Source organism: Oncorhynchus nerka, linkage group LG9a, assembly GCF_034236695.1.
Source record: "Oncorhynchus nerka isolate Pitt River linkage group LG9a, Oner_Uvic_2.0, whole genome shotgun sequence".
NCBI lineage: Eukaryota > Metazoa > Chordata > Actinopteri > Salmoniformes > Salmonidae > Oncorhynchus > Oncorhynchus nerka.
This window is the reverse complement of record NC_088404.1, coordinates 49,286,659-49,514,534: the sequence shown is the minus strand read 5'-3', so window position 1 is coordinate 49,514,534 and position 227,876 is coordinate 49,286,659. Positions and strand designations below refer to the sequence as shown.

The 227,876-nt window shown below is 43.3% G+C and overlaps 4 protein-coding genes and 1 pseudogene across 9 annotated transcripts; 3 read left to right on the top strand and 2 right to left on the bottom strand.

Moving 5' to 3' along the window:
- Positions 1–968: 968 nt before the first annotated feature.
- On the bottom strand, positions 969–77,583 carry ptprz1a (protein tyrosine phosphatase receptor type Z1a). Of its 5 annotated transcripts, XM_029668469.2 has the most exons (31): positions 77,302–77,580; positions 42,989–43,060; positions 34,357–34,536; positions 33,746–33,897; positions 32,800–32,895; positions 30,850–30,916; positions 29,324–29,481; positions 25,538–25,688; positions 21,298–21,482; positions 20,896–21,022; positions 17,391–17,431; positions 16,625–17,225; positions 15,179–15,706; positions 12,034–12,172; positions 9,387–9,478; positions 9,000–9,085; positions 8,252–8,272; positions 7,963–8,059; positions 7,792–7,874; positions 7,508–7,642; positions 7,262–7,396; positions 6,857–7,020; positions 6,324–6,459; positions 5,932–6,078; positions 5,000–5,093; positions 4,399–4,475; positions 3,982–4,128; positions 3,738–3,890; positions 3,026–3,168; positions 2,368–2,503; positions 972–2,255 (listed from the first exon to the last, which is right to left on the bottom strand). In XM_029668469.2, the coding sequence occupies exons 1-31, from the start codon at positions 77,360–77,362 to the stop codon at positions 2,112–2,114; spliced, it is 4,548 nt and encodes a 1,515-aa protein (XP_029524329.2). In that variant the 5' UTR covers positions 77,363–77,580; the 3' UTR covers positions 972–2,111. The 5 variants fall into 5 exon arrangements, with proteins under 5 accessions (XP_029524326.2, XP_064878739.1, XP_029524329.2 ...); XM_029668466.2 differs by having other exon boundaries at positions 969–2,255; positions 15,179–17,225; positions 77,302–77,583; XM_029668470.2 differs by lacking the exon at positions 15,179–15,706 and having other exon boundaries at positions 974–2,255; positions 77,302–77,578.
- A 19,396-nt stretch (positions 77,584–96,979) lies between these two features.
- On the top strand, positions 96,980–104,798 carry LOC115134466 (dihydrolipoyl dehydrogenase, mitochondrial-like). The gene is made up of 14 exons (XM_029668465.2): positions 96,980–97,089; positions 97,986–98,061; positions 98,213–98,292; positions 98,518–98,586; positions 98,720–98,789; positions 98,954–99,054; positions 99,901–100,044; positions 100,146–100,247; positions 100,387–100,577; positions 100,721–100,891; positions 101,042–101,231; positions 102,667–102,804; positions 102,896–102,985; positions 104,490–104,798. The coding sequence occupies exons 1-14, from the start codon at positions 97,051–97,053 to the stop codon at positions 104,553–104,555; spliced, it is 1,527 nt and encodes a 508-aa protein (XP_029524325.1). The 5' UTR covers positions 96,980–97,050; the 3' UTR covers positions 104,556–104,798.
- A 43,044-nt stretch (positions 104,799–147,842) lies between these two features.
- On the bottom strand, positions 147,843–153,861 carry ppp1r3ab (protein phosphatase 1, regulatory subunit 3Ab). Its single transcript, XM_029668464.2, has 4 exons — positions 153,014–153,861; positions 152,649–152,701; positions 152,437–152,525; positions 147,843–151,415 (listed from the first exon to the last, which is right to left on the bottom strand). The coding sequence occupies exons 1-4, from the start codon at positions 153,799–153,801 to the stop codon at positions 148,419–148,421; spliced, it is 3,927 nt and encodes a 1,308-aa protein (XP_029524324.2). The 5' UTR covers positions 153,802–153,861; the 3' UTR covers positions 147,843–148,418.
- Positions 153,862–165,256: 11,395 nt separating this feature from the next.
- Positions 165,257–174,157, top strand: LOC135573301 (deformed epidermal autoregulatory factor 1 homolog; annotated as a pseudogene).
- A 23,254-nt stretch (positions 174,158–197,411) lies between these two features.
- On the top strand, positions 197,412–203,233 carry LOC115134792 (paraneoplastic antigen Ma6E-like). Of its 2 annotated transcripts, none has more exons than XM_065022665.1 (3): positions 197,412–197,690; positions 198,966–199,155; positions 200,719–203,233. In XM_065022665.1, exon 3 carries the CDS (start codon positions 202,357–202,359, stop codon positions 202,996–202,998), a length of 642 nt encoding a protein of 213 aa, XP_064878737.1. In that variant the 5' UTR covers positions 197,412–197,690; positions 198,966–199,155; positions 200,719–202,356; the 3' UTR covers positions 202,999–203,233. The 2 variants fall into 2 exon arrangements, with proteins under 2 accessions (XP_064878737.1, XP_064878736.1); XM_065022664.1 differs by lacking the exon at positions 197,412–197,690 and adding an exon at positions 197,697–198,733.
- The last annotated feature ends 24,643 nt before the right edge of the window (positions 203,234–227,876 follow it).

Below are 227,876 nucleotides of genomic sequence, written 5' to 3'. Positions count from 1 at the left end.
CATAAATTACAATAGTTTTACATCTGTTTTACCTTATAATCGCTGGAGACAAATGTGAAGCCAGTTATATGGCAGCAAATTGAAGCATAACTTTCCCACTGTAAAATGTATGAAATGCTGTGTGGTTGTTGACGGAGGATCATTAGTAACAGTTGATAATATATAAATAAAGACATGTAGGCTAATTAAATTGTTATGGAGCGGAGCGCAGACCACACCGTAACAGCTTGAACCTGACGCATTGTGCAATTCTTGGCTGTGTAATCACACAGTTCCATGGTTAGTGCAGGCAATAGAGGGTATAGCCTACTATTGTACACTCTTCTCCCTATTACAATTCTATATACACTAATATTCCAACATTACCATGAGTTTTCTTCCTTTTGTGCATAAAGGCTCTCCAAACCTCTTTTTTTAATGATTCATAAACACATTCCTGAACCTAAATAATCTGAAAGAGCATTTTTAAATCGACCAATTGGTGCCGAAACAGAGACGAATATGCATATATTTAGATATCTTTCTTTCATTGATTCCTAATATTCAGAACCTGTTCTCTCAATATACTGAAAACCATATTGAATGAAAACTCCACAAGAAAATTTGTTGGCCAGCAAGTGGGAGGGTTTTGAGCAGTTGAATGAAATGTATTCAGAGTGTGCAAGGTAGCCACACCTGCAGACCACGTTACACGACTGAGTAAGGTAAGCATGAATACCAAATACTGAGAAGTGCGCAGGAAAGGCGTGCATAGGAAAGGCATAAATTCCTAAATTGGAATCAGGCCCATGGTGAATACTGTCAAAAAAATCCATTAACATTAAGAACTATCTGGTTGAAAGCTCAGTTTACATTTTAGTTAGTTGATTTGTATCTGTTCATCTTATGAATAGTAGTGTCAAGGACAGAGCAAATGCATTCACTCATTGCTATACTTGTCCCCTTTATTGTAATGTACTTTTCTTGAGCGATTACAGATTCCCATTATTGTTGAGAACAGCTCATACCTTGGGTTGATTGTTAAGGCTTAGCCCTGCTGCCTCATTTGGAAATGATCATGCATAATAATTATTTCAAACATCTGCTGAACAATTTGATGGGGTCAGATAAACTCTATTGAGGCACTAATAACATACTGTATATTCACAATGCACCTGACCTGAGGGCATGATGCCGCCCACGCCTCAGGCTGTATAGTGCTAGCATCCAGTTCAATGTGAAGTTACACCAATTATGGAACAGTTGATCTTTAATGTACTGTGCACCCACAGGTCTAGATTGACCTTCACAGTAGTTTAAGAAAAATGGACAGACCAAAAGATCCTTCCTTGGTTTTCTTTCACTTGTTTAATCCTATGTCTAATCATCCAGCAAAGTTTCATGTACAGCTAAAACGTGTCAGTACCCCAAGCTTCATATTTAGTCCGTTACAAAATACAGAACATTAGCTATAACATTAAAACATACAAAAAAATGCTTTGACTAAGTGATTAGAATGCAGCCATACATTGAAAATTGACTAAAAAAAACTGTAGTAAAATATAAAAATCTAGAAGTATAAATAGAAATTTGGTCCATTGTCTTGGTTGCTATAATATTATTTACATATTAGATTTATTATTTATGCCAATGTGCATTTTTGATTTCAAAAGCTCACCGTTGCTACAAACAAAATAGTATTTACATTGTCTAGACGGAAGAATGAGTTGCTCAATGCATTGACTCTACAAAAAATAGGCTAACAAAATGTTGTTTAACATAAAAGTTGCATTTTCCCTTCTTTTTTTATAGCTTACTGCCAATAAATACGAAAGTTTAGGGAAAACAGTTAGTTAAGCAAACATCTCATGATGACGGTATCGACAAAACATCGTAAAGTTAATCTACAATTGTATGAACGCCGTTAGAAGTACAAGATGAATGTACAAAGGCACACATTACAGGGTCGTGCGGTGTCATGTCCAGCGGTCAGGAAACTGCCATTCAACGACGGAGAACAGAAGAGGAGAAAAAAAGGAGGGGGAAAAAGGCAAAGCTGCTGTCTTTAAAAACGGAACACAGTGAGACAGGCAAGAGTCCATACTGGCAAGTTAGGGGCCCCGTTGCCATGGTTACACCAGGGACTCAAGGCTCTCAGCTGTGCTGACAGGGCCCCCTGGGACCGTTCCGTTGTTGTCAGAGGACTGGAGCGTCCTCTCGTCCTCCTGTGTGCCAACCAGGCTCAGCATGGCTTTGTACAGGAACTGGTACTGCTCCTGAATGAGAAAGAAATAGAGAAACTGTGCTGTTGAAGGGATAATGTTTTAACACAAAATGGCTAATGTGCATCACTCAGGTACAGTCAGGTGGTGATTCAGATTGACTAACAACATCATTGAAGGTCCCGGGCCTCATGAGGTTGATCATCTTGGCCACCTGGTACACGTCCACAGAGCTCTCCAACTCTAGTTGGCACACCAGAGTAGACAGGGCACAGAAGGTTCCCGCAGTCACACCGCCAACCCTGCAAAATCAGACCGGTGCTATGAAGTACCGAAAAACTGAAAATCTCTGGTCATAATAGCCAGGGGATAAGCCAGCTTTGATACTTTGGGTTAATTCCAAGACATATTTGGGAAATGTTACAAACTGGAGCATAGAGCACTAAACCTGTCAGTATTTACTGCACCTTTACAGTATTATCTGTGGTTAAAACCAAGGTTTGAGTGCCATACAAGAGTATTGAGACAGGATTGTCTCAATAGGCCTGGATCAGTGCAGTGTTTCAGTTCCAAGAAATATTAAGTGTATTGGAAATATCTATCTACTTATCCTCTTAGGTCAGAGTGGATCGTCTTTAATCTATTACCAGTGGCCAAAATAAAAAATAGAAGGCAAAAGAGGGATTCAGGGGTATTGAGCTTGCCTGGTTCCAGGTGGGTGAGATTTTGACTTTTGGGACTATTCCATTGGTTCCAGGTCTTGAAAAAGGTTTAGAGTGGATATCATTACCTTATTTCACAGATAAATAAACAATAGGTCTTACTCGTCATGGACAACCATGGGGCCCTCCTTGGAGGAGCTCTCCTCCCTCACCAGGCTGAGCAGCTCGAAGGTGCTGCTGATGGGGCTGTCTGGGTTGGGCCAGCGAGGCGCCCGGTAGTGCCTCACCTCCAGAACATAGTCATCCTGGCCCAGAGGGGGACAATAACACAATAAGACAGAGTGAGAGATCGAAAGACTGCGAGAAAGAGAGAGAGTGTGTGTGTGTGCCTGTGTGTACGTGTGTTGAAAGTGGTCCAGTGATTGGAGGTACAGATGGTTGAGTGAAAACTGTGTGAAAAATAACAGCTGTGCTCCATTGATGTGTGGGGATTGTGTATTGAATTCCATTTCCACCCTTCATTTGGTTTCACCATGGGCCAAGATCCAGGGAAATATGAGCAGAACAACTCCTAAATGGAATACTCATGTTGCTATATATTCCCTCTGTGTAACAATAAACAGTGGTTAAATGTTTTTGGGGTATAGACACAGTGATAACATTTGCTGAGCACTAGCTACTGGTCCATAACGACTGTTCCATAGCGACTGGTCTTTTCTAGGAGGCTGTTCTTTTTGGGCTGATCCCACAATGTTCGGCTGATCCTCCTCTTCAATGTAGTTAGTCTATTCTAAGTAGCTGATCATGCTATTGTGACTGATCTCTTATCTTATCAAGCTGATCTCCCTGGTCTTACTGATCTCCCTCAGCTCACCTGTGTAGCCTCCAGGACATAGTCCTGCACCACCAGCATCTCCTCGTTGGCCAGACACACATGGTTCTCGCTCCGCAGGGTCACTGTGAACGCCTCACAGCTGATTGTCTGCTCCTTGCGGGGCCAGTACACGTACGGCTCCTCCCCCTCTGCCTGAAAACACAGAAATATGTGATAAGGACTTCCTATTTGAGGCACAAAATGGCTGCCAGTTTTGTGTCCAGGAGGACAGATAGATACCCACCAGGCTTGGTGTTCCCAGTGTTGCTGGTGTTCCCGGCAGTGTGACGATGACCTGAGAGTTGTGATCCCAGATCATCCTCCAGAAGTCTGTCACCGTGCCGGCCAGTGGGTTCTGGGTCACGATGAACTCAGTGCTCTGCCGGTACCCCTGAGGAACACAACCGGTGGTAGAAAATTTAGACAGGTGGTATAAATATTCAGACAATTCAGACCAGTAACCAAAAGTGGAATTTACTGAAAATGATGGCTGGAATGGAGTGGTATGACTGGAATGGAGTGAATGGTATCAAACACATAAAAACCATACATTTGATACCATTCCATTCACTCCATTCCAGCCATTATTATGAGTAGTCCTCCCGTTAGCAGCCTCCACTGCTGCATCTGACTCTTTAATGTAGAATGGTTGGGTTCTTACCGTAATGTATGAGGCGTTGATGTAATCTGATGTAGTTTCTCCCACCACCGTGGACAGACACACCCTTGACCTTTCAACTGGAGACAAAGCCACACGATGTTAAACTTCCTCATTAGGTATAGAGAAGGTAATTTTGTATAATATTAATATTACAATGATTAGCTTTATTAAAGCAGTATTACTTAACCATAACCACTGCTTATCTACCTAAAGTGATTTTGTCACACACATTTGCTTACAAGAGTAAAACAGTTCCCAAGGTTTATGCTTTCAAATAACGTTTTTTTTAAACAATTTTTTTTATAACAGTTTTTGTTGAGGGGTTCAAGTGTGGGGAAATTTTGTTAAATGTTCAATTGAAAGTGACAATGTTGAGGCCGGGTGCGGTCTCATTGTCTACACACTGTTAAAGGGATTTGACATGTTAATGTCTCTGCGTCCAGTATGAAGGAAGTTTGAGGTAGTTTCCCGCTAACGCTAGCTAGCATTGGCTCGTGAAACTACATCTAACTTCCTTCATACTGGATGCAGAAACATAAAAATGGTGTCCACACGTTCGTCTGCCTCTGGAGAAGTATGAACAAACCTGTCTGGAACTCACCGGGTATTAAAGAGGAGTTTCTGTTCTTCTCTCTGTTGCACTCTTTCAGGGCTGCCGAGTAGTCACACTGTTTGGCATTGGACTGGGATACCAGCTGTAATCACATTGACTACGGTTACATGCACACAATATGATTATTGTGAATAGTCAGATTAATATAATTTAATCGTTTACATGTTTTCCAAGAAGAACGAATTCCCAAATAATCCTGCTTACATAAACACATCTGAAATCAGACTACCCGATGGGACTGTGATAAATGCAGAAAATCGCCAATCTAAATATATGTTCTACCACAGCAACCATGTTATTTTTGGGAAGCCTATTCGGAGTTCGGATAGCTAAAGTTTGTACGTGAAAATCATTTCTAAAGATTACACACTTTCAGTTTCTTTCCGAACTCACTTCACTTGTGCAAAAGATGGAAGCTTCACTCGCGCTGCTCGTGCTAGCACACGTGCAGATCAAACACGCCGCTGGATGTCCGATTAAGCTGCTTAGGGGTCCTAATCATTTGAGAGATTGCTCAGAAAACCAGGTGTTTTAATAGGCATATATGTACTTCGATTATGACCGATTAGGATGAGCAGAGTAAGGCGTTTAATGCCATATTCGGCTTACTGACATAATCTGTTAATATTGAATTACTCGTGTGCATGTAAAGTACTCAGTGGCACTAGATTAACTGTTAGTGTTTAAACATGATGTGCCAGTGGTTGCAACTGCTCTTTTCAAAAGGACAATGAAAGACAATTGATGTGAAAAAAAATACAATTGTCTTTAAACCCCATAGACAAATTCTCCTTTAAATGCATGTTTTACTTTCTGCCCTTCATGTCCTTACTGGAGTTCTTATGGAAAGTTTACCAGTTGTACATTTTGCTGTAATGCAAATACTTCCTCTATGACTTGTTGTAAGCATGTGTCTTTACCTTAAACTGTTTCTCCAGCTGCGTCCTGCCGGAGGGCCCTGGGGTCAGGAGGTCATTGACGTAGCTGTGGATGAGGCTGGAGGAAACCTCCGTCTCCTTGCCCAAGATGGCCTCCACCAGGGCGTCGTGGATAAACACATACTGCTCCTGAATGCACAGGGAAAGTAGGGGTTGAAAGCCTTAGTTGGGTGTTGACATTCGTACAGTTTTGGAAAGGTAACAGGACAACTGATCATAGCAGATTCACTGTTTTCTTGTTGGTATCAGACCTGGGATCAAAAAGTATTCTTTCAAATACTTTAGAAGCCTTTATTTGAGCTTTTCTGGCGCAATGGCACCAATGGAAAAGTCCCAAAAGTGCAACCCCCCCCCCCCTCTGGCTGAGCTCTCACCTCTGTCTGTACCAGGTGGTTCCTCTGTGTGCGGATGTGTTTGAGGAAACCCATGATGTTGACCGTGCCCTCTTCTTTGATCTGCTTCAGCATGCTATCCAACACTATGTAGGTGCCAGTCCTGCCTACGCCCGCACTGGAAACACACCGAGGTACACAATTTGGTTTACATTTAAGAGACACATTTAAATAGAGAATTGTGAAGAACTTGGATAGGGGAAGGTTCTTATATAGATTGTGAATCCTGGTATTTTGAGTTCACTCTAGTTCTCTATGAAATAATGTTCCATGTTGACCTTCTCAGCTGGACTACATGAAAGCAGCCACAGAATGCATGTTAAGAGATTGCATTTAATGGAGGACCAAGTCCATTCTATTCTATTTCTATGCCAGTCCGAATGTAAATTTACTTCCTAAATTGAATCATTCACATATAGAAGATGATACATTTTTAATTAATTGAATTTCAGTGGGGGAAAATGATATTGACCTCAAAGCTATTCTATACATTCTGCAAATCTATGGCTTCCCACCTGCAGTGCACTACGACAGGCCCCATGTCATCTGTCCTGGCTTTGGAGGACTTCTGGACGAAGGTGAGCACGGGGAGTGTGTACTCAGGCACGCCCATGTCTGGCCACTGGGTGTAGTGGTACTGTGTCACGGTCCGCTCGTTAATCCGCCCCTTCAGTGAACCCTGGGGTTGGCGGGAGGAAACAGGAAGTGGTGAACAGGATGGGACTTTGGCTGTCACTTTGACACTTGGGATTCGTGAGCTCCATACGAAATGTTCAGAAACTAAAGTTGTAATGATGTAGTGCTTCAACTGACTTGTAGGGTAGGGGCAACAAAAGTAGATAATATATGTGAGGAAGTAGAGGTGAAACTATTAATGGTGAATGAGAGGTAAATGTGATGTAAATAGTGTGACCTCTAACCTTTTGGACCTTGGTGTTCCTGAGGGTGAAAGTTCTCTCGGTGTAGTGGGCCAGAACCTTGCTGCTCTTCACCGTCACCAGGAAACCACCGTACTCATCCTGGCTCTTCAGGGGCCAGTACTGGTCACACTTCCTCTGAGAGACACAGCGAAACACTTTCGTGTACTTTCATGAATAAGCATGAATAAGCTATTTATAAACTATTACTAAATATGTATAAGCGTATAGGTGGCCCCGGTCTCTCACCCGTCCCTTCTCCATCAGGTTGGTAATCATGATGATGACGCCCACGTTCTGCTCCCACACCATCCTCCAGAAGTCCTCGGTGCTGGACTTGAGAGGGCCCTGGGCCGCGATGTAGGCCCTGGACTTGTTGAAACCCTGTGGAGGGAAGGGCGGCAGGGGAAGGTAAAGAGAAAGAGAGTGAACAACAGATTAGCTACTGACACGTCAACAAGACATTTGCCCTGATAACACTGCTAACATCTGACGTTATTGTGCAGATAGAAATGCAACAAAAAACGTATTACGTCAACGTAGTTTGCGTTAATGTAATCTCCACTCTTCCCGTCTTTGTCAGCCTGGGTTGAGAGTCTTACTCGGCTGTGGTCATCTAGGAGTAGAGGAGGAAAGAGATAAGCTGGGTGCGTTCAACAATGTATGTGTGTGTACATGCTTTTGAAGCTGCATGTTTGACTTACAGGCCAGGATATTGATGTATCGGTTCTTGTTCTTGTTGTCTGGATGGTTGGAGCCGTCTGCGGTGATACCCAGGTCCACTGTGCACACCTGCACATCCTAAAAAAACACATGACCTTCAGCACTCCGCCCCTAACATCCCACCATCCTCCATTACTACGCAGCCAAACAAAAATGTGTCATCATGCCTGACAAAAACGTCAACATGGGCAGCTGGAAATGTGACAAACATCTACACATGATTACTACAGAAATAATCTAATCAAAAGAGAAAAGGGAGACACAGCTTACCTCGTAACACTCTTTCAATATCTAATGGAGGGGGGGTGAGAATGCAAAAAGCACAGCAATGTAATGTCATGACACAAGGTGAGCAAAAAAGTCCAAATAAATAACAAGAAAACGGTTTGTGGGCAAATCTCAACTTAAAGACACTGTTCATGCGATACACAGGGCTTAAAAAGTGGCTTTCAGATTCACTCGATGTACCATGTGAATGTCCTTATATTAGCTTTGACTTACAAACCTATTTTTGTGTTATTGACAACATTTACACATGTATGCATTTACACAGCACTGATAAAATGCCAAGCTGGATTTAACATGGTGAGCAATGGTAAATATCCAGTTGAACCTATCTTAACTTGAGCCAGAGAAACATCAACATCCATGAATGCGGTGTAGATTATGATACACTTGTAAGTCACAGTGGTAAGGACAACAGACATGGCTCCTCAGAGGAATCTGGGCCTGTAGCATGTAGCATGAGAGAGAGTGTGAGTTTGAATGGCCATCACAGTGCATAGCCTACCGCCTCATAAGGTTTCTGCATGCTGACCTTAAAATAATGACAGCCGACGTGTAACATCGCAAACGACACGTAACAATTTCGCCAAGATGGATACACACAGAACAGCATTAACTCAAAAAACAGGTAGACAGCTGATTTGAAACACGTAACCAATAAATACTAGTGTTTTTGTCATAAACTATATCCTGTCTTCTGAGGAAGCAAAGGTTACAGAACGTGACAGCACACCTCAAACTCCCGGGAGAATGCGTTGGTGTGGTGGAGCTCTGTCACGTGCTTGACAAACTGCTTCACCGCAAGGGCTTCATGTTCATCTGAAAGGCAGAGAGCAAAGGTATTGAGATGATCAACAAAAGTCCTTTATCAGAATGAACGTTTGAAACTCCACACTCTGTCAGAAGCAGATGTTGAGTGAGGTAGTGTTAATGACAGAGGTAGGCTTGATGAAAATGTAGAAAATGCATGGACAGATGGAGAGGGTAACGGTCTACATGGCTCTGTGCTTGTTAACACTTTTATCTGTGTGTGTGTGTGTGTGTGTGTGTGTGTGTGTGTGTGTGTGTGTGTGTGTGTGTTTTGTATTGCGTGAGCGTGTGCTTGTTTCAGGATGGTTACCTGTAGCTGTAAGCAATGGTGTGGGTGGAACAGATATGACTCTGGGCGATGTGTTGTCCTCTAAGTAGAAATGGGCAGTCTGGAAACACGTTCTGTGGAAACATATGTATGATGATATAAGTTAATAAACAATAAACTTGTAGATGAGATGTTAGATGAGATGGAAAAAAAGCTTTATATTTGTCTCTGTGACCTATTGCCATTGATTTTTTTTTACTTTTTGTCAAAAAAATATATAGCTTTTATCCATCTCATCTAACCCAAAAGAGGTATTTGTATGCTTTGTTCTCATTTGGAGAAAAATGTGCAAAAAAATACTGACAAAGACAATAATAATATTGGTGTTATGATTGAGTAAAATGTAATACAAAGACAATAACTGTAGATATATTTTTGAGACGCTCAGAAACAAGAAAGGCCTAAAAAACACTTTTGTTGTTGTGTTTTTCAAGATACAAAGACAACCACAGATGTTGGCGAACACATGGTAATCTGTCCGTAACACAGAGGGGAATAAATCCTTCTAATCTCGGACACGTTTTTAACAGGATCACGCATGCATTTCTCTTTGATGAGCCTGTGTTCAGCTACCCAAAAATGGACATCGCCACACAGATTACTCTGGACGACAAAACCATCAAGGAGATGTCCCCAGTAGACAACATGTTTGTGTTTCTAAAAGACGTACCCACTTTGCTAAACCCAAGTGCACAGCTATGGGGTGGCCAAATGAACACCGTGTCACCAGGGGAAGTACAAGGATGCGACACGGAAGGGATTACAGCAATTTAGCCTCGCGCCACTCGTTTTACAAGACGCTGACACGACGCCTTCATGTCGGACATAATGAGACGCAGGCCCTTTCCCCCTCCTACTCCAACCGAGGCCCTGTTCCCCAACCACTGGACGACCCCGAGCTCAACACTCTACACCCTGAGTGGGGTACATCTATCAGATTTAATCCCTTAGCAACGCCAAGATTACTGTGGCTTAACATGAAAATACAAAAACAGGGCAGAAAGCATGAACAATATGTCACGTCTCCAGCCCAGTGGATGAGAAATGTACAGTCTTAAAGTGTTTACATTTTTGAAAGTGTGTCCTTGATTGGATTGCAGAAGTTGGTTATTTTTACTGTCCGACCGGTCAGTATGCCGCCACAGGGAAAAGTAGTATTTTTCTATGATCTCAGTTTGGGCAAAATATCTTTATTCCCGAAGACGCGCAACTCTGAATGCTGTCAGTTATGTGTAAGTGAACCTACTCAAACACAGCAAAGCTCATGTGAAAAGCCAGACATCAAACCGTAGTGAAGATATTGGATGTGTCATGTGGAAGTGTGTGAGAGTGAGAAGGAGATTGGGCCCGTGTCACAGAAGATTAGGCCTCCCAGTGAGTCAGACAAATATGAGGTTCTTAAGATCAACCCCCTTCCCCCTTCGCATACGCCACCTCCCGCTTCACTCCACCCGTGCCCCCTGATGTCTGGGGACCAACCAGACCCAATCCTCAGCGACAGATGAATAACAATATGACAGGTATCAACCCTGGGGCAGTTCCACACAGCTGTTCCATTGGGAGGCATGAGGTTTACTGGTGCCAGTGTGTGTGGAGCCTATCAATGCAGAAAGGAAGCTGTTGTTCATGTTCTGTATCTTAGCTGTCTGATTATACAGATGATGCTTAGGGTCAGAGGGGTCAGTGCGGAAACGATACTCATCATCATAATTGGATTTAATAATAATAATCTAAATGGATCTAATAATAATCATTATGGCTCTAATAAGAATGGATTATGGATCTAATAATAATCATTATGGATCTAATAATAATCATTATGGATCTAATAATAATCATTATAGATCTAATAATAATTGATTATAGATCTAATAATAATCATTATGGATCTAATAATAATGGATTATGGATCAATAGGAATGGATTATGAATCTTATAATAATAGATTATGGATCTAATAATTATGGATTATGGATTTAATAATAATGGATTATGGATCGAATAAGAATGGATTATGGATCTAATAATAATGGATTATGGATTGAATAAGAATGGATTATGGATCTAATAAGAATGGATTATGGATTTAATAATAATGGATTATGGATCGAATAAGAATGGATTATGGATCTAATAATAATGGATTATGGATTGAATAAGAATGGATTATGGATCTAATAAGAATGGATTATGGATCTAATAATAATGGATTATGAATCTTATAAGAGTGGATTATGGATCTAATAAGAATGGATTATGGATCTAATAATAATCATTATAGATCTAATAATAATGGATTATGGATCTAATAATAATGGATTATGGATCTAATAATAATGGATTATGGATCCAATAAGAATGGATTATGGATCTAATAAGAATGGATTACGGATCTAATAATAATCATTATAGATCTAATAATAATCATTATAGATCTAATAATAATCATTATAGATCTAATAATAATGGATTATGGATCTAATAAGAATGGATTATGGATGTAATAATAATCATTATAGATCTAATAATAATCATTATGGATCTAATATAATCATTATGGATCTAATAATAACCATCCTCCTTCTCTTCCTCCTTCTTCTCCTCCTCCACCTGCTCCTCCTGGTCTTACCTCCAGTAGATGAGGATGCCCACCAGGATGATGAGTCCCACGAAGGTGAGGGTGGAGACCACCGCCAGAGGGACCACGGCCCTCCTCTCCTTATCCCTGGCCAGACCCACCCTGGACTCATGGCTGCTGTTACTGGCCTCTGTAAGTGGGGTGAAAATAGATAAGGAGGGGACAATGGATGAGGAGTGAGCTAATGTTGACTATTGAGACACACAACACAACTCCCACAACAAATCATTCACTCAATCAGCTTCTACAGTGGCAAGAAACCCTTTGGAATTACCTGGATTTCTGTGTAAATTGGTAATACAATGTGATCTGATCTTTATCTAAGTCACAACAATATAAAAAACACAGTGTGCTTTAACTAATAACACACAAATAATTACACGTTTTCATGTCTTTATTGAACACACTGTAAACATTCACAATGCAGGGTGGGAAAAGTATGTGAACCCTTGGATTTAATAACTCGTTGACCCTCCATTGGTAGCAATAACCTCAACCAAACATTTTCTGTGGTTGCGGATCCGACCTGCATAACGGTCAGGACGAATTTTGTCCCATTCCTCTTCACAAAACTGTTTCAGTACAGCAATATTCTTGGGATGTCTGGTGTGAACCACTTTCTTGAGGTCATGCCACAGCATCTCAATCAAGTTGAGGTCAGGACTCTGACCGGGCCACTCCAGAAGGTGTATTTTCTTCTATTGAAGCCATTCTGTTGTTGATTTACTTTGTTTTGGGTTGTTGTCCTGTTTCATCACCCAACTTCTGTTGAGCTTCAATTGACGGACAGATGGCCTTACATTCTCCTACAAAAGGTATTGATAAACTTGGGAATTAATTTTTCCTTCGATGATAGCAAGCTGTCCAGACCCTGAGGCAGCAAAGCAGCTCTAAACCATGATGCTCCTTCCACCATACTTTACAGTTGTGATCAGGGTTTTGATGTTGGTGTGCTGTGCCTTTTTTTCTCTGTTGTGTGTTCCTTCCAAACAACTCAACTTTAGTTTAATCTGTCCACAGAATATTTTACCAGTAGAGCTGTGGAACAACCAGGTGATCTTTTGTGAACATCAGATGTGCAGCAATGGGGTTTTTTGGACAGCAGTGGCTTCTTCCGTGGTGTCCTATGAACACCATTCTTGTTTAGTGCTTTACGTATCGTAGACTCATTAACAGAGATATTAGCATGTTCCAGAGATTTCTGTCATCTTTAGCTGACACTCTAGGATTCTTCTTAACCTCACTGAGCATTCTGCGCTGTGCTCTTGCAGTCATCTTTGCAGGACGGCCACTCCTAGGCAGTGTAGCAACAGTGCTGAACTTTCTCCATGTATAGACACTTTGTTTTACTGTGGAATGATGAACATCAAGGCTTTTAGAGTTACTTTTGTAACCATTTCCAGCTTTATGCAAGTCAACAATTCTTAATCTTGGGTCTTCTGAGATCTCTTTTGTTCGAGCCATGGTTCACATCAGGCAATGCTTCTTGTGAATAGCAAACTCAAATTTAGTGAGTGTTTTTTTATAGGGCAGGGCAGCTCTAACCAACATTTCCAATCTCATCTCAATGACTGTACTCCAGCTTAGCTGACTCCTGACTCCAATTAGCCTAGGGGTTCACATACTTTTTTCCAACCTACAGTGTGAATGTTTAAATGATGTATTCAATATAGACAAGAAAAATACATTAATTTGTGTTATTAGTTTAAGCATACTATGTTTGTCTATGGTTGTGACTAAGATGAAGATCAGATCAAATTGTATGACCAATTTATGCAGAAATCCAGGTAATTCCAAAGGGTTCACATACTTTTTCCTGCCATTGTACATACTGACTCACGAACACTTCAGTAGTAAATCAATACACCCACTCAGTACTCAAGAACAAACATCGCAAAGGTTGAGCAAGTAATGCAATATAAACATGTGATTTCACATAGAGGTGAGACAAAACTTGGCAAGTGAAACGTGTTAGCACCGAACTACTCTAAGCATTTGAACTACATGTATTGTCGTTTTGTACCAAAAAAAAGCACTTTTAAAGAATTGTCCAACTTGTCTTTGTGTTCTAATACATCGACTAATTCAGAGCTCCTGCTTGAACTACGTTGACTTGTTGACTTCAAGTTGAAACGCTACCCTAGACCTTTGCTTCAACATCTCTATACCCATTCAGCCAACAAATCGAAACCCCTAGCGACCTTTCTAAACCTTATACAATGGCGGCAATAAGGATGAAAGTGAACACAAATGCTTTCACATAGTTAACATGCACTAAAGGTTAGTTCATGAGTATAGCTTGAAGCACACAATGGCTTAAATCTATGGGAATCTCAACGCAGCAAAGGTATAAGAAGTGTGAATGAGTGGAGACCATAAAAACCTATTGGGCAAAACTGTTTTCTGCCCGCTTCTAATGCAAAGACTTAAATGCAGGTGATAGTTTCTATCGACGAGCTGTTTTGTCTGGGGTCTGAATGATGACAAAGACATGGAATATTAAAGAGGTCATAAATCTGAAAAGATTCTAAACAGGGGCCCTGAGACCATCTCAAGTGTTTTGTGAATTACATCGACTGTTTAATGGGGAATTTGACCACTCGTGGTCTGCCAAGGCAAACAATCTATTTTGGTGCGAGTTGGGATTTGCAAGAGATCTGATGCCCTTACAGGATGTCACATGATGTTACAGCAAACACACAGTAGAGACACAGCAAGTAAATGTGAATGAATATAACAGACAATACGTAACAAAGAACACTGAAATGATGATGACTATGGAACTGATTGTGAACTTCAACATGATGCTGACACAGTAGAGCGGCCTGGATCTAAATTGTTAGGAGGTCTACAAACAAAATGTATAAAAAATGTCATGTCTTTGTTCTACAAAGAAAGGCCACGATGGTGAACACACACACACAGGCACAAACACTCTCACACACACTTTCATCTTATGGGATTTTAGTTATCGTAGACAGGTGGTGTGTTAGGTGATGTGCCTCCTAAATTCCAGAGTATTTCCTGTTCCATTGGCATCATGGAAGCTGTAGTTTTCCCCAATCCAACAGGTGCAGCACTGTGCCTTGCCTTGATGTACGGGGAGATGTTGCCCCCTTGTGGATGTTTGTTTTACCTGCGATTGGCTCCTCCTCCTCAGAGTCTCTCTCTGTGCGCTCGGGGATACTGAAGTCTGAGGACATCTCGTTGTCGTATGGGCTCTCGCCCTGTCCCGAGCCACTCTGCTCCTCCCCACCTAGCGGCCAGGGCACCGCCGCAGTTATCGCAGATACTGTTGCTGTCTCCGTGGCGACGGCACTGCCACTCTCACTCTCAAAGTAAAACGCAGAGGAGCGTTCATCATTGTCGGAATCGGGAGAGGCGGCAACCTCAGAGGTGAATGAGGGGGGGGCGGTGGGGATGTAAGGGAGCATTCCCTCCCCTGAGGCTGAGGCCGAGGCTGAACTCTGAATCCTGTCCCACTCTTCATCTAGCTCCTCCTGAGCTTCTCCCGACAGGGTCGAGCCAGACGCATTACTGTCTACCGTCTGCAGGTCAGGGGTGAGGGTGGGGGTGACGGGGGAGGCCGTGCGGGAGGAAGAGGAGGAGGGGGCGGAGGTTCGGAGGGCCGAGACCCAGCGGTCCTTGGAGCGGGGCGGTGTGGCTGTAACAGAAACGTGCAGGTCACCATGGGAACCGGAGAGAGGAGGATGAGGAACAGGAGGAGAGGAGGAGGAAGAGAAGAGAGGCTGACCTACAGACGGGTTGGTGGAGCCCGCCAGAGATGAATGGATGAGATGGTCTAAGTCGCTACCGGAGGAGTAGAGCGCTAGGCTAGCCGCCCCCCAGTCAGACGTGGGCAGGGGGAGGTGAGGAGAGGCATGCAACCAGGAAGAGGACGAGGTGCCATCCAGAGAGCAGCTACACAACGACTCCACACCATTGCTAGCTACCGTGAACCCTCCACCACCATCAACAACCCACGACAGAGAAGACTCTATTACACCGCCCGTAGCATAACTAGAGTCCCCCAGCCTGCCATAGACATAGTCAGTGATTCCCGGGGTGGCCCCGGACAGAGAGAAGTCACTAGAGAGGAGAAGAGAAGGCTGCAGGGAGAGAGAGGCTGCAGGGAGCGGTCTAGAGGCTAGCTCAGACAGGTCCCGCTCGACGGGCGAGTCAGGGAGAGTTTGAAGGGGGGGAGTGTCACTAAATAGTGCGGGGTCACCTGAGGCCATGGATGAAGAACCAGACAACACATCGCCATCACCACTATCATCATCGCCTTCATCGCCAACACCACGAGAGACTACGGTCTCCCAACCAGACAGGGGGTGTGAGGGGTCAGGGAGGAGAGGCAGGGTGGGGGAGGAGAGGGAGGAGGGAGCGAGGAATGAGTCACCACTAGACAACAGTGCTGTAGCAGCATGCGGGGAGTCCCGAGCAGGAGGGGTCACAGACGACACAGGTCTAGACGAAGGAGGGGCATGCAGGCAGGCGGTGGGGGCATTGCTAGGGGCGGAGCCGGGGTAACCAGGGGTCGACGTGTCACACACAGGAAGGGTGGAGGGGAGGATCTCACCGTTGAACACCGGCTGCGTGGTCTGCGAGAGAACGCTGCCGAAGGAGGAGGCAGTGGACGAAAACAAGGGCATGCTGGGACTTGTAGGCTGTGGTGGTACCCCCTGAAAAAGGGAGGGGGAAGAAGTGGCCACGGTCCAGCTTTCCGGGAGAGGGATGGCCATGGGAACACCGCTGCCTTTGCCGCTTGGGACGGTCACGGGGTGCGCCACCCCTCTGCCCTTCTCCTTTCTGGTTGAGGAAGTGGTGACGTCATCAGTGCGAGACAGCGGCATGGTCGCTGTTGTGGCATACTTCTGGGTACTCCCGCTCCCTCTGCTGCCTGGTGAGACGGCCCCCTCTGCTGGAGCTCTGGTCGTGGTGCGGTACCTTACACTCGGCTCCGTGGACGTATGGGATCGGTTGGGCTGAGTGGTCTTGAAAGGAGACCCTGGAGTGGTTGTTCTCCTCTGGACAGAAGGGGTGGTTGTTCTGATACCAGGCAAGTGGAGGCTTGGTAGGCCAGTGGTTGTTTTGGGCCTGGTCGTCGTAGAGCTTGGGGTGGTCCAGTCCATGTCATTGTCCTGGTCTTCACCCGGTTCAACCCGGGGTCCATAGTCCTCCTGGTGGGGAAAGACACAGTCACACACCACATATACTGATGCCTTGTTATGAGACACTACTCCTTGTCCTATATTTAAATTCATGCTTTTTCTTGCAGTGCGCTACAGACAGTATCACCACATTGCATTATGAAATAAGTCAAATGTATGTTATGTTATGCTTACTTCCTCTGCAAATCCAGTAGAATCTGGATCAGGGGTCTCCTCTGAAAATAATCACAGATGAGAGCGTTAGAAACATTTTGGAAACAATAAAGAGCTAAATAAGTTTTTGGGAGGTAGAAAATATGTATATATATATATATTTTTTTTAAATACGCCTTTTCAACGTCTTGTGCTCACTGGGTTACTGTAAGTATGTTCATACAAATAAATATCTAAGACTGATACTTGATATATCTCAACATATTATGGTCAACAGTCTGACAAGTTAGGAAGATTGTTTTTCTTCTGGCCTTCAATTTAGGGCTCTAATCAACCTGTAAAGCTGAAGCATTACAGATTCCGTTAAATAAATTGAAAGGTCATTTCCGATTGAGCCGACATATGCAGCGTTTACAGTGCCTGAGAGCATCAGCTGTTCTGGACGACTGTGTGATCACGCTCTCCGCGGCCGATGTGAGTAAGACCTTTAAACAGGTCAACATTCACAAAGCCGAAGGGGCAGATGATTACCAGGACGTGTACTCCGAGCATGCGCTGACCAACTGGCAAGTGTCTTCACTGACATTTTCAACCTCTCCCTGTCTGTCTGTAATAGCAACATGTTTCAAGCAGACCACCATAGTCACTATGCCCAAGGACACTAAGGTAACCTGCCTAAATGACTACCGACCCGTAGCACTCACGTCTGTAGCCATGAAGTGCTTTGAAAGGCTGGTCATGGCTCACAGCAACACCATTATCCCAGAAACACTAGACCCACTCCAATTTGCATACCGCCACAACAGATCCACAGATGATGCAATCTCTACTGCACTCCACACCTAAAAGGAACACCTATGTGAGAATGCTGTTCATTGACTACAGCTCAGGGTTCAACACCATAGTGCACTCAAAGCTCATCACTAAGCTAATGACCCTGGAACTAAACCTCCCTCTGCAACTGGATCCTGGACTTCCTGACGGGCCGCCCTCAGGTGGTAAGGGTAGGTAACAACACATCCGCCACGCTGATCTTCAACACGGGGGCCCCTCAGGGGTGCGTGCTCAGTCCCTTCCTGTAATACCTGTTTACTCATGACTGCACGGCCAGGCACGACTCGAACTACAGCTGCACCATTGAGAGCATCCTGACAGGTTGCATCACTGCCTTGTATGGCAACTGCTCGGCCTCCGACCGCAAGACACTATAGAGGGTAGTGTGCACCGCCCAGTACATCACTGGGGCCAAGCTTCCTGCAATCCCGGACCTCTATATCAGGCTGTATCAGAGGAAGGCCCTAAAAAATTTTCAAAGACTCCAGCCACCCTAGTCATAGACTGTTCTCTCTGCTACCGCACGGCAAGCGGTACCGGAGTACCAAGTCTAGGTCCAAGAGGCTTCTAAACAGCTGCTACCCCCAAGCCATAAGACTCCTGAACATTTATCAAATGGCTACCCAGACTATTTGCATCCCCCCCTCTTGTTATCTATGCATAAGTCACTTTAATAACTCTAGTAATAATATTATCTCAATTACCTCGACTAACCACTGCCCCAGCACATTGACTCTGTACCGGTACCCCCTGTATATATCCTCTCTATTGTTGTTTTACTGCTGCTCTTTAATTACTGTTACATTTATTTTTATATTTTTGTCCGGGTATTTTTCTTAAAACTGCATTGTTGGTTAAGGGCTTGTAAGTAAACATTTCACTGTAAGGTCTACGCTGAATAAAACAGGTGTATGTGACAAATAACATGTATTTGATTCATTTGATTTGAATGCAGTGTCCGCTAAAGCAGGAACATTGCCTTTAAACTTCAATCACACTGTAAAGCTGAACTTCCACGATGCGGATTGAACTGAGAGCCCTTAGTTACAACTTTGACAATTAGTAACAATGACATTGTATTCTGAGATATTGGCCCCATTGGCAAACCCGACGACGTTCTTACAGACAGACACTTCACTTCAAACGTACTTTAAACTGTAACTGAGAGAATAACCACAAGGAGACACTCACACACACAAACAGATTGAGTATTTTGTGAAAACCATTCTGTTTTTGATGGTATTTGTTTGATGAACTGGGTGCAAAAACTGTATTTTAATTCACAGATTGGTCTTCGGGTCCAGGATAGAGGCTTGACAAAAATCTTCGGAAGCTTGATATCCACATCTTTCAATGGGTCCACAGTACATGAAGCGGCAAGTCATTAGATAGTATGAACCTATATTAGAAATCTTGGTGAATATGTTGCTGTCTCACCAGGTGAGAGAGAGGGAGAGGGAGATGGAGAGGGAGAGAGATAGAGAAATAACAACAGGAGGGAAAGTTATCCACAGGTAGTACTTCCGCGTCAGCACAAACTGAGTGTTAACGCACCCATGCACATGCACACACAGGCCCACACACACACACATCCTCTTACCTGGATGGGACTAAGTTACACATCATGGAGGCCTCAGGCCAGATCAGAGTGGGTTTGTAAAGCATGAGGGGGGTTTTTCAAAAGTTAAGTGGAGAGGGACGGGATGAATGAATGAATTCACAAACACGATTCACAAATGAGTTGTTTTGTCACCACAATTGTCACAGTGCATTCGGTCACACAATTGTTTCAAGTCATTTGGATGAGTGTACACAATTCATGCACATCGAAATATGATGCCGAGTATTTTTAGCAAGACAAAATGTGTTTATTATAAACTTACAATTCAGGATATACAGAGAACCCATCATTTCATACAAATGCTGCACATAAGCAAACATTCTCTTACTGTGACAGGAGGAAAAGATGCCATTTCAAAACAAAAGTGCCATTTTTTATATTTTGTGTGACATAGAAGGTACACGTGGAATAACCTTTGACCTTAAACAAACAGATTGAGGGGGGCATTCTTCCGTCTTAGAAATCAAAGCACAGTTGAAAAGGGTACAAAGAAAGATGAACAGAAGATTTCACCAGAGACAGAGTACAATACACGCAATACATTTACTGTGGCACATAGAGGAACTGGGTGCATGTTTAAAGGAACAGAACTGGACAAAGAGAAGACACAGAGAATCAGGGGGGCTTCTCAAATCACAAACAACGTCATACAGGGAGCATGGCCAAGACGGCGAGGGAAACAGAAGTGGCTCTGGAAACCAGCGACAGTTCGGTGGGTGTGAAATGAGTGGTCATTTGCGGACACCACGTGGACAGCAATCAGAAACCACGATAGAACTACATCTTTAACGTCTTCAGAATTCCCTTAACACAATCTGTTCATACTCTATCTGAGAAGCCTTCAGGGCATCTTATCGGCAAACTGACTGACTAGACTACACTAGCGGTAAGTGTGACTTTGCTGTTAAGACCTACCATTAAAGCATACAGTAAAGGGAACTGGTTTGAAAATGATCAACCGTCTATGTTTGGTCTCTACTCTCTATGTCAGCAAAACGCTACGGCGGAGTATAACACCCCCCCCCTCCCCCTATGTACGGTCTGTGTAGACGTATTGGCGGTCGCTCTTACCGGGGTCGTCGATCGGCATGTCGACAGTCAGCTGCTCGCTCACGCGGCCGTACAGACCGTTGGTGCAGACCGCCAAGACCTGAACCACGTAGCTGGTGTTGGCCATCAGGTCTTGCAATATGGCCCCCTGGGGAACGACGGGAAGAGGGGAGTACATGGGGTTTAGGGTGGAGGCGATGTGGAGGGTTATACCTTTGTAGGATCTGTTCTTGCTTTCAATCATACTATGGTTCTTTAGTTTCTTTGTTTGTTTCTTCATCCATTCCCTCATTCATTTGCTCATTCACACAAACCTTCCAAAATGTGATTGGCCTCAGTTGGTGATTTGTGTGTTAGTTTGCTGAGCTCCAGATCACAAGCATTAGTTCCGTGAACAACCCCCGCTACATAAATGTCCCTCACCACATCCTGGTCTCCGTCGGTCAGGTACTCAAAGGCCGGAGGGTCCTCTCCCTGGGCCAGCTTGTAGGTAACTGAGTACTTCTCTATCCCGGCGTCGTACACCGCCCGTGGCCGCTCCCACATCACCAGCAGGCTGGTCAGGTTATGGGGGTCTGCCTGCACGTTCTCTGGCTCTGAACTGCAGACTGACAGAGAGAGAGAGAGAGAGAGAGAGAGAGAGAGAGAGAGAGAGAGAGAGAGAGAGAGAGAGAGAGAGAGAGAGAGAGAGAGAGAGAGAGAGAGAGAGAGAGAGAGAGAGAGAGAGAGAGAGAGAGAGAGAGAGAGAGAGAGAGAGAGAGAGAGAGAGAGAGAGAGAGAGAGAGAGAGAGAGAGAGAGAGAGGAGAGAGAGAGAGAGAGAGAGAGAGAGAGAGAGAGGGAGAGAGAGAGGGAGAGAGAGAGAGAGAGAGAGAGAGAGAGGGAGAGAGAGAGGGAGAGAGGCAGAAGAAACAGAGAAAGAGTGAGAAATAAATCAATCCAAATGATTTTAGATTCATAAGAATTCCACGTAAAATAATCATTTACAGTGGTAGAAAGAAATGCTGTGTAGAATAAATGTCAAACTTCATTCCGGGCACCAAAACCAAAATATTTGCATGGGGGAATAATGGTCATCACAAGTGGGTGTTTCTCCCGTTAAGAGAGGTAAACCCATGCCTCATGCCTGTGTCAAAGGTCACCATCAAAGATTAGTGCTGCGGCACTAATGCAGCTCACAGACACACTGAGACTCTGGGATTAACACAGATTAGAGGGGGGAGAAAGAGATTTAAATCAATCAAAATGAGACCTGAGACAATGGCCAGGGACAACAACTAAACCGTTGACACATTATCTACACGATCTACGCTAAAGCCTGCACTTCAGTTTACTTAGTTAAGTATCCTCTTTTCCCAGAAGGGTCATAAGGGCGCCACAAGATTAGACCATGGAAATCATTTGTGGTGAGGGGGTGAATGCATTCATTTCATGTTTTTAATGATGCTGAGGGATTCAAGAAGGATACTCACATTTGTACTAACCCCTTTTCAACACAAGAGGGCAGAGAGGAGCAAAGAAACAGCAATATTGTTCTCCAGTTCTTTTCTTTATTTTTAATTTTTTGTGATGTGCATCTCACACCGATTCATGTACATTATACATCATATTCAATGAACTGTATCCATTTTCCGAAGACATTTGGAAAGTGCTCTGTGAAAGGGAGGGGGCAGCCACAGTAACCTAGCAACACCTAGCGACCACCAGGTCTAAAGAGGGGAGAAAGAGGGGAGAGAACTTTAAACTGAGAGACTAATACCATTGCTGGCATGTAGGGAAAGAGAAAGAGAGAGAGACATAAAGATGAGAGCGCGAGAGGGGCTAGTGTATTAGCCTGGTGCCTAAGCATCCACAGCAATTCAATTCTCCCTTCAAGGATATAGAGAGTCCGGGTATAATTAAGAGAGGCACACACACACAGATGCTGACACACATGCTGTCTTATATTGAATGCCTGCCAGCATGCCACATGCTAGTTAAAGTCCTGATTAATGCTGATGTCTAACCAGAAAACAAACTGCCATCACGGCTTTAGTAAGGTCAGGAACCAGTCATAGTATGATACATCAAATGAGCTCTGAGACAGCCACAGTGTACCATGTGTATGTGTGTGTGTATATATGTGTGTGCACGTGTGCGTCACAGATTACCTTTGCCCATAACAAGCTGCAGGTTCTCAGTCGGGTTACCAGTCTTGCCTCACATGTATCAAAATCCACGTATGACATTTTATTTGGCCACCAAAAGTGTCACAAATATATTTAAGATGTTTGTTATTGGTATGTTGCTATTTTCTGCTCAGAATTAAGCATTCTATGCTCTGCTGCAATGACAATGTAGGCTTAATACATATTAATGCTCTATTTGTCTGCGAGTTACTTGGCAGCAGACTTTATTCCAGCCCAGCATTAACAAACCTGAATCTATTCATCACCTAATCATCAAGACCATGATTAGTTGAATCAGGTGTTAGTGCCAAGAACCAGGAGTGAATACGATAGATGGTTGGATGGATTATTGGAGACAGACAAGACAGACAGGTACATAACTGGGAGTGAGGACCTCCTCCTCTGACAGACAGACAGGTACATACTGGGAATGAGGACCTCCTCTGACAGACAGACAGACAGACAGGTACATACTGAGAATGAGGACCTCCTCTGACAGACAGACAGACAGACAGGTACATACTGGGAATGAGGACCTCCTCTGACAGACAGACAGACAGACAGACAGGTACATACTGGGAGTGAGGACCTCCTCTGACAGACAGACAGACAGGTACATATTGGGAATGAGGACCCCCTCTGACAGACAGACAGACAGGCAGACAGACAGACATGTACATACTGGGAATGAGGACCTCCTCTGACAGACAGACAGACAGACAGGTACATACTGAGAATGAGGACCTCCTCTGACAGACAGACAGACAGACAGACAGACAGACAGACAGGTACATACTGAGAATGAGGACCTCCTCTGACAGATAGACAGACAGACAGGTACATACTGGGAGTGAGGACCTCCTCTGACAGACAGACAGACAGACAGACAGACAGACAGGTACATACTGAGAATGAGGACCTCCTCTGACAGATAGACAGACAGACAGACATGTACATACTGGGAGTGAGGACCTCCTCTGACAGACAGACAGGTACATACTGGGAATGAGGACCTCCTCTGACAGACAGACAGACAGACAGACAGACAGGTACATACGGGGAATGAGGACCTCCTCTGACAGACAGACAGACAGGTACATACTGGGAGTGAGGACCTCCTCTGACAGACAGACAGACAGACAGGTACATACTGGGAATGAGGACCCCCTCTGACAGACAGACAGGCAGACAGACAGACAGGTACATACTGGGAATGAGGACCTCCTCTGACAGACAGACAGACAGACAGGTACATACTGAGAATGAGGACCTCCTCTGACAGACAGACAGACAGGTACATACTGGGAGTGAGGACCTCCTCTGACAGACAGACAGACAGACAGACAGACAGGTACATACTGGGAATGAGGACCCCATCTGACAGACAGACAGACAGACAGACAGATACATACTGGGAGTGAGGACCTCCTCCTCCTCTGACAGACAGACAGGTACATACTGGGAGTGAGGACCTCCTCTGACAGACAGACAGACAGGTACATACTGGGAGTGAGGACCTCCTCCTCCTCTGACAGACAGACAGGTACATACTGGGAGTGAGGAACTCCTCTGACAGACAGACAGACAGGTACATACTGGGAGTGAGGACCTCCTCCTCCTCTGAAAGACAGACAGGTACATACTGGGAGTGAGGACCTCCTCTGACAGACAGACAGACACATACTGGGAGTGAGGACCTCCTCTGACAGACAGACAGACAGACAGACAGACAGACAGACAGGTACATACTGGGAGTGAGGACCTCCTCTGACAGACAGACAGACAGACAGACAGACAGACAGGTACATACTGGGAGTGAGGACCTCCTCTGACAGAGAGACAGACAGACAGGTACATACTGGGAGTGAGGACCTCCTCTGACAGACAGACAGACAGGTACATACTGGGAGTGAGGACCTCCTCAGACAGACAGACAGACAGGTACATACTGGGAGTGAGGACCTCCTCCTCCTCTGACAGACAGACAGGTACATACTGGGAGTGAGGACCTCCTCTGACAGACAGACAGACAGACAGACAGGTACATACTGGGAGTGAGGACCTCCTCTGACAGACAGACAGACAGACAGACAGACAGACAGACAGGTACATACTGGGAGTGAGGACCTCCTCTGACAGACAGACAGACAGACAGGTACATACTGGGAGTGAGGACCTCCTCCTCTGACAGACAGACAGACAGACAGACAGGTACATACTGGGAGTGAGGACCTCCTCTTCTGACAGACAGACAGACAGGTACATACTGGGAGTGAGGACTTCCTCTGACAGACAGACAGACAGACAGGTACATACTGGGAGTGAGGACCTCCTCTTCTGACAGACAGACAGACAGGTACATACTGGGAGTGACTGACAGACAGACAGGTACATACTGGGAGTGAGGACCTCCTCTTCTGACAGACAGACAGACAGACAGGTACATACTGGGAGTGAGGACTTCCTCTGACAGACAGACAGACAGACAGGTACATACTGGGAGTGAGGACCTCCTCTGTGCCAGTGTAGGAGGAGAAGGCCTGGCCCATGAACTGCTGCTGCTGCTCCCTGTAGTTGTTCTGCAGGTAGTCCATCAGCATCACGTAGCCCGCCTGCTGCATGGTCATCACCTCACAGAACATCTCCAGCTACAACACAATGAACAGTTATAACCTCTTATAACCCCTCATAGCATTAACTCAAAATAATGTCACAGAGGAAGTCTGCTGTATGGTCATCACCTCACAGAACATCTCCAGCTACAACACATGCAACCAACACATTCATACACACATTATTACACAGCTATAACATGTCTTAATGTTATATAGTCTGCTATATGGTCATCACCTCATGGAACATCACCAGCTAGAATACAATACAACCAACACATTCATACAGAACAATGCCTCTGAGATTTCTAGGAATATTTTAACCAAATTAGTCCCAACATTTATCCACGGCGTAGCCATCATTGTAAAGCCCTAGTTATTTTTTGTTGCTTCGACAAAGTCATTTCTTGAGATTTTTCATTTATTTGATGTGATCAGTGATTCATTTACGTCAGGCCCTCAGTTTAAGATCGACCCTGTCACGTGAACTGAACTCTCCTTTAAATATGGTGAAACTATTCCTTTTTAAATATTTCATTCAAAATAAATATTGAACATTTCATAGTCAAATCATGGTGTAAAAGCAGGTGAGCTGGTTCTACTCTTTTTGGCCATTTTCTGGTCAACCCTCTTACAGTCAACCTTGTTACTTTACTTGGCACTTAGTACGCACTTACTATAGTCTTTTTTTAAATGATAAATTTAACCTCTTGAGATGGGAAAACGTGTTTTCTTATTAAGTTGAATATGTTTTCTTTATGACAGAATGTTAAAATGAGGTGAAATCTTCTCAAAATGCACTAACTTGATGGCACTACCCACATACTAGCTAATTACTATTATCATGATACATTCTCACAGACCTTCAAAACTATGGGTCATACAGTATTCAGACGTCACACAACCTAACACACAGGCCATCAAAAAAGAACTTTCTGTAAATAAGAACTTTGCAAATAGCAATTTGTTCTTTAATTGACTGGTAAAATAAGGTAAAATAAAATACACACATGCTAGACACATCCTATACACGCCTGTCCTATACACCTCTTCTACAGTTGATTGCGTAACACTGTACAGAACACTGGTCCTCTGACTCACACAGCATTCCAACCAGAGTGGCTGTGACTGGGGGCCATAAACCGTGACTCGGGCAGCCTCTGCAACAGCCATTGGTATGTACAAATGTAATGATAGGTGTGGTGTTGTCTAGAAACACACAGTAGGATTCATGATGATCATGGTGCTCTCATGGCACAACTTTTGAAAAAGACTTTTGCAGATGCACAGGCACTGGTTATTAGTTAAGGTTATCAAAACAACAAATATGTGGATACCGTTGTTTGAATATATTGGCTACTGTATGCACGACTGGCGATATGGTAATTCTATCACATAAGAGCTAGTGTACGCCTCCGGGGAGTGTTCGAAAAGCTACCAAGCTACACAATAGAGGGACAATTCTCCCAAAATGGCCTTTCAAAGTGTTTTGAAACTTGAGACGTGACATTACCATACCATACAGAAACCCGAAAACGGGCAGACTGAAAGCCAGTTTAAATGGAAAGAGGGTGTGTGTCAGACAACAGGATGTCAACAGTTAAAGACTTAAAAGGAGTGTGAGTGCGTGAATGTCTTCCCTGTTACCCTCGGGGTATTTGTGATTGACAGGTATATAAAAGCTGTAATTAAAACAAACAAATAAAGGCGCACAGAGGCCTTTACTCTGCTTAAACTGAAACGCATGGTGCTGACACACACACACACACACACACACACACACACACACACACACACACACACACACACACACACACACACACACACACACACACACACACACACACACACTCAATAAGCCACGATCAATTATGAATGCAGACATAAATCAAAAGCAGAGGTCTGGCACAAAGTCCGACACAAAAACAAAAAGACACAGGCGCCGGCATAATGAAACAGTTTAGAAGTGACTTGTGAAAACAACCTTGTGCCTTTTATCTATACAGATGAAGGAGTGTATGTTAAGGTCCCGCCCAACCCATTCACACTCTAAAAGACATCTGTCAATTCCCACTCGCCCTCTTCGTGTTGCTCATGCTATCTCTTCTTCTGTACTGACAAAAACAACATTTCCACACACTCTCTGATTTCATAAATGCACACACAGGTGCTCAGTTGAAGTCAGAGGTTTACATACACCTTAGTCAAATACATTTAAACTCAGTTTTTCACAATTCAGAAGTTTACATACACTCAATTGGTATTTGGTAGCATTGCCTGTAAATTGTTTAACTTGGGTCAAACGTTTTCGGGTAGCCTTCCACAAGCTTCCCACAATAATTTGGGTGAATTTTGGCCCATTCCTCCTGACAGAGCTGATGTAACTGAGTCAGGTTTGTAGGCCTCCTTGCTCGCACACTCTTTTTCAGTTCTGCCAACAAATGTTCTTAAGGATTGAGGTCAGGCTTTGTGATGGCCACTCCAATACCTTGACTTTATTGTCCTTAAGCTATTTTGCCAGAACTTTGAAAGTATGCTTGGAGTCATTGTCCATTTGGAAGACCCATTTGCGACCAAGCTTTAACTTCATGACTGTGGTCTTGAGATGTTGCTTCAATATGTCCACATAATTTTCCCGCCTCATGATGCCATCTATTTTGTGAAGTGCACCAGTCCCTCCAGCAGGAAAGCAGCCCCACAATATGATGCTGCCACCCCCGTGCTTCACGGTTTGGATGGTGTTCTTCGGCTTGCAAGCCCCTTTTTCGTCCAAACATAACGATATGTCATTATGGCCAAACAGTTCTATTTTTGTTTCATTAGACCAGAGGACAAAAAGTATGATCTTTGTCCCCATGTGCAGTTGCAAACCGTAGTCTGGCTTTTTTATGGCAGTTTTGGAGCAGTGGCTTCTTCCTTGCTGAGCGGCCAATCAGGCTATGTCGATATAGGACTCGTTTTACTGTGGATGTAGATACTTTTGTACCTGTTTCCTCCAGCATCTTCCCAAGGTCCTTTGCTGTTGTTCTGGGATTGATTTGCACCTTTCGCACCAAAGTACGTTCATCTCTAGGAGACAGAACGCATCTCCGTCCTGAGCGGTATGACAGCTGCGTGGTCCCATGGTGTTTATACTTGCATACTATTGCTTGTACAGATGAACATGGTACCTTCAGGCGTTTGAAAATTGCTCCCAAGGATGAATAAGACTTGTGGAGGTCTACAATTTATTTTCTGAGGTCTTGGCTGATTCCTGTAGATTTTTTCCATGATGTCAAGCAAAGAGGCACTGAGTTTGAAGGTAGGCCTTGAAATACATTCACAGGTACACCTCCAATTGACTCAAATGATGTCAGAAACTAAAGCCATGACATAATTTTCTGGAATTTTCCAAGCTGTTTAAAGGCAGTCAACTTAGTGTATGTAAACTTCTGACCCACTGGAATTGTGAGACAGTTGATTATAAGTGAAATCATCTGTCTGTACACAATTGTTGGAAACATTACTTGTGTCATGCACAAAGAAGTTGTCCTTAACCGACTTGCCAAAACTATAGCTTGTTAACAAGAAATTTGTGGAATGGTTGGAAAACAAGTTTTAATGACTCCAACCTATGTGTATGTAAACTTCCAACTTCAACCGTACATGGACACACTCACACACAGACCCACCTGCGTGTCGGAGATGGCCACAGTGTTCTTGAAGACGATCCACTCCACGGTCTCAGTGCAGGGTGGGGTGGTGAGGGAGCCGTTGTAGATGAAGTACTTCTCTGTAGAGTTGGGCAGGAGGCCCCGGAGAGAGAAGGGACTCACCCTCCCACTCTTACCTAGACATGGGGAAAGTGTAGGGAACACAGACAGAGAAGCAAAAGTGAAATAGAGGAAGAGATCAAAAGGAAGAGAGAATGACAGACGATAGAGATGAACCGATACAGGATAATCAATACAGGATAAACGATAGAGTATGAATGATAGAGTATGAACGATATAGGATAACCGATAGAGGATAGCCAATAGAGTATTAATGATGGAGGCTAAAAAATAGATGATAATCGATAGAGGATAACCGATAGAGGATATAGGATAAACGATAGACAATGAACGATAGAGGATAAATGATAGAGAATAAACATTAGAGGATGAACAATAGAGGATGAACGATAAAGGATAGAGAATAAACGATAGAGAATGAACGATAGAGTATAAACATTAGAGGATGAACAATAGAGGATGAACGATAAAGGATAGAGAATAAACGATAGAGAATGAACGATAGAGTATAAACGATAGAGGATAAATGTTAGAGAATGAATGATCGAAGATGAACGATAGATTATAAAGGATAAACGATAGAGGATGAACGATAGAGGAGAAATGATAAGAGGATAAAAGATAGAAGATAAACGAAAGAGGACAAACGATAGAGGATAAACGATAGAGGATAAACGATAGAGGATGAACGATAGAGGATAAAAGATAGAGGATAAACAATCGACAGAGTATGATTGATAGAGGATAAACGATAGAGGATGAACGATAGAGGATAGAGGATAAAAGATAGAGGATAAACAATCGACAGAGTATGAACGATAGAGGATAAACGATAGAGGATAAACGATAGAGGATGAACGATAGAGGATAAAAGATAGAGGATAAACAATTGACAGAGTATGAATGATAGAGGATAAACGATAGAGGGTAAACAATAGAGGATAAATTATAGAGTATGAACGACAGAGTATGAACGATAGAGGATAAACGATAAGAGTATGAACGATAGAGGATAAACAATAGAGTATGAATGATAGAGGTTAAACAATAGAGGATGAACAACAGAAGATGAATATATAAGAAAACAGTGTGTGTGTGTTTATGCATTAGGGCGTGCCTGTGGGTTACATTAAGGCACAGTGAGGTAGTGGGTGTGTGATTGTGGGGGATAGTGGCCCTTGAATTTACATGAAATGAGTTGATGCACTCTGTAATGCCTACCTGCATTGAAAACTTCAACCTCCATTAGCATGAACTATCTACTGTACAACATACATGTACTGAAACTTAGGAACAGTGCTGTGCAGTAATACATCAATAATGAAATGCAAGGGAGATCATTATGGTTGTGCTTACAGCAGGTGAGTAAAAAAGAGTTGATTGGTTGAGGTTAGAGTTATTAGGGTTAAGTCAGGTTGACATACCGAATCGGCTGACACTGTTGATTCCATCGATAATGGCTATGTAGTTGTCATTGTCTTCGATGCTAGTCTGTAAAGAGGGAAAGGCAGTAGGTTAGTCAGGCATCTCAAAAGTCTACAGTAGCTTCTTCTACTCATCTCCTCCCCCTTACCTTTTTGTGTCCCTACATTTCTTGGGCTGCTTTAAAGAGGCAATCTGCAGTTGCAACATCCATTTTGGGACATGCGTGTATTTATGTTATACTTTATTTAACCAGGTAGGCCAGTTGAGAACAAGTTCTCACTTACAACTGCGACCTGGCCAAGATAAAGCAAAGCAGTGCGACAAAAATAACACAGAGTTACACATAAACAAACTTACAGTCAATAACACAATAGAAAAATAAATGAATAATGATGTAGCCATTGATTCTTGAAGAATATAACTTATAAATGCCTCATGATCTCATTTCAACTGTCGTACCCAATCAGAACCCAAAAACATAACCTTGTTTAACTACATTGTTTGTAAACAAAGTAAATGTAAATAAACACCATGCAGCCTCAAAATAATTGCTAAAACTATAATGTTGTTATAATGGACGGTCAGTCCTTGTATACATAGCTCTGTCAATGAATTTGAGAGTGCTTACATTTCTCCAGCCCCATCCCTCAGCTTTTTACTGAAACAAAGGCATGGATATCACTTTGTTATTGCTTGAACTGCTGAATGCCCCTTTAAAGCTGTGACCCGCTTAGCTGAAGCTAACACTGATGCTAAGCTAAAGCCAACACTGATGTTAAGCTAATAGCTAGAGACGTGATATTCCACAGCTGACCGTCTATGTACTGTGGCATGTCTAATCTCTGCTCAGTCTGATGCTGTAGTGGGTAATCCATTCCACTCTTCTGTCCCCTTTGATTTCCCAGGTGGGCAGTGGAGTGTAGCCTAAAATGTGTGGGCTAATCTCCTCAACAAACACACACACGCTCACATACATGGTATTGACCTGCTGGTATTCTACACTGTCAGTTACTGCCAGGCTGTTTATTCAGTAGAGGTACTGTTCAGACTAGTTATGTAGACACAGTAAGTCATCCCTCATCGACTATGAAAATCATTGTTGGTATGGATGCAAAATGATCCATCAAACACTCTTGACACAGGTCACAAACACATGCGCACCTGCACAAAATCAAATCCATCAGCACACTCCGCTTCCTGTCAGTGTCAGATGACATACCTGTCAAGGACACCCACTCCCCCCAATCTACAGTACCTACCTACCTGAACACACAGGTAAGTCGGTACTGTGGCCATAGGAGGTCAAAGCATACAGACCAATGGTAGAAAAAGTACCCACTGTCATACTTGAGTAAAAGTAAAGATACCTTAATAAAAAGTGACTCAAATAAAAGTGAAAGTCACCCAATAAAATACTACTTGAGTAAGTCTAAAATTATTTAGTTTTAAATATACTTAAGTATCAAAAGTAAACATACTTGCTAAAATATACTTAGAAAGTAAAAGTATACATCATTTCAAATTTCTTATATTAAGCAAACCAGACAGCACCATTTTCTTGTTTTTATTTTATTTACAGATCGCAAGGGGCACACTTCAACACTCAGACATGATTTACAAACCAAGCATTTGTGTTTAGTGAATCCACCAGATCAGAGGCAGTAGGGATGTTCTCTTGATAAGTGTGTGAATTGGACCACTTTCCTGTTCTGCTAAGCATTCAAAATGTAACGAGTACTTTTGGGTGTCAGGGAAAATGTATGGAGTAAAAAGTACCCTATTTTCTTTAGGAATGTAGTGAAGTTAAAGTAAAAGTTGTCAAAAATAGAAGTAGTAAAGTACAGATACCCCTAAAAACGACTTAAGTAGTACTTATTAGTATGTTTATTTAAGGACTTTACACCAATGATACAGACACAGGCAGAAAATAACCACACACTCACGCCCACCTCAAACAGCACAGAGAGAGCTGTGATCCTGCCCCCGTCCTTGATGGCGTAGTCTAAGGACTCAAAGCGATGCGCTTCATAACAGTAGATCTGCATCTGGAACAGACAGATACAAGGTACAGGAGATGGTTGATATCCCGTGTACTGTCCTTGAGAGTAGGGCTGAGTGCTATATCCTATTTTAAGCTATACTGGCATGGATCCACATACCGGTTTGGATTTGAACAATACTGTCTATAGCGATATTTTGATACAATGCTAAACTGATCGGACTACTTCACGGTCAATTTTGTCCTAGTTTGGTTGAGTATAAAACCATCAGAATGGAGAAAGCCCATTAAAACCACTTAGAATTCCTACGGTCATGTACAACGCATAAAACATGTTTAGAACTTTTCATAAACTTAACCGTTTCATCGTGTGTGTTCCAAATATCTCTAATGTTCGCCTCAATGTGAGTTTTTTTATGCGAGTGATGTCTGAATGCACTCACTGTTCAAAAATGTGATTGTTAACAGGACAGTTAACCCGCACTGCCCTCAAACCAAGACATTCTGCCTGCTAATTATCTATAGGCTATGTATCAACGTTTGCATTTTCTAACAACAGTTTGAATTGAGGTGTGTACCGCCTCCTCATGAACTCTTACAGTAGTAGTCCATTTCACTGTTGCGGACGTTTGAGGCTTTACTGAGCCGAACAATCTCTCTTCGAAGAGAGCCCAAGCACTTATTCGGTTTGAGTGTACACTGCAGGGAACACTGTAGAATGATCACACCCGTTAGTTGGTAAGTGTCAAAGGGATAAATACTGTCAAATACAGCCAAACAGTCAAAAATTAGAAAGCCCTACTTGGGAGGTTACAATGAGGTCATACTCTGTCATATGGAGGTTATAACAAGGTTATACTCTGTCATAGTTATAATGGGCGAATGTCAGGTCTTACCTCAAGGGGGTACTTCACCCCGTTGAGGCTGTGTTCGGAGCCCTCTGAGGAGGCGTTGCAGCGTCCCCAGTGGAAGGTGATTCTTCCCACCTTAAACCTGCCCCTCAGCCCCCCTCCACTCACATAGAAGTCCCCCTCTGGGTTCACCGCCACTGGAGAGAACACACAGAGGGTGTTAGTTGACCCCATTAAACAACCCACACATACACTCACACACACACTATATTGATGTGGCCTGAAGCTTTCCAAGTGAAAACACAAAAAGTCACGTACACACACACACATCCATCGGCTTTAAAAGTGCCATAAGTATGCACTATAACAATGCCCAATCTTTCAGTATCTAACCATATATAATCATTTCCACATCATCATATTGTATTGCATTCCTCCTTCCACTCTTCTTCTTCTCCACCTCCCCCTTCTACTACGACACCGTAGTATTAAAACCACAAGGCTCTGAGGCAGTTTCTACCCACAGGCAGTGGATACTGAATAGGTGACTGAATGGCTGGATGCAAATAGGACTGTTTTACTGTATTACTTTGGCTTTACAGCTTCATTGCTGGCTGCTGTAATGCTGTTTTTTATGGGGACGTGAGAGCGCATACCTGTCTTGCCGTCATTCTTGATGGTGGTCCCATCAGACATCGCTTCCTCCCAGCCCTCGAACTTCAGCTTTTGGAACTGAACTTTGACCTGTGTCAGCTCCTCCTCGATGTTGATGGGCGACTGTCTGGCATTGTTACATGATGGGTACTTCTTGGCCCAGTTGTTTTGGTTGAGAGTCCCTGCCAAAAGAGAGTTTGAATGTGTTTATTGCATGGTAGAGGTAGATAGCTAACATATTGGTGGTGCGTCAGCTACATTAATCTGCCCAAAAACACCTACACCACCCGATGTCACAGGAAGGCCATAAAGATCATCAAGGGCAACAACCACCCGAGCCACTGCCTGTTCACCCCGCTATCATCCAGAGGGCGAGGTCAGTACAGGTGCATCAAAGCTGGGGCCGAGAGACTGAAAAACAGCTTCTATCTCAAGGCCATCAGACTGTTAAACAGCCACCACTAACATTGAGTGGCTGATGCCAACACACTGACTCAACTCCAGCCACTTTAATAATGGGAATTGATGGGAAATTATGTAAAATATATCACTTTAAACAATGCTACCTAATATAATGTTTACATACCCTACATTATTCATCTCATATGTATACGTATATACTGTACTCTATATCATCTACTGCATCTTTATGTAATACATGTATCACTAGCCACTTTAACTATGCCACTTTGTTTACATACTCATCTCATATGCATATACTGCACTCAATACCATCTACTGTATCTTGCCTATGCCGCGCTGTACCATCACTCATTCATATATCTTTATGTACATATTCTTTATCCCCTTACACTTGTGTCTGTCTATAAGGTAGTAGTTTTGGAATTGTTAGCTAGATTACTTGTTGGTTATTACTACATTGTCGGAACTAGAAGCACAAGCATTTCACTACACTCGCATTATCATCTGCTAACCATGTGTATTTGACAAATACAATTTGATTTGATTTGATTTGAAAATTGTACATGCCGTTTTCCATGTCAAAACTCAGTTGTTTTCCCTTTTCCCGGAAGTGTACTCTGGTTTCTTCCTCTCTAATTAGTGACCAACTGATTGCAGGTGTAATCCTGCGGGGAGCTAATGTGCTAATCACCTTCAGGTATGTCTGCTTTGACAGGTTATCTCTGGGGTGTAACATACAGAACTGTGGAATTTCTCAAGCCTTTCCGGGGGATCCCCAGGGTGTGATAAATATTTATTTTTTTATCCCAGCACTAATACCTAGGGGTGCACGATATATCAATGAACATATTAGCTAAAAATGCCAACATCGGTATTGGCCGATGTTAACCTCTCTAGGGTAGGGGGCAGCATTCGGAATTTTGGATGAAAAGCATGCCCAAATTAAACGGCCTGCTACTCGGGCCCAGAATATATGATATGGTAGATTTGGATAGAAAACACTCTAAAGTTTCCAAAACTGTTAAAATATTGTCTGTGAGTATAACAGAACTGATTTGGTAGGCAAAACCCTGAGAAAAATCAATTCAGGAAGTTTTTTCAATTTGTTTTTTTAGTTTTCTATTCAATGCCATTACAGTATCCATGCCTTCCACTAGATGTCAACAGTCTTTATAAATTGTTTCAGGCTTGTATTCTTATAAATGAGGGAGTAAGACCAGTCTGAATGAGTGGACCCTGCCGTGTCACAGAGGTTTTTCATGCACAATCCCGAGAGAGTGCATTTCTTGTTTACCTTTTATATTGATGACGTTTATCGAACAAAAGGAACATTTATTGAGTAAATTAATGTCTTCTGAGTGCCACCATATGAAGATCATCAAAGGTAAGGGATTAATTTTATCTCTATTTCTGAGTTTTGTAACGCTTCTGCTTGGCTGGTTACTGTTTGTAATAATTTGTCAACTGGGCTATGTTCTCAAATAATAAGGTGTGCTTTCGCCGTAAAGCATTTAAAAAATCTGACACTGTGGTTGGATTCACAACAAGTTAATCTTTAAACCTTTGTAAAATATGTTTTGTTTTCTGAATTTATATGAATGAGTATTTCTGTATTTGCGCTCTGCAATCTCACTGGATGTTGGCCAGATGGGACGCTAGCGTCCCACATACACTAGAGAGGTTAAAAACCTATTTCAAAGCTACCGTGCATACCTATACAATGTAGGTACATGACGTAATGACGCCCACAATGTCTGCTGTGTGGATCAAGCAGTCAACAAGTTGAGCAGTCATTTGAAAGAGTAAGAACATTTCAGCGAGACAAAGGCGAAATCCATTAAAGTCAAGATAATGGAATTCATTGCCCTTGACAATCAACCGTTCTCTGTCATGGGTGATGTTGGCTTTCGCCGACTGGTCGAGCAACGGTACACACTACCAAGTGCGCTATTTTTCAGATGTTGCCCTACATGAGTTACACAGTAATTTTGGGTATCATCCTCCACTCTTTCTGGGAACAAGAGCAGGTCAGCGTACCCTCGGCCCAGATGTTTGTCCGCCGCTGTCGATGTACCTGAAGAAGAGCTCGGGCGGCAATTCTCAAGACCAACTCCAGGTATCGTCGACAAGCAGACCTTCGTCAGACCCCAGCTCCCCACTACCACATTTGGCAGAGGGTATTGCTTTCCACTCGGGACCTGCCCCTTCGGGTGGAGTCCCGCAAACTGTCCCAAGTTTCATTGGTCCTTTTCCCATCTCCAGAGTCCTTAGTTCCACTGCTGTCCTTCTTGTGTTACACCGTACCCTCCGTATTCACCCTACCTTCCATGTGTCTACGATTAAGCCTGTGTCTCACAGTCCTTTGTCTTCTGTTTCTAGACCCATCCCTCCCCCCGGGTCATCGATGGCCAGCCAGTGTATACGGTGAGACGCCCCCTGAAAGTTCGACCAGGGGGCAGGGGTTTCCAGTACCTGGTTGACTGGGAGGGTTATGGCCCGGAGGAGAGGTGCTAAAGACATCCTGGACCCGGCCCTCATCGCCGATTTTCACCACCGGCACCCCGGTCAGCCAGGTATGCGCCCAGGTGGGGGGGGGTACTGTAACACCCTGATCTGTTTCACCTATCCTTGTTATTGTCTCCACCCCCTCCAAGTGTCGATTGTCTTCCCCAGTGTATTTATCCCTGTGTTTCCTGTCTCTCTGTGCCAGTTTGTCTTGTATGTCCAAGTCAACCAGCGTGTTTTTCCCGTGCTCCTGCCTTCACTATTCTCTTTTTGCTTGTCCTCCCGGTTTTGACCCTTGCCTGTTTCTGGACTCTTTACCCGCCTGCCTGACCATTCTGCCTGCCTTGACCTCGAGCCTGCCTGCCACTCTGTACCTCCTGGACTCTGAACTGGTTTTGACCTTTTGCCTTCCCCTATTTGGATCAATAAACATCTAAGACTCCAACCATCTGCCTCCTGTGTCTGCATCTGGGTCTCGCCTTGTGACCTGATAGTGTCCATGTGTGTGTGTTAACTATTTAACTGTACTAGAATGGCAGTTAAAAGGCAGCTAAAATTTTAAATATCGGTTACCGGTATCATTTTTTTGTTGTAATCATGGGTTGGGTGATATGATGAGTAGTTCAATCAAGTCCAATCTACATGAAGTGCTTATGGCAAAGGGTTGCTATGGGGATGTGCATGGAGCTGATGTGCCTATTCCACACAATAGAACAATTTAATGTCATGCTTTCATTCCAACATTTGCTCCAGCTCATTCATTGCTGTACATTTTCCAGTTTAACTGGAGTCAACTAAGGGGCTGGCAGTGTCATTTTCAGAGTATTGGTCGCATGGGAGGCCTAAATTGCCTTCCTGAGTTTTGTAACCTAACTCATCCTATCAAACCTGGTTGCCAAGCTGTTTCTGTTTTAGCCAACACCTGTCTCATATGACATAGACAACAACAAAAGCTGGCTAAAACATCAGTGACAGTGAGTATGGGTAGTGTTTATTTCACTTGCCTTGAAGTTTCCAGCAGATAGATTTGATATGCATTGCTTAGGCTATATACTGTGAGCATGTAGATACACACACATACTACTACTACTACTACTATTACTCGTTACAATTTCTAACTGAATTTTAGTCCTGGGGCCCAAATACTGTAGAGACCCATCTGAGCCAGAAGACAATGAGGCTGAATGAGGTCATTCTGAGTTCTGGGTCAGCTCATTAGCATATCAATGGCTCCACACACACAGTAGAGGGGATATGATGCAACAGTATATTCTTCATCATCTATCTGTTATGGGCAATTGTAGCTTCTGGTGTGCTTACCCCGTGATAATCGTATAAATAAGCTGTTGTGAAAAGCCAAATGTAAAAATCTTTGTTATCTAATGTTTTTTTCTAAATGGTTCTGATGGTTTTTATGCTCAAATTCTCAACATTCGCTAAAACTGCAACAAAACCTCAGGAAAGGCACCTGGGTATTCATGATTCCAGTCGCTGCTAATCGACAGGGTCAGCGCTGCTTTGCTCAGCTTCATTTGTTGCATTCAGACAATTTCATAAAATAGATACAGTTACATATTGCAATACATTTAACATTTACATTTAAGTCATTTAGCAGACGCTCTTATCCAGAGCGACTTTTTGACCTCAAGTATCAATTTGTACTATTTTTCTTTGCTAGGTAGCGTTTTTGCGGGTTAGGCTACCGTTGAACAAACATGAAAATTGACTAAATCCCTTTGAATGATTTATCAAGCTAAAATTTCATTTTCACTTTTTTGATGTTTTGATCTAAAATTTTCAGTCATTTCAATTGTTGATATGAAAATTCCGTTAGAACCGTATTTATTATATACAGGTAAATGCCAAAATAAAGGGAACCTCCTAAATGAGGGATACAACATATATATTGAAAGCAGGTGCTTCCACACAGGTGTGGTACTGGTTCCTGAGTTAATTAACCAATTAACATCACATCATGCTTAGGGCCATGTATAAACATGCCCAGTTGCCTATTATTTGGCTAGAAGAGATTAATCAGTGAATTTGAGGGGTCTCAAATCAGCATTTTTCATGGAAGAATGGTGTTGAATCCTCCAATAGAGTTTCAGACACTTGTAAAAATCTATGACAAGGCGCATTGAGGCTGTCCTGGTGGCTCGTGATGGCCCACCGCTCTATTATTAAGAACTTTAATGTTGGTGTTTCCTTTATTTTAGTAGCTACCTGTATGTGTGTGTAATAATATTTCACATGATAATATTGTTATTAGTGTGTTTTTGGGCGCGTGCAAAAAATAATCTGGTGCATTGGAAGGATTGTAAATCCAAAGTGAAAACATGTTTTTAGAATCTTTTGCAAATGTACTGAAAATTAAATACAGAAATAGCTTATTTACATAAGTATTCACACCCCTTTGCTATGACACTCCAAATTGAGCTCAGATGCATTAGGATAAATGCTTGGTAAAGATACCGTTCTTCCCTTTCTAAGAGAGGTAATAGACCGTTCATTTAGCGGTGATAATGACGGTACTGTACAGTGTTCGTATCCACATTAAGGTATGTCAGAGGAGCCTGTCTATTATGGTTTTAGGATAAGAAAGATCAGGGCTGAAGGGATGCATCGCTCAAAAGGCATGCACAGCAAAAGAGAATCCTTTCCACACACACAACCGCAAGAGCATACACACACATACAGATGATCAAATGGAAGCACACACACACCTGCATTATGATAGCACATACACACAATGCAGATTATCCAATAAAATCACACACACACACACACACACACACACATTATCACAAACAAGCACACACAACCACAAATCACCACTCCAAGCCCTTTGGCTGGGAGGGCTCACCATGCAGAATGATTCTTTAACTCTCATTAGCTTCTATATTGTGCCTGAACAAAATAGTCCTTGCAATATTAATAAGCAATGTAGTGTATGTGTGTGTGTGTTTGTCTGTGTGTGTATGGGGGATGAACAAGTTTATCTGAATGTCGAACTCTCTCAACTGTTTTTCTATTTCTAATATATCTTCAAGCCTCCAACATAAACTTTCTGAAGCACAGGGTAAGTATAGCGTCCATAGGGCCATTGGACCAGGGCTGTTTTTCTGTTTATGCTAGTTATACAATAGGCCTATAGATGGGGAAGGTTATTGAGGACGGGGAAGTTGGGGAGGGACAGGGGCATGTTAGGGTGGCATTGGCAGTCGGAATACAGTTTGTCCCCCCGCCTGGCTGCCTGTGCCCACATGTCTGTGCCCTCACCCAATAATATCCCCATTGTTGTGCCAGTCTCCCCATGTGTCACCCAGATTCAGTTTGTTGTGACGCCGACCGAGGCGAAAGGGGAGGTATGGGTAGGAGGTGTGGTAAAGAGATAGAGAGGGAGCAAAGGGAAGACGGAGAGAGAGCGTTGGGAAAGGGGTAGGAGTAGACTAGACAGTGAGAAGAAGAGGGGGAGTGAGAGTGAGAGAGAGAGAGAGAGAGAGAGAGAGAGAGAGAGAGAGAGAGAGAGGAGAACACAAAGACAGCAAGGGGTGGAGAGAAGGGTGCAAGGAGGGAAAGATAATATATTTTTTCTTGTCATGTCTAGTGAAAGCAAAGATTGACAGAGAGATATGGGTGGTGGGGGTGATTATTGTGTGCTACTGCCCGAGGGTCATTGTAAATATGTATGGGACATTTCCATGCCAAATGATGCATTTATTTTGTAGAATATGCTCTATTACTGACTTTGACAACTATATAAAATATAAACATGCTAATAATACAAACTGTATCAAAGTCAATGTTGAATTGAAGAGAGATACACACATTTTGCTACACATCATACATTCTATGCCGTATTGGCTAGTCATAACCCATGTCATGTCTCATCCAACACAGATCAGACAAGCTAGGCTAAACAGCCGCTCCAAACCAGGAGCTGAATGTGCCCTACTTTCCAAATATGGGTCCCAGAGCTTAACACAGGGAATTCTCTCACCACCAGGGAATTCTCCATGGCTGAAAAAAGAAATAAAGGAATAGTCCCTGAGAAGAGAGTCCCTAGTGTTTTGTGTGTGTGCGGTGGGGTGTATTGTGTGTGTGTGTGTGTGTGTGTGTAACCCTCTGTCAAATGAGGCTACGCCAATACACTGCAGCTCTTGCACTGTTTAACAGCTTGTGTTACAATATTGTGTATATTTGGATGTTGTCAACATTAGTTGAAAAGAGATTGCGGGTCATATTCTGAACTTGAACCTCAGTTTAAATAAGTCTTCCTTTCTCATCTCCCCATCAATTCTTAACTGAAAACATTTCAGTTGAAACTTGTCTGCTCTTTCCCCCAACCAGTGGTTATTGAGTAAAGGAGAGAGAGAAGGCCATGCCATTTACTATAGGAACAAGGCACCAAATGACCCCCAATGATAACCAATCCATTTCCTTGTTGATCTCTCTCCACACACAATGCCAAACGTCAGGCGAATTCATGAAGATCAAATTAATTTCTAAGGGGATACGTATTCAAATGCAAATCTCAAAATGGGACCATGGGGGGAAATTGGAATGGGTTCAGATGATCTTCAAGAGAAGGGGGGAGAATGCGTGAATGTTTTCTCAAATTATATTTTGAAATAGGACATTCATTCCCAGGGCTCTTTGGCGTCCCCGTTTCAGAAGATATTCATGAAACCAAGCTATTCATTATGACCTGCATTGTAAACAGAATTATTGCCAAATTATTGCCAAATTATTCTCCAAATGGCCTACTCTTTTGATGTCTGCCACACATGCACAAACACCTTTGTTCTTCCTCTCAAAAAATGGCTTATATAGAGATGCCAGGAGTGGCCATTCCTAAGAAAATCCCAGTCTACTCCAAGGTACAAGCTTCGTGAGGAGAACAAGCTTCATGACTAGGCTACTCCATTTTTCTCTAACCAGTCAGAACAGTCTAGTCTAAGGCAAGACCAGTCTAGCCTAATAGGTTTATTGGAAACCATAACAGCTCTGTTAAAGGATGAGTCAAACCGATAAAGACAAAGTTAATCCCTTCTGATATTTTACACATGCACAGACTAGACCGTCTCTGTGGTTATCTGTTATCACATTACGCACATTACATGCGCACATTACACGCGCACACACGGTACACGAGTCACAAGCAACTACTAGTCTGTCACTACCAGCTCAAAATACTAGCGTTTCCCAGTCATCTATTTGATGCACACTACTTATCGATCACATACTGACTCACTGTGTGCCTGCGCACCTGCACCCCCACACGGTTCACACACGCATGCACGCACGCACGCACACACACACACACACACACACACACACACACACACACACACACACACACACACACACACACACACACACACACACACACACACACACACACACACACACACACACACACACACACCTCATAAGAGGAACTTTGAGGACACATTGTGGCAGTCCAGCAGACATCAAAGTCTTGTCTCCGCCAGAGTACCACTCCACTCCTGACCACCTTGTGGATTCACGGCTAGTGAGGAACATGTTCAATCTACAGGGTAACACTTCCAACTGGTCTTTGGTATTATAATGCTTCAAAATCACTTAGCTTCAATATATCAATAATTTATCCCAATGTACTGTATGCTACTGAGATAGACGTAGAACATTTAACCAAACTCGTCTGGTCCCCTACACACTTACCTGCATAGGACCAGTCGATGTCTTCTGAGAATTTGCGCTGGGCCCGGTATCCGTATCCTTGCACCAGTTCAGCTGCAACAGAAAGAAAATAGCTCTCAAAAACAGCTCTGTTTATGGCCAAATATGTAATTTGGTTAAATCAGCCTGGATTATTCTTATCATGGCACCAGAATTATTATACGTTCACACAGCCTCTAGTTGGTCTGTTTTTATTTGAGAACTGAAAGACATACACGTCACTTTGAAAGATCAATTCACGATACCCTCATTCCAAAAGATCATGGCAAAAGAAAAATAAGAATGCGTTATTACACGTAACAATATTGCTTATAGGCCATTATGTGCAGTGCAACATTGAGGACCACTCATTTGAGAAAATATCAGCAAAAGAGGGAGGTCTGAGATTGTACAATAAAAACAATCTGTTATCTTTTCCATCTGAAGAAATTCGCTCAATTTTGTGAATAATGAGTAAGATTTACAGTGCCATCAGAAAGTATTCACACCCCTTGACTTACTCCATAAGATGTCGCTCTGGATAAGAGCGTCTGCTAAATGACTTAAATGTAAATGTAAATGTTGTGTTACAGGGTAGGATTAACATTGATTTAATTGTCATTTGTTGTCAAAGATCTACACAAAAAACTCTAATCTCAAAGTGGAAGAGAAATTCTAACATTTGTAAAAAATATCATGAAATATTAAAACACTAATACATCTTTTTTAAATTCTTCAAGCTCTGTCAAATTGGTTGATGATCATTACTAGACAGACAATTTTAGATTTTCAAGTCGAATTAAGTAAAAACTGTAACTAGGCCACTCAGGAACATTCAATGTCGTCTTGGTATATTTGGTTTTAGGTTATTGTCCTGCTAAAGGTGAATTTCTCTCCATGTCTGTTGGAAAGCAGACTGAACCAGATCTTCCTGTAGGATTTTTCCGGTGCTTAGCTCTATTCAGTTCTTTATCCTAACAAAACTCTCTAGTTCTGGCCGATGACAAGCATACCCATAACAAGATGCAGATATCACCAGGCTTGAAAATATGAAGAGTGGTACTCAGTGATGTGTTGTGTTGGATTTGCCCCAAACATAACACTTTGCATTCAGGACATAAAGTTAATTCATTCATTTTTTGCAGTTTTATTTTAGTGCCTTATTGCAAACAGCATGCATGTTTTGCAATATTTGTATTCGGGACAGGCTTCCTTCTTATCACTCTGTCATTTAGGTTAATATTGTGGAGTATCCACAATATTAAACTCTGTAACTGTTTTAAAGTCACCGTTGGCCTCATGGTGAAATCCCTAAGCAGTTTCCTTCCTCTCCGGCAAATGAGTTAGAAAGGACGCCTGTATCATTGTAGTAACTGGCTGTATTGATACACCATCAAAGGTGTCATTAATAACTTCACCATGCTCAAAGGGATATTCAATGTTTGCTTTTTTTTACCCATCTACCAATAGGTGCCCTTCTTTGCAAGGCATGGCAAAACCTCCTTGGTCTTTGGGGTTGAATCTGTGTTTGAAATGTACTGCTCGACTGAAGGACATTACAGATAATTGTATGTGTGGGGAACAGAGATGAGATAGTCATTCAAAAATGATGTTACCTTTTCACGTGTGAGTTCCAAATATCAGTAACGGTTGACCCCAATGTCAGTTTTATTATGCGCATGATGTCAGAATGCACTCACTGTTCCAAAATGTGATTTTTACGTAACAGTACAGTTAACCTGCGCTGCCCTCAAACCAAGGCACGCTACGCTGCCTGCTAATTATCTATAGACAATGTTTCAACTTGCCAATTTCAAATTATTTTCTAACAAGTTTTATTTTCTAACAACAGTTTGAAGTAGCCCATTTCACTGTTACGGACAATTTATCTTTGAGGCTTTACTGAGCCGGACAAACTTCTCTCTTCAACAAGAGCCCAAGCACTTCCCCAATGTTTCCCCAGATCAAATATGAAGACATTGTGCATCTCTAGTCAGCACAGGCTCCAAACTCCACTATGGCCAAGACCAAAGAGCTGTCAAACGACACCAGAAACAAAATTGTAGACCTGCACCAGGCTGGGAAGACTGAATCTGCAATAGGTAAGCAGCTTGGTTTGAAGAAATCAACTATGGGAGCAATTATTAGGAAATGGAAGACATACAAGACCACTGATAATCTCCCTCGATCTGGGGCTCCACGCAAGATCTCACCCGTGGGGTCAAAATGATCACAAGAATGGTGAGCATGGGGGTGGAAACATCATGCTTTGGGGCTGTTTTTCTGCAAAGGGACCAGGACAACAGATCTGTGTAAAGGAAAGAATGAATGGGGCCATGTATCATGAGATTTTGAGTGAAAACCTCCTTCCATCAGCAAGGGCATTGAAGATGAAACGTGCCTGGGTCTTTCAGCATGACAATGATCCCAAACACACCGCCCGGGCAACGAAGGAGTGGCTTCGTAAGAAGCATTTCAAGGTCCTGGAGTGGCCTAGCCAGTCTCCAGATCTCAACCCCATAGAAAATCTTTGGAGGGAGTTGAAAGTCCGTGTTGCCCAGCAACAGCCCCAAAACATCACTGCTCTAGAGGAGATCTGCATGGAGGAATGGGCCAAAATACCAGCAACAGTGTGTGAAAACCTTGTGAAGACTTACAGAAAACGTTTGACCTCTGTCATTGCCAACAAAGGGTATATAACAAAGTATTGAGATAAACTTTTGTTATTGACCAAATACTTATTTTCCACCACAATTTGCAAATAAATGCATTAAAAATCCTACAATGTGATTTTCTGGATTTCTTTTCTCATTTTGTCTGTCATAGTTGAAGTGTACCTATGATGAAAATTACAAGCCTCTCTCATCTTTTTAAGTGTGAAAACTTGCACAATTGGTGGCTGACTAAATAATTTTTTGCCCCACTGTATATCGTCCTGTCGTTTCTACTGTAGCATACCGTATGTATGTATGTATGTATGTATGTATGTATGTATGTATGTATGTATGTATGTATGCATGGAGCAAAATGTATTTCACTGTTTTATTCGCATGTTTTCAAGTACTGCTGACAATTAATGCATTCTGATTCTTGCATAGATTTTAATGGACACATAGGATGTGTGTAAAATATTTTTTGAAGGTTGTACTGATTATGATGAGCTAATACTAAGCTATTCTTCAGCTTTATGTGGCGCCATGTTTGCACAATGCATTCTGTAAGACCAAAGATGATAGTTCACTCAACTGACTTATGGTGTATTCAAGACAACTGGGAACTCAGAAAAATATTAGGTCAAATCATGATGTCAGTGATTTTCAGGTCAGAAGGTCAGAGCTCTAGAAAGAGGACAGAGGTCTCGTGTTTAAAATCCGAGTTGGATGACCCTTCAAAACAGTATTCCCCAGTCGTAGCTCTTTTTTTTCAAGTTCCCAGTTTTCTTGAACGCACTGAAGTCGGAAGTCAGAGATTTCCGAGTTTCCAGTTGATTTCAATGCGGAATCAGATTGTAACTATGGTAGGTCAGGGTTGCCAGCTCAGACTGTAACGATCGTCGTCCTTCTCGTCTGAGGAGGAGTAGGAAATATCGGACCAATGCGCAGCGTGGTACGTGTTCATGATGTTTATTTGCCTGAACACTGAAATACAAAATAACAACGTGAATAAACGAAACAAACACTCACACGGAAAAATAATCACCCACAAAACACAGGTGGGAAAAGGCTACCTAAGTATGATTCTCAATCAGAAACAACGAACGACACCTGCCTCTGATTGAGAACCATACTAGGCCAAACACATAACCATAACATAGAAAAAGGAACATAGACTACCCACCCCAACTCACGCCCTGACCATACTAAAACAAAGACAGCAAAAGAACTAAGGTCAGAACGTGACACAGACCCCATTTCCCATTCCCATTTCCACATTTCTTCTGTTTGACCCCCATTTATTGATAAATCCCCCCCTCAAAGTTATTTTCCCTGCATCTTATTCCCCCATGATACCTTCCCCGATATCTACCCCCCATGAACTTATACACTGTAACAAGTACGTCAAAGATTTGTAAAATGCTTTCAAGTGGCCAAACTAAGTTAATATTTTTCAGGCAATGAGTGCAGCCATCTTTGTCTTTGACTTTGTTTACGTGCATCTTATAGTGAATGGCATTCTGGGATTAGAGAGTTTTCACTTGTCAAACATGAACCATCATAAAGAATTTAGCTGCTGTTAGCTTAGCTGACAGGCATCTCTTTTCTAAACAATAAAAGGTGAAGTTGAGGAATAAAGTTGTGAAGACCTTTATTTCCCAGCAGTACAAAACATTGTTTACATGCTTTTCAAACAACAATACTTTTTAGACGCGTTTGTTGCATTATACGTTCTGTTGCTACTGTTCCAATCACATATTGGCGATGGAACGCTGCAGGTACCAGTCAAAAATGATCACAATATGTGAGCGTACGCATCAAAGAGTTCAACACTATTATTGCACATAGAGTGAGTCCATGCAAATTCTTATGTGACTTTGTTAAGCAAATTCTTACTCCTGAACTGATTTAGGCTTGCCATAACAAAGAGGTTGAATACTTATTGACTCATGACATTTCAGCTTTTCATTTTCTATTAATTTATAAAAATGTATAAAAACATAATTACACTTTGGCATTATGGGGTATTGCGTGTAGGCCAGCAACACAACATCTACATTTAATCCATTTTAAATTCAGGCTGTAACCCAACAAAATGTGGAAAAAGACAAGGGGTGTGTCTACATAACTGATGGCACTGCAGGTCTGCAGCACACAGACCATTAACATAATGCACTCTGGGGGTTGTCTGTGGAATATATCCATGCGTGTTTGTTGACTTGTCTCTAGAAAAAAATCCGTGCACGCACGCACGCAAACACACACACACACCTCACCAGCAGACATAATTATCCTTGCATTTCACTGTACCAGTGCTGCAGAATGATTAGGAGGGGATAGTTTATTATTACAATGCCCTATGAGTCCTGTCTGGAAAATGAATTGGAGCCAGATCCCTCAGGGCTACACTGCCAGGCAATTACGGAAGAGTTACTGTCAGAACCAACATGCCTCATTATCATAGCTTGCACAAAGCACCTGCTCACTAAAGCATCGGGAACCAAACCGATTACACCAAACGGTCTGGAAATGTTGCTGAAGCCAAGTGATGTCCACGAATGGGAGACGAGGATGTGCTACATTTCTGCAACATTAATAACGCCAAAGGTTTTCAAAAAGCGTGGACATGAGGGACCCTCGCAGAGCGACTGATCGAAAGCAGGAGGAACTGATTAGAAGAGAGGGTACCGGTTTGACCTTTTCCAAACATGTTCAACCTTTAAACAACATTCGTCCGTAGTTGAGCATTTTGTCTACAAAAGATTGTCATCTGGGGGGGATGAAAGAAGCTTGTTATCCTTTATAAAAAAAACTAATTCACTTACAAATGCATAGGCCCCAAAGTCCAACAGTACTGGAAACGTGCTGGAAGGGTCAATGTAAAAATAATATATCTACGTCAACACAGTACGGGTTGGCACAATAGTGTGAAAAGGGTCTTAAACCATGTCAAAATCTTGACCTGACCTGACTCTGGTTGGAAGAAGATGAGGATGGGGACTCGTGCTCTGCTGCGCTGTTTTCATGTCTGCCTGTGATATCATTTCTCTGTCTAATCCTGGATTAAATGGCTTTGACCAAGCAAAAGTCCACTTTTCTCACAATCTCCCCAAAGCAGTATACCAGTAACTCTTCTGGGGAGTTCAAAGAATGCCGCTGCAGAGCATTTGCTATGTGTTGTATACTGAGCTGGTTTAAATAGCCATTAAGGATATCATCCAAAAGGTGCAAAGGGATATAGTCCCGCAACTAAATAATATTTAGGAAACTAGAAGTTATAAATAGCTCTCTTTTTTTCCTTTTTCACATTCTCTTCACTATTATCTCGATCTTGTGGTCTTCCTCACATTGTTGGACTTCACTGGTCTGTGCCCGCCTAACACTGGGGTCAGCCAAGGGTCATGACCTCTCGTTAAAAGGTCAGGGGTTGGAAGTTCACTCACACACAACCCTTTGTCTTCTTAGGCCTTAAAGCAACGCGTTTCTTTCCAACACAGGGACATCTCTACAAGGGATTCCTCTCCTCCTCTCCTCTCCCTCGCAAATCTGAGAGATATGATTGCCTACAAGAGTATTTGGCGTCCTATTCTTTCTGTTCAGTGCAGATGAGGGAAGGGTACAAGGAGAGGAAACCTTTAATGATTATTGAGATACAGCCTCACTGTCCCCATCTCCCTTGGCTGACCTTCTGATGTACCATACTGAGACCATACAGAAAGGAATGGAAGCCGGCAATGATATTTTCTACTCATACTTCTGTGATGCTAATTGGCTATTTCATGTAGGAGAGACAACTGTAGCTCCTCTTACTGCTCATCCTCCTTTCCTCTCTGTTTCGCAAATTACTTTTATTTATATCTCTGCCATGTTCCTTTTCCTCCCTGAGATGTGTTGGACATACAGTAAGTAGGGTCTATAGCAGGGCTGTTCAATTCTGGTCCTGGTGGGTCGAAAAACGACTGTTTTTTGTTCCTAACTGTTAGTTAATCGCACTCACCTGGTTTTGCAGGTCTGAATTAGTCCCTTATTAGGAGAAGATGAAAACTAGTAGTGTTTCGGCCCTCCAGGACCGACATTGAGCAGCCCTGGCTACTGAACTCTACTGGCTCTGTCTCTCTCTCTCAGCTCATTCCTCTCCCTCTTGTCTCTCTTCTCTCTCTCTCCATCCATCTCAATCTCTCTCGAAGCTACATACTTCTTCTCCCACTTGATCAGTATCTGCATCTATCTCTCTCAGCCTCAGTCTTTTCCTCTCAGCCTCAGTCTTTTCTCCTCTGTCCCTCTCTCTCTTTTCTCTCTCTCTCTCTCATCTTATCCAGTTTGTCTAGAGACCTAACTTCTCTATTTCACCAGTACAGCAGTCACTCACATGCCAGTGTTCTGTCTATAGAGTGTAAACAATGGCTTTCACATGAGACACCTGTCCATTTCCAGCACCGGTTCATTCAATAGGCTTGATTATATTACACCGTGTGTGTGTGTGTGTGTGTGTGTGTGTGTGTGTGTGTGTGTGTGTGTGTGTGTGTGTGTGTGTGTGTGTGTGCATGCATTCCTGCTTGACTACATATGTGTTTGTGTGTGTTGTACATGTGCATCTGCTGTGTGTTGCATGTGTGTGTGTGTGTGTGTGTGTGTGAGGTGAAGGGCACCATGCATATCCCTATTTAACATCAACAGAGGATTACAACATGGGCTCGTCTTGCTTTGTCTGGTGATCCTCTTTAAGGATCAGTGGTGCACCTGTGACTGAAAGGGAACAAAAAGCATTCCTTAAATTACAACCTGGGCTGCTTAACTCATTGTGGCCCAGTGTCTCCATTTGTGGCGTTTCCGAATTGAAAACTACAATTGTCTCGACAGACATTGAGCATCTTTCGAAAATGGATTACACGGCTTGTACAGTGCTACCATCTCATGTAGTTATCACAAGAGGTCGTCCCAAGTAACTGAGAGCTACACTCCCAGACAGATACTTCTTGTCCCGTTGTCTTGTCGAGTTGTCTCCTTGATTGCCTGCCCCTGTCTAAATCCCCCCCCCCGGTTTGGTTTCACTCAATCAACAGAGGTTTTTATTTCACCAAGGGGGGCAGCCTCATAGCCTACATCCAGACACCAGGTTTCAATTTCCTGTTGTAACTTTGCCTGAATGGAGTTTGGACAAACAAAAACCAGTCTGAATGGCACGTCGCTCGTACATGCACCGATCAAACAGCCCATAGATTCAGTTACAGTGGGACTACAAAGAGCACATCTGCTAAAACAGGTGTGACCACTGTAGAACTGAAATATTCATGCACATACAGTAAGTACAGCAGGAAGGCCATTGGAAAACGTTCTATTTAAAATCGGGGAGCGGACTGTGGATCTGTCTCTGTCCGTTCAAATGTTCGTCACATGCGATATCTCAGCACCAGAAACTTGGGTTAATGATGTGTCTAGCCATAGAGATCAGGCTTTTACAAAACTCCACTGATTGGCCTAAGGCGGGAACTATAGTAATTAACTGAAATGTGTTTGTCACAAGCAGTATCTCAATTGGCCCAAGGGGGGCTGCATCACTCATGGGGGACGACATGTTTACTGTTGCCTTGTTAATTGCTTGTTTTATTCAAGGGAATAATGTCGGTGAAGAACGAATGTCAATCCCTAAAAAACATTGACTGTCGAAAGCTTTGTTGAACTCCTGCTATAAAACTCTACTACCTCATTATCCTCATCAGAATGTAAAACGTCAGTTGGTAGTAAATCAAGTGGTGCTGGTGGGTTTGATGAGCCATATAGTGTGTGAAACAATGGTGGGAAGAATGTGCGGTCTCACTTTACAGTGCTCATGAATTAATGAAGAAGGTTTAAAACACACACAGACGGTCAGGGTGAATGGTGGAGGAGGTTAAACTAATAGTAACGATGGGGCGGACAGATTCATTCTGCATTTCTCTGAACGATAATACTGTAGTCAACTGAACAAAACAATAGTCTCCTACTTTAAGGGTGATTTTCTAAAGAGTTTTTATCACACATTTTCCCATTACAATATCCTTTCAGTGATAATTGAATCTGAATCCTGCCTGACGCTCAACATTGAGGACGGGAGTTATGAAGTCCTGCAACTCAAGAGAGGGACTGAATAGTTCCCCCAAAATGCTTGTCCAGTGAGGGGAGATACTTTATTGTAAAGACTTCTCCTCAGTATGAGTAATCCTGAGCTTACTAGTTAGAGAGAAGGAGAGACAGAGAGGGGATAGAGAGTAAAGAGAGAGAGAGAGAGAGAGAGAGAGAGAGAGAGAAAAAGAGAGCAAGAGAGTAAAGAGGGAGAAAAAGAGAGTAAAGAGAGAGGGAGAAAAAGAGAGAGAGAGAGTAAAGCGAGAGAGAGAGAGAGAGAGTAAAGAGAGGGAGAAAAAGAGAGCGAGAGTAAAGAGAGAGAGTAAAAGAGAGAGAGAGAAAGAAAAAGAGAGCGAGAGAGTAAAGAGAGAGGGGAGAGAGAGAAAGATAGGCCACGACCACATCTGTGTGTTTCTCCAACAGAGGGTGGCCAGCCAGCCTTGTGTGTGTATGTAGCCTATAGAAGGCTGTGGGTCTGTGAAGCATCCATCATGCTGCTGCATGGTGAATAAGAGGCTTAACCAGACCCTGGGAGGCACAGAATTCTACCTTAGCCAGAAAGGTTGAGTAAGGCAGCCCATGGCAATGGGGACCTCTTGAAACCCAACAAATGTGCAGTTCCTCTCCAGAGGTCACTGAGAAAGTTACAGCAGAAGACCCCGTTTGATATAAAGAAGTGCCATGCTAAGTGTGGCTGTCTTCCGTTGTAAACCAACAGACAGGCAATGGAAGTAGTCAAAGTGGTCACGGGTAAACAGACAACCGGCTTCTATTACTACACCCCCTCACACACCCTGCATTCACACAGAACCTGTGCCAGTCATTTCATTGGCAATAGCCAATGTCATATCTCAGTTCCCAGGTTGCATCGAGACAGTAGGGTAGAGGTGCAAATCCTCCATGGAGTGATGCCACCAAACACACAAAGGCAGCCTGTCATTCATTCAATAAGGATTACCATACACATATAAACTGGCAAGTTCTACAATGCATAATTTTGCTTGGGTGGGAAAGCATGACTGATGGTCTTTGGGGATTCCTGTTTGATGGTGTATATATATATATATATATATATATATATATATATATATATGCGGAATACATATTTTGGTTGAATGCATTCAGTTGTGCTACTGAATTGGTATATATATATTTATATATATATGTGTGTGTGTGTGTGTGTGTGTGTGTGTTTCGTGTGGTGTGAGTCCAGCTGCTGATCTGAGATCTGCAACATGCCACACTTATTAGCCCAGGGCAGTCTGTTCTCTAAACTGATAATGTGGCAGCACAGCTGGAGCATTTGGGAAAGGGGATACCAATTCAGTAGCACAACTGAATGCATTCAACCGGAATATGTATTCCGCATTTAGCCCCACCCCTCTGAATCAGTGAAGTGCGGAAGGGTGGGGGGTGGGGCTGCCTTAATCGATGTCCACGTTATTGGCTCACACACTTCAACAGCAGGGGTGGCAATAACACTAAATGCATCATCAATTATCCTGAGGGCCATCGTTTTTTAAATGTTTTATTGTCAGGGCCACTGACCAAAGCGCCTGGAATTTGCACACAAGGAAGAAGTACATGGACACTGGTTCAAACCAACAAAGGGAGTTGTAATAGAATACTTTAAACTTCCTTGTTGGTGTTGTGAACTTGAGTGAGGACCCAAAAGCGGTTTAACAAAAACAGAGTCCTTTAATGTCAAAACACAGGGAAGACATAGATCCTCTTCAGATGTAGAATAATGGCAAAATAGACAACCCGCAGAGAGGGCGACAAATGAAACAAAAAGTCCTTCTGATATTTACAGAAGAGTCCCCTTCTTAGCAGCAGAGGAGAATAGCTGGGTTAGAGTCCCCTTCTTAGCAGCAGAGGAGAATAGCTGGGTTAGCGGCGACAGACTGCTGGTCTCTCTGGGTAGGCGCGGGTCGTAGAGGACAGAGGTACCTGATCACACGTAGCATCAGAAGAACAGGCAGATTCCGACAGGACGGGACAAGGGTGAAGCAAACGAGACGATAGTTTGGATCTGGCATGAGAAACTCAAACGAGAATCTGACAAAGACAGAAGCAGGAACAGAGAGAGAAATAGAGACCTAATCAGAGGGAAAAAGGGAACAGGTGGGAAAAGGGTGAACGAGGTAGTTAGAGAATATGAGGAACAGCTGGGGGAAGGAGAGGAAGAGAAGGTAACCTAATACGACCAGCAGGGGGAGACGGAGTGAAGAGAAAGAACAGGAACAGGACATAATATGACAATACATGACAGTACCCCCCCACTCACCGAGCGCCTCCTGGCGCACTCGAGGAGGAAACCTGGCGGCAACAGAGGAAATCATCGATCAGCGAACGGTCCAGCACGTCCCGAGAGGGAACCCAACTCCTTTCCTCAGGACCGTACCCCTCCCAATCCACTAGGTACTGATGACCACGGCCCCGAGGACGCATGTCCAAAATCTTACGGACCCTGTAGATAGGTGCGCCCTCGACAAGGATGGGGGGGGGGAGACGAGCGGGAGCGCGAAGAACGGGCTTAACACAGGAGACATGGAAGACCGGGTGGACGCGACGAAGATATCGCGGGAGAAGAAGTCGCACTGCGACAGGATTAATGATCTGAGAAATACGGAACGGACCAATGAACCGCGGGGTCAACTTGCGAGAAGCTATCTTAAGGGGAAGGTTTTGAGTGGAGAGCCATACTCTCTGACCGCGACAATATCTAGGACTCTTAGTTCTACGCTTATTAGCGGCTCTCACCGTCTGCGCCCTATAACGGCAAAGTGCAGACCTGACCCTCTTCCAGGTGCGCTCACAACGTTGGACAAAAGCCTGAGCGGAGGGGACGCTGGACTCGGCGAGCTGAGACGAGAACAGCGGAGGCTGGTACCCGAGGCTACTCTGAAAAGGAGATAGACCGGTCGCAGACGAAGGAAGCGAGTTGTGGGCGTATTCTGTCCAGGGGAGCTGTTCTGACCAAGACGCAGGGTTACGAAAAGAAAGACTGCGTAAGATGCGACCAATAGTCTGATTGGCCCGTTCTGCTTGACCGTTAGACTGGGGGTGAAAGCCGGAAGAGAGACTGACGGAAGCCCCAATCAAACGGCAAAACTCCCTCCAAAATTGAGACGTAAATTGCGGACCCCTGTCCGAAACGACGTCTGACGGAAGGCCATGAATTCTGAAAACATTCTCGATGATGATTTGTGCCGTTTCTTTAGCAGAAGGGAGCTTAGCGAGAGGAATAAAATGAGCCGCCTTAGAGAACCTATCGACAACCGTAAGAATAACAGTCTTCCCCGCTGACGAAGGCAGACCGGTGATAAAATCTAAGGCGATGTGAGACCACGGTCGAGGGGAATGGGAAGCGGTCTGAGACGGCCGGCAGGAGGAGTTACCGGACTTAGTCTGCGCGCAGACCGAACAAGCAGCCACGAAACGACGCGTGTCACGCTCCTGGGTGGGCCACCAAAAACGCTGGCGAATGGAAGCAAGCGTACCCCGAACGCCGGGGTGGCCGGCTAACTTGGCAGAGTGAGCCCACTGAAGAACGGCCAGACGAGTAGGAACGGGAACGAAAAGAAGGTTCCTAGGACAAGCGCGCGGCGACGGAGTGTGAGTGAGTGCTTGCTTTACCTGCCTCTCAATTCCCCAGATGGTCAACCCGACAACACGCCCCTCAGGGAGAATCCCCTCGGGGTCGGTGGAGACTACTGAAGAACTGAAGAGACGAGATAAAGCATCAGGCTTGGTGTTCTTAGAGCCCGGACGATAAGAAATTACGAACTCGAAACGAGCGAAAAACAGCGCCCAACGAGCCTGACGCGCATTAAGTCGTTTGGCAGAACGGATGTACTCAAGGTTCCTATGGTCAGTCCAAACGACAAAAGGAACAGTCGCCCCCTCCAACCACTGTCGCCATTCGCCTAGGGCTAAGCGGATGGCGAGCAGTTCGCGGTTTCCCACATCATAGTTACGTTCCGACGGCGACAGGCGATGAGAAAAATACGCGCAAGGGTGGACCTTGTTGTCAGAGAGGGAGCGCTGAGAAAGAATGGCTCCCACGCCCACCTCCGACGCGTCAACCTCGACAACGAACTGTCTAGAGACGTCAGGTGTAACAAGGATAGGTGCGGATGTAAAACGATTCTTGAGAAGATCAAAGGCTCCCTGGGCGGAAACGGACCACTTAAAGCACGTCTTGACAGAAGTAAGGGCTGTGAGAGGAGCTGCCACCTGACCGAAATTACGGATGAAACGACGATAGAAATTCGCGAAGCCGAGAAAGCGCTGCAGCTCGACGCATGACTTAGGAACGGGCCAATCAATGACAGCTTGGACCTTAGCGGGATCCATCTTAATGCCTTCAGCGGAAATAACAGAACCGAGAAATGTGACGGAGGAGGCATGAAAAGTGCACTTCTCAGCCTTCACATAAAGACAATTCTCTAAAAGGCGCTGGAGGACACGTCGAACGTGCTGAACATGAATCTGGAGTGACGGTGAAAAAATCAGGATATCGTCAAGGTAAACGAAAACAAAGATGTTCAGCATGTCTCTCAGGACGTCATTAACTAATGCCTGAAAGACAGCTGGAGCGTTAGCGAGGCCGAAAGGAAGAACCCGGTATTCAAAGTGCCCTAACGGAGTGTTAAACGCCGTTTTCCACTCGTCCCCCTCCCTGATGCGCACGAGATGGTAAGCGTTACGAAGGTCCAACTTAGTGAAAAACCTGGCTCCCTGCAGGATCTCAAAGGCTGAAGACATAAGAGGGAGCGGATAACGATTCTTAACCGTTATGTCATTCAGCCCTCGATAATCTATGCAGGGGCGCAGGGACCCGTCCTTCTTCTTAACAAAAAAAACCCCCGCTCCGGCGGGAGAGGAGGAGGGGACTATGGTACCGGCGTCGAGAGCTACAGACAAATAATCTTCGAGAGCCTTACGTTCGGGAGCCGACAGAGAGTATAGTCTACCCCGGGGGGGAGTGGTTCCCGGAAGGAGATCAATACTACAATCATACGACCGGTGCGGAGGAAGAGAGGTGGCCCTGGACCGACTGAACACCGTGCGCAGATCGTGATATTCCTCCGGCACCCCCGTCAAATCACCAGGCTCCTCCTGTGAAGAAGAGACAGAGGAAACAGGAGGGATAGCAGACATTAAACATTTCACATGACAAGAGACGTTCCAGGAGAGGATAGAATTACCAGACCAATCAATAGAAGGATTATGACAAACTAGCCAGGGATGGCCCAAAACAACAGGTGTAAAAGGTGAACGAAAAATAAAAAAATAAATGGTTTCGCTATGATTACCAGAGACAGTGAGGGTTAAAGGTAGCGTTTCACGCTGAATCCTGGGGAGAGAACTACCATCCAAAGCGAACAAGGCCGTGGGCTCCCTTAACTGTCTGAGAGGAATGTCATGTTCCCGAGCCCAGGTCTCGTCCATAAAACAGCCCTCCGCCCCAGAGTCTATCAAGGCACTGCAGGAAGCTGACGAACCGGTCCAGCGTAGATGGGCTGACAAGGTAGTGCAGGATCTTGAAGGAGAGACCAGAGTAGTAGCGCTCACCAGTAGCCCTCCTCTTACTGATGAGCTCTGGATTTTACTGGACATGAAGTGACAAAGTGACCAGCGGAACCGCAATAGAGACAGAGGCGGTTGGTGATTCTCCGTTCCCTCTCCTTAGTCGAGATGCGGATACCCCCCAGCTGCATAGGCTCAGCACCCGAGCCGGCGGGGGAAGATGGTAGTGATGCGGAGAGGGGGGCAACGGAGAACGCGAGCTCCTTTCCACGAGCTCGGCGACGAAGATCAACCCGTCGCTCTATGCGAATAGCGAGTTCAATCAAGGAATCCACGCTGGTAGGAACCTCCCGGGAGAGAATCTCATCCTTTACCTCCGCGCGGAGACCCTCCAGAAAACGAGCGAGCAAAGCCGGCTCGTTCCAGTCACTGGAGGCAGCAAGAGTGCGAAACTCAATAGAGTAATCTGTTATGGATCGATTACCTTGACATAGGGAAGACAGGACCCTGGAAGCCTCCTCCCCAAAAACAGAACGATCAAAAACCCGTATCATCTCCTCCTTAACCTCTTCAGTCGACCCTCTACTTTTTTGAACATTTTGTTAAAAATCGCGCAACATTTCAGCGCCCTGCTACTCATGCCAGGAATATAGTACGTTCATATGGTTAGAATGTGTGGTTAGGAAACCCTCGGACGTTTTTAAAACTGGTTAAATCACGACTGTGGCTATTACATAACGTGCGTTACATCGGAAAGCGCAGGAAAACCTGATCACAGAAAATGGAAATAAATATCCTTGCGCCACTTCCAGCAATTGTTAACAGTGAGCCGAATTAGATAAGACCGAGCATTCAACTCCCACAGCATCCCCATGTTGTCGAGAGTCTTGTGAATTTAATCATCTTTGATTCTTGGTTGAACCGAAAGAGGGGCACCGCTTACCTCCGGTCTCCGCCCAGATCATTCCGGAAGAGCTCTCTCCTGAAATTTTTTCCAAGACGACAGCTAATGATATTTACATCGCCTACGGATGATTTTTATCGCTTATTAACGTTTACTAATACCTAAAGTAGCATTACAAACGTATTTCAAAGTGTTTTGTGAAAGTTTATCGTCTACTTTTTGAATTTTAAAAAATGACGTTACGTTGTGAAATCGCTGTTTTTTTCGTTTATCACACAGTCTACATATAACGATATCTTGGCTTTATATGGCCCGATTTAATCGAAATAAAGACCCAATAGTGTTTATGGGACATCTAGGAGTGCCAACAAAGAAGATGGTGAAAGGTAATGACTGTTTTCTATTTTATTGTGCGGTTTGTGTAACGCCGAAATGCTAATTATTTTGTTTACGTCCCCTGCTGTGCTTTTCTGTTGTAGTGTATTGGTGCATGCTATCAGATAATAGCTTCTCATGCTGTCGCCGAAAAGCATTTTAAAAATCGGACTTGTTGCCTGGATTCACAACGAGTGTAGCTTTAATTTGATACCCTGCATGTGTATTTTAATGAACTTTTGAGTTTTAACTAATACTATTAGCATTTAGCGTAGCGCATTTGCATTTCCAGAGCTCTAGTTGGGACGCAAGCGTCCCAAGTAGAGGCAACAGGTTAAAGTCCTGATACTGGTTAGTACACTCAGCCCTCGCCTCCCAGATTGCCGTGCCCCACTCACGAGCCCGTCCAGTAAGGAGAGATATGACGTAGGCGATACGAGCTGTGCTCCTGGAGTAAGTGTTGGGCTGGAGAGAAAACACAATATCACACTGGGTGAGGAACGAGCGGCATTCAGTGGGCTCCCCAGAGTAACACGGCGGGTTATTGATTCTGGGCTCCGGAGATTCGGAAGCCCTGGAAGTGGCTGGTGGATCGAGGCGGAGATGGTGCATCTGTTTTGTGAGGTCGGAGACTTGGGCGGCCAGGGTCTCAACGGCATGTCGAGCAGCAGGCAATTCCTGCTCGTGTCTGCCTAGCATCGCTCCCTGGATCTCGACGGCTGAGTGGAAAGAATCCGAAGTCGCTGGGTCCATTCTTGGTCAGATTCTTCTGTTGTGAACTTGAGTGAGGACCCAAAAGCGGTTTAACAAAAACAGAGTCCTTTAATGTCAAAACACAGGGAAGACATAGATCCTCTTCAGATGTAGAATAATGGCAAAATAGACAACCCGCAGAGAGGGCGACAAATGAAACAAAAAGTCCTTCTGATATTTACAGAAGAGTCCCCTTCTTAGCAGCAGAGGAGAATAGCTGGGTTAGAGTCCCCTTCTTAGCAGCAGAGGAGAATAGCTGGGTTAGCGGCGACAGACTGCTGGTCTCTCTGGGTAGGCGCGGGTCGTAGAGGACAGAGGTACCTGATCACACGTAGCATCAGAAGAACAGGCAGATTCCGACAGGACGGGACAAGGGTGAAGCAAACGAGACGATAGTTTGGTTCTGGCATGAGAAACTCAAACGAGAATCTGACAAAGACAGAAGCAGGAACAGAGAGAGAAATAGAGACCTAATCAGAGGGAAAAAGGGAACAGGTGGGAAAAGGGTGAACGAGGTAGTTAGAGAAGATGAGGAACAGCTGGGGGTAGGAGAGGAAGAGAAGGTAACCTAATACGACCAGCAGGGGGAGACGAAGTGAAGAGAAAGAACAGGAACAGGACATAATATGACAATACATGACAGTTGGATGTTGAATACGTCAAATTAACCATTTGCCGGCACATCAGGACTGAGTTGATGATAAACATCTGTAACTCAAAAGATAATATTTGACTACGGGCCGGGTTTAATCAAACCTGCCTTAGCAATGTTTATCCAGTTTCATTATTTACATAACTAAACCTATTGCCCACAGACTGATCTCAAAGATCCTACCTGTGAGAGGAGTCGACGTTGTAGTTTATAGTGTCCAAGCACATCATGCAGCTTTAGTGACGACGCAGAGAAAAGGTTTCTGTCTAAACGCCGATGTCTAAAATCAGGGTTGTCCAATCCTGGTCCTGGAGAGAAAGTCCAGGCATTCATTCCAGCCCCTCAGTAAAACACAACAGACCGAAGGCCCTGAACAGTTGATTATTTGATTACTGTGTTAGTAATGGGCTGGGGGAAAAGCATGCACACACCCAGTATTTCCCCAGGACTAGAGTTGGAGGATCCTGGTTTAATTGTGGATTGAACTGATTTGATCCTTGTATACACATGGCTGTACAGTGCTGGCTCTTGTCCAGACTGTGGAGGATTCTAGAATGATTCCACATTCTGTAGAGTAAAAGCTCATGTCACTGTGAGATGGGTCAATTGGCATTGTGGGACTGTGTGGGAACAGGCTGTATGACAGGCATCCTGCTGGTACTGGCACACTCTCATTGTGCCTTTTTTAAGTGACACTGGAGAGTGTCTGTCGATGCCCGGGTGGCATGACGACGTGCCACAGTGTGTGTCCGACGGGAGGAGTGTGAAATGAGTTGGAGTGTAAGTGTGTGGTCACACTTTTCGTTGCATTCTGATCTCTCCGGCCTGTATTCTCCAACACCAGGTCCCCTGTACCGGGGTGATAAGACTGAGTGGCCCAAAGTGTGTGTGTGTGTGTGTGTGTGTGTGTGTGCACCTGCATGTGTGTATGTGTGCTAAGTGCTTAGGGCTGGGAATAGCCAGGGACCTCACGGTACAATATTATCACGATAGTCAGGTGCCGATACGATACGTATTGCAATTATCACGATTCTAGATGTACTGCGATTCGATACTGTGATTTTATTGCGATTCGACGTTCCAAACATATTGCTCACCATATGTCTGCTGCAGAGGATCAAGAGAGAGCCATGAGAAACCCAGTTTGGATTAGTCATGGAAATAAAAGTGCGGCAAAAAAATACTAAGATAATACTGGAGTTTTGGAGCAGGTACAGCCAACTAGCGCAAAAAATAACGTATTGTCAAAACGATACGATATACTGTCAAAAATAATATCCCAAAATGTAACTTTATCAATAATTTCCCCATCACTATACATGCGTACAATTAGGAGTATGTGTGCATGTGATAAAGAACAGATGAGGGAAATAAATATAGTATCTCTGTGTGTGCGTGCATTAGTGCGAGCGTCCGTGCACGCGTACGCTCCTTCCTGTACATAATGACCCATCCAGAGAGTCTGTCTGATTGTGGACTCTAATGGCTCCAGCCGTTTAAGGTTTCCATCGCTATCCTCCCTGGACTCGGGCCAGACACACAGTGTTTATCCAGCGTTTCTAATGTGTCATCCTAACGTTCCCCTGCAGAACTGAACTGCAAGAGGATAAGCAAGGCCTGGTCCAGTAGCCAGCCATATTCCGAGCACCTGATCTAGCTCTTGAGGTCATCTGGCCAGAGCAAATCAGCATGCAGGATTCATGGGGCCCAACTCCCTGGAAAACAAGTGGACCGCATTATGACCTACAGGCACAGTGACTTCCCCCGGTCTCCCACACATTGCCATGGCCACAGATTCAGCCTGTTTCCTCTCACTGCCTGTCTTGGTTAGGATGTACTGTATCATTTCACACCACAGAGAAACATCTCTGTCTCTCTTATCACCTCTGTCTCGATCACTCTCTGGGTGGTGTGAGAAAAAGGATCGTGTCGTGTCATTCAGACAGTCTCTTTCTTTTTCTCCCACTTTGTCATTAGTTCCTCGCCCAAACGTCTCTAACGTCTCTAGAGCGGGACAGTGAACGTTTTAAACAAGATATCACTTAGCCCGGCTTGTTTAGAGGAAGAGAGAGACTTACTGGAATCAAAAGGGGAGAGTTCCATCATAATGATGTCAGAGGACTTTTTTATTTTATTTTTTTAAATCAACTTTGGGTAAAACGCAATAGCGTACATTGAAGTGTGGGAGCGTCTACAGAAAAGACCATTAAGGATTATATACAGGCTGTGATTTATGGAACAAGAGCCATTTGAAAGCATTTTAAAATGTATTTGCTATGGCTACATGACATCACTGTATTTGGCAAATTGCTCCTTCAGGAAGAACGGTGTGCATTCGGTCTCCATATGGTACTCTGCCAATCATGAAAGTATTCACACCCTCGGTTCTCTGATTGTTTCCTGTCCCCTCACCTTGAAGCTCTCACCAATTAGAGCTACCAGCTTTCATGTTCCTGTCCGGTCATCTTGATTAGGTGTCTGTCACGTCAATAAAAATTAAGGGAACATGAGTAACGACAGCTTCTAGGCTAATTTGTCATCATTCTTATGAAAAAGGTCGAGATCATGGTTGTTAGGAGGCACAGAGGGCGGTTACACAGTCTTCTTGATTATTTACACTGCCCCATTCATTGATGGTATCACAATACGAGGCAGGTGCTGAACATGATAGTCTCAGTTGTCTGGCTTGGGAGATCAAATCTGTGTGTGTGTGTTTGATGAAATGCAGGATAGATGCCAGCCCTTACATAACCATTCTATCCTGAATCCAGTCATCAATCAGGTACTATCTCCGTCCTCACGGATCGGAATAGCATAAGATAGAAGACTGGACCCCTGTCATTATTCACCAAGTAACACGCCTGTGGCAAAGAATTAAATAGGAGTTGAAAGCTAAGCATACAGCTAAGTAAATTAGTGAGGGGGGGACGTCATTGATGTTCAATAAAATTAAATATGCTTCGCCAACACACATAAACGCACACACGCACGCACGCACGCACACACACACACACACACACACACACACACACACACACACACACACACACACACACACACACACACACACACACACACACACACACAATTGCCTCTATAAAATGCAGTTGACAAGACAGAAACTGTCTTCCCAATTCCACCGGGACCAATGGCAGAGATAAAAAGTTGATGAGGCTGTCCTATTCCACAGAAGAGATACTTTCGGCAACTGTGGCAAATCGTTTTAACCAGATTTCCAAATGCATAAAGGATTCGTTCTGATCATGGAGCCTGGTGAGGCTATTTTGGCATGGGCTCGTCTAGACATAGATCTAATCTAATTGGACACATGGAGCCTGAACAACAACAGAAATAGAAGAAGAGCAACTAAACCACATCTGAGCCGGATGGGTGCATTTTCGGGCCAACATTGTCTCCACATTGTCCCGGGGGTGTGGGTGGCTTGGAGGGTTTGTGAATGAGTGTAGGAGGACTCCGCTGCTTGCTTTCATGGCATTTCTGATAAGCGGATTGGATTTCTTTATGGGAGGGAAGGAGAAAAACATTTTATGGGTAAGTTCAAGGAAGCACCTGATCATAGGATGAATTGTGATTGCTAAAACTATGATGCAATTAGGACAATATAAATGCTCTCAAAGAAATACCAGAAATAGAAGTTCAAATAAATGCTCTCACTAAGAGCAATGAATGTCTCCATCTCTGAGTTGTGTTATTGTAAGCGGTGACAATGGAAGATACTGACAACTGACACAAAGGCTTTGAAGGGAAATTACAGCACTCCCATTGAGTTCCCTGCCTTCCCCTGAACATGCTGGACACAAGAGGTTGCACAGCCGGACGCAGTCAGCCTCATCCGAGCGTGACTGTGCTCTACTTCCCAGAAACACCTTTTCTCCTTGTACCCTGATGGTGGAAACATGGACCGACACAGATGACCAACAGACCAGAGAGGATATCGCAGGGCTACAACATGCTGCTTGCTCCAAGCTCTGGGCCAACTCATTCCCTTTAATCTCTCTGAACACTCTCTCTGGCCTCCAACACAACCATATTTCTCAGTACTGGGTGATCCTTTAGTCTTCGTGCAATATCCGTCTTTATGAGCAAGTAGCATTTTATTTTTAAGTCATAAAAGCTCAAGGATTCTTGTATTGGAACATCTCTAAGGAACAAAAGTCCTCCCACATGTTTCATTGTTAGCGGGGTCACAGAAATAAGATGACACAATATCATAAACCACCAACCTGGAGCTCAGTAGGAACCACAAAGCAGGGCTTAGGGGTTAGCCTACGCACTAATTGCTTTTCATGTAGATTAATCCACTGTGGCTGTCCCTTGACCATCCATCAAGGTCAGAGTGAGTAAAATTACCAACTCATTAACAATCACCCAGTATTACCATGGTGGCTTGGGGGATGTACGTCTGTAGCCATTTTGAGAGATACGTTAACTGTGATTACATAGTACCTGTCTTGATTGCATCAAATCGTGAGAAGCTAGTTAAGCTAGCTAACTTTACCTAGCTAGGCTAATTGAGGCTGCAGTGCATGCGCTTTCACATCCAACAGTCAGTGCTTGACAAGGACTGAAATAGGTGCCGGTACTCATTTTGGGTGCTGGTACTGTTTATATTTAGATTCAGGAGCTCCACAATACTTTTGAGCTAAAGAGGAACAGGAGCTCAAGCAGTAGAACATTTGAGGTGCCGGTACTCAGCTCCGACAAGCTCCTACCCAAGTCAAGCACTGCCTACAGTTTAGAGGTCGACCGATTAATCGGAATGGCCGATTAATTGGGGCCGATTTCAAGTTTTCATAACAATCGGATATCGGTATTTAATTTTTTTACACCTTTGTTTAATCTTTATTTAACTAGGCAAGTCAGTTAAGAACACGTTTTTATTTTTAATGACGGCCTAGGAACGGTGGGTTGACTGCCTTGTTCAGGGGCAGAATGACAGACTTTTACCTAGTCAGCTCAGGGATTCAATCTTGCAACCTTATGGTTAACTAGTCCAACGCTCTAACCACCTGCCTCACGAGGAGCCCTCCTGTTACACAAATGCAGTAAGAAGCCAAGGTAAGTTGCTAGCTAGCGTTAAACTTAATCAATCACTAGTTATAACTACACATGGTTGATGATATTACTAGTTTATCTAGCATGTCCTGCATTGCATATAATGCAGTGCGCATTCACGAAAAAGGACTGTCGTTGCTCCAACGTGTACCTAACCATAAACACCAATGCCTTTCTTAAAATCAATACACAGAAGTATATATTTTTATACCTGCATATTTAGCTAAAAGAAATCCAGGTTAGCAGGCAATATTAACCAGGTGAAATTGTGTCACTTCTCTTGCGTTCATTGCACGCAGAGTCAGGGTATATGCAACAGTTTGGGCCGCCTGGCTCATTGCGAACTAATTTGCAAGAATTTTACATAATTATGACATAACATTGAAGGTTGTGCAATGTAACAGGAATATTTAGACTGATGGATGCCACCCGTTAGATAAAATACGGAACGGTTCCGTATTTCACTGAAAGAATAAACATTCTTGTTTTCGAGATGATACGTTTCCGGATTCGACCATATTAATGAACTACGGCTCGCATTTCTGTGTGTTATTATGCTATAATTAAGTCTATGATTTGATAGAGCAGTCTCACTGAGCGATGGTAGGCACCAGCAGGCTCATAAGCATTCATTTAAACAGCACTTTTTGCTGTTTATGACTTCAAGCCTATCAACTCCCGAGATTAGGCTGGTGTAACGATGTGATGTGAAATGGCTAGCTAGTTAGCGGGGTGCGCGCTAATAGCGTTTCATACGTCACTCGCTCTGAGACATGGAATGGGTAACGCTGCTTCGAGGGTGGCTGTTGTCGTTGTGTTCCTGGCTCGAGCCCAGGTAGAAGTCAGGAGAGGTATAGAAGCTATACTGTTACACTGGCAATACTAAAGTGCCTATAAGAACATCCAATAGTCAAAGGTATATGAAACACAAATGGTATAGAGAGAAATAGTCCTATAATTCCTATAATAACCTAAGACTTCTTACCTGGGAATATTGAAGACTCATGTTAAAAGGAACCACAAGCTTTCATATGTTCTCATGTTCTGAGCAAGGAACTTAAACGTTAGCTTTCTTACATGGCACATATTGCACTTTTACTTTCTTCTCCGACACTTTGTTTTTGCATTATTTAAACCAAATTTAACATGTTTCATTATTTATTTGAGGCTAAATTGATTTTATTGATGTATTATATTAAAATAAGTGTTCATTCAGTATTGTTGTAATTGTCATTATTACAAATACATTTTTTTTAAATCGGCGATTAATCGGTATCAGTCTTTTTTTTGTCCTCCAATAATCGGTATCGGAGTTGAAAAATCATAATCGGTTGACCTCTACTATAGTTACAAATACAGTTACAGTTACAACAACTCCATTCAGAATATTAAGTAGCAGCCTACCTGTTGGCTCTTAGTCGTTGTAGCCTATCCTCCTGTAACTTTTAATTCCGTCATTTTAATTCCATCTTCCATTGATTAGATAACTACTAACTTTTGCACAGAGGCTTTATGACAGTAGCCTATTGCCACTTTGATGACTTATAATTGGCCAACAACAACAACACGCTACACTTGCCACGCGCAACGCTCGTGAAAAGCAAGAGCAGCAGCATAAATCCAAAAAATGTCTCTCGGATCTGTATGGGTCCTTCCGGACTAGTCAGTTATAATTACACATACCCGAAACCAGTGACAATTATATCAGATCTGACCCAGACCTGTGAAAGTACCCGCTCGGGTCCCAGATCGGGTCTCAGGCACCCGGGTACAGGTGGATCTGTGAAGACCTCTAGTGCAGACAACCAACTTTTTGTCTCCGATAGTCTCTTATTTTCTGGTGTGATTTATCAGTAAGCTTTCTGAGGTTCCATTGATGGCCTACTTTTGAGTGGTATCATTCATCACCAATACATTTCTGTCACAGAGGATGAAAGTTCTATTTCAATGGGCATGACATGTCTGTCATTAACCTCCTTCGATACGGGCCAGCATCACAGATTGGCCTCTCCAGATGTACCCGGACATGGTTCCGGACCCCTGACGGGAGCATTAGTATTGGCCACCCGCTGCCATGTGTCCACCACCAGCTGGGGCCAGCTGCCACCCTCCACCAAAGACCTGGCTAGTCTGCCAATCAGGACATTTGGGAATCATGGTGCGGTACAGAATAGGATACAGTTGAAGTTGGAAGTTTACATACACCTAAGCCAAATACATTTAGTTTTACACAATTCCTGACATTTAATCCTATAAAAATTCACTGTCCTGGGTCAGTTAGGATCACCACTTCATTTTCAGAATGTGAAATGTCAGAATAATAGTAGAGAGAAAGATTTATTTCAACTTATATTTCTTTCATCACATTCCCAATGGTTCAGAAGTTTACATACACTCAATTAGTATTTGGTAGCATTGCATTTAAATGGTTTAACTTGGGTCAAACATTTCGGGTAGCCTTCCACAAGCTTCCCACATGTCACACCCTGACCTTAGAGATCCTCTTTATGTCTCTATTTTGGTTTGGTCAGGGCGTGAGTTGGGGTGGGCATTCTATGTTTTGTGTTCTATGTTTTCTATTTCTTCGTGTTTGGCCGGGTATGGTTCTCAATCAGGGACAGATGTCTATCGTTGTCTCTGATTGGGAACCATACTTAGGCACCCTTCTTCCCACCTGTGGGTGTGGGAAGTTGTCTTTGTTTGTAGCATTATAGCCCTTAGGCGTCACGGTCATTGTTTTTTGTCAGCGTCATCCGAAATAAAGGAATATGTATGCTCACCACGCTGCGCTTTGGTCCTCCTCATTCAACGATCGTGACCACAATAGGTTGGGTGAATTTTGGCCCATTCCTACTGACAGAGCTGGTGTAACTGAGTCAGGTTTGTAGGCCTCCTTGCTCGCACACACTTTTTCAGCTCTGCCCACACATTTTCTATTGGATTGAGGTCAGGGTTTGTGATGGCCACTCCAATACCTTGACTATGTTGTCCTTAAGCCATTTTGCCACAACTTTGAAAGTATGCTTGGGGTCATTGTCCATTTGGAAGACCCATTTGCGACCAAGCTTTAACTTCCTGACTGATGTCTTGAGATGTTGCTTCAGTATGTCCACGTAATTTTCCTGCCTCATGATGCCATCTATTTTGTGAAGTACACCAGTCCCTCCTGCAGCAAAGCACCCCCACAACATGATGCTGCCACCCCCGTGCTTCATGGTTGGGATCGTGTTCTTCGGCTTGCAAGCCTCCCCCTTTTTCCTCCAAACATAACGATGGTCATTATGAACAAACAGTTATATTTTTGTTTCATCAGACCAGAGGACATTTCTCCAAAAAGCCCGATCTTTGTCCCCATGTGCAGTTGCAAACCATAGTCTTTTTTTATGGCGGTTTTTGAGCAGTGGCTTCTTCCTTGCTGAGCGGCCTTTCAGGTTATGTCGATATAGGACTTGATTTACTGTGGATATAGATACTTTTGTACCTGTTTCCTCCAGCATCTTCACAAGGTCCTTTGCTGTTGTTCTGGGATTGATTTGCACGTTTCGCACCAAAGTACGTTCATCTCTAGGAAACAGAATGAGTCTCCTTCCTGAGCGGTATGACGACTGCATGGTCCCATGGTGTTAATACTTGCATACTATTGCTTGTACAGATGAACATGGTACCTTCAGGTGTTTGACAATTGCTCCAAAGGATGAACCAGACTTGTGGAGGTCTACAATTTGTTTTCTGAGGTCTTGGCTGATTACTTTTGATTTTCCCATGATGTCAAGCAAAGAGGCACTGAGTTTAAAGGTAGGCCTTGAAATACATCAACAGGTACACCTCCAATTGACTCAAATTATGTCAAATAGCCTATCAGAAGCTTCTAAATCTATGATATTATTTTCTTGGATTTTCCAAGCTGTTTAAAGGCACAGTCAACAACTGACCCACTGAAATTGTGATACAGTGAATTATAAGTGAAATAATCTGCCTGTAAACAATTGTTGGAAACATTACTTGTGTCATGCACAAAGTAGATGTCCTAACCGACTTGCCAAAACTATAGTTTGTAAACAAAAATTTGTAGAGTGGTTGAAAAACTAGTTTTAATGACTCCAACCTAAGTGTATGTAAACTTCCGACTTCAACTGTACATGTTGTACACAAAACAGGAGGCAGACAGGCAGTCAAAGTAGTACTGTTTTTTTCAGCAACTCTGGCTAGTGGCTATGATATGGCAGCAACTACAAAGATTAGCCTACATCATCACACATAGCGCAGATAGCTTTTTACTCCAATATAATGTGTAGGGACTGTGTCCTGCTTGTGCAACTGCAATATCCATTACAATAGAGAGGTTATAGCCTTCAAAATGGCTTTGAATGTTCGTTCAACTCGCTGCAGGGTTTTAATTTCAGCTGTTCGTAAATATGAGGCAGAAATACGAGGCAGAGACGGGCTACATCATCATGAGTAAAGAGAGAAATATGAAGGGAGGTGGAGTGTGAGTAGCAGCTACAGATGTAGGATCTTAATTTGAGACAGTATGCTACAGCAGGAAAATAATCCTACAGAAACAGGAAATGTGAATTATTATGTGCATTATAATTAATGGACATTTTTGTAGGGGTTAATACATTTGAAGGGAAAATCAAGTCTGAAATTTCAAAGTGGAGATTACAAACTTTCAAAAGCCTTTTTAAACTTCAAAAACACAACAATTTTGATATTTCATGCATTGCAGGAAAGTTCTCCTGCAACAGAAATTAAATTAAGAAAAAATGGGTGCATAAAATTACACATGCGCAGAACGTGATCCAGATCCGTAGCTTTGAGAAAGAGGTTTTGAGAAAGAGGCTCTAACTCCTCTAGCTCCACAATGAAATACGGTGCATGCCTGCCAGCTTAGTGGGGTCTGCCACTAGCATAGTCAGTATAGTCAGCTCAGCTTTCCCCATTGAGACCATGACTGTGCCTCGATCTAGGTCGGGCAAAACTAAACATGGCGGTGTTTGCCTTAGCAATCTCACTGGAATAAAGACCTCCAATCCTGTCATTATTGAAAGAGATTGTGATAATATCTTACATCTGAAAATATAACTACTTAATGTTAGATCCCTCACTTCCAAGACAGTCATAGTCAATTAACTAATCACTGATCATAACCTTGATGTGATTGACCTGACTGGTTTGTGTGGTTGGTGGAGATCTTCGTGGCCTATACTCAGCCTTGTCTCAGGGTAGTAAGTTGGTGGTCTGTTGATATCCCTCTAGTGGTGTGGTGGGTGTGCTTTGGCAAAGTGGGTAGGGTTATATCCTGCCCCCTTGTCCGGGGGTATCGTCGGCCTGGGCAACAGTGTCTCCCGACCCCCCTTGTCTCAGCCTACAGTATCTATGCTGTGTTTATTCTTTCAGTGAAATATGGAACCGTTACGTATTTTATCGAACGGGTGGCAACCCTAAGTCTAAATATTGCTGTTACATTGCACAACCTTCAATGTTATGTCATAATTATGTAAAATTCTAGCAAATGAATTATGTTTTTTGTTAGGAAGAAATGGGTCTTCCCACAGTTGGCAACGAGCCAGGCAGCCCAAACTGCTGCATATACCCTGACTCTGCTTGCACTGAACGCAAGAGAAGTGACACAATTTCCCTAGTTAATATTGCCTGCTAACATGGATTTCTTTTAACTAAATATGCAGGTTTAAAAATATATACTTGTGTATTGATTTTAAGAAAGGCATTGATGTTTATGGTTAGGTACAATGGTGCAACGATGGTGCTTTTTTCGCGAATGTGCTTTTGTTAACCTCTTACCTCTACCTGGGACGCTTGCGTCCCAACTAGAGCTCTGGAAATGCAAATGCGCTACGCTAAATGCTAATAGTATTAGTTAAAACTCAAAAGTTCATTAAAATACACATGCAGGGTATCAAATTAAAGCTACACTCGTTGTGAATCCAGGCAACAAGTCCGATTTTTAAAATGCTTTTCGGCGACAGCATGAGAAGCTATTATCTGATAGCATGCACCAATACACTACAACAGAAAAGCACAGCAGGGGACGTAAACAAAATAATTAGCATTTCGGCGTTACACAAACCGCACAATAAAATAGAAAACAGTCATTACCTTTCACCATCTTCTTTGTTGGCACTCCTAGATGTCCCATAAACACTATTGGGTCTTTATTTCGATTAAATCGGGCCATATAAAGCCAAGATATCGTTATATGTAGACTGTGTGATAAACGAAAAAAAACAGCGATTTCACAACGTAACGTCATTTTTTAAAATTCAAAAAGTAGACGATAAACTTTCACAAAACACTTCGAAATACGTTTGTAATGCTACTTTAGGTATTAGTAAACGTTAATAAGCGATAAAAATCATCCGTAGGCGATGTACATATCATTAGCTGTCGTCTTGGAAAAAATTTCAGGAGAGAGCTCTTCCGGAATGATCTGGGCGGAGACCGGAGGTACGTCGTGCCCCTCTTTCGGTTCAACCAAGAATCAAAGAGGATTAAATTCACAAGATACTCGACTACATGGGGATGCTGTGGGAGTTGAATGCTCGGTCTTATCTAATTCGGCTCACTGTTAACAATTGCTGGAAGTGGCGCAAGGATATTTATTTCCATTTTCTGTGATCAGGTTTTCCTGCGCTTTCCGAAATTATGTAATAGCAAGTCGTGATTTAACCAGTTTTAAAAACGTCCGAGGGTTTCCTATACACACATTCTAACCATATGAACGCTATATTCCTGGCATGAGTAGCAGGGCGCTGAAATCATTTTTAACAAAATGTTCAAAAAAGTAGAGGGTAGGAGCAACTAGTTAAATCATCACCCGTTTGGCAAAGTAGGCTGTGATTCGATGATAAATTAACAGGCACTGCATTGACTATATGCAACGCAGGGCAAGCTAGTTAAACTAGTAATATCATCAACCATATGTCGTTAACTAGTGATTTATGTTAAGATTGATTGTTTTTTTATAAGATAAGTTTAATGCTAGCTAGCAACTTACCTTGGCTCCTTGCTGCACTCGCATAACAGGTGGTCAGCCTGTCACGCAGGCTCCTCGTGGATTGCAATATAATCGGCGTCCAAAAATGATGATTACCGATTGTTATGAAAACTTGAAATCGGCCCTAATTAATCAGTTTTGCCGATTAACCGGTCGACCTCTACATGAAAACGTTTTTTTTTTGTGGTATTATGACGGTGTTCAGCGGTGCCACTGTAGAGGAGGTAATCAACAAAGTAACAAAGTAATGGAGTCCAGGTGAGTCCAGGTGAATCCAATATTGTGCAGCTGCGTATCATGATGGTGACAGGTGTGCGTAATGAAGGGCAGCCTGGCACCCTTGAGTGCCAGAGCAGGCGTGACAGTAACCACCCCTTCTAGGGGCGCCACCTGGCGTCCCACCTGGGCGAGCCTAACGGGCTGGCTGAGGCATGGGCGCTGGACATGCTGGCTGAGTCATAGAAGCCCAAAGAACCGGCTGAGGAGTGGGATCCTGGCGAGCCGGCTGAGGCGTGGGACCCTGATGATCCGGCTGAGGCGTGAAAGCCTGACGAACCGGCTGAAGCATGACGTGAGGTGGGCGCCTGCCAAGCCAACTGAGGCAAGGAGACCTCTCGAGCCAGCTAAGGCATGGAAGCCCGACGAGCTAGCTGAGGCACCCCCTGGTTCCATCGGCGACGGCACCCGGACCCAACATCACCAACCAAACCAAAAACTCCCTGATGCTTCCTTTAGTGGTGTCAGCATTCTGTGAGAATCGACGCTGGAGACGAGAAGCAAGTACAGGGAGTGAACATTTAATAAACAACGGACATTAAACAGAACAGGAACAGCGTCTGGACAGGGGAAAATAACAACATCAATGCTGACACAGGGAACAAACTGAGGAGCAGACAGATATAGAAGGGGTAATCTAGAAATATTGCGCAGCTGCGCGTAATGATGGTAATAGGTGTGCGTAATGAAGGGCAGCCTGGCCCTCGAGCACCAGAGAGGGGGAGCGGGAGCAGACGTGATAGTAAAAGCACTTTGTGACATTTTCTGATGGAAAAAGGGCTTTATAAATACATTTGATTTGATTTCCAAATGGGCGGGTGAAGGTGAAAACTCTGTATTTGCAGCCATGGCCTACAAAGAAATACAGTCAAAAACTTGACCAACTTGAAGCTTGGCTTGAGTAAAATATCTGCCCGTACAGCCTTAGGCTTAGCACTGCCAAAAGATTCTTAAGTTGTTCAAAGTCCCAGTTATTGTTATTTGCGTAACTACACAGGCATGTCATACTACACACATTTTTAATAGTTCTGTCAGTGCCTAGACTGCATTCTATGTCAAGTTCAATTTTGTTGCAAAATGTTACTCTTGTAAGCAATTACATTCCATTTGTACTTTACTGATTTTTAATATACATGAAAAGAGCATGGGCCTTTTGGGGAGTGTTATGTGCAGTCATGTCCCAACACATTTACAAATTCCATTACTTGTGTCCCATTGAGAATTAGAACTAAAAGGAAGATTAAAAAAGAAAAGGGGGGGATACACCACCAATCCCCACCTAGCAAAATACACCTTGACCAACAGTGTTGTTCACACAAGCCAGCTGGCCTTTATCTTAGTCACTTGGGGATTTGCATTCAGTGTCAGGACAACAGCCATCGATATACAGGACAGTTAAGAGACCACACACTAACAGGCAGCTGAAGAGAAGAAGAGGGGGAGAAATCAATGGCTCTCTACCAGCCACTCTACGGGGCTCCTCTTGTTCTCCCCAATGGCCCCGGTGTGAGAAGCCCTCTTTCAGTTGCAAGACGGGCCACCCGGATCTGCCCTGTCATCCATTAAGCAGCCAGTGATGGGCATCGAGGACCCGGCTGGCAGAACGCCAGGAAGACACCAGCAGAACCTGGTTGTTTGTGAGACAAACGAGGAGAAGGAGAATAGGTAGTGGGTAGAGATGGTGGGAGGGAGACAAGAAGAGGACGAACAGGGGGTGAGATTGGAGGAGTGAGAGGAGAATGGAAAAAATGATGAGAGGAAGAGAAATTAGAAAAGAGGAGAGAAAATTAGGTTGACGATGATGAGGGAGAGAAAAAGTTTAACAAATATATGGGACAAAAAGGAGAAGAGAAGAATGCATGTGAAAGTGTGGAATAAAGACAGCGAGAGTGAGCCTGAAAAGGGGAAAGGTCTGGACAAAACTAATGACATTACAAGTGTGGTTGAAGCCTCAACTCCATCGCTCTCCTAGCTTGGGGGCACCGCTGAGGTGTCAAGAAGGGGAGCCTGGGAGCCAGAGCGTCGGAGCATTGCCATGACACTCCTGTGACGGTCGCAACACGCTGCGCTCTCACACATCCCCTCCAGTCTCGCAGCGTGAGAGCCTCCTGCTCCACGCCACCACTGCCTCTGGGACAAATTGGTGCTCGATCTAGCGTCACGCTTACAATGGTCCCCCCTTGCTGTGTCGCTGCGCACCGCTGAACACCATCGAACACCGTCGCCCTCTGCCAGCTTCTCCCCCACCCACACAAAACAAATCTCTCTTCTGACAGCATAATTCACGGGGGAGGCCTTGGGAAGACGGAGGATATGGAGGAGAACCAGTGTCCTGGACTCTGCTATGGAGGCTTGGCTGGTCTGTACCACCACGTAACCATAGTCCTATTCAGCCATGGCCGGGGAGAGAGAGAGGGGCGACTCAGAGAATTCAGTGTGGCCCCTGTGCAAACTTGAGTGAATGCCGTTGAGCCTAATACCAACTAATCTGGTCATCAAATACCCCTCCTGCCGCTGATTGTAAATCTGCTCTGCTTTTTACCAGCAACCCTGCTTGGATGGCTAAGAGGACCAGCGTGCCAAGCTGCTCTGGTAGGGTGTCCCGCAGCTTCCTCAGAGAAAGAGGGAGAGAAGGCGAAAGAAGAATGGGAGAAGGTAGGAGAGGAAATGAGAAGAACGAGTAGAGAGGGGCAGAAAGAACAAGGTTGATGTGGCATGGAGAAAAAGCTTTTTGTCTTCGTATCAAAGGAGCTGGGAAGCTGAGTTTCAATTACTGTTGGTAATAAGTGTGATTTTGCACAGTTAACAACAGCCATACTCAGACTAAAGTTGACAATGTTTGACTCACACACAGTCATTTGAGATTACGCAAATACACTCTATGCAACTAAACTATTGAGCTGTGTACTCTACAAGTGTAGTTTATTGTGTTCCTTGGTGTGATATCAGCTGCATGGGCAACATGAAGTTATGAACTGGCACACTGTCCTCATTATACCAGTAGGCCACATCTGAAACTGGATTAAGCATTGGACCAACAGCTTGTGACACACCCTTCTAAGGTGGACTTCCAAGAGGCAAAGGGGTATGGAATCTGGAACCCCACCAACCAACCATCTACCTGAATGACTGAGTGACAAACTATGACTGCCATCTGTCACGAGTCACGACCACCCTGCTCTAAAACAACAGGCACAGAGACTTCCTCATCCGAGAGAGAGCGGGGCACTGTGGATGATGCCCAGTGTAAATGCCCCATCTATAGCCCACCACATTGGGAAGACAGATGGTGCAGAGTCTGCGTTGTATTCATTCACTTTGTGTCTTTTTTCTGCCATCAATCCCTATGCTGCCTTCCCAACAAACGACCGCTTCCTTTGTCCTCCACGTTTCATCAAAGCGTCATTTAAAGCACTCTACTGAAAGGGGCAAAAAGAAGGGAGAAGAAGAGGGGAGTGGTGGTGTTGGGGTGCATGTGGTAAAGCATTCAGCATGTACCAACACATTTGATATCCCAGTTCACAAGGCCTGTCACAAAAGGCTTTTAGCTCTTAAGCAAACTAGCTTTAGCAAGCTTTTTTCAAGTCTTTGTCTAATGCCTCACCCAAAAGATTAAACCAAGCATATCAGTCTCCTCCTTGACACTTTTGCACTGTACGTGTGTGCCATATTGATGCTGAACGGCTAAGACCAACTGGGCGAATTAAGAAAACCCTCCTTTCACTAAGTTCTTTGGGGATATGTAAATGATCAGTTTATTCAAACATTTGCCTGTAATTGTCCTGTAACCAACGGTGGTTGTAACAGCAACCCCATTGATAGATCAATTTGAATTTGGTCAAAATGACAAGATAACTATCAAAATATGTGCAATTAAACATACTTATAACACATCAATAGCACATTATTTATAGGCTACCTACAGTACCGTAGGCTTCAAATAAAGTGTAACCAAAGGCTATCTGTTTGAACTTTTCAGGATAGCCTTAGTTGAATGTCAGGAGAGAAATACAGTTGTGGAATGTAACCCAAAACATTAGCCCTAAAACGCTGGTGGTTAATGGCTCTGCTGGGGTAGCAGAAGCACTAGTTTCCAGGCAGCTTGAGACTGTCATACCATTCATTTCAGTAGCACCTATCGACCAAATCACTACTAGCCCCCCTCCCCCCCCCAAAAATGCGTTTTACTTACTAGTAACATAGTTCGACAGCCGTGGCGAAACCACCCTGTTCATGCTTCACAGCTCCACTAACGTTATATTTACGGACCAAATAAATACCACACACCCGATGAATGGGAATGCACATTCGGGTGGGATTCTTTACACTTGGTCCCTTCACACACAACACAGAAACAATGTTGAATGTTTAACTTTCTTTGCGTAGCTACCCCCAAAGTGATAAGACTTTAGATGTTCCTCGGTGCTCTTTTGCACAACAAATATCGCTAACGCCAATTATCTATAAGCACACGACTGTCTTTTAATCATAAGGCTTACAATACGTTGTGTATTTTCGAATTGAGTCAGGATCCTTATGAGATGTGCGATGATAATAAGACATTATAAAGGGGTAATGCATGATTATGACAAGTCTTACATTGCATTATAACCGCACTTCAACATGATGTTTAAAAACACAGAGCCTACTTCTCCAAAGACGCACACCGCTTGTGCATAATCATTCGAATATAATTGAAATAGACCGAAAGGTCGATTATTATCTTCAGGTTTATAAATCAAATCAGCAAAATAATCCATGAAACATAAAATTGAGGTGTACAAAGTAGGCTAGTGAGAGCGAACCGAGTTCATTTGAACCTGAACTTCACGCGCATTGCATTCTCGGAGAGAAACAGGTAGGCTACCTTCACAGAATCAACAGTAACCATCAAGTGAAAAAAAAGGCTGTACGAAAATGATATAATAATAATTAACAATGAGAAAAACGAAATTAAATTCAAGCTCTTACCTAATTGACAGACGATCAAGAGCTGAGCGAGCAATAAGCCTCTTGAAACAGCCGTTTCCATATTTCACCAACCTCACAAATCTCGACGAAGACAATACAAAATCGAATGTATGCTTCTTGGGAAAGATAGTCCCGTGACGGTTTCACATTTGTTTCATGCTGGGAGTTGTTGTGTTGTCCGGTCCCGGTGTATCCTCACTCCTTTCTTTTCGGTATCTCCGGTGAGGTTGTTCGTCTCCTACTCGGAGATGAACGGTGAGCGCGAGGAGCGAAAGTGTATGAGAAGCGTGCGCCTCCCACAGACCATAATGCACGAGCTCTATTTAACGGAGTTGATAGGACTTTTTTGTAAGGAAATAGCCTGCGTTCATTGATTTATTGATTTCATTAATTCATTACAAATAGTGATAATTCCATGTAACTCAGTTGCAACAGTCGTTTTGTAACTTTATTCTGAATATGTTTTATTTTCATTTTAACACAAACCATTAGCCTATTTGCATAGCCAGCAACAATGCTGGATTGTTTTTTATTGCCAAGGGCCATATCTATATCCCATACAGAAGTCTATATCAGTCTGCTAATACAGGACTAGTAAAGGCCGAGTGCACCACTTTATTGTGTTTGAGCGTTTACCAGGATTTGTAACTTGAAGCTGTTGATTATCTGTACAAATCAAAACATTATTTGTTGCATGCGCCGAGTACAACAAGTGTAGACCTTACTGTGAAATGCTTATTTACAAGCCCTTAACCAACAGTGCAGTTCAAGAAGAGTTAAGAAAATATTTACCAAACACAATAACACAATAATTACGAGACTATATACAGGTGTGTGAGTGTGCAGGGTACAGGTAAATTGAGGAAATTTGTAGGTAGTGGTGAAGTGACTATGCATAGATAATAAACAGGAGTAGCAGAAGTGTACAGAACAAATGGGGGGGGTCAACATAAATAGTCCGGTGGCCATTTGATTAATTGTTCAGCAGTCTTATGGCTTGGGGGTAGAAGCTGTTAAGGAGCCTTTAGGTCCTAGACTTGGCGCTCCGGTACCGCTTGCCGTGCGGTAGCAGAGAAAACAGTCTATGACTTGGGTGACTGGAGTCTCTGATCATTTTATGGGCTTTCCTCTGACACCGCCTATTATATAGGTCCTGGATGGCAGGAAGCTTGGCCCCAGTGATGTACTGGGCCGTACGCACTACCCTCTGTAGCGCCTTACGGTTAGATGCCGAGCAGTTGCCATACCAGGCAGTGATGCAACCGGTTAGGATGCTCTCGATGGTGCAGCTGTAGAACTTTTTGAGGATCTGGGGACCCATACCAAATCTTTTTAGTCTCCTGAAGGGGAAAAGATTTTGTCTTGCCATCTTCACGACTGTCTTGGTGTGTTTGGACCATGATAGTTTGTTGGTGAAGTGGACACCAAAGAACTTGAAACTCTTGACCCGCTCCACTACAGCCCTGTTGATGTTAATGGGGGCCTGTTCGGCCCGCCTTTTCCTGTAGTCCACGAACAGCTCCTTTGTCTTGCTCACATTGAGGGAGAGGTTGTTGTCCTGGCACCACACTGCCAGTTCTCTGACCTCCTCCCTGTTGTCTGTCTCAACATTGTCCGTGATCAGGCCTACCACTGTTGTGTCATCAGCAAACTTAATGATGGTGTTGGAGTCGTGTTTGGCCACACAGTCGTGTGTGAACAGGGAGTACAGGAGGGGAATAAGTACACACCCCTGAGGGGCCCCAGTGTTGAGGATCAGCGTGGCAGATGTGTTGTTGCCTATCCTTACCACCTGAGGGCGGCCCGTCAGGAAGTCCAGAATCCAGTTGCAGAGGGAGGTGTTTAGTCCCAGGGTCCTTAGCTTAGTGATGAGCTTCATGGGCACTATGGTGTTGAACGCTGAGCTGTAGTCAATGAACAGCATTCTCACATAGGTGTTAATTTTGTCCAGGTAGGAAAGGGCAGTGTGGAGTGCAATTGAGATTGCGTCATTTAAAAAATATATATTTAACCTTTATTTAACCAGGTAGGCTATTTGAGAACAAGTTCTCATTTACAACTGCGACCTGGCCAAGATAAAGTAAAGCAGTGTGACACAAACAACAACACAGAGATACACATGGAATAAACAATAAACAAGCCAATAACACAATAAACAAGTCAATGACACAGTTGAAAAAAGAAAGTCTATATACAGTGTGTGCAAAAGGCATGAGGAGGTAGGCAATAAATAGGCCATAGGAGCGAATAGTTACAATTTAGCAGATTAACACTGGAGTGATAAATGATCAGATGATGATGTGCAAGTAGAGATACTGGTGTGCAAAAGAGCAGAAAAGTAAATGAAATAAAAACAGTATGGGGATGAGGTAGGTAGATTGGCTGGGCTATTTACAGACGGACTATGTACAGCTGCAGCGATCGGTTAGCTGCTCAGATAGCAGCTGTTGGAGGCGATATGCAAATTGGAGTGGGTCTAGGGTATCCTGGAGGATGCTGTTGATGTGAGCCATGACCAGTCTACAAAAGGGTTAAACGGATAATACCTGTGGAATATAAAAAATACTTGCTTACATGTTTTCCAGTTTCTAGAAATACTTTGCAAATGCAACTTATTTCTACGTGAAAACTGAAATGGTCTATTCATTGCTTTTACATTTCAGGAGATGCTCTTATCCAGATCACCATACAGTAAGTAGTGAGTGCATACATTTTTGTAATGGTCCCCCATGGGGATCAAACCCACAACACTAGTGCTGCAAGCACCATGCTCTACCAACAGAGACACACCATCACATCTTCACAAACCACTTGATGTACTCAATGTACTCAATCAATTGCTGTATTGTGCATTATTTTTCTTTATGCCGATGGAAAGTCTACAGGTACAAACCTAGATGACCAGCCTATGTACAATACAGTAACGTACATTCACATTTAAGTGGTCTATAAGGATGGTCAATTAATTCAATTAATTCTGCTCAAAAAGTCGTTGTACTGTTGTTTTGTACTGCTGGGAAATAAAGGTCTTCACAACTTTATTCCTCAATTTGACCTTTTATTGTAAAAGATAAATGCAAACTTCATCATCCAAACATCACACGGAACACAGCCAAACTCATTCCATAAACCAATCTAAATAACAGGTTGCCCTGAGAAAAAAAAACATAGGTCGCTAACTTAACAGCTAGACTTGTTTCCAATGTATCTCATCTCTGGTGAGCACACGGGAGAAATGTAATATTGTTTAGAAAAGAGATGTGTCAGGTAAGCTAACAGGAGCTAAATTCTTCAAGATGGCAGCCATGTTTGTTCATGTTTAACAAATGAAAACTCCCTAATTCCAGAACGCCATTCACTATAAAACACAAATAAGTCAGATGGCTGCTCCCATATTTCTATGATGGAGGATTTAGCAATAAATGAGGGGAAAACACAGGAGAAGTTTATACGCTAAATAAAAATAAACCCCCTGGAAATGGGGTCTGAGCTGGCAACCATGAGGTACCATGCTTACAATCTGATTCCACATTCAAATCTCCAACACCCTCAGCATCCCTACTTCCCGTGGCTATGGCTACTTGTCAGGGCACCAGACTGAAGTGGAATGGTTGACTATGGGTTGCCAAACTCCACTTCTCAACATGAAACGGCAATGTATTGGGAAACTTTAGGTTGACACGTATAGATTTATTCTGAGGAGCTAGCTATATGGCTGGTAAGAAAAGAAAAGCAAAGAGCAGCATGGAGCCAATACAAACCATAGGCTAAGTAACAGAGATGCTGGGGGAGGACTACTTTTTGTGAAGTGCCAATGACCTCTTGACTTAGAGGGGTGGGTTAAACTCTGGTGAAATGGAGACTAACACATCACCAGTGACCCTGAAATCACAATTCAGTCAGGGAATGTGGGACAAGTGCATGTGGGTGTTGAGATGTGGGGTGGGGGTGATGGGGGGGGGGGGTCAAGGAGCATAAGTCGGGGTTACATATCTTCAAGCTTGAGTGTTTCAACAAAATAGCTAACACTCCCTCAATATTGAGGGGAAGGGAGGGGTGGTCCATCACAATTCATGTGACACTAAACTCTGAGTCCACTAGCTCACAGAGCCGGTTCACACATGTTTTAATAGATTAGGCCTAAGGGGTTTGAAACTAAACATACAGGCAGAATATTTTGGAAAGCACCTGATAAGACTTGCCAGACAGGTACTCTAAGTCTGGACCGATGATACACATACACCATTTGTTTAAACAGGATTGAATGACCATACAAATCAAGATTTCCCTCAAACAGATCATTACCATCATTCAATCAAGTGGATTTTATTGATGGTTTTATGGTAATGATCAGTTGGGTGGAAATACCACAATAAGATCATAAAGTGAATGTATTTTATTGAGTTTGGTGTAGTATTTCCCCAGGCCTGAGACGTAACAAAGAGAGCTACATTTTAAAGGGCAACCCCAAGCCTTTGTGGATTCTCTACTTCAATATCATGCTTCCATGTGCCCCCCCTTTTACCCCTGTGAATACATTTGCATAATTTAGCCAGGATTATCTTTAATTTATGCAGAGGCTGCTCCTCACTTGTTAGATTGTAGTAGGTTTCCAGGGGGCCTGATAAAATTACTTTTACACTGGAGAGCAGGTAGTGCGTGTGGGGGTGGGGGATTCTAAATGCTTTGGTGCTCATCACAAGTACTACTACACTATTAGCAAAAAAGTTCAATCTCAAACCTATAAAAGTTATTTGGCTGTCCCCACAGGAGAACCTAGCACATGAATCTCTGTCCTCAAATGACCCCTGTGAGAGACCAATTAAGAAAACATTTGGAAACGTATATTTCTTCTATCTCAATATCAATACATCACTGGGCAAATGTTCATTTTTCGATGCCAATGGATCTATAATTTTTCCTCTAATGCCATCTTAGACAGAACCAGAAGATAATGCATTCCCAAGAAAAATCATGCCGTTCAGAAAAGTAAGAAAACAACTTCCAAAACCTTTACCCCCAACTAGGTATCATCGATCTTGGGCCTGGCCAGAACAGCAGAGAGCAACCACCGAGTGACCATCTCCACTGATCAATATGGGAAGTGAAGTGGACAACACAAACTCATTAGGGCCTGTGGAAATAGCCCAATCTGCAGTAGCATTGGAGAGGACGGTTCGGAGATGAATGGTAGGCCTATTGTTAGGAGAGCACTAAGAAAAACCATTGCAATGAGAAATAACAGAGAAATTATCAAAAGAAAAACATTTTTGTTCAGTATACTGGTCAATACTGCTAACAAACATCCTGTTCAGACTCCTAAGTTCCACCCATGGATAATGTTACATAGGAATATCCAACGGGCGTATCAACAGCAACAATTTCCCAAGGTGTTTCAGGACATCCGATGAGCCTCCATTATAGGCTAAATTGAATTGTCTAATGCTCATGCTGTATAATTGGATTTTCATGAGTCAAGCGATGGAGAAGCCATCATATAACTGCTAAAAAACAAGGACAGATATCGATGAGAATTTTGCAAATGTCCAATGAGTATTTAGTTTCTATTTGTAAACATTTCGGTCAGTCCAGCTCAAGTAGTAGGGAATAAGTGTCTGTCTTCAAAGGGAAGGTCAAGAGGACAGGGGAGGAAAGGAAAGGGGGGATGATTTTGGGGACAGACCAGTTCCAGAGTCCTGCCCCAGATTCAACTGTCCCACAAACGAAGGGAAAATGTAGAAGCTCTGAAGTTGCCAGTGATTCGATTTTTATTCAGATCTCCATTAGCTGTTGAAAAAGAAGCAGCTATTCTTCCTGGGGTCCACACAAAACCTACAACATGTCAAAATACAGAACTTTAATGGACAAAAACAGCAACACAAATTTAAACTAATAACACTACGACTAAAGAAAAGTGCGACTAAAGTCTCTTCGGTTTCAAAAGACATTCCCATTGAGGCAAGTTTCCAGAAAACTGACACAACACTGTGTGATTTAAACAGTCAGTTCCTCCGTATCCAATCTGCTCACAGGGAGCTTCAAATGCAGCCAATCAAATGTCCTTTGACCAAAAGGGAAGAGAGAACGGGGAATTTGAAGCACAGGAATGACCACTTTGAGGGATGATTCTTCAAAAAAGGTCACACCACCCTCAGAAGTGGATAATTGATTATATCTAATTATTCTTCCATTTATTTCCCCTTGCACTGAACAAAATTATAAGAAATATAGAAGTATATACAGTATACATACATATATATACAGTATATATACAGTATATATATAAATACAGTATATGTATATATACAATGTATATGTATGCATACAGTACCAGTCAAACATTTGGACACACCTACTCATTCAAGGGATTTTTTAAATTTATTTTTTATTTTCTACATTGTAGAATAATAGTGAAGACATCAAAACTATGAAATAATACATATGGAATCATGTAGTAATCAAAAAAGTGTTATGCAAATCAAAATGTATTATAGATTTTAGATTCTTCAAAGTAGCCACCCTTTGCGTTGATGACAGCTTTGCACACTTTTGGCATTCTCTTAACCAGCTTTATGAGGAATGCTTTTCCAGCGGTGTTGGAGAAGTTCCCACATATGCTGAGCACTTGTTGGCTGCTTTTCCTTCACTCTGCGGTCCAACTCATCCCAAACCATCTCAAATTGGTTGAGGTCGGGTGATTGTGGAGGCCAGGTCATCTGATGCAGCACTCCATCACTCTCCTTGGTCAAATAGCCTTTACAAATCAAATCAAATCAACTTTTATTTGTCACATGCGCCGAATACAACAGGTGTAGACCTTACAGTGAAATGCTTACTTACAGGCTCTAACCAATAGTGCAAAAAAGGTATTAGGTGAACAATAGGTAAGTAAAGAATAAAACAACAGTAAAAAGACAGGCTATATACGGTAGCGAGGCTACATACAAAGATAGGTTAGTCAGGCTGATAGAGGTAGTATGTACATGTAGATATGGTTAAAGTGACGATGCATATATGATGAACAGAGAGTAGCAGTAGTGTAAAAGAGGGTTTAGCACTTTAGCGGGTGGTGGGTGGTGGGACACAATGCAGATAGCCCGGTTAGCCAATGTGCGGGAGTACTGGTTGGTCGGCCCAATTAAGGTAGTATGTACATGAATGTATAATTAAAGTGACTATGCATGTAAGATAAACAGAGGGTAGCAGCAGCGTAAAAAAAGGAGGGGGCACACAATGCAAAGAGTCCAGGTAGCCATTTGATTACCTGTTCAGGAGTCTTATGGCTTGTGTGTAAAAACTGTTGAGAAGCCTTTTTGTCCTAGACTTGGCACACCGGTACCGCTTGCCATGCGGTAGTAGAGAGAACAGTCTATGACTGGGGTGGCTGGGGTCTTTGACAATTTTTAGGGCCTTACTCTGACAGAGCCTGGTGTAGAGGTCATGGATGGCAGGCAGCTTAGCCCCAGTGATGTCCAGGTCTCCGGTAGCCTCTGGAACTGCCGATCTGCGGCCAACAAGGCAGAGTTCATCTCAGCCTATGCCTCCCTCCAGTCCCTCGACTTCTTGGCACTGACGGAAACATGGATCACCACAGACAACACTGCTACTCCTACTGCTCTCTCTTCGTCTGCCCACGTGTTCTCGCACACCCCGAGAGCTTCTGGTCAGCGGGGTGGTGGCACCGGGATCCTCATCTCTCCCAAGTGGTCATTCTCTCTTTCTCCCCTTACCCATCTGTCTATCGCCTCCTTTGAATTCCATGCTGTCACAGTTACCAGCCCTTTCAAGCTTAACATCCTTATCATTTATCGCCCTCCAGGTTCCCTCGGAGAGTTCATCAATGAGCTTGATGCCTTGATAAGCTCCTTTCCTGAGGACGGCTCACCTCTCACAGTTCTGGGCGACTTTAACCTCCCCACGTCTACCTTTGACTCATTCCTCTCTGCCTCCTTCTTTCCACTCCTCTCCTCTTTTGACCTCACCCTCTCACCTTCCCCCTACTCACAAGGCAGGAAATACGCTCGACCTCATCTTTACTAGATGCTGTTCTTCCACTAACCTCATTGCAACTCCCCTCCAAGTCTCCGACCACTACCTTGTATCCTTCTCCCTCTCGCTCTCATCCAACACTTCCCACACTGCCCCTACTCGGATGGTATCGCGCCGTCCCAACCTTCGCTCTCTCTCCCCCGCTACTCTCTCCTCTTCCATCCTATCATCTCTTCCCTCTGCTCAAACCTTCTCCAACCTATCTCCTGATTCTGCCTCCTCAACCCTCCTCTCCTCCCTTTCTGCATCCTTTGACTCTCTATGTCCCCTATCCTCCAGGCCGGCTCGGTCCTCCCCTCCCGCTCCGTGGCTCAACGACTCATTGCGAGCTCACAGAACAGGGCTCCGGGCAGCCGAGCGGAAATGGAGGAAAACTCGCCTCCCTGCGGACCTGACATCCTTTCACTCCCTCCTCTCTACATTTTCCTCTTCTCTCTCTGCTGCTAAAGCCACTTTCTACCACTCTAAATTCCAAGCATCTGCCTCTAACCCTAGGAAGCTCTTTGCAACCTTCTCCTCCCTCCTGAATCCTCCTCCCCCTCCCCCTCCTCCCTCTCTGCAGATGACTTCGTCAACCATTTTGAAAAGAAGGTCGACGACATCCGATCCTCGTTTGCTAAGTCAAACGACACCGCTGGTTCTGCTCACACTGCCCTACCCTGTGCTCTGACCTCTTTCTCCCCCTCTCTCCAGATGAAATCTCGCGTCTTGTGACGGCCGGCCGCCCAACAACCTGCCCGCTTGACCCTATCCCCTCCTCTCTTCTCCAGACCATTTCCGGAGACCTTCTCCCTTACCTCACCTCGCTCATCAACTCATCCCTGACCGCTGGCTACGTCCCTTCCGTCTTCAAGAGAGCGAGAGTTGCACCCCTTCTGAAAAAACCTACACTCGATCCCTCCGATGTCAACAACTACAGACCAGTATCCCTTCTTTCTTTTCTCTCCAAAACTCTTGAACGTGCCGTCCTTGGCCAGCTCTCCCGCTATCTCTCTCAGAATGACCTTCTTGATCCAAATCAGTCAGGTTTCAAGACTAGTCATTCAACTGAGACTGCTCTTCTCTGTATCACGGAGGCGCTCCGCACTGCTAAAGCTAACTCTCTCTCCTCTGCTCTCATCCTTCTAGACCTATCGGCTGCCTTCGATACTGTGAACCATCAGATCCTCCTCTCCACCCTCTCCGAGTTGGGCATCTCCGGCGCGGCCCACGCTTGGATTGCGTCCTACCTGACAGGTCGCTCCTACCAGGTGGCGTGGCGAGAATCCGTCTCCACACCACGTGCTCTCACCACTGGTGTCCCCCAGGGCTCTGTTCTAGGCCCTCTCCTATTCTCGCTATACACCAAGTCACTTGGCTCTGTCATAAGCTCACATGGTCTCTCCTATCATTGCTATGCAGACGACACACAATTAATCTTCTCCTTTCCCCCTTCTGATGATCAGGTGGCGAATCGCATCTCTGCATGTCTGGCAGACATATCAGTGTGGATGACGGATCACCACCTCAAGCTGAACCTCGGCAAGACGGAGCTGCTCTTCCTCCCGGGGAAGGACTGCCCGTTCCATGATCTCGCCATCACGGTTGACAACTCCATTGTGTCCTCCTCCCAGAGCGCTAAGAACCTTGGCGTGATCCTGGACAACACCCTGTCGTTCTCAACTAACATCAAGGCGGTGGCCCGTTCCTGTAGGTTCATGCTCTACAACATCCGCAGAGTACGACCCTGCCTCACACAGGAAGCGGCGCAGGTCCTAATCCAGGCACTCGTCATCTCCCGTCTGGATTACTGCAACTCGCTGTTGGCTGGGCTCCCTGCCTGTGCCATTAAACCCCTACAACTCATCCAGAACGCCGCAGCCCGTCTGGTGTTCAACCTTCCCAAGTTCTCTCACGTCACCCCGCTCCTCCGCTCTCTCCACTGGCTTCCAGTTGAAGCTCGCATCCGCTACAAGACCATGGTGCTTGCCTACGGAGCTGTGAGGGGAACGGCACCTCAGTACCTCCAGGCTCTGATCAGGCCCTACACCCAAACAAGGGCACTGCGTTCATCCACCTCTGGCCTGCTCGTCTCCCTACCACTGAGGAAGTACAGTTCCCGCTCAGCCCAGTCAAAACTGTTCGCTGCTCTGGCCCCCCAATGGTGGAACAAACTCCCTCACGACACCAGGACAGCGGAGTCAATCACCACCTTCCGGAGACACCTGAAACCCCACCTCTTTAAGGAATACCTAGGATAGGATAAAGTAATCCCTCTCACCCCCCTTAAAAGATTTAGATGCACTACTGTTCCACTGGATGTCATAAGGTGAATGCACCAATTTGTAAGTCGCTCTGGATAAGAGCGTCTGCTAAATGACTTAAATGTAAATGTATGTAAATGATGTACTGGGCCGTAAAAGCACTACCCTCTGTAGTGCCTTGCGGTCAGAGGCCGAGCAATTGTCGTACCAGGCAGTGATGCAACCAATCAGGATGCTCTCGATGTTGCAGCTGTAGAACCTTTTGAGGATCTGAGGACCCATGCCAAATCTTTTTAGTTTCCTGAGGGAGAATAGGCTTTGTTGTGCTCTCGACTGTCTTGGTGTGTTTGGACCAATCTAGTTTGTTGTTGATGTGGACACCAAGGAACTTGAAGCTCTCAACCTGCCCCACTACATACAGCCCCATCGATGAGAATGGGGGCATGCTCAATCCTCCTTTTCCTGTAGTCCACAATCATCTCCTTAGTCTTGGTTACGTTGAGGGATAGGTTGTTATTCTTATTTACAATGACCAAATCTGGACGACGCTGCGCCAATTGTGCGCCACCCTATGGGACTCCCAATCACAGCCAGATGTGATACAGCCTGGATTCTAACCAGGTACTATAGTGATGCCCCTTGCACTGAGATGCAGTGCCTTAGACCGCTGCGCCACTCGGGAGCCCAAGAGTTCCGGATTGACTGACCTTCCTGTCTTAAAGTAATGATGGACTGCCGTTTGTCTTTGCTTATTTGAGCTCTTCTTGTCATAATATGGACTTGGTCTTTTACCAAATAGGGCTATCTTCTGTATACCACCCCTACCTTGTCACAACACAACAGATTGGCTTAAACACATCAAGAAGGAAAGAAATCCCACAAATTAACTTTTAACAAGGCACACCTGTTAATTGAAATGCATTGCAGGTGACTACCTCATGAAGCTGGTTGAGAGAATGCCAAGAGTGTGCAAAGCTGTTATGAAGACAAAGGGTGCCTACTTTGAAGAGTCTCAAATATAAAACATATTTTGATTTGGTTAACACTTTTTTGGTTACTACATGGTTCCACATGTGTTATTTCATTGGTTTGATGTCTTCACTATTCTACAATGTAGAAAATAGTCCAAATAGAGAACAACCCCTGAATTAGTTGATGTGTCCAAACTTTTGACTGGTACTGTAAAAACATTTTTAAAGTATTGAAACATTTAAAATGCCATTCCAAACAAGAGAGAACTAAGGCCATGGAATAGAAGGTTCTAGACTTTCACCCAATAACGAATAACTCTGTAAATACGTTCAACTGTAGAATAAAGAATAGCATAACCCTCACTACATGACACAGTTCTACACATTTCTCCATTATCCTCTGCCGTTGCTTTTACACTGTATTCCCCATTGGGATTAAAGTAATGAGGTCACATTGCGAAAAACAGACAGGGTTTAAAGATATCATCGTCTCCCCTGCCCCCTTCACACCCATCCACCTCATTTATTTGGTTCACTGCCTTGGCACGTGGTTTCCATGACACCAGGGGTTTGTGGCACGACACCAGCATTGTTATCGACAACCGAGTGCCAATAATGCAGGCCGTGAACTGAGAGACTGAGGATCGATGACTGTCACTGTTGATCATGGTGGGTGATGGAAGTGCAGCACACCACGAGACCTGGTCGTATCTCATTACCATTTTTCATAATCTTCCCTCTCTAAAGCCAGGGTTCCATTGAGCCATTCATGTGGGCACCCACATAAATGTATATATATTTTTTTTTTGTACATTTCTTATCAAGTTGCGGTTTTAGTTGTTCATCCTTTTCCCTCATACACCATGGCCTCAAGCATGACTTAATTAAAAAAGCTTTTAGCAGCTTGATGTAAACAAGCCGAATATTACCTCTACGAATCCTATGTCTTTAACAACTCTTTGTAATGGTATTAAAATCCTACCATATTTAATTTACAACTAATATTGACATATTTTTGTAGACTTTTACTTGTAAAATTGGATATGTGAACTTTCAAGAAACAAATGAATTGTAGGCCATGGTAACCAATAAAGTTTTTATGAAGATTAACTGTTATTATGGAGTTCTTTGTGTGATTCTTCAGCTCAGGTTCAAGGCCTGGGAGCTGTGGCTACTGCGTCAAGGAGCTTTCTGCATACCAGAGCAGAACAAAATGCTCCTTCAGCCACTCAAATGGAGGGCTTTAAATCAAAAGGAGTTCAGGTTCACGCTCGCTCTCTCTCACACACACACACACACACACACACACAGACAGATTTGCACCCAGTGTCCAGAAACACACACTCTTACTCAAACACACAAACTCTCACACACGCCTGGGTTCCCTGAATCCAAAGAGAAAAGAGTAGAAGGGTACTCAGTGGGCTCTCAAATGAACCTCCCAACTCCCAACCCTTGTCTCTGCCAATCAGACTCTGTAAAGGGAGAGATGACCTGCATGCACGCACACACACACACACACACACATTTAATGCGATAACAGACTTTTTTTTAAACAGACAAGCCTGGTATGATCTTAATAAAGAGACTGGAATGTGCCGAGGCTCCTCAGAGCTGGCATTCAAGTTTTTTGTCGCTGTGATGCATGCAGACACACAACATACACTTGTTCTCTCTCAGACACTTGCAGACCGCTTACTAACACTGCTGATGAGCTGGTATTCAAGTTCTTTGTCGCTGTGATGCATGCAGACACACAACATACATTCATTCTCTCTCAGACACTTGCAGACCGCTTACTAACTCTGCTGATGAGATGGTTTTCAAGTTCTCTATGAGTTGTTTTGTATTTTTGCAATGTACCTTTTACCCAACTGCAAGCACATGCACATCTATACCGTATGTCCATGGTCCACATAACAGTCACATCAGAATAACTCCTGAAATGCCAACAATGTAAAGTAGTGCAGAATGCAGAATCTATGGAGTATACTGTATAGGACTGCGTTGTGTTTCACATTTTAAAAAATAGGGCACAGAAGTGTGTTAAAGGTCACTGCACTCCATTTTCCTGGTTATGAAACAGTTTGAAGCTCTAACGATCTTTATGCGATCCACCTTAGGCGGTAGGTACAAACTGAACACTCCGGCTAATTAGTGAATATTGATTGTTGATCTGTTTCTGTACCGCCACACAGAGGCCTAGTTAATTACATTGGTATGTGGGCCCTGTTCAAATATAAGATACATCTTTCATTCTTCCTCAGCACGGATGAAAGTTTATTGAGGTAATGGTTGTTCCTGCAAAATAGATTGTACTGAGTGGGTGGCGCGTGACATCAACGAGCCAAAAATGTTGCACTATAAGGAATAATAAGTAGTTCTTCATTAGATAAATTGTCCAATTCAATCCATGTGGATGTTGGCTTTTCTGAAACATTCACAGTAGATTAAATAGATGTTTGCTTGGTACTTAAAGCACAACAGAAACACCAGACATTGCTGCCAGTAAACAGTAATGCCCTGACTCCAAACTGCTTACACAGTCTTCAGAAAGCTGGTTGGCTGATCATGTTTCTTTTATACATGCTGCCTCCGAGAAGAAGTGAACGTTAGCCAGGCTAGTCCAGAAAGAAAGCGCCAGTGCAACTTCAAATAGTGCCCCAGGGTTTCCTAGCAACACTAAGTAAGCGAGATGCTGGGCTGAGACGAAAATTAACCAAGAAGTTCTGAGTTCAATGAAGTACATTGCTAGGGATTCAGAGAGCAGTTTCTTTAAGTGTAAAGTCATCATTTAACTTGTTTTTTCAATCTAAATTTAGAAGGTTCTGTTACTCTGTGGGCTCGCTAGATGTTGTTCGGAGTGCGTGTGAGTGCTCAACTGACACATTTCTATACTCCGTAAGGTGTAAAGTAATGCTGTGTTTCTGAGTGCTTGGAGTCGCATCTGTATCACTTCTGTCATTTTCACTCTCGTTCTCTCTTGTTGAATGTAATAATAACAATACAACTCACACTGCCACCATCTCTAAAAATCAAACAAAATAATGTATGCACTAATTAATACAGTGAAGCTGCATTTTTAATTGTTGTTCATCTTCAAATGTTGCCCAGTGGTGTTGTCCCAGGGTTGGGCTGGCTGCTTCCGATGGCATTCACTCATTCATTGCGCTAGGTCTGAGGAGAAGCAGCCGCAGACAACAGCTCCAATACTCTCTTTCTCAGGGTGTCTGCACTCACAATGGACTTCCTCAGCCTTCATACAAAAGAGCCCGGTGCATAAAAACGGCCAATTTCAATGGCATTCCTCCCCACAAACCACCGCTAGAATATGAGCTTTTCTCTCTTTTCTACACCCCCCCCCCCCTTTCAGTGGTCGGTAATATTTTACGATGATTTGGAATAAAATACATTTCAACACTCTAATAAAACAAACAGAAAGGTTAGATTGTGCATGGAAGTAACTTGAAATGTGGAAAACAACACCAATGCAGTAACTCCAGTGTCGTTCTAATTTCATGGAAATAATACTTTACAGTAACAAACAAGGATGCAATGATGAAATGTCAAATCAATGCCTACTCCCTCTCCTCCACAAACACACACTCACCCCCCCTGCCCTCCTAACCACCCCACCCCGTACCTCGCATGGGGAGACATTAGCTCCCCTATCACATCCTCAGTCTGGGCTGGGGGGTTTGAACCATTGTCACGCTGTACAACGGGCCCCATTGGCAAGCCGGCAGCTTACCACCCCAAGGCTGCCCGGAGACAATGGGGGGGTTTGGAAAGGGTGAAAAGGAGAGTCGCTGTACGTCACATAGACCCAGGGCCTAATCCCCTTGCCCCGTATATCTGCACAGAGCGGTTTTGCACCGCGAATCAAAAGGCACCCCCTTTTAATCAGGCCCCTTTTCTCTTTCACTTTTATTCTGTCTCAGAGAAAAGGCTTTTATAGAATAGGGCCCTTTAGTGTAAGCAAGACACAAGGCGCAGCCTTTTGCCAAATGGATGCCTCTGGAAGGCTCATTTTGCTCATGTCGTGTTGGAAGTGGACTTATTTTGGGTTTGGTAGCTGTTTTGGAGAGCACGTGAAAAGACTTGAGACGGGACATGAAAGCTGGCTCTTGAAATTCACACAATTGACTTTGAAAGCAGCCTTCTCTGTGTGTTCGGGTGTGTCTTTGAGGGTGTTGTTGGTGTTTTTTAATCTAATTTGTCTGTCCCTGCATATAAAAGAGCACAAAACAACCTCTATTTCAGATGATAAATGTACAGAATTTGCTAAATGTCTTTTAGCAACATTATTAACATTTCTTGCGATGACAGTGTTAGTTAAAATAAATATTAAAACCACTCACTTAAATAAGAACTTTGGCATTGGGTGTCATGTGTGTTGGTAAGAGCATGATGCTGTCAAGGCCAAGGTTGTTGGTTCAAGACCTGCAAGGTCAACAGGCTAACAGCACATGGTTTTTAATAATAACATTTTGGAACTAAATGCCTGCATAATTTATACTTTTGGCAAAGGGAAGTGGCAAAGGGAAGTGAAACATTTATAGTTGAGGAGGTGATTCAGTCAGATTTGACTTAGGTATTACTGCTTTTTAGACAATATTATTTGGAGAAAACGGCAGTATATTGGTTGTCTATGTTCGCTACATACTTCAGTATGAGACTGCATCATTGAAGTTGTTTGTGTGACGTCAAAATGACGGGTGTAGGACAAAACAAAGTCATCAGCGATTGGATCGTCTCTAACCAATCAGAGTATTAAAGCCAATGACGATTTTTCAAAACGCCACTTTATCGAAGTGCGTTCTGGCTCTGGCTCAATCCGTTAGTTTCTGGGACCAATCAGAACGGTTAGAATGTGTTTGCGTTCTAGAAATCGTTGAGGAGGGACTCAAATCCAGAGGAAACATTAGAGAAGAAAAGTTTGTGGCTGTTGCATTTGGCGCAATGAGCTTGGGTAGCCAATATACTGCCAAAACTCTACACCATTCATAGGCCTATGGACCCAAAGCTCTCAGCCTCCATAATATTTACAAGGATAATATGAAACGGACATTTGTGTAAGTAGGAGTCACAAAAAATATTAAAAATGGTTGAAAACCCTTTCCTCCAACTCTCCTTGGGGTCCATGAATTGAATTATAAGAAAATGTTTTTCCTCATCATGTCAAGAGAAATGTACACCAGTTTAAGAAATTGTACATCTATGCATTCAAGTAGTGCCCTCTAGTGTTCACTTTGTAGCAAAATACAACTTGAGGCCAATCAAGGACACGTTACCCAGGCCAACACATACTGTATCACTGTGGCAATGTTCAAAACCACCTAAAGATCAAGAATACATACGTATCTATAACCCTAGTACATTATCATACAGCATTTTGGCCTAAACATTATAATCAATGGAAAACTCAATTAGGTTAAAAATCTTGTTTTACAAAGATGGTGTCTGGTATGGAAGCGAATGGCAGCATCAAAATGAGTAGCATGCATCCTAACCATCAATTAGATATTTTCACCTAAAAATAATGAGGTATTCTGACAGTGGCACAGAGTGTAACTGGATCCATGGCAACAGAATCTCAGAACCACTGTCAACCCACATAGAACCTACACACACACACACTACGGGGTCCATCATGCCACCCATTAAAACAGGTTCAGTGGAGTTCAGCTGAGTTTGGCGAGTACTCGTGCTGCGCCCCATTCAGGCCGAGTCAGTACCCCCCTAGATGGACCCTTTTCTCTGGACACACAATTGGGGAGTTCAGGCAGAAACAGAGCAGCTCGCAGCAGCAGTCACCATTCAAACCGGTGAGCTGATGTCAAACGGTGTGTGATGTCAGACGGACATGGGCCAATGCTGAGTGGTTTGGACACCTGGGGGAATTCAAAAGGCAGCTCTTTTTTGTGCTGTCACTTTTCAGACTTGCCTCTTCAGCAGTCAATCACAATACCCGGCTTGTTGTTTTTACAAAGGGATCTTTTGGGTTAGTGCTTGAGAAGTCTGTACAAATAAATACACACAGAGCTCTACAAAGAATATCTGAAGATCAGTGCCTCTCTTTGTAGGGCTTGCCAGCTCAGAGCTCAGGGAAAAGGTCCTTTGTATTATTATGAGAAGGAAAGACTCCTCCCAGCACTTCTATGTAATATCTAATGAACAAATCAATGACAAGTCATTTGGAATCTCATATGCTCATCATTTGTGTTCATGAATTAATTGAACATTCAAACTCAGCAATAATGGATAAGAGAGCGCAATCAATTTGACTATTCTCCAGATTCACAAACCCTTTCTTTCCACCCTCTCTCTCGACCCACACACACATATACACACGAACACACACACTCTCTCTCCCGACACGTTCTGCCAAATCAAATGAAAGCGGGTCGAGCATAACACGTCAACCCTGTTACGCATAGATAGACAGGCTAGAAATATTTGAACAAGTTTTTTGTGAAGCTTGCATTCAATTGCCACTCCCTGTTGCACACAAGCTTCCATTCTCCCTGTCACAATGGGATTTATGGGAGATTTAATAAGAATTCTTCAACCCAGTTACTTTATTTGGAACCTAATATGTTTTTTAAACCTTTTGAGATGGGAAAACATGTATTTTATGCTTGTGTGTGTGTGAAGTCAATGCAAATAATTTATCATCTGCATAATATTCTCTCCGGTGCAAATAGTCTGTAAGGTGCAGATCTGTGCAGGGAGACTGCTAGGTTTAGCTTTTCAGCAGTCTGATGGCCTGGTGGTAGAAGCTGTCTCTGAGCCTGTTGTTCCAAGAGCCGATACTCCGATACCGCTTGACAGATGGTAACAGAGTGAACAGTCCGTGGCTCGGGTGACTGGAGTCCTTGACAATCTTTCGGGCCTTCCTCAGACGCCGCCTGGTGTAGATATCCTGGAGGGCAGGGAGTGATGTATTGGGCCGTCCGCACCACCACCCTCTGTCGGGCCTTCTGGTTGCGAGACAAATGGTCCCCCAAAGGGTTGGTGCACTGGCCACCCGAGCAGTGTACAAAACACATGCATAAGTATTACAAATGTGACTTGACTTTAGGATTAATTAGACAGGACTAGGATCTCTCTCTCTCTCTCACACACACACACACATTACTTAAGCATGAGATTGTTTCATGAAGCATCTCATTGTAACATTGTGGAAATAATGATAGCAAAACAAGATATTTTGTCTAACATACTATCTATCAATATATTGTGTGAGGTAAAAACTCAGCAAAAGGTGTCACATTGAGACTGATGTCAAATCAAAATCAAATCAACATTTTATTGGTCGCACACATATTTAGCAGATGTTATTGTGAGTGAAGCTAAATGCTTGTGTTCCTAGCTCCAACATTGCAGTAGTATCGAAATCAATTCACAACAATACACACAAATCTAAAAGTAAAAGAATGGAATGAAGAACTATATAAATATTAGATTGAGCAATCTCGGAGTGGCATTGACTAAAATACAGTAGAATAGAATACAGTATATACATATGTAAACATTATTAAAGTGACTAGTATTCCATTATTGAAGTGGCCAGTGATTCCATGTTTATGTATATAGGGCAGCAGCCTCTAAGGTGCTGGGTTACGTAACAGGGTGGAAACCCGCTAGTGATGGCTATTTAAACAGTCTGATGGTCTTAAGATAAACAGCTTCTATCAGTCACTTGGTCCCAGTTTTGATGCACCTCTACTGACCTCGCCTTCTGGATGGTACGCGGGGTGAACAGGCAGTGGCTCGGGTGGTTGATGTCCTTGATTATCTTTTTGGGCAGACCACACCACCCTCTGGAGAGCCCTGCGGTTGCGGGCGGTGCAGTTGCCGCACCATGTTCTCAATTGTGCATCTGTAAAAGTTTGTGAGTTTTTTCCCCCAGCTTCTCCACTGGTTCGGCTGTTGCGCCTTCTTCACCACACGGTCTGTGTGGGTGGACCATTTCAGATCGTCAGTGATGTGTACACCGAGGAACTGGAAGATTTCCACATTCTCCACTGCGGTAACATCGATGTGGATAGGGGCGTGCTACCTCTGCTGTTTCCCGAAGTCCACGATCAGCTACTTTGTTTTGTTGACGTTGAGTGAGAGGTTATTTTCCTGGCACCACTCCGCCAGGTCCCTCACCTCCTCCCTGTAGGCTGTCTCGTCGTTGTTGGTAATCAGGCCTACTACTGTTGTGTCGTCTGCAAACTTGATGATTGAGTGGCCACGCAGTCATGGGTTAAATTAATGTTATAGACGCAAATAACTTTATTTTAATTTTATTGATTTCTAGAACACCTGTTTTGATCAGATTAAATGTAGTATGACACCAAAGATTTTTTACATCATAGGGAGGCGACAGACAGTATTTGTGTTCCTTGGATTGTTACTGCGCAAGCGCAATTTCGTGAGTCCTTGGATGATACGTCTGCTGTAGGTTACGCAGCCTGTAAAGGGACACATACAAAATGCAGAGCTGGAATCAAGTATATCGCACTCTGGCAACAGTAAGGAAAAACAATTCTACGTCAATTAGTTGTTCAAGTTGTCTGTAACAAATATGAGTTAATGCGACATACGTTGGAGAGTTATCTCTGCTGTTTTTCAACGTGATTTATGAATTACAGGCCTTGCTAGCCACCTAGAGTAGCTATGCTCGTAAAACTCTCCAGTTATATACTGGTAACTAGCTAGCTAGCCTAGCGTTAGCGAGTACACAGTTCGCTAGTTAACTAATGTTAGTTGGCTCTTCCTATATTATATGCCCTCCCAAGCTAGCCTTGCTTGGTGCGTGTCTTGTACGTACATTGGCGAACGTTAATATCATTACAAAATAATCCATCTCAAAGTAAACTAAATTAGCTAGCTAGTTAACTACCACAGTCAACAAGCATCCTCTTGCGAATGACGAAAATGACAGGCTGACAAGCACGCGAGCCTGTTTGTGGACTGCTACCAATGTTACATCATTGACTGTCAAACTCCATGCACTCAACTTTGCTTTGTAAAGCTATTTGATTAATCATATAACTGTTGTTAGCCAACAATATATGTAAGTAAGATAACTATTTATTATTTTATTTTCACCAGTACTTGACAACTAACAGTAGTTAACAAATGTAGCTAGTATTGTAACTAGTTCATCCTTCTACGGCCTTATAATCATCGCATACACTCACTCACTGTAATACTTGCAATCCTGTTCAGATTGCATTGGCCTTTACAGGATTTTTGTCTTGCATTCTAGAGTGCGGAATAAAAAAAACTAAACATTAACTGACTTCTTGACATGGATGACAACTACAACAGCATCACAGCAGAACCATATACAACACAAGCTAACATTAAAGTCCAAATCTGTCTGCTCACTGTCCCAATTTGTGTCCTCTCCTAACACATACAGCGGAGCCACCAACTCCCGAATCGGCTCCAGGGTGCAACTGTTCTCTCCGTCCGAACATACGCTGACAAAGCACAGAGTAAGTCAACGTTTCACTCCAACGTCCAATTAGCTAATCCGAGGTGCTGCTCTTATCCAACTGAATCCCAACATCTACACAAGGTGAATACAACATGTTCCTCTACAACTTGTTGCCTCTTCTGATAAACATGTTCTTTGCACTCCTACAGTTGATGCTGACGTCACAGTGGTGGGATCTGGTCCTGGTGGATATGTTGCTGCAATCAAAGCAGCGCAGCTTGGTTTCAAGGTAAAAAATTAGGCCTCAGCGTATATACCTTCCGCAGCAATCGAATGTTCGCTCCCGTCCGCACAGGGCTCTGCACACCTTCCTGGAAAAGTGTGATTCGGCGTTTGTGCAGAGGTGCCGTCGGGCGGACGTTTTGATATAGCATCTTTTTGTTCAAGCGAAGCCTTTATTAGTAGTGATGCCCATCTTGTCGTCATTGTTCACCAACTTTGTTTTCTACTACAGACGGTGTGTGTGGAAAAGAATCCCACCCTAGGCGGGACTTGTTTGAATGTCGGCTGTATCCCCTCAAAGGTAAACATTGGGAATGAGGGGGGTTCATAGATCTTTTACTAGGTCTTGTTGCGCAACACTGTGGCTGTGCAACTTCCTCTTTGCGAGTTGTTGAATAATGTAACATGTCTGTCTCCCTTGTCACTTTGTATAGGCCCTGCTGAACAACTCATATCTGTACCACCAGGCCCATGGCAAAGACTTCGAAAGCAGGGGCATTGAAAGTAAGAGTCCACATCAGCTAGAGCATTGGTCACCAGCAGCCTGGTCCTAGAGAGCTGAAGGGTGTGGACAGGCTTTCACTCCAGTCAAGTCTTTGGGGATGCCAGCAACAAACATTTACTTGAGACTCTTGCTCTCTCTCTGTCTCGCTCTCTCTCTGTGCCAGTCTCAGGGATTACATTGAACCTGGAGAAGATGATGTCACAGAAGAGCGGTGCGGTCAAAGCACTGACAGGAGGCATTGCACATTTATTCAAACAGAACAAGGTGAGGTCTCAACTTTATAGTTCCTCCCTACGTTGGAAGAGCGATGCCTAGTTCACTCTAGCCTCTGCCAGGCTTTCATCTCACTCACCTTCTATATATAATCCTGTGGAAGTTCTTGTCAGAAAGAGGCTAAAAGAAGGTGGAGGGTATCCAAGCCGTTTCCCATCAATTGGAATCGGCACGTTCAGAGGCAGAGATTCTAAACCGAAAGCTAATCATTTTCAATGGTGCCCATGTGGGGTAGTCTCATTACAACCAAAAAATAAATAGCCATCAAAAAATATATATAGCATGCTAGCACTGTAAATGAGCTACATTCGGGATATTTTGCGCTTCTGAAGAGGGATGGAAGGGGTGGTTGTTTTTGAAAAATCGTGTCTTCTCACAGCCAATCAGTGCTCCACTCTCACCTATTTTTACAATATGAATTTCCCCAGGCTCTGGAGAACAATGTGAGCGAGGCCTGGAGCCGAGCGGAGGCCAAGTTCACTCAAATTACACATTTGGCTCACTTTATGGATAAATGGCAACATCTAGGCAACTAATCAAGACAGCATCTGGAAATATGGGTTAGTTAGTGAGATTTCACCTCAGGAGGATTATAAGCTTGAAACATCAGCAGCCTGTTTTGACAATCTTCTTTAAATGGAGGTGGCCATCTATGGACATTACTTTGTCAATGGACTTGGGTATTTTTCCTGTACTCCCTTGTAATTTGAATCCATCACTAAGTTTGATACCAATGCAAGCTGTTTTGATGCTTCCCCTTGGGTTCTTTGTTCCAGAGTTTGTTATGAACTTGACCCTGTCTTTAATTGATGATGTAATGTGGCGGTTTCCCCTCAGGTGACGCACGTGAACGGCTATGGGAGGATTACAGGCAAGAACCAGGTGACGGCCACGGCCGAGGACGGTAGTGAGCAGGTCATCAACAGCAATAATATCCTCATAGCCACCGGCTCCGAGGTCACACCCTTCCCCGGGATTGAGGCACGTTGATGTACTACAGTACTAGTTTGTAGCAGATGACCAGCTGTTAGTTGACACGTGTCAAAGCTGAGGCCTAACTCTCCTAACCCCTGTGCTGTCAGGTTGATGAGGACACCGTGGTGTCCTCCACGGGAGCCCTGGATCTGAAGAAGGTTCCTGAGCAGCTCATCGTCATCGGCGCCGGAGTCATCGGGGTGGAGCTGGTGAGGGACGACACGCGCGCACACACATACACACAATTTACAGCATGGTCTGTAAGAGTAAGTGGCGGTATGAGGATTCCAACTCTTGGGGGACACCTAAGGTCCAGTCTAATATCCTGTTTGGCTTCTCGTTCTTCAGGGGTCAGTGTGGCAGCGTCTGGGCTCCAATGTGACAGCGGTGGAGTTCCTGGGCCACGTGGGCGGCATGGGCATCGACATGGAGATCTCCAAGAACTTCCAGCGCATCCTGCAGAAGCAGGGTATTAAGTTCAAGCTGGGCACTAAGGTCATGGGTGCAATCAAGAGGCCCGACGGCAAGATCGATGTGGCGTGAGTTCCATCCCCCGGTGGTGTATGTGTGTATTTAGGGTGGATCTAGCTGTGAATGGACAAAATCACTAAGATGAATGTCTATAGTTAAAAGTCAGTAGGTATGACCTAGCACAAACGTAACTGTGTGTTCTTGCCTCCAGTGTGGAGGCGGCTGCCGGCGGGAAGAACGAGACTCTGACGTGTGACGTGCTGCTGGTGTGTATCGGCAGACGGCCCTTCACCAGGAACCTGGGCCTGGAGAACGTGGGCCTGGAGCTGGACAACAGGGGACGCATACCGGTCAACAACCGCTTCCAGACTAAAGTACCCAGGTAGACCTAAACTACCACACCCCTCTGTTATATTCAACACCTGCTTTTTCAATGCACACCTATATTCCAACCACCTCTCACCAAGGTCTCTTTCAAAAGGCACTAAATGTGATACCGCAATCTTTCCTCCCCATTTATCTCCCTCTGTAGTATCTATGCCATTGGTGATGTGATTGCCGGGCCCATGCTGGCACACAAGGCGGAGGACGAGGGCATCATCTGCGTGGAGGGCATGGCTGGGGGCGGCGTGCACATCGACTACAACTGTGTCCCCTCTGTTGTCTACACACACCCCGAGGTGGCATGGGTGGGGAAGACGGAGGAGCAGCTCAAAGAGGAGGTGATACACACATCTCCCCAAACAAACACCCATAGTTTTGACCAAATGAAGTAGCGGACATGGCTTTTATATATAATATAATCACTGGATCAATGCTTTTGTTTGGATATCAGCTGCCAAAATGTTGATTTGTGATTTAAAAATAGACTGAACAAAAATATAAAACGCTACATGTAAAGTGTTGGTTTCATTGAGCTGAAATTAAAGATCCCAGAAATATTCCATATGCACAAAATCTTATTTCTCTCAAATGTTGTGCACAAATTAGTTTACATCCCTGTTGGTGAGAATTTCTCCTTTGCCAAGATAACCCATCTCCCTGGCAGGTGTGGCATATCACAAAGCTGATTAAACAGCATGACCATTACATAGGTGCATCTTGTGCTGGGGACAATAAAGGGCCACTTTAAAATGTGCAGTTTTATCACACAACATGATGCCAAAGATATCTCAAGTTTTGAGGGATCGTGCAATTGGCATGCTAACTGCAGGAATGTCCACCAGAGCTGTTGCCAGACTTGAATATTAATTTCTCTACCATAACCTGCCTCCCAACTTTGTTTTCGAGAATTTGGCAATACGTTCAACCGGCCTCACAACCGCAGACCACATGTATGTCTGGGTGAGCGGTTTGCTGATGTCAGCGTTGTGAACAGATTGCCCCATGATGGGGTTATGGTATGGACAGGCATAACCTACGGCCAGCGAAAACAATTGCATTTTATTGATGGCAATTTGAATGCAGAGATACTGTACCATGATGAGATCTTGAGGCCCATTGTTGAGACATTCATTTGCCGTCATCACCTCATGTTTCAACCTGATAATGCGTGGCCCGATGTCGCAAGGACTTGTACACAATTCCTGGAAGCTGACAATGTCCCAGTTCTTACTTGGCCTGCATACCCACCAGACATGCCACCCATTGAGCATGTTTGGGCTGTTCTGGGTATGACAGCATGCTCCAGTTCCTGCCAATATCCAGCAACTTCGCACAGCCAATGACGAGGAGTGGGACAACAGGCAACAATCAACAGCCTGGTCAATTCTATGTGAAGGAGATGTCACGCTGTATGAGGCAAATGGTGATCACACCAAATACTTACTGGTTTTCTGATCCACACGCCTACTTTTTTTTTAATGGTATGTAACCAACAGATGCATATCTTTATTCACAGTCATGTGAAATACATTGACTAGGGCCTAATGAATTTATTTAAATTGACTCATGTCCTTCTATGAACTGTAACTTGTTTCGTTTTATATTTTTGTTCAGTATTATATTGAAATCCCTGCAGGTATAAGAGTTAGCCACAAGGTGGCAATACTCTCCCCAAATGGTTGACTTTCCAAAGGAGCCAAAGTATCACACATATACTATCAACACAGAAGAGTGACCATAAAGCATAACAGTAACCTCAACTCTACTTCACAGGGAATCCCATACAAGGTGGGCAAGTTCCCATTTGCCGCCAACAGTCGAGCCAAGACCAACGCAGACACTGATGGCCTGGTGAAGATCCTCGGCCACAAGGAGACAGACCGGATATTGGGCGCTCACATCCTGGGCTGTGTGAGTCATGCTACCTCTGTGCTCCTTAGCAGATGAAAATGTGGGCTATAGCGTATGAAGTTGTATGCTAACTATGGTGACCCTTGTCTAGGGGGCTGGAGAGATTATCAACGAGGCGACGCTCGCCATGGAGTACGGCGCGTCCTGCGAGGATGTCGCCAGAGTTTGCCACGCCCATCCCGTGAGTTTAACACACACACACACACACGAAAGGGGCATGATCAAATACTCATACATACATTTATTTATTTTATTTATCTGTTATTTTATCAGGTAAGTTGACTGAGAACACGTTTTAATTTGCAGCAACGACCTGGGGAATAGCTACAGGGGAGAGGAGGGGGGGTGAATGAGCCAATTGTAAACTGGGGATTATTAGGTGACCGTGATGGTTTGAGGGCCAGATTGGGAATTTAGCCAGGACACCGGGGTTAACACCCCTACTCTTACATGCATACAACATGTCATGTTGTAGAACAATGCAAGTTCAACAATGCCATTGATATGGGAGATACTTTTTTGTAAAACAATCACTGGGCGAGCCATCATACCCATCGTAGAACAGGGGTTGGCTGGTCAGTCAAATTGATATTTAAGATACTATTAACATGGACCATCAAGCTATTTGATTATCTATTTTAGGACACTTGGGGGTAGGCCTAATAGGGGAAAAAATGTGATGACTCTTTAGAATCTGACCTTAATGCCATGATCTCAATAAGTTATAGCACAAGAGATGGCAAATCAGGTAATGGCAAATTTCAGTCTGAAGGAAGTATGCTTTGGAGTGATTGAAATGCCTCAGGAAGGTATTGGGATGTTCAGGAAAACATCAGGGATGAATAAACAATCTTTTTATTTATTTTATTTTATTTCACCTTTATTTAACCAGGTAGGCTAGTTGAGAACAAGTTCTCATTTGCGACCTGGCCAGGATAAAGCGTAGCAATTCGACACATACAACAACACAGAGTTACGCATGGAATAAACAAAACATACAGTCAATAATACAGTAGAACAAAAGAAAACAAAACGTCTATATACAGTGAGTGCAAATGAGGTAAGTTCAGGAAATAAATAGGCCATGGTGGCGAAGTAATTACAATATAGCAATTAAACACTGGAATGGTAGATCGGCAGAAGATGAATGTGCAGGTAGAGATACTGGGGTGCAAAATAAATAAATACCAGTATGGGGATGAGGTAGGTAGATGGATGAGCTGTTTACAGATCTTATGTATGTTTGATTGGTGAATCAATTCTGTTCTCAGTTATTCTGTGCAGATTCATCTCTCATTTCTAACCAATCCTGCGCAGCTTGTGTCATAGGTGAAAACATGCACATGTTCCAGTCTTAGCTTTTAGGGCTGGGGTCATAGTCTGTAATAGATTCAACCGTTCAAAATCTGGAAGTAAATTTGTGGGAAGAAAACGATTTGCCAGGATCGCTAGAAACGTTTGTCCCAGCCGCTAGTAAGGTTATGCACGTAACCACGGTTCTGAAGTGCCGCATTCAACTGACTGAGGAAGACGACACATTCTTTCATATTATTACTGCGAGCAGCACAATAACTAATATAGGGCCTAGCCACAATGTCATTCAAATGCACACACATCCACATTTGTGGAACCACACCACCAACCTGTCAATCTAACCTCTTCTTCCATCCATCCCTCTCTTCCAGACTGTGTCCGAGGCCTTCAGAGAAGCAAACCTCGCAGCCTCCTTCGGGAAAGCTATCAACTTTTAACTGCCCCTCTTCGCTCACACAGCTGTGTACATAACCGTTCTGTCCACGACGTCCCCAAACCAGAAATCTGTCCACAAGCAACGCACACACTCTAGGAGGGGGACACGGAATGTACCGTGACCCCTCAACTCCAATTAAGGGACTCCTCTGTATACATACATAGAAAACAAAGACACACCGTGTATCACATTAAGTATGTAATTTAAATGTTGTCAATAAAGGGGTTTGGGTGGTAAAAACGGACTGGAGATCAAGTCTTTTTGACTTTCTACATTGGTGTCTTGGGTGTTGCACTCAAGGTTTGCTGCTATATCAAATAGCTAACTATATATGTATATATATATATATATATATGTGTATCTAGCATTTTTCAAACAACACTTTCTTATTAGTACAGTGCTCAGAGATGTATTCATAGGTTGGTATTGGGTGGAATACTGCTGTTTTTAACAATAAGAGATGAGTCATGACTGAATATTTTTAAAGACTGAGGCAAAACTACTTTTCAATCGGAGTAAAGAGAATGGAAAGTCCAAAGCAGCAACTCGCTTGTATGAATTTCAATACTTAATCAAATATGGCTGTATTGTCTGTGTGTATACGTTCTTGCTTAACTCCGAGCTCTACAAAACCAATAAAATGTAGTAACGTTTCAAGTCTAGTGGTGTGTGATGCATTGAAGTGGTCTTCAGTGCAATGTGTGGAACAGCAGAGGGACCTATACCAACTACTTCAGTAAGATGTGACTTCCTCTCCATCTTCATGCATTTGGAGTCACTGTAAGCCAGGTGACAGCAGTAGTGGTAGTCTGCTAAAGGGTTTTCCTAGACACAGATCAAGCCTTCTGGACTTAATAGCATGCTCAATCACTGAAATGGTCAAGTCCAGAAGTATACTACAAAGGATCAATGATTTAGCCAGATAACTCTCTAAAACAACCAGAAATAATTACTGCAACAGGGAGCCCCATTAAATTATTTTCACTAATTAGTATTTTGACCGATCTGATGTGACAGGTCAAAAGACCAATTTGTGGGAAAAAATATCAGGATAGGGCTGCCTATGTAAATGCAGCCGTAGCTGGCTAACTCATTGATCCTGCTAGGGGTGTAGATCCGCTTTAATGTTGCGGGTAGTTTGACGGAAGCCTCAATGCCATTATCTGCATTTCCAATTCCCCATACATTTTTTGGTAAATATATTACATTTTTAGACACTATTTTACATTGGTCTCCTCCCATTTATCTCTGAACACCATCCCGTTTTGATTTTTATTAGCCATATATTTTTCAACTGTGGTGTAATGTTTCACAAAAGTCCTGAACCTTTTTATTCTCATAGTTTCTACAGATTGTAAAGTAAAGAATGTTTAGCTAAGAGTATATTATTGATCGATTGACTATGACTTTTCAAATCACCCAGCAGTGCTATTTGCAGTGTTAGTTCCATGTAAATGTTGTAATTCTTCAGCCTTTCTGGAACCTCAGACCAAAAACAAGCTATGCATGATAAGTACCAAAACAAGTGATCTAAACTGAACAAATATATAAATGCAACATGTAAAGTGTTGGTCCCATGAGCTGAAATAAAAGATCCCAGAAATGTTCCATACGCACAAAAATGGTATAATTTTGTGTACAAATTTGTTTTCATCCATTAGTGAGTATTTCTCCTTTGCCAAGATAATCCATCCACTTGACAGGTGTGGCATATCAAGAAGCTGGTCATTACACAAGTGCACCTTGTGCTGGGGACAATAAAAGGCCACTAAAATGTGAATTTTTGTCAGGCAACACAATGCCACAGATGTTTTGAGGGAGCGTGCAATTGGAATGCTGACTGCTCAAATGTCCAACAGAGTTGTTGCCAGAGAAGGTCCTTTTGGAGAATTTAGCAGTACGTCCAACCGGCCTCACAATCGCAGACCACATGTAACCACGCCAGCCCATGACCTCCACATCTGGCATCATCTGAGACTGGCCACCCGGACAGCTGATGAAACTCAGAAGTATTTCTGTCTGTAATAAAGCCCTTTTGTAAAGGAATAACTCATTCTGATTGGCTGGGCAGGGGCTCAGCCATGGGTGGCCATCGTGAAAGCCATAGATTAGGGTCTCATGAATTTACTTCAATTGACTGATTTCTTTATATGAACTGTAACTCCTAGGGTTCTCTAAAATCTTTGAAATTGTTGCATGTTGTGTTTATATTTTTGTTCAGTAAAAACCCACACAGTACCAGTCAAAAGTTTGGACACACCTACTCATTCACAGGGTTTTCTTTATTTTGACAATTTTCTACATTGTAGAAGAAGTGAAGACATCAAAACTATGAAAAAACACACATGGAATCATGTAGTAACCCAAAAAAGTGTTCAACAAATAGATTAGATTCATCAAAGTAGCCACCCTTTGCCTATGACAGGTTTGCACACTCTTGGTATTCTCTCAACCATCTTCATGAGGTAGTCACCTGGAATGCATTTCAATTAACATGTGTGCCGTGTTAAAAGTTAATTTGTGGAATTTCCTTCTTAATGTGTTTGAGCATATATATATATTTATATAAACAAAAAAGAAACATCCTCTCACTATCAACTGTGTTTACTTAACATGTGTAAATATTTGTATGAACATAAGATTCAACAACTGAGACAAACTGAACAAGTTCCACAGACATGTGACTAACAGAAATAGAATAATGTGTCTCTGAACAAAGGGAGGGGTCAAAATCAAAAGTGACAGTCAGTATCTGGTGTGGCCACCAGCTGCATTAAGTACTGCAGTGCATCTCCTCAATGTCCAAAAGGCATGGTCACGCAGATGAGCAGGGACCCTGGGCATCTTCCTTTTGGTGTTTTTCAGAGTCAGTAGAAAGGCCTCTTTAGTGTTTTCATAACTGTGACCTTGCCTACCGTCTGTAAGATGTGTCTTAACAACCGTTCCACAGGTGCATGTTCATTAATTGTTTCTTTTTTTGCTGAGTTAATATATAACATTCTATTGGTTGGTGAGGCACCCATGCTCAGGATGAATGACAGTGGTCTTTCTGATTGCAACTCGCTCAGTAGACTGGGGATGGTGGATGGCATGGTGCTGGTACCTGGAGCGGTTACCTGTCATTGAAGCTCTGAACGAGGCAGGGCTTGGGGACCTGGAGCATTGTCTACGGAAATGCCCCTCCCCACATTGGTAACAGGTGGCTCTGTTAGGACTTGGGAGACCTGAATGTCACTCTGCCCTGGTTGGATCCCCTCCTTCCACTCTCAGAAGCTATTGGAGCTGGGTAGGGGGTTGTGTAAGGCTTTTCAGTTCCACCTACATATGTTTCACCTCTTCTAGCACAGACTCAAACTGTTCCTGGGTGACATATGTAGGGCCATTAAACTCTGTATATCGCTGGTGGTTCATTTGAGTCAGACCATGATGATATGCATTGAGCCCGGAGTTTGGCCAATGGTAGACTTGAAGTTGTGCACATGTACTAGCTGCTGTGCTTGAGCCAGGGTTCCAGGTCATGGTTCATTACCTCATATGCTACCTTTAGATGTTTAAGTCCCTTAAGGAAAGCATTGGTGGCAAGCTGATCCTAAATCACCAAGTCAACCCCAGGATAAGCAAGAGAAACTAGGTGGTTGACATCCTTCGGCAAACTCAGCAGTTTGCTGAGATTGGCGATCAAAGGGAATTATGAATGAGCCCCAGTCCACCTTCCCCTTGAAAGTGGCCCTTGTTGCTCATGGGGGTGCTGTGCATGAGCCTGCATCCCTCCTCTCTGTGCCACTCCCCTACCTGCTGACTGGCCACAGTAGAGATGGATATGGGCCTGAACTGTGGGCATACTGGTCAATGACATATAGTTCTGCTGCAAAGGGACGGAAAACATCGGAGGAGGATGTGTTTGGTAGAACCCCACAGAGAGGTGCCGGCCAGCTGCAGCACCATGGCAACTGAGGTTAGCTGGAGCAGACTCGTGACTTCAGGACGACGTCTACCTTCCTGCCCATCCTCTTCTCCATTTGGTCGCATCTCTTCTCCAATTGGTTGCTTAGCTGACGCGGGTTCTCTTTCAACCCTTCATTTATCTGCTCCATCAGCACATGGCTCTTCAGCCCCATCATCAGATCCATCCCATCTCAATGTCCAAAAATGAAAAGGGGGAAAAAAGTATATATTGCACAGAAATGTCAAAACAGCGATGTCTGTGTTTCTGCAGGCTCAGATGACCTATGCAATGGGTGTGTTTGAGGAGGGAAAGCATACAGTAGGCCCTTTGGCCATGTGTGAGCTAAGGCGTCCATGCCCTGGGGGCTTTTGGACTCTGCCAGAGAGAACCAGAGGGAGCAGGTCCACGTGTGCTGTTCTGAACCGCTGCCATATCATGGTTTCTGTCACAACAAGAAATCTGCCACCTCGCCTGGGAGATGAATGGCTCATAGGGAGGCCAGATGTGGTAGGGCCCATATCAAGAGTTGTTGGGCCACCTGTCGGGAACTTTACAGACCTTGTTCCCCCTTGATGGCTGACGTGGAACACTGTCGATGTATTGTCTGATCGTATCAGGACACTGCAGAAAGTGATTCAGGGCTAGGTAAACTGTAGGAATTTCTATCATGTTGATGAGCTCTTTCCTCCAGTAGGGGCACCACTCTCCCCTTACAGACCTGTGTTGCCACACCGCTCCCCAGTCTGTTAGTTAAGCACCGGCCGCCACTACTTCCCGCCCTGCCGGAATTGATCTGAGGGACACCTGTAGCCAGGTAAGCTCTCTTCGTACACAGAGTAGAGTAGCACGCCCATGTCACCTGTATTTTGGTGTTTCTGTCCCAGTTGGGGTCCAAGCGAAGATCATTAAACCACACTTGTAGTGGCCTTGAAGAAAGCAGACCTAACCGTGTCACCGTGGAGGCCACCGCGAGCATGCGCATCAGTTGTTGTAATGTTCGTACCTTCACCAATGCAATCAACTGGAATTGTTGCAGAAGAAGATTGCTGTCCACGCGCTCAGGTGTTATACAGGCCCTCATAGCGCGGGAGTTCAGAGCCATGCCAATAAAGGTGAACTTTTGGCTTGGTGTGAATTTGCTATTTTCATTGTTCATGGTAAGACCCAGTTCGGTGACGTGGGTCAGCGCTGTGCCCTCGGCCACAGCTTGCGAGTGGGGGCACAGATGAGCCAATCGTTGAGGTAAGAGAGGATATTGATCCCCTGTATGTGGAGGGTTCACAGGGCTGCACTTGTGAAGACGCAAGGAGCCAGGGAGAGACCAAAGTGTAATACCGGAAACTGGTATGCCTGGCCCTGGAATGCGAACCACAGCAAACGCCTGTGTTCCGGTAACACAGGAACGTGAACGTAAGCATCTTTTAGGTCCAGGGATGTGAACCACTCCCCTGCGGATACAGTATGGAGAACATTGACCGTCCACAACATGTGAAAGGGGAGAACTTTTAGGAAAGCATTGAACCGTTTTAAATCCAGAACTGGACGGAAGCCTCCATCTTTCTACGGAATCAGGACATTGGTTGAGTAAAAGCCACCTGCTGTTCTGATGCTTTTACTCTTTTGATCGCACCCTTCCCCAGGAGAGATGTAATCTCCTGGTTGATGGTGCAAGCTTTCAGGGGTTCTGTGACTGAAGTCATTCTGATCCCTGAGAATGGTGGGGGCCGGTGTCGGAACTGCAGCCTGTACCCTTGTGAGAGGGTCATCACCACCCATGGGTCTGAGGAGTGGGATGCCCAGTAGGTCAGTTGCTGCTTGGTAAATCAACCAACGGCCAACCCCCGCCATTCAGTTTCTGGGGGGGCTGACCACGACCACGGCCTGCCATTGGTTTCGTGGGCTTTCACTCTTGTGGTGGGTCTGGGTGGGTCCTGGCGAATAACGCCGGACGCTGTCAAAGGCAGCAGGGGTCAGAAAGGGCTTTGCGCAGGTGGCATACACATAGGCAGGCGAGGCACAGGTCACGACCATCGTCTACTTATAGTTCAGCGCCACAAGAGGAGCAGCCATGCATGTCCAGCATCATGGGAATGCGGTGTTCAGCTCAGCTCAGAATATGAAGAAAATACATTTGAAAATTTAAATATTCCTTATGCAATACACTGTCTCAGCCTCCAGTATTTATGCTGCAGTAGTTTATGTGTCGGGGGGCTAGGGTCAGTTTGTTATATCTGGAGTACTTCTCCTGTCCTATTCGGTGTCCTGTGTGAATCTAAGTGTGCGTTCTCTAATTCTCTCCTTCTCTCTTTCTTTCTCTCTCTCGGAGGACCTGAGCCCTAGGACCATGCCCCAGGACTACCTGACATGATGACTCCTTGCTGTCCCCAGTCCACCTGGCCATGCTGCTGCTCCAGTTTCAACTGACCTGAGCCCTAGGACCATGCCCCAGGACTACCTGACATGATGACTCCTTGCTGTCCCCAGTCCACCTGACTGTGCTGCTGCTCCAGTTTCAACTGTTCTGCTTTATTATTATTCGACCATGCTGGTCATTTATGAACATTTGAACATCTTGGCCATGTTCTGTTATAATCTCCACCCGGCACAGCCAGAAGAGGACTGGCCACCCCACATAGTCTGGTTCCTCTCTAGGTTTCTTCCTAGGTTTTGGCCTTTCTAGGGAGTTTTTCCTAGCCACCGTGCTTCTACACCTGCATTGCTTGCTGTTTGGGGTTTTAGGCTGGGTTTCTGTACAGCACTTTGAGATATCAGCTGATGTACGAAGGGCTATATAAATACATTTGATTTGATTTAATCAAGCTAGCCATCTTGACTATTTTCGTGTTATTCTCACTGGCTCCAAAAGTTAAAAAACAACATGTTGATAGGAGACAGAACGTGATCAGACCACCATCTGGACAGAGATGTTGGATGACAATTTGTTCTTAGCTAAGGCAAAATAATTTTCCAATGCACATCATACAGCACCAGTCAAAGTTTGGACACACCCTCGCATTCAAGTTTTTTTGTTAAATATTTTTTTTAACTAATTGTAGAATAATAGTGAAGACATCAAAACTATGAAATAATATATGGAATAATGTAGTAACCAACAAAGTGTTAAAAAAGGTCAAAACATATTTTATATAGTAGCCACCCTTTACTTTGATAACAGCTTTGCACACTCTTGGCATTCTCTCAACCAGCAAATCGCTGTTGACTTTTTCCACATTTTGTTACATTACAGCCTTATTCTAAAATGTATTAAAATGTATTTTTTCCCTCTCATCAATCTACACACATACCCCATAATGACAAAGCAAAAACAGGTTGCTAGAAATGTTTTAAAAAAACAACAACACTGAAATATCACAATTACATAAGTATTCAGACTCTTTACTCAGTACTTTGTTGAAGCACATTTGGCAGCGATTACAGACTCAAGTCTTCGGTATGACGCTACAAGCTTGGCACACCTGTATTTGGGGACTTTCACCCATTCTTTCCTGCAGATCCTCTTAAGCTCTTTCATGTTGAATGGGGAGCGTCGCTGCGCAGCTATTTTCAGAGAAGTCTGGGCTCTGGCTGGGCCACTCAAGGACATTGAGACTTGTCCCGAATCCACTCCTGTGTTGTGTCTTGGCTGTGTGCTTAGGGTCGTTGTCCTGTTGGAGGGTGAACCTTTGCCCCAGTCTGAGGCTCTGAGTGCTCTGGAGCAAGTTTTCATCAAGGATCTCTACTTTGCTCCGTTCATCTTTCCCTCGATCCTGACTAGTCTCCCAGTCTCTGCCGCTGAAAAACGCCCCTGCTGCAACCACCACCATGCTTCACCGTAGGGATGGTGCCAGGTTGCCTCCAGACGTGATGCTTGGCATTCAAGCCAAAGACCTAAATCTTGATTTCATCAGACTAGAGAATCTTGTCCTTCAGGTGCCTTTTGGCAAACTCCAAGCGGTCTGTCATGTGCCTTTTACTGAGGAGTGGCTTCCGTCTGGCCACTCTACCATAAAGGCCAGATTGGTGGAGTGCTGCAGAGATGGTTGTCCTTCTGGAAGCTTCTCCCATCTCCATAGAGGAACACTGGAGCTCTGTCAGAGTGACCATTGGGTTCTTGGTCACCTCCCTGACCAAGGCCCTTCTCCCCTGATTGCTCAGTTTGGCTGGGCGGCCAGCTCTAGGAAGAGTATTGGTGATTCTTCTTCTCTTTAAGAATGATGGAGACCACTGTGTTTTTTGGGACATTCAATGCTGTAGACATTTTTTGGTACCCTTCCCCAGATCTGTACCTCAACACAATCCTATCTCGGAGCTCTACGGACAATTCCTTCGACCTCATGGCTTGGTTTTTGCTCTGATATGCAGTCAACTGTGAGACCTTATATAGACAGGTGTGTGCCTTTCCAAATCATGTACAATCAATTGTACTTACCACAGGTGGACTCCAATCAAGTTGTAGAAACATCTCAAGGATGATCAATGGAAACAGGATGCACCAAAGCTCAATTTCAAGTCTCATAGCAAAAGGTCTGAATACTTGTGTAAATAAGGTTTATTTGTTTTACCTTCATTTGCAAAAACTCAAAAAACTTGTTTTCACATTGTCATTATGGGGTATTGTGTGTAGATTTGATACATTTTTATTTTATTTAATCCATTTTAGAATAAAGCTGTAACGTTGGAAAAAGTCAAGGGGTCTGAATACTTTCCGAATGCACTGTATGTACATGAAAGCAGGGTAAAGAGACTAGGCATCAGGATAGATAATAATATGAGTAAAACAAAGAACAGAGTAGCGGCAGCAAATTATGTGTACAAGTGTGCGTGTGCACGGTATGCTATGTTTGCGTGTGTAGTGTATGGGAGTGTCAATGTATTGTAGGTGAGTGAGTGTGTATGTATGTATAGTCTAGTGTGTCACGGTTGTCTTAAGAACTGGACGTAGAGTTCCACATCTTTATTATCAAGTGAAACTTAAGCAAAAAACAAAACAATAAACGAACAACGAAACGTGACTACGCGGTGCACATGCACAAACACAAAATTATATCCCACAAACACAGGTGGGAAAAATAGCTACATAAATATGATCCCCAATTAGAGGCAACGTTACCAGCTGCCTCTAATTGGAAACCAAACCAAAACACCAACATAGAAATGTTAAACTAGAACACCCCCTCGAAACAAGGGCTCTCTATGGTCAGGGCGTGACAGTACCCCCCCCAAAAGGTGCGGACTCCAGCCGCAAAACCAAATGGGAGTGTTAGGGGGGGTGACTAGTGCCGACCATGGCGCTGCGCTGAACGACATGCCTGGACATCAGCGCAGAGAAGGGCTCCGGCCCTGGAGCTGGGTTGGACACCATGCCTAGACTGGACATTGGCGCAGAGGAAGACTCCGGCCTAGGAGCGGGACTGGACGCCGACTGGACACCGGCGCAGAGGAAGGCTCCTGCCATGGAGCTGGACTGGACACCGTGCCTGGACTCTCCGGACCGTGGATCGTCGCAGGAGGTTCCGGACTGGGTACCGTCGCCAGAAGCTCTGGACTGGGAACCGTCGCCGGAAGCTCTGGACGGTAAATGCCCACTGGAAGCCTAGTGCGTGGAGCTGGTACAGGTGGCACCGGACTGGTGACACGCACTTCAGGGCAAGTGCGAGGAGCAGGCACAGGAAGTACCGGACTGGGAAGGCGCACTGGAGGCCTGATGTGTGGAGCCGGCACGGGTTGCATCAGACTGGTGACCGGATCCTCTGGTCGGATGTTGAGCAGAACACACTTGCACAACATCTCTCTCATTTCTCCTAACTTCCCCATTGCCTCCCTGACGGTAACTGGCTCTTCAGGGCGAGTGCAGGGAGCAGGCACATGACGTACCGGACCGGGGAGGCGCACTGGAGATCTGGTGCATGGAGTCAGCACAGATGGCACCAGACTGATGACCCGATCTTCAGCCCGCCTGCGCTGCAGCCTACTCTTCGCCAACATCATTCTCCGATATCCCACTTCACACTGCTCTATCGACTCCCAGGCAGGCTCTGGCTCTCTCCTTGGGTCGACCGACCACTTCTCTTATCGCCTGCTCCATGTGCTCTGGCTCTTCCCGCGGCTCAGCCGGCCATCCCTTGTGCCACCCCCCAAAAAACTTGGGGTTGTCCTTGGGCATTCTGTAGCCGCGAACCCTGGCGTCGTCGCTGTCCTCCATTATTACCTTAAATCTGGCGCCAAGAAAGGGTTTTGCATCCACCCATCACTTCTTCCCATGTCCAAAACTCCTTACCTCGTGGATACGCTGCTTGGTCCTCTTTTGGTGGGATATTCTGTCACGGTTGTCGTAAGAACTGGACCAAGGCGCAGCGTACGTAGAGTTCCACATCTTTATTATCAAGTGAAACTTAAGCAAAAAACGAAACAATAAATGAACAACGAAATGTGACTACGTGGTGCACATGCACAAACACAAAATAATATCCCACAAACACAGGTAGGAAAAATAGCTACATAAATATGATCCCCAATTAGAGGCAACGATTACCAGCTGCCTCTAATTGGGAACCAAACCAAAACACAACATAGAAATGTTAAACTAGAACACCCCCTTGTCACGCCCTGACCTACTACACCATAGAGAAACAAGGGCTCTCTATGGTCAGGGCGTGACATAGTGAGTGTGCGTAGGGTCAATGCAAGATAGTTTGGGTACCATTAAATTGATTACTTAGCAGTATGGCTAATTAGCGGTCTTATGGGTTGGAGGTAGAAGCTGTCTCAGAGCCTGTTGGTCCGAGAGCCGATGCTCTGGTACCGTTTGCTGGACGGTAGCAGAGTGAACAGTCTATGGCTTGGGTGGCTGGTTTTGTTGGCAATTTTTTGGCCCTTTCTCTGACACAGCCTGATATAGAGGTCATGGTTGCCAGGGAGCTCAACCCCAGTGATGTACTGGGCTATCCGCACTACCCTCTGTAACGCTTTGCGGTCAAGGGCGGTGCATTTGCCATACCAAGAGGTGATGTAGCCAGTCAGCTCTCAATGGTGCAGCTGTAGAACGTTGAGGATCCGAGGGGCCCATACCAAATCTTTTCTGCCTCCTGAGGGTGAAGAGGCGGTGCCTTGCCCTCTTCACAGCTGTGCAGGTGTGTGTGGACCATGTTCAGTCCTTAGTGATGTGGACGCCAAGGAACTTGAAGCTCACGACCCACTCCACAACAGCCCCGTCGATGTGGATGGTGGCATGCTCTCCCCTTTCTCCTATAGTCCAAGATCAGTTCCTTGGTCTTACTGACATTGAAGGCAATCTTGTTGTCCTGTCACCCCACTGCTACGTCTCTGACCACCTCCCTATAGGCTGATTCATTGCAGTCGCTGATCAGGCCTACCACCGTCGTGTCGTCAGAAAACTTGATGATGGTGTTGGAGTAGTGGGTGGCCACGCAGTCGTGGGTAAACAAGGAGTACTGGAGAGTAAGCACACACCCCTGGACTCAGAGTGAGTCCATGGAATTTATGTGATTTGTTAAGCCAAATTTTACTCCTGAACTAATTTAGGCTTCTCTAAACAAAGGGGCTGAATACTTAGCTAATTTGTATTAATCTTAAAAAATATATACTTTTTCTTCCACTTTGATATTAAGTAGATTGTTGAAAGAAAATTATAATTAAATACATTTTAATCTGACTGTAAATAACACAAAATATGGAGAAATCAAAAGGGGTATACTTTTGCAAGGCAAAACAACAATCTCAGCTCTGCATATTTTTTTTAACGAAGAAACAATCATTATATAATTTATTCTGGAATGTCCGCATGTAGCTTGTTTCTGGTCACAGATTCAGGAATGGTTAAAAAAAATCACAACATTCATTTAAAATATAACCCTACAAATAGCAGTGTTGGGTGACTTGGAAAACCATAACCAGCAATATAATATAATACTCATAGGACAAAATGTAATCATTAACTTACAAATCGGTGGATACTATACGATTAGAAAGGCTCAAAATTAATGTAAGACATCCCAGCACAGTTAAAAATATATATGGCACGTGGAAATCAAAAGAGGATGGTCTATGGAGATAGGTGGGATTATACAGCTCATGATTGGTAAGTAAATAAGGAAAACACTATATAGATGTCTGAGTACTATCTATCCAATATGTAATGTGTATAATCAAACCACTGTGTATAAAAGTACCATGTATCTAACAAAAAAGCTCTAAAAACTACAACGTTAAACAAAGTTATTTTTTGTCCTCCGATGGGTCAAAAAAATGTTCAATAAATGTATGCTTACTGAACAAAGCTCTTATCGACAACAAACTAAGTTAATTACAGTTACAGTTCTGCAGCTCAAATGTGTGTCAAACTATGAGCAGGGGCTCCTCTCGAAAAGCCGGCACGCTTACACCTGGTTTCATTTACACTAATAAGAGCGTATCACGCTCTGAAAACGTAGCGTGTCTGGTGACGCAGGCCAGTTAGATAGCAATGTTCTCATAGTTCAAGCATTCATTCGGTCATATCTTATCCACCCAAGAGGAGATGAATGGCCTTTCAATCATCTGTTTGATCCCCTTCCCAAACATAGGGCACAGTCATGTTTTTGTGCCTTCTCTTCATGTGTTCTTTCATGTTCTGCTTATGTCTGAAGCATTTATCACAATAACTACACTTGAAAGGTTTCTCCTCCGTGTGCAGTCTCTGATGACTAATTAATGCCCCTCGGTCACTGAAGCATTTTGGACATGTAGAACACACATGTGATTTCTCCCCTGTGTGTATTCTCAAATGCACATTCAACTGAAAGCCAGTGGAAAAAGATTTGCCACACACATGGCAATGATGTAGTTTCTCCCCTCTGTGTCTCTTCATGTGCAGATTCAAATTGGAACTCTGACTGAAACATTGGCCACACTCCTTGCAGGGAAAGGGTTTGTCATTGGTGTGAATTCTCACATGCCCTCTAAGATGATGGCTATAGGTGAAACATTTCTTACAAAAATTACATTGATGGGATTTCTCCCCTGTGTGAATCCTCATATGCATTTGCAGACTACTTCTCTGAGGGAAGCATTTGGCACATTCAGGACAGCGGTGAGGTTTTTCCCCTGTGTGAATCCTGCTATGGTTTTTCAGGTGATCCCTTCGAGAGAATGAATAGCCACAATCCTGGCACCGATAAGGCTTCTCCCTTGAGTGAGTCCTCATATGCATTTTCAGAGAGGTGCCAAGGCGAAATGTTTTGCCACATTCATTACAGTGATACGGTTTCTCTCCAGTATGAAGCCTCATATGCATTTTTAAATTTCCACTCAGAGCGTAACATTTTCCACATTCATGGCAATGATGCAATTTCTCCCTTGTGTGGACCATCCTTATATGGACATTCAAAGTTCCAATCGAAGTGAAACATCTGCCACAATCATTACAGGGAAACACTTTCTCCCCTGTGTGGGTCCTAATATGATTTTTCAGATCCGTAGGTGAGTCAAAACCTTTACCACAAACTTCACAAAACCTAGTTCTGTGAGTTTCTAATATGTGATCCATCAAACCTTTTAGGGATTGACAGCTTTTTCCACAAACACCACAAATATGTTCCTTATCTTTTCTGTGTCTTCGCAAATGTCTCAATAAAGCCCCAAAGGAGTGACAAGGCCTTCCACAAACCTTACAACTAGAACCAGCAGGGCATTCACTAGGTGGTTTCAGATGGGTCATCATGTGAGTTTGTATGTGATCCCTCACACATTCTAGTGATGGACATCTTTTTCCACACACACCACAAATATGTTCCTCATCTTTCTATGACTTTTCAAATGAGTCAATAATGTACGCATAGAGTGACAAGACCTTCCACACACCTTACAACAAGCAGGGATTTGTTCTTTTTCTGTCCGTGTCCTCTTTGATTTGCGCATCTTTAAAGCCGCCAGAGGTCCTCCACTCCACCTCGCGTCAACACTCACGGTTTTCATTCTGAGATGCAGAACAGCCTGGATTTACTAAAGAGAGGGCCTGAGAGTCACTGGTTGGTTCTGAAGAGTCCTCATGAGGTTCTGTTTTTATCTGTTTAGTTGAAGAGTCTCTGTTCTTGCATTCTTTACTTTGGGTTTTGTTAAGATGTGAGGACTGAGTTGGATACTCATCAGACTCACTTTTCACACAGGGAAAAGTGGTATTGTATTCCAGCTTTTGGCTGGTCCTGAGTGCCACCTGTTCCTCTTTAATCTGTGTGGGCTCGAAGTCATCTTTCCCCAGACTGGGGCTCCTTTCCTGCTCACAGTGCTGCTGCTCGGGGGGAACCTCCTCTTCAATGGCATTGAGCCATTTGCGGTCTGAAGGGAAGAAGAAATGATTAATTAGCTAGAACTCAAACACTGAAATGATATAGGGGTTTCTGTAAAACCTTGGAGTACTCATAGTTATGACATGGCAAACCCTGGCTGTGACCCCACACTCCAGTGTCTCGGGGAGTGGGATATAATAATATAAAAAAACATGTCTAATTTACACATGCGTCTAAATTACACACTTGTAAATGTAAAGGGAAAATACAGCATAAGCACCCACCCCCAAAATGTGGAGTGAGACTATGGCTTTAACCAGGACTTGGGAAGAACAGAAATGTTCACTTCTGAAAAATCAAACACTTTATTTTGGGATGGAAAATAATAAGTTATGTTTAACCATTGTTTTGTTGATGCAGCTCCAAAAAGCCTGCTGACCACAAATCAGGGGAAGTCCACAGCCCAGGATCTTTTGACTTGTTTTGGGTCCGACTCCGAGAGGAAACACAAATTGGTCTGCCTTTAGGCCAAGCACCTGAACCCCATGTCTAGTGGTAATTGAACAACAATTACCACTAGACATGCAACCATAGCATTAGGAATTAGAATAGTAATTGAATAGCCTTTGTTTTCAGTTTGGATATTTGGAGTTGACACGTCAATACCTAGTCGACAGAAGGTCCTATGATGACTAGGGTGATATATCTAGAATCAGATTATGCTAGAGAACAAGGTACAGCCTTCAATAGGGGGAATATTATGCAGTCACAGTGTTCTTAAAAGTGCAATCAGCTGAATCAGGTGTTTACAGATAAAAAAATATATATATATATATATTTTTTTTACAATTAAATGATCTAGAGAGCTTAAACCAACTTTGTTTTTACCCCACAATAATTACATTTAGAAATGTAATCTTGTTAATTAAAAAAAAAATCTTTATTTTTTGTAAAAAAATATACCTAAATAGGCCTACTTGCATGACCTAGAGCTAAAATCACTTGTAGCAAAGCCACTGATGTCCCTAATCCATTATACACTCATTAGAATTCCCATTTTAAAGTTCCCTGATTATAAATACATTTCCGTTCCTAATTATAATTTTTAATGGCTTCCAATCCACGTGTGCTAGAAATCTACCGCAAGGTTTCCACTATGAAAATGTGTCGTCGGACATTTGACCAGCAGCGTTTTAATTTATCAGACATTTGAGAAATGTACCGGATCCATATGCATTGGTGTATAGTATAACCTGATCAGGGTGTCCACGCACGGTGCTCAGAATGCCAGAAATCACATTTAGATTATGGTAATTCATATTAAAAGAACATCCAAATCGACGATGCAATGACACGTGTCCTTGCCGTTTACTTTGAAGATGCTAGAATAACTGTCCACGTGTACTTTCCCTCAGCCAACAAGACAACCAACAGCAAAATCACTAGCCTATGCATAGGCGGAGTGTGAGTTTCAAGTTTGAGGAAGCACATTTTCACCATAAAGAAAATGCACTTTTGGAATAAAAGTCAGAAATAAAAGTAATCTTTGCAGTGTAAGTAAGATATGACATTAGGAATAGTAGGCTGAGGAGATTGGACAGTCGTACAAATGTAGGATAATAATATAACTCAATCACTGTTCGCAAAAAAGACCGTGCCAACGCGTGACTGAGCCCATTTAGTGTAGAGGACTGGGGCTGTATGTATCAGATACGTTTCTATGCTATACAGAAACCCAGCCTATATAGCTTAATTAGCCTACTCTTGTCTACACTACTCTATTGGTCTTTCTTTGCATCGGATAAACACATTTCATGCAACTACTACACTTTATATGACTGAAGATATTAGCAGAGCATTTTTTTAAATAAGACAAATTACAGGGTAGCTAGCCTACTCTGACAATCAATAAAAACAACGTTGTCCATATAATAGGCCTACGAGAAGGGGAGACGCAAATAGAATATGGCATCCGTCTAAACTGGAGGAGGAAATTGTCCAAAAACAAACTTAAATTGCACTGACCCAATAATCATAAAGAGCGTATGCACAGTGCGCAATCACCGGTGATATGGCCAATGCTCTCCGCTGGGGCTAATAAGATAAGGCTATAGGGCTACTGTTGTTCGCTCAACTAAAACACAGATGAGAGTATTTTCTTTGTCTACTCTTTACAGCAATAGGCAGTTGCTTTCCAAACTGTTTTCCCACAATTTAAGTTTCAAATATTGTGATACTTTTCACTGACAGTCGCAACTAAACGATCATCTATTTCGTATTTGCTGTGCTCAAATTGCGAGGGCTGCCTTTCCTTCCGACTGTAGGCAATGCGATTTTGAAAAAACAACAGGTACACTTATCTACTATGGGGATAGTAAATTGACATAGGTGGTGCATCCAAAACGGCAGGGGGACGCTTTCCCTAAGTAAATTGAATCGTTAAAATGATATAGCTTAATAGCCTACTCCTGTCTACACTATTCTATTGGTCAGCTTGTCAAGAAAGTAGCACAAACAGACTCTGGGACAGTCGTGGGACGGTAGATCCCAAAATCATACAACCATTTGGCTACCAGACAATAAAAGAAAGCTGAAAATCGATAGAACATGAAAGAAATACTGGTTTTAATGGCATATAGAAGCCTATATAAAATAATTGCCTCCATGGATATGGCCAGATTTTGCCTAGGCTACTTTGAAGCAAGGTAAAACACGCCTCATAATATGTAGTAAAACGTTCAGGTTTCAAATCACTCAAATGTATTTCTAAAGCCCTTTTTACAATCAGCATATATCACAAAATGCTATACAGAAACCCAGCCTAAAACCCCAAACAGCAAGCAATACAGATGTAGAAGCACGGTAGCTAGGAAAACTCCCTAGAAAGGCAGGAACCTAGGACGAAACCTTGAGAGGAACCAGGCTCTGAGGGGTGGCCAATCCTCGTCTGGCTGTGCTGGGTGGAGATTATAACAGTACCTGGCCAAGATGTTCAAACATTCATAGATGACCAGCTCAGGTCCTCCGGGAGGAGAGGGAGAGAATTAGAGGGACAAACTATTGCAGCATGGATACTGGAGGCTGAGACAGGAGGGGTCGGGAGACACTGTGGCCCCGTCTGACGATACCCCCGGACAGGGCCAACCAGGCAGGATATAACCCCAACCTTTTTGCCAAAGCACAGCCCCCACACCACTAGAGGGATATCCGCAAACCACCAACTTATTACTCTTACATAAGGCTGAGTATAGCCCACGAAGATCTCCTCCAAGGCACGAACCCGAGGGAGGGGGCGCCAACCCGGACAGGAATATCCTGTCAGTGACTCAACCCACTCAAGTGACGCACCCCTCCTAGGGAGGGCAATGGGAGAGCACTAGTAAGCCAGTGACTCAGCCCCCGTAATAGGGTCAGAGGCACACAATCCCAGTGGAGAGGGGAACCGGCCAAGCAGAGACAGCAATGGAGGTTTGTCGCCTTCCAGTTCACCTTCGCACCCCTGGGCCAGGCTACACTATCATAGGACCTACTGAAGAGATGAGTCTTCAATAAAGACAAAAGTTGAGACCAAGTCTACGTCTCTCACATGGATAGGCAGACCATTGCACAGAAATGGAGCTCTATAGGAGAAAGCCCTGCCTCCAGCTGTTTGAGTAGCTATATGTTTTAAAAATGCATACTTCCTTCAGCTCATTGCAAAGTGGTGTGTGAGGCGCTGATAAAGCCCATCTTTTGTTGCTTATGCATTTGAATGGCGATTTGAAGAGCACTTCAACTACCAGTTGACAAATAAAAATACATATTTTTTAATCGTGGCCAAAAAAACTATATTTAACACACGATTGCATTTAGAATTGTTGCTTGCAATGATTGGGCTTCTAAGAGTGGTGTCTGAAAGATTTTCTGCTAAAAGGCTCTGTATCTGTATGCTGCTAATGGGTTAATTTGCAACATTTGGTGGAATTAAATTGGTGCGTGTATATTTGTTATGCATCTTATTTATCGCACGCAACAATTTAATTCCACGAAATTATGCAAATGAACACATAGACCGATAAGCATGACATCAAATGTATTTACATCAACTGGTATTTACATAAACGAATAGGCTAAAAAGCATTATTTCACATTTTTATTCTTCTCCCAGACAATTGGCCAGAAGTGCCAATTTTATTTATCGGCTTTTCATTTTTTTTTTTAAAGGCCGGCTAATGGAAACACTGATCTACAGATGTGGTGTGTTCCCTGACCTCTATTATCAACGCAAATGACTGTTTTCAAAATGATTCCCTTTTGATTTTCTACTAATATGTTTCCCATTACAGCTGTGGTTATTAATTCATACAGATCTAATTTTCAATAGCTTCCAGTCCAAATGACATATGCATAAAACCACTTGATGTTAGGTCACTGACTTCCTTCCTCAGCCTGGTATCATAGACTAGACGTAATATAGTAAATCTACATCCGGGACACTCACATGTGTATGATATGTTACGTTTGGTATTGTTACATAAGACAGACGGTTACTTAAGGCAAAAACGAAGATTGCACGTTCATGGGCAACTTTAGTAACTTTTTAGCTACTTTGCATGTTAGCTAACTCTTCCTCTAATCCTAACATTAGCCACCTAGCTAACGAACGTTAGCCACCTAGCTAACAAACGTTAGCCACCTATCTAGAATTCGTAACATATAATACATATAATAAATAATATAATAATTTAAGTTAATTTTGGGCTCCTGAGTGGCGCAGGGGTCTAAGGCACTGCATCTCCCAACTGGCCGTGATTGGGAGTCCCATAGGGCGGCACACAATTGGCCTAGTGTCGCCCGGTGTAGGCCGTCATTGTAAATAAGAATTTGTTCTTAACGGATTTTCCTACATAAATAAAAAGGTTAAAAAATAAAAATCTTTAAAAAAATACTTTATTCTTTAAACACGTGTCTCAGATTTACATACAGAATAATACTAAATGATCTGAGATCAGGTTGCCTTCCCCCTAGTACACCGATTAGAAATGATATTTTTTATTTCACTGATATTACATGAATATTTACTGTGATATGACTACATTTCAATAGCTCACTGTCCATGAACTACAGATCTACAGACACGTGTGGTGGGTTCCTTGACCTCTTATCAAAAGGTAGTCTTTTTTTCTCCCTTGGTCCTCTTGAAAATAGTTTTCATATTACTGCTTTGGTTACTAATTAACGTACAGACCTACTTTTCTATAGCTTTATATCCAAAATCATTTGCAATAATTTTACATATTTAGTCACCTCCAAAATATTTGGCAGCCTTAATAAAGATGAACAAAAAAAAATACTGTACAAAGTATGCATTTCAAAAAATATATATTGTTTTATACTAACACAAATGGTCATAAAAATAGATTGTTTAACAAGTCATAATTTATTTATTTTTTACAAAATTGGTGTCACTCCTGTTTTCAATACTCTAGCACCCTCCCCTTGCGAGGATAATGACAAACTTTTTCGAAAATATTTTATGAGATTGGAGAACAATCAGTAGAAGGGTGTTTTCACATAGTGTTTTCAGAAAGTATTCACACCCCTTGACTTTTTCCACATTTTGTTGTGTTACAAGGTGGGATTAAAATGGATTTAATGGTCATTTTTTTGTCAACAAATCACACAAAATACTTGAATGTCAATAGGGGAAAAATGGACAATCGCAAAAAAAAATGTGGACACCAATATATCTAGATTATGTAAGGATTCATTCAACCCTGAGTCAATACATGTTAGAATCATGTTTGGCTGCGATTACAGCTGTGAGTCTCTCTGGGTAAGTCTCTAAGAGCTTTCAACACCTGGATTGTGCAAAATGTTCCTTTTATTATTTTCAAAATTCTTCAAACTCTATCAAATTGGTTGGTGATCATTGCTAGACAACCATTTCAGGTGTTGCCATAGATTTTCAAGCAGATTTAAGTTGAAACTAACTTGCCCACTCAGAAACATTCACTGTCTTGGTAAGCAACTCAGATTTGGCCTTGTGTTTTAGGTTATTGTCCTGCTGAAAGGTGAATTAATCTCCCAGTGTCTGGTGAAAAGAAGACTGAACCATGCTTTCCTCTAAGATTTTCCTGTGCTTAGCTCCATTCAGTTTATTCTTATCCTGAAGAACTCCCCAGTCCTTAATGATTACAAGCATACCCATAGCATGATGCAGCCACCACCATGCTTGAAAATATGAAGAGTGGTACTCAGTGATGTGTTGTATTTGTCCCAAACATAACGCTTTGTATTCAGGACATGAAGTTAATTTCTTTGACACATTTTTTGCAGTTTTACTTTAGTGCCTAACTGCAAACAGAGTGCATGTTTCAGTATATTTTTTATTCTGTACAAGCTTCCTTCTTTTCACTCTGTCATTTAGGTTAGTATTGTGGAGTAACTACAATACTACTCAGTTTTCTATCACAGCTATGAAACTCTAATGTTTTAAAGTCACCATTGGCCTCATGGTTAAATCCCTGAGAAGTTTCCTTCCTTTCCGGCAACTGAATTATGAAGGACGCCTGTACCTTTGTAGTGACTGGCTGTATTGATACACCATCCAACTTCACCATGCCCAACGGGATATAAATATATATTTTTTCCTCCATCTACCAATAGGTACCCTTCTTTGCAAAGCATTGGAAAACCTCCCTTGTCTTTGGTGTTTAATGTGTTTGAAATTCACTGTTCAACTGAGGGACCTTACAGATAATTGTATGTTTGGGGTACAGAGATGAGGTAGTCATTTAAAAAAAAATCACATTGAAAACTATTATTGCACACAGGTTGAGTCCATACAACTAAAGCAAATGTTTACTCCTGAACTTATTTAGGCTTGCCATAACAAAGGGGTTGAATCCTTATTGACTCAAGACATTTAAGTTTCTCATGTGACCGTAGTTTAAAAAGTCTTGATAGTGCTCAAACAAAGACGTCATATCTGAATTCCATCTTATTGCACCTTCGCCATTACAGCATTATTTCATCTGCAGTATTCTTATGCTATTCATTCTGTTACCAATCATATTTAAATGTTAAAATTATCTTCTGAATATAATTACTACTTCTCTTTCAAAACATAGCAATGCGAATGCAAAGAGGACTCGGACCACAAAATAGGTGACCTGGCAAAAGAGTTGAGTCCTCATTCAAAGGCAAGGGAAGTGTGAATACAAAGAACCGAGCTCTTTTGCTTGTTTAAAGAGGACTGAGATCAGTTTTTTAAAGAGGACTATGTGAAAACACCCTAATAGAACTGATATTCATATAAAACCAGTGAAATCAAAAATGGCAAATCTAATGGGTGTTAACAAGGGAGGTCAGTGACAAAATATCAAGTGGTTTTTAGATGTATATGTCATTCGGAATGAAAGAAGCTGTTGAAAATTAGATCTGTATATGAATTAATAACCACAGCTGTAGGATAGGATAGGATAAATATTTTTAGGATAAATATTTTTAGAAAATCAAAAGCGGACATTTTGGTTTTTTAAATGGAAGGTGTACCTTTTATAAGAGAGGTCAAGGAACCCAACGCACTTGTCTGTAGATGTGTAGCTCATATGGACAGTGAGCTATTGAAAATAAGACCCATCACAGGAAATATGAATGTGAAATGGCCTTTCTAACATTGTACTATGGAGGAGGGAGGTCAGGGACCTAATATCAAGTGGTTTTTGATGTATATGTAATTTGCACTGGAAACTATTGAAAATGAGATCTGTATTTGAATTAATAACCACAACTGTAATATGTGAAATGTTTTTTGAAATTCAAAAGGTGAGGAATTAAAATAAATAAATAAAGGTGTACCCTGGATAAGAGAGGCCAAAGAACCTACCACACTTGTCTGTTGACCTTTAGCTCATATTGACAGTTAATTGAAACATTTGAATGGGTGTACTATGGATGAGGGAGGTACGACACTTAACCTCGAGAGTTTTAGAAGTATGTCATATGTCATCTGGGAAATAGTGAACTGGAATTCTAATGAATTAGCATGGAGGGGGGGGGGTCAGATACGTCACATTATGTGGTTTTACATCTTAATTTTACCTGGATAGGAAAGCCTTGTAAATGTGTAAAATATATACCACTGACCTTAGTAGTTAGAGGTAACTATTAAACATGCTGGGCCCTTCAACAACTGGAGGCCCTATGCAGTGTGTGTAATCTTCATATAGGGCTCCGAACACTACTGAATGGTAACGCAAAAACATTTTTTGGGGCTTACATGCAATTACCAGTATTGCACATTTACGACGTTAAACCACATGCTCAGTTAGAGTTTGACTATCGGAAAAACAAAGGGTGTACCTTGCGCTCTACCATCATCTGATTTTATAATCTAGATATACTGTATCACTCTCATCCTAGGACCTTCTGTCGGAGAGCTATTGACTCTGAATATCTAAATTAAAAACACATTTACTGCGGTGAAATGGACCAGCAACTAGCTAGCGTTAGCTAACGTTCCAAGAACAATAGTTTACATGCTACAGTAACGTTATCCCTCAATTGAATGATATACAAACAATATTTACTTATTTCATGTGTATAAAATAAACGTTAATGTGCAAACGTAGAGTAACAAACCTGCTCTATGTAACTATATCTCTGGTTTAAGGAGGATATCAAGCAGCTTCTGTAGACGGTTGTTCTCCTCTTTCGATAGGCAATATTTTCCTTGGTAGTCTGTTATTGTTTTTTCAACAGCTCGGAAAAGCTCAGGAACTGCTCTAAATCCCTGGCTGAAAATCAATCCCAACAACTCCATTTTAGCCATTTTGCCCACAGTGCTAAAGCTTGGGAGTCAATGTTATATTCTGAACATACTGTAATGACCTGACTAGATCATAAATGAACAATTGTCCAGACAGAGGCTTGAGTTTGCGAATTGACGGTTTATTGAACCAACTTTACACAGGCTACTGTTTGGGCCGTAGCACACGCCAAATAGATGACAGATAACCCACAAGCCAATCGTGACCTTCTCTTGTGAAGCCCAGACGTAAGAGAGAGAGAACAAAGGCTGAACCTGGTCTTAACTTCCAATGCCCAACCCCCCTCCACCAACCACCAGGATTTACATTTACATTTTACATTTAAGTCATTTAGCAGACGCTCTTATCCAGAGCGACTTACAAATTGGTGCGTTCACCTTAAGACATCCAGTGGAACAGCCACTTTACAATAGTGCATCTAAATCTTTTAAGGGGGGTGAGAAGGATTACTTTATCCTATCCTAGGTATTCCTGAAAGAGGTGGGGTTTCAGGTGTCTCCGGAAGGTGGTGATTGACTCCGCTGTCCTGGCGTCGTGAGGGAGTTTGTTCCACCATTGGGGGCCAGAGCAGCGAACAGTTTTGACTGGGCTGCGCGGGAACTGTACTTCCTCAGTGGTAGGGAGGCGAGCAGGCCAGAGGTGGATGAACGCAGTGCCCTTGTTTGGGTGTAGGGCCTGATCAGAGCCTGGAGGTACTGAGGTGCCGTTCCCCTCACAGCTCCGTAGGCAAGCACCATGGTCTTGTAGCGGATGCGAGCTTCAACTGGAAGCCAGTGGAGAGAGCGGAGGAGCGGGGTGACGTGAGAGAACTTGGGAAGGTTGAACACCAGACAGGCTGCGGCGTTCTGGATGAGTTGTAGGGGTTTAATGGCACAGGCAGGGAGCCCAGCCAACAGCGAGTTGCAGTAATCCAGACGGGAGATGACAAGTGCCTGGATTAGGACCTGCGCTGCTTCCTGTGTGAGGCAGGGTCGTACTCTGCGGATGTTGTAGAGCATGAACCTACAAGAACGGGCCACCGCCTTGATGTTAGTTGAGAACGACAGGGTGTTGTCCAGGATCACGCCAAGGTTCTTAGCGCTCTGGGAGGAGGACACAATGGAGTTGTCAACCGTGATGGCGAGATCATGGAACGGGCAGTCCTTCCCGGGAGGAAGAGCAGCTCTGTCTTGCCGAGGTTCAGCTTGAGGTGGTGATCCGTCATCCACACTGATATGTCTGCCAGACATGCAGAGATGCGATTCGCCACCTGGTCATCAGAAGGGGGAAAGGAGAAGATTAATTGTGTGTCCTGCATAGCAATGATAGGAGAGACCATGTGAGGTTATGACAGAGCCAAGTGACTTGGTGTATAGCGAGAATAGGAGAGGGCCTAGAACAGAGCCCTGGGGGACGCCAGTGGTGAGAGCGCGTGGTGAGGAGACAGATTCTCGCCACGCCACCTGGTAGGAGCGACCTGTCAGGTAGGACGCAATCCAAGCGTGGGCCGCGCCGGAGATGCCCAACTCGGAGAGGATGGAGAGGAGGATCTGATGGTTCACAGTATCGAAGGCAGCCGATAGGTCTAGAAGGATGAGAGCAGAGGAGAGAGAGTTAGCTTTAGCAGTGCGGAGGGCCTCCGTGATACAGAGAAGAGCAGTCTCAGTTGAATGACTAGTCTTGAAACCTGACTGATTTGGATCAAGAAGGTCATTCTGAGAGAGATAGCGGGAGAGCTGGCCAAGGACGGCACGTTCAAGAGTTTTGGAGAGAAAAGAAAGAAGGGATACTGGTCTGTAGTTGTTGACATCGGAGGGATCGAGTGTAGGTTTTTTCAGAAGGGGTGCAACTCTCGCTCTCTTGAAGACAGAAGGGACGTAGCCAGCGGTCAGGGATGAGTTGATGAGCGAGGTGAGGTAAGGGAGAAGGTCTCCGGAAATGGTCTGGAGAAGAGAGGAGGGAATAGGGTCAAGCGGGCAGGTTGTTGGGCGGCCGGCCGTCACAAGACGCGAGATTTCATCTGGAGAGAGAGGGGAGAAAGAGGTCATCAGAACATTCCAGGCATTCCCGTGATTGGCAGATAGCAGGTTGATTGACATGTCGGACCCCGCGAACACCGGGTACTGGTCAGTACAACACAACCACCTCCTAGCCTAGCACATAACACACAGCTGTCTGTGCGGGTCGCTACACAGCCCCCCACCACAAAGTCCCTCGTCCCCGAGGGAACAAACAAAGTCTCTGAAGCGACCCGGAGGTCTCCTTGCCTGCGTGGCCGTGATGGTCGCAGAGTGCCCCTCTGGGAACCAGGGGATGAAGGCAGGGATATGGGGAACAAGGAAGCGGGAACGGGTAATACAGTCCGTGGTTCTGGGGAACCACGCGGTGACACAGGGGGAGACAGGGGAGTGGGCTGTCTGGAGCCTTGTCTGCGGCACCTGAGGGTGGGTGCCTGGAGAATGTCATTGCCAGAGAGGGGAATTGTGGGGTTCCTGGGGTTTGGGGAGAAGAGGCCCCTCTGTATGGGGCTAACCTGTCCCGGTGCAGTGCCACCTTTCTCCCCTGGGAGGAAGCTGCACCCGGTACACAACCTCCCCTACACTCTCCAGGACACTGCAGGGTCCCACCCAGTGACTGTCCAACTTGGGGCATCTGCCTTTTTCCTTAGGGGGCTGTAGACCCAGACCAGCTCCCCAGCCACAAAGTGCCTTCCCCGGGTGTGCACGTCATAGTTCCTTTTCTGCCTCACACCTGCATTCACCAGCTGCTCTCTGGCGAATGTGTGGGCTGTCTCCAGGCGGTCCTGGAGTCTCCGGGCATACTCCGGCCCCGGAGGAACATGAGGGCTATCCAGGGGCCGACCAAACGCCATCTCCGCAGGGGTGCGGATCTCTCTCCCAGCATGAGGAGGGCAGGCGTGCAGGAGGTGGAGTCTTGGACAGCGGAGCGGCATGCCATGAGGACCATAGGCAGGTGCTTGTCCCAGTCACGCTGGTGTTTGGAAGAGACGATGGCCAGCTGCTGTCCAAGCGTTTTGTTGAAGCGCTCCACAAGGCCATCACTTTGAGGATGGAGAGGAGTAGTGCGGGTCTTGTGCATACCCAGCCTCTCACACATGGTGGCGAACACACGGGACTCAAAGTTTCTGCCTTGGTCGCTGTGGATGGACTCTGCAGCTCCAAACCTGCTGAACATCCCCGCTGTCAGGGCGTCGACGATGGTCTCTGCCTCCTGGTCAGGCAGAGCATAGGCCTCGGGCCATTTTGTGAAATAGTCCATGGCCGTGAGCACCCAGCGGTTTCCACTGTCTGTGGTGGGGAACGGCCCAACTACATCCACTCCCACCCTCTCCATGGGAGCCCCCACTGGGAACTGTTGGAGCTGAGCATGAGAGCGGCCTGGGGGCCCTTTCTCGCTGTGCAGTTGTCACAGCGGCGACAAAAGTCCTCCACATCCCTCTTGTGCTGCCCCCAGTAGAAGCCCTGACGGAGACGGCGCAGTGTTTTTGTGACCCCAAAGTGTCCAGTCCCCACCCCCCATGAGTACTCTGGAGCACAGCCTCCCGCAATGCTTTTGGGACCACCACCTGCCACCTCTCCTCTCCCGTAGCTGACTCCTTCCATGCCCGCTGTAGCACGCCATCAGCCAGCCGCAGTCTCTCAAACTTCGACCACAACCCTTTGGTCGCGAGTGAGAGCGCTGTCACCTCTTCCCATGGTGGCCTCACCTGCGCCTCTACCCACTGTAGCACTGGCTGTAGGTCTGTGTCCCGTCCCTGCTGCTGCCGCCATTCAGCCACGTCGACAGTCTGCAGCTCACAGCAGACAGGCCCGCTCGCCCGACACACTGTGGCACAGACACCCTCCTCTGCCCGCAGCTCTCTCTCCCGTCCCTCTCTCCGTTCACAGTGGCGGCAGCCGTCTGCAGTACAGGGCCGACGGGACATGGCGTCGGCGTTGGAGTGGCGTGCCCCTGCCCTGTGCACCACCGTGAAGTCATACGGCTGAAGCTCCTCCAACCAGCGTGCCACCTGCCCCTCTGGCTCTCTGAAAGACATGAGCCACTGGAGAGCAGAGTGGTCAGTCCTTACAGTAAAGGGCAGACCACCCAGGTAGTACTTGAAGTGTTTGACGGAAGCCACAACAGCCAAGAGCTCCCGCCGGGTGACACAGTAGTGGCGCTCATGTTTGTCAAATGTTTTGCTGAAGTACGCCACCACTCTCTCCCCTCTGGCCCCACCTGGGCCAGCACCCCACCCATGCCCACATTGCTCGCGTCTGTGTCCAGGATAAAGGGCAAGGTGAGGTCAGGGGGCGAGCACGGGGCCTCGATCAGTGCACGTTTGAGGGTGTTGAACGCCTCCTCACACTCCACTGTCCAAGTGAAAGCCTTGTCCTTCGGCAGCAGGCGGTTCAGTGGAGCAGCAACGCTTGAGAAGCCCCGTACAAACCTCCTGTAGTACGAGGCCAGGCCCAGGAAGCTCTTCAGCTGACGCTGGTCGGTGGGGGTGGGCCAGTCTCTGACAGCCCCTACCTTGTCCTCCATGGTGCTGATCCCCTCCTTCCCCACTCGGTGGCCCAAGAAGGACACCTCTCTCCTCATGAAGTGGCACTGGGTGGAGCTTCAGACCTGCGGCAGCCACCCTCTCCAGCACACGCCGTAGCGCCCCCAGGGCTGACTGGAAGGAGCTGCCATGGGCCAGGATGTCATCGAGGTATACCAGACACTGCTGTCGGGGGATGCCATCCAGCACCCTGTCCATCAAACGCTCAAAAGTAGCTGGAGCGTTGCACAGGCCAAAGCACAGGACCTTGAACTGCCAGTGTCCTCTGTTAGTGGAGAACGCAGTTTTGGCTCTGGCCTCTGGGGAGAGGGGCACCTGCCAGTAGCCACTGCGGAGGTCTAGTGAGGAGAACCAGGAGGACCCCTAACCAGGTCCAGCGACTCATCGATACGTGGTATGGGGTATGAGTCCTTCCTGGTTACCTCATTCAGCCGCCTGTAGTCCGCACAGAACCTCAGCTTGCCCCCTTCTTCGGAACCATGACGACTGGCGCCGCCCAGGGGCTGTCTGAGGGCTCAATGAAGTCTGCCCGCTGCATCTCCAACACAGCCTTGTCTGCCGCCTCCTGGCGTGCCAGCGGGATACGGCGGGGACGCATCTTGATGGGTCGAGCATCACCTGTGTCGATCTCATGCTGCACCAGAAGAGTCTGACCCACCTCTTCCTCACTCAACGCAAAGCTGTCTCTGAATTCAAACAGCAACTGCCACAACCGTTCCTGCTGCTCAGGGTCAAGACCAACACAGTTCCTCCCCCATATCTCCCTCACTGCAGACAGTGTCCTCTCCTCTCCCATCTGGGGTAGCTGGGCTGGGGGGTGCGGCCCGGGCTCACAGAGGGCTGTGTCATGGAGGTAGCTGGGGGAATGTAACACACCGCCGTAGGTGACAGGGGGACTGGGGAAAAGTCACACACAGCTGTGGGGGAGGGGCGCAGCCATGAGTCTCTGCTGCTTTAACTGTTGGAGTAAAGGGTTTGTTGGGTTGAGTGAATGTGACATTAGGGGGCCATGGTGACTTCCGTCCCTCCCTGGAAGCTCAGTGTGCCCCTATTTAGGTCTAACTGGCAGCCTGTGCTCCTAAGAAAGTCCAACCCCAGGATACAAGGGTCCTGCACAGCCGCCACCCACACAGGATGACGCACAGTCCTGCCCCCTACTGTCAGAGTCATTATTCCCTTCCCTTTCATGGGTGCCAGCTCACCTGTGACTGTGCGGAGCTGCACAGTTGTAGGCTCACACTGAGTCCAACCTGGCACAATATCTGGCCTCACCAGGGTTACTGTGGACCCAGTGTCCACCAGGGCGGAGCAGGGCACCCCCTCCACAGTGACAGGGACATGACAAAAGTCCCCAACACAGGTCCGGCCCACCACAACAACAGGCTCCATCCGCTTGCCCTCGTCTGCTTCTGGGGAAGTGGAGCCTTGCTTCCCGTCTGTGCCGGTGGGCTCCTCCTGAAGATGATGGTGGTTGGGATAGAAAGCCAGGGGTCCGCACTACCCGGTCTATGCGGACCCCGAGCCGTTTCCCTGAGCTCTGGGGGACATGGGGCAATCTCGGCGCAGATGGCCTGGCTGGCCACAACCCCAGCAGACCCTGGGACCAGGGCTTGTGTTTCGTGCCGCCTGTAGCGACACAGCCCGAATGAGTTCTGTCATTTCGGCCACCCAAGCAGGCTTTTCCGGCTCCGGGCTGCTCTGCCCCCCAGCTCACACAGAGGGTGTGTCTCCCTGCACCCCCACCAAAGCCCCAGCTGAAGCCCCAGCCCACACCAGCTCCCTCTCCAAAGCCATCTCCAAGGCTGTCTGCAATGACTCAGGATGAGCCAGCTGGGTCTGTATGCGCAGCTCCGTATGGGAGAGCGCCTGTATGAACTGGTCCCGTGCTAGCTCGCTCTGCACGGAGGGGGGCATGTGAGCATATGCCCGCCGAGAGAGGCTCTCAATGTCATTAGCTAGCACCCGTAGAGGCTCTCCAGGCTGCCTGCGTCTATTCCTCAGTTCGGAGCGCAGTAGCCCGGGCTGTACACACTGTCCATAGCGCCTCCTCAGTGCTCCCACTAGAGCACCATAATCATGCCTGTCCTCGGGGCTAATCAATATCAAACAGGCCAGAGCTTCATCCGTGAGGCATAAAGCCAACTGCAGTGCCCTTTCTTCATCCAACCACCCCTTAAAATGAGCTAACAGTTCAAACTGAGCATGAAAAGCTTCCCAATCCGCCTTACTGGAATACTTCGGGGTCTTAACAGATATGGACGCAGCCGGGAACTGGGCGCCGCCATGTTTGTTTACATCCTGAGCCCCAGATTCCTCGTCACGCCGCGTCGACGTCGCCACTTCGGTCCGCCCACCAGAATCCGCGCGAAATACACTCGACGAAGCACTCATGCCCGCTTCAGCCGCCATCACTCTAACGTCCTCCCTCAAGCGGCCTCTGCGCTCCGACGCCCTGGCGATCTCCTCAGACAGAACCCCGACGTCCATTCACACGCACCTCCTTGGCCATAATCGTCCCCTACCTCCACCTTCACTTTCGGATTCCTCGAAGCATTTTCAATCCCCGTTCTCACCTACGGTAGCTAGCCACATAAGTCAGCTAGCTAGCTGGCTAACTTGTATCAACGTTTTACTTCTGACACCAATGTAATGACCTGACTAGATCATAAATGAAAAATTGTCCAGACAGAGGCTTGAGTTTGCGAATTGACGGTTTATTGAACCAACTTTACACAGGCTACTGTTTGGGCCGTAGCACACGCCAAATAGATGACAGATAACCCACAAGCCAATCGTGACCTTCTCTTGTGAAGCCCAGACGTAAGAGAGAGAGAACAAAGGCTGAACCTGGTCTTAACTTCCAATGCCCAACCCCCCTCCACGCCACTCCGCCAACCACCAGGATGCCCGGCATCAGAACATTCCAGGCATTCCCGTGATTGGCAGATAGCAGGTTGATTGACATGTCGGACCCCGCGAACACCGGGTACTGGTCAGTACAACACAACCACCTCCTAGCCTAGCACATAACACACAGCTGTCTGTGCGGGTCGCTACAATACGGCACAATGCCACGTTCACGTGCTAGTCGGAACTAGGAAACTTGGGCATTTCCGAATATATTGGCAATTGCACAATGTGTTGTGTATCCCGCTATCTACTGTGCGGGATGAACACAGGATTTCCCCACATACACTGTATAAACTACCAAAAAAAACCTACAAGGTAGTAAAATTTAAATAAATCAAACAACTTTACTGTTAAAAAATAAACAGATCTGATCCCTATATAGGCTCATTGGGAGCCTGGGAGGGCGGCAGTCTTCCAGCGACAAAACCCTGGGCAAGTCTTCAGATGTAAAAATCCAGTCCAGAAAACTTTTCTGCCACAATAATGTCCAGTTTCTTAGACCACTTTGAGACTTCAGCCATACAGTTTATAAATGTGGCAATGAACACCACAAAATCCACATTTTTAACACACAGTGTATATTTGTACTGGCAGCAAACATTTACTTCAGCCTGTGGTGCATCCACTACCATCTCTTCACTAGCATCACTTGTTTTCTCACATTCATGGAGTGCCCTGTAAGGGAGATTCGATTGGTCACTAACTTTTTCCACCTCAATCTCCTTCACCCTTACAGGGCACTCCAGGATCCCCCACCACAATTGCAACACTGTTGTCCTTCCACACACTGATCTTCATTATACTCTTGTCAGGCTGAACACTTGAAAGAAGGCAAAATCCTTTCCAGTTCTTACACTGCAGTGGTTTGGGAACAAAACCGAACACAGTGTATCTTACATAACCAAGCTTCACATGTGCAGGTAGATGCTCTTTATAAAAAACAACAGGACTGACACTTGTTTTTCTCCATTTGCCTTTCTGACTTCTTCTTTAAGGTTTTATGGCAGACTACACCTATTGGTGTATTGCTGCCACCTACTGTACAGGGTATTGAAACAAAATATTCCATTGCTGGAAGGGAGGCACCATACCTGACATCACACAAAATGCAACATTTTTATTTAAAAAAAACATCCCACTCTTTCAGTCACAGTTCAAATCACATCCCTAAGCAGGCTCAAGTGCCTGTGAGGATGGCGCATTCATCGACAGGATTCCTGGAAATGCCTCTGTAAAATCCCTGAATGCCAAAAAACATTCACAACGATGCCTATTTTCACCCATTTCCCCTGTTTGCGCTGTGTAATTCATAACCAATGCAGTAAATGCTTCTTAACATGCAAAATGTCAGGATCCCTCTGTTGACAAGGAGTATTCTCTGTTGTCTCAACTCTTACTACCATTGTTTCTTCAACTTCACTAATTTCTTCCACTCTTTTCACAGCCCCCCGGATAGGAGACATGCTGGACTGCCCTGATTCTTACCACCTCCGTCTCCTTCACCCTAACAGGACACTTCAGAAATTCGGGAGCATGTTCACCACCAAAATTGCAGCATTTAGGCTCAGCTGGCATACAATACCCCTCCCGTCAACATACACTTGACACATGACCAAATCATTTGCATTTATCATACTGCATAGGTTTGGGCATGAAGGCGCTCACAGGGGTATCTCATAAAACTGAAATACACGCGAGAAGGCAGTGACTCCATCAAAAACAATAGAATTGATGGAGTGTGCTTTCCCCCCCCCACCAACCAATTGATCAAATTCTTCACATGTATCCTTTGCTTTTATCTCTTCGGGTGGCACAAGTAACACCCTTGATATGTGCCTTGCTTCGAAGAGACACATTCCAATCCAAATCAAATCAAATTGTATTTGTCACATACACATGGTTAGCAGATGTTAATGCGAGTGTAGCGAAATGCTTGTGCTTCTAGTTCCGACAATGCAGTAATAACCAACAAGTAATCTAACTAACAATTCCAAAACTACTGTCTTATACACACAAGTGTAAGGGGATAAATAATATGTACATAAAGATATATGAATGAGTGATGGTACAGAGCGGCATAGGCAAGATACAGTAGATGGTATCGAGTACAGTATATACATATGAGATGAGTATGTAAACAAAGTGGCATAGTTAAAGTGGCTAGTGATACATGTATTACATAAAGATGCAGTAGATGATATAGAGTACAGTGTATACGTATACATATGAGATGAATAATGTAGGGTATGTAAACATTATATTAGGTAGCATTGTTTAAAGTGGCTAGTGATATATTTGACATCATTTCCCATCAATTCCCATTATTAAAGTGGCTGGAGTTGAGTCAGTGTGTTGGCAGCAGCCACTCAATGTTAGTGGTGGCTGTTTAACAGTCTGATGGCCTTGAGATAGAAGCTGTTTTTCAGTCTCTCGGTCCCAGCTTTGATGCACCTGTACTGACCTCGCCTTCTGGATGATAGCGGGGTGAACAGGCAGTGGCTCGGATGGTTGTTGTCCTTGATGATCTTTATGGCCTTCCTGTAACATCGGGTGGTGTAGGTGTCCTGGAGGGCAGGTAGTTTGCCCCCGGTGATGCGTTGTGCAGACCTCACTACCCTCTGGAGAGCCTTACGGTTGTGGGCGGAGCAGTTGCCGTACCAGGCGGTGATACAGCCCTCCAGGATGCTCTCGATTGTGCATCTGTGGAAGTTTGTGAGTGCTTTTGGTGACAAGCCAAATTTCTTCAGCCTCCTGAGGTTGAAGAGGCGCTGCTGCGCCTTCTTCACGATGCTGTCTGTGTGGGTGGACCAATTCAGTTTGTCTGTGATGTGTATGCCGAGGAACTTAAAACTTGCTACCCTCTCCACTACTGTTCCATCGATGTGGATAGGGGGGTGTTCCCTCTGCTGTTTCCTGAAGTCCACAATCATCTCCTTAGTTTTGTCCTATATCTTCTTGAGGTGCAGAGCACACTCCTGTTCCATAGATACACAAAACAAACGTATTGTTACTCTCATCGATGCCATCTCATCCAAAGCATCCACATTTTTTTATAGAGACTTCAAACGGACCTCCCAGGTAACAACATAGTTCCAAAACCCTTATTCCAATCAAAACATAATCAAAACTAGGCTTCGATTGACAAGACTCCACTACCACTTAACTTCTCGTATTTTATTTTGCATTCACCACTGTAACCCAATTCTTCTCACGCTCATCTCCACTTGACACGCCAACTGAATCAAACATAACATCCGTTTCCAAAAAAGATCTTACTTGCTAACTGGTTGTAGTTATACATGTGCTACCTATAACAATCAGCAATGCGGAAATTTCAGCGTTCCGATTAACATATTAACGCAGCATAAGGTCTAGCACTTTTTTAACGTTCTTGTAGTGACCAGCGCAGAGATTATTTTGAGGAGATGGAAAACTCAATTGGAATCGTATTAACGCCCATTGTGCAAGTTTTACATGCGCCGTCAATGGGCTGCACGGCTCATTCTGAGTGATTCGGGGACAAGGAGTGAATTTGAGTCGTCTTTCCCGTGTAACTTAGTTGGCAGAGCATGGCGCTTGTAACGCAATGGTACTGGGTTCAATTCTTAAGGGGAAATAGTATGGACTCAATACTGTGAGTCGCTCTTTTCTAGAGCGTCTGCTAAATTGCTAAAATGAAAATTGGGCGCTAGCTCAAAAACCCAACATTAGCATGCATTTTGTCAACATGAAGTAGAACATTACAAATATTTACATAGATGTGAGATAATTAACTACTTCTCTGTAATATCATGTAGCTTTGGAATCGTGACTTTACGTACTTTTGAGGAAAATAGGCAGGTTTCTCAATTTATGGTGCTATCCAGACAACTGGGAGCTCTGAAAAACCCTGACGTCGGTGATCTTCAGCTCTAAAAGTCGGAGCTAAAGAAAGAGGCCAGTATGACCGTTCAAAACGATGTTTCTAGTCGGATCTAGTTTTTTCCCGAGTCTGAGATTTCAGAGTTCCCAGTTGTTTGGAACACGGCATAATACCTCTGACATTGAGAAGGTATTGCTTGACTATTATCTTAGCAACCGTGTGACGCGGCATGACAACGTGAACGCGATTGGTCAACACTGATGGGCGGTGCGTTATACGTTCCTCCATTCATTGCCCATTAAGATTCCTACCTCCTTTCTTTAATATCACTGACCAGCATCATTAGCGTTGGGTCAAGTATATTTATAACTAACACAAGATAGTTCATCTGTGTTATTTACGGTGGGAGCAAATTAAGCATAGTGGACAGAACATGCACGGACGTGGGCAAGGCCAAGCGCGAGCTAGCGTGGTGTAGCATTCATTTTCACATTTCAGTTAGGGATCGCCTCATATGGGAAGTGCGTGTGTACATAAACTCAATTCGACCTTGCACTCGAAAACAAATATATTTGAATCTGCAAAAGTGGGTGGGAAATACTCAGTTGGGTCTCTACCAACCAAATATGATTCGTTTTGGAGGGGAAATGTGTCGCACAGCCTGCTACTGACTTTTCACTCTGCCCCGTCCATAGCTCCCACGGCCTGCAGCTGGCTTTTCACTCCGCCCCATAGCCCCCAATGCAATGGACACTGCCATGGATTTAGGCTTGCCTACGAGACACAATCGTTTTTTTTCTCCAAGTACAGTGCTATATTTGTACCGTATAGTGCCCAGGCACCCAATTTTAAGCTGTATGACCACAGTTCAAGTCCTGCAACAGTTGCTATGACCTAGCTTTTTATTTAGGCACCTTTTTTTAATTCTAATGACTCTAGTGAGTAGACTGGACCCCGGTTTATAGACACACAGTCAATTGTTTTTGCACCTGTACAGTGCAAATTGTTTGTGCAATACAACACAAATACAGTAATACTTTGCTTAAACATTACAATTCAAAATGTCTTTCTTGAACAATAGCACCAAGTAATTTAACAAGAATTATACAATGAAAATATATATATATTTTTTATTTTGCCATTATTTAACTCGGCAAGTTAGTTAAGAACAAATTCTTATTTTCAATGACGGCTTAGGAACAGCCTAATGATTTGTTATGTATTTGAAATTGTACAAATTCATTTACTTAAGCTCCAACCATTTCTCAATTTGCTCCACCTTATAATATTCTTCATCTTATATAAAGTAATAATTCTCTTTAGTTTAGATTCTTCCCCAATGTAGTTATACTTAAAAAATATATATATATTCTGCATGTTTTAGCATGGACAATGCCATTAAGGGCTTCCACCATTTTAATGTAGTCAACTGGGTGGGGATTCCTATGAGTTGGTAACAATAAGCCAATGATGAAGAAAAAACACACGTTTTTTTGTTTGTTGATGCCATATGGCCTCTGGTTCTATAGGAAATCACTATCACCATCTGCTGGTCAGTGACTGAACTTGTACCCATTCTAAACGATGACTGATCTAATAATGTTATACTTTCTATAAAAATGTATTTCCTTGCATACCTCTAAAATTGTATGCCAGAACCTCCAACCAAAGACAATTTCTGGTATTGTATGGCACTTTGGCGTATGGTAACCTTAGGCACGATTCTGAAACGGATCACTTCACTGTGTACTTTGTGCTCAATCCTATCACATGTAACTGAGTTACCTCAAGTTAAGATATAGCCCTTAATGACCACAGGTAGGTACAAGGACTAGATAGGGGAATATGCTTCCCCCTATTTTATTCCTTCAGATCAGTGGTCACTAAAAAGCCTTATCACTATACTTACCATGTACACACACTTTCTATGGAGGCTTTAAAAGTGTATTTGGCAAACTTAAACTGTCACCACTTTGTGACAAGTTCTCTTTGCAGACAGGGAAACACTTCAATGCAGGAAGCTCTGAGACTCAACCATGAACCTGCAGTCCAACAACTCAAGAAATATGAGGTGCAGTAAAGGCACCTTTTCTCAATTACTGACTTTTGCAGTGTTGCAGACATGTGTGCAGGCATTTGTTCACAACACTGAACACCCCCAGAACTTGAGTTGCCCAGTGTTTTAATGGAAAACGTGTTGTAACGTGTATGGTACTCTATTATATTGAATATTTCCCCTTCACCTGTCCACTCTGTATATTATCGTAATCCTCATACTGTATTTCGTGTTTGCCCCAATACAAGTAAAAAGCATGAGCTGACGCACACCCAACATTTTTTGTAGAGGTGCTGACTGATGGAGAGAGAACTGTATAAAAAGAAAGTCACACACTCTATATATACTCCCAGCAATTGAATGGGTAAACAACACAAACGCATTGTTATCACCAACCTTTGTTGCAGTGTTTATATAAATCTTACACTACATCTTTACATCTTTAACAGGATGCAATTCGCTAGATGCTAGGGTGGCAGGTAGCCTAGTGGTTAAGAGCATTGGGTCAGTAACTGAAAGGTCACTGTTTTGAATACATGAGCCGATTAGCTGAAAAATCTGTCGATGTACCCTTGAGCGAGGCACTAAACCTGAATTCCTCTTCTAAGTTGCTCTGGATATGACTGTCTACTAAAATGTAAATACAATTCTTGTCATCAACAGTAGCGTGAGTTAATTACAGACATAGTATTGCAGCTCAACTATTATACTCCTGAGCAAACATTCCATAACTGCAGGTGGCAGTATATCTTCAACCTTGGCTTCATATCTGTTCAAATAACACACTTCAGGTGGCAGTATACAGCTTTTCAGTTTGTTTGCCAACTCATAGAAGTAGTAGAAGAAGAAAATGGACTACTTGAAAATGGCGATGGCCTCACCATTACAGACGCCATTAAGACACAGATATAATGTTGCAAATTATTAATTAACTCTGTGGACTCTGCTCCTCCCCTTGAGTTTGTTAATTCATTAACATGTGATTGAAGTGAAAATGAAAATGAACAACACCACCAACCTCACACTTGTGTTTTCTCTAAGGAATGGAAAAAGGGATGGAGGGATGGATGCATTTCATAGAAGAAAAAAAACGACTATTTGGAGCATATTGGAAGATAAGTCCTGTCATCATAGCCCTTATATACTCTGAGAATAACCTTACTAATGTGTTTTGATGTGCCTTTCTTGTGTTTGATTGGTTATACTGATCAGTGCTTATTATATGAATACATGTAAAACATGTTTTACTGCACTTATGTTAATAGGCATTCCCTATTTTACGCTTGGGGTAGAGCTCATGGGTAATGTCTTTCCTGGTTTCTGGTTGTGAAAGAAGACTGAACTGGTTTCCATCCAATCTTTTTAGGCAAGTAAAGTACTGCATGTCGGATAAAAAATGTCACAACAGACCTAATGGAAACAGCAAATTTGTTGATTATCTTTCCAAATTTCGACAAAACAAAGTTTCGCTAGACAAGGTTTATTTTTCTGTGTTGGTAAAATTAATTGTGTTAGAAATGGCAGAGGAAACGTTAATGCGTAAATATTGCTATAATAACCATCATATTGAAGTAGACTTGGGAGTCACGCAATGATATGTTGTGCTGAAATATACTACAGTTTACTACAGAATTCTATACTAAGTAGTATAGTATTCTATAGTAAATTGTAGATTTTTATTTACGTGGGTACCCCTGACATAGGCTGAATAAATCTATTACTTATAAGACATTTTATCAAAGGGTGATTTAGGCAATAGCCATGCTGCTTATTCTAAAATACTGTCACCATTTTCATTAGTCTTGTAATATTGCATTACGTGGGATTGATTTTGACTTTGGTGTAGATATAATCTGCATGTGCACAAATTGATACAATTAAACCAGTTGTTCTCTGTTATAAGTAAATTGTAAACTGTAAATTCTCCTTCAAATCCCTGGGTGAATAATAACTTGTTTGCTGTCCTAAAAATAACTAACACATGATGGTGACTGCTTATACCTCCTGAATCTGGGTCAGACTGAATCTGTGTCTGAAATGGCACCCTATTCCCTATATAGTGCAATACTTTTGACCAGGGCCCATGTCGGATAAAAATTGTCACAACAGACCTAATGGAAACAGCTAATTTGTTGATAAACTTTCCAAATTTCGACAAAACAAATTTTCGCTAGACAAGGTTTATTTTTCTGTGTTGGTAAAATTAATTGTGTTAGAAACGTTAATGCGTAAATATTGCTATAATAACCATCATATTGAAGTAGACTTGGGAGTCACGCAATGATATGTTGTGCTGAAATTCGTTTTTATTCATGTAGGCTACACTACCTAGGTATCCATCCAATTGGCAACAAAAGTTTCAGGCAAATATATATTTAAAAAAAGCACATTTTTTCCCACCAGACGTGTGTTTCCATAAAATTGACATGTTGTGGATAAAAGGCTGTGCGTGATGATGTAATCAATCAATCAATCAAATGTATTATAAAGCCCTTTTTACAACAGCAGATGTCACAAAGTCCTTAAACCCAGCCTAAAACCCCACAGAGCAAGAAATGCACATATAGAAGCACGGTGGCTAGGGGAAATCCCATAGAAAGGCAGGAACCTAGGAAGAAACCTAGAGAGGAACCAGGCTCTGAGGGGTGGCCAGTCCTCTTCTGGCTGTGCAAGTGGAGATTATAAGAGTACATGGCCATTAAGGCTTTTCATAGCCGAGCATTCAGAGGTCGAGACAGCAGGTGCGGTGGAGATAGAGAGAGAGAGGCTAGAAACAGCAGGTCCGGGATAAGGTAGCATGTCCGGTGAACTGGTCAGGGATCCAGGGTATACTACAGTCATGCCCGCAAAAAATACTACAGTGAATACTACAGTAAAGTCCGTAAAAGCACTACTATATTTATATAGTATATAAATATAGTAATACTACAGTATTTAGACCATAGTATACTATAGTATTTTTTCATGTGGGTTAGCATTGAATTTTTTTTGTGTTATTCTTGACACATTTCTAAAGGCATTGTATCCACACTTGTGGTTGTACTATGTTTTGAAATAGTCAAATAAAATCAATCAATCAATCAAGGGATACTAAAGTGTGGAATATAGTATTCTACAGTATACTACAAAATTCTATAGTAAGCACTACACAATCGAGTTGGAAGCTCAGAGGAAATCTCCTGCATGAGCTCCCGAAGGACAGCACGTTCAAATCAAACCAGCATCGACAAAGCTAGCAGCTAGCAGATCGAGGGATACAAAAGTGTGTAGTGTAGTATTCTACAGTATAGTACAACATTCTATAGTAAGCCTGGCTTACATGATCGAGGGGGATACTACAGTGTGTAGTATAGTATTCTACAGTATACTACAAAATATTATAGTAAGCACTACACAATGGAGGGATACTACAGTGTGTGGTATAGTATTCTACAGTATACTACAAAATTCAAAAGTAAGTACTCTCTCACGATCAGAGGAGAATACAGTGTGTAGTATATTATTCTACAGTATACTACAAAGTCTATAGTAAGCACGACACGATCGAGGGATACTACACTGTGGAGTATAGGATTCTACAGTATACTACAGTTTACTACAGAATTCTATACTAAGTACTATAGTATTCTATAGTAAATTGTAGTATTTTTTTTTACGTGGGTACCCCTGACATAGGCTGAATAAATCTATTACTTATAAGACATTTTATCAAAGGGTGATTTAGGCAATAGCCATGCTGCTTATTCTAAAATACTGTCACCATTTTCATTAGTCTTGTAATATTGCATTACGTGGGATTGATTTTGACTTTGGTGTAGATATAATCTGTATGTGCACAAATTGATACAATTAAACCAGTTGTTCTCTGTTATAAGTAAATTGTAAACTGTAAATTCTCCTTCAAATCCCTGGGTGAATAATAACTTGTTTGCTGTCCTAAAAATAACTAACACATGATGGTGACTGCTTATACCTCCTGAATCTGGGTCAGACTGAATCTGTGTCTGAAATGGCACACTATTCCCTATATAGTGCAATACTTTTGACCAGGGCCCATAGGGCTCTAGTCAAAAGTAGTGCACTATATAGTGAATAGGGTGCCATTTCAGACAGATCCTGACACACACCCTTCTGATGTATGTAAACAGCTGCTTGATAGAGTGGAGTGTCATGTGGAATATAGGCCTGTCCCATTCCACCATGGTGACCACATTTTGACATCATAGGCAGCAGCATGTGAGGACCTTTACACACACTGAGCATCATGTGTTTGTGTCATAACTTAATTATTACGGTTAAAGTGTTTCTGCGAGCCATTGTGTAAACAGCAATTAGCCTTGGGGTCGTTTTTGAATTACGGTGACATTTGTGCCCCTCAACTTTGCAACCATGAAAACACTTAAAATGACAAATAGTTATTCATCATACATGTTTTTGTTTATATTCAACTGCTAATTAATGTACAACATAATGCAAGTCCTCTATACTGTAAAACGTGATTAAAGTAAAGCAAATGTGCTTGTCCCAGTAGCGATGAGTAGAGTTTGACATATTCTTGGGATTTAGAGATACTGTATCAAGGTATTATTTGGAATGATAGAAAGTATACAAAAGTATTCAATATATTATATAGATCAAATTCCATGCCCAAATGCCTTAAAGAATGACCCATGGTGTCACAAAATAATTGTGTTTTGTATTTTGAGCATTGATTGTTATAGACTGCTAATGTGTACTGGCACACAAAGTAAGTCATGTTTTTTTTTGCCCCTACACTTGTTAGCAAGCAGTAAGAAAGTGAAACAGACAGAGACTTACAGAAATATCCTAATAATCACAGAACGTTCCATCAGTCTTCATCATACAATAGGGAAAGAGAAAAGGATCTCCAGCACATTTGTTTTGATGACGTGTTATCACGTTGACGAGTCTCGGTGAAAAAGCTGGATGAATGTGATATCATCACCTTGCCCTGGCTGATGGCGCATGACGCTCATAATCGTGACACACGGTTCTAATGTCACTCCAATGTCACACCTCACCCTCAGACGTACACAGCCACTTCAGCCACATGGCTCTCATGGAACTCATGTTGCGGAATATCCTGACATTGCTCAAATGTGGCTGATGGACACAAATACATCCCCCTTTTTAACCTGTAGATGAGAATTTAAGATATTAAGGAAAATATTATTTGCCATGTTAGCTAAACATTCCTCTTATTTCTCTTTGCACAGATAGAAGAGGCTCTCTGTGTGTCTGCCCTTTTAAGAATGTAATTGTGTCTCTCTGTGGCTAAAAATGTCCACATGTTCTTTTGCACAGCTAAAGGGTGTGATAATCCTCACACAGGAAGCCCCCGAAAGCCCCTGACAAGCGGTTGCAGCTGTAGTACCCCGATCACAACCAACAGCTAAAGTTCAAACACGCCCCAAGGCGCTAGCTATCAAGTTATTCGAATTGAGCACATGCTTATGGTATTGACCACCTATTTAATCATATTGGTGTTTGCTGGGAGAGTCTTTGATGTCTGGTGAAGTTAGCTACATAAATCATGAGGTGAATAACTGCACTTGGTTTGAAAGAGACATTACATTTTGTACAGTGTGTGAAGAGAGACCTGCTTGTCCAGATTGGCAGTTGCACTGTGACGCTATAGGGAGTATACAGTACGCGAACTAGGCTGCGTCTTATGTTCTGTCATCCACACTCTATTTGGCAAAATAAAATCTGTGCCTTGGAAAACAGCCTTTCACACTTTCTCAAGGCATGAGTCAGATAGAGACAAAGAGATTGAATTCAGTTACATTCAGTTCGGTCTATATTGTATATTAAGAAAACTATTTCAACACACCAGAAAGACTAATATACACAGCATTGTCTTGACATGAGAACAAATTCAAACTGTCTCAAGCTGATATGCGGTAAGAAGTGGACTATGGTTTTCACACTTTCTGTTTTCCCAATCAACCATACATCAACATTGACCCATGATTGTGTTGTAATCTTACTATTAGGTATATACCCCTTGCATAACTTCTTCCATGTTTATTTACCAAGAGAACGCGTACAATAAAGTTGTCCAGGAGCCCTATACATGAGCCCTATACAGAGCTCCATACAGTATCTAACGAATCTAACAGTAATGCATCAGGGTACAGGAAACAGATGTGTCATCACAAAGCCCTAACAAGCCTGGATGGGAGCGAATTGAAATCGAATATGTCTGCTAAAATTACAACCACACTCACTACTGCTTGACAACCTCCAGTGGTGCCATGCAGAGTTCACCTCCTAAAGGTCAGTGGTGTGATGGATGGAGTCCAACAGTAAGAATAAGGCATGAGATGTCTTCATCACAGAAACGGACGGTGGGCCGGTCCATCTTTTTGTAAAATAAATAAATAAAATGGCCCTGTTAAGAAATGTTATTATGATTTTGATGCAGAATGATCATCATTTGACTAATGGGCTGCTGTCCCATTTCACGTCCACCGACCCAAAATAGTTTAGTGAACTGGCCCATTTGACCCCAGTGTGTCAGAAATGCTTGGGACGATTTATGGTCCCAGTCCGCCCCTGCTTCATCACAAAAGTCCTGCATGCAGTATACTTCACATTGTGGGAAATGTCTACATGTTTTTTTTAAATGTCCCCCAGGGTACTGTAAATACACATGTGGTCAATTATATTATTTGTTGAAAGATTGCAGGAAATTAACGTTTTTTTCTTCTACTGCTGTTATCAGAAAAGCGCTTCATAGATATAATAGTTTTTGTTAAGCCTATTTATTTATTAAATAACAAAGTAATAACATACTGTAAATTGATATTATGAATCTGGAGGCATCTGGTACAAAATAAATCTAATTTAGACTGTTTTAAAATCAGTTTAATTTACACCAAATACAATAATGCAATAAAAGTTGTTAAAATCAATAATCCATCTAAGCAATGGTCCACAGCTTTGTAACTGGTGTGTTGTTTGAACGTAAGGCTTTGAACTAATGTGTTCAAATAACATACATGCTGCCAAGATGCATCAATTGTATGGCCAATGTGTAGAAAAGGCACATAACATTCTATTAGAAAAATAATATTATTGTGTGCTCCATTGAACTTGAAAAAGGGTCTGCCTTGATCTAGGTGACGCTCATAAGAGTATAGCTAATTAAAGGATAATATCCTTGCCTGTTAATATCATTTTAATAAGAATGTTCTAATATATATATATATATATATATATACACACAGTATTTCTTGATGGAATTTGGATAGAACAATGCATATACTGACTTTAACGTACATTTACATGATACTCTTTGCAGTATGCTACACACCAATCGTTTTACACTTTTGGCATTTGCGAGTTCATGTATTCTCAGATGAGGCATATAATGAAAAATGATTTAACTTAATTGTGGAGCACTTTATAAACACTGACATATATTTTCACGGGTCTCGACCTATTCTATTATTTCCTTTCATCGCCGGTTTCTCCCCCTGACAAACCAGCCAGATCACAGATAACAAGTAAAGACTGAAACAGGCCAGAAAGTCATAATGGTAAGCAGCAAAAAAAAAAACCACAAACAGGACGGTGTATAACAGTGCTTTTGAGAGATTATGCCAAGAAAATGTTTCTCTCCACCACATGACATTGCTCCTGGTGCTATCCTGCCCTCCCTCCACAACGGGCACTGCACTTGTAGATTGATGCTCCACAGACACCGTGTCTGGCTGATCATCCTGGTTGCTTGCCTCATCCACAGACTCACTGATGGACGGCATGGACAGCCTGCTGCCTCTTCTACTTATCGAGGGCCGTTTCCCAAGACTCGGGTCCTTGTTTCGCTGCTTCTGTGCAGCCCTCAGACTGTGCATGTACAGCTCCATCTCATCATCTGACGGGGACTCTGTGGACGCGTTGTCCGCCTCAGCCCCACCTTCACCCTCTTTCTCATGGGCAGGTTCATCTGTTTGAATGTAGGATTCCCCGTCTCCTTTGATGGAATCCATTTCCTCTCCTCCAAGATGATTGGTGTCCGGCGTTACGTCATTGTAGCAAATATTTGACACTTCATCCGTCTTTAATGTATTTTCTTCTGGGCCTGATTTTTCTGCAACATTTACATTTGTGCTCTCACCCCCCTTACCCTCACAAGGATTGCCCATTGGCTTGCTTAACTCATCCACCAATTCATTTTGATCACCGAGTAATTCTACATCTACTTTGTCTTTCTCTGCTTCCTCCTCCTTCTCTTCCTCTACAATCTCCTCTTCCTCCCACTCTATCCATTTCACATCCCCCTCCTCTAATTCCTCCAGTTCTTCTTCAACAACCATCTCGTCCTCCATTTCTTTCTCTATTTCCTCCTCTCCTTTCACCAGCTCTTCCTCCACCCTTCCTTGTACCTTTTCCCATAACATAATTTCTTCTTTGTCCTTATCCACCTCTTCTACTGCCAACTCCTCCTTGGTCACCTCCTTCTCCACTTCTTCCTCTGTTGCCTCCACCTCCCCTACCTCCAACTCCCTTTCCCCAGCCATCATCTCCACTTCTACTTTCTCTTCTTCCCATTCGCCCTCTTCCACATATTCCCCCATCATCTCCTCCTCTTCCTCTTCCACAGTCCCCTCCCAGTCTTTTTCTATTATATTGTTCATCAGCAATGGTTGTCCATCACTTGGACCTTTCTCGTTCTCTGTAGGAACTAAATCCTCCTTATTTTTCACAATGACCAGGTCATCTTCCTTATGAATATCTTCTTCTTTGGACATTGGGACCTTGTCAGTGTCTTCATCATAATCATCCCTCACATAGTTTGTCATCTCGCCTTCTTCCTCACTATAAACCTTACTGTCAATAGAATGCCTGTTTTCTTCATCACCAAAGGTGTTTGACACTTCAACTGATGGTTCACCCTTCACTTGATCCGTTTGTTTTCTCATCAACTTCTCCAATGATGTCCAACCCTTAATGACAATGGGATCCTCTTTTAACATTGTCCCACTGGTTTCTTCCTCCAGTGTGTCTGTACAGGTCACAGCTACGCTTTTGTGCTCAGTGGGGATCTTTTCCTCCACCTTTGTTGAAGTGAAAACCTTTTGGTCAGCATACACAGGCTCTAGCATGGCTATATATGTGCCTACTAATTCTGTGAATGTGCCTGTTGACCATTCGTCAGTGTTGGCTGGGGAAGGGTTCTCCATTTCCTCTGACTCATCAGGTCTCTCATATCCACCACTGTACCCCTGCATATTCATTTCAGCAGAGACATGTTTAGACCCCATTTCAGTTTGTGACTGTAAGAGACGGCCTTGTGTTGTGTCTATCAATGTTTGTGTTTGGGAAAGTGTTGTGTCTGGAGGAGTTTGTGAAAGTGTTGTGTTTGGTAATGGGGGTTGTGTCTGGAAAAACTCGCTGTCCTGGTGGATCTGGGACTGGGGAGGCAGAATGTTCTCTTCAGGCCCCTGGAGGCCTGAGTCCTCTTTGGGGATTTGTGCCCTGAGAGCAGCAGCAGTGTGCAGGGCAGTGTGAGCCCTGGGAAAACCTCCTGCCTTTTCTGACAGAGGTTCAAGTTCAGACTCTTTTTCTGCACTTAATCCAAAGATGAACTGTCCTTGGTTTGATTCAAGATATTGCTGTTGATCTACAGGCTTTTCTTCAGGTGTCCCGTGGGTATCAGCTGAAACACAGGAGTGAGTTTCTACGTAACTCTGGACTGTACAGGCTGTTGAATCCCTTCCATGCAATGTCCCCCTTGTTCGATTCCCAATATCGGTTGAGCTCTGGCTCTCGCTCACCACTCTACCAAATACCTGACAGTATAGTGGGGCCACAACATTTCCAAACGTAAAGCAATTGGTCTGGCTGCCTGGGACTGAGCCTGCTGTGCTGTTCTCCAAGCTCACAGTGTTATCTGAACGTGTTCCTTCTGTGCTGATGGCAGATCCACCCTTCTCAGGTTCCATCTGCATCAGAGCACTTCCTTCCACTTTAGAAACAGACGTATCACCATTTTGGTACAGAGCAGCGGGTTGATCAGTTAAATCTGACTTGTTGCTGGGGATCGGTGAGGCATGTTCCTCTCCCAGCTCGGATGGGGCTGAGCTGACCATTGAGTCTATGTTCTCAGGTTTCACTGACTCCTCACAAGACGTGCTGTCCCTGAGACCAGGAGACAATTTGTTGCACGTAGCTAGAGAATCTGAAGTCGCCTGCAGCCCAAACTTTTTCCTGTGCTGTGGTGGCAGTGGTTGTACCACAGGCCCATTTGAAGGTGTTTCCTGTGGGAATGTGCTTTCCTGTGGGATCTGTGATGGTTCCACTGCTCCCTTCTCTTTCTCTTGGGTCTCATCCTCTCTCTGAATGAAGTAGTCCTGCACCTTCACCAATCGTGCTGCCTTTCGTCGGTTTCTACGGCTGGAGTTTTGGCTGCTCTCAATCTGTCAAACAGCAAGAAGGATAGATTCAATTGAGCTTTCTCACACAATGCCTCCTCAATTGTTAGGCTAGTTTGGGGATGATGACATTTAGATTGGCACATTCAGATTAAATATTGCTCATGACCAAGCCAAAATATATTTTTAGACATTTAATTTTGGCACCCCAAACCAAATCTCACATGAGCACTGGCCTCTGGCCAGTAACATTTGAATATTTGAGATTGTAATGTAGCCATTGCAATGTGTTGCTTAGTCACTCATGTGACCATGTAAGACATCTCTAAGCTCCTGTCATGGAATATATATAAATACTTGGCATTTGACTCAAGTGTCATAAATATGCAACTAGTACAGTATGTTAAAGTAGTGACTACTAGGGCTCGGACATCAGTGATCACATGACATATTGAGAAAGAGCAACAGGGTTCACTGTCTCCTGTTTCTGAGGTCACCTCAAGCTGTTTAAAGATGACCTATAAAGAAATCACTCCTCCATTTCCTGGTTGCTAAAATTCTAATAATTCACTTAATTTCAATTTATGTGACAAAATAAGCAAGTTTAGTGTAGAGAATCATTGTACCATCCAAACTGCTGTGAAATATATTTTCCATAACCAAAAACATGGCATTTTCAGCTGGTATACAAAACCAAAAGCAAAAGACACAAAAACGAAACATAGAGCACATAGAACAGGTCTACCGCTTCTTATACTTGCTTTCAATGAGCATGACAGATCTATAACACACAGTTCTATGTGAATTTAGTGGGTCGCTCAAAAAGTTACATATTGCAGCTTTAAGCCTAACCATTGCATTTTACCATGCCATTTACTGTAGATTACATAAAAATGCAATTAAACCTTGCATTAATCATCATTGAATCATCATTGAAGGCCACAATAACAAGTACACAAAAGTTATGTCAAGCTATGTATCACAAATGCGTATGTTGTAAGAAAACCATGGATACATGACTCATCTGTAAAAGTTCTGAAATCCAAATGCTGCAGGTGTTACTCACCAGTAATTTCTGATGATCATCTTCGAGTGCTCCTGACTGAGACTCAGAGATGTTCACGCTAGTCATCGCTCCTCCACGTTTGTTTACATCTAGAGAGAAAAATCATCATTTACATGAGTTAATGATTTAATGTAACTGATTTAATGTAATTGATTTTAGTGTATGGACGAGTTATTTAACTTTTTTAATGATTTAGTACAATGAATGATTACCTGACGATTCATCACTGATTGATGACCAGTTTTCGTCACAGGGAAATTCATGACTGTAAATAAATTAAACCAAAGCTCAGGAAAAAAGCCCCAACAACAATTGCCCAACATTTACTGTAAAAATCATAATTTCATAATAAACTGCAAGTTGGCTTATTTTTAGGAAGCAAATATATCTAGATATATGTAAAACGGTGTATTTTGAGGCGAAGCATTATCAATGTGAAAGCATCAAAGCTTTCACATGACTGGACCACTAGACTGGACCACACATTTTCAGAAACGTACTGCTGTAGCATTCAATCATTCCAGCAATCTACACACACTCAAAACAAGCCTGTTTTGATTAATCTGATCATCCTCACATGTTGGCTTTCAGGATGCTTTTCCTACGCCCGTTTTCGTATTGTTGTGCTTTATCTTTCAGCTCTTTGACTTTCTGGTGACAAAACATCACATAGTTCCGGTCACTATTGTTGGCCCAGAAAGTCCCAACAGGGGTCTCATACCGGAGACAGAAGTCCACTCTGGCCCCCTTTTCCCCAAAGGGGGGCACCAGGGTGAGCTTGAAGGAGAAGCAGTCAGTGTCTCCATTGCTGGACCCTGGTATGAACTCTGCCAGCAGGTCAAAGTGCGTGACCCAGGCATCCAGAGAGGTGCGGATGTACACCATCTTATCAAATGAGACATTGAGAACACGGACCACGCCCCTCAGTATCGTAGTCCCACGGAGTAACTCAATGCTCTCCAGCTCTAGCTTCTGCTCCTGAACCCTCAGGACCATGGCTTCTTCGGACGGTGGAGGAGTGTATAAGGAGGACAAGTAGTATTCCTCTACCTCTTTCTCTCCCTCAAGGGCGTCGAAATTCAGCGGGATGGTTATGTCCCACGAGTCAAACTCTTTCACGTTCACCAGGTTTTGGCCGAGGGCATCCGCAAAGGACACCCTCCTGGAGCTTGACGGCGTCAGCTCGAGCTCACAGTCCTTTAAGTCACTGGAGCTCCTTCTCCGTGGAAGAGGGGAGGACCTGGGCCTGATGCCACCGATCACCTCCGCATCAATCGCCTCGTTCCCGTCCCAGGTGATGAGCCCTGGGACACCCAAGAGGCTGCTGACCCCAGTGGGTCTTGGTTCAGCCGCAGCAGACTCCATTGGGCTGTCTAGTGACAGAGTGAAGGGGAATCGCAGAGCCAAGTTCTCTGCTTCTCTCTGGCAACTGACATTCAACATGTTGTGACTAAACAGATGGAGTCGAGTTACAGATGACATTGTAGCGAGGGCCAGCACTATAAATAGGTCAGAAGGGACTTCAACTATGCAGTGTGGGCTCAGGAGAACACTGAGAAAATAATATCAATGGCTGTTCTTTGAGACACTGCTTCACAACAATGATATAAATAGTCAAACATTTGAGATATAGGCTGATCTTAACTAACTTCGATATTTGATTCAAACTAATCTCGGCACCCAGAACCATACCTCATGTGTGCACTGTTAAGTCTGTCACCAAAACAAACATTTTCTAGGATAGTTTGTTGTCTCCTATGTGTAATGTTATGTTAGTCAACTTCTCCTAATAAGGGTCAAAGGGTTAATCATGTCATAAATACTGGATAAAACACATTTTGTTATAAAGGTGAAACTCCTTGTATAGACACTTCAGGTTAACTGCCGACACGTCCCAAATTGTTTAAAATATTAGAAGCCTTTTTTTTTCTCAGAATGACAAACTCTGTATTACGTGGAACATTACATAATTTGCTTAATCAAAAATGACAAGTGTTAACCCACTTGTGCAACTCAAAATGGCAAACAATGACCACATAGCTCCAGTCTTATCTCAGTGAGAGTTAGCTAGCTGCGTCTTGTAACAACTCACAATCTACAGTTTCCGATTTGATGAATGATGAATATTTCATGAGAGTTGACCTCTTATCTGTGAATGAATGTGGCACGCAGGGACTGAATGTGGTTAAGAAAAGAGGAGAAACAAAAGAGTCAAACAGACCGTGCAAACCATCACAGGAAAGACAAGTAGCCTACAACAGAAATGTCTTTCCACTAACACCAAAGCATGTAGGAAGGCTCTCAACAGACACTCTTAGCATTTGTGCTGTAAAGCTGACTACTGAAAGTCATGACAAACACAGACATGGACATAGAGAAAAAGAAGTTAGAAGTGGAGCCAGTAGAAGGGATGGTCAGAGAGGTATAGGCAGGCGGAGAGGCTGGAGGACTAATTTCCAAGGAGACATAGATAGAAGAGCTGGGGTCAGCGTCAGGCAGGGATGCAGAAATTGCTCCAGTAAAGAGGGAGTTACTCAAGACAGGCCTCAGCACTGTTCGCGATGACATCCCACAGAAACATCCAGCCTGCCGGGTGACATTCAGTCCGAGCCGCTCTCAGACAACAACACCTGGGACGGTGAGGACACAAAACATGGCAATCCAGAGCCCTCTGCAAAGCCCTCGCTCTCCTACATCGCCCTGATCGCCTAAGCCATCCTCTCCTCCTCCTCTTGGAAGTTCAACTTGGCCTACATCTGCAGCACCATGGAGGACCAGTTCCCCTACTTCAGGGCCTGGGTGTTGGAGGTCAAGGCCATGGCTGGAGAAACAACGTGAGGCACAACCTGTCCCGGAATGAGTTCTTTGTGAAGGTTAATAAAAGGACCACAATGTAAATAAGTAATTATTGTGTTATCCTTGATAGTTAAAAAAAAGTAGGTATTGGCAGTTTATATTTGTCCAAAAAAATCAATCAATAAATCAAGGTGGGACACTGTGAGGATGGGAAGGGCCACTACTGGGACATCCACACAGGCCACCTGGGAGACTTCCTGCTGGGGGATTTCAGGCAGCACAGGAAGACCAGGAGGAGCAAGCGCCAGAGGGAACTGGAGGCCGGGTGCAGTACAGCTGGCTCTCATGGCTGGATGAAGCCACAGTGCCATCCACAGAAAGCTAGAGGTTATTATGACACTACTGGATCTGTGGACTGGACTTCACTATCACTCACAGAGGCTTCATGGAGGTGGAGTGAGATCTATGGGACCTTAGAGCTGTGGGAACAGAGAGATGGTGCTATGATCATCCCATGACACCAACATGGAAACTGCATAGCTGGGACATACATGAACAAAATCATGTGTGCATGACCGGGGTAAAAGAGTCATGTAACAGGATGTTAGTGAGACCTCATCCCCTTAACTCCCTATTGGGCTGCCAGTGTAGGTTCCCAGTCGTCAAGGACATTATATTCCCTGAGGCATATTTTTCAAATAAATGTATACATTTTTTTACTGACTGTTTTGAGGGATACTACAACAAGAAGATTAGATAGGGATGCATATCTGACTCAAATATTTATATATACACTAGATGATTGACAGGGGGTGCTGTTTTGAAGCACCCGCGCCCGCCTCCAGTTTGGAACTCCCCCACCGTTGTAAAAATATATGCTCTATAGAAATGCATTTATTAATGTCTATATTTGTTTTTGCCACGTTTATTCTATTTCAGACATCTTAACGTATACTTTCAATTATATTATGTGCGCTCAACATAAACATAAAAAAATATCAAAGAAATTCCTTAAAGTAGAATTTTTCCTTAAAAAAATACTAATGCTACTGTCCCCACCACAGCAAAAAAAATAACTTAAATGCATGTCATTTTAACGTAAATACTGTAGAATTCAGTGGAGGCTGCTAAGAGGACGGCTCATAATAATGGCTGGTACAACGCTAATGGAATGACATCAAACACGTGGAAACCATGTGTTTGGTGTATTTGATACCATTCCACTAATTCCACTCCCACCTCCCCATTTAAGGTGCTTACCAACCTCCTGGGGTAGAATTCCATTCATTCCGAAGGAGGACTGCTCCTTCTGGGGAGTGCCAGTATGTCCGACCGGTGGCTTCAAATCCTCTAATTGGCCAATTCATAGCATCATAAATACAGGGTTTATACACACCATTGATCTGACTAGATTGCATCATGTATCATGACTGACAAAATTGAACTTCACATGGTTTATTTTGCTATCCCACATACTACATGTTTTTTCCCCCTGACATTTCTACGAAATCTCCATTCATCTAAATCTTTTTTTTTTTGCACATCTTGTTATTTAATATCAAATGTTATTTACCTCTAGAGTCTAGACTATTGATATAATCAAATGTTGTCATGCTTTAATTCCTTAATGCTGTTCTATGATACATACTGTACACTGTAGGCATTTTAAAATTAAACCTGAACAACAGTCTGAGTATCAACAAATAGGTTCAAGCCAAACGAAAAGACTGGAGCATTATGTACTTATTGCATCTGGGAAGTAATCCAACAAAATAATGAACACAACACACTGAATTTGAAAAGGGAAACAATTATATTACACCAATTAAATATAAACAAACTTTTAAAATGTTTAATCTTTATGTGATTATGTGTGTCCTCTCATTCTCTCTGCACCTGAGACTGCAACATTGTCTTCCGGATTTGCAATGACAGCTTTTGCATGCAATGGCAGTTAAATGGTATTGGGTATTAGAATATCTTAAATAATTTGTTTAAGCAATCAACTAATGTAACATTGAACTGTGACCTTATTTGTTAAAGTGATACAGATTATTTTTTTTAACACCATCAAAAATATAATGGCCATCAAGAAGAAAATAAACAGATTTTCTGTTCCAAAAGTAAAAAAATACCCTAAATGATGACTCCAAAATAACTATATATTTTTTAACAACACCACATTTAACTTACCACATCTTTCTTAGATCATATACAATTAGAAACATGTCATCTTCATCTCCATTTCTGCCCCCATCTATACCCACCCACTGGGCAAAACCTGGTTGAATCAACGTTGTTTCCACATCATTTCAACCCCAAAATTCTATGGGATGACTTTGAATCAATGTGGAAAACTGATTATATTTTCAAAAAGTCATAAATGTAAGGGCATTTTGTATTCTGTTTCAGTCAACTTTGACCTAAATCCAACTAATTCCCATTAGTTGACAACTCAAACTAATGTAAATCATAACTAGACATTGCCCAGTCGGCACAGTCATTTGAGAGTCATTCCCAATCATGATGTAGCGAACAGTCTGGATAAGGATATTTCCTATTGGGAACATGGAAAAAAACGATCATCCATCTCAGAATTCCAAGCTGGGAAACTCTGGCATCTTTCTAGAGTGCCGACTTTCTGACCTGAAGATCACTGATTTCATGATTTGACCTCAGTTTTTTGAGTTCCCAGTTGTCTTGAAAGCACCAATATTGGACAAATGTACAGGTGGACCTGAACTGGAGCAGCGAAAGCAGTGAGGCATTGCGGGAGTAGAGGGTTGATTGGCAGATTGTTTTTAAAACAAATGTTGTTGCTCAAGCTTTTTCATCTCCTGACTCCTGAATCAAATCCATTTGAAGCCTCTTCTCCAGTTGTAGTCTCTCACGTTAAGACTCATTTTATGTGGGCGCCGTATCCCGAGACATAACCCTCAAAGTAAATCCACCCTTCGCCTTGTGTATATGTACCGTAATGCATGCTCTTCAACCGATCGCTGCCCGCACCTGCCTGCCCATCCAGCATCACTACTCTGGACGGTTCTGACTTAGAATATGTGGACAACTACAAATACCTAGGTGTCTGGTTAGACTGTAAACTCTCCTTCCAGACTCACATTAAACATCTCCAATCCAAAATGAAATCTAGAATTGGCTTCCTATTTCGCAACAAAGCATCCTTCACTCATGCTGCCAAACATACCCTCGTAAAACTGACCATCCTACCGATCCTCGACTTCGGCGATGTCATTTACGAAATAACACTCTAACACTCAACAAATTGGATGCAGTCTATCACAGTGTCATCTGTTTTGTCACCAAAGCCCCATATACTACCCACCACTGCGACCTGTGTGCTCCTGTTGGCTGGCCCTCGCTTCATACTTGTCGCCAAACCCACTGGCTCCAGGTCATCTACAAGTTTCTGCTAGGTAAAGCCCCGCCTTATCTCAGCTCACTGGTTACCATAGCAGCACCCACCCGTAGCACGCGCTCCAGCAGGTACATCTCACTGGTCACCCCCAAAGCCAATTCTTCCTTTGGCCGCCTCTCCTTCCAGTTCTCTGCTGCCAGTGACTGGAACAAACTGCAAAAATCTCTGAAGCTGGAGACTCTTACCTCCCTCACCAGCTTTAAGCACCAGCTGTCAGAGCAGCTCACAGATCACTGCACCGGTTCATAGCTGATCTGTAAATAGCCCATCCAATCTACCTCATCCTTATACTGTATTTATTTATATATTTTGCTCCTTTGCACCCCAGTATCTCTACTTGCACATCCATCTTCTGCACACCCTACCATTCCAGTGTTTAATTGTTATATTGTAATTACTTACTATGTTTGTTTATTCCATGTGTTGTTGTATGTGTCGAACTGCTTTGCTTTATCTTGGCCAGGTCGCAGTTGCAAATGAGAACTTGTTCTCAACTAGCCTACCTGGTTAAATAAAGGTGAATAAAAACTAAATAAAAACCATTTGGAATTACCACAATTTGGATAGGCTCCAAATTCATTGGAGCAGGAGGCTGGGAAAAGATGTCATTGGTTCAAAGCCAATCGTTTCGGATGCACTGATCTCCGAGTGAGAAGGGTAGGAATATATGGAGGTGTCATCACGTAAGGAGCAGGGCGGACCGTGACCACTTCCTGTCTGGTAAGGAAGGCCTGATATTTGTAAAGCTGTGCTCCCTTGGTGCAGTGGGAAGATGGAGCAAAGCCCTGACAGGGACTACTTAGGGAAACACGTCCCCCTAACTGTTTCCTCAATCTGAGGCCCGCAGACCCTCGTAGCCTCCTGTCCAAGCAGCTCCATCGGTATGTATTATGATTCTGAACTCTCTTCACCACTGTCTTGTGCTTGTATGTGGCTAGAGCTGTCTGGTAAGCCAAATCCCTCAGAGATGAGTCACACAACCTCTCCTCAGTCAACACCTTGAAAATCCTCGCTACGTCTACTAAGGTAGACTCCTGGAAAGGAACAATGCTCACTGTTATGTCCTCCAACTTGACTCCACACGTTCTCACCTTTTCAGACAGATGGTTAGCGATGATGTTTTTGTCCCCCACAGCCTGGAGCTTGTTCAGTGCCTCTGAACTCTTTCTGAGGCTGATGAGAGAAATGGTATGGACCAACTCCTCAGCCAGGCTGCCAACCAGCTTGAAAGTCAGGCTTAGCTGTCTCTCAAATCAAATCAAATTGTATTGGTCATATACACATGGTTAGCAGATGTTTTTGCGAGTGTAGCGAAATGCTTGTGCTTCTAGTTCCGACGGTGCAGCACGAGACGTATGAGGATGCAAGGAATCAAGGAAATGGAATTGAGATTTTTCCAGGTGTAGGTCGTAAAATTAGGCCTGCTACCTGGGCGCATGAATTTAGTGTTGTGTGAGGCCATGTCAGCAATCTTTACTTAATGAAAGTAGCCTAATTTCTATGGAAGACCAAAGTACTCAAAATGAAATATGTAAATTAATGAGTATATAAATGGATAAATAATGAAATACCACACAGTCCAGATGAAATAAAAAAATAATAAATAACTGAATGAATGAATACATAATAAAATATAAGACTTTATTGTGAAATGATTCTAGAATATTGAATGAGATTTTTTCATGTCACTTTTCAAAATAATGTTACAATATTTAATTTCATAATAAAATGGCTTTTTTCATTAGAACTTTTACCATTTCATAATGGTGCTTCATCGCATGATATATTTCTGAATTTCATGGCCTTTTTCGTTTCATGGCCACTCTTTCCATAATCTATCAATTCTATTTGGCAAGGTCAAGTAGGTCATTGGTTCAAAGCCCTTGAGCAAGATTGTAAGGCAAAAGTAGTGACCACTGGCAGATTTACCATTAGGCAGAAGAGGCAATTGCCCCAGGCCTCATCATCAAGGGGCATCATGAGCTGGACATAAAAAAAATGTAATAAAAATAATATTCAAGTAATTTATCCTCTTGAGCCCCCCCCATTCTCCACTCGAGGCATAATAAATACATTTAAAAAATACCATCAAAATCTGTCTGTTTAAGTTAGACATTTTTAGCATGGGCTGCGTCTCAGTCCACCGCATCCGCCCATGCCGATCTTCCGCATCTGCGGTGGAAGGTGGCCGAGCTACAGCAGTGTTTACCAGATCAGGGGACATCGGTCTTCTCACAAATGATGTGTAATGAGGTGTCACTAATTGCCATTTTTCTACCATGTACTTCCCCAGGCTTACCCGTATTATTAGAGAAGCCTGGTTCTCGACGAGGCTAGTAGAAACCCAGCCCCGGGCCCTTAGACTTTAGGGGGATACAATATCCATTTCTTTAGTAAAAATACATTCTCTTGAGCCCCCCCCATTCTCTCTCCTGTAACTATTCCCCAGGTCGTTGCTGTAAATGACAATGTGTTCTCAGTCAAATAAATACATTTTTTTTTTTTTTTTTTTAAATCTGTCTAGCCAAAAAGAGTATGGCATGCTCAGATTGGCCTCTGCTAGTGGCCTCCAAATCTCTATGTTACATATTGGCTAAAGTAAAAAAATATTGCTGAAGTCAACGGCATCTAGCGTGGACCTATTTTTTAAGTAGCTACTCTGCTCAACAATGGATGAAAACCACAAGTGTATATCAGAGCTTCTCCTTAAAGCCGCTGATTGTTTGGAAAATTACACACCAAACACTCCACATGCTGGCAAAATACCTAGTTCCCTGCACGTTTATAGACCGAAAAAGCTGCAGATTAGGAGCAGCACGCGAAGGGGTGTGTGTGGGTTGTCATTAAGCTTCCACAGCCACAGTCACAATTATGGATAAACCCTGCACATTCATCACTTTATTTTCCTAAAATGTGGTTTTAAACCTAACCACACTGCTAACCTTATGCCTAACCATAATCTTAAATGAAGAACATTTTTGTTTTCATGAATTTTTACAATATAGCCAATTTTGACTTGCGGCTGTGGAATCTTGTTGAAACTGTGTGAGTGTGTCCAACTTTGGCTGTCCTCAACTTTTGCTGTCCTCAACTTTGGCTGTTTGCTGTCACTCAGTCAGAATGCACATCAGCATTTAATGTGTTTTCCCTACCTTCACCCCACTTGTTAAATACTATCTATGCACATAGAGCTCGCCAGCTTGTAGTCCCTAAAACCCAGAAATGAGTTAGTTACCTCTAGTTTGTTCAGACATCCCTATGGAATTAAAGAGGAAAGAAAAGGGTTTTCGGGTCAAATCCAAAACTAAGGTCTGAGGCTAACAAAGGCTTAGATCTTATCTGTTTTGTTCTATGAGATAATACCAGTCAGTTAACATGACCTTTATGAATTATTATATAAATGCTTCAAAATTGACAAAAAGTGATGTTAACTGATGAAGATTATCTCATAGAACCAAACGTATAAGATCTCCTAAGCCTGTGTTTACCACGGACCTTACTTTATCCAAAACCCCTACAAAAACACCATTAATGTCCCTATAGTCTTTGTCCAACGAACCATGGTGGAGTTAATGCCTAAAACAATATGCCATTACTATTTCTCTCTATTGCTTCCCAGCAAACATCCTCACCATTTGACTTAGCCATCACTAACAGAGAAGCTTCTGCCAACATACAGACTCAAATCTCTGGCCACTTAAATAAATGGACTTAATAAAAGGTATCACTAGTCACTTTAAATAATGCCACTTAAATAATGTTTACAAATCCTACATTACTCATCTCATATGTATATATTGTATTCTATACCATCTACTGCAGCTTGCCTATGCCGCAAGCCATCGCACATCCATATATTTATATGTACATATTCTATTCATCCCTTCACATTTGTGTGTATAAGGTAGTTGCTGTGAATTTGTTAGATTACTTATTAGATATTACTGCATAGTCGGAACTAGAAGCACAAGCATTTCGCTACACTCGCATTAACATCTGCTAACCATGTGTATGTGACCAATACAATTTGATTTGATTTGATGATTAGACCGAATCACGGATAATAACAAAATATACTCAGGTTAATCATAATCCTATCAGGACAATTGCCCATATCCGTTAAAGCTGCAATTTAAGTTTTGGGTGACCTGACCAAATTCAGATAGAAATGTCAGTTATAGATCTCAGTATCATTAAAAGCAAGTCTAAGAAGCGGTAGATCTGTTCTATGTGCACTATTTCTATGCGTCCTGCGATTAAGTTTAGTTTTTGCTTCTTATACTTTCGGTTTTATACACCAGCTTCAAACAGCTGAGTACACAATATTTTTGGTTATTGAAAAATATATTTTAGATGGTACAATGATTATCTACACTGTACATTGCTTTTTTTGCCACATAAACTGAAATTAGGCGAACTATTAGAATTTTAGCAACCAGGAAATAGCAGATTGATTTCTGCATATTGCACCTTTCTGATACTCCTTTTGTCCGACTACTCGCCACACCCCTACACAGAGGTATGGCATACCTAGCTCCACCCTAAATGTCTTATTTCTTTGATTTGTTTTTTAAAAACCTTTATTTAACTAGGCAAGTCAGTTAAGAACAAATTCTTATTTACAATGACGGCCTACACCGCCGAAACCCTAAACTGGACGACGCTAGGCCAATTGTGCGCCGCCCTATGGGACACCCAATCACGGCCAGTTGGGATACGAGATGCAGTGCTTTAGACCGCTGCACCACCCGTGAGCCAAAATGACCTATGGCGGTTGGCATCCAATAAATGTTGCGTTACCGCAAACCAACTAGACTGGGGTATAAATCCCTTATACTTTGCGTGGGAAAAAAAGGAAAGGGAAAACAATGAAATAATTCAATAAAAAATACCCTGCCATCTAACCCTACGCTTGTTAAAAACCGACCAACCTAATCCACTATTTTAAACTATCTGGTCCCACCTCAGGCCAACGGCCTGGAAGGACAGGACACCACCACTCAACACACTCTGTAACTATTCTGATGTCAGATCTCGTACACCCAAATACTCCTCCACAGCTGTCACCACAACCTCTATTTTCTGCGACTTATGTTCCATCCCTGCAGTAGAGTTGATAACCATGTGTATGAACGTTAAAAAGCCAATCTTACTGTAGCATATATATCACTCGTTGATACTGGCATACAGATCTACTACTCACATGAATCCTCTCAGGATCCCTCCCCCTTCATCCATCTTCCTCTACTTTCTTCACTGCTTCAGCATACGGCACCCTCTGCTCTTCTCCCACCATAGCAACCTCAACCTGCCTCTATCGCACAGGACACTTCTGAATCCCAGCCCCATGGGCACTCCTACAATTAACACATACAGTGGGGCAAAAAAGTATTTAGTCAGCCACCAATTGTGCAAGTTCTCCCACTTAAAGATGAGTGGCCTGTAAGCAAAATTTTCACCAAGTGAAATGAAATGGTTGTGTTAGAGGTTTAATGATACTTGAATCTAAACCAAAGTAGATAATTTTAAGATTGTTCTATACATCAGTTGGGGTCTATATAAGCTTCCATATTAGGTCCTAAACCTAATGAAATGCATGAAAGTGCATTCTTGTAGCTGTAAGGGCTAATATAGTAAAAATGTTGGGTTAATTTGAGCCAATGGTTGAGCCAATGGTAAGTTGAGCAAATTGAAGTATTTTATTCCCAGATGTAATGCAAGGCATTCTTGCTGGGACATGAGGTAACAACAGGGACTGGCCTATGTTAAAAGTGTTTAAAAAATGTTTGTTCGGTGTTAAAGGTGCTTAAAATTATTAAAAGACAAAAAGTGATTGTGATTATATTGAAATGTGTTTGAGAAATAAAGATAGACATGGTTTTAAAAAGGTATTGGTAATATTTAATTCAGTACAGCAATATATAAGCGGCTTAACTTCTCCTGTCCCGCGGCTCAACTTACCCCATACTTGGGGTACGTTGTTCAAAGATACTGCTGTTTTTGGACAAGCTGTGTTTTTAAGACTGTAATGTTTATATGAATTCTGATTATTTCCAGGGATACAAAACATCCTGAAATATATGTAGATGTCTTTGTTAGAAAGAATTATATATTTCCCTTGACGTAGTGATGCTAAATGTAAAAACAAGTCTCAACTTACCCCACAGCTACCACTCACTAGACAAGGCCTATAACGTCAGGGAGCTAGCCTATTTCTACTATTTCTTTCAACCTCTTACAGTGCCTTGCAAAAGTATTCATCCCCCATGGTGTTTTTCCTATTTTGTTGCATTACAACCTGTAATTTAAATGGATTTTCATTTGGATTTCATGTAATGGACATACACAAAATAGTCCAATTTGGTGAAGTGAAATTAAATAAATTACTTGTTTCATATGTATTCACCCCCTTTGCTATGAAGCCCCTAAGTATGATCTGGTGCAACCAATTACCTTCAGAAGTTACATAATTTGTTCAATAAAGCCCAAGATCTGTCACAAGATCTCAGTATGTATATACACCTGTTCTGAAAGGCCCCAGAGCCTACAACACCACTATGCAAGGGGCACCACCAAGCAAGCAGCCCCATGAAGACCAAGGAGCTCTCCAAACAGGTCAGGGACAATGTTGTGGAGAAGTACAGAACAGGGATGAGCTGCAAACCCAACACCTCTCATCACCCCGAGAACACCATCCATGTTTTTCATCGGCAGGGACTACGAAACTGGTCAGAATTGAAGGAATGATGGATGGTGCTAAATACAGGGAAATTCTTGAGGGAAACCTGTTTCACTCTTCCAGAGATTTGAGACTGGGATGGAGGTTCAACTTCCAGGACAATGACCCTAAGCATACTGCTAAAGCAGCACTTGAGTGGTTTAAGGGGAAACATTTAAATGTCTTGGAATGGCCTAGTCAAAGCCCAGACCTCAATCCAATTGAGAATCTGTGGTATGACTTAAAGATTGCTTTACACCAGCGGAACCCATCAAACTTGAAGGAGCTGGAGCAGTTTTACCTTAAAGAATGGGCAAAAATCCCAGTGGCTAGATGTGACAGGCTTATAGAGACATACCCCAAGAGACTTGCAGCTGTAATTGCTGCAAAAGGTGGCTCTACAAAGTATTGACTTTGTGGGGGTGCATAGTTATGCACGCTCAAGTAAAAAAATGTTGTCTTATTTCTTGCTTGTTTCACAATAAAAAATATTTTGCATCTTCAAAGTGGTAGGCATGTTGTGTAAATCAAATGATAAACCCCCAAAAAAAATCTATTTTAATTCCAGGTTGTAAGGCAACAAAATAGGAGAAATGCCAAGGGGGGTGAATACTTTCGCAAGCCACTGTATCTGAAAAGAAACAGACCGTGTAAAACCAGAACCATATGCCACATAACGTCCCCAGCAGCACAGACTGTGCAATGTAATGTTTCTCTCTGCTCCTCCCTCACATGACAGACTGGCAGGAACACCCTACAGATGGGCAATGGTGTCAATCCCCAGAAGGCCACTCTGATAGTGGTTCACACTCATGGGAGCATAGTGGACGCAACAGGACAGAAGAACGCTGCAGCCGCCATGACCTCTGGTATGCTGTAGGGAATCTCAGTTACAAAAATAAATATCAGTTGTCATGGTAACTTAAGTGTTGTGTATTATCTTGTCAATCCCAGGGCCCCAGACTCCCTCTCCTCCAATGACCTTAGGGCATGGGAAAAATGGCTCCAAGCACAACTGGGACTTGTTCGCGTACGAACATCGAGCTGCCAGTGTGCTCCATGAACACCAGCGGCATGCTGTACAAGATTAGACTGGTCTCATGTAGCTGTAGGTGTGGCCACAAAGTGGAGCTCTTCGTTTAAAGATCAGGACAGTTTAGGCTCCATTACTTTCCCCTGCTCTGGCTGGAGACCGTGGCCACTCTGATTACCAGTAATTGCAATATCACAACTGGAAGTAGAAACGAGTGTAAACACAGATTTGATTTTAGCCAAAGTTGAAGAGTGGCAGGGAATAGGGGTGAAAGAGGTGATAGGTTCGCCGCTATGGAGTTGACTATTTTTAAGAAACCCAGCTGATAAAAGCTGTCTGAAAGAAGCCATATATTCTTCACTCATCTTGAGAATACATGGGTTAAGGTGAATGATGCCTATCTCCATTTAAATAATTGTTGCCATGTTCGCTTGTCTTGTCTCTGCCGCCTGTCCATTCCACTGGTACAGGCCCACTGAGTTTGAGGGCATGTCAGGACAGGCGAGCGGCAAGGATTCGAAGTGAAGCATCCGCTATGCAGGGCGTCCACTGCAGTGCCTCATCCAGGTGAGCAAGCCAACCCACTCAGCCCACAGTCTTGTCAGTCGTGACAGTCTCTGATGGCACTTCTTATTTATTTTTGGAACTCTTCAACCCCTGGTATAATATAAACACACATGAACACGCAGGAAATGAGCTTTTAAACAGCAACATGTTCTCTCTGCCACATGGGAAAATGTGTAGAAGTGCAAAAAATGTGCTTTCAAACAGCATAATGTTCTCTCCACCAACAAGAGGGGTGTAAACAGTTAGAGCAGTTTCATGTTTAATTCCTGGCATTATCAGGATTAATTTAAAGTGTTCAGATACATCTATCTCAGAAAGATCTGACCAAAACATAATCAAAAACTCAACCAAAACAATGCATCCAACCAGTGTGTAGAGACAATCTTGATGTAGTCATTGTGTGCTAGAAATGTGGGACCAAACCACACTACTTGAATACACTGTACGGTGCATTCGGAAAGTATTCAGACCCCTTCACTTTTTCAAAATTTTGTTACGTTACAGTCTAATCAATTGTTTTTTTCACTCATCAATCTACACGCACACCCCATAATGAATAAGCAAAAACAGTTTTTTTTCTCCTTTTTTTTCTCATTTATAAAAACTTTAAAACTGAAATATCACATTTACATAAGTATTCAGAACCTTTGGTATGAGACCCGAAATTGAGCTCAGGTGCATCCTGTTTCCATTTATCATTCTTGAGATGTTACTACAACTTAATTGGAGTCCACCTGTGGTATATTCAATTGATTGTACATGATTTGGAAAGGCACACACCTGTCTATTTAAGGTCCCACAGCTGACAGTGCATGGCAGAGCAGAAACCAAGCCATGAGGTTGAAGGAATTGTCCGTAGAGCTCCAAGATAGGATTGTGCTGAGGCACAGATCTTGGGATTTAATAAATCATATTAAATTGACGATTCAGAAAGCATTTCTAACCTTGTTAGGCATCTTGGTAGAGCATTGCAACACCAGGATAGTTGGTTTGATTCCCGGGACCACCCATACGTAAAAAGGTATGCATGAATGATTAAGTCGCTTTGGATAAAAGCATCTGCTAAATGGCATATGTTATTTTATAATATATTACGCTAAAACATTTCTAGGATGGTCCAAGCATGGATCTACAGGAAATGGAGGCCCAACATGCCCCCATTTACATCAACAGGGCTGTTGTGGAGTAGGTTAAGAGTTTCAAGTTCCTTGGTGTCCACATCAACAACTTAATATTGTGGTCCAAACACACCTAGAAAGGGGTGAAGAGGGCACAACAACGCCTATTCCCCCTCAGGAGAATCCAAAAGATTTGGCATGGGTCCCCAGATCCTCAAACGATTCTACAGCTACACATCGAGAGCACCCTGACCGGTTGCATCACCGCCTGGTATGGCAACTGCTCGTCATCTGACTGTAAGGCACTACAGAGGGTAATGCGTACAGCCCAGTAAATCACTGGGGCAAAGCTTCCTGCAATCTAGGACCTTTATACTAGCCAGTGACAGAGGAAGGCCCAAATAATTGTCAAAGACTCCAGTCACCCAAGTCATAGACAGTTCTCTCTGCTACCGCACGGCAAGCGGTACCGGAGCACCAAGTCTAGGTCCAAAAGTCTCCTTAACAGCTTCTACCCCCAGATTAGGGTAAGAATGCTGAACAATTAAGCAAACGGCCACCCGGAATATTTGACACCCCACCCTTTTTTGTTTTTACACTGCTGCTACTTGCTGTTTATTATCTATGCATAGTCACTTTACCCCTACCTACATGTACAAATTACCTCGACTAACCTGTACCCCGCACATTGACTCGGTACCAGTACACCCTGTAATTAGCCTCATTATTGTTATTTGGTGTTACTTAATTATGTTATTTTTTAACTTTAGTTAGTAAATATTTTCTTAATTTCTAAAACTGCATTGTTGGTTAAGGGCTTTAAAGTAAGCATTTCACGGGAATACCTGTTGTATTCGGCGCATGTGACAAATAAAAGAGCCAATACTGGACCTGACCTCAAATTTCCCCAAAATGCTGTGGTGCAGGCGGACACCTGTTCTTAAATCGTTTTTATTTTTTCCAAATTTTGTTCTCTCGTTTTTGTTTTTCCAGGTTTTTTCCGATTTAATTTTTCCCCTTCTTGTTTTCCGCCCATTTTTTAAAATTGTATTTGTTCACATCAGGTTACTACTTTTGAGGTCTGGGAAAAATCTACGAAATTTAGATTTTTTAGTGTAGTTACCCGTTTAATTCAGTGTGCATGCAGTGTTTCTGTAGCACAGTAAGCACATGTGGTGGACTGGGCAAATCAAATGCCAACTTTTGGTGTCACTGTACAATGAAAACGAGCAAGTTAACCTTTATTTATTGCGTGTGTGTCAGAGCCAAGACGATTTGGAGTAGTCCTACAGAAACTGAGACTACCACTCCAGGTATTACTCTTCTGTTCCCATGCTGGAGACCAGTGCTTGATTACAACCTGTTACAATGGTGCCAACATTTTGTGGCTGATCTGTGGGTGAATGTGTCAAAGACCTGACTGGGCCCAGCACTTCACGGTATGGGTCGTTATGTTGTTGTGTGTGTATTTGTGTACTGAGCAACATGCAACTTGGTTCCAGAAGAAAATCACTTTACATTTCCTGATGTTCCTTATGTTCATCAAGGTAAGTACTTCTTGGTGTAACGTCGTCCTCTGGCAATTGTACATACAGCACATATAAGCCTGGGATATTAACCATTCAAAATTGGGCTTTTGAATGACCATAGAATTCTATGGGATTGACTTTACTCACTAAAGTACACTGAACTGACTAGTTAGCTGACAAACTAATTTACTGTGCAGAGATTAACTACACTGAACAAAACTATAAACGCAACATGTGAAGTGTTGGTCCAATGTTTCAGGAGCTAAAATAAAATATCCCAGTAATTTTCCATACCCAAAAGCTTATTTCTCTCAAATTTTGTGCACAAATTGGTTTACATCCCTGTCAGTGAGCATTTCTCCTTTGCCAAGATAATCCATCCACCTAACAGGTGTGGCATATCAAGAAGCTGATTTAAACGGCATGATCATTACACAGGTGCACCTTGTTCTGTGGGCAATAAAAGGACGCTCTAAATTGTGAGACAACATTCCACAGGTCACAATCAACAACCCGATTAAAACTTCTTCAGGATTGGTGTCCCTTCCACGGGACGGTTGAACTAACTTAGGCTAATGCGATTAGCATGAGGTTGTAAGTAACAAGACAATTTCCCAGGACATAGACATATCTGATATTGGCAGAAAGCTTATATTCGTGTTCATCTAACTTCGCTGTCCAATTTACAGTAGCTATTACAGTGAAATAACACCATGCTATTGTTTGAGGAGAGTGCACAATTTTGAACATGAAGTTATTAATAAACAAATTAGACACATTTGGGCAGTCTTGATTCAACATTTTGAACAGAAATGCAATGGTTCATTGGATCAGTCTAAAACTTTGCACATAGACTGATGCCATCTAGTAGCCAAAATCTAAATTGCACCTGGGCTGGAATAATACATTATGGCCTTTCTCTTGTATTTCAAAGATGATGGTACAAAACAAATACAAAATAACGTTATTTTCTTTCTTTGTATTATCTTTCACCAGATATATTGTGTTATATTCTACTACATTCCTTTCACATTTCCATAAACTTCAAAGTGTTTCCTTTCAAATGGTACCAAGAATATGCATATCCTTGCTTCAGGGCCTGAGCTACAGGCATTTTAGGCAAAAATTTAAAAAAGGGGGTAATCCTAATCCTTAACTCTATGTGAAGGAGATGTGTCACGCTGCATGATCCAAATGGTGGTCACACCAGATACCGACAGGTTTTCTGATCCACGCCCCTACCTTTTATTTAAAGGGATCTGTGACCAACATATACATATCTGTATTCCCAGTCATGTCTCTGAAACTGGAAACACTTATCTCCCTCACTAGCTTTAAGCACCAACTGTCAGAGCAGCTCACAGATTACTGCACCTGTACATAGCCCACCTATAATTTAGCCCAAACAACTACCTCTTTCCCAACTGTATTTAATTAATTTATTTATTTTGCTCCTTTGCACCCCATTATTTTTATTTCTACTTTGCACATTCTTCCATTGCAAAACTACCATTCCAGTGTTTTACTTGCTATATTGTATTTACTTTGCCACCATGGCCTTTTTTGCCTTTACCTCCCTTCTCACCTCATTTGCTCACATTGTATATAGACTTGTTTATACTGTATTATTGACTGTATGTTTGTTTTACTCCATGTGTAACTCTGTGTCGTTGTATCTGTCGAACTGCTTTGCTTTATCTTGGCCAGGTCGCAATTGTAAATTAGAACTTGTTCTCAACTTGCCTACCTGGTTAAATAAAGGTGAAAAAAAAAGAAAAAAAAAAGTGAAATCCATAGATTAGGGCCTAATGAGTTTCTTTTAATTGACTGATTTCCTTATATGAACTGTAACTCAGTAAAGTCTTTGAAATCTTTGCGTTTATATTCCTTTGCTAGCAAAAACATTCCCCCGGTCATCACTCATTAACACAGCCACAAAGTCATAATTATGTCTGAACCATGGCCATTGCCACACATTTTTAATCAGATTTCTTTTTTGTATTTTACCTCCCTTTTTCGTGATATCCAATTGTGATCTTATCTCATTGCTGAAACTCCCCAATGGGCTCAGGAGAGGCGAAGTTCGAGTCACGTGTCCTCTAAAACACGCTCTTTAACAGCTGCACAAGCTAGCCGCACCAATGTGTCAGAGGAAACACTTTTCAAATGACAACCAAAGTCAGCCTGCAGGCGCCTGGCCCGCCACAAGGAGTCGCTAGAGCGCAATGAGTCCAGTTAAGTCCCCCCGGCTAAACCCTCCCCTAACCCAGACGACACTGGGACAATTGTGCGATGCCCTATGAGACTCCCGGTCACTGCCGGTTGTGACACAGCCTTGGGATCAAACCTTTGATCTGCAGTGAAGCCTCAATTACTGGGATGCAGTGCCTTAGACTGCTGCGCCACTCAGGAGGCCATTAACATTTTATTTTTCACCTAACCTTAACCCTAACCTTAACCTTAACCACACCAATAACCTTATACCTAACCTAACCTTAAATTAAGATCAAAAAGAAAATAGTTCATTAATTTTTACAATGTAGTGGTGCTATTTAGTGGAAACCATTCCCCCTGGCCTCAAGGGAGAAAAAAACAACAGGCCCTACCTTCCAGGTAGCTAGCAAAGGACATAGCTAGCTAGCTAATGGCTCCACTGAAAAAAGAAAGACTACACTCTTAAAATCTGTGGTAGATGTGTCGCGGTTGTGGGGGAAAAACTCTCCCAATAAGAGTTACAAACACAATCTCTTTATTGCCAAGACGTTAGACAAATATGATACAAGACACATGGGGGAAAGTGTTGTGGAAGATAATTGGTTGGTAGCTTAAGCCAATGAGTAATGCGCGGGGAGATTCACCAAGCACTCTGTATTGGCTAGCGAAGGCCAAGTTTGATGCGTTGGTTCACCAGACCTTCTGCACATTTGGGCAGAAGTGTCTGGGAACGAGATTGGTCCTTGCTATTCAGAATCCCTGGGACATCAATACCCCATTTAAGTTGAAATTTAAAATGGTTAAGGTTAGGATTTGGTAAGGGTTATGGTTATGATTAAGCGTAGGGGTTACGGTTAGCGTTTAGGGGAGGGATGTCCCAAGGATTCCGGATAGAGCTAACTGAATGAGATTAGGTGTAATGTGACTAACATGACTTGACTTTAGAGCATGTGCCATACTTACAGCACCTTCATAAAGCACGTTATATCATATTTAACATAGTGGGTATGTCACATTTGACATTGTGTGACATACAGTAATTACCAGTTATGCCACATTTATGAACCATGACATATGTTTATAGATGCTTTGTAACACATTTATGTAGTGGTTATGAAGGCATTATGAAGAGTTTATGAAGCCTTTATAAGCTGAACGTCATTTAAAGAGGGACTGCATTTTGTCCAAATGGGGGGGGGACAAGATATATAGTGTAAAGTGCTTTCATTTCAAATTAAAAGGTGACATTATTCACTCTTGCCTCATATGAAACACTAGATCTCAAATCCAAAATGCTGGGGTATAGAGCCAAATGAAACATTGTCACTTCACTGTCCAAATACATAAGGAGCGGAGTGTGCACCTGATTGTTTAGAATGCAGAGATATGATTGATTTCTCAGGAGCGCACCCTCGACCTCCGCGCTGCCTCCTGTACTTGTGCGGCCTGCAGCGACGACCTCCCGTTGATGGGCGAGTTGACTTTGCAGAGACAAGTATGTCGGTGAATGAACATATTTTGAATATACTGGTAGCTCAAGGTGAAGCTCAAGGGATAGGATGTTAGAGGTGTAACATACAGGACCCCTTGGTACAGACCAGCAGTGTGTGGGTTTCATGCCATGTAGATATTGATGATCACTTCTAAAAGCTTAGTTGTGAAAGTCACCTTTCACATTCTGTCCCATCACACTGTCATATTTTTTCACAGTACCAAGGATATGCAGGGGAAAACATGAATATGGTAAGTAGAATTTATTCATGACAATCCAGCCAGGAAGTAGACAAACAACAGCAAATCATGTGTGTCTGTCACGTTTTTCCTCCGACGTCCTGGCTATAACAGATCTCTAGGCTGGCAGACATAAAGGGCAGACTCAGGGGCATTGGTTTATTGTTTGTAAGATAAGGAGGGAAATAGTTTTCTACAACACAGCATATATTTTGTTTCACAGCTGCTTTTGCCATCTGCAGCAAAGGCAATCTTTGCTGAGGTTGGTGCTCACATGAAACAGAACATTCAGCCGTCTAAGCATTTCTTAAAGATCTCTAAACTCTTTTTTTGTTGTACAGAAACGAATCAACCTGTCCAACAGTTCACGCAAATAAATCATGGAAGTCATGAAAAATGTATCACGGTTGTTGCTCACCAAGCATTGCACTTTCCCCTTTTCTTCTTGTCCAGATGGGTCCAGTCAGACTGCTTGTCCCTTACAAGAGGTGCAAGAAGGAGAACGAGCAGCCGACCGCTCCAGAGAAAAAGGACCAACCACCTCCCAAGAACATCAGACCGGCACTGGGGGTGACATGAGTCACACACACACACACACACACTGACACTGCAGAGAAATCCCTCACAGTGACTCTCAGCAGGCGTCTGGTGGAGGATAAAGAGTGTCTGACGTCCTCTTTTTAACCTATTGAATGACAGAAATGGGTCCCATCTTTCAGAGGTAAGTCGTTAAATAGGTGTTACAGGGGCTTTAGAGACGAGTCAAACAGAGGACAGAGGACAAGGTAAAGCCTGCTCAGTCATCACCTGTGATTACCTTGTCAAAATGGCACCACAGGGTAGCTGTTGACACAGTTTTGGAAGGCCAGTCAGTGGACAAACTGTCTGAAAAACTGCTTTCGGTCACCTAATAAGTTGTATACCCCCCTGTTGTAGGACAGTGGGTAAAATAGAGGTTCTTTGCTAGTATCTAGCACACTGAGTCCAACATTGCGTTAGGGGAAATTAAGCTCGTCTTTGCCTCAATCCAGCTCCAGCTTTTCTTATCACTTATCACATTTGTCTGCTTCTTTTTATATTTCAATTGCCATGTTGGGGCAGTTGATTGCTATCGTGCTCTCGAATAAAATGGAGTCATACGTCATTTGAATTGTTTTATCAACAGTATAAAAGTTGCCACATTTATTTTAGACTTACTGTATATTGGACCATATCTTTATGACATTTATGACATTGCATTGTTGATTTGGCTGGAAAAGTTCCGAAACAGTTTTTTCTCTCTTTTAGATCACACACAGCTCTATTGGCCATAATATCAATACAAAGTAGGTTGGCTTATACAAAGTGTGTCACGCCCTGGTCTTAGTATTTTGTGTTTTCTTTATTATTTTGGTCAGGCCAGGGTGTGACATGGGTTTATTGTGGTGTGTTTTGTCTTGGGGTTGTGTTAGGTATTGGGTTTGTGGCTTAGTGGGGGTATCTAGCATAGTCTATGGCTGTCTGGAGTGGTTCTCAATCAGAGGCAGGTGTTTATCGTTGTCTCTGATTGGGAACCATATTTAGGCAGCCATATTCTTTGAATGTTTCGTGGGTGATTGTTCCTGTCGTTGTGTTTGTTGTCACCAGATAGGCTGTTTATGTTTTCGCACGTTTATTGTTTTTGTTAGTTTATTCATGTATAGTTTTCTTTATTAAAGAACCATGAATAACCACCACGCTGAGTTTTGGTCCGCCTCACCTTCACCGCAAGAAAACCGTGACAAAGTGGTTTCTATACTACCGTTCAAAAGTTTGGGGTAACTTAGAAATGTCCTTGTTTTTGAAGAAAATTACATTTTCTGTCCATTAAAATAATTCAAAATTAATCATAAATACAGTGTAGACATTGTTAATGTTGTAAATGACTATTGTAGCTGGATACTGCTACAACTGATGAGTTTCAGAAGAAAGATCTTTGTTTCTAGCAATTTTGAGCCTGTAATCGAACCCACAAATTCTGATGCTCCAGATACTCAACTAGTCTAAAGAAGGCCAGTTTTATTTAGTTTTTTAATCAGAACAACCGTTTTCAGCTGTGCTAACATAATTGCAAAAGGGTTTTCTAATGATCAATTAGCCTTTTAAAACGATACACTTGGATTAGCTAACACAACGTTCCATTGTAACAGGAGTAATGGCTGCTGATAATGGGCCTCTGTACGCCTATGCAGATATTCCATAAAAAAAATCAGCCATTTCAACCAGAGGGAAAAGAAATCTAGACCACCTTTACTCCACACACAGAGATGCATACAAAGCTTTCCCCTGTCCTCCATCTGGCAAATCTGAGCATAATTCTATCCTCCTGATTGCTACTTACAAGCAAAAACTAAAGCAGGAAGTACCAGTGAGTCACTCAATTCAGAATTAGTCAGATGACGTGGATGCCACGCTGCTGGACTGTTTTGCTAGCACAGACTGGAATATGTTCCGGGATTCATCAAATGGCATTGAGAAGTATACCACCTCAGTCATCGGCTTCATGAAAAAGTGCATCGACGACGTCATCCTCCGAGTGACCGTACGTACATATCCAAACCAGAAGCCATGGCTCACATCAACAGCATCCTCCCAGATACCCTAGACCCACTCCAATTCGCATACCGCCCCAACAGATCCACAGATGACGCAATCTAAATCACACTCCACACTGCTCTTTCCCAACTGGACAAAAGGAACACCTATGTGAGAATGCTGCTCATTTACTACAGCTCAGTGTTCAACACCATAGTGCCCTCAAAGCTCATTACTATGCTAAGGACGGTGGGACTAAGCACCTCCCTCTGCAACTGGATCCTAGACTTCCTGATGGGCTGCCCCACGTCTGCCACGCTGATCCTCAACATTGGGGCCCCTCGGGGGTGTGTGCTTAGTCCCCTCCTGTACTCCCTGTTCACCCACGACTGTGTGGCCAAACACGACTCCAACACCATCATTAAGTTTGCTGACAACACAACAGTGGTAGGCCTGATCACCGACAATGTTGAGACAGCCTATAGGGAGGAGGTCAGAGAACTGGTGCCAGGACAACAACCTCTCCCTCAATATGAGCAAGTCAAAGGAGCTGATTGTGGACTACAGGAAAAGGCGTGCCGAACAGGCCCCCAATAACATTGACAGGGTTGTAGTGGGGTGGGTCGAGAGTTTCAGGTTCATTGGTGTCCACATCAACAATGAACAATCATGGTTAAACACACCAAGACAGTCATGAAGAGGGTACGACAACACCTTTTCCCCTCAGGAGACTGAAAAGATTTGGCATGGGTCCCCAGATCCTCAAAACATTTTACAGCTGCACCATCGAGAGCATGGTTGCATGACCGCCTGGTATGGTAACTGCTCGGCATCTGATCATAAGGCGCTACAGAGGGTAATGCGTACGGCCCAGTACATCACTGGGGCCAAGCTTCCAGCCATCCAGGACCTCTATACTAGGCGATGTCAGAGGAAAGCCCAAACATTTTTCAAAGACCCCAGTCACCCAAGTCATAGACTGTTCTCTCTGTTACCACACAGCAAGCGGTACCGGAGCGCTAAGTCCTGGACCAAAAGGCTCCTTAACGGCTTCTACCTGAAGCCGTAAGACCCACCCCCTCCATTTGTTTTTTACACTGCTGCTACTTGCTCTTTATTATCTATGCATAGTCACTTTACCCGTACCTACATGTACAAATTACCTCGACTAACCTGTACCCCCGCACATTGACTCGGTACCCGTACCCCCTGCAAATAGCCTCGTTATTGTTCTTTTATTTTGTTACTTTAGATTTTTTTCTACTTTAATGTCTTTGGTCAATATTTTCTTAATTCTTTCTTGAGCTGCACTGTTGGTTAAGGGCTCGTAAGTAAGCATTTCACGGTAAGGTCTACACATGTTTTATTTAGCTAATGTGACAAATAAAGTTTGATTTGATTTTAAGCAAGTTGATAAATTGTCCTCTAGTCCTCTGCTCTGTGTGTTAGACAGATAGTGACAGTGTTGCACGGTATACCATAATTTCGGTACTTTTTTGAAACTCGAACATGAAAATGAAAAATCCTTCGGCACTAGAATTTTTTATACTTTCAGTACTTCTGTCAAATGTTTCTCTTGTCATATACGGATTGAGAATCGTAATTTGTCTGAAACTTCTCATGGTGGCAGTAGTTAGCCAGGCTGCATGTGCGTATGCAGCTGACAGCACAAGCTACTTTTAAGAAGCAAGCAAGAAGAGAGAGAAAATGCCAACAGCATGGCTTCTTCAAAGAAAACATTCCTATGCCTGCAACTTGTTGGCAAAACTGTCTGCAGAAGCAAACTATGGGAATACTTTGATTACAAAGCAGATGATGAGGGCCAGCCTACTGAAACAACTAAGCAAAAAGTTTTACTAAGCAGTGCAAGGGTGGTTTAGTTCCAAAACGATATAAAACAACTATTTTACACATGCCATTTGCATTGTAACCTTGTCATTATTCTACAAAAGGTGCATTATGTTTTTGTGACAATTACACAAACATTCAGCATGACATCCAGGTTAGCATTATAATATGATTACACAAGCCAAAATTAATAACCACAGTATCTCATACACTGGAGTCTTACGCTAGTTGAATAGAAGACTGCCATACAAGCTATGAACATTGGGAGGTCAACTGATCTTGACAGAATACCCCCAGAGTGTAGATTTTTATGGACTCAGTTGGGCCCTTTACTATTGAACATGCTGCAGCTAAAAAGGGGTCTTTCTCAATCAATTTAGAATATTGCTTTAATCTCACTTAACAAAAGAGACAAAGACCGCTCAAAATGTTCCAGTTATGATCCAATATCACTTTTGAATTCGGACATTAAAGTATTGGCTCAAGTTTTGGCCTTCCGTCTGGCTGGAACCTTACCTGACCAAACGCATTCACCACGACCAAACCGGCTTTCTAAAAACACGTTTTGCCTCTGACAATGTCCGCAGTCTCTTACATGTCATTGATGCAGTTAATAACGCTACCAACATTCAGGGCCCTGATGCTGACACAGCCAAACTTTCTCTGGGCGCAGAAAATGCCTTAAGTGGCATTACTTGTGGACAGTTTTGCAACTTATGGGTCTTGGAAAAGGCTTCTAATAAGGGGGGAGGGGGGCTCGATCTGAAGGAGGGAGGAAGGAAGGTGGTGGGGCGGGGGGCTTTGAGGGTAAAGGTCTAGTATCTTACCCTTTTCTTTTTGTTTAAGTTCATGACTGAATCTGGGTGGGGGGAGGGTGGGGGGCACAGACATTTTATTTGTCACATGCGCCGAATACAACAGGTTTTAATGCTTGCTTACAAGCCCTTAACCAACAATGCAGTTCAAGAAATAGAGTTAAGAAAATATTAAATAAACTAAAGTAAAAAAAAAAAAAAAAGTAACACAATTAAATATCAAAATAACGCATGTTTTTTTCTTTGTTTTATCTTTTAGCAGATCTATTGTGTTATATTCACCTAAATTAATTTCACATTTCCACAAACTTCAAAGTGTTTCCTTTTGCCAAGCGGTAGCAGAGAGAACAGTCTATGACTTGGGTGACTGAAGTCTGACAATTTTTTGGGCTTTCCTCTAACACTGCCTAGTATATAGTTCCTGGATTGCAGGAAGCTTGGCCCCAGTGTTGTACTGGGCTGTACACACTACCCTCTGTAGCGCCTTACGGTCAGTTTGTCATACCAGGCGGTGATGCAACCACCGATGGTGTAGCTAAATAACTTTTTGAGGATTTGGGGACCCATGCCAAATCACTTCAGTCTCCTGAGGGGGAAAAATGTTGGCGTGCCCTCTTCACAACTGTCTTGGTGTGTTTGGACCATGATAGTTTGTTGGTGATGTGGACACCAATGAACTTGAAACTCTCAACCCGCACCACTGTCAATTTGATTGAAATGAAATAAAAAATGTATCACAAAAAAAGATTACCTCAATTAACATTTCCCTCCCCCTTATTTCCCCTTCACCCGATTGATATTCTCCTATTTATTTGTATGCCGTTGTGTTTCTTTCTAGCCTGCATTGTTCTTTTCTCTCTTAAAAAGTTGCAGTTTGCTCTCCATGTTCTATAACCTCAATCTCAACTCTGGACCGCGAAGCCAGTTCCACTACATTTTTTAAATTCTTCCCCTTTAATCAGGGACTGAGCCCTGGGACACCAGGTGTGTGCAATTAATTATCAGGTAGAACAGAAAAACAGCAGCCTCCGGACCTTCGTAGGCTAAGAGTTGAGTAACCCTGGTCTATACTGTATTCCCTTTGGCCAGTATAACTAGAGTTTGCCATTCAGAGCCTCGACATTAAGTTCAGTACATCCAGCCACACTCCCTGTGAGTGATCAGACTGTCAGATAGGTATCCTGCAGCTTACCTCTACTCAGCCAGCCATAATGGTGTGAGCCGCGTCCTCTCAGTGTGACTGCACCCAGCGTTAACCTTAAGCGGCTAGTGTGAAGCCTTGAATGGTAAGGTTGCTATGTCCTTGAAAGCTGCCCGACTAGACTAGATGCTGCTCTATGTGGATAGCATGGTTAGTTTGGGCCCAGGTGTGAAGGTTAACGTAAAGGTCTCAAAAGATAGAGGTGAATGAAGTTTCTCTGTTGATATTAGTGTATAGATTTTTGCTGCTGCTCCTGCTTTGCTGTTTTGAGTCCATGTCTAAATTCTGTCAAACATTCCACCTTTCTTGTCATTTTTCCCTTCATTGGAAGAATACTTATACAGTAAATGTACTAAACATTTTACCATTATATTGCTGCCCCATATGGAGTAATTGCAGAATGAGATCATTGGCCAGAAGGGAAGCAGACTAGTATAGAAAGACATTTACAAGTTTCTTTCAAATTAATGTCCACGAAGGGAACAAGATCAGCAAAGAAATACATTTTAAAGTACTGGTATAAACTTTAGTCCCAGTTCCCTCCCTCTCCTACCTGCTGAGACTCCCTTCAGGAGCCCCCTCTTAATTTAGAGTGCTGTTCTGACGTACTGTTACGATCCCCTATACACGCGAGCACGCACGCACGCACGCACGCACGCACGCACGCACGCACGCACACACACACACGCACACACACACACACGCACACACACGCACGCACACACACACACACACACACACACACACACACACACACACACACACACACACACACACACACACACACACACACACACACACAGTGTTCTCATCACGCACGTTCCCACACCAGCCAAGAAACCTTCACACAATTAAGCCCAGGCTCTAGGCTGCTTCTGGACTTTAGTGGAGCACCATTTTTAAAGTGTTAGCCCGTCACGACTGCTTTGTACTGTATATGTCAAAGCTGTGGTAGATGCGTAGCCAGGTCAGCTCAGTGCAGCTTGGTTTGTCTCGGTTCAGTTGTATGAGAAGCTAGTGTGAGACTCAAAAGTGTAAACGTAAACGGAAGTGCTCTCCGTGCTGTATCGACATGTACATTTTAGTCGGCTGGCATATCCTCATTTTTCGTTCTCTCTGACTACCTAGTTAGCCGGGCACTGTGTAATCCAGAGTCGGAGTCCTGCTCTCACCCCCTGATGCAGCTCAGTGTTTTTTCAAGTGAACAATGAGGAAGTTAGTTGAGGGTGCTATTTCTCTCCTCTCCCGGGAGAGTGTTTGGACTTTTATTCCCCCGGCTCCAGTGGCTGTGGGGCATTGTGCCAGGGAAGATAGCACCGCTATCTTCAGGAAACTGATCCTCTAATCCCACCAGGGCTTTACAGGTGGAGGTCACAGTCTTCACGCCTCTCAAAAGCCCCGTCAGTCAGTCAGTCAGTCACACTCCTCCCCCCGCCCCCAATTGGGCATTATTGGCATGGGAAACATGTTAACAGTGCCAAAGCAAGTGAAATAAACAATCATAAATGAACATTAAACACACAAGTTTGAAAAGAAAAAGACGTTTGAAATGTTAAATGATTAACTATATACAAAAACAAACACAAAAACGAGTGTATCGGTCCGGACCTGCACAGGCCTATGGTCGATACACTAAATAAAATATTCATTTGCCTATAAATGAAGAGAAAATGGCTCACAGACAAATTCAGCTACTCGCACCTTATACAACTGCCTGGCTCCAGTAGGGCCCACTCAGCAAGCTGGCATGTGTGCGAGAGCTTGTCCTGTGTGTGCAAAAAGTAGAAGTACAAATGATAAGGGAAATGATATAAACAGATAAACATAGGCCTAGGTTTTATTTACTTTGGTGTTTGTTTGCCACTAGTTACCCTTTTCTTATTGCAACAGGTCACACATTTTGCTGCGATAATTGCACACCATATGTATTTTGCCTCAAATTATTTTTGGGTCCTTGTAATCTCAGGGAAATATGTATCACTTTGATGGTTTGTTTTTGCATATTAATTAGAATTGTATATTGGCCTAATTGCACACATTATTTGTGGCTTTTCTCTGTATTCTAAGAATGCTTTTGCAGAATTTTACATTCAGGATTTCAATTTGATGTTTATCCCATTTAAAAAATATATGTTGTTTGGTTAGCGGATCCCACACTTCACTTCTATATAGGACAATGGTTCAATTGGTGATTTGAATATTTTGAGCCAAGTTCTAATTGGTATGTCAATTTGAATTTGTCTTTTGATAGAGTAAAAAGCCCTTCTTGCTTTGTCTTTCAGTTTATCACTACTCAGGATATGACCCAGATGTATAGCACAGTTCTCATGCTATTAATTCTGCAAGGGGATAGGCCAGGGCAGGCAGAGGTCAGTAATCAAAGGTAAGGTACAGAACTGCAGGCAGGCTCAGGGCAGGTAGACCAGTCAGAACCGGGGAAAACTAGACCAACTCAAACAGGAAACCATACTGATAAGACTTGACAAGACAACCTGGCAACAGACAAACAGAAAACACTGGTATAAATACACCGAGGGTAATGGTGACAAATGGGAGACACCTGGTGGGGGGTGGAGACAAGCACAAGACAGGTGAAACAGATTAGGGCGTGACACAGTTCATTGACAGCCAAGCAGAAATGACCCATAGAGTGTATTTTTAAGGCCAAATATGAATAGACTTTAGTGTGTTCTATGTTTTTCATTCCTAGTGTGAAATTGTGTTGTAAGTCTTAGAATGTTTATCTTTTTTCCTGATACTTTTTTTCTCCGACACTCTTTATTCTCACACTTTTTCACTCTTCCACATTTCTCTCTCTTTCCCTCTCTTTCTCTATCTTCCATATATTTATTTCTCACTCATCTCACCCCCCTCTTTTTATTGCTCACTTCCCAGTATTTATTCCTCTCTTTCTCTCTCTCGCTTTCAAACTAGGAAGTGAATGATGTTGTGCTGCCATGAGACTCTTCTTTGTTAAATGATTCTCTCTTCCCTCCCAGCTCTCTCTTTCACTCTCTTCATCCCTCTATATATCGCCCCTCCTCTCTCTCTCCACCTGTCTCTTTCACTCTTATCACTTTCACTCATCTGCCCTCCCTCTCCCGTTGACCCTGCAACCTTCTCTCCCTTGTTTGGTGATTGGAATGTATTTCAGACTGTCCGATCCGGAGTAATTTGTTATATTAATACCTCTATCACTTTCCCCCCAAAGTGACTTTCATTTAAAGTGTACAAACTATGAATCACACGAGTGCAGAGAGAAAGTTATGAATAATTCAATAGTCAATCTTGAGCAGATCAGTTTTCTTGTTTTACTACAATGTTTGTGTAAACAAAGTGAATGTAAACAAACACTATGTAGCCTCAAATCATAGCTAAAGCTTAAATTTTGACATCATGGGATGGTCAGTCCTTGCATCCGTAGGTCTGTCTATGAATTTGAGAGTGGTTACATTTCTCCAGGACCATCCCATAGCTTGCTTTTTTACTGAAACAGGGTTTGTTAATGTTTCATCCGCGGGTTGCCGCTTTAATATACTGTAAATCTGGTGTGCAAAGACAAAAACAAAAATAACGATGAGAGATATTTGAACGGCTTCAGATCATTCAGTATTATGATGCCACAACACAAACAGCCTGTCCTTCAACACAGTGTGAGTAATTGTCTCAGGTCTCTGGGACCCGGGACACTGCACACAATCAGTCTATTTGCAAATATAGCTGTTTTTCTGGAGCCATGCTGCGTGAGTACAATGGTGTATTCCCTGCAGATCTCTCACGCACGCACGCACGCACACACACACACACACACACACATGCGCTACAGGTCCACACACGACTGCACGCCTGCTCTATGGCTGTGACGGTCATGGAATTTTGGACGAGGGTAAATGGCCAGCCAAATGACCACGCTCACCATTAAGGGTATCTGTATCTGGTGATCCGTTTAGAAGTTACAGCACTTTTTGTACACAACCAAAACAAACAGCAAATGCATCCAACAGGTTTGTAGAGTCACAAGCTTGATGTAATCATTGCGTGCTTGGAATATGGGACAAAATACTTTAATACACATATAAGTGAATTTGTCCCAATTCTTTTGGTCCCCTAAAATGGGGGGCTGGCTATGTACAAAAAGTGCTGTCATTTCTAAATGGTTCACACGATATGGATGATAATTCCCTCAAATTACAGCTGACTATCTGCATCTCAATGTCACTGTATCATTTCAAATCCATAGTGCTGGAGTAGAAATGTGTCACTGTCCCAATACTTTTGGAGCTCATTCACTGTATGTGCTAAAATATGTGCTGTGATTTCTTGATTCAACTTAACTGACATCACAAAAAAATATATTCCATTCCATGAGCCACATCAGTTATCAGAGCCATGACACCCTAGTAGACGGCTAAGCAGAGAGCGCCTGTAAATATGTACATATTTAGTTGTTTTTAATTGTTTAAAAATAAATAAAAAAATTGTTGATAACATTGAGTTTTATAGCATATTTTCTAAATATTTCTTGTGATTTTGACCCACAGATTTGCAGATAGACTGGCAGGTCAACTCTTTTTGGCTTGGCTAGCCAGCTGTCTAGTTGTTTTTGTTTGAATGATGTATCCGGACACTGTACCAGCTTTTTTTGTTTCACTTGGCTGCTGGTTCCTTATCTTTAGAAAACATTTATTGAAGAGTCACCTGAAGCTTGAAGGATAAGTCGAGGAATGAGAGATAAAGAAATGCAGTGCTGAGGCAGAGGGCTGATAGTGAGGACGACTGGCTATTACACAACTATGTGTGGTGAGTTTTCTGGCGCCGCTAAGGCATCACCCAAGTGGATGCCATACATTGTGAAAGAGAAGTCCAGCGGCTACACGACTGGTTCCTAGAGTACATTACATTACATTTAAGTCATTTAGCAGACGCTCTTATCCAGAGCAACTTACAAAGAGTAGTCGTCTACAAGATCGTCAACAGACACTTCATCCACCATGTCCCTGACCACCTTCCTCTGATCAAGTCATGAACTGTCCCTCTCCATCTTTGGAGGATGCACACGCTTAAAGACATGACCTCTATTGGTTGACCTAGCTAACTGTAGCTAGGCTACTCATTATGATGTATTTCTTGTTTGTTTTTTTTGTTTTTTTAAATACACATTTAATAAATTATTATTATTATGTATTTAGAGAGCTGTCCCATTGAGTTTTCTGCATTATGATACATTTTTACATGACGCCACTCTATGACAGCCAAGCTGGATCAGTATGTGCTCTCCGGGATCCTTGGGACGTCCATACCCCATTGAAGTTGACATAAAAATGGTTAAGGTAAGGGTAGATGTTAGGTGAGGGTAGAGGTTAAGGTTAGGGTTTTGGGTAGCAACGTCCCGAGGATAGCACTGACCATGTTGGCTCCCTATTAACATTAGGTATTTATTCTAGGTCGAATACATTATACCTAGAAAGCATTATGATACATTTACATGACATTTCAATATTCGATGGCAGCCATGCTTGCGCCCTATTAACATGATATGGGGAATATTTCATGCTTATGCTATGCAACGGAATGTCTAGAACTAGAACAATATTGAACATTCAAAAAAGTTGGCCCAATTCTCTAAATACGTATATGACTCTGGTTAACATTATTTGACTGAACATGGAAACGATTGCCTCACATTACTAGGCAGCCATTGCGAGTGTACCCATATTACGAGTCGATATTCATAATAATAATAATAATAATAAAAGGAATTCCCCTCGACCACAAATTGGGGAAAAAAATATTATTTTATGTTGACCCCCATTGTAAAAGAGCCTAGTTCGTCATAGATTTTTTTGTCAAACATAAATAACAAAACATGCTGAAAGGCTGTGAGAAGAGCCCTGTGGGGATCCGGTGTCCAAGTAGCTACGTGTGTGGAACTCATTTCATTACAGGTAAGAAAGACATTTAATTTGTTTAGTATAGTCTATTTGTAACTCCACTCACTACTTGTAGGTGTATAGTCTGTTTGTGTTGTTTGTCTTGGCTAGCTAGCTACTGTAGCACTCACTCAGCCTCCCACCCTCCCTCACCCTCACTCACGTGGCTGCTAACACAGTCAGTCATGAAAGGGGGCATGAGAGAAGCCCTACAATATTACGTTTTTTAATCAGTGAGAACGCTCAAGAGTAGGCAATGTTGAAAAGTAAACTTTAGGCACTGTTGTACTTTACTTAAATGTAGTTTTGTAATTGACTAAAGCAGATAAGAATATTGCGGGTATGTTTTTGCTGTAAGCCAATGGGGTAACCTAGGTATCCACAGGTTAGCCCATTGGGGCCGCGACGTTCTAATTCCGACTGAGACTATGCGCTTACCAGTCAAATTGCCAGGGTTAGTGGTTCCAAGCCTGTATTGTTCATTATTTCAATGTGTGCTGCGGCTGCATTGTGGGGGGCATTGCCTAGAAAACCAAAGACTAATTTGCTTGTTTCAGTAAGGAGCAACAAAGTTTCATCATGTTGTAAAGAATCCATGTTAGAGCCGAAACTATCATGACTCAGGATAAGACCCAGATGCAGACACTTTGAATAACATACTTTTTTTTTTATAAAACAGGGGGCAGGCAAACAACAGGTCAAGGGCAGGCAGAGGTCGGTAGTCCAGGGCAGAGTCCATAATGTACAAGTAGTGAGGTAGGCTCAGGGTCAGGGCAGGCAGAGGAAACAGGAGACAAAGGGCTGTGAGACATAGGTTTAACCCTAGACACATAAAAAGTGTGATGTATACCTAGGGCACAGGGCAATAGAAGACAAACAGCAGAGGGGCTAAGAATCTTTGAGATGGGGAAAGGGCCGATAAAAGTGGGGGAAAGTTTGTAGGACTCCACTCGGAGGGGCAGATCCCAGGTGGACAGCCATACCCTCTGCCCGAGACGATGATGGAGAGCCGGGGTCGGTGGCTGTCCGGTGGCCGTCTGCCTGTCGTCAATACTTGGAGGTGGTCTTGAGGAGAGCAGCCCGGGTTCTCTTCCAGGTATGGCGATAATGGTGGACGAACAACTGGGCCAAGGGTGTGCTGAACTCTTCATCTTGCTCCTGGAAAAGTGGGGGTTGATATCCTAGGGAACACACAAAAGGCGAGAGACCAGTGGCTGAGCAGGGGAGGGTGTTGCGGGCGTACACTAACTACACAAGTTGCTGGCTCCAGGTGGTGGGGTTGGTGGCGAGAAGGTAACGAAGTGTCGTTTCCAGGTCCTGATAGTCTAATGGCCAGTTGGAATGAGCCTTCGGGAGGAACCCGGAGGATAGGCTAGCCGTGAGCGTGCCAAACACCTTCCAGAACTGGGATGAGAACTGAGTACCCACCGGAGTCCATGGATCTGGAAGACGTGCTGCACCAAGAGCTGGGCCGCCTCCTTGGCTGAGGGTAGCTTGGGGAGAGGAATGAAATGGGCGGCTTTGGAAAACCGGTCCACCACTGTAAGGATAAGGGTGTTGCTATCAGACGGGGGGAGACCAGTGACGAGGTCCAGGGATATATGTGACCAGGGATGGTGAGGGACAGGAAGTGGTTGAAGGAGGCCAGCTGGAGCTTGCCGAGGAGTCTTATTCTGCTCACAGATAGTGCAGGCGGCGACGAACGTGGAGACGTCAGGGACCATGGTGAGCCACCAAAAGTGTTGTCACACAAAGTCCAGGGTCTGATGGGAAACCAGGGGGCAGGCAAGCCTGGAGGAGTGAACCCCCCCCCCCCCCAACGTTAGGACAGCACAGTTCCGACTCCTACATCCGAAGCGTCGGCCTCCACCACAAATTGACGGGACAGGTCAGGATGGACTATGGTGAAGTTGTGGTGAAGCGGTGCTTGAGGTCCAGGAACGCCAGGTCAGCAGCTGGGGACCACATGGACGGAAACTTGGGAGAGGTGAGTGCAGAAAGGGGGAAGCCAGGGTGCTGTAACACTGGATAACGCTGCGATATAAATGGACAAATCCCAGGAAGCATTGTAGCTGCACTCTGGATGCAGGTTGGGGCCAATCCACCACCGCACTTACCTTTCCGGGATCCATCTGCACATTACCGCAGCGATGATGTAACCAAGGAATTTGCACTTTTCCACTTTCACACAAAGTTGGTTCTCCAGGAGGTGCTGGAGGATCTGTCAGACGTGGAGCATGTGTTCTTGGGCTGAGCAAGAGAAAACAAGGATGTTGCCGAGGTATACGAACACGAACCGGTTCAACATGTAGCGGAGAACGTCGTTAACCAGGGCCTAGAACGCAGCTGGAGCGTTGGTCAGACCAAATGACGTGACCAGATATTTGTAGTGTCCATTGGCTGTGTTGAAGGCTGTCTTACTCTCGTCCCCTTCCCGTATCCTCGGCAGACGGTAGGCGTTCCGCAGGTCCAAAGATGAGTGGTAGCGGATAACGGTTCTTAACCCAGCTGTTTTAAGGGGGGGGGTGGGGAGACTCTGTTTTGAATGAACAATCATAATCTTACCTTATTGTATCACAACTGAATATAATAAGAACTGGAGACTGTGTCCAAGATATTCAACTAACGTTCACGTACGCTGATTCATATACCATCTATATTCAGGTTGCAAACAGTTTACTGGACCAGTTTAGTGGACCAACATCACATACGCATTAGCACATGCGCACAGGATAAAAGATAGCTAAATTAATGCATTGCATGTGTAGCGCTATGCAGTGTGTGTATGACTCTGTGTGTGTGTGTGTGTGTTGTTAGGTATCTTGCGCTGTGATGGATGTGATGATGCTCGGTGATCCATCTCCATCCAGACTAGTTGGGGTTTCTTTGTTTAGCCTGCTGTTGCTCTCTGTCTGCTCTGCTCTCTGGTATAGTTGGAGGAAGATAAATCACTGTTGGGCTTTTATCTCTCCAACTGTGTGCTGCCTTGTGGATCCCTCTGATCCATATTCAGTGCCTTCAGAAAGTATTCACACCTCTTACAGAATGTTTTACATGTGGGCGAGAATATTGGAAATTTAATCAAAGCCTACTGGATGACAAACTGCTTTTAACCAAGACAATGGATTTCAAAACTCACCTTTTCTTGCATAACATAGGTACAGTAGATTCCCTTATTGTATGGGACACTTTTAAATGTGCCTTTAGAGGTCTTTAAAACCCCAACATGTTGTCAAAAGAGTTCATATTAACAAAGGAAACAGAAGAAATAACAGTGCAGATATAAATAAATAAAAACGGTGTCATAGAGGCAGTTAGGGGAACTTATTCCGGAACAATCAGATCTAATGTATTATAAAATGATATGGATCGGAAGGAGGCACAGCTAAAAGAAAATCAAAAAGAAATGGAGGAACTTATTTGGGAACAATCAGATCTAATGTATTATAAAATGATACGGATCGGAAGGAGGCACAGCTAAAAGAAAATCAAAAAGAAATGGAGGAACTTATTTGGGAACAATCAGATATAATGTATTATAAAATGAAGCGAATTGAATGTAAAATAGTGAACCTTATTACAAATGACAGAGTCATCCATGATTCACACAATTATATTTTGAAACAGGAAGCAAAGTACTTTAAGCATATGCATTTCCGTCTCCTCCATTTCCACTAACTTAAGTAAGGATCCTCCCCCCCTAATAACTGTGTAAGATTTACAGTTGTACAGAAAGACTTGTGTGAGGGCCAAATTGTGGAGGAGGAACTTCTTCATGCAATTAAAGCCCTTAGGCCAGGGAAAACTCCAGCACTGGATGGCATACCAGTTTAGGTAGATTAAACCTTTTTTGATCTACTCAAAGTTCCTATATTAGCATGTTTTAACCACTTCTATAAAAATGGTCAACTATCAGGTACTCAGCAAGAAGGTTTGAGTTCACTACTACTGAAACAGGACCCAGGTGGTAAATATAAAGATACAGTCCATTTAAAAAACAGAAGGCCCCTTACACTTACTTCAGTGTTGTGATGCAAAAGTTCTAGCAAAATACATAGAATTAACAAAGTATTGTCAGATTGTCACGTTCTGACCTTAGTTCTGTTATTATAGCTTTGTTTTACTATGGTCAGGGCGTGAGTTGGGTGGGCAGTCTGTTTGTTTTTCTATGTTGGTTTTTGAGTTCGGCCTAGTATTGGGTCTCAATCAGAGGCAGCTGTCAATTGTTGTCCCTGATTGAGAATCATACATAGGTAGCCTGGGTTTCACTTTTGGGTTGTGGGTGTTTGTTTTCCTTGTGAGTGTTTGGACCACACGGTACTGTTTTCGGTTTTGTATATTCACGTCATCGTTTGTTGTTTTGTTCGAGTGTTCTATTGTCTTTATTAAAAACATTATGGACACTTACCACGCTGCGCATTGGTCCTCCGATCCTTCTCGCTACTCCTCCTCAGAAGAGGAGGACGATAACCCTTACACAGATATTATTAATCCTATTCAGACAGGTTTTTTTTTACATAGACAATACATTGGAGATAATATAAAAAAAGTACTTGAAACAATAGAATACTATGAAAAATCTAGGAATCCAGGTATTGGTATTCATAAAATATTTTTAAACGGCTTTTGAGAATTTATATATACAGTGTATGGAAATGTTTGCTATCCAAAATTACAACCAACTGATTGCAGCATTACCTCAAAAATGGAAGAGGCAAGTGAAAAGGGGGGTAGGAACTTGTTTGTCTGCCCTTTAATGAAGATAAAAATGTGCCTTTAAAAAAAAATCATAATTTATAAAAAAATATATCAGTTTTACTTTAGGACCAAAATGTTGACCGTGACACCATACAGGTTGCAAAATAGTTGAGAAGAGATTTTCCGTGTGCTGAGGCCTTGGTACACGGTTTATGAACAATGCTTGATTCTAAACTTAAAGATGTTTAATTAAAATTATTTGACAAAATTCTTGTCATAAACAGAGTTTTGTATATGGGGCATACAACCATCTCAGCTCCGCAGATTTTGCTGCGAAGAGACAGAATCATTGGATGTCTTATTTTGGTATTGCCCCTATGAAAGTTGTTTCTGGTCACAGGTTCAAGGATGGCTGAAAAATCACAACATTTATCTAAAATTAACCCTACAAATAGCACGGTTGGGAGATTTGGAAAACCATTGAATTGAATTCATTTTAGGCAACAGACATATACAACAAATGCACAATGTGGACCCAGATATCACTTGAAATGATTAATTCCAAAGTGGTCCTCGATGGTAAAAACAATAACACATGATGACTAAAAGACAGGACAAAATTACAAACAACCATAAATACATTCATTTATATTGACATCCTAAAAAGTGACACTATTCACTGCACTTCTCCCTAACCTTAACTAGCCCTAAGAAGATTTTATAGACCATACTGTATCAATGTGGTTTTTCATGTAACCTGGGGCACGATAATTTAAGGTGTCAAAGATATGATTACATTTCAGTTGGTCCACTCTGGACTCCAAAGGCAACAAAACCACCTCCCGGAATTCCTGTATCCCTATGTGGGTCGTAGGGAGGACATTCAGCACATACCTGATAACATTATTTTGCATGACCTACATTCTCTTTTTCAGATTTTTTGATAGCCCGCTATACCAAGCAGAGCAGGCATAATCAAAATGACACTGAATCAAGGTTGAGACGAGCAGTTTATTAACTTCAATGTTAAACTATCTAGTGTTACGATGTAAAAATGTTTATTTGTTTGACATTTTAGAAAGAATTATAGCAGCAATCGGGTCTTCAGAAAGGGATTGATCCAGGGACGCATCAAGATAAGATACACTTGTTTTATATTCAATCTCATTGCCTGCACAGTTTACAGTAATCCTGTCAGCCCTAAGAAATCTATATTTTGTTCCAAACAAAATTGATTAAGTTTTTCCCAAATGTAGTGGCAATTTGTTGTCAGACAACCAATCTCTAGCAAAATGCAATTCCTTACTCAGGGTCTCCTCTGTGTAAACGGTATCCTTCCCTGATACCAGTATGGCTGAATCATCAGCATAAAGCAGGAGTTTGCACTTTACTGTACCTGGCATATCATTAATGTATATAAGAAATACGAGAGGCCCTAAAATGGATCCCTGTGGTACTCCACAGGATATTTCTGTGGCCTCTGACAGAACATCACCAACATTACACACTTGGTCAGATTAGACCTAAACCAATTCACTGCTACATCATTTAGACCCATGCATTTCAGTTTCATCAGGAGAATATCATGGTCCACCGTGTCAAAAGCTTTCTGCAAGTCTAACATGACCATTCCTTTATAGTTCCCCCTTCTCACTTTCCTGCTTAATATGGTCAAAAAGGTGGATAAGGCAAGTATCAGTGGAGTGAGCTGTTCTAAAGCCAGATAAAGAAGTTTGTGCTCAAGGTGTCCCTCGAGTTGATTAAAAACTAATCTCTCAACTACTTTGGATAAGGTGCTGAGAATTGACACAGGCTTGTAGTTTTCTACTTTTGTTTTACTGCTCTTCTTGTGGAGTGAAACCACCCGGGCTGTTTGAGATCCTTGGGAAATGTACCACTACTAATAGAAAAGGTTTACAATATGTGTTATCATTTTAGCAGTGATACAAGCACTATCCTTTATGGATCTTGCAAGAGGTTATCCAGCCCAGTTGCTTTGTTTGTGCTCATTAAGCATAGTAGATTGTTAACTTTGTCCTCTGTTACCATGCACAGCACAAACAAATCATTTGTGATACCTTTGCTATGGTAAAAGTTGTTAATGGAAGACTGGCTATAGTGTCCAGAGCAGATGGGTACCTTCTTAACGAGAGATGAGGATTTTACCTTATGGAGAGTTTTTGAGCCAATGTCCTTTAAAATATTCCACAGATTACGAGGCTGATGTAAATTGCCATTAACGCCGTCTGTATAATGTTGGGATTTGGCCTTATCCATTTTGTATCTTGCCTGGTTTCTACAGTTAATATAACCGTCATAATCTTGTTGTGGATTTGTCCTTCTGAACCTGGCCAGGTGGCGATCCCTTTTTTTTACGAGGTCTAAGATCTCGGAAGTGATCTATTTCTCTGATCGCTGTTTGATTCAAATTTGTTTCATCGGAGCCAGAGAGTTGAGTGCAGACAGAAACAGATCTTTAAAAAGATACCAAGCTTGATCCACATCATCACAGTTTAGTACATGAGACCAATCCAAAATTCTTAGGACCTCTACAAAACTTTATTTTAAGTATTGTTTCATAGACCGTACCTTCATGTATATATTACCTGGCTCTAGTGTGATTTTGGATGTCTTACGGGTACAGTAGGTTACCATATGATCACTAAAACCAATATTTAAGACTGCTGACTGACAGACGTTCTCTTGATCTGATACAATAATCAAATCCGAAGTTGATTTACTGTCAATACACGCCGGGTTGGCTCAACAATCAGTTGTTTTAGTCCAAATAACTGATTAAAGTTATACAGGGCATTTACTAGTGTACTTTTCTTCGGTGATAACTGCACATTTGTATTAAAATTGCCATGCAGAATATATTCTCTATCAGCGAATACATTGTGATCACAGCAATTAAATTAAAGTAAATCATAGCAATTATTCTGCTTAGGAGGCCGATAGCACACACCAACAAGTATAGGACAACATTTAGGAAGAAGTATATCTACCCATGCAAACTCAAGACTATCCATTTTCAAATCTGAACAAGGGTTAAAATGCACATCCTTCCTAGTAAAAACACACACGCCGCCACAGTTTCGGTTTTGGTCAATTCTATGAATGCTATAACCCGGTAGCTCAACCTTATCGTCCTCAATTGACCCATCGAGCCATGTCTCAGTCACAGTAACTACTGCAGCCCGTGTGTTAGAAGCAAGGAGTTTTAATTCCTCTAATTTCGGCAGCAGGCTCACATGGATGAAATGAAGTCCTCTCCGATTGAAACAGTCAAACATGTCATTTTCTGTGCCCACTGCTGATACACTGACCATCTCATCTAGATTGCACTTATCATCCCTGCTTGTGTCCAGTATCCCAATGTTTGGCACTGCATTTAAACAGCATACATTGCAAACAAGCTAAATGTTACTTTGAGACATCACAACTTCATCATATGACAAAGGGGTTGATAGATCCATACTTTATGTGAACAAACAAATCACAAATGTCACAAGCCATCGCTTTTGAATTCTTCCTTACGGTCTCACCACAGTTTGGACATAGTAGTTTAGCTTGCTTTGTGGTGTTTGGGCCAGGACAGGGGTGTACATCGCCACAGAGTAGCAGGCTGAAGGTAACAATCAGCTTGTTGGAGTTAACACCGGTCTCAGCGGCGCTGCAGCGTTTCCTGTGTACCTTCCACAAGCGGCTCAGCTGTTCCCGTAGGAAAGGTGATATCAGGTGCCGGTAAAGTTGTTCATGGCCGAAGTCAGCCAATAGTCAATCAATCAACAATGTAATAATACTTTTAGTAAAAATATTTGTTTTTAACTTACAATCTGTACATACTATGCAATTAGACACTTTCAGAATGTATGTGAAACATCACAGCACAGTTGAAAAATATATGGCACATTGAGATCATAAGAGGGGCTGTTTACAATGAGTACCTGAGGGGTGGGTTTAAAAGCTCATGTTCATAATGAGTTATGACTGAAAACACAATGTATTAGGTATAAGTACTATGTATCTACATATAATGTGTCAAAATATCAAATGACTTTATTCTTGCTATGTAACTACTGTAAAATAAAAAGAAAGGGTGTCGTGGATGGGAAGAAAAATTATATATATTAACACCCCTTAACTTTTTCCTCATTTTGTTGTGTTACAGCCTGAATTTAAAATGTATTAAATTCAGATTGTGTCACTATGCCATAATGTCAAAGTGAAATGATATTTTTCTGTTGTTTTTTTACAAATTAATAAAAATGAAAAGCTGAAATGTCTTGAGTCAATAAGTATTTCAACCCCTTTGTTATTGGAAGCCTAAATATGTTCAGGAGTAAACACATGCTTAACAAGTCACATAATAAGTTGCATAGATTCACTCTGTGTGCAATAACAGTGTTTAACATGATTTTTGAATGTCTACCTCATCTCTGTACCCCACACACATACAATTATCTGTTAGGCCTCTCAGTCGAGCAGTGAATTTCAAACACAGATTCAACCACAAAGACCAGGGAGGTTTTCCAATGCCTCGCAAAGAAGGGCACCTATTGGTAGATGGGTTAAAACAATAAAAAAGTAGACATTTAATATTCCTTTGAGCATTGTGAAGTTATTAATTACACTTTGGATGGTGTATCAGTACACCCAGTCACTACAAAGGTACAGAAATCCTTTCTAACTTATTTGCCGGGGAGGAAAGAAACCACTCAGGGTTTTCACCACGAGGCCAATGGTGACTTTAGAACAGTTACAGAGTTTATTGGCTGTGATAGGAGGAAACTGAGGATGGATCAACAACATTGTAGTTACTCAACAATGCTAACCTAATTGACAGCATGAAAAGAAGAAAACAATACAGAATAAAAATACTGCAAAACATGCATCCTGTTTACTAAAGTAAAACCAAAAATACATACTTCATGCCCTGAATACAAAGAGTTATGTTTGGGGCAAATACAACACATCAATGTGTACCACTCGTAATATTTTCATGCCTGGTGGTGGCTGCGTCATCTTATGGGTATGCTTGTCATCTGCAAGGGAGTTTTTGGGGATAAAAATAAATGCAATAGAGCTAAGCACAGGCAATCCTAGAAACACTGGGAGACTAACTCTCCTTTCAGCAGGTCAATAACCTAAAACACAAGGCTAAATATACACTGGAGTTGCTTACCAACGTGACATTGAATGTTCCTGATTGGCCTAGTTACAGTTTAGACTTAAATTGCCTTAAAATCTCTGGCAAGACTTGAAAATGCCTGTCTAGCAATTTGACAAAAACCAATTTGACAGAGCTTGAATAATTTTTTAAAGAATAATGTGCAAATATTGTACAGCCCAGGTGTGAAAAGCTCTTACCCAGAAAGACTCACAGCTGTAATCGCTGCTAAAAGGGATTATTTTGTAAATGACATATTTTTGTATTTCAATTTCAATACATTAGCAAAAATTTTGAAAAACATGTTTTCACTTTTCATTATGGTGTACTGTGTGTAGATGGGTGAGAGAAAAAATAAGTAATCCATTCAGGCTGTAACACAATAAAATGTGGAATTGGTCAAGGGGTATTAATACTTTCTGAAGGCATTGTATACCTTTCCCTGTACCACAGATGTATCTCTCCACTCTCCCCTCCTCCTCCTCCCTGCCGTGCCATTTGGATAATGTGTGGGGCAGGCTGTTATCTGGCCTAATTTCCTTCCTAGTTCCACCCACATTTTCCCTTTTTCCGACTCTTATTTTGAAGCATAAAATAGGGAATTAGGTCAGGAGTTATTAGGTGTGGGGCGAGGAAGGTTTGTGGAAGGACAGCTATTGTGGGAATGACAACATTTCAGAAAGATGTTTTCTTCTGTTTTGTGCCTATTGAACAAGGCCTAGGGGAAATGCTGGGCATGTACGGAGGTTTTTGTACTCGTTTGGATTCATTTTAGTTAGACTTCAATGACCTTCCCTCCTTCAGTGTACACTCACCCAGCCCTTCCAGATTCAGATATCATTCCAGCACCCAGAAAATCCGGGGGAAAAGAGCCTCAGGGGAAGAGAGCCTCAGAAGTCACGGAGATCATCATCAAGGTACAGTACATTGAGGGACCCTCTCTCTCGCTCCCACTGTCTCCTTTCAAGAAAACTCTCACTCACCTCACCTGCTCTAATTAGTTATTTCTATGAGGCCATACATGGTATACATATATGGTCGGTCCCCAATGCCTATTTCCTCATTTCTGACCTCCTGGCTATTTACAACCACTGTCTGTCTGTCTTTCCGTCTTTCCGTCTGTCCGGCCGTCCGTCTTTCCGTCTGTCCGTCAGTCTTTCCGTCTTTCTGTTCGTCCATCTGTCTGTCTTTCCATCTGTCTGTCACCCCACCCTTTCTCTCGTTCTTCTCTCTCTCTCTCTTTCTTTCTCTCTTTCTCTTTCTCTCGGCTGTGTTCCTTTCCATCCAGGTCTCTCCCTGGAGGATAAAACTGTCAGGGCTGTTTGAAATATCACACCTGCTACTTGATACAAATAAACTATATGGAGATAAAGGATCAAACAACCTTGAAGCCGCAGGACCTTCTACCACCTGAGAGCCTTTGTTAGATGGAGAGAGAGACAGGGAACTATAACCCTTGCATCATATCAACAACAAAGTCAGCGGTGACATGTAGTGCCTCTTGGTTCCCCTAGAGGTTCCCCTGGCGCCTCTTGATGGGATGTTGTTGTTGGGGTTTTTGTCGTTAGTAAGTGGGCTATGTCGGTGATACGTCAGAGGAAATGTCTCGAAAGAACTATGCATGTGTACCTGCGTGGTAGAGATAGTCGTGTAGTGTGGTAGCGCTCGCATGGGGCTCAAACCTCTATTATGTCATGCTAAGTGTGACCTGCCTCACTTGATTTGCACTCTAGTTAATTTGCAAATCAATTATTTACCCATTTTGGATTGTAATTCGATTCAAATCTGCGACTTTCTCTCCCACAGCATGTGTGTGAACTGTGTATGGGAGGTCATGAGCAAATGCACTGCATGCCACAAGGTCTAATACGGTTGCATCTTCTGTCAGAGAAAGGTAAGACTTAACCCTCTACAGACTGTGTCTCAGGCCACTTAACTAAGTTTTCACTGGTCATGTCAGCTCTGACTCATTTCTCTATGCTTTCAGTATTTAACTCTGTTGTTTTACAGAGCTGACTTAGCAACAAAGGTCTCTTAGGACCCATGAACATGTCAGGTCTTTACATTTTAGCAGACACTCTTATCCAGAGTGGCTTACAGTAGTGAGTGCATACAAAAATAAAAATACTTAATAAAAATACACAGAAAATACTTAAGTACTACTATACTTTACTACTTATATTTTTGACAACTTCTACTTTTACTCCACTTCATTCCTAAAGACAATAAAGTACTTTTTTACTCCTTACATTTTCCCTGACACCCAAAAGTATTAGTTACATTTGGAATACATAGCAGGACATAAGACATTTTCAATTATTTATACTTTTACTTTTGACACTTAAGTACATTTAAAACCAAATACTTTCAGACTTTTACTCAAGTAGTATTTTACTGGGTGACTTTTTTACTTTTACTTGAGTCATTTTCTTTTCAGGTAGCTTTACTTTTACTCAAGTATGACAATTGGGTACCACTGACATTTTCACACTTTTTCCATACCGGTCCCCCTTGGGAATCGAACACACAACCCTGGGTTGCAAGCATCATGCTCTACCAACTGAGCCACACGGGACCAGTTCATCAAATCTGCTGATTGGATCACAGCCCACCACACACCCTATTACTGATCGCTTGTCTCTCTACTCTTGAGGGGGTGCGATTCATTCGGACAGCCTACTCTTAGGAACCAAAAACCAGACACAATCAGGGTAGTCTCCCCAGACAGACAGGCTGCCTCACACAATTTAACAATATTTCATCATATACGATTGCCCAAGTGCCTGCGTTGGTTGGGGAGAGAAGAGTAGGCGGAAATGGAACGCACACAGGAAATCGTCCAGAGCCTTATCGGTTAATTTCCTGACATAAAAATGTCAACTGGAAACAACATTGATGGAGCTCGCAGACAATATTTTCAAAGAGTGCATTTCCAAAGTGAGTAATTTGCATACACCTTGACAGCTAATGTTAGCGTTACAAGCTTATAACCACTGACAGCTTACATATTTTTTCTCTTTCCCCTTTCAAAGTGGCCAAGAAAATCTGACATAGTACTAGTACTGTTGACCTAGGTCTGGGATTTATTAGACTACAATCAAGGCAAAACATTACTTCCCACTACCGACTGCTTATCTTACTTCTTTACCCTGGCTTATTCTTATTGCAGGACTGGAAGGATCACCAGCACAACTGCTGCCAGACCGGTGGGGCTGTGGCTGTCCAGGAGAATGTGTCCATGTCAACCATAGACACTCACAGACACCCAAACAGACTCTGTAAAAAAAAAGCAAAGCTCTCCTTTCAACACCGCAGCGACTTGAGCATGGCTTCCGATTCTGACCTCAGCAAGTTGTAACGTAAGTGCTGGTGCTTCTCTTCGAATGCATGGACGGTAGTTGCTAGACTTTGTCATGCCCCCAGAACATGTAGAGTATTTTATGACAGCTGGGACTTAAAAAATTTTTTTTTTTTTTTTTTTACACCAAACTGAAGTGTTGCTGAATGATATTACATTTGTCTTCTGTCTGAAAAAATAACGTTTGAAACCCCTAAAAACACTCCATTACACCAATGGGACTCTTTCCTCTTCAGATGATCAAAGGTAAGTATTTGAAGAGCAGTGTTAGCCTCCATCAACAGACTTTGGTCTCTGGTTCGATTTATATATTTGTCATGGAAACCTACAGATATTGAATGACTGCTTATGTTTCATGTGTAGTTTACTACCCCTGTGAACCAGATTTAAAAACCAACAGAATACCTGTTTCTGAAAAATACTATTGCTCTATTTGTCCCCATTTACTTCAATTCTATATTTTCTATGGTTTTTAAAATGTATGTATTATGTTGGCTCTGTTCTGCATTAAATGGAGCAGGAAAGGTAGGTATGCTACAATAGGTCTGAAAATAACCTATGAGAATGAAATAATCCACCAAATGACCTTGTGAATTGACCTCTTGCTTGTTCTCAGTGATTGCCTGCTGTGAGAGATTGAGTGATGTAATGACCTATATAATTCTGCAGAGTCACATTCATATGTAATGAGTAATGATCCTACTTGTCATTTGACATATTTTCAATGTAACTTGCAAACTGCCAATTCATTTCAAACCAGCTTGGTCTGTGTGTGACTGGGTGAGAATATGTTTTGAGTACATTGCGACACATTATCAATATTGTAAATGCATTTCAACAAATGTCCAGTAGGAAATTGACTTGAGGTAGTGAACAAACTGTGTCCAGAGTCAGAAAGACATGCATGGCGAGAGTTGTCTGATATGTAGGCAATTGCCATCCACCCACCCACCCACCGTCTCTGTGGACTTATCGTTGTGTACTTATCGTTAAGTGTATTACTGCCATGGTTATTATTTAAATCGACAGTGCACATTAGTGAGATTATCTTAGCTTTTCTCAGTAATAGCTGTCAACTGCCACACAGCTGCACTGGTGTGGATTAAACCCTGGAATAAAGTGGTCAACTCTGCGTTATAGAGGGGAAGTTGTTGTGTAATGTTGTTCAGTACAACATGCTATCTTTCTGTGAAGACCAACTGGTACACACCGCCACTATTCACCTGAGAACTGGTGTGAAAAATGAGGGTCAATTTGACCAACAGCTACCCGTCCAAAAGTGGGTCCATTACATTGATTTACTGGATTGCCTGTTGAGAGATTGGAAGAGCTTTGAGACCTACAACGACCTCCTTATGAAGTAATTCAAAGCAAGCCCTAAAAAACAGGCTATGAAATGACATGACATCATCCAGTATATTATTGTATTTTTTGGTTGAACCTTTATTTTAATATGGAAAACGTATTGAGACCTAGGTCTTGGAGTGAAACATTTTGTGTCCTCTGTGTCTCTACATGTAGCGTGTTGTTTCCTGATTATTGTGTTCTGGGACTTTGCTCTCAGGGAGGGGACTGCTAGAAGAAGAGCAGAAAGAAGGGAACACATTGCTACTTTGGCACAACGTCTAGAAACTACGTGTGCAAGGTCATAATCAGCTTATTGCACCCTGAGAGCAGAGACGCCTAGTTTGTGCACAAGTATAAAGAGTGCTGAAGGGGAAGCACCCATTCAGAGCTTCTGACAGAGATTGTTGTAACCTCTCCGGCCGATATCAATAAAGATCTGTTCATTTAACTTTGACTTGGAGTCCTTAGGTGTTAATTTCCACGACAGTCTCTTTTCCAAATGCGCCCTGTATGATACGGTATATGGTAAGCACAAATAAAACATCACAAATCAGTTACATTTTATAAGTCCTCAATCAATACTTTAAACTGTCCGAATGGCAACAGAACATAAAGATTAAATGTATTTTGAATTTTGTTCCAGCAATAATGTCACGTTCTGACCTTAGTTCCTTTGTTATGTCTTTGTTTTAGTTTGGTCAGGGTGTGAGCTGGGTGGGTAGTCTATGTTGTGTTTATGTGTTTGTCTCTGATTGAGAATCATACTTAGGTAGCCTGTTTTCCCCCATTTTAGTTGTGGGTGATTATTTTCTGTTTAGTTTTTTTCGTCACCTTACAGAACTGTTTCGGTTTCGTTTCATTCTCTTTGTTATTGTGTTTAGTGTTCTGAGTTTAAATAAATATGATCATGAACACTTACCAGGCTGCGCTTTGGTCCTCCTCTCCTTCCACCGAAGACAACCGTTACAGAATCACCCACCACAACTGGACCAAGCAGCATGGTCACCAGGAGCAGAGGGTTCTGGACTCCTGGACATGGAAGGAGATTTTGGACGGAAAGGGACCCTGGGCACAGGCTGGGGCACACAGGGAGTGTGGCTAAGTCAGGTATGAGACCTGAGTCAACTCCCCGTGCTTACCTTGGAGAGAGGTGGACCGGGCAGGCACCGTGTTATGCCGTGAGGTGCACGGTGTCCCCAGTGCGCAGGCATAGCCCGGTGCGCTACATCTTAGCGCTTCGTATCGGCGGGCTAGAGTGGGTATCGAGCCAGGTGCTATGAAACCGGCTCAGCGCATCTGGCCTCCAGTGCGTCTCCTCGGCCTGGGGTATATGGCACTAGCCCTACGCACGGTGTCCCCGGTTCGCCAGCACAGCCCAGTGCGGTCTGTTCCACCCCGCCGCACTGGCCGGGCTACGGGAGTATCCAGCCAGGACAGGTTCTGCAGGCTCGGTGCTCGAGACCTCCAGTGCGTCTCCACGGTCCGGTCCATCCGGTGCCTCCTCCACGCACCAGGCCTCCGGTGGAAGCCCCATGCACAAGGCTGTCTCTCCGTCTCCTCCCTCCGGGTGCTCCTTCATGTCCAGCGCTTCCAGGTGCTCCCGCCTGTCCAGCGCTGCCAGAGTCTCCCTCCTGTCCAGCGCTGCCAGAGTCTCCCTCCTGTCCAGCGCTGCCAGAGTCTCCCTCCTGTCCAGCGCTGCCAGATTCTCCCTCCTGTCCAGAGCTGCAAGTCAGTCAGGAGCTGCCAGAGACGCAAGTCAGTCAGGAGCTGAGGGAGCCGCCCGTCTGTCCTGAGCCCTGCTCTCCAGATATCCTGCGTCGGCTCTGCGCACTGGGTCCCCCTCACTGGGTCTCCCATGTGTCTGCACAGCCCAGTGCGTCCTGTGCCTGCGTCCTGCACGTGCCGGGCTAAAATCACCATCCAGCCAGGACGGGTTGTGCAGGCCCTTAGTTCGAGACCTCCAGTGCGCCTCCACCACGCCTCCACGGCACGGTCTATCCTGTGCCTCCATTCCTCCAGGTTCTCCCACCTGTCCGGGGCAGCCAGAGCCGCCCGTCAGTCAGGAGCTGCCGGAACCGCCCTTCACTCCGGTGCTGCCGGAATCGCCCTTCACTCCGGTGCTGCCGGAATCGCCCTTCACTCCGGTGCTGCCGGAATCGCCCTTCACTCCGGAGCTGCCGGAATCGCCCTTCACTCCGGAGCTGCCGGAATCGCCCTTCACTCCGGAGCTGCCGGAATCACCCTTCACTCCGGCGCTGTCGGAATCTCCCTTCACTCCGGCGCTGCCGGAGTCTCACTTCACTCCAGCGCTGCCGGAGTCTCCCACCTATCCGGCGCTGCCGGAATCTCCCGTCCGTCCGGTGCTGCCGGAATCTCCCGTCCATTTGGGACCCGCGGCAAGGGTCCCCAGTCCGAGGCGAGGGTCGCCGTTCCCAAGGTGCCACTTAAGTGGGTTAGGCAACTCAGGTGTCTATACTTCAACAGCAAAGTTAGATAAGACAGAAGTTTTTAACAACACACACCTGTTAAATTAAATGCATTCCAGTTGACTACCGCATGTTGCTGGTTGAGATAATGTCAAGTGTGTGCAAAGCTGTCATCAAGGCAAAGGGTGGCTACTTTGACGAATCTCAAATATGTTTAACACTTTTTTTGGTTACTACATGATTCAATGTGCTATTTCATGGTTTTGTTGTAGAAAAAAATACAAATAAAGAAAACCCTTGAATGAGTAGGTGTGTCCAAACTTTTAACTGTGTTAGCAGTTGATGTTATTCTTCAATAACACAGACCCCAAAGCAAATCAGGGGGAGAAAAATAGGTTTATTCTAAAATAACAAATCATTGATGTTATGCTGAGAAGTAGATATTCAGTATTCCCTGTCCTCAGTTTTCTCCACGGAACAAAGTGACAGGATGTAATTTATAACCCCCAACTCTAGCCTGTGGTTGACCAATTAGCATTCCTTGCAGTAAAATTGGGCCAATGGCCAAATAGCAAGCATCCTGTTTCAGGCTCAACGTATAGATGATTCAGTCCAATGAGATTTTGCCACCTGTAGCTATGAGTCCAGGACTGAAATCCCTACACAGATTCGAACCAGACGTTGAACATAAAAACAACTATTTCCATTGGTCGTTAATTCCCTATTGACCTCTAGTCCTCCGCGTTGTGTATTATCTTAAAATATTCTTACAACTGGTACTGTAGATTAGGTTTAAAATTCAAAAATCGACCCGTGGTGCACTTCTATGTACTTCAAGAAATCCAGACTTAACCCGATCAATCACGATGGCCTGAGTTCTGTCACTAAGAAGATCAGGAAACCATGAACAGGTGTCAGAGCTCCGGCCTATCGAGGATATTCAGTAAAATAGCATGATCAAAAGTATCAGAAGCTTTTTGCAGGTCCACAAACAAAGCAGCACATTTCATTGTAGTGTCTAACGCCATGAGAAGATCATTAACAACTAAAGTGGTTGCTGTAATAGTACTATGCCCACGCCTAACACCTGATTGGTTTACATTCTAAGTCAATTTCTCCGCTAAAAAAAGCAAAGTTGTACATTTACCAAGGATTCAATAATCTTAGCTAGACAAGGAAGCCTTGAAATGGGGTGATAATGATGAAGATCACTACCATCCCTGCCCTCAAGGAGTGGAAGCGCAAGAGTTGATTTCCATACTTTTGGAATATTTCCCGATAACAATGTTTAATAAAAAATGTGGGTTATTGAGCCAACATTGATGGGCATGGCACACTTAAGCAGACCAGGATCCAATTGGTCAGATCCTGTGGATTTCTTATTGTCTATTGCTAGGAAAGCATCAAGGACTTATTTTTCTGTAAATAACCTCTAAGAAAAGCTTTGACTATCATCCCTCAGCAAGTTTCCCCTATCAGCATCCAGCCCAATATCATTGTGAATAGGCTGAGAAGTTCTTTCAAAGAGATAGGCCGCTGAAATAAATGCATTAAATGCATCAATGATGGAACTTTTTTTCCGTAATGAGTCCAGTGTCTGAATGAATGTGTTATGGCAGACAGGAGGAAATAGAACCCTTCAGGGATTTGACAGTTTTGATTTCCCTTCAGGGATTTGACATGTAGCTACTGTAGCTAGAATTTCTCCGGGTTCCCATCACAATCTGAAAGAGCGTTTAGATAATAATCAGATTTAGCCAATCTGATTTGTCTTAAACAATGATTCCTCAGTTGCTTAAAAGCTTGCCAGTCTGGGCTTAAACATGTGATCCTGGCCTTGACCCAAGCGTCGTTTCTTTTATGAAATAACTGCGGATAATTCTGGAGTGTACAAGGCATTCAATCTTCCTTTAACCCTTAATGCTTTTAATGGGGCATGATTATCCACAATAAGTATTGAATACAAAATCAAATAGGCTCGAAGCTAAATCACGCTCAGGGATAGCTGAAATACTATCAAGGTTACTAAATTAAAGATAGTGTCAAAAGCCGGTTCACTGAAGTAGAAGTTCCTCTTTGTGATGATACAAGGCTGAGATATTTGGGCAATGGTCACTAATGTCTTGGGCAAAGACACCAGTAGAAACACACAGTGCATTCAGGAAAACCTTATTCTAAAATAGAAAAATATATTTTTTTTAAATCAATCTACACGCAAAAACTATTTAATCAATTTTAGAGTAAGGCTGTTACATAACAAAATTTGAAAAAAGTGAAGGGATATGAATACTTCTGAATGTCTTATGTAGCAACATTTGAAATGGTGATGTTCACATTGAATAAAAGTAGACTGTATGCTATAGAAATTATATAGCATACACTGCAGTTGAGGAACAATGGGAAAGTAATTCTGCTTTGAAAGTTGATAAACTTGTACATGACCATTGAATGCTTTGGTACACCTACTGGAGAGCTCTCTTTGTCTACACCATTTCAGCATTGTTCACACCCTGTTAAGCCTTAGCCCCACCAATCTCTTTAAGGATTCACATGTGAGGCCATTTGCTAAACGGAGAGAATAGTGTAGTAAACAACCTAAGATTTCAAGACTGAAAGTGCTAAAAGTAGTAGCCTACAATAGGGAAAAAGTACAGGTAAAAATACACTTTATCTAGTCCTATATCCTAATCTGACTTTGGTGCAGGTCATGTTCTTTACATTACCGTCTCTGGTAACACACACTATATCAAATAAAAGTGTATTTGTCACATGCACAGGATACAGAAGGTGTGAACAGTACAGTGAAATGTTTACATGTATAGTAGCAATATCAAAAACAGAAAGTGTCCAGATAAAAATGTTTTATAAATATTATTTAATTATTAGATGACGCTTACCAGACACACTTGTCTAAATTGATGGGTCATGTGAAAGAAATGCTGTAACCACCCCCTAGCCACATATAGATAAGTGGATGGGTCACTATTCTCTAGACGTGCACATGTTCATGAAATACAATAGATGGCCGTAGACACCTGGCTAACTTGATGGGTCATGTAATCTGGAAAAGTGGAGTCTTTTGTTTAGACATGTAGCTACTGTAGCTAGTTAGTTAGCTAAACAATGATTCAGCATAATCCCAATTTATACTTCTACCAATACAAGCATTGTCATAGCTGTACTATGAATCTGCAGGTAGCTAAAGATAACCAACTATGTCCAATGTTAGCTAGCTAACATTATGCTATAACTAGCGATGCAAATGGTTTCTGATAATACTACTATACAGATCCTACATGTAATGTTAGCTAGCAAGCTAATGTTCACTAGCTACCTAACAAAACGCTTAAACTTGCAATTAAAAATACTTTGACAAAATTAGAGACTTAGAATATCTGAAATTGCAGCTCGACTCTTACCCATGTACACGGATGAACGCTTCATGGCAGACTGGAACCATTTCACTTTTTTTTGTAGCTACATCTTGTTTGGCCAGCATTGTGTCAAGTCACTCCGGTTCACACTGACCATGGCGTGTGCAGAAAGTAGCCCATCACAGCTTTTTCCAACTGATCTGTTGATAGCACCTGCAAAACTTTTGTAGTTCTCGATGACTAACGTTATATCTTTCAAAAATGCTGCCGTATAAAGGAATATCAACACCCACTGAGCAAGCTGTTATAGACCAAAGCATGCTACATGGCAGACCAATCCAAACCCATCTCCAGGCATGTCCAACCATCCAATTATCTTAACCAATCATGGCTAGGGGCAAGGTTCTTGCCTTTGTTCGTGGCTAAACTAACTAGGCTCGTAATTTAACCATTTTATTTGTATTTACAGATGGAATACAAGTTTGTTATTAAGGCACAGGAAAGTTCACATGTGCCAGAAGACATTTCTGCCCAAAATAATTGAAATAAAAAGGAATTAAAATGCCTCATCTGTGAAGTAGTGATGTGTGACGTACGCCTAGTTTCTTGAAATGGGTCACATATTTCTCTGCTGTATTCGTTAAAATAACATCAATAAGAGCTGACTTTGAAAGATCTTTAGGGTTGAGACGTGTAGGCTTAGTCACCAGCTGGGTTAGGTTTAGATCATTACACGTCTTTTAGATTGTCTGAAGCCTGTATTTCCCAATCCTAATTTAGGTCACCCGGGATATTAACTTCTGATTTAGTAAAAGAAGACAACAAACTAGTGAATTCCTTGAGTACACAAAAGTTAGCCAAGGGAGGACGGTAGACACCTATAAGAGTTATGGATACATTTTTCCCCAGACAAAGGCTTCCATTTTTTAGCTAACATTTTTGGGCAAGTGAAATGGATTTCAGCAAAGATAAAAAAAATTTTTTATAAGAATGGCCACTCTACCACTTCTACTCTCAATATTAATATCAGAGTCTAGAATGTCCCCAGAGATCCAAGTTTCATTCAATTCCACAATGTCCAGATTCTTCTCCATTGCCCAGATCTTGATGTAATCCAGTTTAAGATGTAATCTTTACGATTTCACATGGAGTCTCCAACTCAAACAAGCTTTGTTCAATAGGCAGTTGCAGGCCCTGTCTGAAGGTTGATATTGATATAGTTGGTATGGCTATAAGATTGAATAGAACTGCACCATTTGGTCTATCCCTATTAGTAATAGAGCAAGGAGAAATTGGAATTACTTTTCCAAGGGTAGCACCATAGCTAATGTCAATACGCAGAACTCTCAGAGTAAAAAATGATGTTGTAAATCAGTTTATATGGGCTTTGGTTTCTATTGTGGTGTGGAATGTGGAATGCGAGTGGAGGAAGTCAGCTGTGCCCAACCAGGTGCAGTCAGTGGAGGACCTGTACCTGGCCGAAGACTAAAACCCTCTGTCCCGGGAGCCCACAGAGGAGGCTCTTCAGTGGTTAAGGAACCAACATGACATGTCTCCTTGAACCTGAGCCAGAACAACCGCTACCCTCAATATCATCCCTGTCTATACCGGACAATGTTAAAAAACAAGGGCACCTGGGACATGCAGGCCTCATGGCTGGCATGGCGCTGTCGGTGGAGCAGCAGGAGGCTATACGCCAGACAACAGTTGGGCAGCGCACCAACCGCAACTGGCAAACCATGAGGAGAGGGAAGTTGACGGCCAGCAATTATGTAGCAGTGGCTAGGGCCAAGTGCATTACTCTATCACTGCTAAAAAGGGTCCTCAGATCACAGTCATTGGATGGTGTGTTATATGTAAAGTGGGGCACAGATAACGAATAGGAGGACATCGAGGCAGTAAAGTCGGAGGATTTCTATGTCAATGAGGGAGGGTCTTACAGCTTCCGTGAAGACCATCCTTACTGGCACCAAGTCCAAGGTGAGCTCCATATCAAATCCAATTTTATTTGTCACATACACATGGCTAGCAGATGCTAAAGTGAGTGTAGCGAAATGCTTGTGCTTCTAGTTCCAACAATGCAGTAAAATCCAACAAGTAATCTAACAATTTCACAATAACTACCTTATACACACAAGTGTAAAGGAATGAATAAGAATGTGTACATAAAAAATACAGTGCCTTGCGAAAGTATTCGGCCCCTTGAACTTTGCGACCTTTTGCCACATTTCAGGCTTCAAACATAAAGATATAAAACTGTATTTTTTTGTGAAGAATCAACAACAAGTGGGACACAATCATTAAGTGGAACGACATTTATTGGATATTTCAAACTTTTTTAACAAATCAAAAACTGAAAAATTGGGCGTGCAAAATTATTCAGCCCCCTTAAGTTAATACTTTGTAGCGCCACCTTTTGCTGCGATTACAGCTGTAAGTCGCTTGGGGTATGTCTATCAGTTTTGCACATCGAGAGACTGACATTTTTTCCCATTCCTCCTTGCAAAACAGCTCGAGCTCAGTGAGGTTGGATGGAGAGCATTTGTGAACAGCAGTTTTCAGTTCTTTCCACAGATTCTCGATTGGATTCAGGTCTGGACTTTGACTTGGCCATTCTAACACCTGGATATGTTTATTTTTGAACCATTCCATTGTAGATTTTGCTTTATGTTTTGGATCATTGTCTTGTTGGAAGACAAATCTCCGTCCCAGTCTCAGGTCTTTTGCAGACTCCATCAGGTTTTCTTCCAGAATGGTCCTGTATTTGGCTCCATCCATCTTCCCATCAATTTTAACCATCTTCCCTGTCACTGCTGAAGAAAAGCAGGCCCAAACCATGATGCTGCCACCACCATGTTTGACAGTGGGGATGGTGTGTTCAGGGTGATGAGCTGTGTTGCTTTTACGCCAAACATAACGTTTTGCATTGTTGCCAAAAAGATACATTTTGGTTTCATCTGACCAGAGCACCTTCTTCCACATGTTTGGTGTCTCCCAGGTGGCTTGTGGCAAACTTTAAATGACACTTTTTATGGATATCTTTAAGAAATGGCGGTGGCCCTCTTGAAGCATGTGAGAACAGCAGGCTGGGATAAGGATTGATTGAATATGTCCGTAAATACACCAGCCAGCTGGTCTGCGCATGCTCTGAGGACGCGGCTGGGGATGCCGTCTGGGCCTGCATCCTTGCGAGCGAGGGTTGACACATTTAAATGTTTTGCTCACGCCGGCTGCATTGAAGGAGAGCCCGCAGGTTTTGGTAGCGGGCTGTGTCAGTGGCACTGTAGTGTCCTCAAAGCAAGCAAAGAAGTTGTTTAGTCTGTCTGGGAGCAAGACATCCTGGTCCGCGACTTTTATAGTCTGTGATTGGCTATAGACCCTGCCACATACCTCTCGTGTCTGAGCCGTTGAATTGCGACTCTACTTTGTCTCTATACTGACGCTTAGCTTGTTTGATTGCCTTGCTTAGGGAATAGCTACACTGTTTGTATTTGGTCATGTTTCCGGCTACCTCGCCCTGATTAAAAGCAGTGGTTTCCGCTTTCAGTTTTGCGCTAATGCTGCCATCAATCCATGGTTTCTGGTTTGGGAATGTTTCGATAAACGCTGTGGGTACGACATCACCAATGCACTTGCTAATAAACCCGCTCACCGAATCAGCGTATACATCAATGTTGTTGTTCGCCTCAATGCGTAACATATCCCAGTCCACGTGATCGAAACAATCTTGAAGCATGTAATCCGATTGGTCAGACCAGCGTTGAACAGACCTGAGCACGGGAGCTTCCTGTTTTAGTTTCTGTCTATAGACTGGGAGCAACAAAATGGAGTCGTGGTCAGCTTTTCCGAAAGGAGGGCGGGGGAGGGCCTTATATGCGTCGCGGGGAAGGCCTTATATGCGTCGTGATCTAGGGTTTTGCCAGCCCTGGTTGCACAATCGATATGCTGATATTTAGGGAGCCTTTTTTTCAGATTAGCCTTGTTAAAATCCCCAGCTACAATAAATGTAGCCTCAGGATATGTGGTTTCCAGTTTATATAGAGTCAAATGAAGTTCGTTCAGGGCCATCGATGTGTCTGCTTGGGGGGGATATATGCGGCTGTGATTATAATCAAAGAGAATTCTCTAGGTAGATTATGCAGTCGGCATTTGATTGTGAGGAATTCTAAGTCAGGTGAACAGAAGGACTTGAGTTCCTGTATGTTGTTATGATCACACCACGTCTCGTTAATCATAAGACATACACCCCCGCCCTTCTTCTTACCAGAAAGATGCTTGTTTCTGTCGGCGCGAAGCGTGAAGAAACCAGCTGGCTGTACTGACTCCGATAGTGTGTCTGGAGTGAGCCATGTTTCCGTGAAACAAAGAACGTTACAGTCTTTGGTGTCTCTCTGGAATGATACCCTTGCACGGATTTCATCTATCTTGTTGTCAAGAGACTGGACATTGTGGAGTAGTATGCTCAGGAGCGGTGCGCGACGTGCCCGTCTACGGAGCCTGACCAGAAGACCGCTCTGTCTGCCCCGTCTATGGCGTCGTTGTTTTGGGTCGGCGGCTAGGATCCGATCCATTGTCCTGGGTGGTGGGCCAAACAGAGGATCCGCTTCGGGAAAGTCGTATTCCTGGTCGTAATGTTGGTGAGTTGACGCAGATTTCCTGGGGTAACAATGTAAGAAATAACACAGTATCACTGGAAGGGACACCTGCTTCTTTGTTGTGTGGACCACCAAAGCCTCCATCAGCATCCCCATCCAGCTTGACGACCTCTGACAGACTCATATTGCTCCTCCTATTAGTACATGTTTTCAGGGAAGCCAATGGTCCAAAAATATTCCACATAGTTTGTACACACACTAGGCTCCCAGAATAGGTTATATTATAGTACATATAAGTTTTGCTCAAAGCAGCCAACTAAAGTCATGTAGTTAATCTCCTCATTTTCATTCAGTAATACAACACAATTCACATTGCATTTTACCATGGGCACAGTGGGAATTTATATCTGCGGTGTTTAAATGTCTTACCCCCAGAATGAGAGAGTGAGAGAGTACATAACTTCCAACAGATGTTCTGAAGGATGCAGTCCTGTTGGACTGGAAAACAAAGAGACATTTGCTCAGTGGTAGGTCATTTTCAATGCTGTATCACCAATTTTATCTGGACAGAAAACACATTGTTTATCGTAACACAAACCCACCATGGACATTGTGACAGGTGGTCCCTCAACACCCAATCTTAAGTCATGAGAAACATACACGAACATACTGTGCAGATACACAGTATCTACACATGAATTGTTTTATACCATTTGGTGAGTTACTGACCTGTCCATCCACAGGCTCGATCTGCTGTAGTCTCTACAACTGGACGCTTGCACTTGGATCACACTGGCACAGGATGTGCATGCACAGGATAGTCTGAGGGATGCACTGCTGTTGGACTGGAAAACAGACATTTGGTCAGTCTTAGGTCCTTTTTAATGCTGTATCAACATCTTTATCTGGACAGAAAATGCATTGTTTATCATAACACAAACCCACCTTGGACAAAGTGGTCCCTCAACACCCAATCCTCATGCCTCATTGTTTGTTCTTGTTTCCCAATCAACAGTCTGAATCTTCCTCTTCCGCCATGTTGGATGAGCTACATTTTCTGGTAAATACAGGGCCATTTCTCTTTCCCAACGGAAAACGGCAGCTACAGACCCGACTGTTGTCCCTGGGTTTCCGTTTTGCCTATCTGAAAGACAAAAAAGTAACTTACTAGCTAGCTAGATTACTAAAATGGTAACATCTATATTTCAATACCATAACCCACATACTTGACTATAGTACCGGTAAAATAGACTGCTTTGGTCTGTCTGCACATGTAAAATCATTCTATGTGGATGGGAGATCTCTGCTGGGATGGAGGAATTATCTGGAATGCTTAACTAGATGATCAGGACAGTCTAGGGTACTATTTGCCCGAAGAGGGGGAAGTATTGCGATTACCTATAAGACTGTGCTTGTGATTTTAATTCTCAAGTACAAAGTTAAAACCCTCAGACGTGAGGTCACTGAGGAGGACCAACAGCGGTAGGAGGGTTGTCTGAAAAAGACTGACATGCAGGGATGGAACATAAGGATTCTAGGCACTGGCCAGCAGACCACAATTTCTACTAGCCCAGGTAACATTCAGATCCTAAATCTGTGGCATGCGATGTTTGTAAAGGCAAAATTTCACTGCTGTGTCAGGCTAGTTTGGCACAGTGTGAAAAGTACTAGTACTAGGACCCAGTGTGAAAAGTACTAGCCCTCGGGCTAGCTTAATTTTTAAAAAATGTAACCTTTATTTAACTACGAAAGTCAGTTAAGAACAAATTCTTATTTTTCAATGATGGCCTACCCCGGCGATGCTGGGCCAATTGTGCACCACCCTATGGGACTCCCAAACATGGCTGGATGTGATACAGCCTGGAATCAAACCAAGGACTGTAGTGATGCCTTTTGCACTGAGATGCAGTGCCTTAGACCGCTGTGCCACTCGGGCTGATTTCACAGGTCATTTGATTAGTCATGTACAACAGATGGACTTGTGGAACACAATTGTTTCTGTGTTTTTGTATGGGGAAAACATTGAGCCCAAAAGTCCTTTGTGAGCTAGCTAGCCAAATGTAACTAATGTAGCTAACTAGCCAACCAAGGTGCCTAACTAGCTAGCTCACAGGCAATATTTAGCTTGCTATCTAGTTAACATTAATTCACCGTTTGTTTAGTCAGACTTTTCTAAGTGGCGACATGCTAGCTAACCAACTAACCTTGCCATGGTCCCGGCCTAGCGTCAGCTAGCAAGTCTGCCTACATGAACTGTGAGTTAACATTAACTAGCTAGCTAAATATCCCTTCCCTGGTGGACTAACATTAGCTAGCATGTCACCGCGTGAAAAAGTATGACTACGCAAACCGTGAGCTAATGTTAACTAGCTGGCTAAATCACTAAAGACTTGTCAATACAAATGTCACAATAGTCATGCTAGCCTATGCTGGTTTGTAAAGAAGGTAACATGTGTTGTACACATAACTACAGACTGTTTTTGTTTAGCTCATTTTCATAAGCACCTGGCTAACCACAGATCTTTGACCTAACCAAAATAGGTGTTAGCAGCTAGCAAACAGGGCTTACCTTATCACATGGCTCCAGCTATGCCTCTTAAATTACAGAGGTCGGAAAACAACAAAATGCTTATTGGAGTAGTGGTTACAATCATAGCACATAACTGTCCTCGCTTCTGATCGACAGAGAGGTCTAAGGTTATCAAGTTCGCTACGAAGGCCAGAGGGTAATTAAAAAAATTATAGTAATTTCAAAATACTAAGGTAGCTAGCTAGGTATTTTGAAAAATGCTAAACAAGAATACACGTGAGAAAAACACAATATAAATAATTTACATGAGAAACTAAAAAGGGTATCATATTTATTTGCTATGTTACTTTCTACTTGTCGATGAGAGTTTGCATGGAGAAATGTGACTTGAGGGATGACGTCAAAGCTTGCGACAGGATGTGTAATTCTGCTAATTAGCACAGTTTTGGGGAGTAATTACAGTCAAATATATTGATAAAAGTTACCCTGTTTGAGAGAGATTTGCACAGTTATCAAAACATCACGCCAGGGTAAGCCTACACAAAACACAGACCTTATATGAAGTAGTTCTAAAATCCCCAACGAAAAATGTAGAACCATTTCCGTTTTTTACTGCTTGGTTTAATGGGCTTTATGACTAATACTGTGGTGCTCAATATAATGACATCATTCTGTATATAAGAGAGCACTGCACGATGACCTCAGCTTTCCAACACTGAGCAGACAGCCTTGTCCTCTCAAGCGTCATAATCCCCTGCATCTGTCAAACCTCATGCGTCACTCTCTGTGTCAGGCATGTAATGTCGCTGCCGTAGCGCACAATGCTACCACCACCACTTCTGGGCTGAGCCTGAATCGAGGGCTCATGAATGAAGAGAGGGAGGAAATGAACAGCGGCTCTTATCTGATGCCCTGGAGTGGAGAACCCCTCCATCGCATGTGTCCAATTTTACATATTTGACAAGGGCTTCAGCTGCAGAGAAGATGAGTAGAGGGTGAAGGGAAAAGTGGACGAAGAGGAGAAATTCGGAGGAAATTGCAGGTGTCCATGTGGCGAGAAAATTCCACCCCACCACCCTTTCCACCACCTCTACCCTTCTAGCTGTGAGAACTCTCAGAGCCCATTTAGCAGATGAAGAGTTTCCCATCTGCCACTACAATTCCCTGCCAATCTCTACACCAACCACTACTAATTTTCTGCTCTGTCTTTGAGCCCTCTCTCTTCCTGAACATAATTTCATTCTAATTGATTCTTTAGTGTAGACTGTCGAGTCCTAGAGAGGTGGCTGGCTGATTGGCACTTCTCTCAGAAATGCAGGTGTAGGTCTATCAGAGGAGCATGCTCAATCCCTGCTACTTAATGCGATTCAGATCAAGCATTAATGGATGATAGCCGACACTTGCATAGCTGACGTCTTGCCGGTGTCAGTATCACGGCTCAGAAGAAGACCCAGGTGCAGGCATTTCGAAGAAACAAAAGTTTGACAAAAACAGGTGGCAGGCAAACGACAGATCAAGGGCAGGCAGAGGTCAGTAATCCAGAGCAGAGTCCAAAAGGTACAGAACAGCAGGCAGGCTCAGGATCAAGGAAGGCAGAGGTCAGTAATTCAGGCCAGTGTCACAAGGTATAGAATGTCAGCAGGCAGGCAGGCTCTGGGCAGGCAGGCAGGCTCTGGGCAGGCAGGCAGGCTCAGGGCAGGCAGAATGGTAAAAACTAGGAAAACTAGAAAACTAGCGAAGAAAGAAAAAAAAATAGGCATATGGGAAAATCGCTGGTAGGCTTGACGTTCACAAAAATAGACAAACAGAGAACACAGGTATAAATGCACTGGGGATAATGGGGAAGATGGGCGACACCTGGCGGGGTGGAGACAAGCACAAAGACAGGTGAAACGGATCAAGGTGTGACAGTCAGAGGAGTAACTGTTGGAGCTGTCAAATCGGCCAGCAGCTGCTCTTGATCATTGTCACGAAGCCCCACCCCTTCTACCTGAGTTAGAAGTTCAGAAAGACAAAGTGTAGGCTATATAGAAATAATGACGCTCAAATTGAAAATCATTTAACAAAATAATGAGGATTTCTATCAGCCTAATCGAGGTGGATTGCATCTCACATTCCAGTGCTCGAACTTGTAAACAAGGCTGCTTGGGATTTCTCTTAATGCGACTTTGTGCAGCCAATGGCAATGTCTGCTTTAGGTATAATGCCAGATGCCACTTGTGGATTTGACAGCTCAGTTCCACCTCTGACACCGCCAAAACAGACGCTATGTGGATGTCAGCTAAAGCGGACCTGATTGAATAGATCCCCTAGTTCATCTCTGATCTATCTAGTTAAATTAAAAGTAAAAATGACCTGGTCTAAGCTCAGAATGGATGATACTGTTATTGAGGGTGTACCATCATTTAATTGTTAACAAAATAGAAGATGAACTAAGCAATCCCCTTATATTTGCATGTGTTTCCTATCGAAGATCTACACCCAAAGGCTTGGTCTGTCCGTCCATCCGTCCTTGTGTCTCCAGAGCTCTCCCAGTCTGTCTAGTCAGTCTCACCTCTGGATGATGTGTAAGCCCTCTGCAATGTTTTACTTTCTCCTGTCCTTCCCCTCTAACCCTCTAATCCTTTTCTCAAGGTTGATTTTCTGTCTGTGGAATGTTGCACATCTCAAAAAAAGGTCCAAGCCAGGAGTATAAATCGAAATGGCTAATAAGAAACCTGACCATAGAAAATTGCCCTGAAATACAAACCACTATTACAGGGTTGTTTGGCCATTTTGCTCCTTCAATAGATGGATGTGAGATTGGGCAGCCATTCCAAATATAATGGTTAGGATCAGAGCCTTGTGTCAGTCTTTGAATATAAGGCTCTGGTTGGGGTTTTCTGCCCATTGTCTGGCTCTGGGAGCACCTATGAATTCCCATTGTCACGTCATGATGCTCTTTGTATGCCTCTGATCAGTGGTGTAAAGTGCTTAAGTAAAAAATACTTGAAAGTACTTTGAAAGTATTTTTTGGGGTTATCTGTACCTTACTCTAATATTTATATTTTTGACAGCTTTTACTTTTACTTCACTATATTTCTAAAGAAAATAATATACTTTTTACTCCATACATTTCCAAAAAGTACTTGTTACATTTTGAATGCTTAGTAGGACAGGACATTTTCTAATTCACACACTTATCAGGAGAGTGTTGGAGTGAGCCCCGGGCTATCCAGAAAAGAAAAGGAAATGGTGCCATCTGTTTTGCTTAATATAATGAATTTGAAATGATTGATACTTTTACTTTTCATACTTAAATATATTTTAGCTATTAAATTTCATTTTGATACTTTTAAAAATAAATACTTTTAGACTTTTACTCAAGTAGTATTTTACTAGACGACTTTCACTTTTACTTGAGTCATTTTATAAAGGTATCTTTACTTTTACTCAAGTATGACAATTGGGTCCTTTTTCCACCACTGCCTCTGATGATGAACACCTATTCAGAACACCAGGTTAAAAACAACAACATTGCAGTGAGTCAATCACACTATCTTTACAGCTGCAATTTGAGATTTATATTTTGGGCTGGCACCTGTGGTAAGATTTGTGGTCTATTTGTGGTCCCGGCCAGGGGCACCTGTTGCAAGATTTGTGGTCTATTAGTGGTCCAGGCCGCGGGCAAGATTTGATCCCAGGAGAAGAAGGTCACTTCTACCAGTGTGAGGCAGCCCAAACTGTGCTGCTGCTGACGCTACAGTTTCTTTGCTCGTTCAGTGACAGAGTTTCATGAAAATTGTTTTTAGTGGAGAGAGCCCTGTGTGTAGGAGGATGCACCCTTCATTGCTCTCATTAAAGTTTGATGCCTCACTTCTAACTCTTCTGAGACTAGGTATGTTTTTATGGGTTTGGACACTGTGTGAATTTGCTACTCAGGAAAAGTGCCTTAGGCTTTTTTTCAGAATGTGTCTGAGCACTTATCCCAGTTCTCAGTGACTGTAGTCTGGATAAACCCAGCTGGAAACCTATCTGGTTTACAAAATGAGTGACTCTGTTCATTTTTAAAATAGAGACAGGAACTTTCCTCTAAACGTTGGTCTTCGGGAGCCAGGGTTTTGAAGGAGAGCTTTGGACTTGGACCTCACCTTGTCTGTGTTGGATATGCAGTGTGGAGTATCCCAGCTGTCATTTGATGTTCATCATTGTCCCCCACGATGAAATCCGGGAGGAGACTGAGGTTCTCCGTCAGTCTGTCCATTAGTCACACATGATATCTCAGACAGCACAAGCCCAATTTTGAAGAAACTTCTATGAATGATGTGTCTTGCCATAGAGCATTAAAAAAATTACACTGATGTGCCCAAGGCGAGAGCTATTAATTAAGTGAAATTTGAGTCACACCAGAGGAGAAGCAAAGCGAGAGGGATAACTGGGCCCAAAATCTGTCTTCCTCAGCAGGTGGTGTTTTTTATTTGACACATGATACGGAGTACTGGGACTGGATTAGCTAAAGAGACTGCAGAGCTTGACATTCAGGGCTTGCCCATTGGCCTGCCAACATCTGCCGGGCTCACCGGGCCAGTTAATCACATGGCCGGTATCTCCAAAACAGAAAACATACATATACATACAGTACCAGACATTTTAGAATAATAGTGAAGACATCAGAATGATGAAATAACACATATGGTATCATGTAGCAACCAAAAAAGTGTCAACAGTGAAGAGGCGACTCCGGGATGCTGGCATTCTAGGCAGAGTTCCTCTGTCCAGTGTCTGTGTTCTTTTGCCCATCTTAATCTTTTCTTTTTATTGGTCAGTCTGAGATATGGCTTTTTCTTTGCAACTGCCTAGAAGGCCAGCATCACGGAGTCGCCTCTTCACTGTTGACGTTGAGACTGGTGTTTTGCGTGTACTATTTAATGAAGCTGCCAGTTGAGCACTTGTGAGGCGTCTGTTTCTCAAACTAGACAATCTAATGTACTTGTCCTCTTGCTGAGTTGGGCACCGAGGCCTCCCACTCCTCTTACTGTTCTGGTTAGAGCCAGTTTGCACTAGTCTTTGAAGGGAGTAGGACACAGGGTTGTACGTGATCTTCAGTTTCTTGGTAATTTCTCGCATGGAATAGCCTTCATTTCTCAGAACTAGAATAGACTGACGAGTTTTAGAAGAAAGTTCTTAGTTTTCTGGCCATTTTGAGCCTGTAATCGAACCTACAAATGCTGATGCTCCAGATACTCAACTAGTCTAAAGAAGTCTAGTTTTATTGCTTCTTTACATTTACATTTAAGTCATTTAGCAGACGCTCTTATCCAGAGCGACTTACAAATTGGTGCATTCACCTTATGACATCCAGTGGAACAGTAGTGCATCTAAATCTTTTAAGGGGGGGGTGAGAGGGATTACTTTATCCTATCCTAGGTATTCCTTAAAGAGGTGGGGTTTCAGGTGTCTCCGGAAGGTGGTGATTGACTCCGCTGTCCTGGCGTCGTGAGGGAGTTTGTTCCACCATTGGGGGGCCAGAGCAGCGAACAGTTTTGACTGGGCTGAGCGGGAACTGTACTTCCTCAGTGGTAGGGAGGCGAGCAGGCCAGAGGTGGATGAACGCAGTGCCCTTGTTTGGGTGTAGGGCCTGATCAGAGCCTGGAGGTACTGAGGTGCCGTTCCCCTCACAGCTCCGTAGGCAAGCACCATGGTCTTGTAGCGGATGCGAGCTTCAACTGGAAGCCAGTGGAGAGAGCGGAGGAGCGGGGTGACGTGAGAGAACTTGGGAAGGTTGAACACCAGACGGGCTGCGGCGTTCTGGATGAGTTGTAGGGGTTTAATGGCACAGGCAGGGAGCCCAGCCAACAGCAAGTTGCAGTAATCCAGACGGGAGATGACAAGTGCCTGGATTAGGACCTGCGCCGCTTCCTGTGTGAGGCAGGGTCGTACTCTGCGGATGTTGTAGAGCATGAACCTACAGGAACGGGTCACCGCCTTGATGTTAGTTGAGAACGACAGGGTGTTGTCCAGGATCACGCCAAGGTTCTTAGCGCTCTGGGAGGAGGACACAATGGAGTTGTCAACCGTGATGGCGAGATCATGGAACGGGCAGTCCTTCCCCAGGAGGAAGAGCAGCTCCGTCTTGCCGAGGTTCAGCTTGAGGTGGTGATCCGTCATCCACACTGATATGTCTGCCAGACATGCAGAGATGCGATTCGCCACCTGGTCATCAGAAGGGGAAAGGAGAAGATTAATTGTGTGTCATCTGCATAGCAATGATAGGAGAGACCATGTGAGGTTATGACAGAGCCAAGTGACTTGGTGTATAGCGAGAATAGGAGAGGGCCTAGAACAGAGCCCTGGGGGACACCAGTGGTGAGAACACGTGGTGTGGAGACGGATTCTCGCCACGCCACCTGGTAGGAGCAACCTGTCAGGTAGGACGCAATCCAAGCGTGGGCCGCGCGGGAGATGCCCAACTCGGAGAGGGTGGAGAGGAGGATCTGATGGTTCACAGTATCGAAGGCAGCCGATAGGTCTAGAAGGATGAGAGCAGAGGAGAGAGAGTTAGCTTTAGCAGTGCGGAGCGCCTCCGTGATACAGAGAAGAGCAGTCTCAGTTGAATGACTAGTCTTGAAACCTGACTGATTTGGATCAAGAAGGTCATTCTGAGAGAGATAGCGGGAGAGCTGGCCAAGGACGGCACGTTCAAGAGTTTTGGAGAGAAAAGAAAGAAGGGATACTGGTCTGTAGTTGTTGACATCGGAGGGGATCGAGTGTAGGTTTTTTCAGAAGGGGTGCAACTCTCGCTCTCTTGAAGACGGAAGGGACGTAGCCAGCGGTCAGGGATGAGTTGATGAGCGAGGTGAGGTAAGGGAGAAGGTCTCCGGAAATGGTCTGGAGAAGAGAGGAGGGGATAGGGTCAAGCGGGCAGGTTGTTGGGCGGCCAGCCGTCACAAGACGCGAGATTTCATCTGGAGAGAGAGGGGAGAAAGAGGTCAGAGCACAGGGTAGGGCAGTGTGAGCAGAACCAGCGGTGTCGTTTGACTTAGCAAACGAGGATCGGATGTCGTCGACCTTCTTTTCAAAATGGTTGACGAAGTCATCTGCAGAGAGGGAGGAGGGGGGGGGGGGAGGGGGAGGAGGATTCAGGAGGGAGGAGAAGGTGGCAAAGAGCTTCCTAGGGTTAGAGGCAGATGCTTGGAATTTAGAGTGGTAGAAAGTGGCTTTAGCAGCAGAGAGAGAAGAGGAAAATGTAGAGAGGAGGGAGTGAAAGGATGCCAGATCCGCAGGGAGGCGAGTTTTCCTCCATTTCCGCTCGGCTGCCCGGAGCAACAGTTTTCAGCTGTGCTAACATAATTGCAAAAGGGTTTTCTAATGATCAATTAGCCTTTTAAAATGATAAACTTGGATTAGCTAACACAACGTGCCATTGGAACACAGGAGTGATGGTTTCTGATAATGGGCCTCTGTAGGCCTATGTATATATTCCATAAAGAAATCTGCCGTTTACAGCTACAATAGTCATTTGCAACATTAACAATGCCTACACTGTATTTCTGATCAATTTGATGTTATTGTAATGGACAAAAAAATGTGATCTTCTTTAAAGAATAAGGACATTTCTAAGTGACCCCAAACTTTTGAACGGAAGTGGATATTTGTTCTGTGACATCGTCCAATTTAAACTGATTGGATATCAGTCTCATTCAATTTGAACTAAAGTTAAACTTGCCAGACTTACCTTTTCAGGTGGATCTTTTAAATAATATCCAAATTGATTGGTTTTCTACAAATGAGACAATTTTCCACATTAACCAAGATCAACAAGGCTGTCAGGTTAATTCAAGTTGAATTCCCAAATAGCCTATACAGGTTTGATTTATCATTGACATTGTTTTATCAGTAAAATGAGCTTTTGCAAAGCTCATTCTGTAGAAACCCCCAGTACTGACGGAAGTCCCGCCTTTGTGGAAATCCCATTTGGCTACGGCCTTAGGAATAAGTGACCCTGGTGGTGAATGTACCCTTACATTTGAACTACTAGTTACACTTATGGTAATTCATTCAATAGGATAAGTTAAATTGCCGAACATACCTTTTCAGGTTCTTCCAATTAAATGAGACATTATTCAACTTTTCCATATTAACCTAGATGAAGAAACACTCTCTCGTTAATTCAAGTTCAATTCCCAAATAGCCTATACAGGTATGATTAATCATTTTCATTGGGTAATCAAGTAAATTTGCTTTTACAAATTCATTCATGTCCAACTCCCACATTGCTGATACAGTATTGAAGGTTCATTAACGTCTATAAATATATTAAAATAGTTTTTGCAGCTTCCAACGAATCCAAACCCAAACTTTGAAAAAAAATCCTCTCAAATGTTCTAATAATGTGCAAGCTATCCGAGGGAGTGGTCCCCACTCCCCCGCTAATTAGTGAACCCTCACCCATAAAAGGATTGATCTCCGACCTCAGCAGCGATACCAACCGTAACTATGCCATTAGCGGAAAACAGTAGAAATCACGACAAACACTCTCCAAAATCAACCTACGGGCGCAGGCCTTATAAAAGGTTCTCTCCAGTTTAGCCCTGATGTCTTGCCATCCAAGATTGGCATTGGTCCAATACTGCAGTGCACAGCTAAAGCACGAGCAGGAAACGGTAGACATAAAGGGACAGAGGGAGAGAACCGGGAAACCAATGACAAAAGCAGAAAAGGAAAAAATTCTGCTAGCTATAGAACTGAGTTTGAAAACTGAACAATTTAATGTAATTGCAAAAACTTATGACGAAGAACGAGCACAAATTCTTCAACAAAATCGTCTTCTACAGGAACAACTTGATTTAGCCAAAACTAAATCTGACAATGTCTACGCCAAACTAGATAAATCTGACGATTTATCTACAAACACGAGCGGGCAACTTGATAACATGCATGCAGTTTGGTTGAACGTCACTCACAGTAACAATGTTCTTCTCCAAATGCTGCAGACCAAAGACGATCAATTAATGAACACAATGACTAATTTGAATGACAAATCAGCAGAACTCATTGAAGTCACTAACCTAATGAATGATGAGAGGACTCAGGTGATGAAGATGGAAATATTGATGCCTCAGGAAGTGGAGGAAATCTCATCACTGAATCTCTTGCTCTGTACACAAGACCTCTATCTGCAAACCATGGCAGATAAGTATGAGACCGAAAGGAGCAAGTGCGACACTCACGTGTCCAAAATCAGTACTCTAAGCGCTCAAGTGAACTCGGCAATGCATCAGAATACCAGCCTTAGGTACAATCTGGTGGAATTCCATAACGGTCACACGCATGACTATCCAACCAAACAACCTGAGCCCGGTACTCAAATGAGTAAAGACGATAGAAGGTTTCAGACTTTGCTTCCCTCATGTGTCCCTCAGTCTTCTCCTCTTAATCATTCGGGCACTGAGTAATATAGCGCCTTGAGAAAAGGATAAAAGATCATTCACAAGGACTAGACGAGGAATGGCCGGACATCAGGTCCGCAGGGATTAACACCCTTAGCAAGGAAGTTAATCTAATTTCTCCCATTCGAGACTCTATCCACGGCCTGCTCAATCAAGAAACAAGCCCACAGGCTTTGTCTATAGACTCTGATACAAAGGATGCAAAGAAAAAAAGTCAAAAGCTTCGTTAAAGCCCAGCCCACTCAAAATCCGAAAAGTTGATCTGCCTTCAACTTGAACATAAATGGCACATAACGTCATTGTGAACGACCACTCCACTTTGTGGGGAATATGTCCACTAAACACAACTCTAAACGGCCTTACCTGGAAACAGTCCAGGAAGACTTATACTTCTTGATACTATTCATCCCGCATGCGGGAGCGTAATCATCGCCTCAAATTAATTAGCATAACGCAGCGGACATAAATATCCCTAGAAAATATTCCTATTCATGAATATCACAAATGAAATATATTGAGACACAGTTTAGCCTTTTGTTAATCACACTGTCATCTCAGATTTTCAAAATATGCTTTACAGCCAACGCTAGACAAGCATTTGTGTAAGTTTATCATAGCCTAGCATAGCATTATGCCCTGCTGGCAGCAGGCAACATTTTCACGAAAATAATTAATTAAATCATTTAAATAATTTACCTTTGAAGAACTTCAGATGTTTTCACTCAGGAGATTCCCAGTTAGATAGCAAATGTTCCTTTTTTCCAAAAATATTATTTTTGTAGGCGAAATAGCTCCCGTTTGTTCTTCACGTTTGGCTGAGAAATCGACCGGAAAATGCGATCACTACAACGCCAAACTTTTTTCCAAATTAGCTCCATAATATCGACAGAAACATGGCAAACGTTGTTTAGAATCAATCCTCAAGGTGTTTTTCACATGTCTATTCGATAATATATCCGTCGGGACAATTGGTTTCTCATTAGAAGCGATTGGAATAGTGGCTACCTCAGTACTTTACACAAGATTTTCTGCGGGAGCCATCATGTGACCACTTGCTCAATGTGGTCCCTTACGGCTATTCTTCAACACAAATGCGTAAAAATACGTCACAATGCTGTCGACACCTTGTGGAAGCGACAGAAAGCCTAAGCTCATTCGTAGCCCATTCACAGCCATATAAGGAGTCATTGGCATGCAGCGCTTTCAAAATATGGGGCACTTCCTGATTGGATTTTTATCTGGGTTTCGCCTGTAACATCAGTTCTGTTGCACTCACAGACAATATATTTGCAGTTTTGGAAACGTTAGAGTGTTTTCTATCCAAAGCTGTCAATTATATGAATAGTCGAGCATCTTGTCGTGACAAAATATCCCATTTAAAAACGGGAACGTTTTTTATCCAAAAATGAAAATACTGCCCCCTAGTTACAAAAGGTTAACTTGTCATGCACTAATTGATTCGGGCATGACATTATCGCTCATCTCTCAAACATTGTTCAATGATCTCAAAAGGGCTTTGAAGCCAACTAAACGTTGGTTAAAAGTGGAACGATGCAAAACTACACTTCGAGGGGTCACTCAGACTACCTCGCCTCTCACATTGAGGGTCATGCTGAAACTACACTTCCAGGACGTATTGCTTGTTCACCCTGTGTATGTTACCAGCCTCTAATCTGAACCGCTGCTACTCTGAGCAGACTTGATGGATCGGTTACTCCCACTGATGGTTTGGAAAACCAACCATGTATGGGCACAGGTCACAGTGCCTTCTCCACTGACCATACTGTCTGCCCATAATGCTAGCTGCAACGCAGTCATCCACAAGGGGTATCTGTCGAAAGCACCCCTTGGGAAAAAGACGTTTAGAAACTTCTTGGTGCAGGATCCAATCCAAGGAGATATTATGATATCTCGACACATTCCATCGGCAAACCTGATTGACCATTCTTTTCATAATTTCAAGCCAGCTGTCTCTGTGAATGAGCAACTTCCCTCCTCCTTGAAGTCGTGCAATACTGTAGTTGAGAAGAACTTACCTTGCCCTTCGGACACTGCCGCAAGCACTGTGGCCGTCTCAGCAAGAAAAACATTGACGAGCAGAGTGAACTCTGTTTCCGATGATACATCTTCCGATTTGTGGGGGGCTGTCACCCCTGCCATTGACACTATTGGGTGTCAGTCCCGCAACTGACCCGATGACTCCCACTGGTGAAACACTTTGCGATATCATAGACAGATATCCTCGTCTCAGTTCGCAGGTACTGAAGTTGTTGCTACACGTGGACACTGTGGTGACGTACAGGCCTCGACAGCCACTGAGCGTTTTGAAGCACAAAAACCTGGAGATTTGGTTGAAAGGTTACAGCTATTCTCATAGCAATGCGGCCGCTGACAACTCGTACATAGGGTCTGACCTTTTTGTTTGTGACTCGGATACCAACACCAACCGCTGGTAGGGGGGTCCCTAGACACTAAGGGGTGGGGGATAGTAGCCCAGACCCATGATGAGCCTCATCGAGGCCGGTGGGAGGTCGAGACTGCGTGCAACACCATATGAGGCTGCCAGAGCAGAAAACAAATCTAGTTGGATACTCCCCTATGAGAACAGTGAGGAGCAGACAGGCCCCTAGATGGGGTTAATCTCAGAACATATCTAGGATATTACTGAGGGGTCCCACACTCATCGTGAAAGAAGTCCAGTGGACTTCCATCTCCAAAACAAATGGCAAAAATAGTCATGCCTTGCCATGTGTAGCTTCAACTACAATTACAACTAGTAAAGTGCTCTAATCATGTATTCTGGTAGGATAACATTTCAGAATAAATCGGTAGGACAACTGGTCCCCTTGAGTACCAGTACCAATGCCAGCATAGTTAGCACATTGCCAGCACATTGATAACAGCGACAGAGGAGTTAGTAGTCACTCAGATTGCAACACATGTAAGGGAATCCCCAGAACACTCTTCTGATGGTCAACACACATGCCACTAATAAATAGAACCCTCCATTCAGGAGGAACGTTATTAGAAGTCATGAACCATGATCACATCGCGTACGACTGGTTCAGTTCTTAGAGAGTACTTCCGACGTGAGGTTAGCTCCTCCGTGGATGACATAGATATGAAATAGACTCCTTCATACCTATCACCGCTACAATGGTGTAAGACACATTGACGTGTAGTAAAACTACTACATGTCCCCTTAACACATGTCTTGAGGTCAACATCAATTCTTACTGACCTCCAGGCATTGACCTGGAAATGATCTGATGACGTCAGACTCATTCCCGAACCTACTAGGATACTTGGTTATTTCCCTTGGCATGTGTGCTTATGTAAGCATAAACGCACACGTACAACAGAACATTTAATGAGGATTTATGCTTGGTTCACTTAAGGGTCCGAACAAAATACCAGCCTTAGTAAAGTTGAAAATGTACTCTGAGGTCTTTGACTCTACCGCTACAGTACTCACCGGTTTCTCCATAGAGGTCCATAGGTCATCCCTGTAGTCTGCCTGAAGCTGGGGCCTTACATCTGTAGACTTATCATGTAGTTATCAACTTCGGATAGTGCCCTAAGCAATACACCGCAAATTAGGAACGCCCTAGATATGGCATTAGACAATGCCATGATAGGGTCATTTTGCCAGGACCTTTGACGTGAATAGAATACAGTCCAATTAGATGAGTCCCCATACAACCATCACTTAGTGCCACAACGCCACTCATTTGGGAAGAAATGTAATTATATATTTCGTGAGTGTGTGTGCGTTGTTAACATCTGCCTAAGTTACTTCCCAGATCTTCCAGTCTGGATGACCAGACGACGGGTCCGGAACAGCGATCCCCAACCAGGACATCCCCATGCCATTCCTGTGGTACTTTGCAGCTCCAGTAAACATAACAAGGTAAACCACCAGAGGGGGACCGCAACGATGATCACCAACTGGACATCCACTGCCCATTCTGTGATGGATTGCTCCACTTTCAGAAATCCTACCAAGGTCCACCACCAGACGGGGACAGCAATCATGATCCACAACCAGGACATCACGTGGTAATTATTGTTGGTATGCAAATTGAAGAGTCCTTCCAAGTTTAATCCACCAGAGGGGGACTGTCATAACTGTCCTGTGAAGATCTGAAGGATCAGGTTACAGTGGGTCCGCTCTACAGCGTGCTCTCTCTCGTAGAGGGGGAGAGCGGGAAGTCGGCTGTTTTATGGCGGTCGTAAAATACGCTGCCTCTATGCTCTGTAGTGTTCGAGATTGGAATGTAAACTGTGGAACACAGAGTGACACCTGAGTAATCAAAAGTTTGAATAATTAAACAATATTTCTATTTTTGAGAATGTGGTAATGGTCTGTGGGTATTCAAAGAACAATCGTGACAAATGTGGTTCATTTGGTGATCTCATGAAGGACAGGAAACACTCATTACTGTGTCTTTGTTTGTGTACACTTTTCAATGATCATATTTACATTTAGATGTTGGATAAAATGAATGAGTAAATATGAAACTATTTGTGAGAAGATGTAATGTGATGTTGGCCTTCTAAACAAGATAATTGTTAAGATGTAAAGTTTTAACTAGTCAGTGACCACGCCCCAGTGAGGCCAGACATTACATCAGGCGTCATGGAATCGCCCCTTTTTCACTTCCTACAACATTTACATGAAGTCATAGAGCGCCAGGATGGAGTCCCCATGTTGGAATGGCTACAATTCCATAGACCATTAAACCAGAAAATATGGAGCTGGTGCTACATGTTGATTTGATAAAATAACAGTCTTCACATTTAATGATAGTCCAGACACGACACCATATATAGACAGGCGTGTGCCTTTCCAAGTCATGTCCAATCAATTGAATTTACCACAGGTAGACTCCAATCAAGTTGTAGAAACATCTCAAGGATGATCAATGAAAACAGGATGCACCTGAGCTCAATTTCGAGTGTCATAGCAAAGGGTCTGAATACTGATGTAAATAAGGTATTTCTGTTTTTTATTTTTAATAC

Excerpts from the sequence above, each read along its gene's own strand:
- LOC115134792 (XM_065022665.1), top strand. The coding sequence starts at position 202,357 with ATGTGTCTGCACAGCCCAGTGCGTCCTGTGCCTGCGTCCTGCACGTGC.
- ptprz1a (XM_029668466.2), bottom strand. The coding sequence starts at position 77,362 with ATGGAAACGGCTGTTTCAAGAGGCTTATTGCTCGCTCAGCTCTTGATC. Across the intron at positions 21,023-21,297 it reads CCGACGGAGACCAGGATGTG|GGGGCCATATTGCAAGACCT; the intron begins GTGAGGGACATT and ends GTCGTTCCCCAG. Across the intron at positions 7,397-7,507 it reads ACCTGATGGAGAAGGGACGG|AGGAAGTGTGACCAGTACTG; the intron begins GTGAGAGACCGG and ends TGTGTCTCTCAG.
- LOC115134466 (XM_029668465.2), top strand. The coding sequence starts at position 97,051 with ATGCAGAGCTGGAATCAAGTATATCGCACTCTGGCAACA. Across the intron at positions 99,055-99,900 it reads ATTTATTCAAACAGAACAAG|GTGACGCACGTGAACGGCTA; the intron begins GTGAGGTCTCAA and ends GTTTCCCCTCAG. Across the intron at positions 102,805-102,895 it reads GCGCTCACATCCTGGGCTGT|GGGGCTGGAGAGATTATCAA; the intron begins GTGAGTCATGCT and ends ACCCTTGTCTAG.
- ppp1r3ab (XM_029668464.2), bottom strand. The coding sequence starts at position 153,801 with ATGGAGTCTGCTGCGGCTGAACCAAGACCCACTGGGGTCAGCAGCCTC. Across the intron at positions 152,702-153,013 it reads AGCATCCTGAAAGCCAACAT|TCATGAATTTCCCTGTGACG; the intron begins GTGAGGATGATC and ends ATTTATTTACAG. Across the intron at positions 151,416-152,436 it reads ATGATCATCAGAAATTACTG|ATTGAGAGCAGCCAAAACTC; the intron begins GTGAGTAACACC and ends GCTGTTTGACAG.